This window comes from Bubalus bubalis, chromosome 24, assembly GCF_019923935.1.
Source record: "Bubalus bubalis isolate 160015118507 breed Murrah chromosome 24, NDDB_SH_1, whole genome shotgun sequence".
NCBI lineage: Eukaryota > Metazoa > Chordata > Mammalia > Artiodactyla > Bovidae > Bubalus > Bubalus bubalis.
This window is the reverse complement of record NC_059180.1, coordinates 1,557,655-1,764,424: the sequence shown is the minus strand read 5'-3', so window position 1 is coordinate 1,764,424 and position 206,770 is coordinate 1,557,655. Positions and strand designations below refer to the sequence as shown.

General features: G+C 56.3%; 5 protein-coding genes and 5 long non-coding RNA genes across 32 annotated transcripts in view; 5 read left to right on the top strand and 5 right to left on the bottom strand.

Moving 5' to 3' along the window:
• Positions 1–3,890: 3,890 nt before the first annotated feature.
• On the top strand, positions 3,891–5,720 carry LOC112581771. Its single transcript, XR_003106404.3, has 3 exons — positions 3,891–4,079; positions 4,995–5,172; positions 5,566–5,720. It is a non-coding gene; the product is annotated as an uncharacterized LOC112581771 (long non-coding RNA).
• A 17,164-nt stretch (positions 5,721–22,884) lies between these two features.
• Positions 22,885–24,367, bottom strand: LOC123331607. The gene is made up of 2 exons (XR_006548338.2): positions 24,278–24,367; positions 22,885–23,676 (listed from the first exon to the last, which is right to left on the bottom strand). It is a non-coding gene; the product is annotated as an uncharacterized LOC123331607 (long non-coding RNA).
• A 6,205-nt stretch (positions 24,368–30,572) lies between these two features.
• On the top strand, positions 30,573–102,232 carry GNA12 (G protein subunit alpha 12). Of its 2 annotated transcripts, XM_025275520.3 has the most exons (4): positions 30,580–30,955; positions 71,110–71,325; positions 98,449–98,499; positions 99,495–102,232. In XM_025275520.3, the coding sequence occupies exons 1-4, from the start codon at positions 30,644–30,646 to the stop codon at positions 100,062–100,064; spliced, it is 1,149 nt and encodes a 382-aa protein (XP_025131305.1). In that variant the 5' UTR covers positions 30,580–30,643; the 3' UTR covers positions 100,065–102,232. The 2 variants fall into 2 exon arrangements, with proteins under 2 accessions (XP_025131306.1, XP_025131305.1); XM_025275521.2 differs by lacking the exon at positions 71,110–71,325 and having other exon boundaries at positions 30,573–30,955.
• On the top strand, positions 43,639–49,429 carry LOC123331626. Its single transcript, XR_006548368.2, has 2 exons — positions 43,639–45,770; positions 46,332–49,429. It is a non-coding gene; the product is annotated as an uncharacterized LOC123331626 (long non-coding RNA).
• Positions 85,790–86,510, bottom strand: LOC123331624. The gene is made up of 2 exons (XR_006548366.1): positions 86,371–86,510; positions 85,790–86,234 (listed from the first exon to the last, which is right to left on the bottom strand). It is a non-coding gene; the product is annotated as an uncharacterized LOC123331624 (long non-coding RNA).
• Positions 94,011–99,240, bottom strand: LOC123331625. The gene is made up of 2 exons (XR_006548367.1): positions 94,729–99,240; positions 94,011–94,175 (listed from the first exon to the last, which is right to left on the bottom strand). It is a non-coding gene; the product is annotated as an uncharacterized LOC123331625 (long non-coding RNA).
• Positions 102,233–111,886: 9,654 nt separating the features above from the next.
• On the bottom strand, positions 111,887–134,179 carry AMZ1 (archaelysin family metallopeptidase 1). Of its 3 annotated transcripts, none has more exons than XM_025274874.2 (7): positions 132,415–134,179; positions 119,236–119,718; positions 118,882–119,049; positions 115,651–115,779; positions 115,226–115,395; positions 114,645–114,821; positions 111,887–113,206 (listed from the first exon to the last, which is right to left on the bottom strand). In XM_025274874.2, the coding sequence occupies exons 2-7, from the start codon at positions 119,567–119,569 to the stop codon at positions 112,661–112,663; spliced, it is 1,524 nt and encodes a 507-aa protein (XP_025130659.1). In that variant the 5' UTR covers positions 119,570–119,718; positions 132,415–134,179; the 3' UTR covers positions 111,887–112,660. The 3 variants fall into 3 exon arrangements, with proteins under 3 accessions (XP_025130659.1, XP_044791653.1, XP_044791654.1); XM_044935718.1 differs by lacking the exon at positions 132,415–134,179 and adding an exon at positions 126,684–126,972; XM_044935719.1 differs by lacking the exon at positions 132,415–134,179 and adding an exon at positions 125,498–125,635.
• A 1,823-nt stretch (positions 134,180–136,002) lies between these two features.
• Positions 136,003–151,649, bottom strand: BRAT1 (BRCA1 associated ATM activator 1). Of its 6 annotated transcripts, XM_044936237.1 has the most exons (16): positions 145,818–146,365; positions 145,472–145,564; positions 145,037–145,219; positions 144,809–144,951; positions 143,401–143,555; positions 141,456–141,603; positions 140,628–141,000; positions 140,226–140,342; positions 139,927–140,018; positions 139,134–139,252; positions 138,872–139,058; positions 138,591–138,664; positions 137,958–138,060; positions 137,734–137,832; positions 137,411–137,586; positions 136,003–137,106 (listed from the first exon to the last, which is right to left on the bottom strand). In XM_044936237.1, the coding sequence occupies exons 4-16, from the start codon at positions 144,933–144,935 to the stop codon at positions 136,432–136,434; spliced, it is 2,445 nt and encodes an 814-aa protein (XP_044792172.1). In that variant the 5' UTR covers positions 144,936–144,951; positions 145,037–145,219; positions 145,472–145,564; positions 145,818–146,365; the 3' UTR covers positions 136,003–136,431. The 6 variants fall into 6 exon arrangements, with proteins under 6 accessions (XP_044792172.1, XP_025131322.1, XP_025131323.1 ...); XM_025275537.3 differs by lacking the exons at positions 145,472–145,564; positions 145,818–146,365 and adding an exon at positions 151,508–151,649; XM_025275538.2 differs by lacking the exon at positions 145,472–145,564 and having other exon boundaries at positions 136,003–137,103; positions 145,818–146,366.
• IQCE (IQ motif containing E) lies at positions 147,464–187,364 on the top strand. Of its 14 annotated transcripts, none has more exons than XM_044936238.2 (26): positions 147,473–147,781; positions 155,015–155,062; positions 155,928–155,973; positions 159,836–159,964; positions 160,492–160,626; positions 161,731–161,801; positions 163,963–164,076; positions 164,175–164,225; positions 166,672–166,742; positions 167,996–168,068; positions 168,312–168,361; positions 170,116–170,279; positions 171,446–171,504; positions 172,627–172,805; positions 173,285–173,421; positions 173,520–173,631; positions 174,401–174,505; positions 175,618–175,708; positions 176,537–176,710; positions 177,431–177,442; positions 177,959–177,982; positions 179,030–179,140; positions 179,763–179,884; positions 180,490–180,590; positions 181,414–181,500; positions 182,747–182,791. In XM_044936238.2, exons 1-26 carry the CDS (start codon positions 147,746–147,748, stop codon positions 182,749–182,751), a joined length of 2,307 nt encoding a protein of 768 aa, XP_044792173.2. In that variant the 5' UTR covers positions 147,473–147,745; the 3' UTR covers positions 182,752–182,791. The 14 variants fall into 14 exon arrangements, with proteins under 14 accessions (XP_025131330.3, XP_025131326.3, XP_044792173.2 ...); XM_006074819.4 differs by lacking the exon at positions 182,747–182,791 and adding an exon at positions 184,530–187,364 and having other exon boundaries at positions 147,478–147,781; XM_006074820.4 differs by lacking the exon at positions 182,747–182,791 and adding an exon at positions 184,530–187,364 and having other exon boundaries at positions 147,491–147,781; positions 171,449–171,504.
• A 13,135-nt stretch (positions 187,365–200,499) lies between these two features.
• Positions 200,500–206,770, top strand: part of TTYH3 (tweety family member 3) — a 25,616-nt gene continuing 19,345 nt past the window's right edge. The window contains exon 1 of one of the 2 annotated variants that reach the window (XM_006074828.4): positions 200,500–200,812. In XM_006074828.4, the coding sequence (XP_006074890.4) occupies positions 200,690–200,812 (123 nt within the window). In that variant the 5' untranslated portion in view covers positions 200,500–200,689. The remainder of the gene's footprint in view (positions 200,813–206,770) is intronic. The other variant, XM_006074826.4, reaches the window with a different exon arrangement.

Genomic DNA, 206,770 nt, shown 5'->3' with positions numbered 1-206,770 from the left:
TTCTTCAGATTCCTAAGGGGTCCTATAATTCCTTCCCCCCAGCCCCTCGCCAAATTAAGAACCATTGCTCTTGAGTTGGGCGAATATTAACAACTACTTTTGAGCTCCTGCACTGTGCCAAGCACTTTATAAACGTTCTCTTGCTTACTGTCCCCAAACTCTTCTCCATGTTATAAAGAAGAAAATTGAGGTTCAGAGAGGTGAAGTCACCTGACCAAGGTCACACGGCTGACAGCCAGAACCCCGCCCAATCCTGGCTGATTGGCTGCCTGCAGGCCCTGGTTGGATCTTCCAGTTCAGAGGTCCCATCTGGGGCCCTGGTGGCCTCGGTGAGCTTCTGCTCTGCTCCTCCAGCGACTGGGGAAATGGTGGGCGTCCAGGGCAGTATCTGGACTGGGGCCAGGCCAGCGGTTGGATCAAGAAGACGCGGGCTTCCTCTTGGGGACCGAGGCAGCCTTCTGCCCTGCAGTGCCACCTGGGCTGGCGCTGGGTGTCTGCCTCCCCAGGCCGCTATCTGGGGACACTAGTGGGGGACGCGGGAGGGGAGTGTCTGGGCTCCGGTGTCGTCACGCTGCCCTGAACTCCGAGGGCCTCGCTCCTCCTGTACCTGTGTCCCCGGTTCCCTAGCCCCCTGCCGGGGTCTGTCTCTGGCAGCCCCGCCAAGTCAACCAGGATGCTGTGGCTGCTTGACTGATGGGATAGCCCGACTCCCAGCACCCTGCCCCTACCCCCTCTTTCACCCAGAATCTTCTGCAGGGGTTCCAGCAACTTCCAGAAAGCCTGGCCCCAGAGAAACCAGATTTCCCCGCTCCAGCTGAGACTGAATCCTAGCTTTCCGTTTCAATTTCAAACTCCAGGAACCCAAACCGAAAGCAACAGGAAGTGCCCCCCAGCCCCGCCCCCGCCCTCTTGGCTCCCAACCCCCTCACCCAGGCCCCATCCTCCTGGAGTCACCAGGCTACGTGTTGCTGGGGAGATAGAGCCCAAGAAAAACATCATCCTCAAGGGGCCGTGAGCAGCTTCAAGGAGGCCGTAAGTGCAGAACACCTCCCAGCCCAGCCCGAAGCGGCCATGGGTCACGGGGACCGTCACCTGCAAGGGACTGGGAGCCTCAGAAGGGAGAGTCTTTGAGAAAGACGTGTGGTTCATCCTCGTTTCTAGTCTGGAATTTTTGTACCTGTTTTTAATAAAGCATTCAGAGGTCAGAAGCCACACGTTGTAAGAGGCCATCCTTACAATTCTCAGCTCTGCCGGTCCCCACCCCCTACTCACAGGAAACCGCCCTTCTTGGGTCTGAGCCTCCCCGGTCCTCACGCACAGACAGGCAGGACCCGTTCCTAGCCCCACTCTGTTCCACGACCCAGAACACATTATTCACACTGTTCTCTGCTCGCTGTATTTTTCCCCCCTTTTTACTGAAGCATGTGTCTGGGGACACTCACAGCTCTCTAGTGTCCCTGTCTGGACCCGTCATTTCCTCGGCCGCCCCCATCAACGACCCCAGGAACAGCTGTGCCCTGCACCCCGCTACCCGGAGTCCCCGCAAGACATGCTCCCCAGAGAGGGGTTTGCAGGGGCGGCTTCCCTCCCCCGGGGCCACACCGCCCTCCCCAGGGGGGCTTCCGCTGCTGACAGCCCTGCTCTCTGCTCCCAGACCCCCTCCATTCCAGCCCCCCTGACCCGCAGGGGCCGCTGGCGTCTGGGGGACCCTCTCGACACCACCCTCTAGCCGGGGCCACAGTCTGCAGTCCCGACACCCTGACGTCTGGTGCTGCTCTTGCCTGCAAAAGGGTGTGCGTGCTTTGTGAGCTGTGAGCGCACCCAGGGGCTCAGGGGCGGCCTTTGGTGCTGGGACCCAGGTCCATCTCCACGAGACACACACTGGCCCCGCCCCCATCCTCTCGAAACAGTCGTCCACACAGGCCCCAAACTGAATCGACCCCTTCGCCCCACCCTCCCCCTGACTCGGTCACTCAGCCAGACACCTGGCTCCCCTTCTCTGTTTCGGTCTCTGTCTCCCTATCACACACGCATCACCACGTTCTCAGTCACTTCACCTTGTTGATTAAACTCTCTACTCCCTGCCAAATCCACTGGCCTCTCCCGTGTCCCACGGCCACCACCATGGTCCAGGTGGACCTCGTCTCTCCTGGGACGACGAGGACACCCCCCCACGCGACACGTACCACACCGAGCCACGCCAGCCCTCTGGCGTTTCCTCTGGATGCTGGGGCCTCACACACTGTTCCTCTTCTCTGAAGCACTTCCTTGCCCTCTGCCTGACCAGCTCCCTCTCATTCATCAGGTGTCACCGAACCACCTGGGGGAGAGGCGTCTCCCTTCTACACCCCGTCACCCTCTTCGTCCCACCTTTGGAATGACTCTGTCGTCTGTCTTGACCTCTTGACTGTGAGCTGCTCAAGGGCAGGGAGCACGCACGTCTCATTCACTCCTCGCCTCCAACGCCCCGGGGCTGGCAGCCTGCCAGGATTGGACGCACGAGAAAGCAAGTCATTGCATTCCATCAGAGTTTTCCAGGGTCCAGCAAGGATGTGATGGGCTTCTCAGGTGGTGCTAGAAGTAAAGGATCTGCCTGAAATGTAGGAGAGCTGGGTTCAATCCCTGGGTCAGGAAGATCCCCTGGAGAAGGAAAATGGCAGCCCACCCCAGTATTCTTGCCTGGAGAATCCCATGGACAGAGGAGCCTGGCAGGCTACAGTCTAGGGGGTCACAAAGAGTCAGACACGACTGAGACGACTTGGCATGCACGCAAGCAAGGATGTACAAGAGTGATGTGGGCCAGAGTAAGGCAACAGGTGGGGACCATGGCAACCGGGGAAACACACAATCCATCTAAGAGCGGCCGCTGGAACTCAGCCCCAATTGCTTGGTTCCAGTTAGGAAGCAAGCTCTGTCTTGCCAGATCCTCTGATCATTCAACCGGGGTGACTCCCAAGTTCCTGCAGAGTCTAGACCAGCCTGAGTCAGGTGTCCGCCCCTGCTTTGACCAGCCATGGGCACTGGCAGGCCGGGGTTGGGGGACTTGCCATTTGTAGAGGGGTCGTAAGTGGGGGTCCCTCAAAGACCCTGACCACTCTGTAATTCCGGCTTTCCTCATGGCCTTAGGCTGTGGAGGAGAAAACAATAATCCAAGAAAGACACCAGAGATCATTTACCACGTGGGCCGCTCACAGGCGCAGCTCAGAGATGACAGTAAGTGGCGCACGGCTGATCCCCTCCGTGGCCCTCCCTTGGCTCACAGCTGACTTTTCTCTGGATCCAATCGTGTTGTTGAATTTTTATGCATCTTTTTTTTTTAATGTAAACTGAAGGCAGAGGTCACTTTTGCTCTCGAGGCTCGTGGGGGTCTCCAGGGAGCTGCCCCCGCCCCTGTGGGCTTCTCCTAAAGGGCCAAGTCCTGCCCCTGCAGGCTGGGGTCGGGTGTGGTTGGCCAGCCCAACAGCTCCCCGGCCTCTTGTTAGCAGAGCTCTGTTGATGGATGAAGTGGCAACAGCAGGGCTGGGGAGCCGCGGCCACACTGGCCAGCCAGCCTGCGCTCACATCGATTCGCCATCACCTCCCTTTAGTTATCTGCTCGCGCCCACCTCCAAGCCTGGTGGGGATAGCCGCTTTGGGGGGCCCTAGACCTCCGATCTCAAAAAAAGACCCTCCAAACTAGCCAATGAGCGCCTCCCTCGGACCAGCACGCCTACTGTGTACTGGGCACCTTCCCCTACGTCATTTCCAAACCTGGCATCCATCTGTGCCCACAGGAAATATCACCCCGTTTAACAGATGGGGAACCTGAGACTGGGAGGGGCCTTGCCGCCACCCCTCCAGCTCAGGAAGGGGCGGATCTGAGACTTGAAAGGGAAACCTCAGGACACCAGTCTCAGCTACCGGGTCGGGGGGGGGCTTCCAGCTGTGAACTCACCAGGAGCTGATATCAGGCTCCAATTTAGGGGCAGGGGTCAAGGTCAGACAAAAGTCAGGAAGACTGGAGTGCTCGTGGGGGAGCACCGAAGAGGGAGAGGGCTCCCCACCCCCCTGCACAGGTCACAGGGGTCGCCGAGATGCAGGTGGGTTTACCTCCATCCGTCTTGTCCCCTCATCGGTCACCCATCCATGCTGACCCCACACCCCTCACCCCCTGCACTGGCCCTGGTACCAACAAAGCCCCCAGCCCCCAGGAGCTCCCGGGGGCCTGGGTCCCTGGGTCCTGGGCTTGCCCTCCCCGGCGGAACTGTGCGGGCAGGAAGTCTGGGTCTCTCAGGCGTAGGGGGAACCCTGCGCGGCTGCTGCCCGGGAAGGGGGTGAGCAGAGAGGGGGGCGTGCAGGAGAAAGAGGAGAGGAGGGTTTGGGCTTTCTGGTTTGTTTGGATTCTAAAATTAGCTGCTGGCGAGTGAGGGGGCCGAGGGCTCACACCCGCTCTCAGCCCAGGCTGCCGCGAAACCCCAGGTGCTTGGCTAAAAATTGTATTGAAAGTTTCCGAGCCGGTTGGGGTGACTGGAAATGAATCTGTAATACAGGAATTTCTTTCTTTCCTATCACATGTCGTGCTCGGTTCCGATCTTGTTTTGACCGACGCGGCGTGTCTCCCCCAGCCTTTGTGTCTCTGGACTTGAGTGTAGGTGGGAGGCTGCGAAACTGTGTTTGCCTCGGGGTTGGGGTGGGGGTGGGGGCAGACGGGGGGAGGTGGGAAACAGAGAGACAGACAGGCAGAGAGAAAGAGCCTGAGGCCAAAAGGCCGTCAGCTCCTCCAGAACGAGGGCCACTCTTGCCCTTGGGTGCCCCCAGCCGAGGTCCAGCGCCAGGCGGGCACCAGGCATCTCAGAGACAGGTGTGCTCGGGTGGGCCCCACAGGAAGGGGTCCTTGTGCATTTGTGCGCTGAACAGGCAGCCTCCCAGGGGTGCCATGGGGACACCTAAGTGCTAAGATAACTTTCTGGGGCTTCCTGGGGGTACAGTGGATAAGAATGCACCTGCCGATGCAGGAGACACGGGTTTGATCCCTGGTCCGGGGAGATCCCCCATGACCCGGAGCAACTAAGCCGCGTGCACCAGAACCCTGAGCCTGCTGTAGAGCAGCCCCTGAAGCCTGCATCCAGAGCCGGTGCTCCACAGGAAGAGGAGCCTCCCCCCGCCAGCAACGAGGACCCAGAACAGCCAAAAGTAAACAATAAATGAGCAAAATTATTTTTTAAAAAGATGCCTTTCTGTAACCCACCTCCCTAGGAAAGGTCGTCTGTAAAGTGAAGCTATAAAACCTGGGTGACATGCTCACGGGGTCACCGTGAGGCCCAAGCGAGCACGCACAGGGACCCCGCTGGATTGGCAACTCCAGCCCAGCTATTGTTAATCTCAGGTCTAGTGAGACCGGGGCCCCTTGGCTTCTCCAGTGGGATTTGCCCACAGTAGATACTCAAACCAAAAACGTGCCATTTCCCCCCAAATCCTCTTCCCCTTCCCCCCTCCGTACTTGCCATCACCCCCCACCAATCACTCAAGCCGGAAGCCTAACCCTCAGCCCCACTTCATAACCTCCAGTCCTCGGTCTCTCTCCAGCCCAGCCCAGGGCCAGCCCCATCGACCGGATCATCCCCGACTGGTCGACCCGACCCGCAGCGACTCATCCGTGTTTGTGCCACGAACCCCCTGGACACCTGGAAACCCAGGGACCCCTCCTCAGAACATCAGTGTCCACGTGGAAGTAGTTGATTTACTGCACGGTGTCAGTCTTGGGTATACAGCAAAGTGACTAATATTTCCTCAGATTCTTTATATGCTTCATATCTTTTATGATATGTTCTGTGGTTTAGTCGCTCAGTCGTGTCCAACTCCTGGGACCCCATGGACTGTAGCCCGCCAGGCTCCTCTGTCTATGGGATTCTCCAGGCAAGAATCCTGGAGGGGGTTGCCATTTCCTTCTCCAGTGATATGTTTTTAGATACGTTTATGCTACGCTTCATATCTTTTATGACATGTTTCAGACATGTTAGTGTAAGATGCTGCATGTAGTTCCCTGGGCTTACAGTGAAGGCGTGTTGTTTCTCTGCTTATATAGCAGTATCTGTTCAACTCCTAATCTATTCTCCTTTTGTCTTTGGCTACCATAAGTTATTTTCTACCTCTGTGAGTCTGTGTCTGTTTTGTGAATAATTCCATTGTATTATTTTTCAGATTCTACACGCACACGATGTCGTATGATATTTGTCTCTGTCCGACTTGCTGCACTTCGTGTGGTGATCTGCAGGTCAGGTTCTCACGTTTCCGCAAGTGGCGGTGTCTCATCCTTCTTTACAGCCGACTAGTACTCCGTGGTCTATGGACCACATCTTCTTATCCATTCCTCTGTCGACGGGCATTCGGCTTGTTCCCACGTCTTGGCTATTGTGAACAGTGCTTCTGTGAACATAGGACTGCGTGAATGTTTTTGAATTATAGTTTCGTCTGGATACACGCCCAGGAGTAAGCTGGCTGGGTCATATGGTAACCCTGTTTTTGGTTTTTAAGGAGCCCCAGTACTGTTTTCCACAGTAGCTTCACCCACTCACATCCCCGCCAACGATGTAGGAGGGCTCCCTTTTCTCCACACCCTCTCCAACATTAAAATAACATTTTTAGATGCATAAAATAAAATTCATAGGCTTGCAAAGGAAGCTGTCTTTGTTGAAATACAGTTATCAAAATATTTAAAGAGCAAGCCCATAATCTGGTAACTTATGTGCTTTGCCGCAAAGGTGTTAAATAACAATATTCAACAAGAAGACCCAGCGATGGGGCGCCAGAGGCGGGACGAGCACAGGGGGTCTCAAGTCTCCTGTGACAGCCGCAGGGGACCCGGGGATGCTGGGATTCTGTCCATCAGCAAGTCCCAGAGGCTGTGCCCACAGCCCTGAGGCCACCGTGTCCATTCACAGCGGAAGGAGAGACTCACTTTCAGTCAGGGGTTCAAGAAAATGAAGATGTAATTTTTCCAGTCAAAACTCACAGACCCCACCTGCCCCCCAGATGTTGTGCACGGATCCAAGGGCAGAACCCCCAGCAGAAGGGGGTCTTCCTGGAACACGACTGGGTCACCTCACTCCCCTGCTACAGACCTTCCCACTGGGAGGTGTAGGGGGTGGATGAGAATGACCGACCCTGGCTTAGCAGCCAGCCCCGTCTGGTCCCTTCCGGAACCTTGTCCTGCCCGCTCTCCACATCCAGCCAGGTTGGACGTGCCCCTCGGGGGCACCTCCCCCAAAATCTTCCCGTCTGAGGGCTGCAGGGCTACTGCTCCTCTGCTGGGGGTAGGTCCCCTCAGCCCTCTCTAACCCTCCTTGTCCCACCTGAGATACAATGAAGACCTAACCCCCATACACATGCAGGCGATCTGATTTGGAAACATGGTCCTTGCAGATGTGATCCAGTTAAGATGAGCTACAAAGCTTCAGGTACGCGAGACGCAGGAGTTCTGGGAACTGACAGCGCAGTGAGACTAGGTAACAGCACAGCATCGTATGAGTGAGCTTGCTGTGAGGATACATCTTAAATAAAAAGTTCTGGGACTCCCTCGTGCTCCGGTGCTTAAAACTCCACACTTCCAATGCAGGGGGTGAAGATTCCATCGACCCCTCGTTGTGGTCACCTAAGCATAAAACAGAAGCAATAACTGTAACAAATTCAGTCCAGACTTTAAAAATGGTCCACATCACAAAAGCCTTTAAAACAAAAAGACTTCTCACCACACAAGGGCTTCCCTCATAGCTCAGTTGGTAAAGAATCCGCCTGCAATGCAGGAGACCCCGGTTCGATTCCTGGGTCGGGAAGATCCACTGGAGAAGGGATAGGCTACCCACTCCAGTAGGCTTCCCTGGTGGCTCAGCTGGTAAAGAGTCTGCCCGCGATGTGGGAGACCTGGGTTCCCTCCCTGGGTTGGGAGGATCCCCTGGAGAAGAGAAAAGCTACCCCCTCCAGTATTCTGGCCTGGAGAATTCCATGGACTGTATAGTCCACGTGGCCGCAAAGAGTCAGACACCACTGAGCCACTTCCACTTTCACTCACCACATGTGCGCGCGCGCACACACACTGGCAACCACGCAAGGGGATGGATTAGTTAACTTGATTGTGGCAATCTTTTCGCAATGAATGCATATATCAAAACATCAAGCGGTGCAACTTTGATGTTTATAAATTTTATATGTCAAAGAACTCCTCTGAACACAACTAAGAATCAATGAGGTCATAGTGGACCAAGGGTGTCTCTAATCCAGTGACCGGAGTCCTTAAAGGAGAAGCAAGGAGGAGAGTTGGATACAGAAACTCAGAAAGAGCATGACCCTATGAGGACAGAGGCAGGAGATGGGGTGATGTGGCCACAGGCCAAGGAAAACCCGGGGGCCACCAGAGCCGGAAGAGGTGGGAAGAACCCTCCCCTGGAGCCCTGGAGGGAGACCAGCCCTGCGGCCACCTTGATCGTGGACCTCTGGTCTCCAGAACCAGGAGAGAGGATGTTTCTGTTGCTTTAAGTCACATGGTTCAAGGTCATTTGTTACAGAAGCCACAAGAAACAGACCCAGGATGTAAACTCCAGCAGAGCCAGGATGCTTTCTTGGTCACCTGGTCACACGCATGGCACACAGTCGGCACTCAGTGTTCGGAAAGACTGACTGTGTTCCCCGAGATGTCAGCCTCTGTCCAGGTGGGGGCAGCACTTTCGTCCCTGGCGGCACAGGCCTCCAGGCCTCACGCCTGCCACCTGGACTCGGGCTACCTCCCTGCTGGGTCTGCAGTCAGGGGTGGGAGTGCTCGGACACTCCCCACACCCCTGGGACCCCTTCCTGGGTCTCTGTCATCCTTCTGTTCCCAAACCTGGGTCATGCAGGGAGTGCTGGCGAGGAGCCAGGGAGCCAGCTCTGCCTCCAGGGTGCCAGACAGGGAAAGACAGACAGGGCCGGTGTGCTGGGAGGAGCTGAGGACAGAGCAGGGCCCTGCGCCTGGAGCCCCTGCAGGGGTAGGCCAGACTCACGGCGGAGGCCCCACAGCCTCCTTACGACGGCCCCGAGGCTGCGTCTGACCTTGAGGGTGTGTCTGACTTTGGGCGTAGCTGGGCCCCAAAGAAGGAAGGAAGGCAGACCTTCAGACAGAGCCTGGGCCAGGGAGGCTGGGCCCAGAACTCACCCCAAGGAAGCCCACCTCCCCCTTGGCCCCGAGGCCCTGACCACTTCAAGCAAACAACTCCCCAGACGTCCCGGTGGCCGCGTGCTCCAGAGGAAAGGGAGGGGGAAGGACAGGCTGCCAGCACGGGTGCAGTAAGAGCAGCTCGAGCTGTCCCTGGTTCCCCGGAGCGAGGGCGAGGGGCTGGGGTGGCCCACCCGGACACAGGCGTTCCCACACAGCCACACCGGCAGGAACCACTTCCAGGTCGTGAGCGGGAAGCGGGGTGGCCAGCTCAACCCGGGGGTATTGCCGTCTGAAAAGCGATTTCTGATGCCCACCCCCACACAACCCTTAGTGGTGCAGAGAGAGTTGAGGAGGGCATGGGAAGGAGGTGCCCAGATGCCCCGAGCCTGGACGAGGGGCCGAGGAAGCCGGTGTGCATGTCAGGAGACATCTCAGTGCGGTCTACTGACCTGGGTTGCTGTTCTTTAGTCGCTCAGTCGTGTCCAATTCTTTTGCGACCCCACGGACTGTAGCCCGTCAGGCTCCTGTGTCACGGGATTTCCCAGGCAACAATACTAGAGTGCGTTGTACTTCTTTCTTCAGGGATCTTCCCGACCCAGGGATTGAACCCGCATCTCTTGCGTCTCCTCGGTTGGCAGGCGGATTCTTTACTGCTGAGCCGCCAGGGAAGCCACTGACCTGGGAGGAAAGCATTAAGCATGCCCGCTAATCCGGCCCAGCCCTCGTTCACGCTTTATTATTATCAGCCTCCGGATTTACAGCCATCGTCGGCTTGAATTACCATCAACTGCTATATTTTTCCAGATGTTTTCTTTTCTTTTTCTTTCTATCCTTTTTTTTTTTTTGCCTGTGTGGATGTGTGTGCATGTGTGTGTATGTGTGTGCGCATGCACACACGCGTACATTCATCAGTTTCAGCAAATGAGTTTCTAGGCTGGGAAGACTTCTAGTACCCTCTAGTGGTGAGAATGTGTGTGCAAGTGTGTGTGTGTGGTTGTGTGTATGGTGTGTGTGTGTGGTGTGTGTGCTTTGAGTGTGGTTGTGTGTGGCTGTGTGTGTGTGGTGTGTATATGGTTGTGTGTGTGTAGTGTGTGTGGTTGTGTGTGTGTGGTTGTGGTTGTGTGGTGTGTGTGTGTGGTTGTGTGTGTGTGTGGTTAAGTATGTGTGGCTGTGTGTGTGTGGTGTGTGTGTGGTTTGGATGTGGTTGTATGTGTGGTTGAGTGTGGTGTGTGCGTGGTTGTGTGTGTGTAGCTGTGTGGGTGTGGTGGGTGTGGTGTGGATGTGGTTGTGTGTGTGTGGTGTGTGTGTAGTTGTGTGTGTGGTTGTGTGGTATGTGTGTGGGTGTGTGTGTGGCTGTGTGGGTGTGGTGTGGGTGTGGTTTGGGTGTGGTTGTGTGTGTGGTGTGTGTGTGTGTGGTGTGTGTGTAGTTGTGTGTGTGGCTGTGTGGTGTGTGTGGTGTGTGTGTGGGTGTGGTGTGTGTGTGGTTTGGGTGTGGTTGTGTGTGTGGTGTGGTGTGTGTGTGTGTGGTGTGTGTGTAGTTGTGTGTGTGGCTGTGTGGTGTGTGTGGTGTGTGTGTGGCTGTGTGGGTGTGGTATGTGTGTGGTTTGGGTGTGGTTGTATGTGTGGTTTGTGTGTGTGTGTGGCTGTGTGTGTGTGGTATGCATATGGTTGTGTGTGTGTAGTTGTGTAATTGTGTGTGTGGTTGTGTGTGTGGTTAAGTGTGTGTGGTTGTGTGTGGTGTGTGTGTGTGGCTGTGTGTGTGGTGTGTGTGTGTAGTTGTGTGTGTGGTTGTGTGGTGTGTGTGTGTGGTTGTGTGTGTGGTGGGTATGTGGCTGTGTTGTGTGGCTGTGTGTGTGTGGCTGTGTGGGTGTGGTGCATATGTGGTTTTGTGTGGTGTGTGTGTGTGTGTGGTGTGTGTGTGTGGTTATGTGTGGTGTGTGTGTGGCTGCGTGCGTGTGGTTGAGTGTGGTGTGTGTGTGGTGTGTGTGTGTGTGGCTGTGTGTGTGTGTGTGGCTGTGTGTGTGTGTGTGGCTGTGTGTGTGTGGTTGAGTGTGGTGTGAGTGTGGTTGTGTGTGTGTGGTTGAGTGTGGTGTGTGTATGTGTGTGTGTGGCTGTGTGTGTGTGTGTGGCTCTGTGTGTGTGGCTGCGTGCGTGTGGTTGAGTGTGGTGTGTGTGGTTGTGTGTGTGGTTTGTGTGTGGTTGTGTGTGTGTGTGGCTGTGTGTGTGTGTGTGGCTGTGTGTGTGTGGTTGAGTGTGGTGTGGGTGTGGTTGTGTGTGTGGTTTGTGTGTGGTTGTGTGTGTGTGTGGCTGTGTGTGTGTGGTTGAGTGTGGTGTGTGTGTGGTTGAGTGTGTGTGGTGTGTGTGGCTGCGTGTGTGTGGTTGAGTGTGGTGTGTGTATGTGTATGTGTGGCTCTGTGTGTGTGGCTCTGTGTGTGTGGTTGAGTGTGGTGTGGGTGTGGCTGCGTGTGTGTGGTTGAGTGTGGTGTGTGTATGTGTGTGTGTGGCTGTGTGTGTGTGTGGCTCTGTGTGTGTGGTTGAGTGTGGTGTGGGTGTGGTTGTGTGTGTGTGGTGTGTGTGGCTGCGTGTGTGTGGTTGAGTGTGGTGTGTGTATGTGTATGTGTGACTCTGTGTGTGTGGCTCTGTGTGTGTGGTTGAGTGTGGTGTGGGTGTGGCTGCGTGTGTGTGGTTGAGTGTGGTGTGTGTATGTGTGTGTGTGGCTGTGTGTGTGTGTGGCTCTGTGTGTGTGGTTGAGTGTGGTGTGGGTGTGGTTGTGTGGGTGTGGTGTGTGTGGCTGTGTGTGTGTGGTTGAGTATGGTGTGTGTGTGGCTGTGTGTGTGTGGTTGAGTGTGGTGTGTGTATGTGTGTGTGTGGCTGTGTGTGTGTGTGTGGCTCTGTGTGTGTGGCTGTGTGTGTGTGGTTGAGTGTGGTGTGGGTGTGGTTGTGTGTGTGTGGTTGAGTGTGTGTGGTGTGTGTGGCTGCGTGTGTGTGGTTGAGTGTGGTGTGTGTATGTGTATGTGTGGCTCTGTGTGTGTGGCTCTGTGTGTGTGTGGTATGCATATGGTTGTGTGTGTGTAGTTGTATAATTGTGTGTGTGGTTGTGTGTGTGGTTAAGTGTGTGTGGTTGTGTGTGGTGTGTGTGTGTGGCTGTGTGTGTGGTGTGTGTGTGTAGTTGTGTGTGTGGTTGTGTGGTGTGTGTGTGTGGTTGTGTGTGTGGTGGGTATGTGGCTGTGTTGTGTGGCTGTGTGTGTGTGGCTGTGTGGGTGTGGTGCACATGTGGTTTTGTGTGGTGTGTGTGTGTGTGGTGTGTGTGTGTGGTTATGTGTGGTGTGTGTGTGGCTGCGTGCGTGTAGTTGAGTGTGGTGTGTGTGTGGTTGTGTGTGTGGTTTGTGTGTGGTTGTGTGTGTGTGTGGCTGTGTGTGTGTGGCTGTGTGTGTGTGGTTGAGTGTGGTGTGGGTGTGGTTGTGTGTGTGTGGTGTGTGTGGCTGCGTGTGTGTGGTTGAGTGTGGTGTGTGTATGTGTGTGTGTGGCTCTGTGTGTGTGGCTGTGTGTGTGTGGTTGAGTGTGGTGTGGGTGTGGTTGTGTGTGTGTGGTTGAGTGTGGTGTGGGTGTGGTTGAGTGTGTGTGGTGTGTGTGGCTGCGTGTGTGTGGTTGAGTGTGTGTGTGTATGTGTGGCTGTGTGTGTGTGGCTCTGTGTGTGTGGTTGAGTGTGGTGTGTGTGTGGCTGTGTGTGTGTGGTTGAGTGTGTGTGGCTGTGTGTGTGCACACGTTTGTGTGCATATGGTGGGGTATACGTGTATGTGTGTCCGTGTACACACACGCGCATCTGCTCATGCTGGGTAGGGGGTCAGGTCGGTGGTGGCACACACGTGGGTGGAGACCCCGCCCCAGCTTTGCCCCATCACCCCGGCCCCGTCGGTGGCCCAGCACCCTCCAGGCTGGCTGCCACCTGGCCCCCAATGCCCCTCGCCCTCTTCAATGTCTCCCAAACAGGCAGCTGTCCGCTTGGCAAACCCAGTCCCGGGGACCGTCCCCCAGGCTCGCCGTCAGGGCGACACAAGTCTCCCTGGATCCGCAAGGAAGGGGCCTCACCTGGACAGCCCGGGCTGCAGACCTCCTGCGCGGCTCCTGGAGCGGGAACCAGGGGCCTCCCTCCTGGGCAGCAACGCAGAACAGAAAGGGCGAGCTCGTCCCCCTCCAGCCACCTGGGTCCCCTGCGGCCTCGCACCGCTCGGGAGGCCCGCAGACCCTAAAACCCATCCCGACACATCCCACACCCGCATCACTGGCCCAGGGTGGCATGTGTGAGAAGGAAGTGCTCTCCAGACGCCCCAGGCTTACTGATGCCCCGGGAGCAGGGTGGCCCTCAGGACCACGGAACTCGAGAGCTGTCTCCGTATTCCCAGCTGTGCCCTGGGCACGGATCTGTGTGAAACACACCGCGTATCTCATACACGGTCACCAACATACACGGTAACAACGTACATTCATGCAACAGGGAGGTAAACGGTCAACGGAGAACGTGGCTCTTTCTTGGGAGGCGGACGGGAAAGGACCAGGGCAGGCATCACAGGGTTGGGGCCACACCCCCCAGGGTCCATCTCTTTCATAAGACCCCAGGGAAGGACCTGCACAGGGAGCAGAGGCCTCCACGGAGCTGGGCAGGGTACCCGGCTCAGGGGCACCAGTCTTGTGGCATCTCCCAGTGGCTTTCTGTGTACTGGAACTCTTCACGAGGAGACAGTACAATGAAGTGGGCTATTAAGACCCCTCCGAGAGCTGCTGGGGGGTGGACGAAGCCCCCAGCCCAGGGCCGGGGTCTCACTCGATGCCCAGCCCACACCATCCCCACCCCTTACGGCCGACACCTCCCCCCGGGCCAGCCCTGACCCGGGCCGCACTCTCCTCCCCAGCCCCAGCAGAGCCAGCGTGGTCAGCAAATCCTCGTGAGTGGGTTTGCTTGCTCTCGAGCTGTGAACGTTTTCGCGACACACACAATGACCAGACCCTCGCCTGAAAGAGCTCAGCCACCCACTCAGACAACGGGGTGTTTTCAACACGCAACACATGTGATCTGAGAGGTATGGGGCTTTTTTAAATAATACAAAATATACTATAACATCATATATGTGGTGTATAGAAATAGCATCTATATACACTTGTGCATACATTATATATGTGAGCTACATGATAATACTACACGATGTGTTGGAGACACTTATTTTGTTGAGAAAACAGTGCTGGATTCCCATAAGTCAGGACAACGCAAGACTTCCTTTTCTCATCAATTTGTGTATATTGGGGGGAAAAAAAGATGATTTAAAGAAAGATGCAAGGACTTCCTTGGTGGTCCAGTGGTTAAGAATCTGCCTTGGAATGCAGGGGACACAGGTTCGATCCTGGTGGGAGAACTAAGATCCACATGCCTTGGGACAACTAAGCCTGCTCAGCACTAGTGAGCCTACATGCTCTGGAGCGAAAGACCTCACAAAACAAAATGAAGATCCCGCACGCAGCACTAAGAGCTGAGGCAGCCAAATAAATAAATAAATAAAGTTTTTGTTTTTTTTTTAAAGAAAGATGCAGCTGGGGTCAGGAGGGTGTGTCTGTGTTGATCAAGACCCTTTGCCCCCTGCCAGAGTCCACGTGGGGCTGACATTCCTGTGCCCACTTACCAGGCCACCCTGGCCGGGGTCACCCAGAGGATGGGCATCTTTTTCTGTCTCTGAAGGAACCGTCCAGGCACCAAAAATTGTGAGGGTGGAAGTTGATCTCTGGAAGAGAAAGGGACAGCGGACACGCAGCCTCCTTTCTGCCTGATGACTCAGGAACCACCTACCTTTTTCCCTCCCCTCCTGTCCATGGGGCCCACAGGCCTGAGGATGCCACACCCGGTCCATGCCCAGGTGGCCCGGGCTGGTGCCAACTCTCCTGCTCTCTTGCTGTGTGCTCTCAAGGATCCGCCCCGGGTGGGGATAAGCCCTGCTCCCAGGATGCCCACGGGCCTTCACTTCTGTGTGACGCCCCCCTTCTCACTGGGTCCAAAAAAGACCCTCTTATCATCTCGGCCACAGGGGTGGGTGCTGGGGTCACTCGCCCTCCAGCCCCAGCTCCCCACCCCAGTGAGACCTGAGCAGCGTCTAGGGAGGCTCCGTGAGGAAGCGGCCTCCACGGCGAGCCAGACACTTAGGAACACGACCTGTGGAGCCCCTGACGCCCCTGGGGGGAGGAGCTCTCATCGCCTCCGGCTGAGGACGGGGGCTGGCGGCCGGCCTGCGCTCAGCGGGCCGTGATGACCCAGGCTGGAAAGTGCAGGCTGGGGTGTTCAGGCACGCCAGCCTCACTGCATGCATGTGACCTGTGCACCCCGCAGAGAGGCCAAAGCCTCTCGGAACTCAGGTGCCCACGGGGCAGGCGCCCCATGCTCGGCAGGCCTTCCAAAATACTGCGTCAATGTGGCAACCAGCAGCAGCAGTTGGAAAGTGTCATCTTTGGACATGCAGGACAGGTGAGTTGGAGACCTCCAAAGAGCTCCCTGAATCTTGAACTCTCCTCTCCCCCCAAATCTCATCCCCACCTGGTCTGAGCACCTCATGTGGCTTCCAGCACCCATGAAGGGCAGGAAAGGACCCTCTATCACTGAGCCTGCTGGAGGTGGGCACCTGAGCTGGGCAGGTATGCCCAGATGGGAGGAAGCTCAGGGAGGTCCCACAACTTTCCAAAGCGCCCCAGGTGGCAGGTCAGATGCCACCACGGATGCCCATCATCCCCTCCTGGAGGATTTGGCTGCAGCCCACCACCCCTTGTAAAGGAGCCCCCCCACCCTGGGGCTGAGCCCACTTCTGCCAGGCACGCCCCCCCACCCCCATCAAGGGCTGGGATATAAATTAAAATTCAATTTCATTAAGCCAGTGAGTAATCAATCCCTGGCTCTGGCTAACAATGCCGGGCAGGGGGCCTCGCTTCCTCGGCGGCCGTAATTCACCCGGCCTCCCCCGCTCTTGTTCGCAAACTGCTAGAGCTGCACTTTCTGCCCAAATTTATGGCGCTGGCAGCGTCTGGGCCTGAGTTACAGCTGCAGGTTTGATCGGGGACTGCATTATTCTGCATCTAATCCTCACGCCCTGACAGCCAGGGAACGGCCTGCTGCTCCCCCAGCACTGGGCACTGTTCTCCGGCCGGCCCAGAGCCGAGGGCGGCCCGGATGCTGGGCCCAGGTCCGAGCCGCCCACGCCCAGGCAGAGACCTGAAATCAGAGAGCCCAACCCACGTGGGAGCAAACAGCTGCTGAACACTCACCCATGGCGTCCTGTGAAGGAGGGCGGGGAATCCCATTTGTCAGATCAGCAAACCGAGGCACAGAGTTAAGGCACCTGCCCAGGAGATCTGGGCTTCACTCCTCAGCCACCGAAATACCCACCGCAGTGCACACCGCAGTGCAGTGTCCATGGGTGCCCACTGCAGCCTTGCTTGTAAATGCCCCCCAAAAGAAGAATTCAGCAGGCCACAGAGCGCTAAGAGAACCCACGGAATGCCAGGCTTGTAAGTGAGCAAGGCAGTTCTGTGTGTCCAAGGTACACAGATGGCCAAGATGTACTGTCCCGTGGAAGACGCTGTGTGTGATATGTGGGCAAAGCATGCAGACATCCACGTGTGCAGGCTTGCGTGCGCACAGAACGCCCGGGGCTGGAGATGCCACTCGTCAGCAGGGCTCACCTCTGGGTTTAGGGACGGAGGAAGCAGGGCGGGGCTCACCTCCTGCCAGGCACAAATCTGAGTGCTGCCATGGGCACATAACACTTCTGCAAGGTAAACACCATAAAGCTTTCCTCAAGATCCACATTCTTAAAAAAAAAAAAAAATCCACATTCTTGCCCACAGAGCATCTGGCTGCATCTGGAAGTTTGCACACCCCCATCTGGGCGTCAGGTGGTCATGCGGATCCACGGGAGGAGGGCTCAGCAATTCATGCCTCCCACAACACCCCACTGGAACCCCTGGGCACCTCCCACAAGGACTGGGGCACCCAGCCGGCCTCCCTGTCCTCTGACCACCCTGGCTGGCTTTGTGAGGGGGGGAACACCAATTCGGGGACTGTAGAGTCTCAGGGGGACGTGGGATTGGCCAGAGGCAGAAGCCGCATGTGGGGAGGAGGCAAGTGGGGCCCTGAGGGATCATCTCCTAACCTCTTTCAGAGATGCTGGGAGTCCTTCATCACCATTTCCGCTCCAGCTGCCTCGCCAGGCCTCTGCTTCCACCTACAGCCTCTGAGAAGTGGGCTGATGGCTCCCACCATGTCAGGGAGTTCTCAGAGCATTGCATGCCCAACTTTGGGGGTCCATAGCACGTAGTTCCTTTGCCATTTCCCGTTTTTCTGTTTGGAGGACCTGTATTTAACAAAAGCCTCTTTTGCATCCCTGAGCGCCACAATTTCCAGACAGGATCCCTGCCTCCGGGGACTCAGGGCTCAGAAAAGAAGCAGAACCAAGCAGGTGGAAGGTCATGCCAGGGTGAGCCCATGCCAGCCTGGGCAGAGGTCCAGGGCGAGCCTATGCCAGCCTGGGCAGAGGTCCAGCCATCAGTGTCCCGGGGCAGGAGTGCTCCGAGGAGGGTCTCGTGATGGGGGTGCCACGCCCCGTCCCTCTCTCTCCATTGTGGCCTCTGCCCGCCTGAGTCCAGGCCACCATCACTTCCGGCTGGACACAGCAGGGGTCTCCTGCCCACACCAGCTCCCTCCACCCCACTTTCCTCTCTGACGTCTCCGGGGTCCTGTGTGTCCTTTGGAAGGAGGGGCGAACCTCGTCCTCTCCCCGAGAGCGAAACCCCCGGTAGGGGTCGGGAATGCTCCTCGCTTGCTCACAGGGCTTCTTTGTGAGTTGAAATGTATTTTTCTCGTTCCTAATTAACTCCCTGCCACCCCGCTTGCAGGAAAGCCTGATTTATTCCAGCCTTTCTGTATGCAGGGGACGGGTCATTTAATCTCAGGCAGCGCGGACTCCGACACACCGTCTCCATGAAATGCAGATCCCTCATCCCGTTAGCGTCCTGCCAGCTCGCTTCCTTCTTCCCAGTGTCCACAAGCCCGGCCGTCCCAGGCCGCCGCTGCTGTAAATCACAGTCTCTCTTTTCTAGTCTCTCTTTTCTAATAGCACCCTCTGCCCTTCGGTGCACCTGTCAGCGGGACTCTGAAAGCAACAGCTGGGTCCTCACGCCCGTGGGGGCCCCGGTGGCTAATTCCCTGGGAAGCCAGGTGTTCTCCCCAGTCTGGCCCCACAGCCACGCCCAGATCACCAGAAGGCACATACCTTCCGGAGCCCTCCGCCTGGGAGCACCAGCCGCCCAACTCCAGGGCTGGCCAGAGGCCAGAGGTGGCTTGGACCCTCAAACAAGGAGCAGCATGAGCAGTGTGGTGAGTTGGGAAGAGAAGGAAAAATATAAGAATCCTGATTTGAAAGGTTCCCCAATTTCTGTAAGGTCACTACTCCTCTCCAAGCTTGGCCTTGGCCAAGCACCATGCTGCTGATGAGTGCAAAGTTGAGAAGAGACACCCACTGAGTCTCAAAGACTGGTCCAAGCTAGTTCCACTGAGTGGGAGGGGGTGGGGGTACAGTTTTGAGGAATGTTCCAAAAGGCTCACGAAGGTCCACCAAGACTGAACCCCAAAGCCCACAGCTGTGAGCCCCTCAGCTGTGAGTTGAATTGTGTCCCCCCAAAAGATAGGCTGACATCCTAATATTTGGAGCCCGTGCTTGTGACCTTATTTGGAAATAAGGTGTTTGCAGATGGTAATTAGTTAAGATGAGGTCACTCAGGCATAGGGAGGGCTTGAATCCAATGACTAGCATCTTCATAGGAGGGAGACGGGGGCACACAGAGAGGAAAACACCATGTAAAGACACATTCAATGGCTCATCCAATCCAATGAGTGGCATCTTTACAAGAGAGAAACTGGGGCACACGGAGAAGGGCAAGCCATGTAAAGACACAGTCACTGGCCCAAGTGGGAAGAAGGGGACATTTGGGCTGGGTATGAAAGGGTAAATAGGGCCCTGACAGAAGAGGAGGGGATGGCAGGCTACGTTTCCAGGAGAACGGGGACAAGCCCGGGAGTGCCAGTAACTTCCACAGCAAGTGTTTAGCTTGTTTCAAAAATTGTATGCAGGGCAGGACGGTCTTGACCAACGCATGCCGTTACCATAGCACCCAGAGCAGCATCTGGTGTTGCATGAACACCCTCCCCTGACTGCAAACAGATGGATGGGTTTCTTTTCTGGAAGAATGAGCCTCTGAGCTCTATTTCGTGATGACAACCACCCAGGTGGTTTTTGACAAGTTATAAGTTGGGTCCCCCAGACAAATTTTTTTTTCCTAGACGTGTTGAACTACATTCTTCACAGCCCAAAGGCCCGATACGCTTTCTGGTGCCACTCAGCCACCCTCCAGAAGGTGAACCCAGACCAGGCCTGTGGACATGAGTCCCCACACCTGTGAAATGCAGATGCCGTGGGTCAGTGATGTTTCTCAGACTTGACTGGGCATAAGAATCGCCAGGAGAGCCCAAATAACGCCGATCCCTGGACTCTGTCTCCAGGATTCTGGTTCCACCATGGGACCTGAGATTGTGCATTTCTCCAAAGTGCCCAGGTGATGCTGGTTCTGCTGGGCCACAGATGGCGTTTGGAGTAGCTTAGGACTCCAGTGCTACCCCTGGTTCCTGCCTGGATGTTCTCCAAACCCCACCTGGAAGAGAAGGTTCTTAGACTTCATCAGCGGCTGTGCCACCACACACTCCTGCCAGCAGGGAAGCCCCGCAGCGCTGCCTCCTGGCATCACTCACACTGTTTCGCAGTTTCCACCCTAACAGGCGTGTGTCTCCTGGCATCTCCATCTGCCATTCACTAATGGTTAACGATGACGCGTGCCTTTTCAGGTCCTGACACGACATCCAAACGTCGGTTTTAGGAAAGTGTCTGTTCAAATCTTCCGCCCACTTTTTATGAGGTTGTTTGTTTTCTTTTTCATGAGTGTTGAGAGCTTTTTGTATATTCTGGATACAAGTTCTTTGTCCATTAAATGTTTGGCTGCAACCTCATTTCCTGAGGATGGTTTTTCTAGTAGTCATGTATGGATGTGAGAGTTGGACCATAAAGCAGGCTGAATGCCAAAGAATTGATGCTTTTGAACTGTGGTGCTAGAGAAGACTCCTGAGAGTCCACTGGACTGCAAAAAGATCAAACCAGTCAATCCTAAAGGAAATCAATCCTGAATACTCATTGGAAGGACTGATGCTAAAGCTGAAGCTCCAATACTTTGGCCAACAGATGCAAAGAGCCGACTCACTGGAAAAGACCTGATGCTGGGAAAGAGTGAGGGCAAAAGAAGAGAGTGACAGAGGATGAGACGGTTGGATGGCATCACCGACTCAATGGACGTGAATTTGAGCAAACTCCAGGAGATGGTGAAGCACAGGGAAGCCTGGTGTGCTGCAGTCCACGGGGTTGCAAAGAGTCAGACACAACTTAGTGACTGAACAACATTTTCAGACGAAGGCCCAGGACCCAAGGGTTTGTCTCTGGGTACCTCAAAGTCACAGTCATTTATTTTAAAACAAATCTGCACTGGCGACCACTCAGTGGTGTGGTCAGAGCACTGAGGCCGGGTCTGGGGAAACCGGAAGAGCCAGTAGGGCGGAATCTTGGGCATCTGAGAGGAGCCCATGAGCCCAGTTTAAGAAGAAAAAGAAACAGACGTGCCGGGAGGAGAGGACACGGCAGCCCGCTCTGTCCAGGGCAGCAGTCTCCAGCCCCAGGCGGCCAGTGAGCACACGGCCTGCGGCCTGTGAGGCAGGCGAACCACGCTCTTTATTTCACCCCATTTTAAACTTATACAGGATTCAATTACTGGGCACCTTTTAAGTGTATTTAGTCAACTTGTGCGTGCGAACCTACTTTTCCAACTGTTTTGTCAAGTCTAAACACAAGGCAGATACTGCTGGCTAAAAGTTCAGGTCGAGATGTGTTGCTCTTGTAAAACACACGCCATATTTCAGAGACTTCACAGGAAGAACTTAAGCTAAGTCACCCATAACTTTTAGACTGATTCCATGTTGAAATGATGACATTTTGCACCTACTGGGTTAAAAGAAATACATTTTTAAAATTACTTCCACCTGTTTTTTTAATGAGGCGAGGAGACAGCTTTAGGTTAGCTATGTGGTTCACAGGGCTTCCCTGGTGGCTCAGACGGTAAAGAATCTGCCCACAACGTGGGAGACCCAGGTTCAATCCCTGGGTCAGGAAGATCCCCTGGAGGAGGGCATGGCAACCTACCTCAGTATTCTTGTCTGGAGAATCCCATGGACAGAGGAGCCTGGCGGGCCGCAGTGCGTGGAGATGCAAAGAGTCAGACACGACTGAAGCATCTGGGCACTCACGCACATGGTTCACGCTAGGGTACTCTGAGTCTAAGGTCAGGTCTGCTCTACGAGCCGGAGCAGAAGCCCAGCGTGTGCTCACGGCCTGGCACACACCTGCCCCAGCCTGGGCGTCCAGAGGTTAGGAAGGCGGCCACGCCCAGTCACATGGAACAGGAGCCATTCAGGCAGACTGGGTGGAAAGACTGGGAGCATTAACATATGCGATGCGCATACACACACACACACACACACACATGCACACACCTCCTTCAGACCCTCCCTGTTGGGCAGGCAGCTGTCCCCTCAAGGCAGAGAATGCAAAATCTCGACCATTTTTTTTTAATGTGGTTCTAGAAAGATGTGGGAAGAAAATCAGGTCCTGAGAACACCCCGATTCTCCCCGCTCCCAAATGAGACGGAGCTCCTCCCACGGTGGGTGAGGCGAGGCCCAGCGGAGGATGTGCCCGGGGCTCTGAGAGGGGTCCTGCAGCCCACCCTCCTCGGGCAATAAGGGCACAAGAAGCCCCGAGAGGCTGGACACCTGAGGAGAGATGGAACCCAGGGAGCGGGTATGTGGAGGCTCACGGTGCTAACAGGGAGGAAGCTGGCAGGGGGGCAGAGGTTAGACCATGCCGTGAGCCGACCAACGCAAAGGAAACACTCCCCACGGAGGACGGGCACCTCGGGGACGGGCACCTGGAGGAGAGGGGTCAGGAGTGACAGTTCCCTGCAGGGACACCGGCGTGGGCGTGGGGCAATGAGCACCAGGTGCCTCCCTAGTGCAGTAAGTCTCCACCGTTGTTCAATCACTAAGCCGAGTCCGACTCTTTGCGACCCCGTGGACTGCAGCCCACCAAGCTCCTCTGTCCATGGGATTTCCCAGGCAAGAATACTGGAGTGGGTTGCATTTCCTTCTCCAGGGCATCTTCCTGACACAGGGATCAAACCCCCATCTCCTGCATTGGAAGGTAGGTTCTTCACCATTGAGCCACCAGGGAAGCCTGTAAGTCCCCATAAACCCCTAGAATGTAGCTGCCACTTCAGGTGGAAGGAAGGGCAAAGGGACATCCCCAAACTGTGTGAGTTCAAATGACTGTGTTTACCTGGAATTGGCCAAGATGACATTATCTGCCAGCAGTGAGAATAATGGCTCCGTGGACAGGGCTGAGTTACAGAAACATACAGGCCTGGTTTTCTTCACCTGAGTCTGAGCAGTAGGAAATGCATGCCCATGGCCCGGGTGACCACTTCCTCCCCACAAGGCCGGGAAGCTTCCAGATCTCAGCCGTGAGACTGAAGGCAGGAGTGGCTGGACCCCTGGGGCTTAGAACCCCAAGTTAAGTAAGACCTCACAAAGGGAACAGGGCCAGCTGCCTCGGAGGTGTGTAGGAAGGTTGATATCACTTCTCGGGGCCAGCTGAGTGTCCAGGGAGGGCGGCCTGGGTGGGGGGCATTGGGCGGCTGATGAGAGCCCTTGCACAAGCAGCCTTCCCTGAACGGCCAAGGCTGTGGGCAGGGGTAGTGGGCAGTGGCAGGGCTGCTGGATGAATGGTGCTGGATGAAGTGACGGTCACAGACCTCCCAGGTCTGGCTCCAGCACCCATTCCCCAAGGCCATCCTGCTTCCTCACCTACAGCTGCCCCTAGCTACAGAAGGAGGCCTCTCAGCGCAGCCCTCGACGCTGGGCACAGCTGTCTGGTCCTGGAGGAGGGACCCCGGGCTCTAATGAGGACGAATGGTCGCCTGGAGATCCCGTCTCTGGCTCACCGAGGACATTGCCCCCGTCCTGTGACTGCAGCTCCGGAGCCCCGCGCTGGGTTTCCTGGTGTGGTGTGAGCGACACCTGGTGGTTACAAGTGGGAACTGCCAGTCATGTTCTCTGGTGTACCAGGGACCAACCCCCCAGCGGGGACTCTACGGGCCACTATGAGACCACCCCTGAGCACCTGCCTGAGGACTTCGCACAGAGGCAGCAAGGGGACCACACCTCCCACTCAGGTGGTGTTCATTCACCACCCCCCCAAACCCATATTCAGTGTCCTCTGCATGCCGGGCATCTGGGGTAGAGGTGTGCCTGGCTTCACGGCGCTCACACCACCTTGGGGGAGGTAGAGAAGCATAAAGTCAGGGCTTTTTCACATGCTGTTCCCTCAGCTGCAGTGTCTTTCCCACCTCATCCCCCTGACAAATCCCAGGGACCCTTTACAGCCAAACTCAAGCGTCACCTCTTCCATGAAGCCTACCCGGATACTCCAGGGGCAGAATCGGCCCTCTTGCCCCTGCCCATGTTACCCATGCACTTTGTACGGACTCTTCCAGAAGGAAAGGCGTAGGGTGAGCATGAGCACTAGACCTGGAGCTTGGGAGGCCTCGTGTCCGGCCCCGACTGCCGCTTCCTGACTCTGCCACCTTGAGTGCCTTTCCTACCCTGTTTCCTCGCCACTGAAAGACGGGCCTGTAGTACCACGTGTCTCCTGGACGCGAACATTAATGCTTTCGTGTCAGGAAAGTGCTCAACACCCAAAAACCACGTAAGGTAAGTGTAAGCTGCAGTGGGTACTGATCTCGCTGTTGCTGTTGGTATTGGTATTGATACTGGTATTGCGTCCCGAGGCCAGACAAGCCTCTGCTTACTGTCTGGCTTCCCTGTGAGACTCTGAGAGTCTTACGTGCCTTGTCTCATGGAGAGGGGCCTTTACCTGTTTCCCCCACCAGTTGTGGCCTGAACCTCCAGGCTAGCGGCAGATACCCTCAGGCAGCAGCAAAGGGGGTGAGAAGTCTTCTCAGGGCTGAAGAGGTGGCCAGAATGCTGTCCTGGCCCCCTCCCCCCTCCATCTGCCCTCTCCCTCTACCCCCCCATCCCCCCACCCCTTACCCCTCACCCCCCCACCCCCTACCCCCCACCCCTCCCCCCTCCCCCACCCCTTCATCTACCCACTCCCTCCACCCCCTCCAACCCCCCACCCCTCCAACCCTCACCCCCAACCCCCCCACACCCCCACCATCCCTCCACTCCTCCACCCCTCCCCCACCCTCTCCCCATCCCCCCTCCTCCCTCCCCCCATCCCTTCCCCCCACCCCCTCCTTGTTCCACAGAGAGGGAGGAGGAGACGCCCCCCCCCCGCCCCCCCGCCGCCCCCTCCTCCACCGACAAGCACAGGGCAAGGTCTGGCTGCTCTGCAGGGTCAGGATGAGTGTGTGACTGGATTTGAGGCTGACGTTGTGGATTCAATCAAACGGCCCTTTCCATTGCTCAGAAGTACCAGGGAATGACGGAGTCTGCCCTAGGAACGGACAGGAAGGGAGGCTGGAAAGAGCGGGCTGGAGAGGGTGAATCACAGCGGGGAAAGACGGAACCATTTCCTGTGCCTTCCCGACAGGCGGCGAACGCTCGGAGCAAGCTGGTGCCCGACCGGTCTCAGCGGAGGCAGGCCATGCCCCGCCCCGCACCCCTCACCCCGGGCCTCCCCTGAGGCGCTTGGCCGTGGACGCTCCCCACCCCCACCCCCACCCCGCCCCGCCGCGAGCCCCTGCACAGAAGTGCTTGATCTGAACCTCGGCCGTCCCCTTCCCGAGACTCTGAGGCCTTTGCAAACTAGGGCCCCACATTGTCCTGTTGCACTGGACCCTGCAAACCGTGCAGCCCTCCGGAGCCGGCTCCGCCTCCGAGGTCACAGCCGGGGAATGAACCCACCCCTCCCGCCCCAGGGCCCCCTGCCCGTCGCTCCCCACAGCACCTTGTGGGGGGTGGTCCCTGAGGCAGCCACAAGCAACCCCAGAATCTTTCTTATTGTGATGCAGTAACAAACAAATTGAACACGCAGGGCTAAGTTTATTTAGAAGGTCCCTGTCTATAAGTTTGGAGTTTTCAGAAGACGTATTTATGTTGCTGCTAAGCTGCTAAGTCGCTTCAGTCGTGTCCGACTCTGTGCGACCCCATAGATGGCAGCCCACCAGGCTCCGCCGTCCCTGGGATTCTCCAGGCAAGAACAGTGGAGTGGGTTGCCATTTCCTTCTCCAATGCATGAAAGTGAAAAGTGAAAGTGAAGTCGCTCAGTGGTGTTCGACTCTCAGCGACCCCATGGACTGCAGCCCACCAGGCTCCTCTGTCCATGGGATTTTCCAGGCAAGAGCACTGGAGTGGGGCGCCATTGCCTGCACTACAATCAGAGCATGTAATCTATATGACACCAAGCTTTTAAAACATGCTGAAACTTATTTTATGGCCTACTATGTGATCAGTTTTTTAAAATGTTTCTTGAATTTGAGCATAATATTCTCTAATTATTGGATAGATGGATAGATAGATATAGAAAGAAACTTATATATAGATCTATAGATATAGATGGGAGAAGGCAATGGCACCCCACTCCGGTACTCTTGCCTGGCAAATCCCATGGACGGAGGAGCCTGGTGGGCTGAAGTCCATGAGGTCGCTAGGAGTCGGACACGACTGAGCGACTTCACTTTCGCTTTCATGCATTGGAGAAGGAATGGCAACCCACTCCAGTGTTCTTGCCTGTGATCTCTCCAAGGGCTCTTTCTCCAGGGGCTCTTACCAACCCAGGGATTGAATTCGAGTTTGCCTGGAGAATCCCAGGGACGGGGGAGCCTGCTAGGCTGCGGTCTATGGGGTTGCACAGAGTCAGACACGACTGAAACGACTTAGCAGCAGCAGCATAGATATAGATATGCATGCGTGCATGCTAAGTCACTTCAGTCGCGTCCAACTCTTTGCAACCTCACGGACTGTAGCCCACCAGGTTTCTCTGTCCATGGGATTTTCCAGGCAAGAATACTGGAGTGGGTTGCCTTGCCCTCCTCCAGGGGATCTTCTCTGCCAGGGATTGAACCTGCTTCTCTCATGTCTCCTGCATTGGCAGCTGGGTCTTTACCGCTAGTGCCACCTGGGAAGCCCAGATGTAGATATCTGTACATATAATTTTTTTAGGTCAGACTTGTTCCTTGTTGCTTCAGTGATCTAATGTGTATAACAAGCCACTTCACAACTTAGAGGACTAACGCATTTTATTTGGTTGTGATTTTGCAGCCTTGTCCTTCCGTGGCTGGGTTGGGCTGTACACTACTGAGGACTTGGTTCGGCTGGGGTGGCAGGGGCTCTTTCCAAGCCACATGGCCTTTATCTTTTTCTGTGGCCTCTGCAGCCACCGGAAACGCAGCTGGGCTTCTAAACTGGCAGCCCAGGACTCCAAAAACACAAAGACAGAAGGCTTTCTTGAGGCTTAAACCTGGAACTGGCGGGATATCACCTCTACCAAACGAGATTCAAGCGGAAGAAGAACCAAGAGAAGTAGTTCGTTTAGGGGCTATTAATGTGGTAGACTGGGCTTCCCTGGTGGCTCAGACAGCAAAGGACCTGCCTACAATGCAGGAAACTCGAATTCGATCCCTGAGTTGGGAAGATCCCCTGGAGAAAGGAATGGCAACCCACTCTAGTATTCTTGCCTGGAAAATCCCATGGACAGAGGAGCCTGGCGGGCTAGTCCGTGGGTCACAAAGAGCTGGATACGACTGAGTGACTAACACACACACACACACACACACACACACACTACAATAGATTACCACAACTGTATTCTTCAACTGCATCAACCATTAATTACTAAAAGAGGCCTATCTAACCCACACCTGAATCTCAGCAATTATGGTGGATTCCTCAGTTTCTCCTTGAGATTTGGTCGACTTCTTCCCTTACATATTTGAGGCTATGCATTTCTTTAAAATAATTTTATTTATGTATGCATTTCTTGGGGCTGTGCTGAGTCTTTGTTGCGACGAGCAGGGGCCACTCTCTAGCTGCAGCCCGCGGGCCTCTCGTTGCAGGCTTCTCTTGCTGGGGAGCTCTGGCCCGAGGGTGCTCGGGCTTCAGTAGCTGGGGCTCCCGGGCTCTAGAGTGCAGGCTCAGCAGCTGTCTCATACGGGCTTAGCTGCCCTGAGGTGTGTAGGATCCTCCTGGACCAGGGATCGGCAGGTGGATTCTTTATGACTGAGCCACCAGGGAAGAAGCCCCACCGTTTCTTTTCGTATCCCAGTCCTTCTTTTGGGGGTTGTTTTTGCTTCTTCCTGAAGGACATCAGATCACCAGGGCTGCCATAATAAAGTGCCACAGACAAGGGGGCTTGACCACAGAAATGAATTTCCTCAAAATTCTGGCAGCCAGAAGTCTGAAATCAAGGTGTCGGCAGAGCTGGTTTCTTCCGCGGCCTGTCTCCCTGGCTTGTAAATGGCCATCTGCTTCCTGTGTCTTCCTGTGGTCTGCCTCTGTAAGTTTCCTTGTCTTACAATGACCTCAGCCATGTTGGATCAAGGCCCACCCTAAGGACGTCATTGTAACGTAATCACTCTTTAAGGCCCCATCTCCAAGCACAGCCAGCTTCTGAGGCCCTGGGGGTCAGAATCTCAACATGTGTATTTCAGGGAGGAGATACAGTTCAGCCCATAACATACATTTGTAGTATAAAATAATTTTCTATTTTTATTTGTTTGAAATGCCCCTATTGTCTCCACTTTCTCAAAAGGTATTTTTACTGGCTTTGCAATTCTAGGTTAATGGTTATTTTTTTCCCCTCAATGTTTTTAAGGTATTATTTCCCCTGGGACTTGCACTTTGGTCCTGAGGTATCAGCTCTTCATTTACATTGTTTCTGTGAGGATTCCAAGAGCTAGTCCATGCAAAGTGCTTAGAACAGTGCCTGGCCTCTGGTAACTAGCGTATAAATAGTAGCTATTGGAAATTCCCTGGCAGTCCAGTGGATGGGACTCCACACTTGCATTGCTGAGGGACCAGGTTCAATTCTTAGTCCGGGAACTAAGATCCTGCAAGTCACGTGGTGCAGTCCAAAAAAAAAAAGTGGCTGTTATAACTTTCTCTCTGGAAGCCTTCAAGATCTTCTCTTTGTCTCTGATGTCCTTGAATTGAACTCATGGTGGTGTATCTTGGTCTGGATTTCTTTTTATCAAGCTAAGCATTTCATAGCATGTGTCAATTTAAAATTCTCAGCCATTATCACTTTAAATATTGCCTCTTCCTCACTCTCTCTATCCCCTTCCAGGACTCTAGTAGGTACACGTTCAATATTCTTCCTCCATCTTTCCTGTTTCTCTCTTATCCTGTATGTCTTTGTCTGTGTTGGATTCAAGGTAATTTTTTCAGATTTATATTCCAGTTTATTCTTTTCATCTATTTCTTAATCTGCAACATATCTATTAAGTACCTATTTAAGTCATTATATTTTTAATTTTTAGATGTTTTATTTAGTTCTTTTTCACACCCACCCGAACACTTTTAATATTCTTTTATTGTTGCTGTTGTTGTTCAGCCACTAAGTTGTGTCCAGTTCTTTGTGACCCCTTAGACTGCAGCACACCAGGCTCACTTACCTGCCGTGTCTCCCAGAGTTTCGTGAGATTCATGTCCGTTGACTTGGTGATGCTATCGAACCATCTCATCTCGTCAAATCCCCAACTGAGTGTGTGCCTGCTGAGTTGCTTCAGTTGTGTTCGACTCTTTGGGACCCTATGGACTGTAGCCCGCCAGGTTCCTCTGTCCGTGGGATTCTTCAGGTGAGAATATGGAGTGGGTTGCCATTTTCTCCTCCAGGGGATCTTCCCCACCCAGGGACCCAACCCACAGTCTCTTATGTCTCCTGCGTTGGAGGGCAGGTTCTGTAATGCTAGTGCTGCCTGGGAAAGTCCACCCCAGCTGGGTACCATAAGCTAAAGACAACCAACCACGAACAGCTAACTAGACTTTAAGCTGTAGCCAATCAAACAATTTCTTTGCTTCCCACTTTCTATGTTTCCCCTGGCTCCCTTCTGCAGAGTGCCCCCCACTGGGTTGACACAGCCCTATTAGAATCGGCTTTTGCTCAGATCCTCTCAATTTTTTAAAAAAATATGCCTTCATTTATCTTTTAATAGATCATGGCTCCCAAAGCCCACCAATCACCTGGAGATCAAGAGATACCTGAGCTCCTTCCTGGAGGTTTGACTCAAAATAGCTCTGGGACTGGTAAGAATTAGTAATAAGATCAGCTAACACTTAGCAAGAACTTGCTTGGGTCCAGGCACGGTGCTAAGTGCTTTACAAGTTCAAGTTCTCAGCTTACATCTTCACAATCACCCGAGATAGTTGCTATTTAAGGGCTCTATTTTATAGAGGAAGAAATTAAAGCTAAAAATGGAGGGAGGAGGCGGGGAAGCTGCCTAAAATGTTATGTAACTAGTAATGGGTCGACAGGAGATTCCATCTCAGACCCAGCAATTCCAGACCCCATCACTGTGCTACATGGCTTTTTTTTGGGGGGGGGGAGGGGCGGGGGGGTCCTGGTGATTTTGATTATCAGCTAAAAAGCCGCCCCGAGGCCCACGACACTCTTTAAAAGATGCCATCTGTTTGCAAAGTTTGGCCCATCCCCCAGTGTTTCTGGAAAGCACAGCTTTCTCTCTAAACCTAAGACGAGCAGCTGGACCTCTTATCTACATTCTCCAACGTTCATGCAACGCCGAGTGCGCTTCGCGAGCGTCTGGGTCTCACAGGTTGACCCAGTCTGGGAACCCAAGACACACTCCCTCTGTACACCTGGCACTTCTGGTCCCGCCCCGTTTCGCGACATCGCCAATCCTAAGCCCGTTCTTCGTGATTGACGTGGCCCCAGAGCAGTTCTAATTCGCCATGGCGGGCCGCCGCTCCGCCCCCTCGACGACCCCGCCTCCCTTTCATTCTGCAAGAAAGAACCTCGGTCCCGGGAGCCCAATGAGAAGCGCCCCCACCCCAAAGGTCCCGCCTCTTTGGGCGCCGGCCCCGCCCCCAGGGCCGGGGAGATGCCCGCCTCTCAGAGCACCGCGGCCCAATCGGAAGGCGTCACCATCCGGACGGACGGCAGCCGGCCCAATCCCCGGGCCTCGGGCCGCGTCGTCCCGCCCCCCCGCCGGGCCGAGCGGCGGGCGAGAGCGGGCCTCGGGGCGGCGGCGGCGGCGGACGCGGCCTGAGGGAGCGGCCGGCTGCCGCCTCGCCCGCCGCGGGGTCCATGGCCTGAGCGGCCATGTCCGGCGTGGTGCGGACCCTCAGCCGCTGCCTGCTGCCGGCCGAGGCCGGCGGGGCCCGCGAGCGCAGGGCGGGCGGCGGCGGGGCCCGCGATGCGGAGCGCGAGGCGCGGCGGCGCAGCCGGGACATCGACGCGGGGCTGGCCCGCGAGCGGCGCGCCGTGCGGCGCCTCGTCAAGATCCTGCTGTTGGGCGCGGGCGAGAGCGGCAAGTCCACCTTCCTCAAGCAGATGCGCATCATCCACGGCCGCGAGTTCGACCAGAAGGCGCTGCTCGAGTTCCGCGACACCATCTTCGACAACATCCTCAAGGTGCGCGCTCCCCGCCCGCACACCTGCGCCCAGGTGCGCGCCGGCGCGGCCCCCGGGCCTCGGCGCCCCGGCGGGGACCCCGGCCCCGGCCGCCCTCGGCCCCCGGCTTCTGGGGCGCCGGCCGAGGATGCGCGCCGCGTCTCCCCGACGGCCCGGGGGGCCTTCGCCTCTGCTCTCCTGGGGTGGAGGGTTCGGGGGCTCTTGAAGGGGAAAGCCGGACTCCTTGTGGGGCGACGGAGGGGCGAGGGCTTCAGAAGCTGGGAGGGCCTTTCCTGGGCTCGGGGTGCCATCCTTGCCCCGCCTTCCCAGTGAAGTTCAGAAGAGCGCTGTAGACGGGGCAGGAAACCGGCCGCAAGTCTCTCCTTTTAGACTGTTTACTAGGAAAATTTCCAACATATACAGCATAGAGAAAAATAGTAGGGACAGTGGGTCCCCGGGCCCCCTCCTCAGAGCTTCAGCAATGTCGATGGAGTCAGTGCCCCTCCCGGTTTCACCTGTACCCCTCCCTGTTCCCCCACCCCAGTGATTTTGAAGCAAATCCCAGACATTGTATAGATTCATTAGAAAAGGTTTATTGACAGAGCTCAAAGACAAGCATCCGGTGGCTTGTTTGCTCACTCTTTTTTTTTTAATGGTGTTTTATCAAACTAAAAAGTAAAAACTCCTTAATATGGTCAGATAGCCAGCCTGTGTGCAGATATCCTACGTTACCACAGAACTGCTGTGTTTGTGTGATGATGTAAGTTAAATCCTTGCCTTACAGTTATTAAGGTATGTCTCAGGTGGAGTTCCGTCTCCAGGTGCTTCTGTCCCTTGCTGCATTTTTATGGATTGCTGTCTGTTTGGAGGAGGAGGGGGAGTGTACAGTTGACCGAGTTTCCCCTTTTTGTGTTCTGTGTGAGCTTGTGCTGAAGGGCCCCGAAGGAATTCTGGAGAAAACTGATGACAAGGGGAAAATAGTCTCCCCTGTACCTAGACTAAGGTCATTTCCGGTTTTTTTCCCCTCATAGTGTCTTACTCTACCCTCTTTTTGCCCCTTCACCTACCCGTTCCCTGGCCCATTTTGGGAGAACCAAATCACAGGTATGAGGAAAGTTGTCTCAAAACAGAGGTAGAGGGAGACTTGTCCCAGAATCCTCCCTGGAGACGCTGGGCTCTAAATTTAGCGAAGAACTGTAGAAACCCATTGGCACACATCTTTCACTTCACCCACGAGGACGCCCCGGGCCTTGAGGATGAGGGGCTCCAAGCCGAGCCCTGGAAGCCGGGACTCCCTGCCTCCAGGCCCGCACCAGTGGTCTCGCACCAATGTTCCCACGTGATGGATTTGTTAGCAAAACGTCTCTTGTGGATAGAAATAGCTCTTTTAGGGTCCTGCCGGGAAGAGAGTCATTTGAATGATAAAACATGCCTCTCCTTTTCACCTCTTTCAAAAGCCTCTCTGTGAGTCAGAGCTCTGGCCCAATACTTCATAAACTTTAAAGGCTAGGTGCCCAGTATGATTCAGGGGATTAACTGTGTTTAAAATTCTCCTCATCTTCTGGGGTAAAGTGCACTTGATTGTCTTTGTCACAGAGCTCGATTTTATTTCTGTGGCTTTTCGGACCTCTGAACCAAGTAGGTTATAAGATGTGGCTGATTGACTCCCAGTTTCTCGCGACTCGGGAGGCAGAGAAACTGCTTAGAAACATAGAATCTTAAAATCTAAATCAGTGTATTAAGTGTCTTTTAGAAAACTCAGTTTTAGCTTTTCCCAGTACATATAAACACTAACTTTTACAAACTTCCTTATCAACAAGAAACAGAATTTATTAAGCAGCATCCTGTTTTCCTTGTCAGTTTTTTTTTTCTTTTCTAATTGTAGTTCCATATTAAACTCACTTCGTCTGTTTTGACCATTTCAGTAAGTAGTTAGCAATTCATCTTTTACTCTAAAACCAGTAATTGCCACTACCATCCCCCCCTTTTTTATTTGGAAAGATCACTTTGCTAAGGGACTTTTTAAATAAATTGCTTTGTAAAGGCTCTAGTAGCAGATATTTGAATGATAACTCTTCAGAATAATATTTGTGTCTACAAATAGCGTTCATGTTAACAGGCTATTTTTAAAGCACTAGCTATGTGCTGTGGAGAAGGCAATGGCACCCCACTCCAGTACTCTTGCCTGGAGAATCCCATGGACGGAGGAGCCTGGTGGGCTGCAGTCCATGGGGTCGCTAAGAGCCGGACACGACTGAGCGACTTCACTTTCACTTTTCACTTTCATGCATTGGAGAAGGAAATGGCAACCCACTCCAGTGTTCTTGCCTGGAGAATCCCAGGGACAGAGGAGCCTAGTGGGCTGCTGTCTATGGGGTCGCACAGAGTCGGACACGACTGAAGCGACTTAGCAGCAGCAGCTATGTGCTGGGTCTTCTCATATATGTCTTTTAATTTTCATATGCTGCAATGGCACTGTCCATTTAGCCCGTGAGGAGACTGAAAGCAGAGTTTGAAATCTACATGAGGTTAGGTACCTCATTAACAGGTGGCAGAGCCAGGAACTGAACCCTGTCTTTTTTAAATTCAACTTTTAATCCTGAGATGATTGCAGCATCCTGTCAAGAACAGCCCCTGCATAGCCGTTAACCCGCTCCCCCAAATGGTGAGATTCTGCAGAACCGGTACAATGATAGCACAGCCGAGAAACCGACGTTGAGAAAGTGAAGATGCAGAACATGCCCCTCACAGCAAGTCTTCCTCCTGTTGTCTGTTCTAGTCACTGCCGCCCTTCACCCTCTCCCTGACCTGGCAACAACTGGTCTTTTCTCCAATTCTGTGATTTCATTATTTCAAGAATATGATATAAATGGAATCTTGCAAGACGTGACCTTTTGGAATCATCTTGTATCACTCAGCGTACTTCCCTAGAGTTGATGTGTGTCCCTGCCCTTTGATTGCTGTGAGTAAAGAACCTGCCTGCCAGTGCAGGAGACACAGGAGATGCCGGTTCGATCCCTGGGTCAGAAAGATCCCCCAGAGAAGGAAATGGCAACCCACTCTAGTCTTCTTGCCTGGGAAATCCCATGGGCAGAGGGGCCTGGCGGGCTGCAGTCCACGGAGTCAGACACGACTGAGCACGCCCGCACCCATGGGGAGGGTTTGCCCCATTCACTGTTTGACCGTCTGCCTTTGGAGGGCATCTGGGTTGTTTTCCAGTTTCTGCCTATTGTGAATAAATCTTCTATGAACATCGTGTACGTGTTTTTTGTGAGCATAAATTTTCGTGTATCTGGGATAAATGCCCGAGAGTGCAGCTGCTCAGCCGTGTGGTAGGTGCGTGTTTAGTTTTATAAGAAACTGCCAGACTGTTTCTGAAACGGCGGGATTGCTTTGCACCCGGCTTTTCTGCATCCTGGCCAGCATTTGGTGGTGTTGCTCCTTGTTTCAGCCATTGCGATAGGTGTGTGAGTGCTGTATCACTGCCGTGTAATTTGCGTTTCTCTGATGCCTAATGATGTTGAGCATCTCTCCCGTGCTCATTTGGCCTCTGTATGTTCTCTCTGGTGAAACGTCTCTTCGTGCTTTTTGTTATTGTTGTTTAGTCGCTCGGTTGTGTCCAGCTCTTTTGTGACCAGATGGACTGTAGCCTGCCAGGTTCCTCTGTCCATGGGACTTCCCAGGCAGAAATACTGAAATGGGTTGCCATTTCCTCCTCCGGGGGTCTTTCCAACCCAGCAATCGAACCTGCATTTCTTGCGCTGGTAGGCAGATTCTTTACTGCTGAGCTTCTGTTTTGTAATTAGGTTCCTTGTTTCTTTATGGTTGAGATTTGAGAGTTCTTTATGTATTCTGGATACTACTCCTTTGTGAAATATGCGGTTTGTAAAAAGTTTCTCCCAGTCCGTAGCTTGTCTTTTCATCCTTTTTAACAAAGTCTTTCACAGAGTAAAAGGGATCCCCTGGTGGCTCAGACCGTAAAGAGTCTATCTGCAATGCAGGAGACTTGGGTTCAGTCCCTGGGTTGGGAAGATCCCCTGGAGGAGAAAATGGCAACCCACTCCAGTAGTCTTGTCTGGAGAGTTCCATGGACAGAGGAGCCTGGAGGGCTACAGTCCATGGGGTCTCCAAAAAGTCAGACATGACTGACTGACTAACACTTCCACTTCTCACAGAGTAGAAGCTTTTAATTTTGATGAGGTCCAGCTTATCAGTTTCTTCCCGTTTATGGATCATGCTTTTGGCGTCATCTAAGAACTCTTTGCCTAATAACCCTAGGTCCCAAAGATTTTCTCCTTTTTTAAGTCCCTGATCCATTTTGTGCTAATTTTTGTATAAGGTTGAGGTTTAGATTGAGGTTTTTTTGCTCTCTGTTCTTTTCTCTGTGGATGTCAGTTGTCCTGGGATTGTCTGTTGAGAAGACTGTCTGTCCCTCCTCCACTGAGCTGCTTTTGCTCCCCTGTGAGCAGTCAAGTGGGCATGTTGTGTGGGCCTGTTTCTGGGCTTTCCGTTGTGTTCCGCTGGCCTGTGTGGCGCCTCTCCTCCCAGGGTCGCTGCACGCTGATGGCAGCAGCTGTATAGAGGACGGAACAGCAAAGCGAGTTCTCCCACCCATGTTTCAAGATTGTTTGAGCTATTCTAGGATCTGTGCCTTTCCTATAATTTTAGAGGAAGCTTTCCTATGTCTATTAAAAAAAAAACTTGCTGTGATTTTGATCGCATTTGCATTAAACCATGTATCAGTTCGGGGAGAATTGACATGTCTCTTATACTGAGTTTTCCAATTAATGAACATGTTATGTCCTCATTTATTTACGTTGTCTTTGATTGTTTTCATCAGTGTTTTGCACTTATCGACAGACATGCCCTGTACATGTTTTGTTACCTTTATACTTAAGCATTTCATTTTCTTTAGAGCCGTTGTAAGTGATACTGTGCTTGTATTTTCAGTTTCCACATGCTCATTGTTAGTATATAGAGTAGGATTGATTCTGTGTCTCAATTGTGTGTTCCGTGGACCTTGCTAAATACACTTAGTGGTTCTAAGAGCTTTTCTATAGATTATTTGGGATTTTCCATGTACAGAAACGCTGGGCTGGAAGAAGCACAAGCTGGAATCAAGATTGCTGGGAGAAATATCAATAACCTCAGATATGCAGATGACACCACCCTTATGGCAGAAAGTGAAGAGGAACTAAAAAGCCTCTTGATGAAAGTGAAAGAGGAGAGTGAAAAGTTGGCTTAAAGCTCAACATTGAGAAAACGAAGATCATGGCATCTGGTCCCATCACTTCATGGGAAATAGATGGGGAAACAGTGTCAGACTTTATTTTTGGGGGCACCAAAATCTCTGCAGATGGTGATTGCAGCCATGAAATTAAAAGACGCTTACTCCTTGAAAGGAAAGTTATGACCAACCTAGATAGCATATTCAAAAGCAGAGACATTACTTTGCCAACAAAGGTCCGTGTAGTCAAGGCTATGGTTTTTCCTGTGGTCATGTATGGATGTGAGAGTTGGACTGTGAAGAAGGCCGAGCACTGAAGAATTGATGCTTTTGAACTGTGGTGCTGGAGAAGACTCTTGAGAGTCCCTTGGACTGCAAGGAGATCCAACCAGTCCCTCCTAAAGGAGATCAGTCCTGGGTGTTCCTTGGAAGGAATGATGCTAAAGCTGAAACTCCAGTACTTTGGCCACCTCACGTGAAGAGTTGACTCATTGGAAAAGACCCTGATGCTGGGAGGGATTGGGGGCAGGAGGAGAAGGGGACAACAGAGGATGAGATGGCTAGATGGCATCACTGACTCAATGGACTTGAGTTTGAGTGAACTCTAGGAGTTGATGATGGACAGGGAGGCCTGGCGTACTGCAATTCATGGGGTCGCAAAGAGTCGGACATGACTGAGCGACTGAACTGAACTGCAAGTTACCTGCAAATAGGGGTACTTACTTCTTCTTTCCCTATAGGTATGCCTTTATTTCTTTTTCTTGCCTTACTGCAGTGGCTAGAACTTCAAGAGAGCTGAGGGTAGTCGTAGCTTCCATTTCTTTCCTGATGTTGGCGATCTGTGTCTTCTCTTTGTTTTTGTCAGCCTTCTTTCTAGAGGCTTATCACTTTTACCAATTCGTTTTTCCCTCAAAGAACCAGCTTTTTGTCATTGATTTTCCTTCTGTTTCCAACTTCATTTATTTCTGCTTTTTAGTGTTTTTTCTTCTACTTCCTTTGATTTTATTTTGCTCTTTTTAAAAATTTTCTAGAGGTAGAGATTTATTTGAGACTGCTCCTCTCTGCTAATGTAAACATTTTAAGCGCTGTACATGTCTCCCTCAGCACTGCATTAGCTGTATCCACGTAGTCTGATACATGGTTTTTAATTTTTATTCCGTTTCATGTGTATTTTCACTCTCTTTGAGATAGGTTCTTTGGCCCACAGGTTGTTGAGAAGTGTGTCACAGTTTCTAAGAGTTTGGAGATTTTCCCGTCAGCTTTCTGTCCTTGATTTCTGTGACTCCATGATGGTCAGAGAATGTACCTTGGATGGTTTCAGCTCTTGTACATTTGTTGAGGTTTGTTTTATGACCCAGAATATGGGCTGTCTTGGTGTGTGTTCTGCGGGCTTGTGTCGGTGAATCACCCACGGGTACCTGGGAAAGCAGTGTGTGCTGCTGTTCGGAGTTTTCTGCGTGTGTTGGCTGCTCAGTCGGGTGATGGTGGTGTTGCGCTCTGTATCGTTGCTGATGTTTCTATTTAGTAGTTCTGTCCTTGCAGAGAGTGAGGCGTTCAAGTCACCAACTGGCATTGTCCATTTTTCCTTCCGTTCTGTTGGTTTTGCGTCCTGTGTTTTAAGAGTCTGTTGTGTGGCGGGTAGACACTCAGGGTGACTGTGTCCTCCTGATGGACTGCTCTTCTTATGTGTAAGGTCCCTTTTGGTCTCCAGTAATTTTCTTTGCTCTGCAGTCTGCTTCAGCAGCTGTTTTTACATAGCCACTCTCTTTAATGAATGCTTTCATGGTATGTGTTTGCCATCCTTTGGCTTGTGTTGCTAGATCATGACTGACTCTTTGTGGCCCTGTGGACTGTAGCCCACCAGGCTGCCCTGTCCATGGGATTCTCCAGGCAAGAATAGTGGAGTGGGTTGCCATTTCCTGCTCCAGGGCATCTTCCCCACCCAGGGATCGAACCCTCATCTCTTGCATCTCCTGCATTGGCAGGTGGATTCTTTACCACTAACACCACCTGGGAAGCCCTTCCCCCTTTTAGTGAAAGTGAAAGTCGCTCAGTCATGTCTGACTCTTTGCAACCCCATGGACTATTGAATCTGTGGAATTCTCCAGGCCAGAATACTGGAGTGGCTAGCCTTTCTCTTCTCCAGGGGATCTTCCCAACCCAGGGATGGAACCCAGGTCTCCCGCATCGCAGGTGGATTCTTTACCAGCTGAGCCACAAGGGAAGCCCAAGAATACTGGAGTGGGTAGCCCGTCCCTTCTTCAGGGGATCATCCCAACCCAGGAATTGAACCAGGGTCTCCTGCACTGCAGATGGATTCTTTACCAGCTGAGCTATCAGGGGAGCCCCTACCCTTTTATATTTGGGGTTTTGTTTCTGCTGTTTCTTGCCTTCCTGTGAGTTATTTAAATATGTTTCAGGTTTCCATCTTGATTGGTTTTTGAGCGGGTCAGTTTTGTATTGGTATCACTTTCTTGGTGTTTGCTCTAAGCTTACAGTAGGTATACGTAGCTTACCCTAATCTACTGGACACTGTTCTACAGCTGTAAGTGAAGTGTGGGAACTTCATTCCTGTTTAGATCCCTCTGCCCTCCCACTTGTAGGATATCAGTGTTCTTAAGCGTTTCTTGTACTTTGGGCACCTCATCAGATGGTTTTACTTCAGTCATCAAGTATGATTTAAGAAACTCGCAAGAAGTAGAGTTTGTTATATTTGCACTTGTTTTTACCTGTTCTGTGTTCTTTCCTTGCTGAAGTCTCCTAAGCCTTCTCCTGTTACCCCCTCCTTTCTGTTTGGAGAAATTTCCTTTAGCCATTCTGTAAGCGTGGATTTGCCTGCAACAAAGTCTCTCAGCTTTCTTTGTCCAAGAATGTCTTTATTTCACCTTTAATCTTGAAGAATGTCTTTGCTAGCAATTGGATTCACAGCTGACACTTATTTTCTCTTAGTACTTGAAAAATGTGCCACATTCTTCCGGCTTCCATGGTTTCAGACGAGAAGTCAAGCCTTTCGGGTTACTGTTCCCCTGTCAGTACACGCCTCACGACTCTCCAGACGATTTTAAGATTTTTTTCTTTGTCTCTGGTTTCCAGAAGTTTAACTATGATTTGTCTGGACATAGGTTTCTTTCAGCTTATTGTATTTAGGGTATGCTCAGCTTCTTAGGGCTTCCCTGGTGGCTCAGTAGGTAAATAATCTGCCTGCAATGCAGGAGACCCGGGTTTGATCCCTGGGCCAGGAAGATCCTCTGAGGAAGGAAATGGCACCCCACTCCAGTATTCTTGCCTGGAGAATCCCATGAACACAGGAGCCTAGCGGGCTACAGTCCATGGGATGGCGAAGAGTTGGACACAACTGAGCGACTGACGCTTCCAGCTGCTTGAATCTGTATATTTATGTCTTTTGGCAAAATTGGGTTGTTTCTCATCATTATTTCTTCAAATACTTTTGCAGTCTTGCTGTTTTTTCCCTTTCCTCTGGGACTCTGGGGATAGGTGTGTTAGCCCTCATGCCTGACGACCAGGACCCTGAGGCCCTTCTGCCTTGTGGAGTGGGGTTCTGACCTCAGCTCTCCCTAGACCTGGCTGACACCAGGGAAGCGGGAGTCGGTAATGGCCATCGGCCCAGCTCCCCACGGGGCCTGGTTGGGGTGGAAGCTTAGCTCCCCGCCAGCACTGCCCTGCGCGGGCGGGTGTCAGAGCACCTCCTGGGTGTCTCGGCAGGGCCAGGGGTGAGGTCCCCCTTTGGCCCCACCAGCAGCTCTTCCTGGTGGCTGCCTGGAATGTTCACGTGGTTCCCAGGAACTGGAAGGGGATGTGGAAGGTCGCTTCCCTCTCAACCCCACTGAAACCCCCGAGGAGGACGTATGCCGTTTTTCTGTTGGTTTCTGCCTGGAGTCGAGTGGGTGTCTTCTGCTTAAGGCCACCTTTTTCCTGGCCCTTTGGCTGGGGACACTGGCTGCCCGCCTACCTCTTGGCTTTTCCAGATTGGGGGTGCCTGCAGCTCCCTGACCTGGGTGGGCGGGGACAGTTGGGACACCTGGGGGCTCCCTGCCGCATCCCTCCTCAAGTCTGGGGCCCCAGGCAGCCTGCCGCCTCCTTCCCACCCCCTTTCCTGTGTCGCATCTAGAGCGTTTTTTGCATGTAGTGGAGAGGGCCCGAGGGGAGCAGAGCACCTGTGTCTCGGCCGACCTGGAGTCCGCATCCTCCTGGTCTTTCTGTGCCGGGTTCGGGGCTCTTCCTTGGCGATCACAGCTGTGCCTGAATCTGATCCCTGTTCCCATGCTGTGGGGCAGTGGATGATCTGAACCTACTAGTTGCTTTGACTTCTGTAAATACTACACGTAAGACTTCCTCATCTCTCTTGTTATTTTTATAATCTTTAAGATGCTAATCTGTCACTTCCCGAGCGGGCTGCCCTAAAAGTTCGGGTCATTAGTGCTTCAGAGCCTGCGCAGGCACGCCTCTGGTGCTGGCGCGCACCTCGGTGGGTGTGTGGACGCCCCAGACCAGCGTGGCTTTATCTCACCCTGCTCTCCACCCCCGCATCTGTGACTTCAGGAGCCATTTTTAATTGCCGGATTTCACGTCCAGTTAGACGTGAATACCGTGGGTTAGCTGTGTGAAGATCCTTTGTTCCATGGGACTGGGAATTGTACACAGAATCTCATGGGTATATCATTTAACTGCACAAAGGTGGACCTTCCTTGTATATTTACATATTGATAGTTTTAAAACCTTCTGAAAAACGGGATTATTAGAACCTGTGGCCTTTTGTTGGCACTGATACAGAAGAATTCAGTGCAGCCGGTGGTTTGGGCTGTGTGCCCGAGGGTTTGTGCTCCATGCTGGTGGGAAGGGAATGTTTAGTGACGGGCCCTGTGCGGGCCTCACCGTGCAGGCGCTCTTGAGAGCCGGGGAGACGGTGCTCTCGTGACTGGCGTGGAGTGTGAGGGACTCGTGGGAGGCGGCCCCGCAGTGAACAGGGCAGGTGAACGCCGGCTGAGGTGTCGGGAAAGCCTGCCACGGAGGCGTGATGTGAGCTGGCCCCTGAGAGCCCTGGAGGATCCCAGCAGGTGGAGAGCTCACCGCTGAGACTGTCCGCGTGCGCTCTGTGGGTCTGTCGGTTAAGACGGAGTTCTGGTAAGCTGAGCTGTTAAAGCACGAGTGTGGCATCGAGACAGAACCATCTAGTGCCAAGGACTGGTCACGATGTCAGCCCGCTGCATACCGCGATAGCTGAATGCTAACCCTTCTTGCTAGAGAATTCCTTTGTGTGCATACAGCTTCAAGGAGCCCCTAGGACGTGGTAGGTCCCAATCGTGGGTCGACGTACGCTCTGTGGACTCCAGTTCAAGAACTTCTGTTGAGGAATGAATGCCAAGCTTGCATCGCATTTTGTGAACCTCTTACTTTCATCATTAGAGGCTCGCTGTGTTGTGTTTGCCTTTCTGTCGGGGCCATTGGGGCTCTGGAGAAGCCTCCCCTGCTGTCCTGGATTTTTAAGCTCCTCGAGACTCCGGGCCTGCAGTCTCTGCCTCTTGGCTTCAGAAGCACCGGTCGGGCTTGAAGCTGCAGTGGGTCTGCTTGAGAGCAGGAACCCAGATGTGGTTCTGGGCTCTGGAGGAACAGTTGGGTTTTTTTGCTTTGTTGGCAAATTGCACTTAAATAAGGAAGTTTACTTTTGTATGTGGACACACATGGTTGGTCCTTTAGCGATGTCAAAAAAACAAAAACAGCAACATCATCCTCCATTAGTTAAAAAAAATCCAGAGATGCCCCTCTGGCCATTGTCGGAGGCTTCAGAGCACATGGACAGTGGATTTTCCCTGCCTGTTTTCAGGATGCAGTGTCTGAGCTTCAGCCGCCGGACACGTGTGGTTTGGGAGACAGCCGTTGCTTGTGCCAGATCGCGTTCTGTCGGCAGCTTATGATTTTTTGATGTTGTAGTTGAGAGCGGGGACGTGGATCTTATCGGTTTTAAATGGAACTGAAGATCTAAACTGAAGCCTTAGCTGGAGATCTAATTATAGGGTGATCTTCAAAGACGCTAATGTTGTGTAATGGACGTGATGCCTCACTCACGTTACCTGAAGGGCGGTGCCATCCCTTAAAGACAGGCTGGTTTAGTTCATGTTGTAACTACTATAGTTTGTAGTTAAACAAAAGCAACCCAGTCCTCTTCGCATCTTGTCAAGTGTGCTGGAGAAGGGGGACGCAGAGGATGAGATGGATGGTGTTACCGACTCAATGGACGAGAATCTGAGCAAACTCCCGGAAAGAGTGAAGGACAAGGAAGCCTGGCGTGCCGCAGTCCATGGGGTCGCAAAGAATCGGACACGACTTAGTGACTGAACGATGACCACAGAGTGCTGGACAAATAGCTGCCTGGTTTGAATGCGTTACCCTCTTAGACGACCAGGATATGAAGAACAGTTGCTGGCATGGGACAGATGCGTCTTTTTGAGTCTATCTTTTGTGCAGTAAGATATCTGTCTCACATGGGGACACATGTTCGGGTAGGTCCAGCTACTTCGGTTCATGGAATGGAAGACAATTTGCATGCTGCCTTAGCGTATCAGGTAGAAAAGCCGCTGCTTCTGTGTTGGCGTGGTGAACAGAATCGTTGGAACGCGTGCTTTGGACGTGCGGCATCAGAGGGCCGTAAAGAAACAGTTATCCGTCCTGAGAGTGTTCGCAGGTGGACAGAAGGGAGCAGGGGAGCAGCCCTGCCCTGTCCCTGGCGCCAAGGGCAGGGAAGTGTTCCCGGCCCCACTTTGTTCAGGAAGTGCAGGCCTAGCAGACAGCCCCTCTCTCCACACCCGGGCATCTGCTTTACTGTCCAGTCTGAAAGCCACTGGCCACTGCCCCAGCTTTGTCAAATGGCCCTGTTAGACTCAGCAGTGAAGACTGGCCTCGATGAGTAGTCAGCACACCAGGCCAATCGTGGTCAGATGACTGGCTAACCCTGAGTGGAAGCTGTAAGCCACGGGAACACGCAGACTCACGGGAACACGCAGACTCACGGGAACACGCAGGTGACTGGCTAACCCTGAGTGGAAGCTGTAAGCCACGGGAACGCGCAGACTCACGGGAACACGCAGGTGACTGGCTAACCCTGAGTGGAAGCTGTAAGCCACGGGAACACGCAGACTCACGGGAACACGCAGGTGACTGGCTAACCCTGAGTGGAAGCTGTAAGCCACGGGAACGCGCAGACTCACGGGAACACGCAGGTGACTGGCTAACCCTGAGTGGAAGCTGTAAGCCACGGGAACGCGCAGACTCACGGGAACACGCAGGTGACTGGCTAACCCTGAGTGGAAGCTGTAAGCCACGGGAACGCGCAGACTCACGGGAACACGCAGGTGACTGGCTAACCCTGAGTGGAAGCTGTAAGCCACGGGAACGCGCAGACTCACGGGAACACGCAGGTGACTGGCTAACCCTGAGTGGAAGCTGTAAGCCACGGGAACGTGCAGACTCACGGGAACACGCAGGTGACTGGCTAACCCTGAGTGGAAGCTGTAAGCCACGGGAACGTGCAGACTCACGGGAACACGCAGGTGACTGGCTAACCCTGAGTGGAAGCTGTAAGCCACGGGAACGCGCAGACTCGAGAGTCTGTGCTAATATTGTCATTACCGGAGTGGCGTGGTGATCGTGCGTGGCGTGGATTCCGCCGAGCCCTCGAGTGCTGTCTCGGGCCGTCAGTGGAGGTGCCTGCTGTGTCTGGGAAGGTGAGGTTAGAGGTGTGGGCCACGGGAAGCCTGCACCCGTCACTCCAGGCCGAGCCCTTTGTGCCGCATGCCTCACAGCAAGTCCTCCGTTCATGGTGTCTCTCTACTTGGTTGGCATCTGGGGAGATGGGAAGCCCAGGGGAGGGCAGGGCAGGGCAGGAGAGGGGACATCACTACTCAAGTCACCGGAAGGACCCGGAGCCCCAGCCCGGGTGGAGGAGGCTGCCGGGACCAGCCACAGGTCGTGTGATGAGATTCGTCTGCACGAGTGTGGTGGGAAGCATCCTGACGCCACTCAGGTGACTTAGACCACAGAGACGCTGTAGCGAGCCCCCGCCCTGGTCACCCATGCACGCCTGTGATCAGATTGCATTCATTTCCAAGGTAAATTTTTGTGCATCTCTGTACAGTTTTACAAGCAAAAGACTTGACATTTACCAAGAAAGGAAACGGAGTGATTATTTAAAGCCTCACCTGACTGCTGGCTTCCGTTACAGGTGACAGGGGACAGCTGCTTCAGGGCTTCGTTTTTGGAATTTTTATAATGCCGATCAGCAGGATTTTTAATCTGTGTTTTCCACTGACAGTCAGTTCTCCATCTACGGTTGTTGGCACCCACGCGATGACCCCAGAACTGTTTATACTTTTTGTGGCCACTTAATGTGTTGCTGCTGTTGTTTCTTCTTCAAGGAAATGAAGTTCCCTAATTTTAAGCTGGGGAAAGGAAATGTTTTCCCCAGGAGTCTGATGACGCGATTAGACTGATGGAGTTTGAAAGCTGTGTTAGAAGTGCGCAGTGACGTGGCGCCCCGGGTGGGGGGCTGGGGAGACTCCCGAGGTGAGCCGATGAGAACGGCGCGGTGGCAGGCTGGCCGTCCTGCTCCCTATCAGTACATATCTGATGCAGCTATAAAGTGATGGGGATGTGTTTTTAAACAAACACGCCGACGCTCCCGGGACATACTAGTTAAGGCTGATGTCTCATTAACAGCGGTCGTCTAGGGCAGCCACGTCAACAAATCCTGAGCGTGCGTTTGGGTGCCGGGTGCTGTCTCCGCCGGAGGCTTCTCCGTGTCGGGAGCATCTGTCCTGTGTTTGCGGTGCTGGCGCTGTGACCTCACCGAACTCTCAGTAGCCTCGCCGGGCTTCCTCTCTGATGGGAGGGACTTCCATTTTCCTGCCGGAGTCGTCCCCTTCTTGCTCCTCTCGTCATCCCCTGCGCCTCCGAGGAGGAGAGGACGTCAGCTTGAGCCTGCTGCCCCCGGCGGGCCGGACTCTGGGCTGTGGGCGTGGTCCCGCCTGTGTTTGTCCAGCTGTGCCAGGGAGCAGAACCTACTTGGCTGCAAATCGCAAGCCAGACTCTCCCATCTGGCTTTTATTAGTAACAGAGCCGGTGTTTTTGATCTCCACCTATCTATCTGACTCCTGTTTTGATCTCCACGCTGATTCTAGACTTAGGAGCGGAAGAGAGACAGGCTCACTGAGTGTGCGCGTGCCTGGGGTCACCCACTGGGCTGAACCTCCCTGGTCAGTGTGTCCATTTGGGTCTGTTTCTGCCAAGAGGAAACAGCAAAGTGATCATCATTTTAGGAAGAAATATCGCTGCACCAGAAGGACACCATCACTTTCTGTTTTCTGGTAGGAGCTCGCCGGGCTCCCTGGCTTATGTGAGGTGTCAGAGTTGGACAGACCGAGGAGAGGCTGCGTTTCTAACCTCCCACACTTCACGTCAGGGAACTCGCCTCCCAGAAGATGCTTCGGTGGCTCAGACATTTAGGACGGACCCCCTGGGACCCCCTTGACACCACGGTCTATGGGGCAGCATGAAGTACAGACCCTCCTCCTGCGGGGATTAATCCACCTTCCTTGAGTGAGTTTACTAAGTCGGCAGGCACCGATACGGTGAGGAGTCCTTACGCCCGCAGGGAGAGCTGCCCTCAGTCCCTGTTGCGTCCTGGGGGGCGATCTGTAACCTGCAGGTGAGAGCTTCCAGAATCCTGAAAGGGTGTGAGGGCGCATCCCGGAGGGGAGAAGGATGGGGGGGGAGCTGGGACGGGAGCCTGGTCAGGCCTGGGCGCCTTCCAGCCCCAGGTGACTCCAGTGGCAGCGGGAGACAGGACTGAAGGGCTTCCCGCAGGGGCTTGCCCTGATCTGCGTTCCCCAGATCCATCTGGGGAAATACGTCAGAGCAGGGTCAGAGGGCCGTCTCCCATCCCCTTGTGGGATAGTGAATACACATAAACAGCCGTGTATGTGTTTTAAAGATGACCTTACACGTGAGTATAAAAACGTTCAGCAGCAGTCATCAGGGAAGGAGAAAGAGCACTGGTCCACGTGTAGGTTGAGTTGTGTGAAGTTCTGATATTTGTCCCTTTTTGACTAACAAAAATGGCAGGTATTAATTATATGTCCCCCACCCCCAACATTTCAGAAACACTGCAGCCAGGAACAAAAAGAGAAGATTCTAGGGCTCCTCCTCGCCACGTGTAGCCATAGTGACTGCTTCCTGGGAGGCTGGGTCACAGTTTTCAAACCGCCTTTCACGTAATCATCTGGCGAGTTACCTGTGGCAGCCTTACGGTAAGGAGAAAGGCGGGGCGGGGGCTCCGGCTGCTGAGAAAACAGGCGGCCCGCCGCCGTGACAGCACCTCTGCCTTCCGGGTGTGGGGTCCGGGGAGGGCCGGGTGCTCAGGCCCACACTCTCAAGAGATGGGAGTATTCCTTACGGGGTGGGGACGTTCCCAGTCTTCCTGTGCTGCGACGTCAGCAGTAGACGTGGGAACTTGGCCAGCAGAGCGGTGACTGGTACAGGAGAGCCCTACCACGTGGGACGTGGTGCAGAGCTCGCAGGGAGGCAGGCTCACACTCTCGCACCGTCGAACAGTACCTTAAAAGTACATCAGCAGCATGACAAAATAAGTGTTTATTTCTGTGAAACACGAACTTTTTAAAAAAAATACACTTTCTACAGTAAATGTTATTTTAGAGGCCGGCTTGGTAATAGTTATTTTATGAGTCCTTAGGAATATGATTTAACAGTGCAGGAGTGACGGTTTAATGCCTTCTTACGTACTTTCCTGCAATTACCAGGACGTTTTCATTTTGAATTGTAGATATTTTTTTTTTAACTTAATTTGTGGTTTGCATCTTGCTTTAGAATTTTTGTAATCTTGAATATTTACAGAATGCGTAAATATTTGCTGAGGAGACCACAGCATCTGTAGCATTTTAAGTGGGAATTTGTTTCCTAATTCTTGGTAAATTTAGGAAAAGAGCCACCAGGTTGCCTGAGCGCTCTTTTATCTAGTACAAATTAAAACTCTTCTGACAGTAAATTGCCCTTTCCTAGTCTTTCACACGGAGAAGGCAGTGGCACCCCACTCCAGTGTTCTTGCCTGGAGAATCCCAGGGACAGGGGAGCCTGGTGGGCTGCCGTCTATGGGGTCGCACAGAGTCGGACACGACTGAAGTGACTTAGCAGCATCAGTCTTTCACAAATTTTAAAATAATAACATTTCTAAAAATAAAGTATTGGAAATAAGGAGAATGTTGTAAATGTAGGCGTTTTTGAAGGAGATTAAAAGACAGATTTTTATTTTGTTGACATACAGAGTTGATTTACAATGTGTTAATTTCTGGTGCTCAGCAAATGATTCTGTGTGTGTGTGTGTGTGTGTGTGTGTGTGTATTCCTTTCCCTATTCGTTTCCACTGTGGTTTATCAGAGGATGCTGAATGGCCCTCCCTGTGCTACACAGCAGAGCCTCGGTGCTCACCCGTCCTGTGTATGACAGTCTGCGTCTGCTCATCCCAGCCTCCCGCCCCATCCCTCCCCGCCTCACCCCACCCCCGCCGTGGCAACTGCATGTCTGTTCTCTGTTCCTGTGAGTCCGTCTGTTCCACAGATAAGTTCATGTGTGTCGTATTTTACATTCCTCATATAAGGGATATCATAGGTATTAACATTGTCTTTCTCCTTCTGACTGACTTCCCTTGGTGTGACAGTCTCTAGGTCCATCTCCATACCTGTAAATGGCATGTCATTCTTTCTCGTGGCTGAGGAATATTCCACTGTATGTACGTAACACATCTTTAAAGACTGAAATCTTGAACCTTCTAAAACAACTTCGTCCAATGTTGAAAGTTAGTGATATAATAAATATACCTAAATCATTTTCTTTTGTGTTGTTTTTACAATTACTACTCAGGCAGCCATTTCCTTGAATGTCACCTTTTTTCCCCCAAATGGTTTTGACATTGATCCTGTCATCTGACTATATAAATGACATGAAGAGGACGTCATTTAGTGCTCTGTTGTAGATAACAAGATGAATCCCTAGCAGTTAGAGTGCCTAAAGTTGTCTGGGGGACTGAGGAAGAGTTATCCTCTGCGAAGAGACATTCTAATTTCAGACTAGATTGAGCCGAGACTGCCAGCAACTAATCTAATAACTCAGCGATGTTCTGGAGATTCTAGTCAGTTAAAAGACAAAAGAAATTAGGTGTATCTACTGAAAAGGAAGGAACAAAATTAACATTATAAATAGTAGATCTAAAAGATCATCCAAAAAGTTACTAGAATTAAAAATAGTTACAGGAGTCACTGGACACAACGTAAGTGTCCGTAGGTGAACTGTGTGTGCGCCTGTGTGCTTTCCTGTAATAGAAAAATATCCATTTCTAACGCCAGCGAAAAGGATGACATACCCAGGAATAAGCAAGATGTGCTCACATACGGTCTATACCATTACTGAAGAACGTAAAAATCCTGGAAAAGCTGCTGCTTTTGGTGGGGAGGGGAGGGTAGGAATTGTTGCTGTTGTAAAAATGCCAATTTAGGAATTGAACACAACCAGTCAAATCCCTATTTATTTTTCTTGGAACTTGACAGAGCCATGCTGAGGTTTGTGTGATGAGTAAATGTGTGATGATAAGTAACACAATTCTGAGAACATGCATTGTTTGGGATAGTTATCATGAGAAGCACTGTGTTCCCACCAGCAGCCTTGAGGGTTCCAGCTTCTCCACACCCTCACCGGCTCTTGCTGTTGCCTTTTTGTCTCTTTCATAGCCACCCTGGTTTGAATGTGCAAGTCCTGATGGCCTGAAGATCTTTTCATGTGTTTATTAGTTGCTATTGTTCTGTTTGGTGAAGCTCTTTCTTTTGACTTCTTGACTTTCACTTCTTCCTGTTTATAATCAAACCTATGTGAGGATTCATCTTAGTTTTTATAGTGATCCTATGAGGGCGAATGACCGTTTTTGCCACGCAGATGTCAGAGAATTGGAAATACCCAGTGATTTTTAAAACGTTTTCAAGAGCATGTTGGGAATGTGGAATTGGAATGGCAGCGCCTCGGAAGTCCGGTTCCTCTCGCTGTCGTCAGCAGCTCCTGTGCTGGTTTATCCGCCTGTCATGCTTCCTCCCCTGTGTCCTACACGTGACTCCAGCTGAAGGTTTCTTAGCCGGTTTTCCATAAGATGTTTTTCATCATCCAGCTTTCCTTAATCTCCCCTCCGGATCAAATGATTTCCAAGCCAGGAGTGACCACCACGGCTGTGTGTTGGCCCAGAGCCCTCCCGCTGCTGCTGAGGGGGGTACCTTAAGTCGTGTTTTACGTTCCTCCCCACTCGCATCTCAATACCATCTCACAGAATGAAAACACCGCCCTCGCTGCCCCCTCCTCGCTCCGCCCTCTGGCCCCTCCTCGCCCCGCCCTCTGACCGCACGGCTGGGCAGGTTTGTGCCCTGGCCTCTGCTGGGCCCTAGTGGGAAGGGCCCGAGATGAAGCCGTTTGTGCTCCTGACGCGTGTCCTTGCCACGCCACACCCCTCCTTGGTCCTCACCCTTGACCGAGGGGGGCCTACATATGTTTCCTTTCGGGAACAGGGTGACTTAGGGCGTGGATGGGCATGCTCTCTCTGCTGAGGGCTGTCCGATGACTGAAGGTGGTCATGAGAGCCCATGCCCCCTGCAGGGGGCAAGCACGGCTCCGGTGCCCCAAGGTTGGGGGAGCCTCCTGGGCGTGTGCTGGGCTCACTGACCGCAGCCTTCCGATCCAGGCCCCCATGTGTGCCGGAGCGCCTGGCTGCTGTGGGATGCAGATGCCAGCTCAGTAGGCCAGAGGGGGCCTGGGATTCTGCATTTCTGATCAGGCTCAGGTCAGGCTCTGAATAGTGAGGGCAGGCATCGGTGTGGTTCGTGGTGTTGCCAACACCCCGTCGGCCTGCAGGTGAGTGGCAGCGGTGGTAGGCAGCTCACGGCCAGGATCGGCTGAGGTTCTGGAGCCCACCCTCCTGCATGCAGCTGCTCAGAGAACCTCAGCAATGCCCAGCAAAGCCCTGTCCTGCCAGAGGCGGCCTTCTGTGTGGGAAACAGACAGGTGGGGTGGCTTCTCCAAAACATCAGAGGGTGCGCAGTGCCGGTGGGAAGGAAAAGGGGCAGAGGGGAGGGAGGAGACACCTGGCTGTCAGGTGGCGTCTGAGTGGAGGAGGGGGCCGCTCGGGCCAGCACTTCCCAGGGAGGGGTGCTGGGAACCAGGGCTCTGCGTGAGGTTAGAAGCTGGGACTCAGGCTCCACCTGGGGCTGCAGTGACCCCACCTACCTGGACACTTGGGGTTACTGGTGCCCCTGCTGGAGGGAGACCAGGGTGTCCGGGTCTGGAAAGGCTCGGAGGGTTCTCATGTTGAAAGTAATATTTCTGAGACCTGGAAACATGGTTGTCCTGTGTTTAATTGAAAAAAAAAGTGAGTTTGATTTTGGTTTTAGATCCAAATTTTGAGTATAAAAAAATAAATGGGGTCAGGGGCACGGTAATGATTTTCACCAACATGTAATAAGCACTTATCTCTAATTAAAGGGGATTTATTTTTAATTTTCCTACTTATGTAAACATGTACATGACTTATATAAAATAAAAGCTTTTCCCTGTTTCTCTGTGTAGTTTCACTGCATGTCCTTTATTCCATCAAGACCATCCATTTGCACTGCATTTTATAGGTAATAATTTGCAGTTTGTACTTTACTGTGTCCACGAAATGCCCCTTCAGTGTGTCTTTTTAGTTAATTGTATGTCCAGTCAATGAGAACACAAGGTCCTTTGAAGTCCAGCATTCATTTTGGTTTTCGCTCTGCTCTATCTTGTAGCAGCTGCTTCCTGACTCTTACTGAGTAAGTTGTTCTGATTTTTTCGAGCAGTGACTGGGCCTCCTCCAGCAGTTTCCCTGTGCTGAGTCTGCAGAGATGTGTCATTAGCGCGGCCGAAAGGCCAGGAACGTCTGTCTGTCAGGTTCCGGGTCGTCGTCTTCTGTTTCTGTCCCCTTCCCAGATACGGTCCCTCTTGGACCATCAGGAAGTCCCCAGTGTGAGCTTGTAGAAGCTGCCGTCGCAGAACTCACTTTTGGCCTTACAGCTGCCAGTGTTTCAGTTAGATAAGTAGTAGCCTTGTGCGTAAACGGCTCCCTCTTGTCTCTGCATAGCTGTAGGAAGGCCGGTCCCTTGGGGTTGATTGTGTGTTGTATGTGGTTGGGGGAGGGGGAGGACCCGTCCACGTGTGGGGCTGCCTCTGGGCTGTGTGGACCAGGAGGTGTGGGAGAAGCCCCTCCAACAAAGCCTGCCGTGGATGCCTCCGACCCGAGTTGTTAGAAGTATGTATGAGTAGTCCATAAGAATTAGTTAGAGTTGGAGAAGGAAATGGCAACCCACTCCAGTATTCTTGCCTGGAGAATCCCAGGGACAGGGGAGCCTGGTGGGCTGCCGTCTATGGGATCGCACAGAGTCGGACACGACTGAAATGACTTAGCAGCAGCAGCAGCAGCAGCATAGCAATGATTTGTAATGGCAGTGTTCCTAAAAGACATGTTGTTTATAATCTCTAAACCACATTAAATTCAGGTAAATATGAGGTCAGGAAACGGACATTAGGAGCCCTGATGATAAATTCCTATAGCATCGTTTAAGTCCATGCCTTCAGGAATATCTTTAGCAGACCACCTTGGAGGTGAAGAGGGTTGAGAACTTTAGTTTTGTTCCGCTCCTTGGCACGACTCCGTCTCTGATCTTCTCTAAGGCCCGAGAAAGGGGCACCAGGCCTCAGGCCCCGTGACTCAGAATTACACTGTTGGTTCCTGGACACTGCAGATGCTGGTTGGGCAGGTGGATTGCCTGAATTCTGAGGATGTTGTCCCAGTGGAATCTGGGAAGGGAGACAAGCCCACAAAGGAGAACATCTCGAAGGAGAAGTAACTTCAGAATTTGTCATTTGAGTACAGCGTCCTCAGAGCAGAGAACAGGAAAGCTGAGTAGACGCATTCTAATCTTTTTAAACTGAGTTGGGAAATCTTGGTGTCAGTGTGAACCTTCCTGTGTGTGCTTCATTTGTACAAGGTTCTGGTGGGTGCACCTGGACAGGCGTGCAGGGACCCAGGCGCTCGTGTGCTCGTCTCTCTCAGGCCTGGCATAGCGCCTGCGCATAGTAGGCTTTCAGATATTTGTTGGATGTGTGAATAGGCACTTTAACAGGAAAAACGTCTAAAAGAACTTGGAAACCAAACATTAATTTTGATGATCTTGTAAAACAAAAGGTTTTTCATGTATAAGAACAGGAAGGTCAGGATTCTCCTGAGCAGGAAGGTAATCTAACCCTGTGTTTCCTGGCAACCATCCCTGGGCCGGGAGGCTTGCCAGGGGAAGACAGACAGGCTACCTGGTGCCAAGGTGGAGCAGAGGGCTCAGGAAGTAGCGTAACTGGAGGACTCGCCATTATCCCGGGTGGTGGGGCCTCCCAGTGAGTCAGTCAGGAGTTGCAGCTCTCTCTCCTTGTGTGGAGTCGTTCACACAGTCTGGGAGTTCCGAGGGCAGCAGGTCTCCAGGCATTCTTCTCTGTAACTGAAAACACGTGCTCTGACTTCTCCCTGTGCTCAGCTGGGTCCTGACACCCATTTTCTCACACTGGAGTGTTTACGGCTCTGAGCCGGTTGGTTGGTTGGTTGGTTGGTTCATTCACGTGATTGTCGTGCCTGGAGGCGGTGCGCGCGCGAGCACACACACACACACTCACATGATTGTCCTGCCTGGAGGCGGCGCGCGCGCGCACACACACACACACACACAGACACACACACTCACGTGATTGTCCTGCCTGGAGGCGGCACACACACACACTCACATGATTGTCCTGCCTGGAGGCGGCGCACGCGCGCGCACACACACACACACACACACTCACGTGATTGTCCTGCCTGGAGGCAACACACACACACACACACACACACATGCCTCTCCCTGGACAGAAACACACAGTCACATGATTGTCCTGCCTCGAGGCGGCACACACACATATACACACCCCTCCCAACACACATACACACACCTCCACACACACATACACCTCCACACACACACACACCCCTCCCCGGACACACACACATACACACACACCCCTCCCCAGACACACACATATACACACACCTCTCCCAACACACATACACACACCCCTCCCCGGACACACACACACACACACCCCTCCCCGGACACACACACACCCCCCTCCCCGGACACACACACACACCCCTCTCCCCGGACACACACACACACCCCTCCCCGGGGACACACACACACACACACACCTCTCCCCGGACACACACACACACACCCCTCCCCGGAAGCAGAGGGTTTCCCACTGTCAAAGGGAGTCTCTTCTCTGAGACACAGTCGGAGTGATCAGAGTCATTTTATTTTTCAGCCTGTCCTTGCAGAACTTCTGTAATCTAAGAATCTTCACAAAAATTCTCAAGCCTACCATAAACTCAGAAAGTCGATCAGCATCTTTCACTTACATGATGTTTCTGTAGAATGCGAATGAGCCCCATGGGGTTTTGTCTGTGTGAATTAAAATGTACCTACGACTCGCTCTTTATAAAGTTGTAAGCAAGAGGCCGTGGTGGCCCCCCACACCGGGAGATCACAACTAAGCGTGGGAGCAGGCCTGGACATGAAGCAGCTGGCAGAGACCCCCAGAGGAAGCGCGCCGCCCACCCGCCATCCGGGGAGAGAGCGCTCCAGGCAGAGGGAACCGGGCCTGGGAGGCCCTGAGCCTGGGGTGTGCCCGGGGTCAGCGTGGGGGGGGGGGGGGCGGGGAGGGGGAGATGTCACAGGGTCCTGTCGGCTGTGCTGAAGGTGTGCAGTGAGAAGCAAGACCGCCTGACTCGAGGTTTTAGGAGGATGGCTCTGGTGCTGAGTGGGAACACGGTCAGGGCTGGGGTGGTGGGGGATGGGCTGGAGTGGGGCAGGGGGTCCCCGGGAGGACCGCGGGCATCCAGCACGTTCTGTCGGATGTTTGGTGAGGTGGACGTGGTCCTTTGTCATCCGACCAGCCTCGGCTCTCACCGCCGTGAAGGGGAGGTGGTTGTCCCAGCTCGCAGCTGTCTTAGGACCTGGAGGCTTGGTGCCCACCAGGTTTGTGCCCAACGTGTGAGGTTCAGTTCACACTCACCCCGTTTTTATTTCAACTGCTGTTGCTGCCTTTCTCCCCAGGGGCACCGCTCTCGTGAATTCCGTATGTGTTTAATCTGTGGTTTTATAGTTTTACTACCTGTGTTTATATCCATAATGAGTATACAGAGTTCATGTGTTTTTTAAAGAGTTTTTTTAAACGGTGCCATCTTTGGGTGTATCGTTTAAAACACTGGCTTGCTCAGCAGTGTGTTTTTGTGTTCTGTGAGTGTTGGTACCTACACGTCCAGCTGGTTCATTGCAACCCTCGCAGTCATTACCGGGGTTTGTAACCCACTCCCTACGAACCCACGCTGGGTTCCTTTTTGTTTTCACTGCAACTGCCAGTGCCTGTCTGGTCTGTGTCTGCAGTGCCCAGCAGCCGGAGTGTGTGCTTGGGTGTGGACTTGGTGGGTCACTCGTATGCTTCCCTACTGGATATCGTTTATCCCAGCGTTACTGGAGCGATGCTTCTCAAATGTGTCCAGTACTGCTTCTCGCGGAAGTCTTACTGAGCCGGGAAACTGTGGTCCTTACTTCAAATAATGACAAATTGCCATGTGTGTGTCCGAGTAGACAGGTTAGTGGGACCCGCTGAGTGCGTGCTGCAGATGGGAGCAGAGGCAGAGGCACACGCCCAGGCTCTGCTTTAATCAGGAATTTAGAGGCTCCCAGACGGAACGACAGCTGTGAAGGAAGACGGCTGTCCTGACAGACCCCCAGGAGCAGGAGGCTCTGCCTGGGGTCCGGGGAGCACCGGGGTCCATCTGGAGGGGGAGAGAGCAGGAGAAGCCTGGTGGAGCTTCTTCAGGGTCCATCTGAAAGGGGAGAGAGCAGGAGAAGCCTGGTGGAGCTTCTCCAGGGTCCATCCAGAAGGGGAGAGGGCAGAAGCCTGGTGGAGCCTCTCCGGGGTGCTGCGGGCAGGAGACGGTGAGGCAGGGCAGCAGCCTGGGCCAGAGGGTATGCTGGGTGCCTGCTGTGGGCCGTCCTGCTCGGGACCAGTCCAGACCCGAGGGCTCCTGCCGCCTGGAAGGTAGGAGCGGAGGTGGAGCTGGTTCTGGGCTGCTGGGTTTGACCGGGAGGGGGACTGGGTTCAACCAGGAGGGGCGGTCTCTCCAGGATCAGCACGGCTCCCGAGATGTCAGAGCACCGCCTTGCAGAAGGTAGAAGACGTGGGTGACATGAGAAGTCACCCAGCAAGGACTGTGCCCTGGGCTGGCGTGCCGAGATGGCGCACCCGGGCGCCCCTCCCCGCTCAGGCCAGCAGCAGGGCCTTCAGAAGTGCCACGTCGGGCTCCTCCCCGGAGGCCCTGCGTGCAGGGGTGCGATCAGCCTGGGCATCAGGACGTGCGTGGACCCCGGGTGACGGACAGCAGCCCAGCCCGAGAAGCAGTGATGTGGGAGCCAGACTCGGATCCCCGCTCGGTTCTCAGCGTCAGACGCAGGGCCTTGGAGGGGGGCACCAAAGCCGGAGGAGTTGGCCAGAGACTGGAGCTCCAGGGTCACAGCCAGGGACGCCATGTAGGTACCCGCACAGCAAGAGAACTGACGTCCACCAATCAATTTCGTTGATAATTTCACAATACTAGAACACTGACAGTTGAGTAAAATTTTTTACAGTGCAGCTAACTGTTGAAAAGAATGGGATTCCTTTGTGGGGGATAACGTTTCACTTAATAGAGTTGTGTTCTCACCATTGAATCAAATGCATGTACTCATCTCTGAGAGCCACCCTTAGCTCACAAGCCACACGCAATCAGACGGGACAGATCTGGCCTGCCCCCACACTCCCCCAGCGCTGATACACAGGCCGGGTGTCCGCCTAGGCCTGCTCCAGGGCCAGCGGTCTGCACTCAGGCCGGGCAGCAGTGCCTCCCCCAGTGGCTCCCAGACGCGGGAGGGACTGTGACCCTTGGTCCTGTGGCGTGCAGGCTGCCCTCCAGAGTGCATCCTCACCAGAACATGGGTCCCGGGGACCTCGGGCGAAGGTGAATGCCGGAGCACTCAGTTTGCCAGCAGATGGGAACGGTTTTCTGAAGTCTGTTTGCTCTCTGCTGTGTGATGAGACGCGTGTCAGCAGAGTCCTCCGGGCCGTTTGCTTCTTGACCGACTGTGGAAGAGCCTCACCTTTAAGCATGGGTGAACTAACCACCCAGAAAGCTACCGTTCCAGACGGGCCATTTCTGAGTTGACCCTGGCAGATTTTCAAAGATCGTTTGATAAAAAATGACACTCTGTCATTGAATTTCTCCTGCCTCTGAACTACATTTTATAATCAAACTGCAGTCAAAGAGGAAACCCAAGCAACCCCCGTGAAGCCTCCCTGCCCCGCTCACCACTGACCTGACGCCCTCGGCCTCACCCTGCCCCTCGCTCACCACGCTCCACGAACCTCTGATGTCAAGTTTCTCAAAACTGCGAAGCTCAGGGCCCCCGCGTCCTGTCCACTCGGATCACTCACCCTGCTGCTTAGTGAGTGGCTGGCCCATCCCTGTGGTCAAGTCAGCATACGTGGCTCCTCAGCAGCCTTCCCCATCGACCCTGCTGACACAGCCTCCTTCACTTTCTCTCCACAGAGTATTTCTTTCCCTTAGAGCCCAGAGTGCAGGGCTTTTTCACTTCTCTTTGTGTGGGAAGCATTTTAGGATAGTCCTTGGCTCACAGGCGGCTTCACGCAGGCAGGGGCCCAGCCATCCCATCTCTGCCCTGTCCTCGGTCACCCCCACGGGTGCGGGCACCGGGTGTCTTGGGATGAACGGAATGGGCTGACGGGCCTGCAGCAGGGTAGAAACGGTTTCCTGGCAGAGGGCAGGGTGTTCACCGTCTGCTCCGCTCCAGAAGTAAAAAGTCACGGCCTGTTCTTGGCCTCCCAGGGCCACCTGAGGTGCGGGTGAGCCCCTTCAGGGATATGGGAAGGGTGAGTCGGGGACTCCTCCCGAAAGTGTATCACACAGCCTGACGATCACGTGGGGCTGGAAGGCTGTTCATCACAAGGACACCACTGGAGGGTGCCCGATGCAGCCCCCTGAGTTTGTTCAAGCTCCAGCTCTGAAATTCGGGACCGTGAAAGCACTAGGAAGAGGAATTGAGTTTTGCGGTGGGTGCTGTGCTTCCCAGCAGGGTGGTCAAGGGAGGCCTCGCTGGGAAGGTGACCCTTGGGTATTAAAGACTTTCTGTTTGCAGAAGAAGTCCCCTGGAAGCTTCAGGGTGTAACTTCTGAAGCTTCTTACCTGTGAACCTGCACACAGTTGTGAGGGGTCTTCTGCACCACGGATCGTCTTGAACACAGGTATGCGGGGCTCCCGAACACGAGCGCTGGCTCACGCTCCGTGCAGCAGAGGGGAGCTGCCGGTCCCTGCGTTCTGAGCGCAGGCTCGCCGCCAGCCTGGGTACGGGGTGCCCCCCTCAGGCCTGTGGATGGGCGGGTGCAGCGGGGGCCTCGCCCCTGGATGGGAGACTCCCCTCAGTGTCTAGCTCTCCAGCTCTGCGCTGCCCCGCCCGCAAGGCTCCACCCGCCCGGTCCCGCCCACCTGTGCCTCCCCCATCTCTCCATCCAGCCAGGTTCTCCAGGCGCAGCAGGCCCATTGGTCTCTGTGACCCGTGTGCTCCGCGTGCACCAGACTGGGGGCTACTTGGTGCCTGTGACTATCAGCACGCTTCGCTGACTGGGGCGGCCGTGTCCTCTGCGATATAAAGCGTCATCCTGTTGCACAAGGGCGTTCTCTTTCACCACAGCTGATAAATCTTGGTAGTTTTAAAACCTCGTTTCTTCTTAGAGCTGTGCCTTCTTCTTACTTGGGACAAAGCAGTTACACATTTTTGTTGTTTTTGGTTTTTAATTGGAGTGTAATCACTCAACAGAGTTGCGTTGGTCTCCGTGTCCACCAGCGTGAATGGGTCACAACTGTGTCCTCCCCTCGCGCCTCCACCCCGCCCCGTCCCGCCTGCCCCACCCCGATCGGTCCTCACGGGGCGGCAGACCGGGCTCCCCGCTAGCTAGCCGTTTTATACGCAGTCTGCACAGATGTCACCGTGGCTCTCAGCGCCCCCGTCCCCTTCCCCTGTATCTCTTCGCTGTAAATAGGTTCATGAGTCCTGTTTTTCTAGATTCCGTATAGATGCGCTAATATACAGTGTTTATCTTTCTCTTTCTGACTTATTTTACTGTGTATAACAGGCTCTAGGTTCACCCACCTCACTACAGCTGACTCAGATGTGTTCCTTGTACGGCTGAGTACTGTTCCGTCGTATGTACGTTGCACGCCTGCGTTCATCTGTCGATGGACGTCTAGGTTGCTTCCGTGTCCTAGCTGTTGTGAATGGTGCTGCAGTGAGCGCTGGGGTGTGTGTGTCTGTCTGGATTGTGGTGTTCTCGGGTATGTGCCCAGTACTGGGACTGCTGGGTCATGGGACAGGTTTATTCTGAGTTTGTTAAAGAATCCCCATACTCTTCTCCACAGTGGCGTACCAAGCTTGCATCCCTACCAACAGTGCTGGAGGATTCCCTTTGCTCCACACCTCGTCCAGCATTTATTGTTCATAGCTTTTTTTAAATCTTTATTTATTTGGCTGCTTTGGGTCAGAGTTGTGGCAGGAGGGACATCTGTGGCCTCACATGGGACCTTCCCTCATGGGGCAGGGACTCTCCAGTTATGGTGATGGGCTCAGCCGGCAGCACTTGGGCTGTGTTGCTCCGAGGCGTGTGGGAGGGATCTTAGTCCCCACCAGGGATGGAACCCGCGTTACAAGGCAGCTTCTTAACCACTGGACCGCCAGGGAAGTCTCGCTTGTTTTTCGATGATGGCCATTCTGGTTGGTGTGAGGTGGTACCTCACTAGTTTTGATTGTAACGAGCAACGCTGATCATCTTTCATGGGTTTTTTCGCCATCACAGTTATACTTTAAGGATACTAAGTTCTTTTGATTTTTATGCGTGTTATTTATCTTTAAACCCACCTAAAAATGTTGAGTAACTACTTAATTTGCCAACTTTACCATTAGTTACGAGGAGAGGTTTTGTGGGCATTTACCTTTTTCTGTAGTCCCCCCGCATGATCAGGGTGGAGCTGGACACTCCTGATAAATGACTGTGCATTCATGTGACTTCAGTGGGGGTCGTCGGCCCTGGGAGTGACTGATCGGGGGCGTGAGGTCCCCTGGTCTTAGCCAGTTACCAAGGTTGGAAGACTCTCTTGTAGTATCTAAGCAGCTTTACACGAAAAAGAAAGTAAGCTAAGAAAAACACCGTCTGAATGATTTATCATAATTCTGAGGAAAAGCAGATGTGGGTCCTTAAGGAAGTATTCTTCCTTGAAAACCGAGAGTCGTTTTTTCCCAGAATTAGTAACAGAGGGGTTATTGGCTCCGCTTGCAGGTTCCTGGCAAAGAACGCTCCGGAGCGCCGGTCCTCCTGGGTGCTGGGGAGCGCGTTGTTTCCCCGCGACGTGGGGGTGCCGCATTGCTGGCGGAACTCCAGGAGGCTGTGTCCCACCCTAAGCAGCCGGTGCTCTAGGGGTTAAAGGTCAGATCCCCTTCGCTTTTTCATGTGGAAGCAAAATGTGACCTCACCTGGTTCTGCATGGAAGGCGCTTTTTAGGAAGTGGGCCCTGGTGTCGGGTGTGACCTGCAGGACTGTCCTTGAACCATCAGCAGAGTCCACGTGACGGAGCATCTGTTTTGTGCCTGTACTTTGTTGACCAGAGTTAGACGCCTGCATGGCAGCCCTCGGTGAGGGCTGGCGGAACAGAATCGAATCAAGTGTGGCTCCTTGGGAGCCCATCGAAAGAAGTGAGGTCTCAGTTTACAGTCTGTTTGCTTCTTTAGAGCTTGTGGCGTGTGGGCGGCGCACGTTCAGGTACATGCATTGTAGGTGGAGGTCTTGCCTCAAATGCCGTTTTAAGAAGTCTGTTAGTGAACAGAAGTTTGGTAATAGTCACTGTTCACAGTCGTCTGTAAAGTCTGAGCGCTGTGAAGCTGCCCTTGAGTGCTGAATGGGGCCCATGCTGCATCCCTGAAGGGTGTGTGACTCACCTCCGAACGCAGGCCTGGCACCATGAGGCCAGGGGACGGAAAAAAGCGCCAGCGGGAGCTGGGCCTCCCTTTCTGGGTCTGTCGGTACTGCCGGCCCGGGGACTCGGGCTGCGCCCTCCTCCAGTTCTAGCTTCCCGCGGCTGTGGAGGGGGGAGCCCTCACCCGCCTGCACTAGAAGCCCCTCTTCCCGTTCTGCACCTGCTGTTGACGCAGGCTGGGCTGCTGCCCCGTCCCCGTGCGTGGCAGCCTCCAGGCCCACTGCCCCAGTTTTGTTTTTTCCTTACTGTCTTTCTAGCGATCGCTGGGATCTGTCGTGTCAGATGCAGATTCTTCTTATTCTCCATAGGATCCTGAGCCAGGTTCCTCCTAAAGGAGGTGACGTGGTTATTATTGTTACGTCTACCGTTTGACCTTCGCAGCAAACCCTGAAATTGTGAGCTCCATGTTTCCTGAGGGATCCCCTCCGCTTCGGGGGTTGATTCCTTTCTGAGGTTAGAACGTCTCCCTGCAAGGACGGGACGCTGTTTGTCATGCCTGCTGAGGGAGCTGGCCTCGTGCTGGAGGCTGCTCCACATCCAGTGAACTTTCAAAGACTTGCTCTTGCCTTATAGCAGCGCCCGTGCGCTTTAAGAAAGCGGCACACACGGGTGAGACATGTGCTTCTGTTTAAACTGTCGCTCTGCAGGATTCAGCGGCTCCTTACAGTCATTTAGGCTGTTGCTTTGGTTGAAATTTTCCTCTAAACAGGCTTTTCTTTTTATCTTTGACGTACCAAAATGAGATAGTTTTAAAAGGAACTTTCCAGACCCATTTTGTAGCTAAATTGCTTTCAAATAAAGAATGGGCCAATATTAATTTATTAACCTCAATGTTGATTGCTCACGTGTGAGATTTCCAGTGAGAAAGGACGTGGAATGACTAGTGACGTTAGGTTGTGGCTATTAATTCATTAACCTCAATAATGGTTCCTCACGTGTGAGATTTCCCGTGAGAAGGGACTTGGAATGACTAGTGATGTTCAGTTTGCGTCTTTTTTTAGACCAGTTTTGGCACAAGGCGAATCTGATTGTTGGCATCCAGTATCTATTGCCTCAGGTACTCCTTGCTGCAGCGTGAGACGTAGGAAGGGTTGCTCATCCTGGCTTAGCAGGAGAGGAACCCGAGACCGCTGAGCTTATAGATCTGTGTGCAGCCCTGGGGGTTCAGGGTGAGCAAACCAGACAGAGGAGCCTGTCCTCAGGGGCCGCTCATTCCAGTGGGGGAGAAACAGAGCAACCCAGGCGGGTGAGTAACTTTCGGGCCCATTCGCTGGGCAGCAGTAAATGCTCGCGAAAGAGAAAGCAGGGGAGGGTGGGAAGGGCAGGTGCCGGGTGGCCGCAGGCGGTGGTTAAGGTAGAGGCTCAGAGGAGACAGGATCGGGCCCTGTGCATGTCTGGGGCAGGAGGGTCTCGGGCGTCGAGACCCAGAGGTGCTCAGGCCTCGGCGTGGAACAGGAGGAAGAGGGGTCGGGCTTTCTGGGCTTTTCCTGTAATAAGAAAGGGCCCTGTTGGGTTGGGCAGAGGGCACCATGACCTCATTTTGAGAAGAGACCGATGGGGACACATGTAGATGTGCAGGCCGATCGGAAGGCTTGCCGTGACCCGGGTGAGAGCTGCTGGTGGCTGGACCATCGCCGAGGGAGCGGCAGGAAGCGGTGGGCTGTGGGCCTGTTTTGAAGGCAGCACCAGGGCGCCTGCTGACAGCGGGGTGGATGGTGGTTATTCCTCCCAGTGGAGGCCGGTGGCCAGGCGTCCAGCGCTGTCCAGCGCACCCCCTCTGGGCCCCTTGTGAATGTGAGCCTACCAGGGCGGGTGCCAGCCTGCAGGGGAGGCGTGGGCTCCTGGGGCAGGCCAGTGTCTTGAGGAACTGAAGCCACTTTTCACAGGCACCGAGGTGGCAGAGCCCGCATCCTGCCAAGGCTGCTGCTGAGCTGTGCCGCTGCGCGTGGCCTCTGCACCCGTGTCGGAGGCCACGGCGTGTCCTGTCCACGTTGTATGAGTGGGAAGGAGATGCATGAGTGTGGGGTGCGCAGTGCAGTGCAGTTTAGTTCTAGCGTGCGCATACAAGCAGTGCTATCCAACAGAACTATGATGCGAGCCACTGTGCACTTCAGATTAGCCACATTAAGGAAAGGAGAAGACACATGAAAGCGACTTTATAGTTACACTTTAAGGACTTGAACTACCCAAAATGTTATCATTTCAGGAGGTTCGTAACTCCCAGCTGTATAATTTCAACCTGTGATCAGTATTAAAAGACAACATACATGGATCGTTTGTAGTGAGTTTCTGAAGTCCAGTCTCTGAACTAATACACCTCAGTTCAGACTAGCCACAGCCTTCTGCTCGGTGGCCACGGGTGGCTGGGGGCACCTGCATCGGGCAGGATGGCCACGGGCTGTCCCGCGTCTGTGCTGCCCGGACGGTGTTTGAGGATTTCCACTGTTTAGAGATTAAAGGAGAAGCTGAACTTACTCAGTGTCCTCTGATTTAGCCAGGCATGTGGCATATCCCATGCTTCTAGCTTAATTGTGGCTTTAAAAAAAACAACAACAAAATTCTGGAGAGCACCAGAAATGCTGGGTCATGGAAGGTCAATTCAGACGGTTCTGGCCTCGGCACCTGCTGTCAGCTGCGTGAAAACAGGCAGCGAACAGAGACAACTTCTCCCTCGTGCCTCTCTGTGCCCTTATCTCCCCAGACAAACCCATAGAGGAAGCGAATGGAGGTGGAAAAACACGCTTCAGAGTCCCGGAGTCACGCTCGACGGCTGAGTGGTCAGCTTCCGTTCTCTCATCTGTAAAGTGGGCACAGTCCTGCACACCTCACACTGTCACGAAGATGAAATGAGCTCATACGCACACCCATCCGTGGGTATCTCTCCGTATAAATGCATATCTGTCTTAACTGAAATGGGGATTCTCTGAGGCATTTACCCTTCCTGTTTACAATTCATTCAGGTATTTACCACTATATTTTTATTTTAAAAATTCTCACTAAATCATTCCATCTGCAGTGCTGAGTCCCAGCTTGACTCTGGATAACCCTGAACACAGCATATTAAGCCACGTTACCTGTTTGTAGTGTTTACAGGCCTTTTTCCTCTTGGAATGACATTTAGTATTTATTTAGTCTTAAGTTTATTTAATATTTTCTGCCCTCAGCAAGAAGGCTTCACTCCCCGCTGCGCCCCGCCGCTCACCTCTGTTTATCTGTGTAACCTTTAGTGAGACGTTTAGTCGAGTAGCTTCTGGCTCACACGCCTGGACGAGTGGACGACGCACAGTGGCTGGTGGTCAGCGTGTGGCTGCAGGAGTCGATTTCACAACCCCTTACGTCCTGAGGTCTGAAATTTAGTGTGGCTTTTCACGTTCCAGTTTAGAAGATCCGAGGAATTCTACACTGCTGTGGAATTCCTTTCTTTGTCTTTTCTTTTTTTTTTTTTTTTAACTTATAGGGGAACCAGCCTTTCCTAGGCAGCCAAAAAAAAAAAAAAAGCTGATGGTGCTAATTTACTTCTCTGTGCTAATTTACTTCCACTTTTACTGTGCTAATTTACTTCTACTTCCTACACCTGGAGTTTTCCTTATAATTCGTCTGTTTCCTGAAAACTTGGCCTTGGATATCCCATTGCCCTGTTAAATTTAATTTGTCTTAAACTTATCCAAGCCTTGCCCCCTGCTAAGCCGTCCCATGCTCTCTGCCTTTGGAACTCCTCTCGCTGTGTGTCAAACGCACACAGGAGAGCCTGGCCGCCTCTCCTGACCGCCCTCCCCACCTGCACTTGCTCCTTCCCATCTCTGGAGTCTGGAGTCTGGAGGCAGAGCCCTGCCCTTGTCCCGCTCCTTCCCAGAGCCTTGCTTGCTCCCAGTGTCTCCCAGAGTAAATTCCAGACGTCTTAGCTCGCTGCAGTCTGGCTTAACCTGCTCCCCTCGCTGATGTGACGCTTCCCACTGTCCCGTGGCCCTTCTACCCACTCCCCGACGGTGGTGGTGATCTCCGGCAGGCACTAAAGATGCTCTGGCCGCTTCTGTGACAGTGCTGCGAGCTTGGAGCAGGCGCCATGCGGAGTGCCCTTCTGGCCTGTCCCTGTTCCCTGGCACGACCCTCTGCCAGGCAGCCCTCCTGAAGTAGGAGCATGGTGAGGGACAGGCTATGCCGTGAGGGCAGAGGTTCGTTCCCAGAGCTCACGGGAGGACGGGCGTGGTGGGCACGGGGCCCCTGAGGCCCGCCAGCTCTGTCTGGGGCTGACGGCGCTCTGATGGGCTGCTTCCTGCACGCCCCTCCCCACTTGGCTTCTTCTCCGACCTCTAAATGAGAAGGTAGCCTCCATTCCAGCCTCAGAGATGGCAAAGAGCAGCCATCTGCCTCTGCTCGCTGGGCTCATTAACTTAAAGAAGTGCATCCTGTTTACGTTGCTGGCAGCGTTTCTTTTATTTGGATGCTGGCCAGAGGCAAACAACTCTGCCCATGGGTTTAAAACAGCAGCAGGAACACAAAAGCAGAGCTTTGCAGGCACTTAGGCTGCTTTCTAGTTGGGTGAGCGCGCAAACCTCGACATTCTCTTCAAGTGGCTTGATTCTAGAGAGAAAGCTCATTCGATCTAGAGCTTAATGTCCTTCCAAGCTTTAGTATTTATTGTGGGAAGATTTTAGTAAGGAATGACTGATCTAAAAAGATTTGGTTTGATTAGGGGCTAAACTAACAAAATCTATTTTGAAACAAGATAACAGGATTTGCGATTTTTGGTCTTCTTCCAGTAAAACTGAACCCCCCCCACCACCACCACCAAATCTACATCTCCAGCAGACAGGGGAGCTGTTCTTTGACTAGAAGCTGAAATTGCTGGATTTATAAGTTGTTTTAAAAATGTGTTCTTCGAATAGTTTAAAGTGTCATACAGTATTGAGATGAAGTCATCAATCTGCTTAGGACTTTAACTGTTTATATTTGGGTGAGTGAATAAAATGCATGGTTACTGAACAAGTTAATACTTGAGTAACATTGTTACCGAAAGAAGAACTCCTGAAGTGGCCGTTAATGAGACTCAAGTAAATTGCCTTCCACCTTGATTTTCGCTTGTGAGTGTGCATGGGTTTTAGAATTGTCCTAGCCTTTGTGTTTTAGGAAACTGGCCTTTGACTGGACAAGGTTAGGGCAAGATATTTTATTATTCGGTTATGCCTGCTAAGAACTTAGCAACTCTATGTCATGACAGGGAGATACATATATATATATGTATAATTATCATTTCTGCAAAATAGAGTGTATGTAACATTTCCAAAGGCCCTAAGGTCTTGCTAAAAAGGAAGGAAAACTGGACTTAGATTTTAAGCAGATGTCCCACAGTAGAAAACTTCCCTGGAGCTTGGTTTTGCAGATTCAGAACAAAGTTAGTAGAGAGTGGTTTTTGACTGGAATAATTCACAATAAGGGCAAAATAAAGTGGTCCTTTTTGTTTCCCCGCTTGCTGTCTTTCCCTCCAAACGAAGTGACTAAGACACAGAAAGTGGCTACGGCTGCTGGTGTAGCGTTCTAAGTCTGTCGGCAGTTTTGCCAGTTTCCCTGGATTTCTAAAAAGAGAAATAAGGGGCCTTTCTTCGAGTTTGGGTGAAGTTAATCTGGACCGGTTCCAGCTTGCCTGGGTGGCAGCACGCAGTGGGAACACAGGCTGCTTTTGGATACACCGGGTTTTTTTTTTAAAGCCAAACCTATGCTCACCCCGATAATTAGGGCAGGCCTGGTCTGCGCAGCGTTGAAAGCAGTCTTGGTAAACGAGCACTCGGGCCTCTGAGGCCTGTCTGGTTCCCTGCCTCCGCCTCCAACATCAGCTCCCGAGGGAGCTCAGTTGAACCCGCGAGTGGGGCCGTGCTCCTCGGGGAGTTGGAGCCCCGAGCAGACGCCTCGTGGTCAGAGCGCATGTGCCACGTGGGAGTCGTGTGGGCAGGGCCATCAAGGGTGGTGGGTGGCGTGGCCGCCTGGCTTGGGGCATGTGGGGGCCTGGGGGAGGCTTTCTCTGACTCGCCCCGAGGAGCCTGACCCTTTGCCTGGAATCTCACCAGTGAAATCCCTGCTCCCGGCATGGGTCAGGTGCTTGCTGAAGCGTCTGTGTCTCTGCAGGCGGTGGGGAGTTTGGGGCGATGTCTCAGAGAGTGCAGGGACGGGGGAGGCAGGGAGGAAGGCCAACGGGGGCCTGGTCTGTGTCCTGTTCCCCGCCCTCCAGGTGAGTGGGCTCTGATGAGCTGTGGGCACTTGTTGAAACGAACCGGGGCTTCAAAAACTCCTCTCAGGGTAGTGTTTTCCAGCCTCAGCTCTTCCTACCAGTCTCTCTTCCTATGGCCTCTAGTAACCTTCCCTTCCTACAGCGTGTGATTGGAACATGTGTAATTGCTAGTTAACTGTTTTTTCTTTTTACTTGAAATACAGATTCGCAGGAAATTGTGACCGCACAAAGCGGTATCTCCGAGTTTCCCGCAGTGGTTACGTTTTGTTTAACTGTAGTGCAGCATCAAGCCCAGGAGACCGAGGTCGGTTCAGTGTGTGTGAGACGCTGACACGTAGCATCACCGGTGTCCTCGGGACACAGACCTGCCCCAAACCCCAGGGAGCTCCTCCAGCCGCGCGGCCACAGCCGCCCCCTCCTGCCAGTACCCCCCGCCCAGGAGCCGCTAGGGTGCTTTCCACCCTGTGATTTTATCATGGCGAGAGCATGATATGAGCGGAAGCACACGGTATGCTTCTCTGAGATCCGTCTAGGTTGCACACATCAGTGCTCGTTCTCATCCTGAAATCGTGCTCCGTGGTACGAGGTGCCGCAGCCGGACGCTTGGTGTATTAAAGCGCCACCGCGCCTCGGTTGTTGCTGGTTTGTGGCTGCTGTGAACATTGCTGCCCGGGGTTTTGTGGGGATGTAAATTTTCACTTGTCTGGCATAAATGTGAGATTGTATGGTATGCTGCATTGTATGTGAAGTGTAGGCTTAATTTTTCTTTTTTTTTTTAAAGAAACTGAAAACCTGTGTTCTAGAGCAGCTGCCTTGCTTCACATCCCCACCAGGAGTGTGTCAGAGCTCGTGTGTCTCGGCCTCCTCACCGCCGTTCGGCGTTGTCGCTCATGTTTTGGTTTGGGCTGTTTTCATAGATGTGTAGTGACATCTTCTTATCAGAGCCTTGGTCTGCTTCTCCCTGGTGGCCAGTGAACTTGGACGTCTTGTCTTCTGCTTATTTGCTGTCTGCGTGCTTGCTGGTGAAACAGCGCTCCGTGTCTCTGCCCACTTCCCAACTGGATTGTTTTGTGTCTTTAAATTGTTGAGTTTTGAGCATTTTTTTGTATATTCTAAATACGAGTCATTTGTCAGATATGTGGTTGGCAAATATTTTCTACCAGTCCCAAGCTTGTCTTTTTATTCTCTTAAAGTGTTTTGGAGAGCAAAAGCTTTAATTTCCATGAAATCCAGTTTATCCACGTATGCTGTGTGTGTGAGTTGCTCAGCCATGTCCGACTCTGCGTCCCCACAGACCGCAGCCCACCAGGCTCTGTCCATGGGGATTCTCCAGGCAAGAATACTGGAGTGGGATGACATGCCCCCCTCCAGGGGATCTTCCCAACCCAGGGTGCACACCAAGGTCTCCTGCACCGCAGGCAGGTTCTCCACCATCTGAGCCGCCAGGGAAGCCATTTTTCTTTTATGAACCATGCATTTTGTCCTGTCTAAGGCCTGTTCGCCAAGTTGTGGACTTTGAAGATTTTCTACTCTGCTGTAGTTTTATGCTTTGAGTCAGTTCTGTATGAGGTGTGAGGTTTAGATCAAGGTTTGGTTTTGATTTTGTTTTTCCTTTGCCTATGGATGTCCAGTTGCTTCAATATCATTTATTAAAAAGGCTATTCTTCCTCTACTTACTTGCTTTTGGATCTTCAAAAAAAAAAAAAGCAGTTGACCATAGTACTTGTGTCTGGGTTTTCTGTTGTGTCCCATTGATCTGTGTGTCTAGTCCATCACTGGTACCACAGAGTCTTGCTTACGGTAGCAATGTAATAATACGTCTGGAAATTAGATTCCTCCCGCTCAATTTTTCTGTTTCAAAATTGTTTTAATATAGTGCCTTTCCATATAAATTTTATAATAGTTCTATCTACATCCATAAAAGATCTTGCTGGGACTTTATAGAAATTGTTCAACCTGTGCATCAGTTTAGAGAGTGTATCATCACTATGTTGATGCTTCCAATCCATGAACATGGTGTGCCCCGCCATTTATTAGATCTTTGATTTCTTTCATCAGCATTTTATAGTTTGCAGCATACAAGTCCTGTGTATGTTTTGTTAGATTTATACCTAAGTGTTTCATCTTTGTGCTTGTGATTGCTAATAGTACTGCATTTTAAGTTTCAGCTTCTGGGACTTCCCTGACAGTCCAGGGCCTGAGACGCCGTGCTTCCACCGCAGGGGGAGCCGGTTTGACCCCCGGTCACGGAACTGAGGTCCTGCACACTGCGTGGCACATCTAAAGATTTTACAATTTTAAATTTCCGTTTCCACGTGTAAATTTCTAGTGTATAGAAAGACATCTTCCTTTTGTCAGTTTTCACACCCAGCAGCCTTGCTGAATTCACTTGGATTCTAGGAGGTTTTCTGGAATCAATTCCTTGGGATTTTGTACATAGACCCTTGTTTCACCTGCAAACAGGCTTAGTTTTATTTTCTTCTCTCTAATCCGTGTACCTTACATTTCTTTCCCCCACCTTGCCGTGGAGCCATGTTGAATAGCAGTGGTGAAAGGGGGTGTTCTGGTCTCGTTCCCGTTCTTGCCTGAAGCGCTCAGTCTTCTACCATGGATTTTTGGTGTTCGCTGCAGAGAGTTTTGTCGGTGTTCCTTATCAAGTTAAAGAATTCTCTCTTCATAGTTTTCTGACAGTTTTTATTATTGGTAATTGCTCAGTCATGTCCAACTCTTTGCAGCCCCATGGACTGTAGCCCGCCAGGTCCCTCTGTCCATGGCATCCTCCAGGAAATAATACAGGAGTGGCTTGCCATTCCCTTCTTCCAGGGATCTCCCCCTGACCCAGGAATCAAACCCAGGTCTCCTGCATTGCAGACAGATTCTTTACCATCTGAACCACCAGAGAAGCCCTCTTTTTCTTATTAATGGGTGTTAATCATTTACATCCACGTCTGTGTCTCCCGGGCCAGGCTCTGAGTTTCAGGAGCTCGGTCACTGCTTCGGCAGCCCTTTGTTTTCCTGCAGTGTGTATCTCAGTGCTCTGCCCCCAGGAAGCATTAAACGCGTTTGTGGATCAGAGGGACTGGGCATGGACCCCGAGGCAGGAGCTCACAGGGGCACTTCTAACCCGGCAGTGCTGGGCACCGGGTCTGGAGGGGAGGCCGCAGCTGCGCTCTGGGTCACCGTTCCCCTTCGCCTTCCACCTCACCTTTGGTTGCCTTTCGGCAGATGCTCCAGCAGAGATCTGCAGGGGGCAGAACTGGTTGTTTCCTTTGCCCCAGGTTTTTAGAATAACTGCCAACTGAAAGCCACTGAGCTCTACACAGTCAATGGGGGGATTGTATGTTCTGTGACTGGTGCTCCAATAAAGCTGTTCTTTTTCTCAGAAAAGTAAGTGCCAGCTGAGCAGTGATGTCCTGATGTCCTCTGTGCTGGGGGACAGGGGACTGCTCTCCATGTCCTGGGTTCCCCAGACTGCTCTGAGCCAGCCAAGGCCTTTCCAGATGGCGGGGTGGGGGTGGCCGTGCTGCAGCCCGGGGCTCACCTAGTGCTGGTGTGCAGGGAGCATTCAGCAGGTCCCCAGCAGAGCCCAGAAGCTTCTGTAGACAGCGCGCTGATCATGCTCGAGCACGGAGCCAAGGGTGATGGACCGGGCCTGCTGCCTGCCCAGGGAGGCGTTGTCCCCGCAGCAGCATGTCCGCAGTTTGGCCGCCTGCCCGCATCCTGTTTTAGTTGAGGCCGCTTCTGCACCTCTGACTCTGTCAGCGAGGTGAGGAAAAGGCGGGAAATCCCGACTTTATTTTTAACCGGGAGGAAATCAGCACAACAATGAGACGGGTTCCCCATCCTCCCAGGCACGTCTGAAACGTGCCGCTCCTCTGCTCCCCATTCAGTCTCCCGCTCTGACCGCTGTGTGTTTACTCCCGCGGGCGGGTGTCCTCCGCGGCGGCGGGGCTGCCAGGGCGGCGGGGCCGCAGCTGCACTTGTCCTCAAACACGGGCCTCCCAGCGCCATGGTTCGCGCTCTGTTTTCACACGTCACTTGGCGCGTTTGTGGCCACTTCTTCCCCGACCTGGCGTCTCCCTCTCGGGACCTTTTCAAATGAGCAACGACACAGGGCAGACCTGCCATGTGGTCTGTGCGAGCCTCCACCTTGATAGTCACGTCCCCGGGAGCGCAGCGCTCGTGCCGGGACAGAGCAAACCCAGAGACAGATGCTGGCTGCAGGCTTGGCAGCTCCTGAGCGTCCCGCTTCTACGACTGTCCGAGCCCACGCCACGTTCTCCACTGTGACTCAGCCTTCGCAGCGCCATGAAACCCTCTGCCTTCTTTCTTTCCTTTCCCAGGCCTCGAGGGTTCTGGCTGATACACGAGACCAGCTCGGTATCCCATGGCAGTACTCTGAACGTCTTCTTTCTTTTCTTTCCCAGGGCTCGAGGGTTCTGGTCGATGCACGAGACAAGCTCGGTATCCCCTGGCAGTACTCTGAAAATGAGAAGCACGGGATGTTCCTCATGGCTTTCGAGAACAAGGCAGGGCTGCCCGTGGACCCCGCCACCTTCCAGCTGTACGTGCCCGCCCTGAGCGCGCTCTGGGGGGACTCCGGCATCAGGGAGGCTTTCAGCCGCAGGAGCGAGTTCCAGCTGGTGAGTGAGCCCACGTCTCGGCACCACGGCCTTAGACCTCATGGGATTCCCCTTTACAAACTCTGAAAGCACAGGCGAACCGTAAATTGCTCTAAATCCTGATACTGAAGATCAGAAATACCCATTGCTAATTAAGCCATGTAAATGGTTCGAGAAGGAACGATATTAATTCATTCGGGCTAGATAAATGTTTCCGTTCAAGGAATATGAAGGATTCTTAAAATACTAAGCGTTGGCGTAACTCAAGGAGCTCGAACTTTCTAAGTATCGTTCTTCGTAGGAAATCGACGTATCCTTAAGAGAACGTCCCAGCTGTGACGTATGGGTCCTGCCCAGCAGACCATGAGTGGCCTCAGATCTGTGCCTGGGAAGCGCACAGGAGCTCTTCCAAGCTGTTCGCCTAGGTTCTTCCCTTTCATTTTAAAGCCTAAAAGTTTCAGAAGGCCTAGTCATCATCGTCACTTAGCTTCATCTAGGATATGAGTCTGTAAACAGAAAGTTTGGGGCGTTTACCCTGTCTGCATTCCCATTTTTTTCCTAAGTATCCTTCAACATTAACTATCTGCAGGGATGGGTCTGGGGTTTCTCCTGTAACTGGAATGCACGTGCCCGGCTGCTGTGAATGCCCCCTCCCTGGGATGTGCAGAAGGCTCACTGCCCTCCACACCCCTCTGCCCGCTGAGAACCGGGATCCCGAGTTTCACATCACCGGTCCTTTGCCTGTCTCTATGGTGTTGCCATAATAGGTATTTATCTTTTAAAAACAGAGTCTTGAGTTTTCCCTGTTTCCACGCTTCACATAAGCAGTTTCTCGCTGTATGTATTTTTCTGACTCCTGCAGTGCTGTGACGTGTATTCAGGCGGTGTGCGTGGCTGCGGTTCTTGCTCATTCACGGCCGTCTGCCCTTCTGCCATGTGGGTGTACCGGATGCACCTGTTCTCTCGTGGGTGTACCTTGGGGTCGTTTTCCATGTTTTGCTGTTAGAAACGAATGCCCCTCGACCTCTCCCGTGAGTCCCCAGGTGCCCGTGTCCGGGGGTCTCTGGGACATACACCGAGGAGGGGAACTGGCCAGTTGTAGGGCGTCTGCACCTGCAGACAGACAGACAGAATATGTCCAGTCGTCTTCCGGAGCAGCTGCACCTGCCTGTGTCAGCAGCAGAAGCCCCCGTAGCTCTCCCTTAGGTGCCATCCGACTTCAGAGGTGCGTAAGAACCCCCTCTTAGCCGAGGGAGCTGGGGTACACTGTGTTCCCCTGGTGTCTCCTTAGGGCTTAATTGAAATCTCCCTGAATTATTGGCTGTATGTGTTTCCTCTTCTGGGAAATGCCCATTTATGTCTCTTGCTAATTTTTTACTAGTGAGTTCTGTGCATTTTCCTCCTGTATTTGAGGTGTTCTGCACAGTCTGCCGGATAATCCTTTCAGTTCAGCTACCGCGTACTTTTCATCTGATCCCCCACCCTCTCATCTTACACAGTCGTCTTGGCACAGCCAGAAAATTGATAGGGGCACACTGCTCTGAATTAAACTGGGGACCCCATTCAGACTCAACTGCTTTTCCTCGAATGTCCTCCTCACGAGCCGGGATCGGACTCAGGAGCCCACCCTGCACGTGGCCCTCACGTCTCCTGGGTCTCCATCAGGGACAGCCCCTCAGTCTCTCCTGGGTCTTCGTGACCTTGACACTTTGAAAGAGCCCTAGTTAGTCACTTTGTAGAACGTCCGCCTTTGGGTCTGTCTGGGTGTTTTCTCACCATTAGGATGAGCAAGAAAACCTCTTCTTTTTTGGCAAGAAAACCACTGAAGTGACACTGTGTCCTCTGAGCATCCCTTCGGAGGTATGAGCTACTGATGTGTCTAGTTCCTGGTGGCGGGGGCCTTGATTACTCGGTTAACGTGCTGTGTGCCACGTGTCTCCACTGTGAGGTTACTACTGTCCTCTGTTATTCATAAATATTGGGGGGAGGTGCTTTGCGACTCTGCAGATATCCTGTTTCCCTTCAAGCTTTCACCCACGGATTTTAAAATCCATCGGTGGATCTGAGGGATGACATTTTTAGAACTTTCATTTTCACATTCATTCTCAAGTTTAAAGTGAAACAGTCAAATGAACTAGGAGATATAGTTACCGCAGAAAAGAACTGTTAATATTCTAAAGGGCATGACTATCAGACACAGCTGGAGAACACACAGACTCTTACGTGTGAAATTGGGGTTTAGGTCCCCCTACCACACATGTGTGCTGAGTCGTGCCCAACTCTCTGCAGCCCCGTGGACTGCAGCCCGCCAGGCTCCTCTGTCCATGGAATTCTCCAGGCAAGAGTACTGGAGTGAGTTGCCACTTCCTTCTCCAGGGTATCTTCCCGACCCAGAGGTCGAACCTGCGTCTCTTACATCTCCTGCATTGGCAAGTGGGTTCTTGACCACTGTGCCCCCTGGCAAGCCCTGAGGCTCCGCCCCCCCACATAAACCCACAAACTGAAATGGTCTGGGAAAGAATAGTCTCTTCAGAGCGTGGGTGGAAATTGCCGTTATAAGTTGAGAGTGTACCCCGGAAGGAAACGTATGCTGCAGAGCTGAGTGTTACAAGCCGCGTTTAATGAGTGCTGCGTCTAGGGTGTGAGTGTGCTGGGCGGCCTGTCAGGCCCTTGTCCGTTCTCCTCGCTGGGCACAGTGTTGGGTGCTCTTTCACTGAGCCTCGCCTGTGAGCCGGGCACTCTGCTGAGGTCAAGTTCGGCTTCCTCAAAAAGCTAGTAAGACAGATACCCAAGCAAATAACCGCCATAAAATATCCTGAGAAGTGTGATTGAGGAGTATCCAGCTACGCCGTGCATAAAGGGAGAAGGTAAGCGATTCCGCCTGACAGGAGGGGTGGGGAGATGTTTGGGGGCCGACTGTCTCAGGATGAGGTGGGGATGAACTGGGCCCTGTTAGGCGTGGGGGGGGTCTCTGCAAGAGTGTGGGCCTGCGCGGGCGGGTGGAGGGGGCCAGAGAGACGCCGCCCGGCTCGGCAGGCTCTGTGTGCAGGTCCCGCCTCCAGTTGCCGCACTTGGTAAAGGAACTTGGTTGGCTCAGAACGAAGTTCGGGGGATGGAGGATGGGTGGGAGCTCTGTGTGTGGCTGGCACTGCTTCTCGGGCCTGCCCCTCCTTGGTTCTGGGTCAGTTCTGGCCTGGCTTCCCCGGCACAAGGCTGCACCACCGCCTCCCGGAGCCGGGGACGCTGTGAAGGCAGATACCCCGTGGGGCACCCGCGGCCTGGGTGCGCGTCCAGCCCTCGCACTCCGCTGTGGGACCGGGGGCAGTGAGCGCGACTCCCAAGATCGCAGGCCTTGAGCTGCGTTTGGTGACTTCCTGTTCCGATGAGTTCGGTGCACCTGTTCTTAGAGGACTGGGAGGCTGTGGGGCACTTTGGTGCCTCTGCCGGAGTCCTCACCGAAATCCTCTTGACCGACTCTGACCCGGACGCTACTCGTTCCGATGTTTGGGGTCCAGCACACACGGAGACCATGGGCCCTTCTCTCTGATGCTTTTTGCTTCACACTCTTGAATGTTTAAAAAAAACAAAGTTCACTGTATCATGAATCATCTTTTTCCTTCCTCCAGTTCCTGTTTCCCAGTGGCAGGGCACGGTGCTTCCTTGAAAATGTCTTCATCTCTTCGGCTTTGGAAGACAGAATTGGAGATTCAGTTCAGAGGAGGGAAGTCTGTTTCTTGATTTCTGAAAGTCAAGCGATTCTGCTAATTACAGAGACTTTTTTCTTTTCTTTTCTGTCATGCTTAGAAGAATTGAGTGTGTGTAACGTTATCAGACAGCGCTGGATCTCTAGACGAGGCTCGCTCTGGGGCTGAGTTGTAGAACGAGAGCAGAGCAGAGCTGTGCACCTCCGTGGTGTGTGAGGATGCTGCTGCTGCCTTAGAAGTGGACGGGTGTGAGGTTTTAAGAGGAAAATTACTCTGTGGCTGAGTGAGTAACATGCTGAGTATAAGAAGAACCGAATCACCCGTCTCACTCCTGACATAAACTCCACATGTGTTGTGCTCAGGCTTTGTGACATCTGGGGCTTCCATTACCCCCGGGGTCACCGCATCAGCTCACAGGGTCCCCATGGTCCTCGCCCACCCCTCACCGGATGGATGTACTCTGCAAGGGCCAGAGAAACACGATTTGAAGTTCTCAGGCTTGGAACGCTTCTTCAGTGAGGCTCTGGGATAGAGTAGTCCCCAAATTCTCCTTTGCGTTCCTGAAACAGATGTCAGCTTGTGCTCTGTGGTGGTTACATCTTTTTAGAAAAAAAAAAGAACAAACCAGCCACTTTGCAGAAGGGCTTGACCCCACAGGTTACTGCTACCTTGGAAAGCTGCCTGTGCTTTTGCTCAGGTCAGTCGCTCAAGTCGTGTCCGACTCTTTGTGACCCCATGGACTGCTGCACACCAGACTTCCCTGTCCATCACCAATTCCTGGAGCATGCTCAAACTCATGTGCACTGAGGCGGTGATGCCATCCAACCACCTCATCCTGTCGTCACCTTCTCCACCCGCCTTCAGTCTTTCCCAGCATCAGGATCTTTTCAAATGAGTCAGTTCTTCGCATCAGGTAGCCCAAGTATTGGAGTTTCAGCCTCAGCATCAGTCCTTCCAATGAATATTCAGGACTGATTTCCTTTAGGATTGACTGGTTGGATCTCCTTGCAGTTCGAGGGACACAAGAGTCTTCTCCAACACCACAGTTCAAAAGCATCAGTTCTTCGGCACTTAGCTTTCGTTATGCTCCAACTCTCATATCCATACATGACTACTGGAAAAACCATAGCTTTGACTAGATGGACCTTTGTTGGCAAAGTAACGTCTCTGCTTTTTAATATGCTGTCTAGGTTGGTCATAGCTTTTCTTCCAAGGATCCAAGCATCTTTTAATTTCATGGCTGCAGTCACCATCTGCAGTGATTTTGGAGCCCAAGAAAATAAAGTCTCACTATTTCCATTGTTTCCCCATCTATTTCCTATGGGGTGATGGGACCGGATGCCATAATCTTAGTTTTCTGAATGTTGAGTTTTAAGCCAGCTTTTTCACTCTCAGCAAAAATAAGTCAGCAAAAATAAGATTGGGAGCTGACTGTGGCTCAGATCATGAACTCCTTATTGCCAACTTCAGATTTAAACTGAAGAAAGTAGGGAAAACCACTAGACCTTTCAGGTATGACCTAAATCAAATCCCTTACGGTTATACGGTAGAAGTGGCAAATAGAGTCAAAGGATTAAATCTGATAGAGTGCCTGAAGAACTATGGACGGAGGCTCGTGACATTGTACAGGAGGCAGGGATCAAGACGATCCTCAAGAAAAAGAAGTACAGAAAGGTGAATGTTTGTCTTTGTGAGGAGGCTTTACAAATAGCTGAGAAAAGAAGAGACTCTAAAGACAGAGGAGAAAGGGAAAGATACACCCATCTGAATGCAGATTTCCGAACAATAACAAGAGGAGATAAGAAAGCCTTCCTCAGTGATCAGTGCAAAGAAATAGAGGAAAACAATAGAATGGGAAAGACTAGAGATCTCTTCAAGAAAATTAGAGCGATCAAGGGAACATTTCATGCAAAGATGGGCACAATAAAGGACAGAAATGGTATGGACCTTACAGAAGCAGAAGATATTAAGAAGAGGTGGCAAGACCACACGGAAGAACTATACAAAAAAAGATCTCAGTGACCCAGATACCCATAATGGTGTGATCACTCACCTAGAGCCAGACATCCTGGAGTCCGAAGTCAAGTGGGCCTTAGGAAGCATCACTATGAACAAAGCTAGTGGAGGTGATGGAATCCCAGTGAGCTGTTTGAAATCCTAAAAGATGATGCTGTTAAAGTGCCGCACTCAACATGCTTTTGCTGGTGTGATTTTAATTGGGTTTCAGAATTCTTTCCCTGAGCTTTCTTAGGAAGCAGGCTGTGAGGCACTCGAGGGTGAGAGTAAATGGAAGATGAGGTGATTTGATTTGTAGCCCTGATAACTTCTGTGACTTTGAGGCCACATGAAACAAAGTGACAGATGGTGCACGGGTGGTTTGGAGCATTTCCTGCCGCAGCTCCTTGTCCTTCTAGGAGAGCAATCCACTCTCAGGGTTCGGCGGTTAATTTCAAGCGCTGGAGGAACAGTGTCATGGTCGCTGGTTGATTGGGAATGAGTCCTGGGAACCGGAGGTCCAGTGGTTAAGACTTAGCCTTCCAATGGGGGGCGGGGTGGTATGGGTTTGATCGTGGTCTGGGAGCTGAGATTCCCACACGCCCCGGGCCAAGAAAACAGAGAACAGAAGCAATGTTGTAATCAATTCAATAAAGACAAAAAAGAAAGAACTCCTGAAGTCACAGCTTGTTTGAATGGCAAGCGATGCCCGCAGGCCGTTCAGGGCTGTTTCCCGGCTCCTCTGAAGGGTTGGAGTCCAGGGGTCTCTCTGCCAGACTCAACCGTCCCCCGGGCCCACCTTTGCTTCCTCCTCTTTTCTCCGCTGTCAAGATACCTACCCACTTGATGTTTATTTTAATGCTGTAGTCTAAGGTTTATATCAAAGGAAGACAAGAGAACCCCCAGAAAGTGCCGTGGGGGGGCCGTGCCTTTTCCGTGGAGTTGCCCATGGTACCTTCCGGGATGTCTCAAAGAATCTTTCCCACTTTGGAACGGTGGTGGCCCCTGCTGTTCGTGGCAGGCCCAAGACTCCTGGGTGTCTGTACTGTTCCCCGGAAGCCAGAACAGCAGGGACACTCCCTTTGTCTTTCACCCGAAGGAAGGGCTGGCAGGGCGGGTGTCTGTCCAGACCCTTGCCCTGTCCTGCTGTGTGGCTCCTGTCTTAAGACATGGCCGCCAGGCAGGAGCGGGAGGAGGGGGCAGAAGGGGAGCCCACCTTCTCTTTCGGGAGACTTGACGCAGGCACCGTCCAGCCTGTCCCCCTCCTCTCAGAGGCCACCGCTTGGGGAGGTGGCCGAGCGTGGCTCTCGGCTGGCGGAGCCCCTTGGGGACCTTCTCCCTCTGGGATGCTGGCGGCGGGGGCCTGGTGCGTAGTGTGGACCCCAGGGAAGGCCGAGTCGGGGTGCTGTTCTCACGGTGCTACACGTGGGCCGTGCCTCGCAGCTGTGCCTCCAGTCTTGCGCATCTATTTTAGTTTCGTGGAATTCATTCATTCAGCACAGTTTTGTGGAGCAGCACCATGTGTCAGGCACTCACAAATCCTGGGAAAGCACAGCGAACAAACAGGAAGATCCCAGACCATGTGGAGCTGACACTGACAAGGGAGACAGACAGTGAACACGTCAGTGATGGGCGAGTGTGCGTGTGTGTGCACCACCACGTGTGTTAGCGTGTGCACGCACGCACGAGCTTACGTGTTGCGTGTATTCGGTAAACATAAAGCAGGGAACTGGGTGGAGAATGTGGGGGGGGCCTCGAGGGAGAAGCAGGGGTCACGGGGCGCTGCCATCAGGGCTCACCATCCTCCCCACCTTTCGTTTTCCTGTCCGTCGTGCTGGCTGAGCTGAGCGTGTGGCCGCGGCCAGGCTGCAAGTCCTGCTCATCCTGGTTGGATGTCGCCATGGGAACAAGGTCTGAGACTGGCCCTCTGAATGACCTGGCAGTCCGCCCCGGCCTCTCTCCTTCCCACAAGCCGTCAGCGTCGAGCTGGACGGTCAGCATGAACCACAGCATACACTGTGAGGATGCGGCATACCCTGCGTGGCCAGGGGCCCACAGCCGTGTTGTTTAAGCCTCTGTGCTTCGGCTCATGGTCCGAGCTGACGGAGCGCCCCAAGGGGCATGTGAGCATCCTCTGAAGAAGACGGGAAAGCACGCCCTGGGGTGAGGGGAGTGTTCTAGCCCAGAAGAGGAGCAAGTGCAAAGGCCCTGGGGTGGGAGCCGACGTGTGTCCCAGGGTGCACAGATGGGGTGGGGGCGGGTCTGCAGAGCAGAGGGGCTTATGGAGACCTTGCAGGGGCCGCTGGAAGGACTTGGGGCAGAGGAGTGGGGCGGCTTGATTCCATCTTAGCCAGGTCCCTGTGGCAGCTGTGTGGATGATAGACAGGGAGGCCCGACAGAGGCTTTTGCGGTAATCCCGGTGACGGGCGTGGGGGGTGACGAGTGGTGTCGGGTCTGTGGACCTCAGACCTGAAGAGGAATGTGCAGGTCGCCTAGTCTCACTGTCCACCCAGCTTACCAAGGTCCCCTGCACCTCAGCCTGACGGTCGACGGTGAGGCTCATGGGCCTGGCGCTGTGTGTTCTCTTTCGTGTTCAGGACTCGGGTGGAGAGCGTGTCTCTCGCTGTAGGCAGCTCCCAGGCTCCTCCGCGGGTCTGGACCAGCCCTCCAAGCACAGAGCATGTGCCGCCCCACTCGTCAGGACACGTCAGGTGCCTTCTCGAGGTCCAAGCCCTCCGCCAGGACACAGGTGTTGGACCAAGTGACCCAGTCTTTCTGCAAAGACCAGTTCCTCTTCACCTCCTCAGGCCTTGCCTTGAGGAATGCCAGGCCTGATGGAGCTGAGCAGGGCAGAGTTACAGCAGCTCGGGGGCCCCGCGCCCTCCCCGGGTGGGTCCGCCCCGTCCTGTGGCAGGCGGTGGGGGGCGGATGGAGGACAGGCTGAGTTCTCAGGCTCCGGCTGCTGGTTGGTTGGGGTCTCACTGGTGGCTTCCCGTCCAGCCAGCCGCGCCTTCTGCGTGCCGTGAGAGGATGTGCTTCCACGCCCGCATGCGTATGTTTTATTCTTCAATTTTGACCAACCTGATAAGCGAGAATGCCCATGATCACTAGTTCTTTTCATGTGCTTAGTCACTCAGTCGTGTCCAACTTGGTCGCGACCGCATGGACTATAGCCCGTCAGGCTTCTCCATCCCTGGGATTTCCCAGGCAAGCATGCTGGAGTGGGCTGCCATTCCCTTCTCCAGGGGACCTTCCCCACCCAGGGATCAAACCCAGGTCTCCTGCACTGCAGGCGGGTTCTTTGCCGTCTGAGCCCCAGGGAAGCCAAGTGTTTGTTGGCCGTGTGTGTCTGTCCGCTGGTGAGTTGCTGCCCATCCTTTGCTGCTTTTTCCCTGTCGGACGCAGGTTTCTCTTGGTTTGTACCAGTCTCCCGCTAGATGCTCATTTTTTCTAACACTTTTTTTTTTTTTGGAAGTAGTTACAGATCCACAGGACACGACAAAGCCAGTACACAGGTGCCCCGTCCTTCACCCGGTTTTCCCTAATGGTCCGGTTACCTGTTACGTGACTAGTCTGATATCTGAACAGTGAGTGTGCGTAGCTCTGTCACGCCGCGTGTCACACAGAGGGCTGGCGTAACCACCACCGCGGTCAAGACGCGTCTCCACCGAGAAGGGCTTCCTGCTGCCCCCAGACTCACCTTCCTTCCCCACCGCCCCTCACCCCTGGCAGCCAGCTGTTTGCTGTCTCTAAACAGTTACTATCTGGGGAGTATCGTACAGATGCAGTGGTGCAGAATGTGGCCTTTCGAGGCTGACACTTCTCACTCATCCTAATGCTGCTGAGACACACCCAGGTTGCTCCGGGATCAGTGGACACCTTCTCATTTCTGAGCCACATTCCATGGCGCGGAGGAGCCACAGCTTCTTAATCTAATTAGACTCAGATATACAGACAGCGGGCTTCCCAGGCAGCGCTAGTGGCAGAACCTGCCTGCCAGTGCAGGAGATGTAGGAGACCCGGCTGTGACCCCTGGGTCGGGAAGATCCCCTGGGGGAGGGCATGGCAGCCCACTCCAGTGTCCTAGCCTGGAGAATCCCATGGACAGAGGAGCCTGGTGGGCTGCAGTCCACGGGGTCGCACAGAGTTGGACACGACTGAAGTGACTTAGCGCACACATATATGCATAGACATGAAGAAATGCATCAATGCATCGTTTTTTGTCTTACACTGTCAGAAATATCAGAAGTTGGTGAATAATTTTTCGAGAAAATGGAATTATCAGAGATTACTTAGTTTTGGTTTGATACTGTGCATGTGTGTGTGTGGCTTCCCTGATAGCTCAGTTGTTAAAGAATCTGCCTGCCATGCAGGAGACCCTGGTTCGATTCCTGGGTCGGAAAGATCCACTGGGGAAGGAGTAGGCTACCCACTCCAGTATCCGGCTGGAGAATCCCATGACTGTGTGGTCCGTGCGGTCGCAGAGTCGGACACGACTGAGCGGCTTTCACTTTCACATGTGTGTGAGTTTTTCCACCTTTCAAACTAAATGACCTTTGCCAGTATGATCTATATGGGGAATCTCAGCCTTCCTAAAACTTACTATTAGAGTCAGAGGGACTTGAGAAATCCTCTCACCAAATCCTGTTTGATATTGCAACAATTCGAGGCCTGGGGGTTGAAGAGATTTGCCTGAAGCTGCTGAATGGCCCAGCTGAGGTTAGGGCGCATCGGTGGTGTGTTCGGGTCCTGGTCCCAGCTCCACAGAGGGTGGCACTCTTATTTTCCCTCTGGGGTGGCTCCGGCCTGAGGGCGCAGAAGCGGAAGCGGGGCATTTGCTGTTCTCGGGTCCCGTGCTGGTGAGAAGCTTCGTGCTCCTGCCTATGATGCTGGCCTTCCCCCCGTCTCATCCATCACAGTGAGTGTTATATACTTACAGGCCTCAGAAACCTCTTCTAATATAGGTCTTTGTGAAAAATGTTGCTGCAAGCCTTATTTCTGGCGGGTCTGTAAGCCAGTGACCGGCCCAGGATGGAAATGCGATCCACAGTAGATTTAAAAATGCAAGATGTTGCATGATAACAAGGCCAGAAACCCCAAAGGAAAAGAATAATGGTTTTGACTAAGTAAACATTTTTAACTTTCATATGGGAAAAGTCAGCATAAAGTAAGGCAAAAGGCAAATAACAAATTAGAAGAAACACGATCCTCAACATAAAACAAAGGTGTTTTTTATATGTCAAGTGCATCAAACGGCTTCAGCCTGTGTGAGCAAGCTCTTTTATGTCGACAGAAGACCGAGCGAAGGAAGACAGCATTACCAGCCTTGCTCCTAACCACGGAGATGCAAATAGAAGCAGTGACGAGGCAACTTTTGTCAGATCGGAGGTGATTGATACTGTCCTGGGTTGATTGGGGTCTCAGGAAATAGGTCCGTCACTCACTCACACAGGGGACAGGAGCATAAAGTGATTCAGCTTTTAGGTTGAAACGTGAAGTGCTGAATCCTCCAGCGGTAGTGCAGCTCCCGAGGAATTCATCCTAAAGCAGTAATTGCAAGATTTCCGGCTTCTAATTACAGTGGACTAGTCATCTAGAGAATCCTGCTGAAAATAATTTAAAATCCTAGATAAAATGTTAAAAATAACTTTATGAAAGCATATAAGCGCTGACAAGACTGTAAAGAATGACCAGGCCAAACCCTAAGACAGTTGAACCTTGAGAGATAAGCCGCCCCGAGCAGCGGTTTCTCCCTGAGAGAGCTGGTGATCTAAACAGCGAGCCCAAGCTGTGACTTTCTGCAGACTTCTCAGGGTCTCACCATGAGGGAGAAACATTAAGATTGCCAAAGCTGAGGAATCTATAGGAGACTCTTCTGTCATAAGCTGGGACCTCAGAGGGTGAGGCCAGAGTGAGCCCAGAAAAGGAGGGGGAGAGAAGAGAGCTGGGCTTGGCTGCCAAGCCAGAGCAGGAAAGAGGCGAAACAACCCCCCGTGTTCACCCAGAACCCCAATGCTCTGAATTCAGGTTAAAGGGCCTCCAGACAGGTTGTGAGAAGGCAATGGCACCCCACTCCAGTACTTTTGCCTGGAAAATCCCATGGACAGAGGAGCCCGGTAGGCTGCAGTCCATGGGGTCACGAAGAGTTGGACACGACTGAGCGACTTCACTTTCACTTTTCACTTTCATTTTTCACTTTCATGCATTGGAGAAGGAAATGGCAACCCACTCCAGTGTTCTTGCCTGGAGAATCCCAGGGACGGGGGAGCCTGGTGGGCTGCCGTCTGTGGGGTTGCACAGAGTCGGACATGACTGAAGCGACTTAGCAGCAGCAGCAGCAGACAGGTTGTGTGCCCAAGGAGCAAGTGGAAGCTCTCTCTGGGAAAGACAGCCTAATCCTAAGCCTTGGAGATTCCCCACAAATGACGCTTTTAAGGACAGCAGGCGTCATGGAGCCAGCCAACAGCCTGCAATTCCTGGAACCAGAAGAGAGGACAGACAGCAGAAGCAGACCCTCCAGCTTCAGGCCTCAAGCTCACCACGCACAGATTGTAACGCAGCTGTCCTTCACACCCCCATTGAGTTGTATGTGTAAAGTATGTGTATAAACAACTACTCTTTCTACACATGTAACTTTATATGTGCAGAAAGAAAGAAAATATCTCCAGGAAAAACTGGAAACTTACTAAAAAGCGGTATAATCTATTTTAAAAGAGCAAATTGGAACTTGTAGAATTGAAAAATACAAAAACCAAAAATAAAAACTTGGCAGTTTGTACCCCATAAAAGAGTATTAATAGTGTAGAAGAAATACTGGAAGAAGGCTTAGGGTTAGAGGATCTTTTCCAGAGTGGATTTCCGTTTACTGCTTGGGCCCAGAAACAGATCAGAATGTAGAAGAGAGAGGCAAGAACAGGGAAAATACGAAAGAGGTTGAGAAGTACGGAGGATGGAGTGAGAAGGTCCAATGTCCATTTAAGCAGGACGTACAGAAAGAAGACTGGGGCAGAGACTGCACTAGAACAGGTAACGGCTGACAAAGTGCCTCAGATCAAAAGGTCAAGAATTCCAGTGAATCCCAAGCAAGATTAATAGTAAAGCCCATAAAGAGATAAATCAGAACTGCAGAAAACCAAAGGCAGAAAAAGCTTAAATTAACTACAGAAAAAGGTAGAGATGAGCTTTCAATGAGTGACATTTTGAAAGCTTTCTTCCTCAAAGTTACAGCAGAAGCCAGAAATAGTAAACGATGCTCTGAGGTGGTACCTATGAGAAAACACAACTCCTAAGCCAGAATTCTATAAAATTGAGGACGGAAAAGGGACACTTTCAGATGAAGTTTATCATCAGCAAATCCTCCCTAAAGGAATTGTAAAGACTACAAGCAGGAACTGTGGTGTTGGAGAAGACTCTTGAGAGTCCCTTGGACTGCACAGAGATCAAACCAGTCCACCCTAAAGGAAATCAGTCCTAAGCATTCACGGGAAGGACTGCTGCTGAAGCTGAAACTCCAGTGCTTTGGCCACCTGATGCGAAGAACTGACACATTGGAAAAGACCCTGATGCTGGGCAAGATTGAAGGCGGAAGGAGAAGGGAACGACAGAGGATGAGATGCTTGGATGGCATCACTGACTCGATGGACATGAGTTTGAGCAAGCTCCGGGAGTTGGTGACGGACAGGGAACCTGGCGTGCCCCAGTCCATGGGGTCGCAAAGAGTCGGACACGACTGAGTGACTGAACTGAACGGAACAAGCAAGAGGAAAGGGATCCCAGATGGAGGGTTGGAAGCCTAAGAAAGAACGGAGACTGACTTGTCTGGTTTTTCCTGTTTTTGGTCATGTTTTTGGCATCAGATCCAAGAACTCACTGCCAAATCCAAGATCCGGAGGGTTTACCTGTGTTTGCTTCCTGTGTTTAGGTTGCTGGACACGCTGTGGGCTCGGTGCATTCCGGGCGAGTGTCTGCACGTGGAGTAAGGCATGAGGCCAGCCTCCCCCTGCACGTGGACACTCCTCGTTCCAACACCGTGTTCTGAACGTCTGCTCTTTCCCCACTGGGGGTCTTGGCACCCTTGACGAACGTCAGTTGGTAGGCGTGTCTGGGTTCATTTCTGGTTTCTCGGTTCTGTCCCATCGGCCTGTGTATCTGTCCTTATGCCAGTAACACACTGTTTTGATTGCTGTAGCTTTGCAGTGAGTTTTGAAATCCGGAAGCACGAGTCCCCCAGCCTTGCTTCATTTTTCTGACTGTGGTTTTGGTTTGCATTCTCCTGAGGACGGATGACGTCAAACAGTTCTGGAAGAAGAGTAAAATGGGAGGGACTTGTTCTTCATGGAGATCAGCAAGCTACTGCCTGCAGGCTAACTTTCTTTTGTCTTGTTTTTATTTGAACCCCTAGTTTAAATTTTGTTTGTTTGTGGGGTTTTTTTGCATTTAAAAAAAGAATACGCAGTAAAGATGACTATATGAAGTCCCTATAACCTAAAACATTTACCACCTGAATCTTTACAGAAAAAGTCTGTTAACCCCTTTTCTAATAAAAGGGGCTTCCCTGGGGGCTCAGATGGTAAAGAATCCACCTGCAATGTGGGAGACCTGGATTTGATCCCTGGGTCAGAAATATTCCCCTGAAGAAGGTAATGGCAACCCACTCCACTATTCTTGCCTGGAGAATTCCATGAACAGAGGAGCCTGGCAGGCTATATAGTCCATGAGGTCGCAAAGAGTCGGGAACGACTGAGCAGCTAATACTTTGACTTTCACTAACAAAACAGATGCTAAGCTTTATTTTTTAAAACAATTTAATAACCACTACAATGGAGGTACTGGTACAGAATAAGATATTGTGAATTCTTGCAACTGTCAGATGTCTCAGTTTCTGAAATCTGGTGAGCATGTAATATCATTTCCTCTTCTCAGAAAGGCCTTTTCAAACCTTGGGCCCATTTTTCTATTGAATTGTCAAATCCAATAAGATAAGTAAATTGGTGGAACTACACAGAAACCAATGAAGGTGGTCCTTGTACACACCCACCCAGTTTTAACTGGATTAGAGATGTACAGGTTGAAGGCAACGCTGCGTCTCTTCTAGGAGGCAACACAGAAAAATCTTCACGACCTTGGGGGTAGGGGAGAACTGAAGTCATTAACAATGACAAAGGAAAAGATTAAGACTTTGCCGTCAAGTGAAGATTTGTTCATCCAGAGAACATCTCCACCACCTCTAAACTGCAAGAAAAAAATAAATCATGTTCAGAATACTTAAAGAACCTCTACAAACCTGGAAGAAACAGGCAATTCAATAGAAAAGTGGGCCCACGGCTTGAAAAGGCATTTCTGAGAAGAGGAAATGACGTGCGCTCACCAGATTTCGGAACCTGAGACATTTGGCAGTTCCAGGAATCGGCAAGAACGCGGAGTGACCAGAGCTCTCCTACAGCCTGTGCTGGGCACGGGGGTGGTTGTAGATCGGGGCCCCCGATGTAGAAGACAGGCTGAGAAAAAGCAAGAGAATTCCTTCATAGGGTACGTGAATCAGTGTCTCAGTGGTTGTCATCGAGCAGCGTTCTGGTGTGCAAGTAAAGTAAGCATTTCCTTGATCTGTCCACCAGCTTTGTGATTTGGCATTTGAGTTGTTTCCTCTTTGACTCTAAGAATAATGCTCCTGTGAACGTTCTTATGCATCATTCTTCATGCTAGTCGCTCAGTCATGTCTAGCTCTTTGCGACCCCATGGACTGTGGCCCGCCAGGCTCCTCTGTCCATGGGGTTTCTCCAGGCAGGAATACTGGAGTGAGTTGCCATTCCCTTCTCCCGGGGTACCTTCTTGACCCAGGGATCAAACCTGGGTCCCCTGCATTGAAGTCTTAAAGGAAATATAAATATACCAGTGGTACTTACAAGAGGGAGGAAATTTGGCTGTCTTGGGGCGATTTTCACAGTAAGTGATATTTCATTTTTTTCCCATCTTTCCTTCTTACCCAGCATTATTAAGACGATAGGAGGATCTCTTAATGATGGTGAGTTTGACAATTCCTCTGGTGGAAGGACAGAGCGAGTCTGTCCAGATAAACCCTGAGCAGCACTGTGCGTCAGCGGTGTGACCCCGTGGGGGAAACGTCCCCCTTGCTGTCATCGCTGCTTGCTGTGGCCTGCGGAGGCTAGAACACCTCTTAGTCCCCGGGTTGCGGGCGGGCCGTGCAGATCTCTCCTTTGGTTCCTCAATAAATATTGCCTTCAAAAGGCACTAGGTCTGCTCAGCCTCAGTGCTGAGCATGATAAAATGTCATGTCTTCCCAGGTTCCAAGAAGCAAGGTTTTGAAATAACCTACAATTCACCCTCTTATTTACTGAGCTTAAATTTTTTTTTTTTTCCGGAAATATCAAGCAAAATTCCCCATTGGAGACGCTGGAAAACATGTTGTTTTGAGAAGCAATTTATTGACATCTTTCAAATGTCCCCTTTGTCCAGGAGGTCCCCGCTGCCCAGGCTGCGGGTGGCTTACGTCTCGTTTGGCTGTGCTCCTGAGCAAATCCCCGATGTTGTTCTAAGGAGGAACCCCGAGAGCCGCCGGGACTGGGGTTTCCACACCTTCATGGCCGCCCCACGGCAGCGCCCTCTGGGACGTGGCACTTGGCTCACAAGGGGCCCCGGGTCGAAGTCCTCTCTGGCCAGCTCCGGTTCTTGAGGGAAGAGAGCCAACTGGATGTCTGCTTCACATCCCAGTTTCCACCGCAGGGGAAAGAGGCAGGGAGCTGACCAGGAAGCAACCGACAACCGACCGCTGTCAGGCACTGACCGAGGGTGGGTCTCCAGAGCGCCCAGTAAATCCGTTTCACAGAGGAATGTCTTAAGACTCGTCCTCTGTCCTGAACTGCACGTCACCTTCATAGGTGGTTTTGACAGGCTGATCTGGGACTGAAACATCCTCTCCTTTGAATCATTCACCAGAACCTGAATAAACAAGATCATTGATTCAGCCTGATTTGTTCTGTAGCATAACCTTTTTAGCGTCAGAGGTTTACCGATGCAATTTTTTTGTTTTTTAGGTTAAGAGCAGTTGGTGAAAGTGCTGGATTTTGCAGTAGCACAACATGACCCAGTAATAAATACATCATAGGTAGCCGTCAGTGCCTGCTTCCAGAATCTTGTTTACGACACTTCTCACTGGGAAACGCACATGTTTTTGTGGCAGCTGTCTCCAGGTGTCTGGGAGAAGTTCTCTTTCGTCTTCAGCTAGCTTTAGATCACAGGTCCATGTAGGGTTGAAGAGAAAGTCAGCGTACGTCTGCAGAGCATCACCCCACTCCGCGGTCGAGGGAGCGTGGAGAAGCTTTTCCAGACGAGGCGTTTGCTCAGACAGTTGGCACGGCCAAAGGAAGAAGCCCTCTGTGGGCTCCCTGTGCTGGACTCCATGTGTTCTCTGCCAGATGAAGCAAATAAACGTCGGTGCTGAGCGCACGCTGGCCAGCCCGCCGCCATCCAGCCAGTGCACACCCCACTCGGCTCCGTCTCGCGTCGCGGGCCCGCGTCTCTCCCGTGAGCCTCCTTGGTGAGCGCACGCTGGCCGGCCCGCCGCCATCCAGCCGGCGCACACCCCACTCGGCTCCGTCTCGCGTCGCGGGCCCGCGTCTTTCCCGTGAGCCTCCTTGGTGAGCACATGCTGGCCGGCCCGCCGCCATCCAGCCGTCCGGGGCAGACCCCGCTCGGCTCCGTCTCGCGTCGCGGGCCCGCGTCTCTCCTGTGAGCCTCCTTGGGCGCTTGTGCTGCCCCATGTGCTCAGATGGGGCATCTCTCCCGAGATGCTGCTCGCTTCTGCTCAGCAGAAAGCTAGAGGCTGGGCTGAGGGCAGAGAGGCGGCCCCCAGGAGCTCTGGTCCAGATGACCTGCATAGTTGGGGTCCCAGGGCCAGACCTGCCAGCCACCGACGTGGCACATTGGCCCCTTGTGAGGAGCTGGGCGGCCCAGGAGCATCCGGGGCTCCCCGCCTCTGGCCTCCCTGCCGGCCGCAGCCCCGGCTCCCTGTGCAGAGCTTGCCTTTTCCTGCTTCCCAGGGCCAAGCGGCGAGCCCGTGGGTGAGTCAGGCTTTGGCAGACAGAAGGCTGCTTTGAGCCCTTCTCTTCCCCTTTTGTTCCACCGAGGAGGGGGAGGATGCGAGCGTCCAGCTGCAGGCGCCCTGACCCCGGCACGGGGGCCGGGGCGTCCACATGACGTCGTCCCCTCTGTCCTGCCGCCGGTTCCCAAGCCTTCATGTCGGGAGTGGGATTCCCATCCCTGTGTTAACTTGATTTGTGGGAAGTGCACTTGAGCTCAGCCCCGCAGGCTGGTCAGTTACAGCACAGCCTTGTGCAGGACGCGGAGCCTGGCCTGGGGGATGAGCGGCTGCTTTGACCTCGAGCAAGTTAACTTCTGAGCTTTGGTTTCTTCACCTGGAGAATGGGAATAATCCTTCTGTTTTGCATCAGATAATAGGCAGCAATATGCATGGGCTCTGAGGGCCTGTTATTGGCCTCGAGGTCCAGCTGAGTGAGCAGTTTGTGCCGATCCAGCCACCTGCCCATCTGCGATGGCTGGCACACCAAACAGCCGTGAGCCATGTTAGCCAGCACTGTGCGGCCCGGGACTCCTCCCAGGAACGGAAGCTCTGTTCAGACCACAGCTCTGTGGTGCCCGAATCCGTTTTTTGGCGTGTGTTGATTTCATGGGTTTCTCCACTGCTTTACCTTTGTCGTTAGGGGCGGGGGTGGGGCCGGGAGTTGTGGAGGGGTGAGCACAGGCTCCGCACTTCGCAGGAAGGTGAGGTCGTCCGTGACGCGGGCTCCGGGGGCGGCTACGCTGCCGGGCAGCTGGATGGCCTCTGTTGCTCTCACACCCGGCATTTTGTCGGCTGACAGATGGGACAAGGTGGACTGAGCTGGAGCTGAATTTTAAATGGTCGTCCGGACACAACTGAGCAACTGAACCGAACTGAAGAGCTGGTTGGTACCAACCACCCCAAGAAATGTGCATGCGGTCCTCCCAGCCGCTGTCTGTTCCCATCTTTATCACAGCCGTGCTGGCGGTTTGTTTTCCAGAAGGCCATTTTGGCAACTATCCATGATATTTTTTTTTTAAGCAAATTCATGTAAACAGGAAAGAAGAACCAATAGTATCCAGATTGTAAATCAAGTGAAATTTGATTTGGGTTTCGGATCGACAGGCTTGTTTCAGAAGCATGAGCGCTGTAAAGCGGGGTCGTCTGTCCTTAGGAGCTAGATGATTCCGGGAGTCACAGGGTCACTTCCATTAGCTGAGGGGGCCACGCAGCCCTTTAAGCCCCCTCTTTCTCTGCAGCCTGAACACCATCAGGTAGAAAGAAAAGCTCCCTGGGTTCTCTCCTTTGCTTTCACTCCTGTGAAGTCTCACCTGTCACCAGCTCAGCTGTTCTGCAGCACTCGGGGGGCGGGGGGCTGGGCTCAGCCAGGGGACCACTCCCGGTGCAGAGCCGGGGCCTGAACTTCACATGAACTCGTGAGCAGAGCTCGGAAAGGATTCCCACGGTCGATATCCAGGTGATGGGGGAAACCAGTTGGGTCTCGTGAGGCTTGTGCCCCACTGTGACTCCGTCTGAATTTTATAGCTTTGAGTCGAAACTGACAAGCTGTCCCAAGATGAGACGTGGACCGTGAGGACTGCCCGGGCTGAGCCTGCGGAGACCGTGGACAGGGTAGGACGAGCCGGAGTGAGGGGCAGTTTGGGCATCTATGCCCCCTTCCTACCAGGACCTGGTGGCCGCTGCCCTTTGATTCTTGTGAAGCTAGTGCAGTGCTGCCAGGGCAGCCCCTCCTGCAAAGACACGGGCTGTCCCTGGAGGGAAGATCAGCATTCGGGAGCTAAACTTAGCTCCCCGGATAAGCTGCCTGTAGAAGGAAGTGCAGATGGATTTGGAGGAGGGGGTTGGGAAGACTTAAAGGGACAGCGTCGGGCTTTGAAGATGATTCCGGGGGACTCGTGGGACACGTGTGCTGGGATGGCCTCTCCCAGACTCTCAGGTGGCGTCTGTGAGTGCGGTCACCCACCTGCCGTCATGGCAGAGGGGTGTCTCTGGAGTAGAGAAGTAAGGAAAACCAGTGTGGACTTGTGGGTGGAGAAGCTCTTGTGCTTCCCATCATGTCTGGGAAAGACCGATAGGATTGATTACTTAGATTTATCAGTGAACAGTGCTGATAAGCACTCTGAGTCCCAGTGTGTGCCAGAGGAGCCGGGCTTGACTAGGACGTTTCAGTTCAGTCCAGTCTCTCGGTCGTGTCCGACTCTTTGCGACCCCGTGGACTGCAGCACGCCAGGCCTCCCCAGCATTCAGCGAGTGAGACACGTGGGCTTCAGAAAAGGCAGCGCTACTCGGGTAAACCTGGACGATTTGGGGTAAAAGTGACGTCTCTTTTACTAGGAAATCCTGAATACTTCATCATTTACTGTCGTCTGAGTCAGCCCTCAAGGGTTCTTGAAGCAAAACACGGGTGATAGGGAGGAGCAGAGACGGCGTCTCAGGAAGCACAGGGGCCTCGTCACCCCGTGCTTGTTTCCCAGCCGCGTGCTTCTGCTGCTGTGACTGTCGGGCGGTGTTGAGTGACGCCTATCTTTCAACTTCACGTGAACAGTGTAAACCTCTCACGCTGACTTGTCTCCTCACCCCCGTTTTGTTTGGAGACTCATCGTGTTGAGGCCCATGGTGGTGGTCCTTTCCCGCCGATTCTCCCGGGATTTTCTGTCTTACACGATGCTGCAGTTTGCGTGTGCAGCCTGGGGTCGTCTCCAGCGTTGGCGACTGTGCCACTCGGGCATCGTGGCGGGTACACCGCGCCAGATCTTTCTAGGTCGGGGCATCGTGGCGGGTACACCGCGCCAGAGCTTTCTAGGGCGGTGGCTGTCAGTGTGGGCCACGGGTCCTTCCAAGGGCTCCACAAGGTCAAAACCACCGTCATGGTGATACTGAGACGTGAGTCGCCCTTCTCACCCCGCTTCTCCCAGGGTGTGGGGCAGGGTTCTCCAGAGGCCGGTGACACCATGACTCTCGTCACGGCAGCTCACTGGGTGGATGCTCGTATGTCTTTGTATTTTTAAGTTCTCTCAGGTTTAATTTCTAATATGGTAAATATTGGTAGTTTGGGAGCTGTTGTGTTTTGGAGGCTTTTTTCCTTTGGGTTATTTGAATAAGTTAGTGAAAATACAGGGCTTTCCATAAAAAGCCTGAAGAAACCAGATTCTGACTCATCCCATTTGTTTCGAGTTTAGCTAAGGACTACTGCCTAAGCAAGAGGTTTTTCAGACATTTATTAGGCTTTTAATGCTTCTATTTTATGTTGATGTGGCCGCCCCTTTGTGAAGAGGAGGAGGAAGCATTTCTTAGCGCCAGGATGGCGGGGGAGGGAGGAGCCGATTTTTCTGTAGGCCCTCCATAGTAGACAGAGGTCGGGAACGCACTGAATTTTTAAAGGAAATAACGTTTAAGCTCACGTTAAGTTTCAGCTTTGAAAAAATGCACGTCTTCATTCACCAGCAGGCATTCAGTACCTGCTAACGCAGGCAGACCCACTGGGGACGTGGCCTTCCCTCTGATGGCTCACGGGGCTTTGCTCGAACAAATGAATTATTAATGGTTTACCTGCTGGGTGACAAGTGGTTACACTGCAGCAGCTTCAGACAACAGCACCAATGCGGTGCCTCACGTGTGCGCTTCAGGACCCCTGCCTCCCGGAGCGCACGGGGCCCCGGAGCACCGCCGCCAGGGGCGCGCGGGGCCCCGGAGCACCGCCCGGAGCACACCGGGCCTCTGCTCGGGTCTTACCAGGCTGAGCTCAGAAGTTGTTGGGGCCGCAGCCTCCTCTGAGCTCCTCAGCTGTTCCAGCTCCTCCATCTTCTGCTGCTGCTGCTGCTAAGTCACTTCAGTCGTGTCCGACTCTGTGCAACCCCATAGACGGCAGCCCACCAGGCTCCCCCGTCCCTGGGATTCTCCAGGCAAGAACACTGGAGTGGGTTGCCATTTCCTTCTCCAAAGCATGAAAGGAAAAGTGAAAGTGAAGTCGCTCAGTCGTGCCTGACTCTTAGCGACTCCATGGACTGCAGCCCACCAGGCTCCTCCGTCCATGGGATTTTCCAGGCAAGAGTACTGGAGTGGGGTGCCATTGCCTTCTCCCACCCCCACCCCGTCTCTGGCAGGATGCATTTCCTCACAGCCGCTGGACTGTGATCTTTTTTTTGCTAGCTGTTGGCCAGGGGCCGCGCCTGGCTCCCAGGACTGCCCTCAGCTCCCACCGCACAGCCCTCCTCTCACAGCATGGCCGCATGCTCCTCTGGCCGAGTGGCGCGAATGCGGAATGTCTCTCCACGTGCCTGCCTGCTACCTGCACGTCCCCTTGGACAGATCCTGTTGGTTGTCATAGATACGACGCCACAGTCAATTCTGGTTTTATAACAATCCAGAACTTTTGCTTTGCAAAAGGCCCTCTTACGAGGACGGAAAGACACACTACAGATGAGAGAAGGTCCTCACGACCGCTTATCTAATGGAGGGCTTGCATCTGGAGTGTCTAAGGAGCGCTTGCAACTAATAGTAATACAACAGTCCCAGGAGAAGATGGACAAAGGCACAGAGAGGTTTCACCTGAGAGGACACGCAGATGGCAGACAAGCACACGAAGAGACGGTCGCATCGTGACCCGCTGGGTCACCGCAGAGCAAGGGACATGCGCACTCCCGACAAAACCTTGTTACGGTAGTTCTCAGAAGAGGAACACGAGCGTCAGCACCGAGCACTGGCGAGAGCCTGGAGGAGCTGGACGCCTGTACATCACTGGAGGGAGCGTGCAGTGACACAGCCGTGCTGGGAAAGCGCTTCAGAGCTTCTTTAAAAAAGGACACAACTATACTTACTGAACATATACTTACTGCAAAACCCAGAGATCCCGATCCTGGGCATTCATCCCAGAGAAGCGAGAACTGTGTCCACACATCTGCGCACGAATGTCAATAGCGTCTTCATTTGTAATTCCCAAAATGTGGAAACCACCGAAATGTCTCCAGATCAGTGAGTGTAAATAAGCCATGGCTCATCCGTACCAGACGCCACTGCTCAGGAGTAACGAGACAGACTGTCGGTACACACAGCAGCTGGTTTCTCCAGGCATTTTGCTGAGTTTGAAAAAAAAAAAATTTCAAAAGGTCAGTTGCTGCCTGATTCCACTTAAAGTACATTCTAGAAAAGGCAAAACTACACAGAAAACAAGCCAATGACTGTAAACCGTAGAGATGACCTGAGATGAGTGTCTGCCAGAGATGAGGGCTGGCAGAGGTGGGGAGGGGCACCTCTGTGTTGACGGATCAGATCTCTGTCTGGATTGTGGGGAGCAGGGCGAGGTGGTTGGGGGCATCACGGGAATCCACAGGTGTGCCCAGAGCCACACGCACACGCAGACCAGTGTCAGTCCCCTGACTGTGGTGTGTTGTAATTACATGAGCTGGAGCCACTGGGAAATGGGGTGACGGGGGCACTAGGCCTCTCTCTGCCATCTCTGCAACTTTCTGTGCAGCTACGGTTATTTCAAAATACAAAACATACCCTGCGAAACAGCGCAAAAATTTTTCCTAAATGTTTTATGTTACTACCAAATGAAATTTTTTCCAAATTTTAAATTGCATTTATTTAAGGCTCGCATATAAAATACTCTTGGTTTTGTATACTGACCTTGTATCTTGTGAATTTTCTGAACTCACTTCTTGACTCAATTGTTAGCTTTTTTTATAGATTCTTGAGTATTTTGTATGCAGTTCTATGATCTGCAAATTCAAACAGTCCTATGACTTTGCTAATAGCAAACCTTGAGAAATACAAGCATCTGTGAGTCCATGTGGATAACAGATAAACAGGGGAGAAGGGAGGACTCTCGTTTACAGTAGAGAAGGTCCACCGCAGACCAGTGGTTGCTGTACTGATTGGAAAACCATTTTGGTAAAGATTGGAAACGTCACAAAAGCTGCCAGCTGGGGGGAGCCGCGGCGTTCTTCAGAAAGATCAGTGTTTCAGATTAAAGGAGGCAGCAGAGCGCGGACAGCTACATGCAGCCCTCGATTCCAGGCGGAAGCCGGTGCTGAGGAGGCCGTGCTGCTGGTGAGAGCACCACGCCCGCATCACCTCTCCCAGGGTCGCCATGGGCATGGACGCAGGAGGCCCGGGGCCTGGGGCCTGTCCGCTGAAGCTTTCAGGGGTAAATGGACAACTTCCTCTCAAGTGGTTTTTAAAAAGAAGTATATGCAATTAACCCTTGAACAGCTTGGGGTTTGGGGCGCTGACCCCACGAAGTCGAAGATCCAAGCGTAACTTTACAGTCGGCTGACCTCAGAGCATGCGGTATGTGTTTATTTAAAAGAAAAAAAAGTGCGTGTCGGTGGACCTGTGCCGTTCAAACCCACGTTGTTCGAGGGTCAGCCCTGAACTGGAAGGAGGAGCGCAAGGCGCACCGCGGCTGGCAGAGCGCAGGTGACGGGCGTCTGGGTGTTCTTCCTGCTCTGCTCGCATCTGCTTCACATGCGTGTCTCGTGGCCCCAGTGAGACTCGGAATTTGGGTTCTGGCTGCTGCGTTGCAGAGGCTACAATCCTGATGTGAATTCCCCAAAATGTAGAAAGGCGATAGCCAGCCGTGTTCCAGTAAATGGAAGTTAAGTCTTAAGTTCAGTGTCTGTTAAGTAACAGGAATGAAACTCTGACCTTGAGAATAGTTGATTTTATGGTTCATCCCCAGGCGGCTCAGTGGTAAAGAACCCGCCTGCCAGTGCAGGAGCCATGAGACACAGGTTCCATCCCTCGGTCAGGAAGATCCCCTGGAAGAGGGCATGGCCACCCACTCCAGCATTTTGGCCTGGAGAGCCCCGTGGACAGAGGAGCCTGGCAGGCTGCAGTCACATGGAGTTGTTTTTTAAATATTCAGCTGTTTTAAAATTTTGTCTTTCCAATTTATATCTAAATGAATGAACTAGATTTTCAAGTCCTCTCACTCGCCATTGACAAGCCCTGTGTTAAGAATTTAAAAATTAATTCCGTTGAGTACAGGAACATAGGGACAACTCGCATGTGGACAGAGGACTGGGAACTGGAGAGCTGCCTGGCCCAGAGTGGATGTTAGAGGCTGTTTCCTAGGTAACCACTCCCACCGCCTCTGCCTCCACGCCTGTGCCCCGCCTAACCCACCCCACCCGGCCTTGCCCTGTGCCCTGCACAGCCTCTGCCAGCAGTTCTTGACCCCAGTGGGCCCTCCTCCAGGCACACACCTCCCCTGTGGCACTGACAGAAAAGACCAGAACTCAGCCAAGCGTGGGAGACTGGATCAGATCACGGCAGACAGAGGGGTTGTAGAAAGCCCATTTTCCATGTATTCCTTTCTGTTAGCTCACATTACTCCAGCAGCCATCCGCAGAAGACCTGGTGTCTCCCTGCCTCATGTAACACTGTGTTCCCATCAAGGCGCTCATCCTGGTCCGTTCCGGCCGCGGTAATAAAGATAACACAGACGTGAACAGCCACCCGCTTTGAGGCAGTGAGACAAGCCACCAAGATGATCAAGCCGACCATCCTGGTGGAGAAGGAAGCCGTAAGGTCCTTTTATATTAGCGTTTGTTGTGTCATAAGGTGCATCGAGATGACCCTGATTTCAAGCTCAGTAGTTGGAAATGTTCAAAGTCAGACTAGGGGAGTGATTCCCTTCCTTGCTTAGTACATGCTTACTCATGAGCGCGGGGCATTTCCACATCGCACCCCTGTGTTGGGGTTCCGCCCTTGCACCCACATCACAGCATCCCCAGGGCATCGGTGTAGCCAGGACGCTTTGTGGCCAGGCAGGCCGAGACACCCCCACCCCAGCCTGACTCAAGCAGGAGCGGCTGCACTATGAGCCGCCCTGCCTGCCTCCCCCGGCGGATGCGGGTCGGGTCGGGGAGCTCTCGTCGCGCCCCGAAGGCCCCAGGTGAGCAGTGGCAGGAGGAGAGAGATGGGGGTTTCAGGGAGGAAGGAGCCCTGGACCAGGTGCGCTGGCCGGCCGCTGTCACTCCCGGGCTGTTTCCTGTCGGCCCGGGAGCAGGCGGGACGTGCTGACGGAACAGGAGCTCGCTTGGCAGAAGGGATGGCGGGGCGGGGCAGGCGCGTGGGTGCCCACCCTGGCTTCCGGGCAGAGCCCGCCTGTGCCCCAGCAGCTGCGATGCCAGGGGCCGAGTGTGCCTCGAGCTCCGGTCTGTGGTGTCCCGGGAGAAGCGTCCATCCCTTAAACCCGTGCTCTCCTCCACGGTGGCCACAGGCCTCCTCGAAACCAGAGGTGGGTTCTTCACTAGAGGAAGTCCACCCCCACTCCTTCCTTTCACGTCGGAGACCCGTAGCGGGGAGGGCCCAGGGGCGTCCACATGGCGTCATACGAGCCCACGCTCTCATCTGGAACCTTTCCGAAGAGCTTCCTCCTTCCGGGTCCAGGACGTCCCTGCTGTGCACGTGTGCGCACGTGTGCGCGCGCATGCGCAGCCACTTTCCACTGTCGTGAGTGCGTGGCTGGCGTGGCTTCCCCGGGAGGGCCCCCCGCCCCCGCCATCCTCGCTGGGCCCTGTCTGCACAGTGGGGCTTAGACTGAGTCCTGCAGGAAGTTGAGTCCTCTGGGCACACGGGGTGTAATTAAGTGTCAACGTCCCCCTTTATAAGGGGAGCTTTGCCCGTTCACTCACCACTTCCTCTGTTTGCTTCATTTAATCGACACTGAAGATCCTCTAAACCTTTCTTAGGCTCCATGATAGCCGCTGTGTCAGCTGACTCACTCCTCTGAGAACAGGACAGTGACCGATGGGCATGGTCACTTCTAGCTAGCGATCTGTGTGTGTCGACGTGCAGTCCAGAGAATGTCCAGGGGCTGGAGAAAGACTGGCCATCAGTCCACGGAAGTCCAGGCCAGAGTCTCCTGGTCCTGCACCGTAAGTCAGGTCGTGCTAACGTGACGTCATGACAGAGCTTCTGCTTGTTTCCAGAAGCTGGAACTTGTTCTGTCGTGTCTGCTTCTCAAATAACAGATGAGCCTGGAGCGCAGCGGCCGGCCCTGCCGGGAGCGAAACCACCCACAGGAGCCGAGTCTCACAGCCGGCTCCCCGGCTGCAAAGGGAGGGACCCACCTGGTCAGAGTCCACGTTCTCACCGTTGCTTTGAAAAGCACAGTCTGAATTTAAACCTGGGCGTCAAAGCTAGAGAAACTGCATTTTTAAAAAGCTTTTAATTTCTTTTTTATTTTGAAAAACACATACCCCCATTAGCCTTTTCACTTGGCCTTCCTGTTTACACGCAGGCAGGACAGCTCTCACGCCACCGGATTGAGTTCTCCCATTTACCACCTCAGGGTCCTCAGTCCAGACTGAGTCGTGACTTTTTTTTTCTCCATGACAGGGCGAATCAGTGAAGTACTTCCTGGATAACTTGGACCGGATTGGCCAGCTGGTGAGTGAGTCCCCCACGCCCAGAGCCTGTGACGCGTGCATGCGCCCCAGGGCAGCCCCCGCAGCAAGGGCTCCCACTGCCCTCCCAAGCCCTGCCTCGTGTCCAGAGACCAGCACCTTGCCGCACTCATCCCTGAGCATCAGCAGCGTCCGGTCGGTTTTGAGACTCCCCGTCGTCCCACTAAGGTTCTCTTGCGGGTGCTGCTGTCCCTCAGCAGTCTCGAGTCCACCCCGCGAAGTCGGTCCACGGCACTTGGCCTTCTTCAGCCCAGAGCTTTCTCCTTCCATCTGTTTCCTTCAGTCTGTCCGTTGGGGTGGTTGGAGCAGCTCCCCCGTGGGGCTTCTCCCATCTCCAGCGCTGTTGGAGACGTTCCCCTCTCCCCCGTTTACCTCATGGGTGGGTCGTTGGGCTGAGAGGCTTCCTCCCTGCTGGGGTTTCTGGCAAAGGTGCTGCCAGAGAGCTGGTGTGCAGGAGTCACTGGAGGACTGTAACAGGGCAGGATCAAAGGGCTTCGAGTGACCGCAGTTGCCGTGTGCTGCTGAAGACTTTAAAGGTTTCTCTAAGAATAACATACTAAATATACTGCAGGCTAAATTTAGGCAGCATTGCAAAACCTGAGTTAAGTCAGTTCAGAGTCAGGGTTTGGAATGCATGTGCCCTGGAAGTTGGACAAATAGAAAGGCGGCTAAGATGCAGGAGGAAAGTGGTGGGCGTTTCACGTGGAGAAGAGAGGAGACGAGGCCTCAGGCTGGGGCCTGGCCTGAGGGTCCTGCTTGTCGTTCCTCAGTCTGGTGAGCCCCCTCTTCATTCTGAAGCAAGCCACCTGGTTCTTTCACTCTCTGCGTCATGGTGAATTTATATTCTTGTAAATGAAAGTTGCATCTAGTATCTGGTTCAGCTTCTCACAGAAGTCCCTGTAACTTTCCTTCCCCCGCGTCTGTTCGTCCCGCCTTCTTACGCCCTCCTCCCCAACGCCTCCTTACCTACTCTTACAGAACTACTTCCCGAGCAAACAGGACATCCTGCTGGCAAGGAAGGCCACCAAGGGCATCGTGGAGCACGACTTTGTCATCAAGAAGATCCCCTTCAAGATGGTGGACGTGGGCGGCCAGCGGTCCCAGCGCCAGAAGTGGTTCCAGTGCTTCGACGGGATCACATCCATCCTGTTCATGGTCTCGTCCAGTGAGTATGACCAGGTGCTCATGGAGGACAGGCACACCAACCGCCTGGTGGAATCCATGAACATCTTCGAGACCATCGTCAACAACAAGCTCTTCTTCAACGTCTCCATCATCCTGTTCCTCAACAAGATGGACCTGCTGGTGGAGAAGGTGAAGACCGTCAGCATCAAGAAGCACTTCCCAGACTTCAAGGGCGACCCCCACAGGCTGGAGGACGTCCAGCGCTTCCTGGTCCAGTGTTTCGACCGGAAGAGACGGAACCGCAGCAAGCCTCTGTTCCACCACTTCACCACCGCCATCGACACCGAGAACATCCGCTTCGTGTTCCACGCCGTGAAGGACACCATCCTGCAGGAGAACCTGAAGGACATCATGCTGCAGTGACGCGGCCGCCCTTGCGCCCGCCGCGGGCCGGGCCTGCCGGGCTGTGCGCGGTCCCGACCCCGAGCCCTGGACACGCAGCTTGGGATGCGAGGCCCGCGCTCGGCTGCAGGGGGGACACGCGGACGTAGCTGCTGAACCCCGGGGACTCTTGACACTACTGAAAGTCCAGCGGTCACTTTGATGTTAACGTGTGACGCCCGATAACACGCTTTCTCTTGTTACAGAAACTGTTCCTTTTCTGACACAGTTCAATCGGGGACCGCGTGTGTGTGCACGCACGCTCTGTCTTTAGTGACGGAGACGCAAACACTGTCGTCTCTGCGGGTGGCTCTTCTCTCCAACTAGTGAGTCCTTGGTGGGGGCATTGCCTGGCGGGGTCCTGGGGGTTTGGAGGAGGGGAAGTGTGGGCTGAGCTCGGGGAGCCCACCACCACCTGCCCGAGGGAGCACGTTGCCTTTTCAGTCTCTGGTGCCAGTTTCCCGAGAGGGGGTTGGAGGGTGGGAGTGAGAGCCCGCGGGGGACTTGCCTTAACGCCCCAACACCTGTGCCTTCCTCCCGCCCGTCCCATCGGCCACGGCCTGTGGGGTGGGTGTGGGCCGGGCGCTGCCTTGAATCCCCCTCCCCTCCGCACGGGGCAGGGGGTGGTGCCTGCTCGCTCTGTGCCCACCCCCGCCCCTCAGCAGCGCCCTCACGCCAGCTGGCCTTGCGGACTGCCCTCCATCTCCCGGTCGTCTCACACATGCGGTCGGCTTGGGGAGCCCGCCGTCTCTGGGGGAAGCCGCGTGCCTCCTCCTCTCGGGGCCCTCTGAGAGCTGGCAGCGGGGCCGCAGCGCCTGCCTTAACACCCCAGGCTCCGCTGCCTCCCTAGACGGCAGGTTCTCATCACGGTCCCTCGCTTCCACTCACACGCACGCAGCAGAAGCACGTTGGCCGCGGCCTCCTCTGGGGGCCGCTGCGGAGGCTGAAGTGGTGACGTGCACCGTGAGCCCAACCCTCGGGGAATGTGTCCGGCTGCCCTACCCAGGTGTCTCTCACTGTGTTTAAAAATACATTGCATTCCAAACCAGTCCCTGCCGTGTGTGACTCTGCTCGACAGTGTCCGGCGCGCTGAGGCCTCGTCCCGCGTTTAAACGAGGAAAAGGCTTCCTCCGCCAGCAGCCCGGCCGGTGCCTGTGGCTCAGGGCTGCGCTGCTCCCCGCCCGCGTCCCAGCGGGGGTCCTGCTCCCCTTCACCAGCAGAGAAACTGATTAAGCTTGTAGCAGATGCGGGCCCAGGAGGAAAGGGAGGGGCAGACCTGCTCCTGAGTCATCCTTGTTGTCCAGCGTTTAATGAGGAGACAGCCTGAAATCCTGTTTCTCTCTGGGCCCTCAAGACTTCCTGTCCATGTTTGCCGGGGTTTGGGCTCTTTTTGGCTGGAGAAAAGTTGCTGTTTTTGTACTGCTTCCTGTGGCTCTTCGTAAACCGAAAGGACATGCCTGGGATCAGGGCCAGTGACCGAGGTTTAAAGGAGAAAGAACCCTCTGGATGGACTGCGTCCGGACGTCCTGAGACCCCACCATCCTCGGGCCTCGAGCGCCCTTCGCCCGTGGGTTCCCATTGCACACGTGTGTGCGGATCCACGCTCTTCCCGCCAACCTGGAAACCCCCCCTCGCACTGGCAGAGGCCCCGAGGTGGGTGTGGCCGGCTTGTGAACGGCTTGCTGGTGAGTTGGCGTCCGCCTGGTCAGCGAGCACGGTTTGTCCTTCAGACAGTCAGTCGTGGCTGCCGGCTCACTCTCAGACCCAGGAGCGAGCTCGTATTGAGTGGCCATAACTGTGTTGAGTGGCCAGGGAGCCAGGGCATGGCCCGGCCCAGACCTGACCCACTTCCTCCCCTGTGGCCAGGAGCCGTCCTCGCGCTGAGCTGAGCGGGCATGATGGCACTCAGCCCTCCGCTCCAGGATCCGTGCTCGCCAGAGATAGGGATGGCTCCGCAGGCGCCACTGAAACCGTCCGCAGCCTTTCCACACGTAGGTTATAGTCACTCCTCTCCCAGCCTTAGGCCTTTGTATTTTAATCTCACTGTTAGCCGCGATTTGCTGTCTTTTATATTGAGATGTTGGAGCAGCAGGGGATGGTCTGCCTCATCTGTTATTGCAAAAATGTAACAATAAACTTCCTCGAACTAAGCCTTCCTCCTCGCAGTCACACTTCACACATAACGACACATGTGCGTTTTTTTAACTATGTTTTTTTAACTTCAGTTTGTAGAGAAATTGTCTCAAAGATATTGCATTATAGCTTTGTAATTTATAGAGATCTCTAGACTCCTTATTCTTGTAATTTTTTTACTTTTTTGATAAAAATGAGTCAGGTTATTTCAACTCTTAGGATCAGGAAATCATCTTGAAACAAGATCCTTAGTTCTGACCGACTCACTCAGGCATCCTGGGAACAGACGCTCCCTGACTCGACACCACGAGCAAAAGCAGTGTCGGGACGAGAGTCATCGGAGCGAATTGCTCACGGCTTGCGGTGTGCACAGCATTTCAGCATCAGCAGGGGGGGCTGGTTTGATGATCTGACCACCTTTGATCTCTGGATATTTATTAAAATAAATCCTTAGTTTTTCTTAATGAAAAATATCACTCAGCATTCAAAGCCAACATGAAATTTTTCAATCCCCGCATTCAGAGCCCTTGGAGAACTCGAGCCCTGATGGTCCTTGGAGGTTTGCTACTTGTTGATCACAGTTCTCGTTTCCGTGCTTGGGACTCAAGGCGGCCAGGAGAGCTGCCACCAACACGGTTCTGTGTGGACGTCTCTGGAGCACGACTTCAGGACAGGGAGGGGTAGCAGGAGCACAGACATGCGTGTGCGCGAGGGAGACCCTGAGCCCACCTGCCAGCGGAGACCTGGGACGTGTCCAGAGACGGGAGGCTGGGGGAGCCCTCTGCAACCCTGTGGGGTCAGCGTGCCATCAGAAAACGGAAAACCAGTGACGCAGAGCGAGAGCGACTCCCAGTCACCAGAGCTTGCGGCACCCGATTCTTTTCCAGAAAAGGAACGTGCGCAGTGTCTGTGGCCGTTGCCCGGCGAGGCACTGCGTGCATCCGTGTGCGGGGCCTCAGCGGCCCGCGGTAGGCAAGGCAGCCCCCTGCCCACCCCAGAGCAGAGCAGAGATGCTGCCCGCCCCTGCAGAGAAGCGTGCGCTCCTCACCCACATGCCTGGGGGCCCAGCTCTTTGGGTTCCGGTTTCCCTGTGTAGAGGTTGGACCGCAGCGTGATACGGGCACCCTGGGTCCACACCCCTGGATTCCTGGGTGGTTTCTCTGCAGCTGGGGTCACGAGCCATGGAGCAGAGCTGTGGAGGCCCCCCAGGCCCAAGGTCGTGGAGGCCCCCCCAGGCCCAAGGTCGTGGCCCGAGTCCCCGCCTCACTGTGCCCATCAGGCCGCCTCGGGAGGACGGCGCCGCAGGCGTTCCATGTGTTTCAGGGAGTCAGGGGCAGGGTTCCCGCTGGCCTCTGACAGCTCACCCCATCTTTTTGGCACCAGCTTCTCCCTAAGGTCCATCAGGTGCGCTTCGCAGCCTCGCTCTTGAGTGACGCCTGGAAGCTCAGGGAGCTCCATCTGAAGGAAAAGACAGGGCCTGCTGCGAGGTTGGTGCCGGGCCTGCCGGGGGCTGGGTGTTCGCTGAGGCTCCACGTGGCCCTGGTGTCCACGCTGTGCTGGTGTCTCCCGGGTGCAAACCTGCTTCGAAGGACAGCAGGTTGCGTACTGCCCGAAGCACCCATGGTGCCCGCCTGTCCCTGCTGACCCTGATGGTTGCGCTGAGCCTGGACACCCTGCAACCCTGCTCCACGTGGGGGCTCCCCGTGTGAAGGCTTCTGGCCCCACGATAGCAGGAGGAGCAGGGTGTCACCAGAACCCAGGAGTCCTCGGGTATCCTGGCAGGAGGGCCCTTCCGAGGAATCCGTGTCTGAGTGTAGCAGGGGCAGGAAGCGGGGTGACTCAGACCACAAGATTCCTGCCTCAAAACAGCCCCCGCGGGGCAGCAGGGCCCTCCCCAGCTGATTGGGGTGTGGGGCTCTTCCTACAGGGACCCAAAGGCTCTGGGTGTGGGGCGGCTCGTGGCTCGCCTCAGAAACACACGCCTGGCTCCACCTGGGAACTGGGGTCCCCACTTCGGAGCTGGTTAGGAAGGTGGGGGTTTTCTTCTGTGGGGGGCTGGGTACGGTAACACCAACCCGAGTGAAACGCTGGGGCCGCTTCCAGGCTCCTGGGCCAGCCCGCATCTCCTCTGGGCCGGCAGCGAGCGGCCGGGCTGAGCCGCGAGAAGTCCCCATCGTCCCGGTCTGTCCCTTAGTTCCAGGCTTGTCACTCGGGCACCTTTTTATCAGCGGTGGATGCCCTTTCTCTTGTGCTTTCAAAAGCTGATCCCTGCAGCGAGCACGGCCCAGCTCTTCAGTCTGGGAGGCGACCTTCAGGACCAAGGGCGTGTGGGCCGTGTGTGCCCCCGGGAGCCGACAGGAGTCCACGCTGGGGCAGGGTAAACAGGCCCTCTCCTCCCTGCCCTGGTGCTCCCGGGGCCCGTTCAGGGGCTCATCCCTCCAGCTGGTTCCAGAATCCCTCTGCTCAGGCAGAGACTAGGAGCGCGGTGCCTGTTCCATGGTGTGCAGCCTCAACCCTGACTGGTGACGGGTTGGGGACAGGCCAGTGGGGACCCACGGCAGCCTGAGCACTTCAAGGCAGCGTCAGGGGTGAACCACACGGGTGAACCCTCTGGCCTGGGGGTCCCACCCACTTCGTTCAGTGCCTGGCCCCCGGGGAAGCCTCCCGCAGCCAGGAGGTTTCCCCACCACCAGCTGTCAAGGTGCCCTGGAAGAGGTTGGCACCCGCAGTGGGCAGAGGACTGTCGCCCAGGTAGAATTCAGATCACAGGCTTGACCCGACAGCCAGGCTGACCAAGCCCGTCCTCCATGGCTTCCCCCCCTGCCGCAGCCGCCTGCGGAGCCTGGGCGCCTTTTCCAGGTTCAGCTGCAGCAGGTAGCTGGAACCTGTGGAGGGTCTGGAAGCTGGGGGTGAGGGCATGCGGGCAGCCTGTGACACCAGGCCACTCTCCCCATCTCGTCAGTTGTCAGACTCTTCAACCAGCTTCAGTATTGAGAAATTTGAAATAGATTTCTGTTGAGTCTGTCGTCTCTGAAATCTTACAGCATTACCTTTCGACCTGTTAACACAAGTCACAAAACATTCCAAATGTCTTTTCTTTCGGTCCATTCGAACCAGCTGAAAACGGGCCAGTGTGGTGTTCTCTGTTGACGCGAGAGCAGCCAGGGGGTTCTTGTCGTGCACCCGCCCCCTGTCCCACCCTCGGCTCAGCCTCCATGGTGGACCCCACAGGGGCCCGGGGCCAGGACAGCGCCGGGTTCAGTGTCCCCCGGGGACAGAGCCCCAAGCTCTTCCAGGGTCTTTACACTCGGAAAGGAAATTCCTGGGGGTCGGGGGCCCTCCCCAGGCTGTGGCTGCAGCTCATGCCAGCCGCGCCCCCACCCCCAGCACCGGTGGTGGGGACAGGCCTCTGTGCTCCACCCGTGTCCCAGCTTGAGAGACGTGCGACACAGTGTACCAAGTGTGCTGTACAGCCGCGGTGGTTCGTTGAACGTGTTTTGTATATATGACTTTTATAAAACGATTAAAATTCGCCTTAAACGACCTTCTCCTGGTGTGTCGCGTCTCTGCCGCGGTTGGCAAGGCCCCGGGTCCTTGGTCTGAGTGCAGAGTCTCGCCTGCGGGCCTCCTGGATGCAGCCCTGCCCCAGCTCGGCGGGGGCCCCGGTGGGCGGCATGTGCGGGGCACCAAGCGGGAGAGGGGTGTGGGGTCCGGGCCTCAGGCTCTGCTCCCCCGTCCCATCCCTGGCGTGCCCTCCACCCGCTCGATGCCCCTCCCGGGCGGGGACCCACACACCCTGCAGCGTGGGCGCAGCCGTGTCGGAACTGCCGTCACGGCAGGGAGAACGTCTAGGTCGTATTAGTACAAATAGAAATAATGACCCCCCCAAAAAAAACCTTTCATTATATGACAGCAGAAGCATGAACCTTGACCCTGGGAAGTGCAGACACAGGGAACAAGCATCTGTGAGGTGGCCCAGGTGCTGGATGGGGTTTCTCTTAACTCCGGGCAGAGCAACAGAACAGCAGGCATCTAGCGGGTATGTGTTGCGTGGATGTGTCGTGGATGAGTAAATAAAGATTCTTGCGGTCTGTCCTCATCAACGATGGTCCAGGTCTCCAAGAGGAAGCCCTTCCGAGGACAGTAGGATGTCCCCTTTCTAGAAAGCACTGGCAACCCCACAAGTAGATCCCCACAGGCGCTGAGCATCATTCCCAGGGGGAAGGAACTTCTTATCACATGCAAGCGACAGATTCTTTTCAGTTAGACTTCTGGAACTGCATCCTCTCTCCTGGAGATTCAGCTTGTATAGTGTTAATTTGGAGACTGAAAATGTGATGTCTAAGCATTAAAAACATGAATGACACAGAACTCACTCTGCACATCAAGGCCGTCTAATCCCTGAAAAAAGTGAGAGTGGCTCAGTCGTGTCCGACTCTCTGTGATTCCACGGAATTCTCCAGGCCAGAATACTGGGGTGGGTAGCCATTCCCCTCTCCAGGGGATCTTCCCAACCCAGGGGTTGAACCCAGGTCTCCTGCATTGTAGACAGACTCTTTACCAACTGAGCCACAAGGGAAGCCCCAGTGAAGATGCCTACGTGTAGCTCTATTTTCACCTGGCCTCTGTACTTCTAAATGTAAGGACAAGGCCGATCAAGTTGTGGCTAAAGCTCACAGAGACGCACTGTCCCCGCCGTCCACTGAAAGGGACGCTCCCCAAATGGAGGTTCAAGGGAACGGCCCTGGTCCTTCCCACGGGGCAGGAAAGGACGACGGCTCGGTACCTTCTCCGGCTGGCGGGGCCCCTCCCTGCCCGGGTTGCTGCTGGCCCTTGTGGACGCACCTCCCTGCTTCCTGCCTGTGTCTCGAGTGCTAACCTCGGAGGAGCTCCTTCCCGCACCCGCGGCCCCACAGGGCTCCCCCTCTCCTTCAAGTATCCCCTTTGCCACCAGCCCTGTCCCCCCTTTAACCACGAGGGCAGGAGGGCTGTCCCAGCGGCAGAGCTGCCCCAGGGGCGCCCGCATCCCTGCTGACTGCGGAGACGGACAGGAGGACAGGGCAGACACAGCCCCGCGCTCCCTGCCCACCCCCCACCCCCGGCTTCAGCTGCAGCGGCTCGAGATGAAAGGCCATCCAGTGTAGACGGTCAGTGACCCCCATTTGAAATCCATTCTTACTGTGGACAGGTGTTGGGAGACACAGGGTAAAGAAACCTCCTTTTGTGGCTCAGAGGCTGCAGGAGGGAAAGAGATGGGGCTCTGGCCACCCTGGGGGCCTCCCACCAGGCCCCTGCCCCGTCCACGCTGCCGGTGAGTGCAGGCCTGACTGGTGCCCCACGGGCCACAGGCCAGTGAGAGGCCCTCACCTGTCCCCGTGGTGACTGCAGAGAGCCACAAAGAACAGCACGGTAAATGTCGCTGGACTATCAGGGGCCCCTGGGGAACCACAGGGGCCTGAGGGGCCTTCCAGCTGTGCTGCGGCTGGCAGCTGGGCGGGGCGGGGCGAGGTGGGCAGCTGTGCGGGGCAGGGGCGGGGAGGAGGGGGGCAGGCAGCTGTGCAGGGTGGGGCGGGGTGGGCAGCTGTGCGGGGCAGGGGCGGGGAGGGGGGGCAGGCAGCTGTGCAGGGCGGGGGCGGGGCGGGCAGCTGTGCAGGGCAGGGAAGGGCAGGGGCGGGCAGCTGTGTGGGGCGGGCAGCCCCAGGCGGCCAGCTGTGTGGGGCGGGCAGCCCCAGGCGGCCCAGGCCAGGCACACAGAGAGCCCTGATGGAGGCGCGGGCTCGCAGCATCTGCAGAGGCTTCACGTGGAGCCTGGCTTCGATTCTGGCCACTCTGTTGAGAGCCGGGGTCGTCCGGGAGGCCGTGCAAGGTGGGCCGGCCCTGAGGGTCCTCTCTGGCGGCCCAGGGGGTGGGGGGCTGCTGTGTCCCCTCGCCTCTTTGCCCAGCGTGTCCTCGGTGGCCCTGAGTCACTGAGGTGGGGGGACTGGACCGAATACGCCGTGGCCCCAGGACGCTTCTTGGAAATATCTTTTTAAAATAAACCCCCAACATAAGCTTGTTTTCGTTTGCCTCTTGACCCAAGAAGCCGAGTTCAAAAATAAATCTCGGTTATTCTGGGTTCTCCCTGATGACGAAGATGCTGAGAAGGCAAGGTTCTGGGGGGGCTCCCCGCTGGGGCTCCTCCCCACAGCAGCACGCGTGTTCACAGCCTATTGTTCTGGGGCCCTAAACTCACTGTTTCCTGGGGTTCCCGGGGTCCTCTGTGCAGTCACCCCATAGCCGTCAGGATGGGGCCAGCCCCGCTGGAGACCCTGGGAGCGGGCAGGGGTCCCCGGTGCCTGCTGCCCTTTGCAGCCTGGCAGGAGCCGGCCTGGACGAGGCCTCAGTCCACCCCCTGGCACACGGGCTCCAGCTCAGGTCAGGAGTGGCCCGGAGGAGCCCCGGTCCTCCCGGCCTTCACCAGGGTAAAAATACTCCTGCAGGGCCTTGCCCGCTCTGTACAAACAAGTCAGCGAGGCCCCGGGACTCTGGGCTTTGTTTAAGTTGGCATCTTCGCCCAAGAGAGCCGGCCACCCACCCAGGCCGCTCCCCGCCCCAAAGGGCTGCGGCTGTTGGACAGCCTCCGGGTCGTCTTAGAATTCCGGGCGGCAGGGCAAGGGCTGCCACCGCGTGGGTAGGAGTCCGGGTACTGTGCCCCTGCAGACTTCCCTGAGAATGCCCCGGAACATGGAGGATCAGGTCAGAGCGGACCTGGTCAGGATTTCAGCCCCAGCTTTGAGGCCTCAGGCAGTGACCACACACACCTCTCCGCTCCCTAAACCTTCAGATGCGATCAGAGTATCTGCCTCACAGGGACGAAGGAATCCCCTCGTGCCCACAAGGGCCGGCTCAAAGAGAGGGTTATCTGCAGGGACAAGTTGCCTGTCTTTCCCCAAAGGGGTGTGGGTCTGCCCGGCCCTGCCCAGCAGGTCTACAGAGCAGCTCCTTGTGGCCCCGCTGGTGGGATGTGTGTGTGTGTGTGTGTCAGAGATCAGCTTCTTGTGGCCCTGCCAGTAGTGTGTGTGTGCGTGTGTGTGCGCGCGCGCACCCCTGGAATGCTATAGCCACTCCTTTGAACTTGGTGGGATCTAAATTTGGAGTCTTTGCTTTAATATTAGCTGCTGGCTAAGCTATTGTGTGTTTATTTTCTTAAGCCCTTTCGGAGATTGTCTCCCTCCCAGAAAGGTCTGAATCAGACGTCCCGCAGGACGATATTAACACACTCTGGAAACGCGGGGGCCGAGGAGGGGCTCGTGGAGCGGGGAGGAGGGAGGTCAGGACGACCCTCATCAGGTCCCTCACCTGATGACGAGCCCGAGCTTCCACAAGGACGAGGGGCCAGCCACCGCTTAGATGGGACACTGCCTCTCGTCGCCCTCCACTAGGACAGGGTGCCTGCGTGAGCTGAGGCTGCTTCTGAGGCAAGTGTGGGCATCCGACCCCGTGCCCCACGGGAGCAGCGACACGCACACAACGTCACGGCCCCATGTATCTTCAGCTCCATCGAGCCCCTCCAGCTGGGCCCACGAGAGAGAGGGGGGCTCGGAGAGGGTCCGTGGGAAAGCTCAGACCCTCTCCTCTGACTCACAGGGCCTTTGACAGATAAGGAGATGACACTGACTTCATGCATCAGCAGAAATAAAAGCCAGGGCCCTCGTTTCTTGGAAACCATTATCTGCAGCTGTTTCAACTCAGCCCGTTAAGGTGCCCAGCGTCCGGCGTCTCGAGCCTGGACTCGGCGATCCGAGACACTGATTCAAGAGATGGGGCTGGTTATGCCCCTGCCCCGCCAAAGCCATTCCCTGGGGGCCATCCCCAGCTGCTCCCCACTCCCCACAGGGGCAGGACCTGGGCTGATACTGGAGCAGAGGAAGGAAGCTGTAATCTCTGCTCCTAGCAGTTTTTTATTTTAGAAACGTCCCTCCCAGCAGCTATCTTCAAAGTATACTCTGCAGCTGGTGCAGGCCAAGGAGGAAGTGGCTTGTCCCTCCTCGTTTTAGGATGCTTTCTGGGGACACTCGGCACGGCTGGGAGCCAGAGGCCACGGGCACGGGTAGATGGTGCTGAGAACTTGGTAATGGCCCCCCTGAGCCCCTGAGCCCCCGGCCCCAGTCTGAGCCAGGGTTCAGCTGAGCACATGTTGTTACGTCACTCAAGTCCTTATTTGTGTGTGCTGGGGGGCTTCGTCGGGACTTTGCTGCAGCACACCGGGCCTGTGTTGCATCATGGGGGAGTTTTCATCACAGCACTCAGACTCTAGTTGTGGGTTGTGGGCTCTAGAGCACTAGAGCTTAATTGCCCTGTGGCAGGTGGGATTTTAGTCCCCCAACCAGGGATCGAACCCACGTCCCCTGCACTGCAAAGAGTGAAAGTGAAGTAGTTCAGTCATTTCCGAGTCTTTGTGACCCCATGAACTATAGCCTACTAGGCTCCTCCATCCCCGGGATTCTCCAGGCAAGAATGCTGGAGTGGGTTGCCATTTCCTTCTCCAGGGGATCTTCCCGACCCAGAGATTGAACCCAGGTCTCCCTCATTGTAGGCAGACGCTTTACCATCTGAGCCACCAGGGAAGACATTCCATTGCAAGGCGGATTCTTAACCACTGGAAGACCAGGGAAGTCTCTCCAGTCATTAATTCCCTGCAGAAGGAAAGCAGGTGAGATTGTGTGGCAGGTGTGATGGCCAAGTCGGCAGTGTGTGCTCACAGGGACAGGCTTCCACAAGTGTTTTCCCACCGCCCATGCTCCTCCAGAACCTCACCACTCCCCCGTGAAGAGGCGTGAGCCCTACTGGAACCGGCTGTCCTGAGAGGCCACACCTCTCCCACGGGACTCCAGGAAGTCCCGCCTTTGGCCGCCAGGGACCCCAGCCCTGGTCCTCAGCAGCCACGAGACAGCTCCCCCCACCGCCACCCCTCCCCAACTGGGCCGTCCCACAAGCCAGACTCTACAGCCCAGGACCGGGGCACACCTTCCCAGCTCCCTGACCATACCGAGCCTCCTGAGTGGATAGCTGTTGGGGCTTTACGCCCCCAGGTGTGAATGGTCTGCTCAGAGATACCCAGGCCGCCTCCTGTTCTTGCGCCTTGCTCTCTGGGGGGCTCCGCCCCAGCACACTTCCTGCGAGCCCGGCTCGTCCTGTCTCCCCATCAGGTACCTCCAGGTCCTCGTGCAAAACAGAATGGAGGTCTGAAGAGCTGCGGTATTGCTGCTGTGTTTCCAGGGTGGAAACACCTCTTTTATGTCTCCCTGGTCTGGGACTTGCCTGGTCAGGTTACAAAGAGGCTTTGGGCTTCCGTGCTTGTGGGACCACCCTCCTGATTATGTGTATTTTGTATCGTTGTTCTTAGAAGGCCTCCCCAAACTAAGCTCTGTGCAAAATGTAGGAGCTGGCCCGTTCTTGTCTCTCCCCAGACAGGAAGATAGCTGCCCCGGCCTCCCGGGCCCCCCAGCCCTCCCCGCTACCCATCACACCACGGGAGCCCTGCTGTTGGGACCAGAAGCATCTCCGCAGGACTCGTGAGCCACAGCCCAGGGCAGGTGAGAAGGAAAACAGGGTCAATCTGTCACGAAAACATATCAGATGTGTGTGTACAAGAAGGAGCCTTGGAGAACCGGGAGCAAAATGTGACAGAATTGAAAGCAAACAGATGCCTCTACTGGCACGGTGGGCGTTTTAACATCTAAATCGCTTGTTCTCTCAGCAACTGGCAGAACTAGACCAAAAAACAGACACGCATGTTCTGAACAAAACCCTAACCCCCCTGCCCTCGCAGATGTGGGGTCCAGGCCTCCTGTGTCCAGCTGTCCCGAGGACGGAGCTACGGTCTGCTCTCACCTCTGCAGGCCCCAGCGGGGCCACACCATCCCGCCACACCTGGGACCTTCCCCACCCAAGAGTTGGCAAAGGAAACAGCAGGTCTGTGGGCACAGGGTCCCGTAGAGGTGGTGACCACCCCGAGCTTCAGGGAGACGCCCACGGCAAGTGTCAAGGGTCAGGATGCAGTTAGACCGCAGCAGAGGACCCTTTCTATGGGCTCGTGGCAGGGGGTGGTGGGGGGTGGTCAGTGTAGAGAGAAACGCAACGGCCCTGACTTCCCCTCTGAGTGGAGACCCCGCGTGCGGGCTCTGGAAGCTGAGTTTGCAGTAGCGGAGACCCGGGCTGCATGAGAAGTGAGTACCTGCCGCTCCACCCACGTCGGGTGGGCCCGAGGATGGCCCTCCAGGTGCCCAGGACACCCTCCCTGCCGGCCACGTCGTGAGGCCACGTTCGGGATTGCGGATGCAGCTGCATCACCCTCTGCTTCCCGAGCCACCGTCCCTCTTGCCCCTGCCAGGCCTGCGGCGCCCTGGCAGCCGGGCAGTGGTGTCTGGGGACAGGTAGGCGCTGGACAAGCCACACTGGCCGTGCTAGTCGTCCTCCGCCTTCTGGTGCCGGGGGGACGACTCGGCCCTGGACGGCCTGCGAGCGCTCAGCCTCCTCCGGAGGGAGGAGAACGTGTCCCCCAGGACCCTGCGCAGCCCCGCACCATCGCGGCCACAGGGCGGGTCCTGCCGGGGGGCCGGGAGCCGCCCCGTGAACAGGTCCCAGGGGGCCAGCGCGTCCACGGCGCCGTCCACCCGCTCCAGCTCCCTCTCGCTCACTTCCCTCTCCAGGGCCTGGATGCAGGCGGCTAGCCAGCGCCCGTGCTCTGCCAGGGCCTCCCCCAGACCCTCCGCGGCTGCCAGGGAGCCCAGCCCATCCTCGGCATCCAGCTCGAGGCCCGCGGGGAAGGCCTGGCTCCAGGCATCGGGAGACAGGGGCTCCGACAGGCTGCTGCCCGGCTCCGAGTCGCTCTCACAACACAGCCCCGAGTCTGCACTGCAGGGAAGGGTGTCCTCCGACACAGACGGTTCCCCCACCGCCGCTGGGCTCGGCTGCGTCCCTGCTGCCGCTTGTGTCCAGGCGTAGAGTCTCTACGAGGGAGAGACACAGGCTGAGCTGGCCTGACCGGCCATGTCCCTCGCCAGGGAGCTGCCAGGAGACCCACTCGAGGAGACCCTACCATGCCTGTGACCCCGGGCAGATGTCAGACTAGAACTTCTAAAGACAGAAAACTTGCAGGAGCTTTGCAAGCCTGACATATTATTCACGGTTTTCATGATGAATGGATAAGGATGTGTCACATATATACAATGGACTGTTACTCGTACAATGGAATATTACTCAGCCATTAAAAAAAGAATGCCATTTGTAGCAACATGGATGCAATTAGATTATCATACTAAGTGAAGTCAGTCAGAAAGAGAAAGGACGGATGCCATATGAGATCACGTATATGTGGACTCTGACTCACAGAGAAGATTTTCCATTGCCAAGGGGTAAAGGGTGGGGGAGGGAAGTAATGGGAGTTTTGGATTAGCATATGCAATTATATATAGGATGGATAAGCAAGGTCCTGCTGTATAGCCCAGGAAACTCTAGTCAGTGTCTTGGGATAAAGCATCATGGAAAAGAATATGAAAAAGTGTACATATGTATATAACTGAATCACTCTGTGACTCAGAAATTAACATTGTAAATAAACTATACTTCCAATAAAAGAAGAGAAAAAGAAAAGGAATCACCACCTGCCTGTGACCTGTGAACTCAGAGCCCCGTCCCCGGGTCTGCAATGGGGCCGATGACCCTGGCTCCCTGGGCCCTTCCGGGCCCCGCTCCCCGCGGCTCCTCGCGCCGGCAGCAGAGGGCAGCACCGCCCGCCGGCCCGGCCCCTGCCCGGGTGGGCGGGATTACTCGCTGCCCGCCCCTCCACGGCCGCTCTGGCTTCCTCCGCTCCCGTCTCCGCCCAAGCAGGGAGAAAGCGATGCTGCGCGGCCCCTCGGTGAGGCCGGCGCCGCCCGCGAACAGCCGCGCAAAGACGGGTCTAGCATGCGGTCAGTGCCCGGTAGAGACCGGCTGTAATCAGGGTTGCTGGGAAACAGAGGAGCCGGGCGCCCCCGATACCCCTCCGCCGCGGGACAGCCACCAGCACCCGGCCAGGCGCCCGGCCGAGGACTCAGCCGGATCCCGAAAGTTCCCGGAGTGACAGCGCCGGCGTCCACACCGCGCCTTGCCCACTCACCGCGTACCGTCCCCGGCCCCGCCCCCTCACTTCGTTCCCGCCCCGGCTCCGCCCACTCACCTCGTGCCCGCCCCGGCCCCGCCCCCTCACTTCGTTCCCGCCCCGGCCCCGCCCCCTCACCTCGTACCCACCCCGGCCCCGCCCCCTCACCGTGTACCCCGGCCCCGCCCCCTCACTTCGTTCCCGCCCCGGCTCCGCCCACTCACCTCGTGCCCGCCCCGGCCCCGCCCCCTCACTTCGTTCCCGCCCCGGCCCCGCCCCCTCACCGCGTTTCCGCCCCGCCCACTCACCTTGTACCTGTCCACCAGCCTGAAGCCCAGCAGGTGCTGCAGCTTGCGCAGGCAGATGGGGCAGAGGTCCAGGGGCCGGCGCAGGGCCTCGTCCACGCGCAGCGCGCCCTGCATGAGGCACCGGAGCCAGCGGCAGTTCCCCAGGCCCAGGAGGTGACACAGCTCGTGGCACGTGACCTGAGGGAGACGGGGCCACCGCCTTGCAGCCTGGAGCCCGCCGCCCACCAGAACCCCGGGACCCCTGGGGAGGGGCACACGCTGGCAGAAAGGCCAACTCTGGGGGCCTGGCAGCATGGAGGTTTGGACATCAAAGAGGCAAGGGCTCAAATCCCAGCCCTGCCTCTTGAGAGCCGTGTGACTGGACAGAGCGCTTGGCGTCTCTGAGCCTTAGTGTCCATACTCCCTAAAGTGACGGGTGGTCAGCACATTGTGACGATTGGCTGTCCATGCACGTCCTTCTGTCCGACTCCACCTCCCAGCCTCTCCCGGAAGCTTGCCCGAGCCCCCAGCCCTTCCCCCTTCCTGTCCCCCGTCCTCTCCCACCACCTCAGCAGCACCCGGCCCCCGGCCTCCACACCCACCTTGCAGCACTGGACCATCCCCAGGGCGCTGAAGCACACGGCCTGGCCTCCATCCTGCAGGGGCACCTCGGGGCCATCTGCGGCCGCCTCCACCTCCGCCAGGTCAGGTGTGCTGGGCCCTCGCGGCAGGAACTCCCCCGAGAACCGGGCAAAGCTGCAGACGCCCACCTCTGGGGGAAGGCAGAGAGGCAGGGGTGCCAGGCGTGGTCTCAGGTCAGGGAGCCCAGGGGCAAAGCTCCCCGCCAAGGAGCACAGGTCCTGAAGGCCCCGCCCTGCCAGGTGTCCCCATGAAGGCAGCCTGGGGCAGACACCTCCTCCCCTGGGGAGGGGCCCTGGGAGCCGCAGCAAGGGGCCAACGTTCCCGGGAGCTCCAGGCCTGTGCCCAAGCCCCAGGGTGGAGGCAGGGGCCCCGGGCGCTGGCTCACCGTGCCCCGGAAGGAACGTGCCGAAGGTGAAGGTCCAGGCCTCGTGCGGGTACAGGTCGGACAGCGTGAGGCCCAGCACACACAGAGCGTCCCCCGGCTTGCTGCTCTTCAGGAAGGACAGGATGCCGTCTGTGGAGACAGGGCCAGAGGGCACAGTGAGGTGGCAACTGGGCACCCCCGCCCTCGGGCCATTCCCTTCTTGCCCTGCCTGGCACCACCAGCTCATCCCAAAGTCAGACACGCCAGTGACATCCCGTGAGGAACGGTCAGAGCTCAGAGCAGCCAAGGTGCACGGCGTGAAGGGGGCCAGGGGCCTGGCCTCCTCGGGGACAAGAGAGCGCTCAGGGTCTCTGTTCCCAAAAGTGCTTCACAGGAAGAGCCGCGGCAGCCCTGCACAGCTGATGGACGGCCCCGGAGACGCTGCCTCTCGCCCCCGGGACCCGTGCCTGTGGTCCTTTCGTGGCAGAAGGGATTTGGCAGATGTGATTAAATGAAAGGTCTCCCAGAGGGACGGTGATCCTAGATTATCCAGCTGGACCCACTGGAAGCACCAGGGTCCTCCTGGGAGCAGCAGGAAGGTCAGAGACCTGGAGGGGCTGCAGGGCAACGAAGCTGACCTTGATTTTAATTCAGGGAGACTCTGATCCTCGGAGCTGTTAAGAGAATGCGTGTCATTTAAGGTGTTAAGTTACTGCTGAGTAACTACCCATAGCGGGCGTAGACAGACGAGACGCCAGAGATGGAGCCGGGACTGGTGGGGACGTGGAGGAGCGCAGAGACACTGAGCAGAGCCGTGGCAAGTCTACAACCAGGAGAGGGTCTCGGAGTGATCAGAGTGAGAGGGAGCGAAAGATCCTTTCCAAGAGGTGTGGCTATAAAAAGGGGCAGAGAAGGGGGCAGAGGTGTGTCAAGAAGTAGCAGCAAGCTCCTCTCCGGGAGGGGGCGGAGGGCTCGGTCAGGGCCGTGATGTGGAGCTGGGCGTCCACCCGTGGACAGGGGGCTCGGGGCCACAGGCGAGCAGCTGTGCCAAGGGGCGTGGAAGTTCCCCTCTGCCTGCATTTCCTCCGCTGGAAAAGCAAGGCCAGAAATAAGAGGAAGGCGGAGACGTGAAGGCCCCAGGCTCACAGTCCCGCGTTACGAGGGGACCACACAGGCAGGAGGGGGATCTCGACAGCCAGAGTGGGCATGGAGCCATGGGCTGGGCCTGACAACCTGGGACCCGTTAGCCACACAACAGGGCACGTGGAGCGGGAAACCCCGGGGGAGGTGTTGCGAGGGAGCGGCTTGAAGCCCCAGCTACAGAGACGACCCGGCTGTTGGCACTGACGAGGCCTAGCCCGGCGCTGTCCATAGGAACACAGTGTGAGCTGAACATGTAGCTAAGACTTGCTGCTGCTGCTGCTAAGTCACTTCAGTCGTGTCCAACTCTGTGCGACCCCAGAGATGGCAGCCCACCAGGCTCCCCCGTCCCTGGGATTCTCCAGGCAAGAACACTGGAGTGGGGTGCCATTGCCTTCTCCAATAGATAAGACTTACGTTTTACTAATTTTAAAGTTGATCAGGGCTTCCCTGGTGGTCCAGAGGTTAAGAATCCACCTTGCAATACAAGGGACGCCAATTCGATCCCTGATCCAGCAAGATCCAGCATGCTTCAGCACAACAAAGCCTGTGTGCCCCAACTGCCAAGCCCACACACTGCAAGTACTGAAGCCCACACACCCAGAGCCCGTGCTCCCACGGAGAGAGTAGCCCCCACTCGACAGGACTAGAGAAAGCCTGCATGTGGCAGTGAAGACTCAACAATGCCGAAAAAAATAAAATCTTTAAAAAATAAAAGATCAAATGGATTTTAGCATATGCATTTTAACCTAACATATCCAAAAATTTAATATATCAAATACTAAAAAGTTAGATCATTTACATTGTTGTTCATGCTGAGTCGTCAACGCAGGTGTGCGTCTGTGTGCTCAGCAGCCACGCGTGGCCGGCGGCCACTGTCCGGACAGCCCAGGTCCAGGTGTGACCTGAGGCGAGTGGCCGAGGCCTTGGAGGAGAGACCAAGAGGTGTCAAAATCTTGGGGTGGTGCCGACGGTGATGCCTGTTAGAGGTTGAGCTGTGACCCCCAGAACATGATGTGGAAGTCCTGACGCCCGGTACCTGAAACCTGACCTTATCTGGGCCCTGGGTTTGCAGACATGATTGCTTCCCTGGTGGCTCAGAGGTTAAAGCGTCCGCCTCTAATGCGGGAGACCCGGGTTCAGTCCCTGGGTCAGGAAGATCCCCTGGAGAAGGAAATGGCACCCCACTCCAGTACTCTTGCCTGGAGAATCCCATGGACGGAGGAGCCTGGTGGGCTACAGTCCACGGGGTCACCGAGAGTCGGACACGACCGAGCAACTTAACTTTCAACTTTCAAGTTAAGAAGTCGGCGAGGTGGGTCTGATGCAGTTTGCCCAGGGTCATTATTAGACAAGGATAGACACACACAGGCCATGAGGCAGCTTCAGGAGAGGGATATCGAGGACCGCGGCCACCACCGGGGGTGACCAGGAGGGGGCGGGGGGTCCTGGAGCCATCAGAGGGAGCAGGACCTGCTGACCCGGGCCAGGATTCTGGCCTCCAGGCCGTGAGATGATGCAGTGCTGCTGTTCTAAGCCCCCTGGTGCTGTGCTTCATCACAGTGTCCCCAGGAAACGAACGCAGCCGCGAAACCATGGAATCTGACCACTGGAGTTCAGCCCGTCACAAGCTCTGCGCCCCACCTGCCCCGAGCCTTCCTGGGTCCCCTTCCTTCCCTGCAGTCTGTGCAGTGTGGGACTGGGGGCGGTCTATTCACCAAGCAGAGGGCGGACTTCTGGACCCCTGCATCTCGGTGCTGGGATCTCCAAGGCCCCTGGGGCGGGTGAGCAGATGCTGGGTTCCTCCCAAGTGGGGCAGAAGCAGCCACAGGCGTGAAGACGTCATGCAGGGCAGGGAGGGGCTGGGCCAAGCCGGTCAGTGCTCAGGCCCCACTCAGACCCTGGGGGGTGGGGGCGGGAGGGCTGTGCCCAGGAAGGGGCTGAAGCTACAGCCAGAACACAGAAAGGAACACGCCCCCTTGGGGTGACACCCGCCCTGGATGCCCTGCAGCGACCGCCCCCCCCGACCCCGCCCCCTGGCCCCGGCCACTAGAAGACGCTGAACAAGCCGGGCGGTGGGGCCTGACCTGTGCACACACCACACGCACTCACCGGTGTGGAGCTGGAGCCTGTCAGGGTCCTGACCAGGGCGGGACGAGCAGTGGATGGAGGCGGCCGCCACCGAGGGCAGGCATCTGACCTGCAGGCCCAGGAAGAAGGCCTCCGTGCAGCTTCGCAGCTGGTCCAGAAGCGCGCTGCCCGCTGGACCCTCGCTCAGACCTGGGGGCAGAGCAGCACCATCAGCCCTGCCCAGCCCCTTGTCCCCTCCTCGGAGCCCCCATCCGGGACACCGACCCAGGGTGGGAGCCAGGAAACCTGTGAGAAAGCGGCCGCAGGTACCCAGGGGCTGCAGGTTCCCATGGGCTGCAGGTACCCACGGGCGCAGGTACCCACGGGCGCAGGTACCTATGGGCTGCAGGTAAATGTGCTTTCGAGCGAGGCTCTGCTTCCGGGGCGGCAGGGCGGCATGGAAGGTCTGGAAGTCCTCAGGGGCCTCGGGGCGGCTAAGGAGCCAGTCGAAGGCCGTGCGGATGAGCAGCGTGCCGAAGAGCGTCCTCTGGGGGTTGTAGGCCTCAGCCAGGAAGAGCCTCTCGGCAGGGGAGAAGGCAGCTGCGTAGAGCTGCTGCAGGGCGGGGTCAGTAGACAGCAGCGCGTCCTTCAGGGCCCGGGGCCCAAAGCTGAACTCCTCGGCCGGCCGGCACTGCAGCATGATGGGCCTGGCCTCGCCAGGGCAGCTCATGCACCGCCCAGGGCCTGGCCACCGGCTCGTCTGCAGCCTTCCTGGGTGCCACGCATGGTGGCCACGCGGGCTCCCCGCTCACAGACCGGGAGTTGAGGACCCACGAGGCCCGGCTCCACCTGGCGCTGGGCCTCCGGGCCTGCCGGCGCCTGCAGGGACAGGGATGTGCTCCACTGAGCCCCCGGAAGTTCCCCAGCACCGTGCCAGTAGGGGAGCCACCAGCAGGGAGAGGGGAGGCCCTGAGCCCCTGGGGAGGCTGGGGGGGACGGACGGCGGGGAGGCTGGTGACCGGTCACTGCACCGAGAGGGCTTCCCCCAGACCAGAGGTGCGGGCTGGCGCCTTCGTGTGGATCGGAACACCGCCCCCTCCCACCGCACACCCTGCAGAGCATCCAGGAAGGGCCCAGCTGCCTGCGCTTGACTGAGTCTCCCCAAAGACACAGGGGTGGGGCGGGGGGAGCCTCGCCAACAGAGATGGAGGGGGAGGCGACAGAGAGAACGAGCTGGAGGAGCCGTGCAGAGAACAGATCGGGACTGAGGCCAGAACGGCAGAGTCCTGATTTAGAAACTCAGGCAGCGACGCAAACCCGTAAACCCTTCTCTACAGAGCAGAGTGGCGAGGCCTCCCAGCCCGCGCTGGAGAGACAGCAACAGCCTTGCTTTTGTGGGAAGAAAGAAGAAAGGAGCCCACACTCCTCTATGCGTGTACACTCAGTCGAGCCCCACTCTGTGCGACCCCACGGACTGTGGCCCGCCAGGCCCGGTGTCCGTGGGATTCTCCAGGCAGGAATCCTGGAGGGGTTGCCATTTCCTCCTCCAGGGGACCTCCCCGCCCAGGGGGCGTCCCCTCCACCTTCTGCACTGGCAGGTGGATTCTTCATCACGCAGCCCACCCACCTTGTTAACCCCGGTTTAAAGGGTTGATCCAGAAAAGAAACTCACACGTACCCACTCATATATGTACAAATAAATATATATACATGTATTCATATAAAGAAGAAAACTAGGTGTATGTATAATTTATAAATCTTCCTCTGGAAAATTATATATGATTTTTTCCAGGGATGTTATACACATGTGTGCATATATACACACATACTCACACATACGGGTGTATTCTCTTCAGAGTTACTTGCTGGCTTAGATGAGGGGAAGGGAGCCAGGACTGAAGGCTTACTGAGATTCCTGCCAGTGGACAGCGTTGCGTATTTCTCTCTGCACATACATTTTACAAATGTAACATCCAATTGTGTGTGAAATCTTACATCCTCTTGACTTAGTGTATGATGAGTGCTTTCCCAAACAGCCTATTTTTTTTAAATGTCATTTCAATGGCTGGCTAAAACCCCTGCAATTTGTACATGGGTGTGTGTTTCCATCTCCTCAGGAGACGTTCCTGGAAGATGCTGTGTGTGGATGTTTAAGGGCTCTCTGTTTGTGTCGCCAAACTGTTTTCCAGAAAGGTCACGCCAGTTTGCAGCCCCATCACCTGCCAAATTTCTAAGTGCTCAGCAGCAAATAAAAATCATCACCAACAGCACTAAATCCCCCACTCCGCTCCAGACAGGGGGCTGGGGACAGTTACCCTCGTTTTCAAGAGGGTGAAACTGAGGCAGAATAAGGTTAAAACTAGCAACCGAGGCCACGGGCTCCACAGGCGGTGCCCTGGTGAAGAATCCATCTGCCAGTGCAAGAGACATGGGTTTGATCCCTGGGTCGGGAAGATCCGTGGAGGAGGAAATGGCAACCCACTCCAGTTTTCTTGCCTGGAGAACCCCATGGACAGAGGAGCCTGGAGGGCTACAGCCCATCGGGCTGCAAAGAGCTGGACACTGAGTAACTGAGCATGAGCAAGCAAGCGAAGCCACACTGCTCACAAGAATCAGAGATGAGGCCAGGATGCACCCGTCTTCAAGGGCCACGGCTCCCGTTACCCGAAGCTGCAGAGCGCCACCTTCTCCAGACCCCTGCCCTGACCCTGCTCCGTGCCGCCAGACACCAGGGCGACACTGACGGTCTGTAACGGGGTGGACAGCCTGCTCCTGGGCTGTGGGGGAAATGCCAGGCACCTGAGGACCACAGCGCCACAGCGGCGAGTTCTCCCAGGCGTGGACAGCGTGTGAGGAGGACCCCGTGAGGACGGACCGTGTGAGCAGGAGGACGTGGTCAGCATCCCCGGGGGGCCGGGCAGGCTCCGGGGTGGAGCCCCTGTGGCACCCTCCCTCCACCTGACCGTCACTGAGTGGGGCTTGGCCTACACCCGTGGACAGAGCAGAGGGCCCTGGCTGGGGGGCTTAAACTCTAGAGATCCAGGGCAGACAGGAAGAGAAGATAAAAATTAAGGATTGTCTGGTGTGTTGGAAGGTGATAAATGCTACTGGCGAGGAGAGGCTGGCCGGGGCTGGGGCTCAGATGGCCATGGCTGTGTTGCCTTTGCAAGAGGGTGACCAGTGTGGGTGTCCCTGAGGAGGCAGGGCCTGAGCAGACTGGAGGGAGGAGCCGCACAGAGGGGGGCCTGGGAGAGGTCCCAAGTGGAGGGGCATGTGCAAGGGTCCTGTGGCACACGCCTGCGTGTGCACACACAGACACACAGGGGGCTCGGGGCTCTAGGAAGCCCTCCTCCCCTGTGTCCTGGGGGTGGAGAATGGCCCTCCAGGAAGCTTTAGGCATGGTCAGCGGGCTCCGGGCTCCTGGCTGTCCGGGACTCGGGGCCGCAGGCAAGAGGGGCACTCGGGAAACCCTGAGGAGGGAGCGCTCTGAAGGCCACCAGGGCTCTGGCCTGAACATGACCCTCTGAGCTTCAGCGCCACTGGGGCTCATTTCCTCGCAGGCACACAGGCCTGGTCCCACTGGCCTCCCTTGCCCAGAGCGAGGCTGGACCGGGCAGAGAGGAGGCGGTGCCAGCTCGCATCCAGGGCCAGCCTGGAGCATCTGACACCACGCGCTCCTCACCGACCTGCTCTGGCTTCTGGATGCAGGTCGTGGGCCCTGCTCAACTGCCCCGGGCGCTCCCAGACCCTCCGCTCACCAGTACCCGCCCCGCGCGAGCTACAGCGGGCGGGAGGCTTCGCCGCCGACTGTTCCGGCTACCCCTCTGCCTGGTGTCACGGGCTGTTCAGAACTACGCTTCTGTAACTGCGTGACTATAAACTCCTCCTGTGGGGCCGCGGGAACCTTCCAGACGCCCAGAGGGTCTGCGTCTCAGCCTCCCCCACGGAGGTGAAAGCAGGGCCGAGGCCCCCAACAGAGGACACCCCTCCTCACAGCTCCACTGTCCCGCGAACCCCAAGGTCACTTCTGGACCCAACACCTCCTCTGAACCCACCGCCTCCTGAAACGGAGTTCTTAGTAGTCACACGTCTTACAGGCAAGGGTATGGAGGCTCAGAGAGGGGAGGCCACTTACCCAGGGCTGCACAGCTCATAAGACACGGTGCTCCAGACTCCGACAGAGGTGTAAGGCAGACAGCAAATGGCAATAAATATTGTCCGTGTCACTCAGGGCCTCCCTGGCAGGACCTCCTCCCCCAAAGGGTCTTTCCTGTGGCGCCCACTGCCCGTCACCACCCACAGACCCTGCTTGGGGACTTTGGTGCCAGAGAGCTCTGCAAAACCTCAGGAAGTGAAAACCACCTGCTTTTCTCCAAAAGTTCAAGGGCCAGGGGTGACTTGGGCCCACACTGTAAACCCCAGGCTCCTCCCAGGTGTGCAGAGAGGGCCAGGTCGTGTGGCCCACAGCGACCCAAGGCACAAGCAGAGTTTCCACCCCAGGAACAGGCTATAGCATCACACCCTGTGGGGGATCCTGAGAACGTTGGCTCATGCGGTTACATCAACCATCTCCTGCGTCTGAACTTAAAACCAGGAACCGTGTCAAATGCAGGAACACAGCGTCCTGCCTCCGTAGGCAGCGCACACCTGACACGCACATCCGCGCCGTCGTGAAGGCGGTTTTGACCTGAGGGTCCCCTGCAGGGTCCCTAGAACAGACTGTGAGGACCACTGTTGCACTGAATTCTCTACCTGGGACAGCTGATCACAACCCACGAGAACCACGTGGGCACGCCTGTGCCTGGAGCATCCACATGGGAAAACCAGGCCTGGCATGAGCCAGAGACACCCCACGACACCCCTGGGGCAGAGCCGCTGCCCTGCCAGCCACGTAGAAGAGCCTGGAAGAAACGGGCCTTAGCTGCAGACTAGTGCGGGCTGGGGGTCCAGGGGACAGGAGGCTCCAGGTCGCGCCCCAGGGTGTGTGAGATCCTGTCCACTCACTTGGGTCCCACTCTCTCTGGGGTCCGGCCACCCATCTGCCCATACAGCATTTCCTCTCAAGAGCCCCGGGCGGCCACATTCCCTTCCTGGGTCACTAAGGGAAACCCTCGTGGGACTCTTCAGTCCTGCCAGATCATCTCTGCACAAGACCACCCCTCGTGCAGAGGCAGAAGCTGAGCATGGGCAGAGATGCAGCCGCAGAGCGCTGACGGAGGGAGCCGCCACCAGAGCAGGTGCTTCCCCGCCCTCCCCGCTACCTGCACCCCGTTAATCTTGGCAACAGAGAACGTTCCGGAAGGGAGACCTCCAGAAGCACCGGCTGTCTTTCCTGCTCTACGACATCCATGGCTCTCCTCTGTATACACTGTCGCACGGGACCCCAGCCACATGCCTGAGCCCCGCCCACACTGCCTCACTCAAGCTGCACAACACGGAGCCGCTGGGGGTGCTGATACGGTGCCCACGTCTCAGATGGGGAAACTGAGGCCAGGCCCCATTTCAGAGCCTTGCTTCACAATGGAGCTGGAACTCTTTTTTTAAACCCCAAATCAATGACCTTTAATTTTAAAAAGTAACATGCTCAAATCAGCAAACTTAGGAAAGAGCCAGAACTCTTAACTATCAAGAGTTAACCTGGTTAACTCTTAACTATCAAGAGTTAACCTGGTTAACTCTTAACCAGGTGGGATCTCTCTGCCCTGCCACTGTTAACACTGGGACTGTGGCCACACCTCTCAGCCCGCCTCCCCTCTCCCTGAGGCACCCACGTCCCCCTCACCTGTCCACCGTCCTGCTTAGAGGCCAGGGAAGGACATGTGTTGATTCCACTCCCAGAGGAGGGTCTGCTCCAAAGCCTTCGGCCAGGCACCCACTCCCCTGCCCCCAACCGGGCAATGCCTTCGAGTCAGAGGCAAGAAAGCACGCTCTGGTTCTTGCTATTCTGAATACGCTTTGCAAAACATCCCGGCAGCTGCAGCGAGCTATTCATCACCACCTGCCTTCCGAGCAGCCCCGCGCTGGAGCCATGTAAAAGGCTTTGGGGTTTCACACTTCTCAGGCTCCCGCCTGCTCACAGGGGCACCGAGGGCTTTGACTGCAGGGGCCCGGCTGGGCGGCAGACCCCTGCTTCCTGCAGCTGCACCCACCTCCCGGCCACCCCGCCACCAGGCGGATGGCTTCCTCCCTGTGACGGGCAGGCAGGACCTATCCTCCCCAGCCCAGCCCGGGGCATTCCCCAGTTCTGCATCTCCGCGGAACCCCATGCCCGGCTTTTCTGGCTGGAGGTGTTGCCTGTTTTCCTGGGGAGCAGCAACTAAGCCTCCTCCCCACCAACACCGAGCCAGTCAGGGGGCCCCTCCCCACCCCCAGGCTCGGGGGGAGGCACTCCATGCCCACCTGGGCCGGCCAGGCAGTGCCCTCTTCCCGTGCCTGGCCCTGGGCTCTCCCACAGCCTGTGAGCCCCCATCACCAGGATGGAAGACAGCCCGCGGGTCGCCCTCCCCTGGGGAGCCGAAGGCCGGGAGGGCTACTCCAAGCCCCCTCTTTCCACCGGCTCCCCTCTGCCAGGACCAGGCCGGAAAGTTCCCAGGCGGGAGCGGAGCACAGAGCGCAGCACTGCACCAAACCCTCCTGGGCGCCCCGGTCCGCGCCTCACCTCCCGCGGGCCCCGCGGACCCCGCGCAGGGGCGCGCCCGCCGCCGCCAGGCCGTCCTCGGGGCTTGCGCGGCTGCACCCGGCGCTGCGCGTTCCAGCCCGCCCGGGCGGTCTCTTCTAGGTCCTCGGGCTCCCCGCCGCGCCCCGACCTCGCTGCCGGCCGGGCCGAGGGCGCGTGGGCCACCGGAATGGGGAGGGAGGCCTCGTGACGTCAGCACCGAGGGGCCGCCCGTGGGTGCCGCCCCCTCCCGCCGCTCTGGGGCATCACGCGCGGGCCACAGTGGGCAGGGTGCTGGCAGGGGTCCCTGGGCCTCAGACGTGGGCTTACAGGCGCTGACCTCTGCTGATCCCCGTACAGCCGGCCAGGGACGCCCCTGCCACTCGCAGAAACACCGGGGGAGGGGCAGGGCCTGAGATCTTAGGGCCACACAGATGAGAGGGGTAAACCAGAGCCACCCAGAAGGGCCCCTGGTGAGACAGGTAAACCGGATCTGCCCAGGGAAGGTCCCCAGGTGAGACAGGTAAACCAGACCTGCGGAAGTAAGGTGCTGGCATCAGGGTTACCCAGCACTGCACAGCCATAGCTCCAACCAATGCCTCACAGCCTAGCCCGGCCATCACTGCCCCCACCCCACCCTGGGAACCTTGTCTGGTGGCCTCCCTATTAAAATGTAATGATTTCTTTTTTTTAGTATATATATGCCAGGCATAATATATACACTAAATACTTTAAATGTGTTATCTCAGGTCTGTGAGATAACTATCCTTTTTGTCTCCATTTTATAGATGAAAAACTGAGAAAAAAAAAAAACAGGAGAGGGCAGGGGAAGAGACAGGCCCAGCCAGAGGCAGAGCAGCAGGGCTGAGCACTCCCGGGGGGGCACAGGCGGGGACCCACTCAGCAGCCTGGGCTCCGTGTTCGGCGCCCCTTTACAGCGTGAACGCCGTGGGCCCCCGACATTGTCCACGGGGTGTGTGTCCTGGGGGCTGAGAGGCAGGGCACCCCGTGTCATCCCCAGGGTCACCTGGGTGACCGGGAAGAGCCTCCCACCTCCTGGAGAAGCTTCCCCCTGCATTTTGGGAGGCGAGGAGCCGCCTGCCCGGCTTCCATAAAGTCTCTCCCCACAAGGGTCCTGTCTGCGGGGGCGGGCCCCCCGAGGGAGGGGCTTGGTCCTCAGGACACACACCTTGAGTGAGGGCTGCCATCTGTCCCGTCTTCGGCTCATTGTGGCTGGTCAGCTGCCTCCTGCCCGGTCCCCAGAGCTGCCCGGGGCCACCACCCCAAGGTGGGAGGGGACCCCCAGGACAGGGAGGAGCCTGGCCGTGAAGGCCGGCATCATCGCCCTGGCCCCAAGGGGGAGACGCTCCCTCCAGCTGCCCTTTATCTCTTTGGAAACCTTTACGATAAGGGCTTCCTTTGAGGCGCATGTTGTCCCGGCTCTGGACTGCCAGCTCCCAGGCCTTCCCGGCAGCCCGCCCACCCCCGCCCGCCTGGCCTCATTCTGGAGAAATGCCCCACGCGTGGCTGAGGGCTGTGTCACTGTCGTCCCCAGCATTGCTGGGGAATTTTGTTTAAGCCTTAAGAAACGATCCTGTAACAATAGACATCCATTGTAGAAGATGTGAAAAGTTCTAACAAATTTAAGAAACAAAAAAGACCCCATAATCCAACCATCAAGAGGTTACTTCTCTTAACTTCCTATTAGACGTGCTTCAGATAATTTTTCTCTCAGCATTTACACAGAATTTTTAAGGAATGCACTCTGCATATTTTGCTCTGCTGGAGGCTTTATCACATGATACCTTTCCCTGTAAACTGCCAGAAATCGGAGGTTCCTCAAAAAACTAAAGATGGCTCAGATGGTAAAGAATCTGCCTGCAATGCAGGAGACCAGGATTCAGTCCCTGGGTCAGGAAGATCTCCTGGAGAAGGAAATGGCAACCCACTCCAGTATTTGTGCCTGGAAAATCCCATGGACAGAGGAACCTGGCAGGCTACTGTTGATGGGATTGCAAAGAGTCAGACACGACTGAGCAGCTAAAACTTTCACTTTTTTCCCCCCAAAAACGAAAAGTTGCCATATGATCCATCAGTCCCACTCCTGGACATAGACCCAGACCAAACTCTAATCCAAAAAAATACACACAGCCCCACATTCATTGCAGCAGATTCACAACAGACAGAACAGGGAGACAACCTAAGCGCCCGTCGACAGAGGAGTGGACGCAGAAGATGCGGCCCACGTGCACAGTGGAGCGCCACTTGGGCGCGAGAAAGAATGGAATAGTGCCATCTCCAGCAACAGGGGCCAACCAGAGATGGTCACACTAAGTGAAGTGAGTCAGAAAGAGAAGGGCAGACACCGTAGGGTACCACTCACATGTGGACTCTAAAATATGGCCCAAATGAACTTACCTACGAAACGAAAACAGACTCACAAACATAGAGACTAGGCTTGGGGTGCCAAGTGGGAGCGGGGAGGGAGGGATTGGGAGCTCGGGGCTAGCGGGTGCAGACTGATATACAGGATGGTAGACAAGGTCTTCTTGTATAGCCCGGGGAACTCTATTCAATATTCTGATAAACCATGATGGGAAAGAATGTGAAAAAGAATCTATATGTATGACTGACTCACTCTGCTGCACAGCGAAAATTAGAACACTGTACATCAACTACACGCCAATAAAGTTGTTTTAAAAGATACAAGTTTAAAAATACGAAAGTAAATACATAAACCCAGTGGCAGGAATCCTCCTAAGAGACAGAAGAGGAGAGGCACAGAGGGAAGACCAATGACACCAGAGGCAGAGGTGAAGGGTGAGGCCGTGAGCTGAGGGACCCCTGAACCTGGCAGAGCCAGGAAGGACCCCCCACCCAGAGCCTCTGGAAGGAGGCCCTACCCCGGCCTTGACTTTGGACTCCATTTAAGAAAATTAATTTCTGTTATTTTTCAAACATGTGTGTGGCTGCACTGGGTCTTCGCCGCTTCCCGTGGGCTCTTATTGTAATGCATGGACTCTCTAGTTGTGGCATGCTGGCTTAGCTGCCCCATGACACGTGCGCTCTTAGTTCCCTGACCAATGATCGAACCCCTTCCTCTGCACTGCAAGGCAGATTCTTAACCACGGGACCCCCAGGGAAGCCCCCACGCTGCCCTGTTTATGGTCGTTTGTTACAGTAGCCTCAGGAAAGGAATGTGTGTGTGTGCGCACTCAGTCATGTCCGACTCTGCAGCCCCATAGACGGTAGCCCGCCAGGCTACTCTGTCCACAGGATTCTCTGGGCAAGAACACTGGAGTGGGTTGCCATTCCCTCCTCCAGGGGATCTTCCCGACCCAGGGATGGAACCCGTGTCTCTGACATTGGCAGGAGGATTCTTTACCACCACGCTGTAGGAAACGAATGGAGTTGGAAAATAAGAAGATGCTTCCTATGGTTGTCCTAGGGTCAGGAAAATATCCAGAATGCTCTCGGCACTCAGTGGCTCCTTATAGCACTCATCTGGCCGAGGCTTGGACACCCGCTGTGCTTTGGGGAGTGGGGACCGGCCGCTTCCCTTCTGTCCATGGGCAGCAGACAAGGGCGAAGACGGACGCCCTGTGGGCACAGACAGGGACAGAGGGGCTCATGCCATGTGTGATGGGCAAGATGAGCTGAGCAGGGTCTCTGGGCAGAGATGGGGTCCTGCCGGCCAGAGGGACAGCACAGCCAAAGGCCTGGACGTCAGGATGGCAGGGCCTTCAGGGAGTGGGATCTCGGTGGTTTGGAGTAAAGCAGGCAGGGATCCAGGGGGTGGGGCTACGTGGGGAGGTGAGAGCCAGGAAGTGAGGGGCAGGGACCTGGAATAAGGGTCTCACTAGGGCTCCGGGAGCAGTGGGTTGGGGAGGGGTAGGCAGGTGATGTCCAGGTGGGCAGCAATGGGGGCTGAGTCAGGGTCCAGGCAGGGGGATGTGGGAGCACCTCGGGCCTGGGGGACTTGGGGCCCGCCTGAATGGGGAGCAGGGGTGTGGTACCAACCTCCTCCGGGTCGTGGGCGCCCTACTCAGGCCTCAGTTTCCCCAGGCCTCCTGGGGAAGTGCCCAATGGCCATGCTAAAGTGACCGTTTCCTGAGTCCCCACTCCATGCCAGTGCACATGGGGCACCCTGTGACCTCCCCCGGAGCTCAGAGCTGGCTGGGGCTCCCCGCAGCCTGGGGGACGCAGAGGTTCCCCGCATCAGAGGCAGGATGAGTGGGCCTGACATGCAGCCCAGGCCAAGAAGGGCCCCCTATGGGTGTGGCGGGCAGAGCAGGAAGGGCCTCCAGCTCCCGCACCCTGCTTGTGAGGACGCCTTCGGAGCTCCAGGTCAGCATTCACTCGGGCGCCCAGGTCTGGAATCCCCTGTCCCTCAGGGAGCAGCCAGGCCAGCTGGGCTGCGGGGGTGTGCTCACCTCAGGTACCCCCAACACACACATACACCATATACACACTCACACACATACACACTTGCACACACACACACACATATACACATTCACACTTGTACCTAGATACACACTCACACAGACATATACACACATACACATACACACTCACACACACATACACACTCACACACAGAGACATATACACACAGACATATACACACGCGTACACACATGTATACACACAGACATATACACACTCACATACACATATACACACATACACACTCACACACATACACATTCGCACTTATACATACACACACTCACACACATAGACATATACACACACACATACACACACTCACACATGCATGCATACATACAGATATACACAGAGACATATACACACATGCATGCACACATACACACACTCACACACATACACACACATACACACATGCATACACACATATACACTACACACACACTCACACACACATACAGATACACACACACATATACAGACACATACACACATGCATAGAAACATATACACACTCACACATACACACATGCATACACACACATAGACATATACACATGTATATACATTCACACACATGCACACATGCATACACACACACACACTCACACTCAGACATATACACACACCAGTGACCCCGCCCCTCCTGGTGGCAGCAGGGGTCCCTTCCCAGCATCCACAGGCTCAGCAAAGGCTGGGGAAGAGCGTGGGGGTCTTTGGCCTCCAGAGGGCAGACCCTCCCCCCTGTGTCTGCATCTGCCTCTCCTCCTGGGCCTCTTGCCCCCCAACACCCCCATCCTCACCCGACGGTTGTCCCTGCAGGCGGGGGACCAGAGGCATCCCACAGAAACAGAGAAGAGGCAGGGCTCGGCGGCTCTCACGGAGCACGCGTGCTTCCTCAGAAGCGGCCCCCCGCCTGGTGACATGGTCCCTGCAGGCCAGTCTGGACTCTGGGAACCGGGCGATGCTCCCCCTGGATCTGAATGTCGCCTGTGTGGGCTCTGGGGAAGCTCGGCCCCTGTGTTGGGTCCCCAACAATGACAGCTCCATCCCCAGGTGCCCAGGGCAGGGCAGGCGCGGGGTTCCCAGGACCAAGGCCACATCCTGCTCAGCGGCGACAGGGCTGACTCCAGGCAGACAGCGGCCTCCCCTCTGCCCCACCCAGGTCCCCACCGGAGGACGTAGGCCATCCAACCCCTACCTGGGTGGTCACAAGGGCTGATGGAGCAGCCAGGACGTGGGCATCGTGGAGAGGAACACCATCCACAGTCACTCTGATGATTTCTGACCTGAGACCCCTGCCCAGCACAAGCGGCTAAGCGCGTTTGGTGGACACAGGGGGCTCGCAGTGTGGGAACCTGGCCAGGGACCCCGCCTGAGGCCATCTCCCTGGGATTTGGGCTGTCCTCACCCCAAGGATGACCTGAGCCCCACTACCCCACAGGGAGACCCGGGAGGCCCAGCGTCCAGTAGAAGACCTTGAGGCCATGGGCTCCCCGGGCAGGCCTGTGAGGACCCGAGGCCCTGGCCACAGAGCCCTGCCTGCGGGGGTCCCAGCTTTGTGGCCAGTTTGAGTACTCAGAGCCCATGGTCCAGAAGCTTCTCCAGGCAGGCACAGGAGGGGTGGGGGTGGTTGGGGAAGGCAATGAGGGGAGGGTCCCAGGTGAAGGCAGAGGCCGCCTGAGGAGGCCAGGCTGCATCTGATTGGCCCCCGAGACGCCCCTCGAAGGCCCCCAGCCCCAAGCCAGGCCTCCCATGGCCCGTTGGCCAGTCTGTGTCTGGTCAGCCCCCGAGACACCCCGCGATGGCCCCCAGCCCCAAGCCAGGCCTCCCATGGCCCGTCGGCCAGTCTGCGTCTGGTCAGCCCCTGAGACACCTCTTGATGGCTCCCAGCCCCAAGCCAGGCCTCCCATGGCCCGTCGGCCAGTCTGTGTCTGGTCAGCCCCCGAGACACCCCGCGATGGCCCCCAGCCCCAGACCGGGCCTCCCACGGCCCGTCCAACCACACACCCAGAGCGGGATGAAGCCACGTGGCCACAGAGCCTTTCAAGGACTCCCTGAATCTGAGGATGAAGCCCAGCCTTCCCCACGAGCCATGAGGGTCCTGGCCACCCCGCCCACCACGTCCCAGGCCTGCCAGCTCTGTCTGATGCAGACACCACCCTCTTTCTCCCTCTGGGGTCCCTCAGCCTAAAAGGCACCCAGCCCCTGCAACCCCAGCAGGGATTCCCAAGTCAGGGTGAGCCCCAGCCTGGTGGGGGGCCACGGAGCCCGGCTGCCACTCCTAGCTGCCCCCCGTCCGCCCCGGCCCCTTCTCTCCCGCCTGGTCTCACCTCCGGGTCTCTGCCTGCAGTCCCACCCCCTCGCCCTCGCAGGGAGGACCCCCACCCCTCACTTAGGTGTCAGGCCCCACGGCTACTTCCTCCCAGGCGCCCTCCTGACACGCACTGCCACCAACACACGATTACCTGCTCAGTCTGTCTCCGGCCGTGAGAGCACGCTGGGGGTGGTGTGTTCCCCTGAGCGGCTAGTGCAACGCCCAGCCCATAGTGAGCGCTCAGCCCAGGCGGGTGCACTGCCACGCGTCACAGCCCGGCATGCACACCCCTGTACACAGCTCGCGTCCCTGCCGCACACGGCGCTCCAAGCACATCCACACGGACATGCTGGCCTCCAGGCACACACACGCACGCATATGCACGCTTGCACTCACTCCCAGCGTGCTGTACACATGCCCCTCCACACACAGGGTGCTCAGGCTGTGCACACACGGGCACACACACAGCCGAGCATGCTTGCTCACGCCGTCCCCGCCACCCTCACTCCGACAGGCGCCTGAGCTGCTGTTTGCCGCCTCTGCCTGCTGGCGTGTCTGCCAAGCAGTTTCCATGGCGACACATCTCCGCTCGGCCGGGAGCAGGGAAGGCGCCTCCATGGAGGGGACAGGCCTCGAGGGAAGATGCCTCCATGGAGGGGACAGGCCTCGAGGGAAGATGCCTCCATGGAGGGGACAGGCCTCGAGGGAAGGCGGCCTCCATGGAGGGGACAGGCCTCGAGGGAAGGTGGCCTCCATGGAGGGGACAGGCCTCGAGGTCTCTGCATCCACCAGCTCCACCGGCAGGCAAGGGCGCGTGCTCCCCGAAGTGGAGATACCACCCCTGCCCCAGCCTGGATGAGGCTGGCACCTGAGGCGGTGGTGGCTCTGGAACTGCTGGGCTACACGCTCCAGGGCGAAGGTCACTCAGTCATTCAACAAACCCTGTATGCCGGCTGCACAGTCGCCTGAGGCACGGGCCTGGCTCACTGAAGCTTGCAGTGAAGCTAGACTATCGTCCCAGCATCTGGCTGAAGGCCCATCCCACAGGTCAGTAGTCCCTGAGCACCGAGGCCTGGCCACCCAACCCTCTGCTTACATGGGGCAAGGAAGCCGTGCTCCCCGCCCGCCCACCCGCTGGAAAACCAAACGCAAAAGTGACCGACTCTGCACCCCCACCTGAACCTCCATCCTCTGTGCCACAATGCCTGTGAAGGAGGGAACATGCCCCGTAACTGGCCTTGGCCACCTGAGGCGACAGCGACACCATGCGGGGCTCAGCCGCAGGACGGTGTGCTCCTGCCTGCTCTCCCGTGGGCTCTGCGGTAGCATGAGAACAAGCCTGGGCTGGTCTGCAGCAAGGGGAGGAGACACAGGGCCTCCTGGCTGAGCCTACCACCCCCCAACCCGCCATAGAGCGAGCCCAGAGCAGCAGTCCTGCCAGGTTGGCCGCGAGACCCTTCAGATACAAGAAGATGTGGTTTTAAGTTGCTGGCCTGAGATTGCTTGTTACACAGCAGTAGCTAACAGACACACCCTCTTCCAAGGGCCTCATGCAATCAGCACAGGCCAGAGCGTGTGGGCTGTCCACAGACCCATCCTGTGCCCGAGCCTGGCAGTGGAGAGGACCACCGCTGCCTCCTGGGAGCCCACAGCACTTCAGAGAGGCGGGGTGAGCCGCCCACACCCTGCGATGTGTGGGAGCAGGTGGGCATGGCCACAGAGCCTGGCTGGAGCAGAGCTCCCTGTTTCCCTCCCCTTGGACACCTGTTTGCAAACATTACTTCCTGGGTAACTATACCTCAGTTCAGTTCAGTTGCTCAGTCACGTCCGACTCTTTGTGACCCAAGGGACCGCAGCACGCCAGACCTTCCTGTCCATCACCAACTCCCGGAGCTTACTCAAACTCATGTCCATTGAGTTGGTGATGCCATCCAACCATCTCATCCTCTGTTGTCCCCTTCTCCTCCTGCCTTCAATCTTTCCCAGCATCCAGGTCTTTTCCAGTGAGTCAATTCTTCCCATCAGGTAGCCAAAGTATTGGAGTTTTAGCTTCAACATCAGTCCTTCCAATGAACACCCAGGACTGATCTCCTTTAGGATGGACTGGTTGGATCTCCTTGCAGTCCAAGGGATTCTCAAGAGTCTTCTTCAACACTACAGTTCAAAAGCATCAATTCTTCGGTGCTCAGCTTTCATTATAGTCCAACTCTCACATCCATACATGACTCCTGGAAAGACCATAGCTTTAACTAGATGGACCTTTGTCAGCAAAGTGATATCTCTGCTTTTTAATATGCTGTCTAGGTTGGTCATAACTTTCCTTCCAAGGAGTAAGCGTCTTTTAATTTCCTGGCTGCAGTCACCATCTGCAGTGATTTTGGAGCCCAGAAAAATAAAGTCTCTCACTGTTCCCATTGCTTCCTCGCCTACCGGGTCGTCACTGCGGTGACTTTTCAGCCCCTGTTGCGGTCTGCGGGCTTCTCTTGTTGTGGAGCAGGGGCTCCGGGGCGCACAGGCTCTGTGGTTTGGATGCACAGGCTTAGCCGCCCCATGGCATGTGGGATCTTTCATGACCAGGGATTGGAACCGTTGTCCTTTGCATGGCAAGGTAGATTCTTAACCACTGGGCCACCAGGGAAGCCCACGGTTTTACTTCTCATACGAGTAATTTGTGTCTTTTTTTTTTCTTAGCCTAGCTACAAGCCTTTGTTGTTTAGTCACCAAGTCGTGTCTGACTCTTTTGGGACACCATAGACTGCAGCCCGCCAGGCTCCTCTGTCCATGGGATTTCCTAGGCAAGAATTCTGGAGTGGGTTGCACTTTCTTTACCAGGGGATCTTCCCAACCCAGGGATCAAACCCTGATCTCCTGCATTGGCAGGCGGGTTCTTTACCAATGAGCCACCAGGGAGGACTGACTCAAGGCCTACTGACTTTCTTGATTTCTGCTAAGAACCAGTTGTTGGTTTCATGATTTCCTCTATTAATTTCCTGTTTTCATTGATTCCTGCTCCTTTATTATTTCTTTTCCTGCCTTACTTTGGGTTGAATTTGTTCTCTTCCTGGTTTCCTAAGGTAGAAGCTTAGTTTATTGATCTTAGATCTTTCTTCTTTTCTCATACATATATTCAATGCTATAAATACCCCCTGAGCACTGCTTTGCTGCAGTCCATAAATTTTGATAAGCTATAATTTCATTCTCATTCAGTTAAAAAATATTTTTTAGTTTCTCTTGAGATTTCTTGACTCTGCAGTGTGCTTTAGAACACTGAGGCTCACCTCCGGGAGGCAGACAGTAAAATCCCCATTTCACAGATGAGGAAGCAGGTTCACCCAGGCCCACACGGCCGAGAGGTGGCAGAGCTGGGCTGGAGTACCTTCTGCCCAGTCCCGAGGACCAGCCTGGAGCTAGACTCGGCTGATGTCACAAGTGACTCCGTTGCCTGGCCAGTGAGTGCTGAACTGCTACAAGGTTGGGGGGTTCGGAGACTGAAAATCTGGCTTGGTTGGGCCTGGGGTCACTTAGCCTCAGGGCTCAGAGGCCAAGGCCACACTCTCCAGCCTGAGCTGTTGGCTCTCTGACCCTGGGCGTCCCTGGGGCATGGCGGGATCTAAGCAGAGGAGCTCCCACCCAGGCCCAGGAAGCACGTGGCCCCATGCAGAGGGCCCCCCCAGCTGTGTCTCTGAGCCCCAGGGGCCTGGGCTACCCCTGGGCCGGCTCAGAACCGTGTGCCCACTGGCACGGTCACAAGACATTTATTCTGAGTAGAAAATGAGCCATTTCTTCAACAATACATCAAAATGGGGACTCCTGACCTTGCTGGGCTCGCCTGGTCCTGGATCCCCTGGAGGGTCCCCTGGGCACCCATCCAGACCAGAGCCGCTGGGAGGGCAGGGCCCAAGGAAGGGCTGTGGGGCCGCAGCAGGGTCCCAGAGCGGGCAGGGCCCGAGGGAGGGCCGTGGGGCCACAGCAGGGTCCCGGGGAGGGCTGTGGGGCCGCAGCAAGGTCCCGGGGCGGGCAGGGCCTGAGGGAGGGCTGTGGGGCCACAGCAGGGTCCCGGGGAGGGCAGGGCCCGAGGGAGGTCCATGGGGCCGCAGCAGGGTCCTGGGGAGGGCAGGGCCCGAGGGAGGGCCGTGGGGAGGGTCCTGGGGAGGCGCTGCTCGGCTGGTCAGTAGCAGTCGGCCTCATTATCTCCCAGGATGCCCACGGTGGCCAGCATGTCCTGCAGGAGGGACTGGGGGCTCCTCTCCACGTGGTCACTGCTCTCGGCCAGGGTATCCTGTAGGGCCTCCAGGTCCATGGACCTCAGCACGGCCAGGACGGCCTCGGGTGCCAGCTCCCCCAGGAGCTGACCCTGTTCACCGGCCTGCCACCTCCGTAGGGCGGCCTCCACGGACGTCACGTCAGGACCGTCCCCCGCCTCCTGCGGGTTGCTGGAGGGAGTGGCCTTGGCCCTCAGGAAGAGGAGGAGGTCACAGGACTTCTGGGCCACGGGGCGGTCACAGTCAAACAAGGACCGGAAGGCGAACTCGAAGAGCTGGACCCGGCAGAGCGCCTGCAGGGCCTGGGCCAGGGCGCCGGGCGGAGCTGCCGCGGAGGGGCCGCCGGGGCCCAGCAGCTGCTCCAGGAACACCAGCGCCAGCTCCAGGCCCTGGACGCGCACCTCCCAGTCCAGGTCCCCGCTCGCCGCCTGCAGCACTCGGGCCACAAACCGCTCCGGGTCCTCGGCCACGTCCGCGTAGCCGTCCCGCAGCCACTCTGTGAAGACCCGCATGACGGCCCGCCGGGGGAACCCCTCCGAGTCCGTGGTCAGGACGAGCAGAAGCTCCTCGAGTGGGGTCTTCTGGAAGACAGAGTGTGAGGAGGGTGGGGGGCGCCGGGCACGGGGGCGGCAGGACGGACCCCCGAGGGACCCCGGGCGAGCGCTGGGGCTCGGCCTGCTCTGCCTCCTTCAGGCCACGTGCCCCTGGGCCCCCCACTTGCTCATCTGTCAAATGGGAGTGACCATGTCCAAGTGCCAGGGGTGTAGGAGGCCGAGCGGGAGACTCACAGGCCCTACCCACACCCGTGGCAGACCCGCTTCACCCTGGCTATCAGGATGCTGGCCAGGGTGGGGCCATGGGGCCGCAGGGCCCACCGTGTCCTACCTGCGGGGTGGCTGGGTGCTCAGGGCTGGAGGGGGCGGCGAGCAGCCCCCAGCTGGACAGCTGCCCCACGGCGGCCACTGCGCTTGCACGGACGTAGCTCTCGGGGTCTTGCAGGAGCTGCCTGGTGAGCTCGGGCACCTCCGAGGCCAGCAGCGCCTGTCTGAAGCCGGCCTGCCCTGGGGGTCCAAGAGCCACAAGCAGCAGTGACCAAGCGCTGAGTCCAGGGCCCCGCCTCGCTCCCCAAAGGCAGCCGAGGGGGCCCCAAGTTCCCACGACCGGGGGGCGGTGCCAAGGCCAGGCCAGCCCCTGAACCCTGCACTCACCTCCCCAGCGTCTGGTCATCTGGGTCAGGAACTCGAGGCCCGAGTCCCTCACCTCCCAGCAGGGGCTGCACAGGCGCTTCTGCAGCACGGCGAGCAGCTCTGGGATGGAGGGACGGCTCAGGGGGGGCCTGCCGACGGCCCCCCCGCCCGCGGCCTCCCCACCTCGCCCCGGCCCTCCACCCCACCCTGCACGTCCCTCGGCTCCCTGGGGTGGTGAGGGTCACCTCCGAGGACCAGCTGGGCGTAGGGCTCCAGGTCACAGCAGCCGGGAGGTGCGGCTGAGCTCAGGAGCCAGCAGAGTGTGGCCTGGAAGGCCTTTTTCAGAACCTGGGGCAGCAGGGCAGGCAGGGGTGAGCCGACCCCCGCCCCGCCCAGCGCCCTCCGCGCCCACCTGGCCCTGGGCTGTGCGATGGGGACGGCGTGCAGGGGGAGAGGGGACCTGGGCCCAGCTTCTGTGAGGCAGGAGCCTCTGAAGGAGGCGGACGGGCATCAACATGAGATGGAGGAGGGTGGCTGTCCTCGGGGCCCCTGGTTCTGGGGTCAGGCAGAACCACCAGGGCCTTTTCCTGAAGGCCTGCCATCTAACCGCCCCCACACCGCCGCCTGCTCAGCGCATGAGCCACTGACCCTCCACCTCACAGCATAACAGCTCTGGGGCTGCGGGAACGGGGAGGCTCACAGGGAACCTCAGGGAGCTTGGTCCCCGCGCGTTAGGCCCACCCGTCTCTCAAAGAGAATTCCTGGGAAGACTGGGCCCTCTCCCTGCTTCCCGCGGCCCCTCCCTCAATCTCCACCAGCCCCAGGCCTGGCAGAGCCCCAAACAGCTGCCTGCCCACCCCCGCCCGCCCCGCCCGTACCGTGGGACTGGAGTCGGGGCTCATGAGGTACTCCAGCAGGATGGCAAACACCTGTGTCACCAACTCCTGGGGGCCTGAGACGGACGTGGATGGGTGAAGCGCCCAGCCTGCCGCCCTGGGGCCTCCCCCGCCCAGAGGTGTCAGCCCAAGGAGAACAGAGGCACAGACCCCCTCAGGCAGCTGAATCCCGGCCCCTCCCGGGAGGAGACAGGAAAGGACAGCGGTCCCGGGACGCCACTGAGCAATGCCCAAGCTGTGCAAGAGAATGTATTCTCACTTACCCAATCCCTGAGACAGGACCCCCAGGAAATCCAGGGCAGCTCGCTGGACGCGGACACAGCCCACCAGCATCGCGCACAGGCGGCCGCCTGCCTCGGAGCTGGGGGCTGCTGAGCCATTGCAGAATCGCAGTATCGCCACCGCAGCTGCGAGCAGGGGCGCCTGGGGCCAGGGCGAGGGGCGCTGGGGCTGGGGCAGGGTGGGAGCGTCAGTGCCAGCCGCAAGTCCCGCTGCCAGGGCGGACGCGGGCCAGGCCACACCTACCAGGGGCTGCAGCAGCTCCAGGTGGGCCAGGGTGCTGCACAGGAGACCCACGCACGCCGACTTGGAGGGCGGGAGCGTGTCCACGGCCATCAGGTCGCCTGTGGCCCCCTCCAGCAAGCCTGGGGACAACCGGACATGGCTCCCAGTGAGTGGGCGCCTTCTGCGAGGCTGCCGGTCACTGAGTCCCACCAGAGACTGGGCAGGCGGCTCTGAGCAGTGGCCAAGCCGGGTGACATGTGGTCTGAACCTGTCTGCAGGGCTCTAGAGTGGAGTCCCACTCTCCCGGCAGCCTGTGCAGGGGCTGGCTTCTGCTGGTCAGAAGGCCCCTCTCTCCCTCAACGTGGGGCTACTGGGCACAGTGGGCTCCCTGTGTCTAACCCCCAAACCACCATGCAACTGAAGCAAGACAAGCTGCGGCAGAGGAGACCCCCTTTCCCATCACAGAACAGTCAGTCTGGGAGGACGAGTGCCAGGCCCAGGTGCCTGACGCGGGTCAGGAATGGTCCATGCGGCCAAGGCCCCAGAAACCACCACCGAGTGCAGGGTTGGCGACTCCGGGGCCACCCTCAATGATGCCACGGGGTGGGGAGGGGGATGCTGCCCTACGAACTCCTAGTGGCACACAAGCCAGTCACCGCTGAAATGACAGCCCACGGCCCTGCCAGCTTCACTCTTGGGTGGGGAGGCGAGCCAGGTACCTTGATGCCCACCAGCCTGCCCCGGCCCCAAGGACACGCTCAGGACCCCAGGGTTCTGCCTTCTTGCACCCGCCCGCCCTTCCCCGACAGCCTACCTGGCGTTCCGGGGGCCTGAGCAGTGGCTTCCAGGACAAAGGCCAGGGGCTGGAGGAGGACGCCGAAGGCCTGGATCCTCAGCACCTGGGGACTGAAGACAGGACAGGGTGAGGCTGTCCGACCCGGGCACCCTGGCTGCCCCTCTAACACCCCCAGCGAGGCTGGGGCAAGGGGTCAGAGCTGGGGACTGGGAGACAGCGACCCTGTAGCCTCCTGACTGCACTCCACCAGGGGCAGGGGTCCTGGGAGGTCCCTGACCTCACTGCCTGCCCCGCACAACGTGAACCCTGGCCCTTACCAGTCGTGCAGTTTCAGGATCCCCGCAGCCAGAGGGCCTGCCTGCGTGGGGCTCAGGTGGCTGAGGGTCTGTGCTGCCGTCTCCCACAGGCCAGGGTCAGAGTTCAGCATGGAAGAGCTGCAGGGGAGGCCCCAGAAGCCAGCATCACTCCTCCGTCCAGCCCACACCACGCCCAGTGGGCAGCTGTGCCCCGTGGTGCTGGGTGTGCCCGGCCCAAGACCGGAAGTCGTTCCCAGTGTGAAGGCTTTCAGACCCCCTGAGGGGTTCCCCTGACTCGGGGCAGCCTTCTTGAGGAGCCAACAAGCTGCGGCCCTGGGTGTGATGGCTGCCCTGAGACCTCGAAGGAAACGAGCAGCACCGCCCCCCCCACCCCCTGCCAGCAGCTGTGCCCAGGGGCCTGACCGGGCCACGCTGAGGAGGAGATCCACAAGCGCGTGCGGGGCCGGCACGGGGTCCTTCTCGAGCAGGCGGGCCACGAGGGGGCTCAGCTGCACCCAAAGGCCCTGCGTCCAGAGGCCATGGCAGTGCCCGAACGCAGTGGTCAGGACATGCAGGGCCTGCGTGACCCGCGGGGTGGCCTCGGAGCGCAGGCAGTCTTCGAGGTGACACACGATCTTCCGGGCACAGGCCGGCCAGTCCCAGGCCTGCAGAGAGACGCGCCCCTCAGCAGGTCCGCACAGGGCCAAGTCCAGGACACGCACCAGGAGCTGCCCGGCGGCAGAGGCCACAAACAGGCTGGGATCTCCCTGCAGGGAGAAGATGGTGTCAACAGCACCTGGGGGCGGACAACGGGGCGAGGGGGAGAGACAGGGTTCAGCTGGGACAGCGCCACGGGGCAGCAGGGACGCTGGAGACACTGAGGGGCTTCAGAGCCTGAATCCCGCCCGCTGGGGAGGCAGGGTGGGAGGCCCAGCCCCGCCCTGCTCGGAGGCTGGGACCAGCTCGGGGTTCACGGGGCAGGGGCTTGAGAACCCTCGCCACTTTGGAGCCTTCTAACCAGTCTCAAAGCCACCCCAGCTGCTGAGTCTGACCTACAAACCAGAGCACACCACACAGCCTAGAGGGGCCCCTACACTTGGTCACCCCGAGTGTTCCTCTCAACAGCCCTGTGACACCATGGCCCCTCTCCTGTTCAGAAGAAGAACCCAGCGAGGCCCAGCGCGGCCCTGGAGCTCACACAGTGCGGGGACAGGCAGGGCAGAGGCGCGGGGGCGCGGGCGGGGCACTCACCCGAGTCGGCAAGGAAGCGCAAGGCACTGGGGTGCTGCGCCAGGGAGTGCAGGCCCTGGATCCAGCCGCTGCGCACGGAGGGGGCCGCCCAGGCCGCTGCCCCGAGGGGGCCCGGCTCCCCGAAGAGCCCAGGCAGCAGCTCCCCCTGCTGGAAGTGGAGGAGGAAGGAGCCGAGTGAGTCCTTCTCCAGGGAGAGAACTTGGGAGGGAGGGCTGGGCGTCACACTCAGGCCCTGAACCTGTCACAGTCCGCTCCAGAAGCCCCTCCCACAACAAACACTGGCCAAAACGCCAAATGACCCCTCTGACCATGACATCCTGTGCCCGAAGACCCCCACAAGTCTCCACAGCCCACTGGGCTCTGCGCTTGGCACGCGGGACACGTGTCCTCCTCCGGATGTCCCCCACCCCAGACTCCCCAGCACACCCCGTGTCAGGCCTGCCCTGCACATACACCTGCTCAAAGCCCTTCCGACCCAGCTGCGAGCCCGCTCTCCCTGAAGCTGCCCCCTGCCCCCCGCCCGCAGCAGGCAGTGCCCGACTCCCCACTCAGTGCCCATCCGCGCACGGGTGTCCACCTGCAGCACAACAGCGTGCCGCCCTGACCCCCTGCCACGTGCCCGAGGTTCCTGTTCCCCACAGGACCCAGTACAGTGAGTGGGAAACAGGGCCTGCCTCTTTCCCCCGGAGCCCCTCCCTGGGGCCACGACTTGCTCAGAGCCTTGTCTATCTTGACAATAAAATGCTGGCCCCCAGCCTCGAGGGACAGGGTGCCTCTAGCCATCTCAGACTCTGGGTGAGGGATCCCTGGGCCGAGGAGACGCTCTTTCAATCACTGGAGGATGAGTCTGACCCCACAATGGCCTTACGGGGCACCGCGGCTGGTTGTAGCCCACGGGGAGGCCCTCTGTGGGATCACCCGTCATCTAAATGGCCCCTCCAAAGTTACAGCCCTCCTGGGGGCAGTCTGTAGTCAGTGGGAGGGCACCAAGCCTCAGCTCCCAGCCTCGTGTCGTCTGTCTGCACGCCCCCTTCCCAGACGGGGCCCGTGCTGAGCATCTCGCTAACAAGCAGCCCTGGGGTTCTGTGAAAGGGAAGCGGAAAAGGGAACAGGAGCCCAAGCCAGTGCCAGGGGCCCAGGACACAGGGCAGGCTCCCTCTGCAAAGCAGGGCCCAAACCTGCCGTGTCCCCTGTCCCCGTGTGCAGGGGCCAGCCACCAGACAGAAGGGCAGCCTGTGGCCTGCTAAGCCTCCACAGCCATGGTTGGCTGTAGGAAGGAAAAAGAGGAGATGGAGAAGAAGAGACGGGAACCGGGGAGCACCCAGGAAGTCAGAGAAGCTGGGAAAACCCACATGATTGGGACTGAGGATCTGTTTTCAGAGAAGCAGATGGTGTGACAGACCACGCCAGCAGCCTGACTTTTCAGGGTCCGCTGTGAGCCCTGCCGGTCCTGGGGTTCCTCTACTGAGCCTTCGTTGTCTCCTCACCCGGAGACAGAGGCAATGGCTCCTGACCTGCGAACTGGCCAGGGCTCTCAGGATAACCCGAAGGTGATTCTGGAAACGCTGAGGTATGTACGGAAGGATGATCAGACGTGAAGTCATTTCCTATAACAGGCTTCAGTGTAGAACACCCTGGAAAGCCTGCCCCACAGTTAGCTGGGGTGGTCAGGGCCTCGGGAGCTTGCACAGCTGAACTGAGGGGCACCCACAAAGTGTGCAGAGGCCCAACCCCAGCTCTGTCTGATTCCAAAACGTTCACCCTTCACTCCAATCCATTCCTGTTGAGTTTTTCAAAGGGGGACTATACCCAGGAATAAACACCCTGTGGAACATGTCAAGGTACGGGGGCGAAGTGAGTTTCAGAGACTCGGGGGTCACGACAGCCACACTGCTGTGCGCCTGCAGGGGAAGGCGGGCCACGCAGGTGGGAGGCCCAGGCTCACCTGGAGGTACTGGAAGCAGTTCTCCTGGGCTGCAAATATCCCTGCGAGGCGGAGCGCAAAGGACAGGATTCTGGAACTCAGGTCCTGGGGTTTCAGCACATGGAACAGCAGCTCTACCAGGCAGGGGTGATCCTGCAGTAACAGGAGACTGGAGCCTGGGGACAGGCCCAGCCGGGACGCACGTTACCAGGGCACCGTGCGTGCCTCCAAAAGGGACCGTTCTTCTGGCAACTCCCAGACCTCCTCTCTCAGGCTGTTAGACTCAGCAGTCCAACCGGGAGGAAGTATTTGCAACAACTGCTTCAAAGGACTCATTACTCTAATTCAGCAACACCTCGACAACAGGCAAGGGACTTGGACAGGAAATACAAATGGCCAGCAAACCTGGAAAGACGTTCTGGCCTGCTGATTATAAAAAAAAGACACAAACAAGAGCAGCATACAGTCTTCGCCTCTCCAGTGGGTAATCCTCTCTTAAACGGAGAGTACTACAGCAAGACACGCAGGCAACGGGCATTCTTCTCCAGACACAGCGCCTGAAACGCCTACACCCCACAGCAGCGCTGCTCACAACAGCCGAGACATGGAAGCAAGCTAAACGTCCGTCAACGGGGGAAGGGATAAAGAAGGTGTGGTTCCATCACATATATACAATGGAATACTGCTCAGTCATATAAAGAATGAAACAATGCCATTGGCAGCAACATGGATGGACCTAGAGATTGTTGTCCTAAGTGAAGTAAGTCGGACAAGTATCGTCTGATATCACTTAAATGTGGCATCTAAAAAAATGATACAAATTAACTTGTCTGCAAAAGAGAAACAGATTCATTGACAAAGAAAACAAGCTTATGGTTCCCAAAGGGGAAGGTGGGGGGATAAATTAGGAGTTTGAGACTAGCAGATACAAATGACTACATTTAACATAAACAACAAGGGCCTACTGTATAGCACTGGGAATTATATTCAACATCTTGTAATAAACTATAATGGAAAACAGTCTCAAAAAGAGTGTGCGTGTGTGTGTGCACGCACCTATTGTTGTTATTTAGTCACTAAGCTGTTTCTGACTTTGTGACCCCATGGACTGTAGCCCACCAGGCTCCTCTGTCCATGGGCTTCTCCAGGCAAGAAAACTGGAGTGGGTTGTCATTTCCTTCTCCAAGGGATCTTTCTGACCCAGGGATTGAACCCGAGTCTCCTGCATTGGCAGGTGGACCTTACTGAGCCACCAGGAAAGCCTATATACCCTAACCCTAACCCTAATTTGTGGGTGAGGAAATATGAAAAGCCAGGGGGACTCTCTAAGATGTAGAGGAACGACCCCAGACAGACGGCCTCTTCCTAGCACAGGGGAGCCCTGCACCCTCCAGCCTCCGGGGAGAGTCGGCAGATGCCCTCACCCTACCTGCTTCAGTGACTGCTTTAAACCAGTCCAGCAGCTTCTCCAAACAAGTGTCATCTGCCACCGGCTGCCTGGGGTCTGCCAGGACATCACAGAGAGCCGGGAGGAGCCGGGCACACTCTGGGTCCATGATGGGGCTGGGGTTCCTGCAGAGGAGATGTCAGGCAGGGCCAGACCCCACCCGCCTAGTCACAGGCAGCCCCCAGCCCCACCAGGCCCCAGGACTTTCACCTCAGGCCGGGTGATGACTCTTCAGAGGGAAACTCCTAGCTGCCAGGACTGCAGTGAAGCCTCGGCTGGGGTAGGATTGGAGGTTGTCAAGAGCAAACTGGAGCCCTCGAGTCTGGCGGTGGAGACGGGAGTCTGGGGTAAACCATGCGGCCTCAGGAGCTCAAAGGCAGCCAACTCTGGACTCTGGTGGGAGGAAACGAGCATGAAATTGATCTAGGCTGCAGGCCTGTCAGAGCCGGGGGCGCATGCGCGCTCTGGGGCCAGCCACGTGTAGGAGGCTGGTCAGTCAGAGCTGTAAGGGTCTCAGTGCAGCTGGGAGGTGTCTGTTTTTCTGTCTGTCCCTCCCAGGGTCAGTGTGAAAGCCTTGCAGCCAGCAGCGTGTGGAGGGGAAGGCGCTCTGCCCACTGCCGGTTCCTCCGGGGACTGCAAGAGCACCTGCGAGTCTGGCCTGGGAGGGGGCCCGTGAGCCCGTCGGTCCTGTGGTTAGGGAGGGCTCTCGCCGGAGGATGGCGTAGCCAGTGACTCTGTCTGCCGGGGTCAAGAACAAGCCTGGAACGTCCGTCTGTCCATCCCTGGCCAGGCTAAGTTCTTGAGGAAGGAGCCATCCCCGTGGACCCCACGGAGGACGCCAGGCCGGCGGCTGCGGTGGTGCTGGGGCCCAGTCCAGGGGCGCGCACGCGGGCCCCAGGCGGTTCTACGGCCCGAGAGGCCCCGGCCCCTAACCTCGACCCCGCCGGGCCCTCCACAGCGACCGCGACCCCTCCCCGGGCGCGCGCCTCACCCGCTTCGCTTCCCTCAGCCGCCTCAGGCCTCGCCTCGGGCCGCGCGACCCGCCGGGACTGGAGGAGGCGAGGACGGGGAGGACGCCCCTGGAGGCCACTCTGAGAGCCCCGAAGGCCCAGGCTCAGGGAACGGGCTAAGGAGGAGCGGGACAAGCCTCCGCCAAGCCCGTTGCCTGGATCCGTCACCCGACCAGGGCGCTCAGACGTGTGTGCACCGGAACCCAGGAGGCTTTGCGCCTGGAAGGCGTGGCTTTCGGCGGAAGGGGCACGGCCTCGCCGGCCAAAGGCCCGCCTGTCTGAGCGGGCCAGCAAAGCAAAATGCTAGCCGCACAGCAGGCACACCTTCCTCCACTTACAGAGGGGTTTCATCCTGACTAAATTCAGAATGCATTTACTGTCCCTGCCCACACCACCTGCCCGGTGTGCGGACTCGGAACCCGCAGCTGCTCTAAGCACTTTTGGTTCAGTTCAGTTCAGTTCCGTCGCTCAGTCGTGTCCGACTCTTGGCGACCCCATGGACTACCCCCACGCCAGGCCTCCCTGTCCATCACCAACTCCCGGAGCTTACTCAAACTCATGTCCATGGAGTCGGTAATGCCATCCAACCAACTCCTCCTCTGTCGTCCCCTTCTCCTCCCGCCTTCAATCCTTCCCAGCATCAGGGTCTTTTCCAATGAGTCAGTTCTTTGCATCAGGTGGCCAAAGTATTGGAGTTTCAGTATCAGTCCCTCCAATGAACACCCAGAACTGATTTCCTTTAGGATGGACTGATTGGATCTCCTTGCACTCCAAGGGATTCTCAAGCGTCTTCTCCAGCACCACAGTTCAAAGGCATCAAGTCTTTGGCGCTCTGGTCTTCACAGCAGCTCTTTCTTTCCCAGAGGACACAAGCACAGAGAAGTCACTCGCCGGGCACCAAATACCTACTGATTAATCAGTTGTTGTGTGCCAGACACTGTTCCAAGGGACAGCATTACAGTCGGGAGCAAAACAAAGCCCTGCCCCAGAGAGCTTACATTCTAGACAAGGGGAGTTCTTGTAGATAATAAAGGTCAGGGGGCTGGAAAAATACAGCAGGGCAGAGGAACAGAGTAAATGCCCTTGGAGGCCTGTAGGAAGAGAAAGGGCAGATTATGCTTGCTAATAGTTTAAATGAACCTTGCAGCCCAACGGGCCCAAAGATCATGATACACACTGAATACAATGAGTGTAAACTCTATTTTTTTTTTTTTCTTGTCTTGTGACTGCATTATAACCCTTGAGCCTAATTTTTTTTTTTTTTTTTACATCAGAGGATAGGCTACCCACTCCAGTATTCTTGGGCTTCCCTTGTGGCTCAGCTGGTAACGAATCCTTCTGCAATGCCGGAGACCTGGGTTCGATCCCTGGGTTGGGAAGATCGCCTGGAGAAAGGAAAGGCTACCCATTCCATTATTCTGGCCTGGAGAACTCCCTGGACTATAGTCCATGGGGTTGCAAAAAGTCAGACAGGACTGAGCGACTTTCTTTTTTTTTTTTTTACATCATAACCCTTGCGCCTAAGATCCGAGATCAGGAAGATGGTTTTCTTAATGCCAGGCGTTCAGAGCTAGCAGGCTGTGGACACGGCCCAGGCTCCCTGTCCCTTTCAGCGTTAACCTACTAAATATTTATTAATGACAGCTCTGGGGACTACCGCCCTGTTTCAGCTCCGCCCCACACTCTGAGCGCGCAGCCGGTCGGCCCGAGGGTGTCCCTGGGCACACCTATAGTTGGCCGGGCTCGCCACATCCGGGGCTCGGCGGGCTGGCCCGGTTGCCATGGAAGCGGGGTCGCGGCGGGCGCGCGGGCCGGCGGAGAGGCTGCGGGCAGCCGGGTGGCCTGCGGAGCCCCAGAACCCGACGGCCGCGCCCGCCGCGCCCGGGGGCAATCGGGCAGCGCCGCCGCCATGTCGCTGGGCACCGCGGAGCCGGCCTCCGAGACGGTAAGCGCGGAGGGCGGGAGCGGGGGGCGCCCTCAATGCCTCCCACGCCGGGGCGCGGGCCGGAGGGAAGGGGCGCAGGCCGGCGGCCGCCGGTGACCGTAGCCATTATTGTTACCGCATAAGAGCGGACCTGCGGCCGCCGCTCCTCGCCCAGCCTCCAGCCCCCTCTAGTTCCCCACTCGTCCTTGCCCCGGCCGCCGCTTCCAGGAAGCCCTCCCGGACCCTGCGCCCTCGCCGCTTGGCGCCTGCGAAGCCGGGCCTGAGCGGAGCCTGCGATCGCGGCCCGCCGGGGTGACGGAGCTCACTGCGTAAGTGCCCGCCCACCGGTGATTCCAGGGCTGGGGGCCTCGGACGGGGCGACGGACCCGAGCCGTGCCGGGTGTGAGGGAGGAACCCCAGGCGCCGATCAGGGCATGTTTTCCGGAGGAGGTGCCGCCCGCCCAGGGTGGCTCCCCCGGGTCAGAGCGGCCGTGTTCCCAACTCTTCCTTCACCCACTGTTTCTGGGGCGTCAGCCATCAGCTGTAGATACCACTGTGGGTGAATAAACTGCATTCCGGTGGCGGGGTGACGGGACTCGGGGTGGGGGTGAGGGAAAACAAGGCAAAAAAAACCCCCAAAGCGGATCGTGTCCATCAAGTCAGAAAGTGCCCTGCAGAAAATAAAACAGCCCATGTAAGGGAGGCGGGATGGTGGGCTGCTTTAGATTGGGTGCCAGGAGCAGCCCCTGAGAAGCTGGAGTGTCCTGATGTCCCCGATGAAAAGGAGGCAGCGGGATGAAGATCTGAGACACCGGGGCCAGCAGGTGCAGAGGTCCTGAGGTGGGAAAGAGCAGGGTTCCAGGGCGCAAAAGAGAGCTTGCTGGGATCTCACCGGGCGACCTGTGTGGATGGAAGGGAGCCGTGGGCCTTGCAGGCAGTTCCGGGTCTGAATTCACTCCTGCCACAGTGGGAAGGCTTTGGAGGGCTCCAAACAGAGGGAGCTTGACTCACGGTTGCTTCCTTCACTGGGAGGAGATGGCAGAACCCGCAGGGCTGCCCGGCGCTCTCCCCAAGTGGGCTCAGGGCTCCTAACCCCTTGTCACCCAAGGCACCAAGTCCTGCCTCACCTGGAAGGCCGGCCGCCCTTGCTGGTCTCAGTTACTGCTCCTTCACCTTTAAAAGTAGCTCATACTGTGACTGTAAAGGTCATTCACGCCCAGAAAAGAAAGGCAATGACCCGTAATCTAACTGCCTACAGAAAACCAGTTAATGTTTAGTATATTTCTTTCTGATATTTTTTCAACATTTTTTCTTCCCATATGGCTTTTAAAACTTGGGATCCTGTCTATATTGTTTTGTAATTCTTGTCGTTTAATTTACTGCTAGCATCTTCCCATACCTGCGTTTTCAAGAACATGTTTTAAAAACTAAGTTTATGTGTACGTATAACTGAATCACTCTGTTGTACACCTAAAACTGACGCAGCATTGTAAATCAGCTGTACTTCAGTTTAAAAGATAGAGAGAAATGCATCAAACAGATAAAGACAAACGCTGTATGATCTCACTTCCATATGGAATCTCAAAAAGCTAAATTCTAAACAGCAAGGACTGACTGTATAGCACAGGCTACGTTCAACATCTTATAACCTATAATGGAAAAGAATCTGGAAAAAGGTATGTATATAATATAACTAAATCACTTTACTGTACACCTGAAGCTAATATAATATAGTAAATCAACTGTACTTCACTTTAAAAAATTTTTAAACTCTTAATTTGGAGGACTTCCATGGAGGGTCCAGTGGCTAAGGCTCTTCGCTCCCAGTGCAGGGGGCCTGGGTTCGACCCTTGGTCGGGGAACTAGAGTCCAAGTGCCAGGACTAAGAGTTCACATGCCACAGCTAAAGATCCCACATGTCACCACTAAAAAGATTCCGCATGCCCCAAGGAAGATCAGAGATCCTGCGTGGTGCAACTAAGACCCAACATAGCCAAAGAACAAAAGAAAAAAATTTTTTAAATAAATAAAATGAAAAAATAAAAACTCTAACTTGTGAATTCCCCGGAGGTCCAGCGATTAGGACCCTTGAGCTTCCACTGCAGGGGACACGGGTTTGATCCCTGGTCAGGAAACTAAGGTCCCATGTGACCTGCAGCACAACCAAAATAAATAAATATATGTGTAAAAATCTTCACAAGTATTATTCATGCAAAAATGGAAAGATAATATTTTTTAAAATAAAATAAAACCTCTAACCTAATCAGTTCAGTCACTCAGTCATGTCCGACTCTTTGCGACCCATGGACTGCAGCGTGCCAGGCCTCCCTGTCCATCACCAACTCCCGGAGCTACTCAAACTCATGTCCGTTGAGTCGGTGATGCCATCCAACCATCTCATCCTCTGACATTCCCTTCTCCTCCCGGCTTCAATCTTTCCCAGCATCAGGGTCTTTTCAGATGAGTCAGTTCTTCAAATCAGGTGGCCAAAGTATTGCAGTTTCAGCTTTAGCATCAGTCCTTCCAATGAATAGTTAGGACTGATTTCCTTTAGGATGGACTGGTTGGATCTCCTTGCAGGCCAAGGGACTCTCAAGAGTCTTCTCCAACACCACAGTTCAAAAGAGTCAGTTCTTTGGCAGTCAGCCTTCTTTATAGTCCAACTCTCACATCCATACCCAAAGACTGGAAAAACCATAGCTTTGACTAGATGGACCCTTGTCGGCCAAGTAATGTCTCCGCTTTTTAATAGGCTGTCTAGGTTGGTCAAAGCTTTTTTTCCAAAGAGCAAGCGTCTTTTAATTTCATGGCGATGGTCACCATCTGCAGTGATTTGGGAGCCCCCAAAAATAAAGTCTCTCACTGTTTACACTGTTTCCCCATCTATTTGCCATGAATTGATGGGACCAGATGCCATGGTCTTAGTTTTCCGAATGTTGAGTTTTAAGCCAGCTTTTTCACTCTCCTCTTTCATTTTCATCAAGAGGTTCTAACCTGATAGGATACTCCTGTTTTAACTCTCCATTTCCTTCCTTTTGGACTTCCCTGTTGGCTCAGACAGTTAAAAATCTGCCTACAATACAGAAGACCTGGGTTCCATCCCTTGGTTGGGAAGATCCCCAGGAGAAGGGAATAGCAACCCACTCCAGTTTTCTTGCCTGGAGACTCTCCTGCACAGAGGAGCCTGGTGGGCTACAGTCCATGGGGTTGCAAAGAGTCAGACACAACTGAGTGACTAACACATGTGCTATTGGTAACCACTCTGCTCTAAAGGTTCTTACGCACAGAAGTGTTTGTCAAGCCCCTGACACACGCTGGCTCTGAGACCACCCGGGTGCCCGTGTGCCGTGGTCCCCAGGAGCGCAGTCCCGTGGGAGGGACCAGCGCCAGCGCTCTGCTAGGAGGCTGGCAGCCGTTGGCCCTGGCTGACTGGCGGTTTCCCTGCTGAGCTGACATCTGTTCTCAACCAGATGAGACCCTCGAAGGCAGGCACTGGGAGCAGAGCCGCCTCTGGGCTTGCTTGTGCACCTCACGGGGCACGTACGGTGCTGGGGTCCCCGGTGAAGGGCTTCCAGGTTCCAGAACAGGGTAGGAGCATCTGTAGAGCGTTTCCTGCTCCCGAGGTTCTCCGTCACTTGCTCTAAGGCCCCCTGCTCCCGCCCCATGCCGGACCTCTTGCTCGCATCCACTGGGCTGTCCCGCCTCACCATCCTCCCCAGCCCCACCACAGCCCTCCTCTGAACTTACAGAGGCAGCTGCCCTGAAGCCTGCGCACACCGAGCCTGCAGCGGGGGCCCTTCAAACGGAGCTTCCATCGCCTGCTCTCTCCCTGTACAACTGTAGTCTCGGTCGCACTTTTCCTGTTCCTCTGTTATCTCTTAGTCTTTTTGTTGAAAACTCGACCTTTAGTTAATATATTACCGCAGCTCGCCCCCCCCCCCCCCCCCCCCCCGCAACATTTAGATAATACGTTACAGCTTCTCCCACGCCACCTCCCCCTGGTTTGTTTATTTGGGGAGGGACTTGGTTGATCTTTCTCTGAAGTTGTCTTTCCCCACACTGTGCAGCCTGTTTCCCTGCTCAGACTTTTTAAAAATCCTTTAGCCCAACTACCTTGGGGTTACCCTTGAGGCAGCAAAGGCCACTTGTTGGTCAGAGGTTGTTTCACCCCCTGGGTCAGTCAGATTTCTGCTGTTACTCATTGCGTGTGCGTGCCCCTGCGTGTGTGTTTGTGCGTGTGTGTGCAGGCGGCTGTCGCTGTTCAGGGGTTTACAGCTTTGCCCACGCGCAGCCAGGAACCCATGCGTGGTTCTCCCCCTCCGTCTCTCCTGAGAGCAGCCTTGGACGTGCCGTGGTCCTCCAGCCCTCCTGGGATATCTGTCTTCGTACTCCTTTTTTATTTTTTTGGCTGCGCTTTGGGCACGCAGCACATGGGATCTTAGTTCCCCAACCAGGGGTCGAACCTGTGCCCCCTGCGGTGAAAGCACCCGTCTTCAGCGCTGGACTGCCAGGGAAGTCCCCGTCGGTGGTTTTTAAGCCTGGCTCCCTGAGGTCTGCTCTCGGGCCAGGGGGGTCCCCCATTCTGCCAGGGTTCGGTTACCACTGGGGCTCACACCCTCTGGCTGGCCTGGGTGCCGGGTGGGGGCGGTTTCCATGTCTGCCCAGAGGCTGGACTCCAATCCTTGCCCCCAGTCTCCCTGACCCTCAGGCTTGACTGCCGCCCCAGGAGGGCGCTTCTGGGCTCTTCGACTAGCGGCTGCTCTGCAGTGAGCTTTCTGCAGCCGTGACCCCGGAGCTGGGGGCCCCAGCTTGCTCCCCACTTTGTCTTTGTTGGCAAAGGAGCCAGGCGGGTGGAACTGTGCCATCAGTCCCCCGGGCACAGCTGCCGTCCTGCCTCTTCTGGAGAAGGGCCCCTGGTCCCCGGCACAGCAGGGCAGGGGTGTCTCCCCTGAGGGGTGCTCCTTCTGGACCGGCCCCTCCCTGCATGGAGCTCCCACCCCACAGACATGGGGGGTCTTAGCCTGCAGTGTCTGGGGAGGAGCTCACACCCTAAGCACCCAGCCCTGGGGTCTCGACTACACCCACCCGCCTGTAGGACTGCACTCTGGGGTCACTTCAGTCCTTGGGGAGCCGAGGGGCCCCTGACTGAGTAGATTTTCTGGAATGAAAGGTTCATTGATTATCTTCACTAACCGATGAAGATTGATTGCTTTGTGGGCTCTTCTGTTAGATGGTTGTTGGTTGAGGAGTGAGCCTTTCAGGCGCCTCACCACACCATCCTGGGAGATGCCCCGTCTGTGAAGGCATCCCTGCCTCCCCCCGATTCACTGAGAATCAAAACCCTGTATGTTCCAGCATCTTATTCTGGACACTATGTCTCTTCCCCCAGTGTCTTAGTTAATGTAGATTTAATGCTTTAAAATCCCGATGGGAGAACGTGTCCTTGTCACCGAGGAAGCTGAGATGCAGAGGGGTCCGTGGCGCGACCAGCCTCGCACAGCTGACGCGGGGCCACGTTGCTGCCCCAGGCCTTTTGGGACCCCCCAGCGCACTGCCCGCCAGCCACCGCCCGCAGAGTCCCGCGCGCGAGGTTTGCGTGCCTCTCCTGTAGGATCCGCGCAGTCTCCTGTCCTGCTTGCAGAGGAAGAATGCATTGACCTTGACCTTTACGTGCTCTTTTGTTTCTCGGATACTGTGCGTGGCCTCTGCTGAAGGGATGGGTCTAGGGCTGCTGGGTGAGCTCAGGTGCTGGCACTGCTCCGCTTGTTTAGTTCCTTCGGCAGGGCGGGGAGGAGCAGACTCGGGGGCTGACTGGGGGGACCCGATGGAGTGCGTGAGCCCACCTGGTTTTGTTCACCACGCGGGCCACCTCCTTCCCTTGTTGAAATTTCAGGTCCTTGAAAAGTCATCAAGGTTTTATTCAGGACAGAGTTGTGAGAAGTGTTCACACGAGAAAGTGTTGCCGCTGTCCCGTGGGACTGTCGACAGCTCCCCTTGCTGGCTGGCAGGCCTGTGCTGTGACGCTGGGGCCGAGACGGCCTTCACGTCGCCGCCCTGATCCCCCCGCCTGAGCTTTCCACGTCATTCTCGTGCAGTTTGTTAAATGAACACTTTCCTCTGTAACCGTCATTTGCTACTTTAAAAAATTTTTGTATTGGAGTATGGTTCCCGTACCTCGTTGTGTTACTTTCTTCTGTGCAGTAAAGTGAATCAGTCACACCTGTTCACACGTCCCCTCTTCTTTGGATTTCCTTCCCATTAGGTCACCACGGTACCCCGAGTAGAATTCCCTGTGCGCTGCAGTATACTTGTCGTTTGCCGTTTGTACCTCAGAATCCACCTGCCAGTGCAGGAGACATGGGTTCGATCCCTGGGTCGGGAAGCTCTCCTGGAGAAGGAAATGGCAACCCACTCCAGTATCCTCGCCTGGAGAATCTCATGGACAGGGGAGCCTGGCGGGCTACAGTCCTTGGGGTTGCAAGGAGTTGGACATGACTGAGAGACTAAACAACAATAATAGTCTCTTAACAATAATAGTCTAGGGAAAGGATTTGAAAAATCGTTCTGCTTTCTCTGTTTTTAGGATGTAAGCCTAAGTGCATTAACACAGACACATCACCCACTTGGGCAAGTTCCCTTTTCTCCTGGACATGCTAGCATTGAGGATAGTACAGATTTTATTGTGCTCCATGCGCCAGATCGCTGGAACCAGAGGCAGGAACCTCTGTACACGAAGATAACGCGTGCGCTGGTGGTGCGGGGTGGCCCTGATCACTCTCACCGGGGTGCAGTCGTAGGTTCCTTGTGCTCTGATGCAACGATGGGATGCTTTTATCAAGAACTGTTCACCGGGGGAGGGATAAACTGGGAGTGCGAGATTAGCAGACCCTACTATAAGACAGAGAAAAAATGGAGACTTCCCATATAGCGCGGGGATCTCTATTCAGTGTCTTGCAATAACCTATAATGGAAAAGGATCTTTTAAAGCAACTGTACTTCAAGTCGTCTGTCGATTCTGTGGAGACGCTGTTGCTGGACTGACAGGGCTGGGGCCAGCAGAGTTTGGCTTCGTGTCTGCACCGTCCCTTCGAATGCGGTGGACCGAACCGGCCGCCGCCAACTCCGAGTGTTCTGTCCCCTCCTGCTGGACGCGGGGCTCTCCCCCACAGCTCAGCCCAGCGGTTTCCACCTTGTGAGTGCGGCCGTGGTGCCGAGTGGTGCCCGACGGTTTCACTGTTGCGTCTCTTCCTCCAGGGGGATGACAGTCTGTCTGCGATCACCTTTGACTCTGACTCTGACGCGGTGAGTGCAGTCGGGGGGCTGGTGTTCCGTTTACCCGCCGACTCCCGCGGGTCTCCCCACAGACGCTGCGTTCAGGGCCAGATCACAGATTACAGAGGCCAGATCTGTACAGCTGAGGCGATAACTTTAGGACTTCGACAGAAGTCAGTGTGAGCAGAGCGCATTTGAGGCTGACCACAAGCTCCTTGCCAGCAGTCTGGCTTTGGCCTGCACGCCCCCACCCCTGCCCCCAGCCCCCGAGCCCTGTGTGGAGGGGAGAGAGCAGAGCAGGGAGGTGTGAGAAAGAGCCCAGCGCGTTCCCGCCCCCGCAGCTCTGAGGACTCCAGGGTCCGTGGTCTGAGGAGCAGGGCCTCCGCAGAGAGTTTCCTCCTCAACACTCAAGACATGGCCGAGATGCTCCCGGGAGCGAGAGGGATCCACGGATCTGAACCAGTCTCCCGGGATCTCAGTGTTCTGAGCGAGATTTCCCATTTGGAGTGAAGCAGCGGGTGGAGGCGTGGAAGGGGCCCCGGGGGCGAGCCTGGGTGGTGCCCAGCTCCGTGTGTGGCCCAGGCTGTCGGGGGTGTCCTCCAGACGGGCCAGAACTGCCCCGTGCCCCCATCTCACGTCTCACCCGTGGGCGCCCCCCCACCTCCATCTCTGGGGCCTGCTGGCCACACTCTGTGTCGGGGGCACCTCCCCTGGGCTGCCCACTCCTGTGTCAGGGGTGCCTCCCTGCCCTCCGCTCGGACTCTGCTTGGTCACTTGGTGTTGGCTGCTTAATCCACTGCCCACCCGCCTCCACCGATTCTGAGCACTCCTATGCTGCGTGGTTGGGGCCGTTCCGGCTGCCTGAGAAGGCTCAACCATCTCTTCTTTCTTTCAGAAAGCAAAAAAGAAAAGTTTCCACAAACCTCCACCCACATCCCTGAGTAAGTATGACCAGCTTGCCTCGGAAGAGGTTCTCAGAAGGCCTCCTGCCCAGGTGTCCTGGTAGGAGGCTCAGCTGCCTCTGTCTTCTCTGAATACGCAGGATCACTGATGCACGCCCTTCTGCCCCTTGGCTCCGTCTCGTGCTGGGGCTCACTCCCGGGTCTTCGCCCTCCGCAGGTGTCCCTGTGGGCGGAGGCCCCATGGGGCGGAGGTCCTGAGCCCTCCCTGCACCGCTGAGCCCCCAGCCCCAGGGCACAGCAATGGCCTCTTGTGTTCTCCTTCCTGAGCTGCCAGAGTGAGGGAAACACAAGATTTGTTCTTGAGACACAAAGAGTTCATCTGGGCGATATACTGAATTTTATGCTTCCCAAGCTCTTTGTGACCAATCAGATCCTATGTCAGCTTTCTTTTGCTGCCGAAAAGCCTGTGGCTTTGCCTGGCTTTATTACATACTCACGTGTGTGTATTTACATTTCTTATATACATATATACAGTCAAACATACTGTCTTATGTATGACACAGTCAGAGAATACAGATGAACTTTCATATGAGCCCAAGAAAAACATACGTAGAAAGATAAATTCCTGCAAAGAAAAGAAAGCACATTTTGTAGTACAAATAAGTATAAGCATTAGAAAGGAACCACCTAGCGAACTTAACTGCAAAGCAGAGACAGACATGGACGTAGAGAACAAACATGGAAACCAAGGAGGGTAACGGGGATGGGACGAGTCAGGAGGTGGGACTGACGTATACACACTAGCAAGAACCGACCACACAGCACAGGGAACTCCGCTCAGCGCTCTGTGGTGACCTATTTGGGAAGGAAATCCAAAAAAGAGTAGATACACGTACATGTGGGCTTCCCAGGTGGCGCTAGTGGTAAAGAACCCGCCTGCAAACGCAGGAGACATAAGAGATGACGGATTCTACCCCTGAGTCGGGAAGATCCCCTGGAGGAGAGCGTGGAAACCCACTCCAGTGTTCTTGCCTGGAGAATCCCATGGACAGAGGAGCCTGGCGGGCTGCAGTCCCCGGGGTCGCAGAGAGCCGGACACGACCGAGTGACTTGGTGCTAGGACAGCTGGTTCACTTAGCTGTGCAGCAGAGACTAACGCAGCATGGTAAAGCAGCCATGCTCCAGCAGAAGTTAATTTTAAAAAACATCTAGCAGTTTGGATTTTGAATATTCTGGCTCTCCTCCTGTGGAGCAAATCGGGAATTGATGCAAAGTGAAAGTGTGGGCTTTGGTGTTTTAAAACTTCTCTTTCAGACTATTTTTTTAAATCCTTTTGTCCAGAAGGCATCACTGTCTAAGGTAAATGTGAGATCATCTTCCATTATTCTTACTGGAAGTCAAGCATTTCAAGTGTTGAAAATACTGATAATCAAATTGCTTTTTATCTTGATTTCTGTAAATGTCAGAGTTGTGTTTTGCATCATTTAGGGTGGCCAGAGCCCCCAAAGCATCAAAACCACCAAAGAGGTGCTTTCCCCCAGCCCCTGGGCCCTCCCCCAGCCCCACCGGACGCCTGTCCAGGTACCAGGGCTGATCCCAGGCCCCCTGCTCACTGCAGGATGCACTGTGTCCCCTCCCCCGGACCCCCCCACCCCAATCCCAAGCTCCTCAGTTCAGTTCAGTTCAGTCGCTCAGTCGTGTCTGACTCTTGGCGACCCCGTGAACCACAGCACACCAGGCCTCCCTGTCCATCACCAACTTCCAGAGTCCACCCAAACCCATGTCCATTGAGTCGGTGATACCATCCAACTATCTCATCCTCTGTCTTCCCCTTCTCCTCCTGCCCCCAATCCCTCCCAGCATCAGGGTCTTTTCCAATGAGGCAGCTCTTCGCCTCAGGTGGCCAAAGTATTGGAGTTTCAGCTTCAACATCAGTCCTTCCAGTGAACACCCACGACTGATCTCCTTTAGGATGGACTAGTTGGATCTCCTTGCAGTCCAAGGGACTCTCGAGTCTTCTCCAGCACCACAGTTCAAAAGCATCAATTCTTCAGCGCTCAGCTTTCTTTAGAGTCCAACTCTCACATCCATACATGACTACTGGAAAAAGCATAGCCTTGACTAGACGGACCTTTGTTGACAAAGTAATGTCTCTGCTTTTTAATATGCTGTCTAGATTGGTCATAACTTTCCTTCCAAGGAGCAAGTGTCTTTTAATTTCATGGCTGCAATCAACATCTTCAGTGATTTTGGAGCCCAGAAAAATTAAGTCTGACACTGTTTCCACTGTTTCCCCATCTGTTTGCCATGAAGTGATGGGACCAGATACCATGATCTTAGTTTTCTGAATGTTGAACTTCAGGGCAACTTTTTCACTCTCCTCTTTCACTTTCATCAAGAGGCTTTTTAGTTCCTCTTCACTTTCTGCCATAAGGGTGGTGTCATCTGCATGTCTGAGGTTATTGATATTTCTCCCAGCAGTCTTGATTCCAGCTTGTGCTTCCTCCAGCCCAGCGTTTCTCATGATGTACTCTGCATATAAGTTAAATAAGCAGGGTGACAATATGCAGCCTTGACGTACTCCTTTTCCTATTTGGAACCAGCCTGTTGTTCCGTGTCCAGCTCTAACTCCTAGTGTTCCCTTAATAGGTGTACCCCTATCTGATTTCCGAGCTACAACAGCAGGAACCCAGGCTGTCCCATTCACTTCATAAATGTGTCTCTACTGCCCAGTACTGGCCATCTGACACAAAGAGCCAACTCACGGGCAAAGACCAGATGCTGGGAAAGATTGAGGGCAGGATGAGAAGGGGGCGGCGGAAGATGAGATGGTTAGATGGCATCACTGACTCAGTGCACGTGAATTTGAGCAAACTCCAGGAGAGTGGAAGACAGGGAAGCCTAGCGGGCTACAGTCCATGGGGTCTCAAAGAGTCGGACACGACTTAGCGACTGAACAACTGCCCACTCCGGGTCTCTGGGGTTTGTAGTCCCCGTGTGCTGAGGCTTCTGGTCCTCGCCATGCTCCGAGGCGGCGAGGCTTCTGGCCCCTCCGCGTTCATTGTTCCTCAGCGTCAGCCACCAACAGGAACCACCAGCTGAGTCCCTCTGCTTTGCAACTTTATCCATGGGCGTGCATATTGTGGAATTCTCTCTATTTATTGATAAACCCTGTACATTTAGGAGGGAAATATCGTTTGTGGGGTTTTTTTTCTGATCACTAATATACCTTCATAAATACTCACTTAAATGCATGTTTAAAGTTTGGAAGACCTTCCAAATACCCTGGGAGTGAGCACAGTGGTCCTGGGTGAGTGGAAACGCCTCAGGGCCCAATGTGTCTTTACTCCCACATCCTAAATGATAAAGGGGAATTTTCCATAAATTCCATAAGCCATGGAAAAATCTTAGAGATTTTAATAACTAAATGCATTAGATTTAGAATCTCAGGACCTTCTACAGATATAAATTGCTTTGGTATTTAAGAAATATAAGCATGTTTTATGAACAACTTGGTTTTGCATAAATTTGCACAATTTCTATATTTCATGTGAAGAAGCAAAATTCCAGATTAAAATATAATTTTAAAACCCTTCCTTTGTTTTGGTGACAAAATTAAAAAATGCCCTGGGGGAAAAAATGGGAAATTAATACTGTAATATTGGTACAACTTCAGGCTCATATTTTAAAATCAATTCCAGTTACTTCTTTATAATAAAATTTAAAAAGCAAATGTGAGTATATAAACATAACCGTATTTTTCCATATTTTTTTATTTTTGCCGGAATGTGCTCATCTGGGGCGGTTGTGAGTGTTTGGCTGTACCGTCTTTGTCTTTCTGAAGCACAGATGTTGGGGGCACAGTGTTCTGTACCTCTAAAACCGTGTGTTGCCTTTCTAGAGTCACCTTATCACTCTAAACCGAGGAAGGTGGCCTCCTGGAGATCTCTGAGGACCGCGGCGAGCATGCCTCTCGGGGGCCGGATGTCCTTAACGCCCCAGAAGCTGTGTCTGGGAAGCTCCAAGCAAGGTACGCACGCGCCCCTCGGAAATAGACCCCTCCTTAAAAAAAAAGAAAAGAAATAGAGCCATCCTGCTCACGAGCAGCGCCTGGTCCCAGGTGCTGACGACACAGAGCTTGGAATGCGCCTTGTCTGAATGACCCCGTTTCTGACCTTGTCAAGGACGTGGCGCCTTGAGGCGCACACTCCGAGTGTGTGCGACCTTTGACATTTGCTCTGCGGGTCTCGGCCTGTCTGAGTGGGGCTGGCTGTGCTGGGTCACAGACCCTCCTCCCGACAGCTTTGGGAGTCGTGTGAGCCGGTTGAGGTCATGCCGGCAGCTTGGAAAGGGATGTGCTGGGCACACGCGCAGCCTGGAAGTGGGCAGGCGCCACAGGGAGGGCTTTGCTGATCTTGGGGCCGGTGGCTGAATGTTGCTCACACACCATGGGTCCCGTGAGCTTCCTTCAACCCCCCGAGCCTGGTTACTAGAGGCAGCGCTGTCCATTGTGTCTGCTCGTACCTGTCGCGTTAAAACCGTGCACATTCAAACCAGGCAGTCTGACCCCAGCCCTGACTTCAGACCTCACCTTGGACTGTGCCTGGACCCACTCCCCCAGCAGCGCCCCCGACTTTGTGACCGAAGCCTTGAGAATGAAGAGGTCAAACCTCAGGCGTTCTGCCAGCCACGGTGAGCTCGACGCGGTGACACGGCCACGAGGCCGGGCGGGGGACTGGGGGTGCTCTGCAGAATGAGGGGCGGGCCCCCCGCAGGCGGCCGCCGAGCGTCCTGAAGGTCCCTGCTGCCTCCTGGAGGGTGGCTTTCCTGCTGTGGAGGGAGACGTCATCCCTGGCTTCAGTGGTGTCTGCCTCCGTGGAGTCGTAGTGAAACAGGTTGTGTAAACGATCTTAGAAATGAAAGCTGCGAATGAGACAGCCCAAATCTCACAGAGCAGGGCCAGCTGGTGTCGTGCTGCTGTCTTCCTGTCCAGCCCGAGTCCACACGCCTCCTCCCCAGCGTCCACTGCCTTTCCGTCGGCGCCGTGGAAAGCCCCGAGAAGCCTTGTCCCGGTGGCCAGGCTGGTCCCCGAGCGGCTCTGCTGGCCGGCATTGCTGTTTCAGGCTTACGTGCTTTAGAGTCCTGTTCCCGTTAGGGACTGTGCTGAAGCAGAGTGCCCCAGGCACTGTGCCGACGGTGGGCGCAGGGCCGGCTGCTGGCATCCGCATGATGATGCCACTGCGTTTGTTTTTGACTGTTTGTTTGCGGCTTCAAGTCTAAAGACACGGCTTTTCTTTGTGACTCCCTCCTTTAATCCTTTTGTAGATGAACACATGGGCTTCCCTGGTGGCTCAGTGGTAGAGAATCTGCCTGCCAGTGCGGGAGACCCAGGTTCAATCAGGAAGATCCCTTGGAGAAGGGAATGACTGCCCACTCCAGTATTCTTACTTGGAGGATCCCATGGACAGAGGAGCCTGGAGGGCTACAGTCCTTGGGATGGCAAAAGAGTTGGACACGACTTAGCGACTTAACAACAGCGCCCCTTTAATCCTCTGAGTGTAATCAAGTCCTGTGTTCACACCTTTTAGTTTTCTTTTGCTTCTTCTTTCCAAATCAATACCTGTTTGGGTTTTCTTACTTCTGGGAAAAGACCATAATCAGGTTAAAAATGTTGAAATGCATTTGTTCTTTTTTTATTGTTTTTTTTTAAAGATAATTTTATTAACCTCCAGGTTTCCCTTAAGGTATAGTCCAGCGTTCCTTCTTCTTTTCAGAGGGCTGTGTGTCTCCCCGCAGGTTACGTTCCGGGGAACCCTGTCTACAGAGAGAAGGAGGACATGTATGACGAGATCATTGAACTGAAGAAGGTAGAGTTCCCGCCTGTCCTCCGCGACTGTTAAGTGGGGGGGGCCCTCGGTCACGCGGATGGGGGGTCGCACCTGTGCCGGGGCGTGTCCCGTGGGAAGAGCAGGGGTTGCAGGGGGACACCGAGTGTAAGCCTGGCCGGGCGCCTGAGCAGCTGGGAGACGCTGGCTCCTGGGGGGCCACCCGCCAGCGGCGAGGGAGCCTGGACTGCGGTCAGCCAGCAAGCTCTGGGTCTCCCTGGGGGGACAGCCCCAGGGGGATGAGGTTATTTCCCTTTGTGCCCCGAGCCCTGGCATTAGGATGAGTCTTTCTTTGGCTGTTACTGTGATCAGTAACTTCCCGTTTGTGTTATTCTTCAGCATTCGTGGCATTTCACAGCTCTCAGTGGCTCTGTCTCTATGCGCCCGTGAGAGAGGTGATGGCCTTGAGGCTCGTAGTATATCCAGGGTTTACCACTAGCAGACCCAGGATGTTCAAGGTCGTCTACCTCCTGGGGCCACTGCTCCATTTGCATAACCCATGCTGCCACCCCCCAGAGCGCAAACCGCCCCAAGATGAGCGGTGTCCCCCTCGTCCCCGTCTCGCCCCCCCTACGCCACGCCTGGCTCTATGCACCGCACGGCTCGTGGTGCCGCCCGCAGACTCGGGGGGCCCTTCCCGTCCGTGACGCAGGTCTGTTCACAGGCTGCCCCCCGCCCCCCGCCAGTAGAGCTGGGACCCGTCTGGCACGAGGTCAAGCAGGGTGCTGGCGGCCGGCGTGCCCAGAGCACACGAGAGCCTGGAAGCCACCTTGGGCGAGGGTCCCCGTACACGACAGCCCTCCTGTGGGAGCTGCAGGGTCCTCACCCGAGGAGGTGACTAAGAGCCCTGCGTCCTCGGGGTGGCAACACTCAGGGGGAGCCTTCTTGGGGCCAGAAGCGGGTCTCTGGGTGGGATCACTGCCTTATTCCAAGTACACAGGCCTCCTCCTCCCTTCCGAGGGGAGGGTTTATCTTCAGCACTCTGCTGCCCCGGGGCAGGGGCACAGGGTGGTTTTTCTCTGGCAAGTGACGTCTCAGTGTGCTGTTGAAAATGGGGAGGGTCGTAAGTGCAGCTTCATGGGGTTTTGTGAGGGTTCGACGCAGTAATCCACGAGAGGGCTTTAGCGCAGGGTTCTTAGCTATGCTGAGCAGGGTAGGTATTCCTGGAAGCAGAATTCCCGTTATCGGATTTCTTGTCTTTCCCAGTGAATGGGCGTTAACTGATTAATTCACGAAACGGGCCCTGAGGGCTTAGCATCTATCCCACCGGCTGCAGCCGCTGGGCGGCTTTCCTGACTGCCCGCAGTGGGTGGACGCCCGACTGTCTCTCCAGTGGCCAGGTCAGGTCTGTTCTGATGCTCAGACTCTCTGCTGAGCACTGCGAGTCCCTTGACAGGACGTCTCCAAGACGACTGGCTAATTCGGGTCCAGGCTGTGCTGGAAGCCGGTCAGCTCCAGTGCTGGCTGACCCCGTGGGCATTTCTGGACGAGGCTCACACGCGCTGACTTAACCTGACACTTTCCCAGCCATGGGGTTCCACGGACCAGGAGAAAGTTTCCTTAAGTGAGGCTGTTAGAAGTCCCCTCCCGTGAGCATTTCCTCAAAGGACTACACGTGTCTGGAGTAATAGGAAGGCCATCATTTCAAAATACAGGATAGTTGTAAACAGCGAATAAACTTAGTTTTATGAAAAATCGACAGTCTTCCTTCTAAATTCACCGCAGATGGGTGGGAAATTCACCCACAGATAAACGTGTGGGGACCGGCGCTCTGACCCGCTGAGCCTTAGTTGAGGATGAGTCTTGAGCAGACGTTAGCCCATGGCTGTTTGTGACGTGAGGAACGCTCCCACGGCCCCCCAGGACCGCCACTGGCCGTGCCGTTTGTGAGCGGCGCTCATCTGCGGCGGGGGCACTGTTTGCATTTTAGGGGGCAGGGTTCCTGGTTGCCTGGATCGCCCTGCACCTAACGGGGTGTCTGCCCCCAGCCCCGACCTCCACGGTAACGTCCAGACCTGCCTTACCCTCTGCGCACGCAGCGCCCGCTCGGGAGCCAGGAGCTTTGACGCCCTCCCCATCTCCGTGTCTCACCCGGTGTCTGTGTGTGCACGGTGTGTGTGCGTGTGGCCCTTCTTTTCTTCAGTCACTAAACGTGCAAAAGAGTGATGTGGATCTGATGAGAACGAAGCTTCGGCGCCTTGAAGAGGAAAACAGCAGAAAGGACCGGCAGATCGAGCAGCTTCTGGACGCGTCCCGAGTAAGTGCGGGGCCCGGGATGCGGTGCCAGACGCAGGCGGCCCCCAGCGGGGGAGGCCCAGCGCACCTCGTCTTCATCTCTCGATCTGCTTACCACAGGGCCCAGATTTTGTTCGGACTCTGGCAGAGAAAAGGCCCGATGCTGGCTGGGTGAGTATAATCTCCGACAGCTCAGCTCATCTGTCCGCCGAGATCTGATCTTCAGATGGCCTTTAGAGACAGAGCTTCTCTCTGAAGCACTCAGAGCAGAAGAGTAACAGGCAAGCGGAAGGCCTTCCTGAAACCCTCCTCCACCGAGCGGTGGGGCTTACACGACGACCCCGCGGGGGCTCTTAGTGGGAGCAGGAGGCGGGCTGAGCAGGCTGACCGCAGGGTCGAAAAGGCGCGGCAGGAGAAGGCCGTCACGGCGCGGACACCTCGGGCCCAGCACACGACGCCGATTCCAGCAGGAGTCAAAGCAGGAGTAGAGTCAGGGCCGTAAGGCGCGTGCAGAGCCTGCTTGTGCGTCGTGTGACAGCACTTAGCACGTGAGCAAGACAGGATTGTGGGAAATGGAGCCCTTGCGTGGTCGACGCTGTGCGGATAAGCTGCCGCAGCCGGAGGGACATGAGTCGCAGCAAACGTCACCTGAGTCAAGGAAGACCGTTTTAAAAAACCTGAGCTGCGATTCACGTCTGAGATTCTTGAACACAAAATCACATTAATGATGTGATTAATGGATTTGATAACATAAACTTAAAATTTATAGTGAAAACCCATACGACTACAATTGAAAATGGATCCGTATAATGGGTGGGGGGAGATGACTGATCAGTAAAACGGATTTTATCCAGAAGATGCGAAGAATCTACCCCCGTGTATAAAGAAGGGAAGCAGCGTGCTGTGAACGGATGACTCGCCCGGCTCTGTGCCTGGGCAGCTCAGAGGAAGCACACACAGGCGTGAGGAAACCCCGTGTTGCCTGACGGCGGCTCAGCAAATGCTGTGCGGTTTGCACGGGTACAGATTCTTGGTGACCGTTTTGCAGTCGGGACTTCAGCCCCCATGTTTAAAATCAGGAAACTGAGGTTAAGAGATGTGTCCCAAATTGGGTTCACGGTGAGTGACCGTGGGCTCTGAAGGCTGGGCGGTGTGGCTGTGCGAGCCACCGTTTGTAACACTGCGCTCGCCACTTGTCCCGTGATGCTCATTTGTTTTTTTCTATTTTCTGGCCGTGCCAGGCAGCATGTGGGATCTTAGTTCCCCAACCAGGGATCGAACCCATGGCCCCTGCATTGGGAGCACAGAGGCTTAACCACCAGACCGCCAGGAAAGTCCTAATGATGCTCTTTAGGATTATGTCTTGAGAAAAACATAAAAAAAATCCAGCACAAAAGGCCATTTGCACAAGGATATTTCTAGCTGCCCAGTTTGGGAAGGGAGATGGAGGAGGAGCCATTCAGATTACCATACCGCTGTTTGGATCCTCAGCATTTTTTTTTTTTTTTCACTGCACCTTGAGGCTTGTGGGATGTTAGTTCCCCAACCAGGGATCGAACCCATGGCCCCTGCATTGGGAGCACAGAGTCCTACCCACTGGACCGCCGGATAATTCCAGGGTTTTTTCTTTCTTTTTTAAAGTTTATTTAAAGTGGAAATTCTAGATCATAGATACATGCCAGTTTCGCTCTGCTGCCCTTTACCAAATCATCCGTCAAAGTGGCTGTGACTGAACATTTCTACTTGAATCATCTGCCTTCCAGAAACACCTGCCCGTGTGCACGAGGAGGGCTGGCTGGGGTTTCTGTGAGAGCTTGAACTCTCTGTGAGGGTCACGAGCTCAGTGTCCGTCAGTAGCAGGACAGGTAACAACGCTGTGCGTTCACACCTGGGAGGAACAATGCAGATCTGTAGCAACGACTGGGGTTAGGGCTCCACGACGGTTTGTGAAGTGAGAACAGTGTGCAGGATGGTATGCGTGGGGTTGCCATTTATGTAAACAACAGCGAAACACCACCACTCAGCAGGTGTGCATACGCGTGTGCGTAATGAGGTCTGGAGAGTGAACACACGCTATGCTGGTAACGTCAGTTAGTTGACAGGGGTAAGCGCAAAGGGTAAATGTGCCCAGGTGTTGCTAGTATAACTAAAAATCACCTTAAAATCCAGTTGAAAAGTGTTTGACTCTTCAAAAAAAAAGGGAAGTCCTGTCGGGAATGCAGGGTATCATCTCCCAAAGCGCTGCGTGAGCAGAGAGCAGGAAGCACTGAGGCAGAGGGGCCTCCCCAGGGCCCTAGTCCAGCTGCCCGGGGGAGGGTGCTGGGGATGGGGCTGCCCTGGGCCGCTGGATTTGGGGTGTCCGTGCCTGGTGACTGAGGTGGTGCGTGTCCCGTCCCTCCTCCCGAGGGTGGCGCCCTTTGAGGAGGGGAGCACCCTGTTCCCGGCCCCCCTGCCCCCCTGCTCCAAGTCTAGAAGAGACACCAGCGAGCGAATGGGGGGGACATTCGATCAGGTAGGGCACAGGTCCGGCTGCGTCTCCGTGTGGCAGGGGAGGCCGTGGCCGTGGAGGCCGGGCTGTGTTCCCCCGGTTGGCTTGATGGGTGTGGTCCCCCGGCAGGTGATCAACGGGCTGAAGCAGAGGGTCCTCAAGCTGGAGCAGCAGTGCAAGGAGAAGGACAACGTTATCAAGTACGGGGCCGGGGCGCCGGGGGCCCTGCCGGGGCCAGCTGGGCGCGCACCCGTCCTGCTCCCAGCCCAGTGTCCGTGCCCGCTGCCCCACCCCTCCCCCGCCCACGCCCCAGCCTCGCTTGTTACCAAAGCTTGAGCAGTGGCCTCCTCCAGACACCACCGAGGAGCCATGTTCTCCCCTCTCTCTCCTCGCTCCCGTTTCTTTGACGACGCGCCTTCTTTCCTTCACCTCCTGTGATCTCGTCTCCACCGTTGACTTCATGGACTAGACGCAGGCTCTTGCTGCCTGGACACCTCCCCAGGCTGCCTCTCACCGTCCCGCACGGTCCTGTGCTGTTTTTAGAGCAGCTATACAGATTTCTTGCCTGCTCTTTTATCCCAGAGGGGAGCCTTTCCTGGTGTGTTGGAGTTTATTTAAGGAAATCCGAGTTTACGCTCTCTGTTGCCCCGTGTGTCCTCTTTATACAATAGACCCCGTCTTCCTTTGTTTCTGGCCGGAATTATCAGCTGTCTCATTATCATTCTGTCTCAGAATCCTAAACTGTATAAGTAACTTTACCTTCATTTCTCTGTAGAGCCTTTTCTCTGGAGTCTGTTAAGTGTTGAGAATGAGGAGAATTATATGGACAGTACAAGGAGAAAAAAAAAAATGGTTCTCTTTCCTTTAAAAAATAATCATTCCCCCACTTGCCCAAAGACGGCTTGTCCTTTCTAACCCTGAGGTGTTTCTTCACAATTACTCCGGTTTTTAGACACCGTCTTATTAGCAAAGAATATCCCCCAGAAGGAGGCCTTTTACCTCACCCTGGAGGGTGGCTGGTCCTACCAGGAAGGGCCCCGTAGGTGTGAGAATTCCCTGGTGGGTTTTGTGCAAGCCACCCGCCAGCTGAAGGCCCCTCAGGCTTCCCTGGAAGCTCAGTTGGTAAAGAATCCGCCTGCAGTGCAGGAGACCCTGGTTCGACCCCTGGGTCGGGAAGACCCACTGGAGAAGGGATCGGCTACCCACTCCAGTATTCTTGGGCTTCCCTGGTGGCTCAGTTGGTAAAGAGTCTACAAGGCGGGAGACCTGGGCTGGGAAGATCCCCTGGAGAAGGGAAAGGCCCACGCCAGTATTCTGGCCTGGAGAATTCCATGGACTGTATAGTCCGTGGGGTAGCAGAGGTGGACTCGACTGAGCGACTTCCCCTTTCCCTCGCCTGGCACTGCCCAGCAGTGACGGCGCTGCCACATTAACTCCGACCTTGGGTTCTCAGCAAACTGCAGACCGATGTGAAGACCACGAACCTGGAGGAGATGCGGATCGCCATGGAGACGTACTACGAGGAGGTGCGTGTCCCCCGCCCGGGGCAGGCGGTGGGCTCGGGTGGGGGGCACAGTCAGTTGCCAAGCTGGGTGGTGGCCCCGCTGCTGTGTGGGACCCTCGCCTTCTAGTTTATCTTGACCGGAACACAAATCAGCAACTTAGTGCTAACTTCCTGCCGCCGGGCCGACACAGAGACTCCGTGTTTCAGAGGGCAGTCTCCTTGGCACTCGTTTTGTGTTAACCGCCTTTTAACTTGGTGTCTACAGATTCACCGTCTCCATGGTCTTCTCGCAAGCTCCGAGATGACAGGAAAGAGGTACGACCCTCTGTCTGTCTGTCTGTCTGGGAGCCCTGCTCTGCATGCTGTCTGTGTGTTCAGCGGCTGGCAGAGTAGGGGCGCTCCTTCCATGGAGCGCGGACCCCGCCCTGGGTCTGGGGCTTCTAGCTGCCGCTCTAGCTTCAGGCTCTCGTGTCCCCTCCCTGGGGGGTCACGGATGCCCCCTCCCAGTTGCCGTCTCTGACCCCTGGCAGCGTGGTCGGTGCTCTGGGCATCCACTGGTGGTCCTACCTCACAGCTTCCAGCTTAGAAGCAGAAAGCACTCTTTCTCAAAGCAGATCTTCCTTTTAGGAAGACATTTAGGACTGAGTACAGGATCGTCTTGCCAAGTACCTTTACTGGGAGAGACGGGGCGTTTCCTCAGCACCTACCTCTTCCCCCGTCCCGTCCCCAGATGACGTCAGGCTCTCAGCAGGTCAGGGAAGGAGGGGTCCCTTGTCACAAATTCAGTCGTGTCACTGGCCTCCGCCGTGAATTACTGACAGTTACTGACCATCTGGGCTTCCCAGGCGGCTCAGCGGTAAAGAACCCGCCTGCCAGTGCAGGAGATGTGAGTTTGATCCCTGGGTCAGGAGGACCCCTGGAGAAGGGAATGGCCACCCACTCCAGTGTTCTTGCCTGGAGAACCCCATGGACAGAGGAGCCTGGCGGGCTACAGTCCACGGGGTCGCAAAGAGTCAGAAGCGACTGAGCGACTAAACAACAGCAACAACAGTTAATCCTTCACAATTGCCAGCACGCTCTTCCCTTTTTCGTTCCCCCAGTAGCTTAAAGTGGGGGCGGGAGCGGGGGCCAGAGGACTTGCAGTCGATGTCCGTGGTAGGCAGCGTTGTGTTCTGTAACGGGCCCTCGGTGTGAACTGGAGAGTGATGGCCTGCCACCCCCGGGGAAGCACAGGCTCCATCCCGACATCCTCTGGTCAGCTTTCCCATCACCTGGCCAGCGCACAGCCCGCCTTCCCGTGTTTCTGTCTAAAGGTGCCTCACCTGGTGCCCATTGTTAGCTCACAAGCCCTGAGCCCTCCACCCGCCTCGGCTTGAGCCTGAGCAAAGCCCCAGCACACGCAGTCCCCCCGGAGCCGCGTCTCAGCTCCTCCCGATGACGAACTCCGCTGCGGGGGGCTGGGGAAAGTAGTGAAGTCAGCCCAGAAACGGGAAAGACCGCGTGGTCCACCCCGCTGAGAGCAGATATGAGAGCAGACGCGGGCAGTGCCTGTCCTGCCGCCGGGAGCGGGCTCCCCGAGTCCCAGAGCTTCCTCCCCTCCGCCCTGGGTGGCCACGGGGACCCCACGAGGCACCGCAGGCGTCGGTCCGGTGCTCACAGAGATTTAGCGAGCAGACGACTTGGCAGATGAGGAGTCTGTAACCAACCGGCGTTGACCGTACTTTAGACTTTGTGGAGGAGGAGGCGCGATCAGAACAGCCATCCAAGGACAGGACTGATGGAGCAGGAGGGGCGGGACCCCTCCACGGCTCTTCTGGTCACGCTGCTCCGTTTGTCACTGACGACACAGTCCCGTGTTAGGCAGGCGTGCCCATGAGAAGAGTGAACCTCTGTCCGGGGTGACAGTCTGCTGGTCTGGGATTCGCAGTCAGCCTTCCCCGTGAACTGCACAACCTTCATGCTCAGGACACCCTGAGCGCCCAGGCCGCCGTGTGCCTGCCCCTCACTTGGGATGTGTGTTGGGCCAGCTCAGGACCTGAACCTTACCCGCTGGGTCTTGTTGCTCCTAGGCCTCCAGTGGAGAAGAAAATAGGCCTTAAAAGGCAGAAGAAAATGAGCAGTGCCCTACTGAGCTTGTCCCGGAGCGTCCAGGAGCTCACGGAGGAGAACCAGAGCCTGAAGGAGGACCTGGACCGCATGCTCAGCAACTCCCCCACCGCCTCCAAGATCAAGGGTACCTGCCCAGAGAGGGGACCCGTCCTTCCCCGGCCACCCCGCTGGGCGGCGCTGCCCTGCGCAACCAGCCTGCCGTGGGCCAAGCACGGTCCTAGACCCCGGGTAGAGCTGTGGAGGCCTCTGCAGGAGAGGGAGGCTGCCCCGTGTCACCAGCCCGCCATGGGCCGAGCACGGTCCTGGGCCCTGGGCAGAGCCGTGGAGGCCTGTGCAGCGGGGGGAGTCTGCCCTGTGTCATCAGCCTGCCATGGGCCAAGCACGGTTCTGGGCCCCAGGCAGAGCTGTGGGAGTGCGTGCAGGTGGGGGAGACTGACCTGCTGGAATAGCACTGGGGAAGGGGCAGATGGGGGGCAGCCGTGCCCACGGCCGGGAGGGGCACTCCGGGCAGCGGGCACAGAGCCCCGAGTGGGCCTGGCACTGTGAGGCAGCCAGCACGCCCAGCCCCTGGAAGCGGGGGCTGGTGGAGGACCGGGCCTTGAGGGCCACCCAGAGGGCAGTGGGTTTGTGCGGAGGAGAGAGGAGCCCCGCTCCTGTGCTGCATGGAGGCCATGCAGGAAAGGGGGCCACGAGGACAGCACCCCGCAGGGTCCTCTGGGGCTGCTGGTGGCCTGGCCCGGGGCTCCGCGGTGGCGGGAGGCGGCCGCGATCCTCGTGCACGTGAGGTCTGGCTACAGCTGGTGTGGGCAGAGGGGGGCCACAGGGGGAGGCTGCGGCTGTGGCCGAGGGCCCAATGGGGGTCAGGCACACGGGTGAGTCAGGGCGGGGCCCCGGAGGGAGACTTGAACCCGCGAGCAGGGGCGGGGGGTGACCACGGAGCCTCTGGGCGGGTAGTGGACACCAAGCACCCACAGAGCCGGGTGGAGGGGGTGCTGGAGGAGTACCGCTGGGTCTGGGAGGACGAGGGCCGGGGTGGGCTTGGGATTGGCCTCAGGGCTCGCTGGTGAGCTGGAGCAGGGCCGTCCCGGCAGGCGGGGCAGTCAGGAGAGGTCGCACGAAGGAGCTGAAAGGAGCAGTGGTCACTGCAGAGCCGTGCGGGCACCACAGGGTCCTGGACTGGGGGCCGTCCCTGGAGGGGAGCTGTCTGGCCATGCCCCAGACAGGAGGTCCCGGCCGAAGGGGCCCATCCGATGGCTGTGGAGGTGTGTCCCTCACACCCCGTTGTCCCAGCAGGCTACGTGGACTGGAGCAAGCCCCGGCTGGTTCGTCGGATCGCAGAGCTGGAAAAGGTGAGTGGTGGGCCCCTACGTGCCCTTCCCTGCCCAACCCTGCCAATGCAAGAGGGGCAGGTCCCAGGAAGTGGGCAGAAGGAGCCTTGCTCCCGGGACATAACGGGGGCCGTCTGTGCCCAGGGACAGCTACGCATGGGATGAGTTGGCCAGAGGAGACTCTTAGGGTCTAGGTACGACGCCTGGCCGTGTCAAGTCTGCCCTTGTGTCACAGACGGCAAGGCGTGGTCACACAGCACACCACAGCACTTCCAACTTTGGAGTTAACGGTCGGGGATGCGTGGGACCCCGAGCCTTTCAGAGAGCCGGCCTGACATGCACACGGGGCTCTTTACTGCCCGTCACTTACCAGGCGGCTTTTCTCACCGCTCGTGTAGCATCTGAGTTCACAGAAAACCGCGCATCCGCACTTTACCAATCAGGAAGTTAACAGATCCTCGCGTCCCCCGTGTGAATTTGCGAATCTGATTCTGTTGAGGTTGGTCAGACGTGTCTACACTGTTCCAGTATTGGTAAAACACTGAGTCAGAGCTCTCAGTTGTTGGAGCAGAGTCAACCTAGAGGGGAGCAGTAAAAATAAAAATCGAACCTGTTCACAAAGGCAGAAGACAGAGTTTCTGTAAACTGCGGGTAATTTAAGAACGAAACCCGTCAGGAACGCAAGGCGCCTGAAGGCAGTCCAGGAGCCAGTGGGCAGCGTTTGTCCACGTGGGGTGATGCTGACATCGGTGGGAGAGGGTGCTGGGAACCTTCAGGCGCAGAGCGGGCCCGTCCGTCCGGTTGACAGCCTGGGACAGAACATTGCAAACATCCCGGGGCCAGCGGGCCAGCGAGCACAGGGAAGGGCAGGCTGGGCTCACCTTCTCCAGCTGCTGCAGCGCCCGGCCCAAGCCGGCTGGGCCTCCCCACCCCGGAGGGGGAGAGTGACGGGGTGGGGCCCCGCTCCCTGCCGTCGTCCCCAGGACTCTGCGGAGCTACCCTCTCCCCAGGCAGTGCCCCAGGCTTCTCGGGTCACACGCAGAGGTCTCCCCAACCCCCTCACTGGGAGGAGGTTCCCTCTGGCCCTTGTCGCTTTTCTAGAAAAGTAAAATCAGAAATAACAGATGCCTGTGTCGCCTCCAGAAACTCAGTTCGATGGAAAGCCCCAAGGCCCAGGCTTCAGAGGCGGCGAGGTCGACCTCCCTGACCCCCTCGGCGTCCAGCCCCACGTTGCACCTGCAGGAGAACGAGCGTCTGCGCGGAGCGGTGAAGAGCCTGAAGGGCGAGCGCAGCGCCCTGCACACCCAGCTGCAGGAGAGAGAGTAGGTGGCCTGCTCCGGCGGGGGGTGCCGCCACAGCAGCGGAGCTGCCCGTGGGTCTGGGGAGGCGCAGCACACAGCGGCCATCACACAAGCCTCTGTACATGGTTATTAATCTTCTGAGGGTTTACCCGGGAGGCGAGGGCAGCTTCGGTGATACAAGGAGGCACTCAACTGGCCTATTTCATTATCCAATGCGTGGGGAGTGCCATGGAAATCTTACACGAAATTCCAGAGGGCTTTCCAAATTCTTTTCTTAGAGAAGAACTTACTTTCATTGGCCTGTGTAAAATGTCGGCCCTCCATTAGAGCTCACAGGGGTTTAAAGATTCCGTGCTCTGCTCACGATCTCTAATCTGTGCATCAGAAAAGGCCCTGGTGCTGAAGAGCACAGAGTCGTCAGGGCGACTGTGAGCATGTGGACGGCAGAGCCTCGAGGTCTAGCTTATTTCCTCTTTGCTCTCTCGCCTCTGGCTCTGTAGCCCACGGAAGACATGCCTGTCTCCGGTTCACCTGTGGCTTCTCCAGGTGCAGTTCAGAGATGCTGTTTCTCAGGCCTTGCTGCTCAGAGTGTGGCCTGGGGGCCAGCAGCCTCAGCGTCACACAGGACCTCTTAGAGGTAGAGACCCTCGGGCCCCGCCCAGCCGGGCCCTGCCCTCGTCTCCTGAACCTGGCTTTGTCTTCTGAGACCCCCTCCCCGATTCTGTGCACGTTTAGGTCTGCAGTTCACAGCAGAAGGCAAATCATTTCACCTCCAGTGGAAGTCTAACAGTGCATCCATGCGCTGGGTTTATAAACATGAGGAGTCATTTTGCTTGTGGCTCAGCTGGTAAAGAATCCGCCTGCAATGCGGGAGATCTGGGTTCGATCCCTGGGTTGGGAAGATCCCCTAGAGAAGGGAACAGCTACCCACTCCAGTACTCTGGCCTGGAGAATTCTATGGACCTTGTAGTGCACGGGGTCGCAAAGAGTCCGACACGACTGAGCGACTTTCACTTCCCCTTTCTTTGCCACACTGAAGAGCATCTCTGATGATCTAAGCCACCGCGTGACGTGATAACAGTTTCTACTCATTGAGCCCTTATGACGTGACCCATGCATGTATCTCATTCATGTGAGGTCACCACCTCAGTGGGCAGTGGAACATTTTACAGCCACGTTCTTGGCCACGTGTCACCTGTGGGGCACGGGAGAGCTTGGGGGGAGATGCCAGGGGACCCCCTGTCCCCGGCTCAGGCTGCACCCCCCACTGCCAGCCCCAGGAGCTCTTATCTGAGTGCAGGTCGATCACCGAACAGTGTGACCCTGGCTAATGCCTGTGCCCGGGCCGGTGGCGCCCGTGAGAGCGGGGCCTGCGCCTCGTGCGGCCGCCCTGCTCCTGGCCACCGCTGGCACAGGTGGGTGCTCGGTAACCGGCTGAGCAACGAGGCGGCCCCGGGCGCCCAGCGTCACCCAGAAGGGCCCGTCTGCAGCCTCGTCTGCGCAGAAGTGAGGAGGCCGGGCCCGCTGGTTTTTCCGAGAGCTGCCCTGCGCTGATGGCCCCGGCACTGCGAGCCTCTGTTTCAGTGATGCTGAAACGTCTCTGGTTCCTTGTTCAGTTTGGAGGTGAAGCAGCTGCTGCAGACGAAGGCCGAGCTGGAGAAGGATCTGGAAAGCATGAAGGAGGGAGAGAGGGAGAGAAGAGAGAGAGAGAAGGCGTTGAGGTGAGTGGGCGAGGATCAGGAAGCTACATGGTGCCAGGTGGTCCCTACCTCCCTGCCTGCGCCCCGAGGCCCACCCCCGCCCTAGTCCCAGAGTGGCTCTCATAAAGCTCCAGCCTGATCACACGGCTGCTCTCCTGACGTCTTTCATGGCTTTGCCGCTGCCTTCAGGGTGAACACCCGGCCTCTGGGGAGAGGCCCCTCACGGTCAGGCCGGTGTTGGCTCTTGGGCTTCACGGCCCCCCTCCTCCAGCATGTCTTCCTGGGCAGCCTCAGAACATGCCCCAGATTCTACACCTTGCTCAGGATAAGACCCAGGAGACAAAACGTAGAAACAAGGCTAATGTCCATCAGATTAAAAAAACTGAAGTACATCCTTAGAGAGGAGTGAGGCCCAACCCCTGCTGCAACATGGGCCAGCCTCAGAAACGTGATGCCGTGACAGAGGCAGGCGGAGGAGATGCTCTCAGACGGTCTGATTCGGAAATACCCGGAGCAGGCAGATTCCTCGAGAAGACAGCGGATGGTGGTTGCTGGGGGGTGGAGGAGGGAGTGACTGTCAGGTTAAAGGGCTCCTTTCTAGGGGGACAGAAGCACCCTGGAATTGGGCCGCGATGACGTCTGCACAGCACTGTGACTGAGAAACCACTTAACTGCATACTTCAAAAAAGTGCGTTTGGGGTTCTGTGAATTTACCTCAATAACAAAGGCCCCAAAAGTAGATTAGAAATCCAAGCAGAATATTTGGTACTCAGAATAATTAGTAAGATGCACATTACTGAAAGGAACAAAAAAATATTATTTTCAGAATAAACGTGACTAGACTTTGTCAGAAGCCTAGAATTAAAGTAAATCAGAGTGGGCGGGTGTGTGGTGAAGAACTGTTTTACTTTACCTTTGAGATCTGTGGCCAGGACGTGCGCTGTATCTCCCATTCCTGCTGTTTATTACCTAGTCATCGGTCACCTCAGTTCCTCCCGTGAGCGGCCGTGGGGTCCCCCGGGCCAGCAGGTGGTGGCCGGGCACCACGTGGCTCGGTAGGCAGCCTCCTGCGGGCACATCCAGACGCTGACAGCGTCATGGCAGGTGAGGTGTCCTCCCCCTTCTCACCTTAGAGAGGAGGTTCAGGCGCTGACCAGGAAGTTTCAGGAACTGGAAGGAAGGAAGAAGGACGAGGAAGATGAGCCCGTGGCGGTGGCTCCCGAGGTAGGGCTGTCTGTTTTCACCTCCTGCCGGCGCGGGGAGGTGGGGGAACCCTAAGCTGACGCTCCGAGGTCCCACTCGTTCCCACACCCGCGGTTTCTCCGGAAGCCCTCGGTGACAGTCCCGTTTTACCGTCACTGTCGGTTTCTGTGAATGGTGCCGTTGAGTCCTGGGCTTCTGGACTAACCGACGGTCAGTTCATCATACCACTCGGTGTATCGGCTCGCCCCACGGACTTCTCCGCTGAGAAGCACGTGTCTGCACAGAGCCTGCGGTCTTCCCGTGAGAAAGTCCAAATGTTTTTCTGTTTACGGAGAAGTTTCCCTGTAGATAATAAATGTAGACCCTAAAATAGTAGAAATAAGTGCGATTTTTATGGTCGTGATAGCAATTCTTGGTTCTTTCCACCTTAAAAACCAAGCTAGGGATCTCTTGCCTTTTATCTCAAAAGTCCCACCTACGTCATCCGGTACTGCACCGGAGGGAAGACCGTGACAGGACCCCCGCGAGGCAGACACTCGCGCACGGATGCCCAGGTGCACGAGCCCAGACAGGGCGTTGCGGTCACCTGGGTGGCGCCATGGGGCCTGCCGCCTCCATCCTCACGGGAGAGCGTTCCCCAGTTCACAGGGCTCATGAAAGCCGGGCTTCACCGTGTACACTCGTGGACCTCTGAGCACTGTGGACACAGTTTCCTCCTCTAAATTAGAGAGTCTGGCCTGATAAGCGTCTCCGGTGTTCTCATATCCTGCCACTGCCTGCCCGAAGGCCATCTTCTCTGCCCCCCCCAACCCCCTAGAGCTCATCCTTCTCACCTTGAATTCCCTGCAGACCCATGAAGAACCCAGCCAGCCTCCCAGCCCCACCGCCAGCCCCTCCCAGCCGGATGCTGAGCCGGACTGGAGCCAGGGGGGCTCCTCCCGGCCCCCCTCCACCTGCTCAGAGGGGAGGAGAGACGAGGCCGCCAGGGTCCTGCAGCGCAGGTGGAAGGGGTACCAGCACCAGGTGAGTGCCCCACGGCCCTGCTCCACCAGCTGGCGGAAGGCGGGGTGTGGGCGTGGAGGGGTGGGAGGGAGGCGTGCTTGGAGGCATGTGGGAGCTGGGGGTGCAGCGGCAGGTCTGGAGGCTCTGTCACCCTCCTGGTGGGCTCACGCAGTGGCGGGCTGGGTCCCCGGCTCCCTGGAACGCTGGCTCCGGGCACATCCTCTCCCCCAAGCGCGTTCCTGCCCTTCTGCGGGGCTCCTGGGACCGCGTTTTGTTAGGGGCAGGGAGAGGCTATTGGGGGTGGGGGGGAGGAGGCGGGCCGGGCCAGAGGGGCCGTGGGCCCACGCTGGTGCCCGTGAGCTGGGGCAGCGAGGACTGTGGACCCGAGCCCTGGGGGGACCCCCGCGTGGCCCGCGGAGAGGGCAGGGGCTCTCTGATGGTGGACGGCCCTACGGGAGCCCTCTGGTTTATGAAACACAGCTCGGCCCTCATTCCCCCAGCCGGACAAGCACAACCAGAGTTCTCTGCTTACCTGAATGTTGTAAAATCTTAAATCCAGAAAGTAGGCAGTGAGGTTTGTTATTGTAATTTCTTCCCGACTTATTACAGAAGTGTGCAAAACACAGCAAGTTGAAAGGATTCAGTGCATTCAGTGAGGTTCTGATTCTTGCCCACCACCTCGATTCAACAAGAGTTAACATTTAGTCATGATTATTTTCCACACATGCTGTTTTTTTCTAGAATCGTTTGCAAGTAAGTTTTAGACGTTATGAGGTCTCCGTGTGTATCTTCTCTGAATAAGGACATGCTGCAAACCGCAGGACTGTGGCCACACTCGAGACGCTTGCCCCCAAGGTTCTGATGGGTGTTCAGGCTCAGGAGCCAGGGACCCAGAGCCTGCACGGATTAGGGTTAGGGTGAGCATGTCCTCCACAGAGGGCACCCTGTGCTCGCACGGCTCCAGCTGGGGGCCTCCCTCGTCCGGAGCCTCAGACAGCCCCGTCACAGCGGGTCCCCACGAGTCACTTCACGGCAGACGCCCCCAGCAGGCCGCGTTTTCCACAGTGATTTGCCGTCCTGACCGTGGCCGCCCGCTTCGCCCTCGCTGCTGCAGGCGTGGCCGGCTCCCCCAGCTCCACCTGCTGCTCCCAGGGAGTCAGGGAGGCCGGCACCGTGGTGTGGGTGGGGGGAGGGTGGGCTCAAGAGACAGACGCAGCACTGCAAAAAGCTCACCCTCGTGTTAACTCGTCACTTTTCTCTCTATTTCAGAAAGAAAGGGCTCTTCTGGATGAAGTAAGCAAGTTTTATTTCACCAGTTTCCAAAACACATGTTTTCACTTTGGTTCCACTGCCTGTGGGGGAGGGGCCCCTGTCTTCATGAAATCAGGCTAGACCCCAGCACCGAGTCGAACACTGAGTGCTGCCAGCGTGCAGCCGGTGCGTGGATGATTTCACACTTCCGTCTCACTCACAGCATCCCCTCAGCACACTCGTGCGGACCTCAGTTCTGCGTCCGCGAGCTGAGGGCCCTCGGAGCACGGACCGTAAGGCAGGCCAGTCTAGGCTGGAAGGTGGGTTCAGGGCGTGCCCCCGGCGCCATGGGGCCACCGGTCCCGCCTGCCCGGCCGGGGCGTCCCTGCACAGGGCCTTGAGGAGGAGAGGCCTCACCAGACCGGGAAGAGAGGAAGGGCACCCGGGCAGAGTTGTCACGAGCGGAGCCCGCTGGGAAGGGGAGAGCCAGGGTGTGCCCGGGACGCGGGCACCGAGGCTGCCGCTCTCCCGAGCCTCACAAGGGCTGCAGGCCCCTCCTCGGGCTCTGCTGCTGCTGACCGGGGCTAGAAGCGGGAGCACAGAAACGACAGCACCGCTCCTGAAGCCTGGCCCGTTGGTCCCAGAGCTTACAAAGCGTCCACGCAAGTGTCTCGAGAAAAGCGCTCAAGAGCAAGGTTAAAGGATAAATGACTCCTTTGCGATAGTGTGAGGTCACGCTCTACCCTGCTTGACCACAAAGATACACACAGAATAAAGTGTAGGAAATGGAATAACTACCTCGGCGTGCAGACGTAACTGGGTAACGGATTCACATTAGCGGTGAAACGGGAGAGCCTTTACCCGACGATTCATTTGTATTCCAGGATTTGCTTTACCGTGGGGTCCGGCGTCCGGGCCGGTTCTCCATGGAGGCCGGGCATGTTTCTGGCTGGGAGAGGTTCCGGGCGAGTGAGGAGCAGGAGCCTCAAGGGCAGGAGGAAGCAGGGCGCCTTCTCTGCTGTCGGGACCCCTCCTGCGGGAGCCTCCCCTCTTCCAGGGAAACTGACCTCTGTCTGTCTCTCTTGCCAGGCGGCTACCGTGCTGCAGGCGGCTTTCCGGGGGCATCTAGCTCGGGCGAGGCTGTTGTCCAGCACGGCATGTGTCTCGGAACCCCCCAGGGTGCCGAGCCCTCCCACCCAGGTACCATCGGGGCTGCCCTCGGACCCGAGCCCTCTCTCTCTGTCCCCATCTCTTCTCACACTCCACCCACCAACAAGCACTGGGAACTCCCTGGCGGTCCCGTGGCTAACACACCACCTTCCAAAGCCGGGGGTGCAGGTTTAGTCCCTGGTCGGGGGGATAAGATCCCCCATGCCTGTGGCCAAAACACGGAAAACAGAAGCAATATTGTAAGGGATTCAGTAAAGACTTTAAGATTGGTCCACATCCAAAAATCAAAACAGGGCAAGTGCAGGTGTCTCCAGGCCCTGGCATCCTGCCCTGCCCTGGGTGTGCCCCCGGCCCCCACCCCTGGGCACCTGGCAGGGTTGAGCTCAGGAGCTGAGTGGCATGGAGGCACTGGGACATGGAGTACCGTCTCCATTGCAGGGTCAAGACAGGCCTAAAGTGGGATAGGAGCACCCCCAACCCTGTGAACCACAAGACATGAATTTTAAGGATCTCTAGAGTCTTAAGAATTAACCTAAGTAACGAGAGGAACCACCTGAATCAGATTGCACTGAGGGTCGAGGGTGATGGGCCTTACCGCGCGGGAGGGGGCAGGAGTCTCAGACGGTTCTCTCCCCCCGTCCCTGCGCCCCAGGACTCGCCCGAGCCCCGCATCCCAAGCCCCGCTGCCCAGGCCGAGGGAGACCCGTGGCAAGAGGAGGCCGTCACCATCATCCAGTCTGCCTTCCGGGCACACCTGGCACGGGCCAGGCACAGGTCGGTCCACCTGCAGGCCCCTGTGTCCAGACACCACTGGGCGGGGGCAGGCTGCCATCCAGGGAGGCACAGGGTGAGGGACCGGAGCATGTTCCACCCGCCTCTCGCTGCTGGGGGCCCCAGGCTCCCATCCTCAGAGGAGCCCTTCGTGGAACCATTTCCTCTCGCTGGAAGCGTTAGAGTCCGTGCGGCTCTGGGAGCCACCGGTTTGCAGACTGGCTGTGGCCTGTCCTGAGACCCTGTTCCTTCCTGGAGGACAGCGTGGCCTGAGCCATGTTCGGGAAGACGGGGGTGTCATCAGAGCTCCCCTTATCCACCCTCACTCCTGTCCACAGCTCCCTTCCCTCTGGACCCGCCTCTGCAAGGGCTCAGAGCCCCACAGCCGTCGACTCGGCCAAGTGGCGTTGACTGCGGGCCGGGGCGGAGCTCGGCTCGGGGCCCAGGCCGGGAGGTGGGGGGCACGTCTGAGGCCCTCACAGCCCCCATCTCAGGACCTGGGCCTGTCGCGTGCCGGCTGGCCGTGCTGGCCGCGGCTCTGGGGCCCCAGCTGCCGGCCTGGGGCTGGGCTGCGTGAGGTCTGAGCCGGCAGGTGTCTCTCTCCCCAGCACCCCTGGATCCGAAGCCAGTACCGCCGCGGTTCCCGACAGGCCGGCCCGGTCACCCGCCACGGCCCCCTCCTCTCCACCCTGCCCTGCGGCCGGTCCCGGTAAGTGCATTTCGTTTGGGTTTCACACGGGGGTGGCTGGCCTTCTGAGGTGGACACCGAAAGAGCTGCCAGCCTCCTGGGAGCCGGGCCGTGTAGTCGCGTCAGGGGGCTGGGCCCGGAGCCGGGTCCAGGGTCGGTGACCAGCCGCACGGTCCGAGCCTTGTGGCTTTGATTTTTATTCTAAGCTCTAACCAGAGTGAAGTGGTTTCCCTCCTGTGGGCCAGTGTTTTTCCTGTTTGTTGCTTTTAAGCAAAATTGTATTTCCTTTTCTGCTTGCTTAAGACCTGCCAGCCGTCAGCGCAGAAACCCCTGGAGCGGCGGGGTGGCCGCCCGAGGAGAGGCCTGCCCCTGCTGTGCCCCGCTCTGCACTCGGGCCCTCGCGGCCAGGCCCTCCTGTGTGAGACAGAGCACAGGGCGAGACCACTTGCCTGTCGCTTTTGGCCCGAAAGCTGATTCCGACTGTCTTCCAAGCCCTTCCCTCCTGTAACTGGGAAGGCTCCGTCTGTACTTGCTTGGACCGTGAGGCCAGAGATGGGCAGAGGCAGTGTTTGGGGTCAGAGCGGTCACTAGACCAAAAGCACGGTCCTCAGCCTGGCTCGGGAGCAAGGCCTACAGGAGGGAACCTCCTGAGATGGGCTTTCAGGGCCGAGCCCTGAGGTCGTGAAGATGGACTCGCGGAAAGGGGGTCGCAGGAAGGGAAGGGCGCTTCCCATCAAGGAAAAGCTACAAAAGGAGCGGCGTTTCTGACCAAGACGGGTGGGAGGACGTGTGGTGTGACCACGAGTCTGTGCAGATGAGAGCCTCTGTCTGCGTGCCGTTGCAGGGCAGGGAGACAGCGAGGGGAGCAGCAGGGAGACCGCCAAGGGGCCAGCTCCAGAGGACGGAGTGCTGAGGCCGCCACCCTGCTCCGGTGAGTGTGGGATCCCGTGGCCAAGTCCCCTGCCCTTCCAGGCTCATCTGACCTGGAAGTCAGTTCAGTTCAGTTCAGTCGCTCAGTCTTGTCCAACTCTTTGCGACCCCGTGGACTGCAGCACGCCAAGCCTCCCTGTCCATCACCAACTCCGGAATTTACTCAAACTCATGTCCATCAGGTCGGTGATGCCATCCAGCCATCTCATCCTCTGTCCTCCTCTTCTCCTCCCGCCCTCAATCTTTCCCAGCATCAGAGTCTTTTCCAGTGAGTCATTTCTTCAAATCAGGTGGCCAAAGGATTGGAGTTTCAGCTTCAGCATTAATCCTTCCAATGAACACCCAGGACTGATCCCCTTTAGGATGGACTTGTTGGATCTCCTTGCAGTCCAAGGGACTCTCAAGGGTCTTCTCCAACACCACAGTTCAAAAGCATCAATTCTTCAGCGCTCAGCTTTCTTTATGGTCCAACTCTCACATCCATACATGACTACTAGAAAAACCATAGCTTTGACTAGACGGACGTTTGTTGGCCAAGTAATGTCTCTGCTTTTTAATATGCTATCTAGGTTGGTCATAGCTTTTCTTTCAAGCAACAAGCATCTTTTAATTTCATGGCTGCAGTCACCATCTGCAGTGATTTTGGAGCCCAAAACAATTAAGTCTCTCACTGTTTCTATTGTTTCCCTATCTATTTGCCATGAAGTGATGGGACCAGATGCCATGATCTTAGTTTTCTGAATGTTGAGTTTTAAGCCAATTTTTTCATTCTCCTCTTTCACTTTCATCAAGAGGCTCTTTAGTTTTTCTTCGATTTCTGCCATAAGGGTGGTGTCATCTGCATATCTGAGGTTATTGATATTTCTCCCAGCAATCTTGATTCCAGCTTGTGCTTCATCCAGCCTGGCATTTCACATGATGTCCTCTGAATATAAGTTAAATAAGCAGGGTGACAATATACAGCCTTGACCCACTCCTTTCCCGATTTAGAACCAGTCTATTGTTCCATGTCTAGTTCTCACTGTTGCTTCTTGACCTGCATACAGATTCCTCAGGAGGCAGGTCAGGTGGTCTGGTATTCCCATCTCTTGAAGAATTTTCCACAGTTTGTTGTGATCCACACAGTCAAGGTTTTGATGTAGTCAATGAAGCAGAAGTAGATGTTTCCTGGAACTCTCTTGCTTTTTTGATGATCCAACGGATGTTGGGAATTTGATCTCTGGTTCCTCTGCCTTTTCTAAATCCAGCTTGAACATCTGGAAGTTCACCGTTCACGTACTGTTGAAGCCTGGCTTGGAGAATCTACAGCCTTCTAGAGCTAACACCCAAAAAAGATGTCCTTTTCATTATAGGGGACTGGAATGCAAAAGTAGGAAGTCAAGAGATACTGGAGTAACAGGCAAATTTGGCCTTGGAGTACAGAATGAAGCAGGGCAAAGACTAATAGAGTTTTGCCAAGAGAACGCACTGGTCATAGCAAACACCCTCTTCCAACAACACAAGAGAAGACTCTACACATGGACATCACCAGATGGGCAACAACGAAATCAGATTGATTATATTCTTTGCAGCCAAAGATGGGAGAAGCTCTATACAGTCAGCAAAAACAAGACAGGGAGCTGACTGTGACTCAGATCATGAACTCCTTATTGCCAAATTCAGACTTAAATTGAAGAAAGTAGGGAAAACCACCAGACCATTCAGGTATGACCTAAATCAAATCCCTAAGTGACAAATAGATTCAAGGGATTAGATCTGATAGACAGAGTGCCTGAAGAACTATAGACAGAGGTTCGAAGTTCGTGACATTGTACAGGAGGCAGTGATCAAGACCATCCCCGTGAAAAAGAAATGCAAAAAGGCAAAATGGTTGTCTGAGGAGGCCTTACAAATAGCTGAGAGAACAGAAGCTAAAGGTAAAGGAGAAAAGGAACGATATACCCATTTGAAGGCAGAGTTCCAAAGGATGGCAGGGAGAGATAAGAAAGCCGTCCTCACTGACCTGGAAGCCCACACGTTTGACATCGCCCTCTGTCCAGCTCAGTCACCCCCTGGCTCTGTCAGAGCCGGGACACTGCCACCTTGAACATTCCCTCCCAGATCTCCCACTCATCAAGCTCCCCACGCCGGCACGTTTTCCTCCAAAACCCAGTTTCACTCTGATGTCAGCAGACCCCGCGCTGGGTGACCTTTAGAGTCTTCGGTCAGGGCTGAAGTGTCTGTTTGTGCCGCCTTTTTCTCCTCTCCTTAAACGTGTGTCATTTTGAAGCGGCCGCTGTCCCTCCTGCCTGATGGGCACCTTCGGAGTTCTCTTGTCAGGCCTCCTGTTCACACAAGGAAGCAGTCTCCGTGAAAACTGGACAGTGAGTGCCTCTCTGATCTGATTGTGAGAGTATTTTTAAAGGAAAATAACTGAAGATAACCTCAAAAACTGATGTTTTTAATTTCAGAAGCTTCCACTTTAATCATTTTCTTGGAAGTTACAGAGAAAAAGCTGGCCCATCACAGCATGTGCAGAGCGGCTGGGTCATAATTTCCTCCCGTCTTTTATCTCAGATCAGGGATCGGCGCCTCTTCTATTCCACTCTGTGGAGCAGTGAGAGCAAGGCGCCCCGGCCCCTCCCTCTCTCCCTGTCCAGGGGCCGCGGAGGCTGGAGGCGGTCTGCAGGGTGGTCCGCAGGCAGTGCCCCAGCCTCGCCTCAGCTGGGGGATGGAGAGCGGAGTCACGTGTGGGAAAAGGAGTGGATGGTCACAGCGGTCCCCAGATCTCCCGTCCAGTCCCGCCCCCTCCTCCTCGGGGCTCATGTCCTCCTGCGGATGCTGGGGCCACCGGCCACCAGACCCCTGGACTCTGCCAGAAGGGCGACTCGTGGAGAATTCCCGCCACAGCCCCGTGTCCCCTCCCTTTCGTGGGTGCCTTGCCAACCTGCTGGTGCTGAGCGTGGGGGCGGGGCTGTGCAGCGGGGAGCGGGCCAGTCGTCCGCCCCGGGGCCCTGAGCGTGGCCCTGATGTCCCCCGTCTCTGTTTCAGCGGAGCCCCCTGTCTCGGGGCTGCAGCCCACGGCACCCACACCCGCAGAGGATGTGAACTCCGACGACTCCGACGAGATCGTCCTAGCACCATCTCTGCCCACGAGGAAGAGCGCCTGCCTGCCCTAGGCCCCGGGCTGGCCTGCACGCCGTGACGCCCGTCAGGGACGCTGGGCTCAGAGGACAGGCTAGAGATTGGAGAGTAATGTACCTTGTTAGGAAAAGAATGCTACCTGCTGGACACCTTGGCCTTCCCTGCCTCTTCTCTCTGTTTGCCCCTTTGATGTTTGTTGAAGGAACCCAAGGCCTTTCCTTTACCTTTGGGAAGGGGTCGCCCTGTTCTGACCCCTGGCTGCCCCTCCCACGGTGGTCTTCAGAGCCCACAGACTTACTCCCCGGACTGGAGGGCTGCGGGGAGCCCACAGAGACGGTCTGCACGGCCCCTTCGGGCCCCTGTGGCCGAGACACGGACGGCCCCGACGACGGCGCTCCATCACCCTCCGGACGGCTCTGCCAGCGGGTCAAGCTGGACATGCCTGCTGTGCTTTTTGGAAGAGCAAGTGAGCAGGAGACAGGCCTACAGTCAGGGAAGTCTCTCCATTCCTGAGACAGAATGCAGTTCTGGAGACATCGGCAACATCAGGGCCCCCAGATGGCTAGTGTGCCTCGCCCCCCCCACACACACACAGGCTCTTCTGCCACTTTCCCTACCCCTTGGGGCAGTGATCGCAGCCAGGGGTTGGGGCGTAGATTGCTCACTGAGTGGATTAAGCCTTAAAAAAATACCAAATTACAGTCACAGAAGCAGCATCAAGGCCGCTTCTACAGCACACAGCTGGTGCAGGGGCGTTGCTGTCCCCCAAGCCCAGCAGCAGGTGCTGCAGACTCCGTGGGGCCACCCCACGCCCCCACCACATGCAGACCCCAGCTCTGAGGGGCCGCAGCCTGGGGCTGGAGCGGACATGAGGGCCTTTCAGGAGCTCGGGTCTGCTTCCTGTCTGGGAGATCAGCCCTGGCTGACGGGGGGAGCCTGAGGGTGCCTGGGCCCCCAACACCCAGGGCTGCTGCCCAGCCATCCCCGCACGTCCACGCCGCCTCTCCCGGGACGGGCCGTGCAGCTCAGAGAGGGCTGACAGCACAAAGCCGGCTCTCAGTTGAGCCCAGGGGCCTGCCCATGCCCTGGGAGTCTCGTCCCCGCCGACCCCCAGCCCCCCCACCTACAGCTCTGGTGTTGAGCCTCAGGAGCTCCGGCTCAGACGTGTCCTCCTCTCAGGAATCTCTTGGGCCCTCCTCACGGTGGTCAGAAGCTTCTGGCTCCAGCACCGACGAGGTGTGTGGCCCAAGGAACTCTGTGTGGTTCTGGCTCATGTGCGCGGCGACCTCCCAACCCAGCCGCGTCCACCCCGAGTCACTCGGGGGACCCCGGCCTCCTTCACCGTTTAGGTGCTATTCATACAGTAGCTTGAGAAAACGCCGGCTGGGGACCGGGCTTGAGTTATTTTTTTCTTTATTTGGCCTTGAGCCGCCAAATCCACTGTTTTCCGTCTGTTTCCCCACTGGACTGATGGCTCATGCGGCTGGATTCCGGCTGACCTCTGCCCTGTTTCATCCACCGGGTCCGCTCCTCCTCTTGGTACCGGCTCAGCTGAGGCCCGTAGGAGGCACCCAGAGGTGGTGGGGGCAGTGCCCGTGGGCCTGCTCGTCCCCAGGGGTCCTGCTCCCCAGCACCCACTCAAAACCGGGTGTTTCAGCTTCAATCCTTACTCTCAGGAGCCCAAGGCTCTGGGCCCTGCAGCAGAGAGATCACCTTCAGGACACCACCACCACCACCCCGCAGGGCCTGGAGACCAGGCCGTGTGCAGCAGGCTAGCCATCAGCAGAGCTGGGCGAAGTCAGCCCCCGAACCTGAGTTTTACGAGAAAATGCCCCTGAGGATTGTAAACGTGTAGATGCCTGTGCTCCTTGCGTCCGGCAATGTTGATGTAGGAAAAGTGGAGTCTTGCAGCCAGCTCAGTAAACGGCTGACCGCAAGGCTGTGACCCTCTGACACTGCGCGGCTCCGTCCCCTGGGGAATGCCAGGTGCCCGGCGGGCTTGCAGGGCCCGGGGCTCAGGCTGGGGTTCTAGGGCCTGAGCAGCACAGGAGCAGGGCCCGGGCTAGAGGGCCACCTACCGCGGTGCCCGCCTCCCGCAGTGCCTGCCTGCCTGGAGTTGCCCCACCAGGGTGCCCCGCAGACGGACCAGAGCGCTGGTCCCAGCAGAAGGACCAAGTGCATTAGGAAAGGGACAGCTATCAGCTCAGGTTGACAGGGCCAACGCTGCAGAGCTCTGCTTCATTCTTGAGAAGTAAATACCCTCTGGGAAAGCCACATTCACCCTCAAGGTCTGAATATTTAAAATACGCGAGAACCCACCTAAGCCAGTTCAATCCCTGCTGTGGTTTGGGAAGCAGTGTTCACTTTCAGAAGTTCTGAGGACCGGAGGGTGGGCGTTCACAACTTCCCCGGGTCGGCCGGCTGCTGCCCCAGGACTTGGGGGGTGGGGGGTTGGGGGGGCCTCCCCAAGCTCCCCGGGGTCTGTCAGCAGCTAATAGAGCCAGGCAAGCCTCCTTCAGGGCCAGAGGTCTCACTTGTCAGGGAGTCGCAGGGTGACGCCAGCAGGCAGCCTCCGTGGGAGGGGCGCCGTCACTTGTCCCTGATGACGGCCCTGTGTAGTTTCCCGACCTTACGCGTAACTTATCCGTGAACCTTTGGAAGGGATCAGGTTTCCCTCTGCGCGGTATCGGCTTTTGTAAATAAACGTTGTTTGGCGGGTCTTTGTCTGGACTGCCCCGCAGACCTGTGGCTTTTCATGCATGACCCTCAGGGGTGCAGTCACCGAGGCTCCTGGGCTTCCTGCACGGCACAGGCTTGGGGGTGGGGGCCCTGCAGTCAGCTTCCTGCCATGCAGGCTCTGCTCGCAGGCGCCCGTCTTCGGATTTCTCCTCCTCGTTTGTGAGCGAGGGCATGAGCATCACAACACGAAAATGAGGGGGGTTTCTCCCCCTCAGTCTATTTAATTTTTGTTTTAGGAGCAGAGGAGGAATAACTTACTTAGGAATCACACAGATGCCAAGGACCCCTCAAAAAGTTGACTTCTAGAAAAATAACTATTTTCCAACATTTTGTGGGAAAATCGCAGCACGAAGTGCATCTGTGTCTTGGCTTCTCGCGGTGGCTTGCCAGGCCCTTGAACTTGTCTGAAGCCCTTCCAGGGCTGGCTGGTTGGCTCCAGCGCCAGCCCGAGCCAGTCACCCTGTGCCCTGTGGGCAAGCGGTTCATTTGGGAGACTTGGCGCTCTCAGAGGAGCGGACTGGGCCTCAGGAGGCTCCAGCAGAGGAGAGCAGGGTTTGTCAGACCTCAGCCCGGCCACGAGCCTGCTGCACCCGCTCTTGTGTGAGGCTGGGGTCCGGCAGCAGAGAGGCAGTCTCGAGGGGAGCTGGTGGGAGGAGAATGGAGTATGCCCCTCCAACAGGAAGAGAGGCGGCATGCGGGTGTGAACCTGTGGACATGCACATGTGCACACACACGGGACCCTCTCCTGACGCCTGCCAGCTCTTCACTTTCGAGGTGGTCCCAGCCTGGTCTGCCAAGGAGCACCTGGGCCTCGCTGGAGGCTGCGGGCTGACTGTGACCTGCCAGTCCCTGCCAGGATGATTTTAAATACGAGGTTCCTCAAAGTCGCAGAGGAACAGAGAGAGGAAATGTCGGAACGCAAACCCCTGGTTTCTTTCAGCTGTCGTTGGGTCAGAGTGTGAATGTGGGGTGAGGAACGGGCTCTTGCTTCTTTGCTCGGTCGCCAGCTCGTGGCCTCTGGCCAGTACCGCCCGTCCTGCCGGGAGCCGCATTAGACAGTCCTGCCTGGGGCCCTGGGGGACGTTTCCATGGTGCCGTGTCCTTTCTGAATAGGGAGACGGGGTGCCCCTGAGCTATTCGCTAATGAAGCCCAGAACAGCCCGGATTCAAAGCAGCGGGTCCAGTGTGTGCCAGGGCTCCCGGCTGCATCCAGGCCACCTCCCGGCCCCTCCCTTATGGCCGGGCTTGCAGGGGTGAGAGCTGGCAGCCTGAGGGTAGGGGGCTGTGGGCGCAGCGCGTGGAAATGGCAGAAGGCTGCTGTCCCTGCTCACAGCAGCCTCATCCACTGGTGTCCTTCTCAGAGGGTCTCCTACTCAGCGTAGGGACGGCCCCTCTCTCTGCAGCTGGGGACCCAGGGGCCCCTCCCTGAGCACCCTGGCCTGTACCGACCCTTCTTCTGCTTGTCGGTCAGACGTGGGTGTCCCCAGGACTCTGACCCCAACACTCAGAACCCTCAGTGTGGAAGTGGACGATTGCACACACGCCTCTCCAGTGCCTCAAACTGGGCTTAGCCCAGTGCTGACTTCCCTTTGCCCCTAACCTGCCCCCCACCAGAGGCCCCACCTGAGAATCACAGCCGCTCGGTTCTTGGAGCCAGAACCAGGCATCCCTGCCATGTCCCTCAGCCTCCTCACCCTCCACAGTCACCAGACCCCAGCGGCTGCTCCTCTGAGGCCCCAGCATTTGCTCTGCAGCCTGGTGAGCCCCCAGGTGCCCCTTGGACCCCAGGGCACTGCCCAGCTCCTGATGATGCTGTGCCCGACACACACCGCCGCAACCAGGCAGTGTGAACACACACACTCTAAACTGAAGCCTCTGCGAGCGATATGTGTGAAGCTCTGCCATTTCTCCTGAGGCACCCACAAAAAACCAACCTGAAAGTTGCGATACTTTCTATAGAGGTGAATTACACTGGAAAAAGCCAACTTGCTCATGATGCATTAACTTGGCGACACATATTTGAAATCATATAAAACAACACAAACTTTGGTTTCGTGAACACAGGGTGACATCACCCCGGCTTCGGTTCTTCCTTCCACGCGGACGGCCACAGGTGTCTCCCTTGGCCGAGTCTTCCTCACCCATGCCTGGCTCTCCAGCCGCCTCCTTACCGTCTCTCTTCAGATGTCTTGACATCTTCTCCAAAATGACACAGGCCTCACACCCATTAGCATGGCTACTATAAAAACAAAAATAAAACTCACAGATGCTGGTGAGCAGATGGGGAGGTAGGAATCTTGTGCCCTGACGGTGAGAATTTAAGATGACAACAACTTGTGGACAGTCGAGTGGTGATTCCTTAAAAAATCAAATATAGAGTCCATGTGTGCATGCTCGGGGGCTTCAGTTGTGTCCGAGTCTTTGTGACCCCATGGACTGTAACACGCCAGGCTTCTCTGTCCATGGGATTCTCCAGGCAGGAATACTGGAGTAGGCTGCCATGCCCTCCACCAGGGGATCTACCTGACCCAGGGATCGAACCTGCATTGGCTGAGTTTCCTGCATTGGCAGGCGGATTCTTCACAGGGAAAGTCCATAGACGTACCATAAAGTTAAAAGTTAGTTGCTCAGTCGTGTCTGACCCTTTGCGACCCCACAGACTGTAGCCCGCCAGGCTCCTCTGTCCATGGGATTCTCCAGGCAGGAATGCTGGAGTGGGTTGCCATGCCCTCCTCCAGGGGGTCTTCCCGTCCCAGGGACAGAACCTGTTTCATATGTCCTGCATTGGCAGGCGTGTTCTCCCAGGGGAAGTCCGTAGACTCACCACGTGATCCAGCAATTCCACTTCTCCACCTGCACCCCAAAGAGTTGACAGCATGGACTCAAACAGATATTTGCACGGCCGTGTTTACAACATTATTCACAAAAGCCCAAAGGTGGAAGCAAGCCAGGTCTATCGAGGGAACAGACAATCTTAACTGGGTTCATCCATTCAGTGGAATATGTTTCAGCCTTTAAAATGAAGGAAGGGACTTCCCTGGTGGTCCAGTGGCTAAGACTCCGTGCTCCCAATGCAGCGGGCCCAGGTTCGATCCCTGTCAGGAAACTAGATCGCACGTGCCTCAACTAAGGGGTCACAGGCCAGAACTAAGACCCAGCACAGCCAAATAAGTAAACATAAATCGGTTATACCCCAAAACAGAAAGTTTAAAGTTTGGGGAAAATATAAAGTAAAAATGCTTTGCCAAAGTCCTTTGAGGAGCTGGAGGCTTCCCAGGGTATGAGCTATCTTGTCTGCTTGCGTGGCCTTGCAGTAAACCTTTCTCTGCTCCAATAAATAAATATAAATAAATATTTTTATTTTCTTAGCATTTGTTTATTTGACTGCACCGTGTCTTACTTTTGGCACATGGGATCTTTAGTTGAGTCATGAAAACTCTTAATTGTAGCAAGTGGGATCTAGTTCCCTGTCCAGGGATCAAACCCAGGCTCCCTGCATTGAGAGCACAGTCTCAGCCACTGGACCACCAGGCAAGTCCCTAAATAAGGATTTTTTTTTTTTAAAGGAAAGAAATTCTGATACTTGGTACAATATTGGATAGACCTGAAGGACATGATGCTCAGTGGGATAAGCCGGACACGATGCTCAGTGGGATAAGCCGGACAGAAAAGGACAAATACTGCGGGATTCCACTTCTCTTATTGTTGCCTCCCCCTTCTGAATACAAGGCTTCGTGGTCCACACTGGCTGCTTGAGCTCCAGCCACAACAGATGCATTTCAGCCAGCAGGAAGGTAAAAGGGGGTGTCCTCTCACTTGAGAACACCTCCACTTACATCCCGTTGGTCAGAACAGTTGCACATCCAGCTGCAAGGGAGCCTGGAAATACTGTCTTTGATTCTGGGTGGTAATACACTCAACACAAACGAGAGTGTTACTAAGGAGGAAGAGAAGGATGGACGCAGGTGGGTGGCCGCCCTCCCCTCCCTGTTCCTCCAGCGTCAGGCCCTTTGGTCCTCCTCCCCACACTGCCTCTGTGGTCCTCAGTGTAAAACCCAGTGTAAACACACGCCTTCTCCCCTCCCAACAGACTCGCGCGCGTTCCACGTTCCACGTGGTGCCCTGGATCCCCTCTACACCCCAGCTCGGCCCACCACTCCCCGCCCTTTCCAGAAACACGAGGCCCCCGTCCCCGCCTCCAGCCGGCCCCTCATTTGGGCTGTTTCCCAGCCAGGAATGTCCTCTCCACCAAGCCAAGCCCGCACTGCTGAGAAGCTCTCAGGGATCAGCCCCTCCCTCCTTTGTGCTCTCACAAAACGAGTTCATTCCCCGCGTGTTAAGATTTCCTGCACGTTTGCGGCGTGCAGGGCGCTGGGGGAGAAAGACACTTTGTGCTCGGCATCAAGGTGGATTTCATCTGTGGGCGAAGTCTGCCTCTCACCCGGGCTGGGCTCTGGGGGGGCTGGAGTACCCCCCTTCCCCGCCCAATGCCCACCTGCCCAGGTGCCAGGCTCCAGGTCGGCAGGACTTTGGCTGAGCACTCCTCAGCAGGGTGGCGGGGGCCCTGGCAGGAGAGACTTGGGGGCACAGCGTGGAGGGGGCAGTGGCCAGGGGGTCAGTAACATGCTGTACCCCCCCAACACACACCCGGAAGAGGAAGCGAGGGGCTGAGGCTGAGCAGGTGGGGAGGGCGTCTTCCTGCTGAGGGAACCATCAGCTCGCGCCCCCCCCCCAACCCCGGAGACAGAACTGGCAGGGGGCAGCTGGAGCAGCGGGGGCCACGCAGAGGCCAAGACGGTGGGGTGGAGGGGAGCGGCTGGCACACTTGCTGAAGAGTTCGGCCTTCTCCCTGGGAGCTGGGAGCCGTGGGAATGGGGAAGGGCTGTTGGCAGAAGAACAACGGGGCTGGATTTGCATTTCAGAAGGTGGAAGGAAGGCTGGCTGCCGGGAGGGCACACAATGGCCCCAAGGGCTGGTGAGGAGCCTGTGAATGCTGCCCACCCCGGGCCGAGGCCACCAGCGCCCAGTGAAGCTGCCTCCTCGGCTGCCCCCCCATGGAGGAGACCATTCAGGCCATCCCAGGGCCCCAGGGCGGGGGCTGGGGGGGGTGGCCTCGGATGGGGCCCCCGGGGAGCAGGAGGGTGGGGGCGTCTGCGAGCAGAGTGAGCCCAGAGGGCAGGGGGAGGCCCTGGGCAGCAGGTGGGCCGGCCTGATGGGACCCCCAGCTCTCCCCCGCCCCCCGCCCACGCCGCAGAACCAGCTGGGGTGTCTGGGGAGGAAGGGGCCGCTGAGCCCACAGGCAGAAGGCCCCCAGCCGAGGATCCCGGCCATCCTGCCCAGTGACCTGGGGGCGCTCAGCTACCCCATCTGTAAGAAGGGGTTCTCCTGGGGTTCTCAAGACAAGAATACCTGAGTGCTTTGCCATTCCCTGCTCCAATGGACCACGTTTTGTCAGGCCCCGACTAGCAGGGACGTGTCCTCCGGCCGCTCCACGTAGCCGGACGGCATGCCTGGCGCCCTGGGTGTCCCAGCGCTGGTCCTCGTTGAGTCGGGAAAACTTCACCAGCCGCCCCGGAGGCCGGGCACGGGCGCTGCTGGAGCCGCCGTCTCCGGGTGGCCGTCATCCTGGCCTGTACGGGCCTGCGCCGGCCAGGGTTGCTCTCTGAGGCCTTGATGGTGTCGATTCTGGACACACACACGGAGCACCTATCCCAGAACACGTCGTCATCCCACGACGTGTGGTCATCCTGTGATAGGTCATCATCGTGAAAGCCGTGGCCTTGCTCCTTGCCTGACCCTGCCCACCAGGCCCTCTGGGTGGGATGAGGCAGGCGGGGCAGGAGGGGCAGGTGTGGGCGACTTTGGTTCTGAGGCTCCAGGAGCCAGGGAGGGCCCATGAGAGAAGGGCATGGCCCCACCCTGCGCAGAGACCCAGCGGTGGGGGACGCTCCCGGCACATGGATGAGCGCCCCTCCTGTCCGAGCTCTTGGTGGCTGGAATGGTGGGGGGGCCCTCCTCTCCTGAGCCCAGGCTGGGGTCACGTGTCCCTGGGGAGCGGGTGGCCTCCAGGGCTCCCCAGGAGAGGCACCCATCCTGGGGACGTGGGGGGAGCCTGGCTCACCGTGAGTCCCCAGGCCCCGCCCTGGCAGAGAAACAGGCCTCCCCATGTGTGAGGGAAAAAGCTCTGTCTGGCCCAGCTTTGGATCTGGGGACCCAGGCCCCCCCCCCCAACATGGAAGCCAGTGGCCTGCGTCTACCAAGCAAGGCAGAGACCTCCTGGCTGTGGGGCAGCCCTCCCCCCACCAGTGACTTGAGCTGGTCCCTGGGGTGGGGGGGGACCCAGTTTACAGGGAGGGGAGGAGACTGGGCCAAGCTCTGAACAGCCCCTTCCAGTGGGCCCCTGGGACCCCTGGAGAGTGATGGACTTCTGCAGACACAGAGGCCGAGGCTTGGAGAGCTGCCGGTGGAAGAGTCTCTGCTCTCGGAGTTGTGAGAGCTTCACCAGGCTGGGAGCAGCTGGCGGCTCCAGACAGGGAAGTGCGGTCTGCTGGCCCAGGGCCCCAGGCAGGGGTTGGGGCCTGGGATGGGGGCGGTGAACTCCAGTTCTGCCCGCCCATCCTGCTGGGCCATTCCCAAAGTCCAGGGCCTCGGGAGGCGCAGTCCCTGTTTCCCTGCTGGATCCCAGCCTATGAGGTGGGGGTGGGATGGCAGAGAGCCCCTCTGCTCCTGGAGAGGGAGGGAAGTGTGGGAGGCTGCCAGGAGGAGCCTGCGTGCACCTCAGCCTCCAGACCCCCCTCTCCCAGCTGCTCCCTGAGGCTCCCAGGGTGGAGCGGAACAGACCGGCCAACCGAAGACCATCCCGCAGAGCGGCAGGACTTGGCAAAGTCCTTCCCCATTTTGGAGAGCCCCGAATCAAGGCCGTCCTAGCCGTGGCCCTGCACCCACACCCCGATCTGTCCTGCTCGTCCTGTCCTGACCGACCCTCGGCACTGCGACTGGCTTTGGCCAACGGAGCATCACGAAAGCGGACACGAGCAGACCAGACCTCGGGCCTCTGGCTTGCACCTTCTGGCCTCTCTGAGACTCCAGGTGAGGGTGCCCGCGGTCGCCAGCTGGAGCCGTGGGAACCGCTGAGTCAGCAGCACCTCCCGCCGAGGCCTGCCTAGCGCAGCCCAGGTGCACCTGGGGCTCCGGGGGATACAGCCACCCAGCGGGCCCAAGCTGCCGGCCCCCAGAGCTGAGAACAGATATGGTGCTGGTTGTCTGAGCAGTAGGTAACCCATGTGTGTGCATGCTCAGTTGCTCAGTCGCGTCCGACTCTGAGACCCTACGGACTGCAGCCCGCCAGGTTCCTCTGTCCATGGGATTCTCCAGGCAAGAGTACTGGAGTGGGTTGCCATTTCCTCCTCCAGGGGATCTTCCTGACCCAGGGATCAAACCCACATCTCTTGCATTGGCAGGTGGATTCTTCACCACTGAGCCACCTGGGAAGCCCCCCTAAGGTAACCAGTACCTCTGCCTTTTAGAGATACATCTCTCAGTGGGTTGCACTGGAGAGAATTAAACCAGAAATAAAAAAGGACGGAGGGTTCCATCTTGTCTCTGCACCCAATTCTCTGAAGTCTCTGTTTCCTTCTCTTTAAACAGAAATGGTGGCCATCTGCCTCCTGCAAGAATTCAGTGAGACTCTGGGCACGAAAGGTGTTTGTACAAATGCATGTGTGTGCGCACAGTCACCCTCTCCTTTGAGTAAGGAGACCTCCTGAATACAGCTCCTGCATTCTCCTGGGTCAAGGTTGTGGCTTGGAGCCTGAGCCTCCCAGCGGCAAGATGGGGAAGCTGGGTTTGCTGAGCTCTGAGCCCCTGAAGGCAACAGGGCTTCCCCAAGGGCTCAGAGTGGGTGGGCAGAGCCTGAAAGGAGCCCAGACCCGTTACTCCTCACTGCGGCGCTCATCGCACCTCCTAGGCTGCCGCGGGGCAGGAGGGCGGCAATGAGAGGCCCACCCTGGGGCGGGGGCCTCTGCAAGTCCTTTTCACCCAGTGCCAGTCTCTTCATGTCACTCCGGGGCTACCTCCCCCGCAGGAGCTGCTTCTGGTCTGCCTTGGGCTTGGGCCACAGAGACCAGCCTTGTGAGTACTGTGTGTGAAGTAAGAGTAAGTAGGCGCTGAGCGAGACTGTGGTGCGGTCGTGCTGGGCTTTGCACAGCATCCCTGGCCACTCCGAGGGCACCCCTGCTGATTTCCTGGCTCCCAGAGGCCCTCTGGATAAGCAAGGCAGCTGGCTGGGGGGTGCTGGGCAAATCTGAGGTGTGCACCTGTCGTTCTGGCCGGGTCTGGCTGGCGGGCTGGCTCTGTGGCATCTCTCCCAGCCTCCAGAGCCACAGGGCACCTCCGCAGCAGCCAGCTTGACAACAGCGCTCCTGAGGCTCTGCTGTGGCCAGCGGACTGTGGGGACCAGGCGCTGGGCTGGCCGAGCGTCTGGGCGGGGGCTGGGGAAACCCAGCCTCGCACTCTCTCCTCTCCCCGCCTGCTCTCATGGAAAATATGAACCGTGCTGGACGGGCTCCAAACACAGGGGATTCCATTGTTCTGGCTTCCGCCCCGGCGTCTGGGGACCCAGCCCCTGCCTGGCCTTCTCCCGGCGCCTCCAGGTCTTGGGACAAACCGTTCAAGAGCCTCAACCCTGCCACCTTCCTGGCCTGGGAGACAGACCCTGGGGCACTTCTGACCCGGCCGGCCTCCTCCTCAGCTCCGGATGCTCCTACCGGACACTTCTGAGCAGCTCAGTCCTCAGAGTGCTCTCTCTGCAGACTTTCTCATCACCGGCCTTCCCTCACAAGCTCTACTTCCCAGGGAAGGGGAGGGAGGGGGAGGGAGGGGGCGGGGGAGGGAGGGGAGGGAGAGAGACGTGGTCCGGGGCCACTGAGCGAGGCCCCGTCACACGCAGCCGTTTGTGCCTGCGACAGAGCATGCAGAACCATTTCAACCGTATTTTAGTGTCAATTCGGTATCACCGAGTTTGTGCCATGTTATGCAACCATCACTATGTATTTCCAAAACTTTTTGTCGCTCCCGAAAAGAAACCCTTGGCCTTCCCCCCCAGCCCCTGGCAACAGCTCCTCCTCCTCCTGTCTCTGTGACCTGCCTATCCTGGATCACTCGAGCTGAGTGGAATCCTGCAGCTCCAGGATTCCAAAGTTTTGGTCGGTTTCTTTCACTGACCACGCTGTTTGCAATGTTGTACCAGCTACCAGTGCTTCGAGCCTGCTTCTGGTGAGTCACAGTCCACCCCATGGCGGTGCTTTCTGCTGATCCCTTCACCAGCTGACAGGAGTCTAGGTTGTTCTCACCTTTCTGCTGTGGCGAATAGGGCTGGGCTGCGGTGTCATGTTAATACTTTACATATGCCTCACGTCCCGGAGAGCTAAGCAGGACTCTACCCACTTTAGCCATGAAAAGGCTGTGGCTCAGAGGACCTCGGGGCTTCCCTCGTAGCTCAGTTGGTAAAGAATCTGCCTACAACGCAGGAGACCCTGGATCCGGAAGATCCACTGGAGAACGGTTAGGCTACCTGCTCCAGTATTCTTGGGCTTCCCTTGCGGCTCAGCTGGTAAAGAATCCGCCTGCAATGCGGGAGACCTGGGTTCAATCCCTAGATTGGGAAGATCCCCTGGAGAAGGGAACAGCTACCTACTCCAGTATTCTGGCCTGGAGAATTCCATGGACTGTACAGTCATGTACAGTCATAAAGAGTTGGACAAGACTGAGTGGCTTTCACTTTCAGAGGATTTTTGACTTAGAATAGGAAGTAGTTAATTTTAAAAGAAAAGAAAGGAGATGACCTGGACTTTGGACATGACCTGGACTTTGGAGCCGAGAAGATCTGACTGAGAACAGCGTCGGAAGATGGAGCCTCCCGGGAGCTGGGCGCACACAGCCTGGAATGCACGACATCCCCAGGAGGCAGGACTATTTTTAGTCTTATTTCAAATAAAGGAAACTGAGGCCCATCTGCCTGTCACTTGAATGTGTCCAATGGGGGCAAATGTCTTCGTTTCTGAACCTTGAAAACCCCCTCACCACTCGCTCTGTGATGTGAGAACCTGGCTGGGGGCCAGAGGAGGTCGTGGGTGCAGGCGCTCAGCATGGCTCAGCTGGTCCTTCCTGCCGGCACAGGCCTGGCCCTGCTGAGTTCTTCTGGGCTCCCCAGCTCTGGGTCCCCATGGTGGAGTGGCTTGGAGGCCGTGGCTCCTTATTGCGGCCTGGACTGCTTCTGTAGCCAGGGGAAGACCAGCGGTTTCCCCATCGGCCGCCTCCTCCTGAGTCACACTGCAAGGTCTTTGAAGGCTTGTCCCTCAGCGTCCTGGCCAGTGGCCAGCACTGCACACCAAGTCCTCTCTGACTTCTCAGGCCACTGGAGCCCTATTTCAGGTCATCTAGTCTGTGGCCGACAGCATGAGGTTGAACCTGGTTCCTTGACTGGGTGGTGATTCTTGTACTCCTTCCCGAGCAATGGTGGGGCCTGGGTCTCAGTTGCCCCATCTGTAGAGTGGGGTTAAAGTCAGTCTCCCATTGCAAGGGTCCCAGGACAGGCAGAAAAACCACAGCCGCTCCAGCCAGTGAGCACCAGACAAAAGGAGGGTGCGGAGTCTCCCTTGTGCCCTCCCCTGCCACCTGGCATTCTCTAACCAGATCAAGGATGGGAGTAAAGATGCTGGGATCCTGTAGCTGCAAGTGCCAGACCACAGAGCCCCCGGAGCCTACTTAGCCCCAGGAAAGCACAGTTTCTCAGGAGCTTTTCAGTTCCACGGGGACTTTCTCAGCAACACCGGACCTCCTGTGTTGAGGAGGTCTGAACCTGAGTCCCAGGCTCAGGCTCCACTAGGAGAGGCCTTGGCAGCGCTTTCCCAGAACTGCGTGTTGAGGGTCCCTCCTTCTCTCTACCCTGGACCTCCTTTATCATTCCTCCTCCATGGATCCCCTTGGGAAAAGGGTTCATGTACCAAGTCTATTGCAAGTATTAATCAGTGACAAGCCCCTCTGCCATTCTGTGCAACCAGAGACCTGGAGTGCCTGCCCGCCGGAAGCTCTGAAGAGCCCGGTATATGCGTTTGCTGTGGCTGCTGTAACAAGACCACACGCCGGGCAGCTTAATCCACAGAAAGGTCTTGTCTCTCAGTTCTGGAGGCTGAAGTCTGAGCTCACGTGTCACCAGGTGTGGTTCCTTCAGAGGCTGTGAGAGAGGATCTGCCTCACCCTCTCTCCCAGCTTCCCGTGGCACCAGCAGCCCTTGGGGTCCCTTGGCTTGTGAACGCATCACCCCGTCTCTGCCTCTGTCTTCGTTCTCTCCGCATCACTGTGTCTCTGAAGTGTGTTCAGTTTCCCTCTAATAAGGACACTGTCATTGGAGGAGGGCCCTCCATAATCTCATCCAACTTCATCTTACCTCGATCACATTTGCAATGACCCCACTTCCAGATAAGATCGCAGTCACAGACACCGAGAGTTGGGATTTAGATGTATCTTTTGTGGGGACAGGATTCAACCCCACACACCCAAGTTATCATTTACACAACGTTTGGGTCTGGTTTTCTGACACTACCAGAAAAAAATGCATAATTTTGTGATGTTTCTTAGAAGGTAGAAAAGAACTCAGTGTGTGTGTGAGGGGGTACTTCCTCATGGTCCAGTGGCTAAGACTCCATGCTCCCAATGAAGGGGCCTGGGTTCCACTCCTGGTCAGAGAACTAGATCCCACATGCTCCACCTAAGAGTCCACATGCAACTAAAACCCAGTGCAACCAAATAAATAAATATATACTTAAAAAAAAGAAAGGAACTCAGGGACCTATGCCTCCACATGGGGACCCTGGTAGGCCTGCTAGGCTGGTCTGGGGGATTGGGAATCACAGTGGAGCCAGGGTTCTGTGAACATGTGACCCGCTGCTTAAAAGAGGAACTAGAATCAGACTCTTTAAGGATGGAGAATGTGACCTTCTTTCTGACCAGCTGTTATTCCCCAATTGGGTGGCGTCCGTGAATTACCGGAGAGCAGAAGCCATAGCGTTGCAGGAGTCCCACTGGGGCTCCCCAGACTTATCACAGGAAAGCGGGCAAGTCAGGGCGCTCAGGTGAACAGACAGGCCCCTTGGGAAGCCACCACCCAGAACTGTCCTTGCCTACAACAACCCAGCCCAGCTGCAGAGTCGGCTGAGCCCAAGCATGACAGACAGCAGAGTCCTGGGTGTGGAAACCTGTTTCTCAGAACACAGCAGGTCCAGAAGTGGTGCCCCAAGGTGGTGACAAGCCAGAGCCAAGAGGAAGCACCTGTTGCCCCCGGGGTACACAGAGAGGGGTGTGCAGGGCCTGGCACTGCCGTGCTTCCAGCCTCCCTGTCTGTTAGGAGGTCCCTGTCTCAGTAACAGGCATGACGACGTGCTCTGGGAAGTGTGGCCGTGTGTGTGGCTTCAAAGTCCATGCTCAGCCCTTTCTGGCAGCTGCCTGAATTTCCAGGCTCAAGGATGCCAGGATAGGGCATGGTCTTTCTTCTAGGTCTTGACAAAAGACTCAACTGTCCCCAAAGGCAGGCCCAGTAGGGACTGAATTTAGCCGCTCCCTTCACGCGGCCACTTACTCCGACTGGATCACACTCTGATGCTCTGAGCCTTTTACAGTTATCGTATTCCCTATTTACAGACACTGATGGACAAAGAGGTTAAGTGACTTGCCCAAGATCACTCGGCTGCAGGTCACCAAACCACGCAGACAGGGCCCTGGGCCCCCCGCCTGGCGTCGCAGCCGGCGTGTAAACGTGCACTGGTCCCACCAACGGGCGCGCGCCCGGGCGAGGCGCCGCTCCACGTGCGACTGACGGAGGGACCGCGGCCGGGATTGCGTGTCCAGACCGCCTTCCACGTCCGGGGCCCTGCTGCCGGTCGGAAGGGAGGCCCTAGTGGGCGGGGCCTCGCCCAGACCGCCAATGGCAGCCCGGGGGCGGGGCGCGCAGCGGGGCGAGCGAGAGGCGTGGCCGGCGGGCGACGGGCCAATGGCGGTGCGGGGGCGGGCCCGGGCGGGCGGTGGGCGGGGGCGCGCGGAGGCGGCGGCGGCGGCGGCGGCCGCGGCGGCGAACAAAGAGGCGGCGGGCGCGGGCGGCCGAGCGGAGCCGAGCGCAGCCGAGCCGGGCCGAGCCGGGCCGAGCCGGGCCGGGCCGGGCCCAGGAGCGCGCGGGCGATGCGGGCGGCCAGGCCGGGGTCGGCGGGCCCCTGATCGCCGTTCCCCAGGCCAGCCAGGGAAACGCGACGGCCGCGCGCCCCCGCGGCCGGCCCGCCATGGCCGGGGTCAGCTACGCGGCGCCCTGGTGGGTGAGCCTTCTGCACCGGCTGCCCCACTTCGACCTGCACTGGAAGGCTACCAGCAGTCAGTTCCGGCCCGAGGACAGCGACTACCAGCAGGTGACGCGGGCTCCCTGGGTCGCGGGTCCGGTCCCGGGTCCCGGCCCCTCCATTCCGAGGGTCCCGGCCCCCCTCCCCGCGGGTCACGATCCCCCTTCCCAGGGTCACGGCCCTCGCTTTCTGCAAGGTCTAAAGTCTTCCTGTCACCTACCGGCGGTCACGGCCCCCTCCTCCTCCGCGGACCCTGGGCCCTCTTCCTCCCGAGGGTCATGGTCCCCTCCTCCTTTAGGGTCTAAAGGCTCCCCCCGACCCCGCATCCAGGATTATGGCCCACACCTCCTTGTGGGGCACAGCACCCCGTTCTTCTGGAGAGTCTCCTCCTGGTCACGGGGTTCCCCTGCTGTAGAATCTAAGGGGACCCCCCCCCCAGCCCGCATGGAGGGTCCACAGCCCTCCTCCCGATTCTAGCCTTCTCTGGAGTTGCTAAGACCCTCCTTCCTTGCTGGGGTAGGAGGAGCTGCCTCCCTCCCCTCCATGGAGACCCCTCTGCCAGCTGTCAGTGTCTGCCCAGGCCCCTGAGCAGGGGCAGTTGGTGGGTGTTGCCCGCAGAGCCCCCCGACCCAGAGGACCCAGGGCTCTGAAACCATGTCCATGCCTGAGAGCAGTGGTGCAGCCAGGAGGGGAGTCCTGGCCCCCTTAGCCCCAGCCGGGAAATGCCACTCACTGCCAAGATTTCAGTGGATGAGTGGTCTGCGTGGATGCCAGTCCTCCCTGGCTGGTAATGACCCCCTGCCTGGACCAAGCTATGGAGTGTACACACAGTGCCTGCCCGGAGATCCAACTGCCTGTAGCCCTGAGGGAGGGACGGAGGGAGGCCTGGCCACAGGGACAAAAGATGGGCCTCAGTCTGGGAGGCTGGAAAGGGGCTGAGTCTGGGCAGAGCTTGTGGGGTGGGGGTGGGCACAGACCCTTTGCAGCCCTCTCCCTGAGGAACCAGGCTCTACCAGTGGAGCCCTAGGTCTGGGGTTGTGCCAAGCCCCACTGCCACCCCCACCACTATGCCAGTGCCATTGAGTGCGGGCCAGGGCACCAGGCTATGGACACTTCCTTCCTGCCTGGGGATCCGGATTCCACAGGCCCAGTGACTGGGGTGCCTGGTCACCCAGAGCATGTCTGAGTTCCTCTTTGGTGATGAATGCAGAGCCCTAGGGTGAGTGGTGGGGAACGGCTTTGCTCGCAAGACGGCCCAGGCATCCAGCATCCGAGGCTCGAGTCACCCCCGTTCAGAGCTCTGTCTTCACAGCCTCCCTTGCCCAGAGGAGGAGAACCGGAAGCACCCCAGCTCTGCAGGGAGCCTGCCGCCCCACACACAGCGCTTACCTGGTGCTTGGCTCCCCAGCTCTGCTGATCTGTTTCTAAGCAGATTAGAAAGGGGCGAGGGATTGGCCTAGGCATGTCCAAGGCAGCAGGATTCTTACAAAACTGGACGCCCATGTTGTAGAAGGCCAGCCCGGTGGGGCTGACCAGCGTGGGGTGACGCCACTCCTGCGCACCCCCGGAGCTGCCCCTGGGGTGACTTTGCCACACCTGTCCCCGAGGCTCTGCTGCCACCGAGCAGGATGGTGCACCTTACTTTAGGAAGTTCTCTGCCGTTCGTCAGTCCTGAAGCTCCAGGGGCACCCGGGGTGTCTGTGACCCACACAGCTTCCCCGCTGGCCCGTGGGCTGCCGCCTGCACATGCTGCCAACCCCGGCTGACCTGGCCGCCATCCCTCCTAGGAGTGCCCCCTGAGTTGCCTGGACCTGCAGTGGGAAGTGAGCAAGAGGCCGATGGCTCTGGCCAGTGGAGGCGTCCATGTGGTGGCCGGGCCCCCCGACCCCCACTGAGCCTGGCCTCCTGCAGGGCCCTTTGCCCCTGAGAGGACCACGGCTGGTGCCCCAGCCTCCTCCGAGAGCGCTGTTCCTGCCCCGCTGTGGGAGGGCTCTGACTCACTCTCTCTCCTGCCTCCTCTGCGAGGAGCAGAATTAACCACTGAATAATTCACGGTGTGGAAACCAGCCTGTCTCCATCCCCCGCCACCTCCACCGCCGGCTCAGGGCTGTGGAGCGAGCTGGGCCTGGGCGTGCGGCCTGCCCCTGCCCTCCTGTGCCATCCTGAGATCTGGGCAGGGGCACCTCCTTTGCAGGGTTGGGAGGGATGTGAGGGCCCCGCGCTCCCGCTCTGTGCCGGCTGTGCTGCCCACGGAGCTCCTCTTCTGGGCAGGTGGGCAATGGTCTGCTGAGGGCCGCCGCCTGGGGCCTCCCCCTGCCTCCCCTGGTGGAGCACTCCTAGCTGTGCGGGGACAGCTGCCCTCGTCCCGCTGGCGGACGGGGAACCCCTTGTCTTCCTGACTTGGGGCGCCCCACTTAGTCTGGGGGCCCATCTGTGCCTGGCGCCCACCTGGGCTACAGGGGCCTGGCGTCCTCTTCTTGCTGTGCAGTGAGGGGCCTCTGCTTCTGAGGCCATCCAGGGGGAGGGTGGGGCCTGAGGCAGGAGCGGGGGTGGTGTGGCCTGGGGAGACCAGCCTTTGTGCTCTGCTGTTTCCTCTGCCAGCCATCCACTGCCAGGAGCCCGGTGAAACCCACTGGAAACCCCAGGGCCAAACCCTGTGTGGGGGTGCTCACTGGGGCTCTCAGTAACCTTTTCTCATACAAGCCTGGAAGGTGAGCATAACTGTTTCCATTGTGCATATTAGCAAATTGAGACTTAAAGAGGAGATTGGCCCAGAATCACACGGCGAGCGGGTTGTTGTCCAGTCGCTCAGCCGTGCCTGACTCTTTGGACCCCATGGACTGCAGCACGCCAGGCTTCCCCGTCCTTCCCTGTCTCCCGGAGTTTGCTCACACTCATGTCCAGTGAGTCAGTGATGCCACCCAACCATCTCGTCCTCTGCCCCTTCTCTCCCTGCCCTCAGCCTTTCCCAGCATCAGGGTCTTTTCTGATGAGTCAGCTCTTGTGAGTGGTAAGTGGGCGGTAGACCAGAATCCTGCCTCAGGCCTCTTGTTCCTGCCCCTCGAGGAGCCAGAATCAGATCGGATTTTGCACCCTAAAATCTTGCAGTTACTTTGGAGACTGAGGGTCTTGAGCTCCCGGAGAGGAGGGACTCCGTGGCCCGTCCATCTGCCTCTTGGGGGCTCATGATGTTTGCTGAGTGTACAGATTGCAGGAGGGTGGGTTCTCTGGGGACTGTTGGGACGGGTGGGCTGGCAGGCGCTGGGAGTGGGCGGAAGGGACTCCAGGGTCTGCTCTGTGCTGCTCCACCCCACAGCCCCCGCCTGCCTGGCTGCTGGTCTGACTCCCCAGGGGCTGGGCTATTGCCAGGGTGCCAGGACTCCCCAAACCCCGGGGCAGCTGGTGGTGGGGTGCAGGGGGAGGACTCCACCCGGAGTAGGGAGGAGGCCTCCTGGTGGTTGCACAGCCCGTGACCTGGAGTGGCCTGAGGCCGATCTGGAGTCCACAGTGAAGGCCAGGGCTGCAGGCTGGGGTGGGGGTAGGGCTGGTCTCAGAGCCTGCCTTCTCTGCAGACTAGAGTGGGGGTGCCTGGCTGGGGGCGCCAGGCCTGGCCCCCAGCTCTGTAGCTTCCCACCTGTGTGAAGGTGGACCCATTTGGGTGGCTTTAACCACCTCTCTGGGCTCCCCTTGGTGGCTCAGACAGTAAAGTGTCTGCCTACAATGTGGGAGACCCAGTGCAGTCCCTGGGTTGGGAAGATCCCCTGGAGAAGGAAATGGCAACCCACTCTAGTACTCTTGCCTAGAGAATCCCATGGATGGAAGAGCCTGGGAGGCTACAGTCCATGGGGTCGTAGAGTCGGACACGACTGAGCGACTTCACTTTCTTTCTTTCTGGTTCCAGTTGGGGGGAACTGCCCCCTTAACTTCTACCAGCCCTTCCCAACCCCTCCCTCCCAAGCCTCCCACACCCGCTGTGTCCTGAGGTAGAGTTCAAACCCACTCTCTGCCCTCTGTCCTTCTCATTCTCGCTCACTGCCTCTGCTAGTTCAGGAGAGGCTCGAACCTGTGAGCTAGAGAAGCCTGCAGCCTGGTGTGGTGGGGCTGTGATCAGGTCGACTAGGCCCACAGAAGCCCGGCAGTCAGGGAAGGCTTCCTGTAGGAGGAACTCCCTCTCCTGGAATGCCCAGAGGGTGAGGACTCACCTGGAGTGTGGTATGCAGTGGGCACACCAGCTCACCTTCCAGGCCAGCCCGGTGTGTGGGGCCCGTTTACCTATTAAAGCCCTGAGTGCCTGGATGTTCCTGTTGAGACCCTGAAGATAAGCCTGAGGTGGCTGAGACCTTGGGGAGGAGTGTTCTAGGCACACACAAAGGCCCCAAAGCAGAGAGAAGCCTGGGCCTCGGCCCGGAACAAGGGAGTCCCTTAGGTCTGAAAGTGCTGCCCCTGAGCTGGGAGTTCTCTGTGCCCAGGGTGGTGGGGGGTGGGGATGGTGAGCCCAGCCTGGAGGGCCACTTGGGGGCCCCACTGGGGCTGGTGGTCTCCTCGCATAGACTACAGCACCTTGGCTTCATTCCTGACTCAGGCTGGGTCTGCGTGTGCCCGCGGGTGAGGCTGGCCCTCTCTGCATCGTCCCCACATTCAGAAGGAAATTTGCTTTGGTTACAACCTGCGTCTCTCGCCTCTCTTCTAGTTTATGAAAGCAAGACAACTTCGTGGAATATTTGGAGAGTAGGAAAGAGCATGGAGACAGGGAAGACGTCCCTACAGCTGGAGTCTGTCCCTGCCTTAAACCCGGGGAGGGTGCCGCCTGAGACTAGAAGCTGTCACCTGCTTTTAAACATCGAGCCTGGGGACCACATCCTTGGTCCTGGGTTCTTAGCTTGCCCAGCATGCCATGACCTCTCAGGTCAGGATTCTGAGGCTGCAAGTGCCGGAAACATCCCCAAAGGAATAGCGCCAAGGCGGGTGTGGAAGCTGAGTACCCCCTGTGTGGACAGCATCTGTGCGCCGGGCTTTGGGGGTGCAGGGCCCATGCATGGGGGGTGGGGTCAGGAAGCCCCTGCCGGGTGAAACCGCCTCTGGCTGTGTGCCTCTTGGCCAGGGTCATGATGCTGGGAGGGGCGGCTGCCTCTGCCCAGATCTGTGCCTGCTGAGGGGCCTGGTGTTGTGTGGGTCAGGGTTAGGGTCTGCACCACCAGGCCCCATCTTGGGGCTTTTCGGGGCTCCTGGTTTAGGGTCTGCACCGCCAGGCCCCATCTTGGGACTTTTCGGGGCTCCTGGTTCTGTCCCCAGCACTGTGCTGCTTGGCCTCGGGGACGTGGAGGGAGGGCGGGCAGCCGTCTTGGCTCTGACCAGGGGCGCTGGGTCAGGCTCTGGTCAGTTGTCCGTGACCCTGAGAGGCTCAGGCTGTGTGTTGTAAGCACGTTTCTGGGAAGCCACACGGCCTCCCTGGGGGTGGACCCCATTACCCCTGCAGAAGCGAAACTGAGGCCTCTGGCCAGCCAGCATCAGAAGCAGGAATCCACAGGCAGCCTCCGGCTCCAGCCCGGCACTCCCCTGCCTGCGGACACAGCCCCGTGTGTGGGTCCGAGGCTGGTCGGGTGGCTCCCTGGCTCCCTCCACTGACTCCAGTTCAGGAGGACTCGGGCGGATAGGACCAGACCCCCACTGGCCACAGGAGCTCTGCCGAGCCCTTGGCTGGGGAAGAGGAACCGAATCTGCAGCCCAGGGACTGGGTGACAGATGTGGAAAGCACCCCATGTGGCCCCCGAGGAATTGGGGGCACGTGACCAAGGGCAGGGGTGGGAACAGCAGGACCCTGGAAGAGCCCAGCTGCGTTCATGCCATCTCCCGGGTTTGCAGGGAGCCCGCCCCAGCCCTGTGCTGTGCGGGGACGCACCCATGGCCCTCAGGGGCTTCCCTGGGTGCTGGGGGGTGAGGACAGACACAGCAGGGCTCCTGCTCCGCGCAGTGAGGCTCAGATGACGCTCAGGCACCGGTGCCCAGTGTGGGGAGCCCCTCGCTGCT

Coding starts and splice junctions, on each gene's coding strand:
- IQCE (XM_006074819.4), top strand. CDS start 147,746: ATGTCGCTGGGCACCGCGGAGCCGGCCTCCGAGACG. Junction 155,063..155,927: donor TTGACTCTGACTCTGACGCG/GTGAGTGCAGTC, acceptor TCTTTCTTTCAG/AAAGCAAAAAAGAAAAGTTT. Junction 159,965..160,491: donor TCTGGGAAGCTCCAAGCAAG/GTACGCACGCGC, acceptor CATTCAAACCAG/GCAGTCTGACCCCAGCCCTG.
- GNA12 (XM_025275520.3), top strand. CDS start 30,644: ATGTCCGGCGTGGTGCGGACCCTCAGCCGCTGCCTGCTGCCGGCCGAG. Junction 30,956..71,109: donor TCTTCGACAACATCCTCAAG/GTGCGCGCTCCC, acceptor TTTCTTTCCCAG/GGCTCGAGGGTTCTGGTCGA. Junction 98,500..99,494: donor TGGACCGGATTGGCCAGCTG/GTGAGTGAGTCC, acceptor CTACTCTTACAG/AACTACTTCCCGAGCAAACA.
- BRAT1 (XM_025275537.3), bottom strand. CDS start 144,935: ATGGACCCAGAGTGTGCCCGGCTCCTCCCGGCTCTCTGTGATGTCCTG. Junction 140,343..140,627: donor CTCCTCCTCAGCGTGGCCCG/GTCAGGCCCCTG, acceptor CCTCCCCTGCAG/CTCTTCCATGCTGAACTCTG. Junction 137,107..137,410: donor AGCACCCAGCCACCCCGCAG/GTAGGACACGGT, acceptor TCTGTCTTCCAG/AAGACCCCACTCGAGGAGCT.
- AMZ1 (XM_025274874.2), bottom strand. CDS start 119,569: ATGAGCTGCCCTGGCGAGGCCAGGCCCATCATGCTGCAGTGCCGGCCG. Junction 119,050..119,235: donor CATTTACCTGCAGCCCATAG/GTACCTGCGCCC, acceptor CTCTGCCCCCAG/GTCTGAGCGAGGGTCCAGCG. Junction 115,780..118,881: donor CAGGCTCCAGCTCCACACCG/GTGAGTGCGTGT, acceptor CTGTCTCCACAG/ACGGCATCCTGTCCTTCCTG.